General features: G+C 44.2%; 9 protein-coding genes and 2 non-coding genes across 14 annotated transcripts in view; 10 read left to right on the top strand and 1 right to left on the bottom strand.

Moving 5' to 3' along the window:
* Positions 1-73,933, top strand: part of stat5a (signal transducer and activator of transcription 5a) — a 102,114-nt gene extending 28,181 nt beyond the window's left edge. For 3 of the 4 annotated variants that reach the window (XM_082971398.1, XM_082971400.1, XM_082971399.1), the window contains 19 exons: positions 33,429-33,492; positions 35,516-35,653; positions 35,932-36,088; positions 37,149-37,238; positions 38,359-38,533; positions 38,782-38,912; positions 43,375-43,526; positions 53,332-53,487; positions 59,154-59,333; positions 59,728-59,815; positions 61,222-61,344; positions 63,477-63,569; positions 63,708-63,914; positions 66,338-66,432; positions 67,304-67,446; positions 67,584-67,739; positions 67,946-67,997; positions 68,443-68,547; positions 70,327-73,933. In XM_082971398.1, coding sequence (XP_082827524.1) covers positions 35,526-35,653; positions 35,932-36,088; positions 37,149-37,238; positions 38,359-38,533; positions 38,782-38,912; positions 43,375-43,526; positions 53,332-53,487; positions 59,154-59,333; positions 59,728-59,815; positions 61,222-61,344; positions 63,477-63,569; positions 63,708-63,914; positions 66,338-66,432; positions 67,304-67,446; positions 67,584-67,739; positions 67,946-67,997; positions 68,443-68,547; positions 70,327-70,450 — 2,355 coding nt within the window. In that variant the 5' untranslated portion in view covers positions 33,429-33,492; positions 35,516-35,525 and the 3' untranslated portion in view covers positions 70,451-73,933. Of the gene's footprint in view, positions 1-33,428; positions 33,493-35,515; positions 35,654-35,931; positions 36,089-37,148; positions 37,239-38,358; positions 38,534-38,781; positions 38,913-43,374; positions 43,527-53,331; positions 53,488-59,153; positions 59,334-59,727; positions 59,816-61,221; positions 61,345-63,476; positions 63,570-63,707; positions 63,915-66,337; positions 66,433-67,303; positions 67,447-67,583; positions 67,740-67,945; positions 67,998-68,442; positions 68,548-70,326 lie in introns of those variants that run through there. The other variant, NM_001173817.1, reaches the window with a different exon arrangement.
* Positions 73,934-89,914: 15,981 nt separating this feature from the next.
* Positions 89,915-173,173, top strand: LOC106601024 (inactive phospholipase C-like protein 2). The gene is made up of 6 exons (XM_014192875.3): positions 89,915-90,795; positions 139,141-141,630; positions 150,031-150,234; positions 152,461-152,536; positions 162,288-162,397; positions 171,045-173,173. Exons 1-6 carry the CDS (start codon positions 90,472-90,474, stop codon positions 171,459-171,461), a joined length of 3,621 nt encoding a protein of 1,206 aa, XP_014048350.1. The 5' UTR covers positions 89,915-90,471; the 3' UTR covers positions 171,462-173,173.
* trnaa-ugc (transfer RNA alanine (anticodon UGC)) lies at positions 97,846-97,921 on the top strand. Its single transcript has one exon. It is a non-coding gene; the product is annotated as a tRNA-Ala (tRNA).
* Positions 164,585-164,637, bottom strand: LOC123741933 (U7 small nuclear RNA). The gene has a single exon (XR_006769457.1). It is a non-coding gene; the product is annotated as a U7 small nuclear RNA (small nuclear RNA).
* A 5,361-nt stretch (positions 173,174-178,534) lies between the features above and the next one.
* On the top strand, positions 178,535-179,744 carry hcrt (hypocretin (orexin) neuropeptide precursor). Its single transcript, XM_014192926.3, has 2 exons — positions 178,535-178,673; positions 179,324-179,744. Exons 1-2 carry the CDS (start codon positions 178,608-178,610, stop codon positions 179,711-179,713), a joined length of 456 nt encoding a protein of 151 aa, XP_014048401.1. The 5' UTR covers positions 178,535-178,607; the 3' UTR covers positions 179,714-179,744.
* A 3,182-nt stretch (positions 179,745-182,926) lies between these two features.
* Positions 182,927-207,258, top strand: LOC106601023 (potassium voltage-gated channel subfamily H member 4-like). The gene is made up of 11 exons (XM_082973111.1): positions 182,927-183,131; positions 195,541-195,774; positions 196,312-196,458; positions 196,574-196,707; positions 198,515-198,758; positions 199,319-199,476; positions 200,162-200,369; positions 201,137-201,331; positions 204,655-204,854; positions 206,206-206,455; positions 206,758-207,258. The coding sequence occupies exons 1-11, from the start codon at positions 183,056-183,058 to the stop codon at positions 207,039-207,041; spliced, it is 2,130 nt and encodes a 709-aa protein (XP_082829237.1). The 5' UTR covers positions 182,927-183,055; the 3' UTR covers positions 207,042-207,258.
* A 1,425-nt stretch (positions 207,259-208,683) lies between these two features.
* On the top strand, positions 208,684-212,171 carry LOC145877506 (uncharacterized). The gene is made up of 4 exons (XM_082973110.1): positions 208,684-209,135; positions 209,328-209,407; positions 209,667-209,743; positions 210,214-212,171. The coding sequence occupies exons 1-4, from the start codon at positions 208,684-208,686 to the stop codon at positions 211,309-211,311; spliced, it is 1,707 nt and encodes a 568-aa protein (XP_082829236.1). The 3' UTR covers positions 211,312-212,171.
* A 943-nt stretch (positions 212,172-213,114) lies between these two features.
* On the top strand, positions 213,115-231,739 carry LOC106601022 (ras-related protein Rab-5C). Its single transcript, XM_014192873.3, has 6 exons — positions 213,115-213,293; positions 224,710-225,072; positions 226,611-226,762; positions 227,026-227,148; positions 227,381-227,474; positions 230,196-231,739. Exons 2-6 carry the CDS (start codon positions 224,907-224,909, stop codon positions 230,318-230,320), a joined length of 660 nt encoding a protein of 219 aa, XP_014048348.1. The 5' UTR covers positions 213,115-213,293; positions 224,710-224,906; the 3' UTR covers positions 230,321-231,739.
* Positions 231,740-232,467: 728 nt separating this feature from the next.
* On the top strand, positions 232,468-241,849 carry LOC106600977 (histone acetyltransferase KAT2A). The gene is made up of 18 exons (XM_045715015.2): positions 232,468-232,786; positions 233,111-233,237; positions 234,815-234,960; positions 235,077-235,166; positions 235,268-235,449; positions 235,699-235,890; positions 236,045-236,151; positions 236,308-236,418; positions 236,617-236,753; positions 236,940-237,148; positions 237,263-237,389; positions 237,561-237,671; positions 237,758-237,901; positions 238,075-238,189; positions 238,283-238,319; positions 238,451-238,514; positions 239,182-239,266; positions 239,535-241,849. Exons 1-18 carry the CDS (start codon positions 232,562-232,564, stop codon positions 239,726-239,728), a joined length of 2,403 nt encoding a protein of 800 aa, XP_045570971.2. The 5' UTR covers positions 232,468-232,561; the 3' UTR covers positions 239,729-241,849.
* Positions 241,850-242,449: 600 nt separating this feature from the next.
* dhx58 (DEXH (Asp-Glu-X-His) box polypeptide 58) lies at positions 242,450-248,127 on the top strand. The gene is given in 13 exon segments (NM_001140177.1): positions 242,450-242,501; positions 242,671-242,896; positions 243,108-243,312; positions 243,663-243,853; positions 243,998-244,111; positions 244,203-244,335; positions 244,494-244,679; positions 244,815-245,065; positions 245,179-245,388; positions 245,390-245,491; positions 245,733-245,923; positions 246,068-246,158; positions 247,183-248,127. Coding segments are annotated over 12 exon segments (2,037 nt in total). The 5' UTR covers positions 242,450-242,501; positions 242,671-242,719; the 3' UTR covers positions 247,369-248,127.
* Positions 248,128-287,480: 39,353 nt separating this feature from the next.
* The window catches only part of LOC106601020 (zinc finger protein 385C), a 202,256-nt gene continuing 201,378 nt past the window's right edge, over positions 287,481-288,358 (top strand). The window contains exon 1 of the mRNA XM_014192869.3: positions 287,481-287,631. Coding sequence (XP_014048344.1) covers positions 287,583-287,631 — 49 coding nt within the window. The 5' untranslated portion in view covers positions 287,481-287,582. The remainder of the gene's footprint in view (positions 287,632-288,358) is intronic.

The raw sequence follows: 288,358 nt of genomic DNA, 5'->3' as shown, positions 1-288,358 counted from the left end.
TTGTAGGGTCAACTCTACCTCCACTGATGCCGATAGTGGGCATGTCTACTGCAAGTCTCCTCTTCCAAGCCTTGGGAGAGAGAGTTAATGAGATTTTAGCAGTAGCAATTTCCTCTACTTACCTCACGCCCTCCTGGGGCAGGACTGGGACAGGGGCAGGACTGGTACTGGGACAGGGGCGGGACTGCGGCAGGGCTGGGACTGGGTCTGGGACAGGGGAAGGACTGGGGCTAGGCTGGGGCATGGCTGGGACTGTGGCTGGGATGGTGGCCCATGAAATTCCTCTCCCAGGAGGCTCACTGAGGCCCCATCAGCAACCCTCTAAAGGATGCATAAACATGGTCCCCCCTCACACTTGTCTTCCTAGGCCTTTTGTTGAGGGGCCTCATTACACCGTCTCCAGCTGTCAATCTCAGCCTCTTAATCTCCTCTTTCTCTCCCCTTCATCCCTCCTCTAAAGCTGCTTTACTGCAGCCAGCCGTCTGAGACAGCAGCACCGGGCCGCCTGGCCTGTCTGATCCACTCCACCATGACCATACTAACAGAGACAATGGTTTGTATGTTCACTTGGAGAAGGCTGTTGTGTCATCAGAAAATACCTCTAATCTTGGAGGTGGCCGGTCTGCGCCGCTAAGCAAGATCTCTTGAAGTTATAAGGCTGCTCCACAGGGATAAGGCTGGCTTGTGTTATGTGAGGTTATGACTTACTGGTTAGTCTGTCAGAGAGCCTGGCTAGTGGTGGTTCCTCTGGTACAGAACCAGATACTGAAGTAGCACAGGCTGTCTGTGAGGGGGGAATCAGGCCTCTGTTGGACCTTGGCTCCTAGACAGGTGGCAGGGATTGGCCCTGGACCAGTCTCACTGAAGGCCAATTCATGGTAACAAAGTAGCTACACAGAGCTGGGAGGGAGCCTTGGTTTTCTGTGATTTGAATTTTTCACTGATGTGATTAGGATTTTATACACATACTGATCTGGACAATAAAGTAGAGCATTTGGATGTCTCTCTGTGTTGTAACTGCTGTCACGTAACAAGCCCTGTTGGACAAGTGGAGAAGCTGCCTTCTTACACACCTTCTTACACGTTCACCTGCTGCAGAGAGAGAGCAGAACTGCTGGTTGTCAGTGGATTGCTGAAGTCTCTGATGAGGGTGTGGGCAGTGACCAGGCACTGATGTGGTCAGGTCTCCTCCATGGGGCCCGAGGTCTAGGCTCTGCTGCTAGAGGGAAAGGTATTCAATACTATGGAGGCAGGGGCTCCAGTCTCCAGTAACTGGGGCTGAGGCTGAACAATGTTAGTTCTGCACCATGAGCCCAGGCCAAGGCTTTTAGGCCAAATTAGAGCTGGATAATGAGACCCAAATATTATTGGTCTAAATTGATCTGCTACACTCTCTGTTTGCTTTGTTTGTGTTGTGAGCCTCGTCTTTGCCAATAGACCACGTACACACACACACACACACACACGTACACATGCACACACACGTGCAAATGCCACAGCAGTAGGGGCTTAACAGCCGTGCCTTAGTAATAGGCCCATGTCCTTATCTGACAGATTAGTGAACTGAAGTGTTTGTGACAGGCGCTAGTGATGGGTCTTTCAGTGGGTCATTTCATCTGCCATCTTGTTTTGATCCATATGTAGGTTAAGCTTCTTGGTGATGGCTGATTCTTTTAGGAAATTGATTGTCCCCGCTCCCTGCCAACAAGCCCATACCTCATAGCCCCGTGCCACATGCTGCCATCCTACAGTAGGATTTGTAGGTCAGAAGGACATGACCGTGCTTGTTGTGTTTACAGTCATTCTATGTCAGTGGGACCTGAGCCTCTACTGGTGGTTGTGTTGTAAGGGATATGAACGAAATGGTGCTAGGGGTGTTAACATCTGAGGAATGGTGTGGACAGCCTGATATCAGTTAGTGTAAACAAGGGATTGTTGGTCCTTCTTCCGTCCTGCCTGGCTTATTCTCTCTCCCCATCCACTGTGGATGGAGGAGGCTGCAGGGAACTGGTCCAACCCAACCTGGCTGTGGCCTGGCATCTCTCCTGCCAGCTGGCGTTCCTCCTGTTGACCCCAGCCTTATGTCATCCCTCCATGATTATATAATGACTTTCTGACAAACACACACACACACACACACACACACACACAGAGAGACAAACATGCACACAAACACACACAGTGACAAACTTGCGCGCACACACACACACACACACACACACACACAGAGATAAACTTGCGCACACACACACACACACACACACACACACACACACACACACACACACACACACACACACACACACACACACACACACACACACACACACACACACACACACACACACACACACACACACACACATGCCCAGTAAACATACAAGTAGACCCACAGCCTTAGCCGGTTGTGGTTTCTGCTGACACAGATAAGCATGACTCACAGTAATCACCACCTTCACTTGTCATTAATATGTCTAAACTTCCTTTCGCATTTCGACTATTTATTTGCCATTTTATCCCTCTCTACTTTAATCTCTCTGTTCCTCTCTTCCTTTCCCCCTGTGTGAACATTAAGGTTTACTTGAGGACATGGGTGGATAAAAAAAAAAGAGGAAGAGGTCTGGTACGGTAACATTTCTGAAAACGCTGCTCCTCCCCATGCCCTGTCTGCTCACTTTATCAGGATCCACACACACACACTGGCCACTCTGTCCACTTGGCACTGCGTTCCCTCTCAACCAGCAGTGCTCAACTGCTTCATGGTCATAGTTCTGCTGGACTTTTTTCTTCTTCCTAACAGATCATTGATTCATCACTGTCACTGCTTTCACTCAGTGCTCAATCCTGGTTGTCCAGGTCTGAGTCAGTCACTGATTTAAAAGGCAGGAATGAAAACCAGCCGGCATTGCGGCCCTCCAGGACTGGAGTTGTGCAGCCCTGCTCTGACTGACCCAAACCCCTCTACAGACCTGGAAGTGCAGATCAAGTTCAACTTATTCTTATTTGATGTAATCAGAATGAACTGTTACATTTGGTATGTGAGAGAGGTGTATGACTGAATAAGTGAAGCCATGCCCCCAGGGCTACGCGGAGCCCAGCTGCAGTAATGACCATCCTGTCACACCTGATACTCTAGTATAAACAACAAACCAGAAACTCTCCACACACACACACGAGCGCACGCACACACACCAACCCAAATACTACTGAAGGTATGGAGTTGCAGATGCATGTACCATAGTGTCTCCTCCGAGCGCCTCCCTTAGATTGGAGCCTGTGTGACCCTTCGGTCCTGGATTTAGGATTATGTTAACATGACATGAGAACCAGGTTCTTATTGCCAAGCGTTCACAGAACGTATCCAAATCATTCCCTAGAAGTGGCCCTGTGTGCTGCTGATACCCACAGTCAGTCAGTCAGCAAGTCAACCAGTCAGGCAGTCACTCAGGATACCTCACCTTAAGGCCACTACACACTTCACGCAAACGCTGCGACGGAGCGTCGTTCTCTGCGTAGTTCTACGTACCTTTATGTGGCTGAAATTTTGGAACGGACCACATACGGTGCTCCGTGGCTCTGTTTACGTAGGGTGCAGGCCCTTTATGTCTATGTCTCAGCACCGTACCCTGACTAGATGGCTTTAGAGAATGGGCCAACACAGAGCAGAGAGGCAGCAGGCTGCAGAGGGCTGTGGGTGGGGAGAGGAGAGAGATTTACACAGCCTAGCATGCCTAGTGAGCACAATGAGGTCAGAGCAAGGCCCCACATTGTGAGCGAGAGAGACTGAGAGTGAGAGCACAGATCAGAACAGCGCGCTTGGCTCAATCAGCACCTGTCTCTCTCTCTCTCGCCCTCCCTCTGAAGCAGTGACTGACGGACATGCTTTTTACACGACAGGAAGAACAGTATCTCTGCAGTGTGTGTGTGTGTGTGTGTGTGTGTGTGTGTGTGTGTGTGTGTGTGTGTGTGTGTGTGTGTGTGTGTGTGTGGCCATTCTCCTCACACACTGGTAGTGAACAGAGAAATCTAAATCAGATATCTCTGGTGCTCCATGCTGTTTAATCTACAGTCTACTGTTGTATCATGTATCGTTATCTCACTCCACATCCCTTCAATGCACCAAAACAAGTCTGCTAGTGGACTTAACTAGCACAATTAACTGAACACAGTGGCTCCTAGCCGGGTGCATCACGCAACATACTGTAGCATTGTCTATGTTTTAACGTACACTACATGACCAAAAATATGTGGACACCTGCTCGTCGAACATCTCATTCCAAAATCATGGACGTTAGAAGCAAAGGGGGGACCAACGTCATACTATACTGCACAAAAAAATAAAGGGAACACTTAAACAACACATCCTAGATCTGAATGAAAGAAATAATCTTATTAAATACTTTTTTCTTTACATAGTTGAATGTGCTGACAACAAAATCACACAAAAATAATCAATGGAAATCCAATTTATCAACCCATGGAGGTCTGGATTTGGAGTCACACTCAAAATTAAAGTGGAAAACCACACTACAGGCTGATCCAACTTTGATGTAATGTCCTTAAAACAAGTCAAAATGAGGCTCAGTAGTGTGTGTGGCCTCCACGTGCCTGTATGACCTCCCTACAACGCCTGGGCATGCTCCTGATGAGGTGGCGGATGGTCTCCTGAGGGATCTCCTCCCAGACCTGGACTAAAGCATCCGCCAACTCCTGGACAGTCTGTGGTGCAACGTGGCGTTGGTGGATGGAGCGAGACATGATGTCCCAGATGTGCTCAATTGGATTCAGGTCTGGGGAACGGGCGGGCCAGTCCATAGCATCAATGCCTTCCTCTTGCAGGAACTGCTGACACACTCCAGCCACATGAGGTCTAGCATTGTCTTGCATTAGGAGGAACCCAGGGCCAACCGCACCAGCATATGGTCTCTCAAGGGGTCTGAGGATCTCATCTCGGTACCTAATGGCAGTCAGGCTACCTCTGGCGAGCACATGGAGGGCTGTGCGGACCCCCAAAGAAATGCCACCCCACATCATGACTGACCCACCGCCAAACCGGTCATGCTGGAGGATGTTGCAGGCAGCAGAACGTTCTCCACGGCGTCTCCAGACTCTGTCACGTCTGTCACGTGCTCAGTGTGAACCTGCTTTCATCTGTGAAGAGCACAGGGCGCCAGTGGCGAATTTGCCAATCTTGCTGTTCTCTGGCAAATGCCAAACGTCCTGCACGGTGTTGGGCTGTAAGCACAATCCCCACCTGTGGACGTCGGGCCCTCATACCACCCTCATGGAGTCTGTTTCTGACCGTTTGAGCAGACACATGCACATTTGTGGCCTGCTGGAGGTCATTTTGCAGGGCTCTGGCAGTGCTCCTCCTGCTCCTCCTTGCACAAAGGCGGAGGTAGCGGTTCTGCTGCTGGGTTGTTGCCCTCCTACGGCCTCCTCCACATCTCCTGATGTACTGGCCTGTCTCCTGGTAGCGCCTCCATGCTCTGGACACTACGCTGACAGACACAGCAAGACTTCTTGCCACAGCTCGCATTGATGTGCCATCCTGGATGAGCTGCACTACCTGAGCCACTTGTGTGGGTTGTAGACTCCGTCTCATGCTACCACTAGAGTGAAAGCATTGCCAGCATTCAAAAGTGACCAAAACATCAGCCAGGAAGCATAGGAACTGAGAAGTGGTCTGTGGTCCCCACCTGCAGAACCACTCCTTTATTGGAGGTGTCTTGCTAATTGCCTATAATTTCCACCTGTTGTCTATTCCATTTGCACAACAGCATGTGAAATGTATTGTCTATCAGTGTTGCTTCCTAAGTGGACGGTTTGATTTCACAGAAGTGTGATTGACTTGGACTTACATTGTGTTGTTTAAGTGTTCCCTTTATTTTTTTGAGCAGTGTATATCAGCCTCCACTCTTCTGGGAAGGCTTTCCACTGGATGTTGGAATATTACTGCAGGGACTTGCTTCAATTTAGCCACAAGTGCATTAGTGAGGTCGGGCACTGATGTTGGGCGATTAGGCCTGGCTCGCAGTCTTTGTTCCAATTCATCCCAAAGGTGTTCAATGGGCTCTGTGCAGGCCATTCAAGTTCATCCACACCGATTTCGACAATCCATTTCTGTATGGACCTCGCTTTATGCACGGGGGTATTTTCATGCTGAAACAGGAAAGGGCCTTCTCTAAACTGTTGCAACAAAGTTGGAAGCACAGAATCGTCTAGAATGTCACTGTATGCTGTAGCGTTAAGATAGTTCCAGTGAATGGACCGAGTCCGAACCATGAAAAACAGCCCCAGATCATTATTCCTCCTCCACCAAACTTTACAGTTGGCACTACGCATTCGGGCAGGTAGCGTTCTCCTGGCATCCGCCAAACCCAGATTCGTCCTCCGCACTGCCAGATGGTGTTGCGTGATTCATCACTCCAGAGAACGCATTTCCACTGCACCAGAGTCCAATGGTGAGTTTTACACCACTCCAGCCGACGCTTGGCATTGCGCATGGTGATGTTAGGCTTATGTGCGGCTGCTCAGCCATGGAAACCCATTTGAAGCTCCTGACGAACAGTTCTTGTGGTGACGTTGCTTTCAGAGGCAGTTTGGAACTCGGTAGTGAGGGTTGCAACCGAAGACAGACGATTTCTACACACTATGCGCTTCAGCACTCGGCGGTCCCATTCTGTGAGCTTGTGTGGCTTACCACTTCGCGGCTGAGCCGTTATTGCTCCTAGACATTTCCACTTCACAATAACAGCACTTACAGTTGACCGGGGAAGCTCTAGCAGGGCAGAAATTTGACAAACTAACTTGTTGGAAAAGTGGCATCCTATGACGGTGCCACGTTGAAAGTCACTGAGCTCTTCAGTAAGGCAGAATCCAAGATGGCATAGCAGTCAGACGTCCTTTGTCCTCGTCTTGTCGTGTCCCGTGTATATATATATATATATATTTACATTTTTTTCTAAAAACTCAACTTCAAAACACTCTCCTGCAACCCGCCTCACCAATTTAAAAAAAAGTATTTACCTCAAATCTGAAATCCACAACTGAAGCTAGCCAGAAGTTAGCCAGAAGTTAGCCAGTTCACTAGCTAACGTTAGAATTCAGCTAACCACGGTTGGCGGTCATCAGCTACCCCTTAGCTTGAAAAGTGACTCAGACCAGAGCATACCGGACCTTTTTTCTCTTCATATCCCCAGATTTCTACCGCAAGCTCTGGACATTTACACCTGGATCTTGCAGCTAGCTAGCTGCTATCCGAGTGACTATTGGCTAATGTCGGTCCCGGAGCTATCATCAATTATTCCGGAGCTAGCCAGCTGAAGAGTTCCATCAGCCACTCCTGGGCTACAATCACCTATCCGGACCCGTTTTACTGCCGATGTGGAGCCCCATCGGGCCTTCATGACTGGACTACCGACGTTATCTGCCCGAGGGAGTTATCCAACTGGTCCCTCCGTCGCGACGTAACCTGAACGCCCATCTGCGGCCAGCTAATCGTTAGCTGTCTTATCGGCTGCTATCTGAATAGGTCTATCGGCCAATTTTCTTGGGCCACTATAACTATAACTATTTTTGCCAATTGGATTGGTCCCCTCTACCACACGGAACCTCACTAATCTACCGACGGAAACGCACGAGGTGGCTAAAAACAGACCATCTTCTACTAACTTGCTACCCATGGCCTGGCTAGCTGTCTGAATCGCCGTGACTGCAACCGACCTCACAACTCACTGGACACTTTTGATCACTTGGCTAAGCATGCCTCTCCTTAATGTCAATATGCCTTGTCCATTGCTGTTCTGGTTAGTGTTTATTGGCTTATTTCACTGTAGAGCCTCTAGCCCTGCACATTATACCTTATCCAACCTCTCAATTCCACCACCCACACATGCGATGACATCACCTGGTTTCAAGGATGTTTCTAGAGACAATATCTCTCTCATCACCACTCAATGCCTAGGTTTACCTCCACTGTATTCACATCCTACCATACCTTTGTCTGTACATTATACCTTGAAGCTATTTTAATCGCCCCCAGAAACCTGCTCCTTTTACTCTCAATTCCGGACGTCCTAGACGACCAATTCTCATAGCTTTTAGCCGTACCCTTATCCTACTCCTCCTCTGTTCCTCTGGTGATGTCGAGGTGAATCCAGGCCCTGCAGTGCCTAGCTCCACTCCTATTCCCCAGGCGCTCTTTTGATGACTTCTGTAACCGTAATAGCCTTGGTTTCATGCATGTTAACATTAGAAGCCTCCTCCCTGAGTTTGTTTTATTCACTGCTTTAGCACACACTGCCAACCCGGATGTCCTAGCCGTGTCTGAATCCTGGCTTAGGAAGACCACCAAAAACTCTGAAATCTCCATCCCTAACTACAACATTTTCAGACAAGATAGAACGGCCAAAGGGGGCGGTGTTGCAATCTACTGCAGAGATAGCCTGCAGAGTTCTGTCCTACTATCCAGGTCTGTACCCAAACAATTTGAACTTCTACTTTTAAAAATCCACCTCTCTAAAAACAAGTCTCTCACCGTTGCCGCCTGCTATAGACCACCCTCTGCCCCCAGCTGTGCTCTGGACACCATATGTGAACTGATTGCCCCCGTGATATGCAACTTTTCAGGGAAGTTAGAAACCAATATACACAGGCAGTTAGAAAAGCCAAGGCTAGCTTTTTCAAGCAGAAATTTGCTTCCTGCAACACAAACTCAAAAAAGTTCTGGGACACTGTAAAGTCCTTGGAGAATAAGAGCACCTCCACCCAGCTGCCCACTGCACTGAGGATAGGAAACTGTCACCACTGACAAATCCACTATAATTGAGAATTTCAATAAGCATTTTTCTACGGCTGGCCATGCTTTCCACCTGGCTACCCCTACCCCGGTCAACAGCACTGCACCCCCCACAGCAACTCGCCCAAGCCTTCCCCATTTCTCCTTCTCCCAAATCCAGTCAGCTGATGTTCTGAAAGAGCTGCAAAATCTGGACCCCTACAAATCAGCCGGGCTAGACAATCTGGACCCTTTCTTTCTAAAATTATCTGCCGAAATTGTTGCAACCCCTATTACTAGCCTGTTCAACCTCTCTTTCGTGTCGTCTGAGATTCCCAAAGATTGGAAAGCAGCTGCGGTCATCCCCCACTTCAAAGGGGGGGCCACTCTTGACCCAAACTGCTACAGACCTATATCTATCCTACCCTGCCTTTCTTAAGTCTTCGAAAGCCAAGTCAACAAACAGTTTACCGACCATTTCGAATCACACCGCACCTTCTCCGCTATGCAATCTGGTTTCAGAGCTGGTCACGGGGGCACAGCCACGCTCAAGGTCCTAAACGATATCTTAACCGCCATCGATAATAAACAATACTGTGCAGTCGTATTCATTGACCTGGCCAAAGCTTTCGACTCTGTCAATCACCACATCCTCATCGGCAGACTCAATAGCCTTGGTTTCTCAAATGATTGCCTCGCCTGGTTCACCAACTACTTCTCTGATAGAGTTCAGTGTGTCAAATCGGAGGGCCTGTTGTCTGGGCCTCTGGCAGTCTCTATGGGGGTGCCACAGGGTTCAATTCTTGGGCCGACTCTTTTCTCTGTATACATCAATGATGTCGCTCTTGCTGCTGGTGAGTCTCTGATCCACCTCTATGCAGACGACACCATTCCGTATACTTCTGGCCCTTCTTTAGACACTGTGTTAACTACCCTCCAGACGAGCTTCAATGCCATACAACTCTCCTTCCGTGGCCTCCAACTGCTCTTAAATACAAGTAAAACTAAATGCATGCTCTTCAACCGATCGCTGCCCGCACCTGCCCGCCCGTCCAGCATTACTACTCTGGACGGTTCTGACTTAGAATATGTGGACAACTACAAATACCTAGGTGTCTGGTTAGACTGTAAACTCTCCTTCCAGACTCACATCAAACATCTCCAATCCAAAGTTAAATCTAGAATTGGCTTCCTATTTTGTTACGAAGCATCTTTCACTCATGCTGCCAAACATACCCTCGTAAAACTGACCATCCTATCGATCCTCGACTTCGGCGATGTCATTTACAAAATAGCCTCCAATACCCTACTCAATAAATTGGATGCAGTCTATCACTGTGCCATCCGTTTTGTCATCAAAGCCCCATATACTACCCACCACTGCGACCTGTACATTCTCGTTGGCTGGCCCTCGCTTCATACTCGTCGCCAAACCCACTGGCTCCAGGTCATCTACAAGACCCTGCTTGGTAAAGTTCCCCCTTATCTCAGCTCGCTGGTCACCATAGCAGCACCCACCTGTAGCACGCGCTCCAGCAGGTATATCTCTCTGGTCACCCCAAAAGCCAATTCCTCCTTCGGCCGCCTCTCCTTCCAGTTCTCTGCTGCCAATGACTGGAACGAACTACAAAAATCTCTAAAACTGGAAACACTTATCTCCCTCATTAGCTTTAAGCACCAGCTGTCAGAGCAGCTCAGAGATTACTGCACCTGTACATAGCCCATCTATAATTTAGCCCAAACAACTCCCTCTTCCCCTACTGTATTTATTTATTTTGCTCCTTTGCACCCCATAATTTCTATTTCTACTTTGTACTTTCTTCCACTGCAAATCTATTACAGTGTTTTACTTGCTATATTGTATTTACTTAGCCACCATGGCCTTTTTTGCCTTTACCTCCCTTATCTCACCTCATTTGCTCACTTTGTATATAGACTAATTTTTCTACTATATTATTGACTGTATGTTTGTTTTACTCCATGTGTAACTCTGTGTTGTTGTATGTGTCAAACTGCTTTACTTTATCTTGGCCAGGTCGCAGTTGTAAATGAGAACTTGTTCTCAACTTGCCTACCTGGTTAAATAAATAAAATAAAAGGCCATCCTACTGACAATGTTTGTCTATGGAGATTTCATGGATGTGTGCACGATTTTATACACATGTCAGGAATGGGTGTGGCTGAAATAGCCAAATCCATTCATTTGAAGGGGTGTCCACATACTTTTGTATATGTAGTGTAAAAGTTGTGCTTTCATTTAAATTGATTCCCCTCAAGATCATTCAAAACCACTCAAATGTGACCCATGCCTTCTGAGAGGTTCCAGTATGTCTGACAGAACACAAGTGTTCCACTGTTTCAAGGCAGGTTAGCGTTTTTCGTCATGAATGTTGTTCTGGAGGCAGCTCTGCAGATTGATCACTAGCTGGCAAAGCCACGACGTCATAAAATCTGATTTTTAACCTAACCTTAACACTAACCTTAACCGCACTGCTAACCCTAATGCCTAACCCTGACCTTAACCCTTTACACTCGTGGGAATTGGCCTATATGGATAGGGCTACATTTAAATGAAATGAATAAGCACGGTAGCAATTGGAAGGGAACAGTTTGGCGATTATGGGGAAATTATTTGACCAAAGAAGACAACAGTTCACCTGACAAGACTGATTCCAAACATTACACTGTTAATTTATTTAGCATATTACATTTACTGTTCTTTTCTCCCTGCATTTGTTGATAACGAAATCTGAAAATACTCTGGATACATTCAGGAACATGATAAGAAAATAATTTCCTGGAAAATGTGGGGTAAGTGAAACATAAGACATGAAAAGAACATGGGTTTGAGTGAGAGGACTAACTGGTGTCTCCAAGTGCCCTCTCCAAAGTGTACACAGTTCCTAAGTAATTTCAATACACTTTATGACTCAAGAGTCTTCAACTATAAAGGTGCTTTTTGTGCTCTCCTAGCTGTACCATTGAGGAACTAGAGTACACTTGTAGTCGTTTTGGTTGGAACACAACCCTGCATCCCCGCGATCACACAATTACTGTTGGTGTTTACGCAATCTTAAAATGAGTCAGGTGGGCATCATTTGAACGCTTGTTCTATTGCCAACATGACTAGCTAAGTTATAGAATATGATCTTACAGTGCTAGGCTTTCACAATGCAATACAGGGAAACGGATTGTAATTTTGTGCGTATAGAAAGGAGTTATGCGTGCATTCAGCTGTGTGTTCCGTGGCAAATTTTCTTCACAATGGACAAACATAGTCATCTTGTGACTGTTCATCAAACATAGTGATCATAAACGTTGACACTGTATATGACATGAGTTTTATGATATGGAAATGTGAAGTGCACATTTGGAATCATGGGGGTTTGGCTTGCTTGCATGACATCAAAGCGGTATTTATTATAATCCTCAACTTCTCATCTTTCAAAATACATAGTTCTCTTAATTTACAGCCCTTCCCTCACTCAGACAACCAAAACAATTGCAAAAGTTGTCCAATTAGCAGGAGGGATTGGGGCGACTTCTTGTCACGCACGGTGCTCAAGTTCAGCACGGCTGTCAGTCAAAACCCTCACAGCACTGTGAAGCTCAGAGCCTGAGCTCTGATGTCATTTATAGCAGGTTACTGTACAGCTACTGTGTTCCAATTTAGGTGCTTATTGGTGACCAAATCTATTTTCAACGCGTATACGGGTACGAGTGTAAAGGGCTACGACCAAAAAGCAAATATTTGTTTTCATGGTTTTTACAATATAGCCTATTTTGACTTTGCGGCTGGCCCATCTAATGGAAATCACTTAGTTCTGCTTCCAGAACAAGACGTATCCCAGTAAACATCAGTCTGCCTGATCCAAAGTTCTTCCCCACAAAATGGTGAGAGTAACAGGAATTTGGCCTAGCCTATTTCAGAGAAAGAGGAAGCCACTATGACTCACCTGAAGTCTCTAGTGTCTACTTGGACACTTCCTTTAATGGGTTCCAAAGAGGGACAAATGAACAGACATAACCAACGGTGATGTAAGATGTAATGTGGTTATACATTGCAAACACTCGCTATACCAGTAAGTCTGCTGTATTCACTAAGGTCAGGTGTCTTTCCTGACTACGTGACATGAACTAACTATTGATAAAAACTCTTGAAAAACTCCTGTCCTCCATTAATGAGACTGGGAGTGTACTCCATTAAACGATTGTTATAAAACTGTAAGTCGCTCTGGATAAGAGCGTCTGCTAAATGACTTAAATGTAAATGTAAAACTACACTTCACTCTACAGACATTTGGTCTTTGCCCGGCCTGGTTCTTTTTGACCTAGCTACACTACCTTGGCTCTCATTGGCGGATCCTCGATGTCACATGCTTCTCCAGCATGCTTTTCAAGCTAACCCCCTCCGTCCAACCCTCCCTCCCTCTACTTTTCCACTCTTCCCTTCCATTTAAATACTTGACCTACTCCTCCACAGCATTGCAAAAGGCCAGCCACGTTCTCTGTGTCTTCACCAGTGAACTATGGCTCCTGTGCTGCAAAGACTCAGCAGAAATATCTGGTCCGCTCACTGTGAACTAAAGCATCATTAATTGGACATAGCCGCAGAGCTACGGTAACGACATGTTTATGGTGCAATATTCTTCTAGAACAGTGGTTTCCAAACTTTTTATAGTCCTGTACCCCTTCAAAAATTCAACCTCCAGCACACACACACACTATACGATACATTTATTAAACATAAGAATGAGTGTGAGTTTGTCACAACCCGGCTCGTGGAAGTGACAAAGAGCTCTTATAGGACCAGGGCACAAATAATAATAATAATCAATAATTTTGCTCTTTATTTAACCATCTTACATATAAAACCTTATTTGTTCATTGAAAATGGTAAATATCTCACCACAGGCTAATGAGAAGGGTGTGCTTGAAAGGATGCACATAACTCTGCAATGTTGGGTTGTATTGGAGAGAGTCTCAGTCTTAAATCATTTTCCACACACAGTCTGTGCTTGTATTTAGTTTTCATGTTAGTGAGGGCCGAGAATCCACTCTCACATAGGTACGTGGTTGCAAAGGTCATCAGTGTCTTAACAGCGCGATATGCCAAGGCAGGATACTCTGAGCGCAGCCCAATCCAGAAATCTGGCAGTGGCTTCTGATTAAATTTTCACAGAACCACTTGTTGCAATTTCGATGAGGCTCTCTTGTTCAGATATCGGTAAGTGGACTGGAGGCAGGGCATGAAAAGGGATAACGAATCCAGTTGTTTGTGTCATCCGTTTCGGTAAAGTACCTGCGTAATTGCACACCCAACTCATTCAGGTGCTTCCATATATCACATTTGACATTGTCCGTAAGCTTGAGTTCATTTGCACGCATAAAATCATACAATGATGGAAATACCTGTGTGTTGTCCTTGTTAATGCAGACAAAGAGCTCCAACTTCTTAATCATAGCCTCAATTTTGTCCCGCACATTGAATACAGTTGCAGAGAGTCCCTGTAATCCTAGATTCAGATAATTCAGGCGAGAAAAAGCATCACCCAGATAGGCCAGTCGTGTGAGAAACTCATCATCATGCAAGCGGTCAGACAAGTGAAAACTATGGTCAGTAAAGAACTTTAAGCTTGTCTCTCAATTCAAAAAAACGTGTCAATACTTTGCCACTTGATAACCAGCGTACTTCTGTATGTTGTAAAAGCGTTACATGGTCGCTACACATATCATTGCATAGTACAGAAAATACACGAGAGTTAAGGGTCCTTGCTTTAACAAAGCTAACCATTTTCACTGTAGTGTCCAAAACGTCTTTCAAGCTGTCAGGCATTCCCTTGGCAGCAAGAGCCTCTCGGTGGATGCTGCAATGTACCCAAGTGGCGTCGGGAGCAACTGCTTGCACGCGCGTTCACTCCACTATGTCTCCCTGTCATGGCTTTTGCGCCATCTGTACAGATACCAACACATCTTGACCACCAAAGTCCATTTGATGTCACAAAGCTGTCCAGTACTTTAAAAATATCCTCTCCTGTTGTCCTGGTTTCCAGTGGTTTGCAGAAGAGGATGTCTTCCTTAATTGACCCCCCGTAAACGTAACGGACATATACCAGCTCTTCGGCTGAATCCGATTCACAACTGTCAGTGACCATGTTAGCTGAGCTAACAACAAATGTAGAATTACTGATGCTAGCATTGGATGTGCTCGTGGAAGCAGATCAACTTGTGTCGTCGACAGGTGCAGTACTGCTGGTAGTAGCAGTACTACCAGTAGAGCTGGTATGTGTTTCTACTTTTTTTTAACCATTTGTCAATTTTCGAGCAAACTGAATGAGCAACAGCTACGTTTGGCTACGTACGGACCGTTAGTGGAATTCCCCGCGAGAGAGTAACAGTTAATGTGATTAGATGTTAGTTATTTGTCTAGGCTACCTGTATTTGTGTCACATCCTGACCAATATAAGTTGTTATTTTCTATGGTAGAGTGGTCAGGACGTGACAGGCGGTGTTTTTGTTTGTTCTATGTTTTCTATTTCTATGTTGTAGTTCTAGTTTGTCTATTTTTAGGTTGTGGTTTATTGGGTTGACCTTCAATTGGAGGCAGCTGGTCCTCGTTGCCTCTAATTGGAGGTCATATTTAGTAGGGGTGTTTCTCGTTGTTTGTGGGTTATTGTCTTTTGAGTAGTGTGTTGTCCTCTCTGCGTCGTCATATTTTCAAGTTATTAGTGTATTGCATTCAGTTTCACTTTTAATAAATATGTGGAACTACGAAAACGCTGCATCTTGGTCCGCTCCTTATAACAACCGTGACATTTTGACATTGTTGTTTTTTCGCTGAACACTCGAGGGTTTGATTTTATTATTGCCAGTGAAACGAGGAAACTCAGGCAAGGAAAAAACCTCACCCAAATGTCTAGCTCCGTTGGAAAATATAAATCGACTGTTTGAAAATGTGAAAAAATTTAATATTGAATTTTAAAAAATGTGAATCAGTTTTATTTGCCGTATCCCAGACGACATTGAGCGTACCCCTAGGGGTACGTGTACCCAGTTTGGGAATACCTGTTCTAGAACATAGTCTTGCAGAAGCAACATTTATTACGACAGCTGTGTATGACTATCCCTTATGCCGTGTTGTGTTCTTGCATCTAGTGGGCATTCACAGACAATCCACAATTATGAATTATTCTTGCCATTATGGCTGCGTTTACACAGGCAGCTCAATTCTGATATTCTCCCACTAATTGGTCTTTTAATCAATCAGATCAGCTCTTTTTGTAACGACTGTCTTGAAGAGGGAACCAAGGTGCAGCAGAGGATGTGTTCATCATTAGAGTTTTAATTCAAATAAACAAGAGAACACTACAAAATGAACAAAAAACAACAGCAAACAGTCCTGTGAGGAAAATACTCAAACAGAAACAATTACCCACAAACCCCAGTGACAAACAACTCCTACATATGTGACTCCCAATCAGGAACAACGATTCCCAGCTGTTCCTGATCAGGAGTCACAAGACACACCAGACTGCCACGTCCTGACCCCCAAACTACTACACCAGCTCCATCTGCTGGTCAGGACGTGACACTTTTGCTAATAATTGGGCAACATATCTGAATTGGGCTGCCTGTGTAAATGAAGCCTAAGTAGGTAACCACATCAGCATGACTGCATTGAGCAGTTGTCAATGGCAGACTGTGTTTGATCACTAATATGTGGCCACAGGTCTTTTCCCTTGCAGGCTGAGAGCTGGGAGCTGTGTGCTTTGATTGATTCTGCTTTCTACTTGTTGCCCTGCCCTCCCCTTCCATCACTCTGCAGTCTCCTAATGTTCCAGCCACTGACATGGAAGTAACAGCTTTCCAGCCTCTGGTGCTCTATAAGAGGTGGAGAAGTACACACAAACACCACACACTTATATTCCTTTAGAGAGCTGAGGCCTCTGTGTTGCGTCTAGATGCGTAGTTTGAGGCTGTCCATGGATCTGTGTAGTCAGATAATGCCTTTCAATTGCCATGTATGCGTGCTGCTGCCGTCACACCCGCTACAGAGTTACAGTATAGAAATAGGTCCTTTGGTTTTTAAATAGAAGTGCTGCCAATGAGCTATGTCGGGTTCTGGCTTCACTTCTGGTTGGGATGGTAGGCCAGGTTTAGCTGTTTATTTCTATTTCTAGGACAGTAGCGAATGTAGACCCAGAAACAAACAGTTGGTTTGTCAAGAATGTGTGCTGAGGTTGAGATGCAACCTCCTTTTTCTCGGATTGACATTTCTCTCTTCCACGCCGTGCGGGTTGGTCTTTGGGTTTAGCCACAATGCCCAACTTGTGAAGAAGGAGCTCAATTTCCCAGATAGAGCAAAGCCCAGGCATTTCCCACCACTCAGTATTCCCAGGTTGGGTTAAATGTGGAAGACACATTTCAGTTGAATGAGTTCAGTTGTACAACTGACTAGGTCTCCCCCCCCTTTCCCTATAGAACCAGACAGGAGGACATTATTACTGCTAGACTCTCAGACGGAGCGAGATGGACTGTCAGTCTACAATAGATAGCAGGCATTTTGACATACACAAGTAACACCCATGAGCATTTCACAGTGTCTCATTTTGACTGTCATGAATATTGACATACAGTATGGTGGGCATTTAGGGCGTGTGTTTCTTTTGTATGTGCGCTCTTCCTTTTGTTCAAACAGCCAAGACAGCCTCTTCTCTCTGTATCCCACTGAAGGGATGTAAAAAGGGGATGTGGGTGAAAAAAGAGGCAGAGTGTTGTCTGGCCTACCTGGTTCTCAGGATCCAAATAATACCACACATTTTGAGTCTCTGGCTGCTGTGTGAAAATGTGTGTGTGAGTGTGTGTAATGTCTGTGTCTTTCCTCCTTTCTCTGCGCCCTATAATCACAGCTAGCAGGTCATTGTGTTCTCAACTCCAAGGCTGTACTGACTAGCACCGTGGGGGGGATCATCTTCCCCATTTTACAACAATACAATGGGATCGGTCCATGGGTCAAGACTGTGTGTGTGTGTGCTTGTGTACTGCTGCTGCCATTGACACTGGTAGTGCCTAACAGAGGGTAGATGTTCTGCTATTGACTGCAGGCGTATTAGTATTCTACAGCTGGATAGATAGTAATGACATCCCTCATGTCTTTTCTCTTGCCTCCTCTCAGTAGGTAGCATTGGGCCTTTCAATCTGGCAACGTGTGTTCGCCAGCAAAGTGCAACAGGTTCACTTGGCCGACTTCTCCTTAGCAACGTGTGTGTGTGACGCACCTGATCAATGGAGGCTAAGTGGTAGTGGGAGTCAGTCGAACCATGTGCAGAGCACTCACCTTCTGAGTTAGTTACCACAGTTACACTGCCTTTTAGAACAGGTTTTCTTCCTTAGTTCCCCTTTCCATCTCAGAATGTTATAAAGTTTGGAGAAGTGGGGATGCATTAACCAGTCATCCTGCAATCCGTTATATTCGTTCCTCTCTACACTCGTCCCTCCCCAGGGCGGTTCACGAGGGGTCCTCTGAGACACGCTCCCCATCCATCTCCCTTGGGTCGGTCCCATGATCAAAGCCCACTGTGTCCCTCCATTGTTCCTGCTCCGAGCAGCGTAATGATTCCATCAGGCCCCGGCCGTAAGGGCCCAGAGACATGCATTGGAACCTCCCCTGTTGAATACGCTTCGTTATGCGATTCATTAGCGTGTCAACATGTGGCTGTCCCTCTTTACAGAGCACTGCCCTCTCTCCTGCTTCACTCAGTACCCCTCAGTATCCCATCTCCCATCAGACGGTGACAAATGCTTTGATGCTTACATCAACCTCTCTATGAAGAGCTGTTGTTATGTTCAGTATGAATTAAGCTTTGTGTATATGTTTGTGTGTCTCGTAACCACCCTACCACTCTGTTCTTCAAGAGGAGCCCAGCCCAGCCCTGGGCCTGCATGGAGGTCACAAGTTTGTCATTAAGTTAATGCCAAACATGTGACCACGATGACCCTTTTAGCCATGCTCATTTAGACCAATGTCCTCTGTAGACAGACTGTGCCAACATAGCCTTAGTTCCACTGTCTGTAGACATAGACATACCCACACACGCAGACTTGCACACACACACAAACAAACAAACCAATACATTTCTTAAATGTAAACATTATACAGTAGCCGCGCTCTACACAACTGTTTTATTTTGTTTATTTAACTAGGCAAGTCAGTTAAGAACAAATTCTTATTTAAAATGATGGCCTACCAAAAGGCAAACGGCCTCCTGGGGGGACGGGGGCTGGGATTAAAAATACAAAACAAATATATAGGACAAAACACACATCACGACAAGAGAGACACCACAAAACTACATAAAGAGAGGCCTAAGACAACAACATAGCATGGCAGCAACAGTAATGTTGCTACCCTTAGGATGTGTTATGTGGATGTGTTAGTGGAGGGTCCTGCTGTGCAGCGTGGCTGTGAAAAACAGACAGGAACTGGCAGACAGGCAGACAGTGGTGCTGCTGGGAGAGGAGGGATAAACCACAGGGCAGAGAGACTAGACCATGATGTGATGTCCTTGCTACATGTTGGACTCCCATGGGGGATTTTTCTGCCCTTATTATTAATTAAACATGATCAGTAAATCGTTCTAAATCTACCCAACCCACAGCCGGAAGCAAATGTACACATGCAGGGATGAGCATGTGTGAACACACACGCGCTAGCAGACACACACACGCCCCCACACACACATTATGCCCAAACACCCAGCACCACAGCCCACCTAATGTACAGTTGAAGTTGGAAGTTTACATTCACCTTAGCCAAACACATTTAAACTCTGTTTTTCACAATTCCTGACATTTAATCCTAGTAAAAATTCCCTGTCTTAGGTCAGTTAGGATCACCACTTTATTTTAAGAATGTGAAATGTCAGAATAATAGTAGAGAGAATGATTTATTTCAGCTTTTATTTCTTTCGTCACATTCCCAGTGGGTCAGAAGTTTACATACACTCAATTAGTATTTGGTAGCATTGCCTTTAAATTGTTTAACTTGGGTCAAACGTCTCAGGTAGCCTTCCACAAGCTTCCCACAATAAATTGGGTGAATTTTGGCCCATTCCTCCTGACAGAGCTGGTGTAACTGAGTCAGGTTTGTAGGCCTCCTTGCTCGCACACGCTTTTTCAGTTCTGCCCACAAATGTTCTATGCGATTGAGGTCAGGGCTTTGTGATGGCCACTCCAATACCTTGAATTTGTTGTCCTTAAGCCATTTTGCCACAACTTTGGGAGAATGCTTGGGGTCATTGTCCATTTGGAAGACCCATTTGCGACCAAGCTTTAACTTCCTGACTGATGTCTTGAGATGTTGCTTCAATATATCCACATAATTTTCCTGCCTCATGATGCCATGTATGCACCAGTCCCTCCTGCAGCAAAGCATGCCCACAACATGATGCTGCCACCCCCGTGCTTCATGATTGGGATGGTGTTCTTCGCCTTGCAAGTTTCCCCCTTTTTTCTCCAAACATAACGATGGTCATTATGGCCAAACTGTTCTTTTTTGTTTCATCAGACCAGAGGACATTTCTCCAAAAAGTACGATCTTTGTCCCCATGTGCAGTTGCAAACCGTAGTCTGGCTTCTTTATGGCGGTTTTGGAGCAGTGGCTTCTTCCTTGCTGAGCAGCAATTCAGGTTATGTCAATATTGGACTCATTTTACTGTGAATATAGATATTTTTGTACCTGTTTCCTCCAGCATCTCCACAAGGTCCTTTGCTGTTGTTCTGGGATTGATTTACACTTTTTGCACCAAAGTACGTTCATCTCTAGGAGTCAGAACGCGTCTCCTTCCTGAGCGGTATGACGGCTGTGTGGTCCCATGGTGTTTATACTTGCGTACTATTGTTTGTACAGATGAACGTGGTACCTTCAGGCGTTTGGAAATTGCTCCAAAGGATGAACCAGACTTGAGGAGGTCTACAATTTTTGGCAGATTTCTTTTGATTTTCCCATGATGTCAAGCAAAGAGGCACTGAGTGTGAAGGGAGACCTTGAAATACATCCACAGGTACACCTCCAATTGACTCAAATGATGTCAATTAGTCTATCAGAGGCTTCTGAAGCCATGACATCAATTCTGGAATTTTCCAAGCTGTTTAAAGGCACAGTCAACTTAGTGTATGTAAGCTTCTGACCCACTGGAATTGTGATACAGTGAATTATAAGTGAAATAATCTGTCTGTAAACAATTGTTGGAACAATTACTTGTGTCATGCACAAAGTAGATGTCCTAACCGACTTGCCAAAACTATAGTTTGTTAACAAGAAATTTGTGGAGTGGTTGAAAAACGAGTTTTAATGACTCCAAACTAAGTGTATGTAAACTTCCGACTTCAACTGTATAGCCTACATGACCTTGATAGTGAACTGATGAGTCATGTTGAGTCTACTGTATACAGTAAATATGGTGGTGGGAGGAGGGTTGGGTTGATGGAAGGATGGTATTCCTGTCATTACTGTAGTGTCATCCCCTCTGGGCTGGAACCGGGAGGCACAAAGGGCTTATTTTGTCCCTATCTCCTGACGCCTCCCTCCTCTTTCCCTCTCGACACCTCACAGACCCAGTCATGTGTTGTCCTCTGGGGTACAGCAGAGATGATAATCGGAACGTCTACTGTAGCTAGCACAATACAACCCGTAAAGTCCAATGCGGTGTCCCTGACATGAGCCTGTTCACAGTCTCTATGGAGGCTAGTCTCTCTGTCCACTCCGCTGGATGACCTTGATTGGAATCCATCCTCGCTGGTCTGGTCTTTACTGGGAGTTTCACATTCTGTGTTTTGCTTCCTATCTACTGGCAAGTTGATTTGTTAACAAGCAAGCTGCACTTTGTCCATGCCTAATGTTTGCAGCCAGCCAGGCAGGACTCTACTAGACTGAGTGGTCTGCTGTGATGTCATGATGTGAGGGGTTTCAGTGGAGGTCAACACAACATTTCTACGGTGTTATATCCTAACCATTGCACTCTCTTGACGGTCCAAGGTTTCCCAGTTGCCTAAATCCGTTTGGGACCCTCCCTTAACACCCCACCTCTAAATCATGAAACTACCCCCCCAATCCCATTCCTCTGCGTCCTGGCTATCACAGACTCGCCTCGAACTGCTGCATCTGTTTCAAAATGTGCCCTTTGGACTGCAGTTCTCCCCCCTCTTAGTCTGGATCCGTCTGGGGGTTGGGTTGGGTAGGTGGAGAGAGACAGATGCCGCTATGTGGGCTGGACATGCTGGATGTAGGTTAAGTGCTTAATTTTACACTCAGCTGTTACTTCAGAGGTTATTTATAAACCTTGGCAGGGGGACAGTGTGATTATGCACAGAGCCAGTCATGGTGCCGTGAAATTTGCTGAGAGAGAGAGTGGAGGGGGGAAGAGAGTGAGTAAGGGAGAGAGAGAGATTACACAGACCCACAAAGAATTTGAAAACAAATCCAATTTTGATAAACTCATATCTATTAAGTGAAATACTAGTGTGACATCACAGCAGCAATATTTGTGAACTGTTGCCACAAGAAAAGGGCAAGCAGTGAAGAACAAGCACCATTGTAAATACCCATATTTATATTTATTTATTTTCCCTTTTGTACTTTTACTATTTTCACATCGTTTACAACATGGTACATAGCCATAATATGACATTTGAAATGTCTCTATTCCTTTGGAGTGTAATGTTCACTGTTAATTTTCTATTGTTTATTTCACTTTTGTTTATTATCTATTTTACTTGCTTTGGCAATGTAAACATATGTTTCTCATGCCAATAAAGCCCTTTGAATTGAATTGAGAGGGGGAGGAGAAAGAGTGGTGGGGAGTGAACGAGGTGAGAAAGACAGAGGGAGAAGAGAGAGAAGTGAATGGGGAGAGAGAGAGAGAGTGGGGGAGGTGAGGTGAGGGGTTGACACAGCCAGCCGCAGTGCAGAGGCTACTGTCTGAGGCAGGCAGGGAGGGCAGTCCTACAGCTTGTTTGATGTTCATGAAGATTTGCCTAACAGCCATTCAGGCTGTGTAGTGTGTGCAGTCAGTCCAGACAGTCAGTCAACAAGAACAGCAAGTCCCTACAGCTGTAGGATGTTAATTTGATCACCCTGTTGTTATAGGACATTTTAATGCGAACGTGTAGTGTATTCAAGGTTTAAAAAGGCTTCTAAAGTTTGTAATTCCCACTTTAAAATTACAGACTTGATTTGCCCTAACTGAAATGTATCAGCCCCTACAAAAAATGTCCATTATTTATAATCCACACAATAGTTTACATTTGCTGTTGCTGCAGGATTATTTTCCTGCAGTGAGACACTGGTCAAATTAAGATCCTATATCTGTATACCATTTATCAGTAGGAGTTCCCCCTATTATCTTTCTATACCTGGCCTTTGTGCCACTGCACTGAGTTGTCACAGGCATTTCCCCTGTCTTTTTATAACCATATATATCAGTGTCATGCATCTGACTTAAAGGTAATGCTGCAATCAGTTAGCATTTTAAATATGCTAATGAAGAAGTTGTCATTTGAATTTTTGTTGTACTGTAGTAGGGTTGATTTAGGTTGGAAAACCTGGATATTTGAGGTAAATCATTGATATGTCTTCTGCTTTCTGTAGTAGAGTAAATGTGCTTCTATTTGCAGTCACATGAGTCACTTGGTTGATTTGTGTGTTGTTTGGGTAGTTGGTGTCATCACGAACTAACAAGCTGTGAGTTTCACATGGGTGGTGGTGATGGGTGGTGTAGCAGTTTGCCATTTAAGTTCCTAACAGGAAGTACTCGTGTAAATGAAATGCCATTTCTCCTAAGAGGAAAGAGTGGGTGACAGACTTCTTGCAAAAAAAGCCCCAACCCTTGCTTTCATTTTCATTCTATACAATGTGTAACATGATTTGAGATATTTATAGATTTACTGGAGATCTTGCTAGACATCCTGGAGTTGCAATTTGGAGAGACACACACAGAGAGACAAACTAACCTTGTGGGGACACACGTTTCAGTCCCATTCAAAATCCTATTTTCCCTAAACCTAACCATACCCTAACCCCAAAACCTAACCTTAACCCTAGCTCCTAACCCTAAAACGAACCCTAAACCTAACCCTAACACTAATTGTAATACTAACCCTAAACCCCATAGAAATAGCATTTGACCTTGTGGGGACTAACAAAATGTCCCCAGTTGGTCAAATTTTTGTTCATTTACTATTCTTGTAGGGACTGCTGGTCCCCGCAAGTATAGTTAAACACATCAAAACACACACACACACACACACACACACACACACACACACACACACACACACACACACACACACACACACACACACACACACACACACACACACACACACACACACACACACACACACACACACACACACACACACACACACTGTCCAGTGGAGAGAGTGGAGTAGAGCGACCCCTCAGGGTTAAGGACTGACTCTTAACTGTAGCCTATACTGACACTCTCTGTTAATAATCCTGTCACTACAGGGTTGTAGACGGGCACAGTAACACACTGCTGTAGACTGTAGAGGATGATAGAACCACCATGAGTTGGCCTATCACCTGTGGTGGTGGTGGTGGTGGTGGGCCATACACAACAAACCAGAGGGACATAGTGGTTCCAGTGGAGTCACTGAGACTGAGCTCGGGAGAGTGTGCTTTCCTCTCCTTTTCTTACTGACAGGATTCAACACACACAGTGTCTGCCATCAAAGAAAAGGAAACATGTGTAATCCCGGTGTTTGTCAAATACAGATGATGTTTTCTGCCCTTGTTGACTCCTGATGGTCACTTGTACTCAGTGAGACGTTTTCCCCCTCTTCTCCCTGGGGGCGCTTTGACCCATCTGAGACACAGCAGTTGAGTGAGAAGCCTGGCCGTCTTATTTTCTGTATTCAATTATTATTTTTTAAAGCTTTGTCTGGCTGGCTGGCTGGCTGTGAGCATTTAAAAATAGCAGCAAGAATTACCAGGTGCTGGTTTATCAGTGAAATGAAATGCTGTAGATTTAGAGTCAAAACAAGAGAGAGGATATGCTTTGTTGAGCAGTAACTGGACCATCAGCCACTCTGTCTTTTAGTTTATTATCTCAGAGTTCTATTTATTTCTGAATGAAGACGATCCTCTGTATGAGTGTGGGGGGGGGGGGGGTCACTCAGCAAATTTACAGTAAATAGGGCCAGTATTGTAACACCTTGTCTCTGCATCTGTTTGGTAAAGTAGTAAAGTAAGGGCAGATGTTTCAGCTCCCTGACTGACTGACACTCTCCGTTCTCATTCTCTGTTGGCTTTGAACAGGAAATCGTTTTTTCTAATCCAGCTGCCTTGACTTCCTAATTCACAGTGAATTGATTTCCTCTGTAGCAATCACTGGAGAACAGCTCGGAATATCACAAACAGAAAGGACATGATCTCCTCGTATAGGAACTGGAAGCCAAATAGCTGTAAGACAGACATGGACCTGGGGGCACTTCCTTCCCCCACCAAGTCTCCTAAGTGCTTCTATCCAAAGTATTTCTTTAGGTACAAATGTCTGGTTCCTGGACATGTTTTACACAATTAACAGTATGACAGGTAACTCTCGATGTGCCTACTCTCAGCTATACCATACAGTACACTGACATTCCAACACACAAACCCAACCAAGGCTGGCGGTACTCTTAGTTGTGAAGGACCACATCCAGCTGGGTGGAGAATGTATTATTGCGTTTTGCTGTAATTGCAATTGGTCTTCTTTGCTTGTCTCTGTACATATGTCTTTTTTTTCCACAGACCACATCCATTTGTATTGCGGTCTGTGTATAATAAATCTAGTCAGAATGGCACTGGGCTGAGTGTCTGTGCGTGAGAATGATTTGGGTGAAGTAGCCAATGTCTTTTTCATCTTTAGGAGAAGTAATAAAGATGAAACACGAGGGCTGCGGTCTGGATGTCTTTGAAGGGAAGGCCAAGGTAAAGATGAGACAACTGAGGCTTGTACTTGACTAAAGCATAGGGCTGCTACTGCGTGTGTTTGTTTGTGTGCGTTGGTGTGGAAGTGTGTGTGAGTGGCCCTGTGTCTGTGCTGCAGATATCTATCTGGGTTGGTCAGCCTTTGCTAACTGGACACATTGTCTGATATCAGTAATATCTCTCAATGTGTCCATTCTGTCAGACAGTAATGTACTTTCTTGACTAACAGAGGATAGTATTGTACAGTTTGAGATTAGATGGAGGTCCTTTCGGGTCATTAGTGAGTTCACTGGGGTTGACCTATGATGTATCATCATCATGCTATCTTTCACCTCCATAACCAGTGCTTCCTATTGTCGGAGTCCTGCAGTCAAATGACCAAATCATGGTTGGAATGTTATTCATATTTTTCATAATTTCCTAATTAATAAGAATTATTGAGAAGAAAAAAAACAGGTGTTTCTATGTCAAACAGTTTTGGTATATTTCAGTCTTCTGTGATGTATTTAATGTGTATTTTTGGGATGTAAACTCAAGGTTTAATACATTTCAACTCTATATCTGACATGATACAAGTGTCTTCTTTTTAAGCCCATAACCATGTGTGTGAGGTGTATACTTCTCTTTCAAAGTAGATTTGTTTCAGACTACCAAGAAACTGTGTGACCCTGATTTAGCCCACTGCAGTAAAAGGCTAATAGTTGCTCTTGATCAACATGGTCTCAGGGCAATTCGCATTATTCTGTATGTAAATCTGTGACACTCCATTTAGTATGATATGTTATGTTAGGTTATATTATGAATGGAATAGCGGTTGTCGTGTCTTTGGGCACCATTAACTGAAGACATGTTTATCAAAATAACTCCATGTTATTATTATTACGCGATTAAACTGATTGATCGTTTAACTGTAATTAACTAGGAGATCGGGGCACCAGGAAAATATTCAGATTACAAAGTTATAATTTTCCTAATATAACTTTCCTATATTATAACATTATATATATTATATTATATTATATTATATTATATTATAGTATAGGCCGATTATCTTCTGGTTTAAATGGTGTATTTTACCTCGCGTCAGTCTCATTCCAGACGTCGTAAATTGTTGTATCTGCACGAATCCAGTCTTTACTAAGTCATCCATACATCAACTGTCTTAAAATCATTTATTTACTAAACAAAGTAATTCACAGAAAACATACAAACAGTAATTATCGTCACAAAGAATTGGTAGAGTAATGTGCCCTAGTGGGCTAAACCGGCATGGCAGCTTGTTAAACCAACAAGGGGGGGGGGGGGGGGGGGTCAGCTGAGAAGACCCTACAGAGTTGATAAATATTAACAATTGATATGCTAATCCTTTGCACATGAACGCTCACTCATTCGGGAACAATTGCAATCAATATATATTTACGCTCAGTGTGTTGTCTGGATCCTTGTTGGAGAGTTTTTGTCCTGTTGAAGAGTTTTTGTCCGCGCTCTCTCTCTCTCGGTTAGAATGAATCTTTCAAAGCGACATTCATTAATGTTGTTATAGAATGGATGTTTCGTCGGTCTTCGCGTTTGATGATATCAAATTTCTAGCTGCAGACTATTAATTAATATCAAAGACTTGTTATTATTCTGTCGGTATCGATAGTCTAAAGTTTAACCACGTGGTATGGTTAAAGTTCAGTAGAGGGATGCATGGTCAAACCTATTGGCCAACTCGTAATGGAGTGGAGGCCTGGTCTAAAGAAAGTAACCCTGGGTCGGGGTTTTATTCGAAATGACAGAAAAAGGCTGTCTCATGACGCCAGGTCTTGTCTGTGTCCCTGGGGGCGTGCCGATGACTGAGTTAACCTGTTATGGCTAGGGGGCAGTATTTTCACGGCTGGATAAAAAACGTACCCGATTTAATCTGGTTACTACTCCTGCCCAGTAACTAGAATATGCATATAATTATTGGCTTTGGATAGAAAACACCCTAAAGTTTCTAAAACTGTTTGAATGGTGTCTGTGAGTATAACAGAACTCATATGGCAGGCCAAAACCTGAGAAGATTTCATGCAGGAAGTGGCCTGTCTGACAAGGTGTCGTTCTTCTTGTCTCTGTTTATTGAAGAGTGAGGATCTTAGCTGTCCCGTGACACTTCCTACGGCTGCCATAGGCTCTCAGAAGGCGGCAAAACGCTGAATCGTGGCTTTGCAGGCTCTGGCTGAAACAAAGTAGCGCGTTTGGGTAGTGGCTGGTTACAGTACTGTGAGACTCAGGCTCATGCCCGCGTAGACCGAAAGCTTTGTTTTCTTTCCTCTGTTTAGCTAAATGGACATTCCCGGTCGGAATATTATCGCTTTTTTACGAGAAAAATGGCATAAAAATGGATTTTAAACAGCGGTTGACATGCTTCGAAGTACGGTAATGGAATATTTAGATTTTTTTGGTAACGAATTGCGCCATGCGCGCGACCCTGATTTACCATTTCGGATAATGTCTGGGACGCACGAACAAAACGCCGCTATTCGGATATAACGATGGATTATTTTGGACCAAACCAACATTTGTTATTGAAGTAGCAGTCCTGGGAGTGCATTCTGACGAAGACAACAAAAGGTAATCAAACTTTTATAATAGTAAATCTGATATTGGTGAGTGCTAAACTTGCCGGGTGTCTAAATAGCTAGCCCGTGATGGCTGGGCTATGTACTTAGAATATTGCAAAATGTGCTTTCACCAAAAAGCTATTTTAAAATCGGACATATCGAGTGCATAGAGGAGTTCTGTATCTATAATTCTTAAAATAATTGTTATGCTTTTTGTGAACGTTTATCGTGAGTAATTTAGTAAATTGTTAGCAAATTCCCCGGAAGTTTGCGGGGGGTATGCTAGTTCTGAACGTCACATGCTAATGTAAAAAGCAGTTTTTTGATATAAATATGAACTTGATTGAACAAAACATGCATGTATTGTATAACATAATGTCCTAGGTGTGTCATCTGATGAAGATCATCAAAGGTTAGTGCTGCATTTAGCTGTCTTCTGGGTTTTTGTGACATTATATGCTAGCTTGAAAAATGGGTGTCTGATTATTTCTGGCTTGGTACTCTGCTGACATAATCTAATGTTTTGCTTTCGCTGTAAAGCCTTTTTGAAATCGGACAGTGTGGTTAGATAAAGGAGAGTCTTGTCTTTAAAATGCTGTGAAATAGTCATATGTTTGAAAAATTGAAGTTTTTGTATTTTTGAGGAATTTGTAATTCGCGCCACGCCTATCATTGGATATTGGAGCAGGTGTTCCGCTAGCGGAACGTCTAGATGTAAGAGGTTAAGCTTTGAACAGAAATACAATTCTATCACATTAACATCAGTACATAGCCTCTCAACATATTCCAAATAGCTTTAATCTTATTAAATCATTGTATACAACCATTTAGATGCAAGTCCCATAGCTGAGGCTATTATATAAACCTTAGTATGGTAATATGGCACTATTGTCTCTAATGAGTATCACAAAATTGTACCAAGCGGACCAGTTCGTAGCTGGATTCTTCACCGATCTTTTATACATTCTCCAGAACATAAATGTCGTTCGGTTCCCCAATTCTGTGAGTTGGAAGAATTTCCTTTGTCTCTCTGAAACCCCTCTCTGTCTCAAAACTGGGCCATGCGGCAGGACATTCTCCTTTAGAATTTTACAACCCCTCTCACCACAGCAGTGTCAGAAGTATAGAGGTCGGGGGATGGTGCATAGAAAAGGCCTGGTGCAGAGGGAGGGGGTTCAACTGTGTTCTCTGTTCCCAGAGAGAGGGCAACGTCATGACACGGTCATACAATATCATTCGAATTAGTGGACATATAGTATCGTACGTCTTACAATAGCATACAAATTGGATGACACAACTTATTATACATCTTCGAGGATGTATAGTATTATACTTCTTTCTCTGAGACCAGGTGGCTTGTTGCGCCATAACAACAACGGAGAATTACGGGGAGAATTTACATTGGCGATTAGCGAAACTAATGACAACGGTTAAGATAATTTATGTAAAAGGTTAGGAGGACTAATACGACAAAGGTTAGGTGAATGTATGTAGCAGGTTCGGTGAATTGGGTTAAGTTTAGAATAGGGGTTAGGCATGTGCAACGAGACATGAACACGCAACCTTTGGATTGCTTGACGGTTGCAGATTATGCCCACCCATCCTCCCAGACCAACTTCCCTACTTTTGTAACTAGACCATTAGTAGGTATCATACGTCTTGGAGGTACTTCGAAATACATAAAGTATGTTTCGTATGGCTCTGAGACCAGGCTGTCTTGATAGGCCACTGAAATGGTTTTGAACTTGATGGAAAGACTTCCAGTCTTGTACATATTTGACCATTATTAACTTATGGCTCCTGGACTGGGGGTTGAATTTAAAGTCACTGTATATTTGACATCCTTAATATGTAATGTTTTGAGCTCATATATGATAGGTGTTGTATATACTGTATGTGTGTGTTGAACAGACTAACGACGTAGGTTCCCTTGGTGTCACTTCTGATCTCTGTCTTACCCCCGACTGACACATGGGTCATGTGTCACAGGTGAAGAACCAGGATGTGCTTGTTTCACACCTCAGTGACCATTTGGCTGATTTATTGCCCTTTCTGTCCTTCGCTCTCTTTTACTCTCTCCTCCATTTTTTCCTGTTAATTTGGAGTCATGAAACTGTCTGCCAGGGTAGTGTTGTGATCTGAGAGCCAGGAGAAGGAAAGGTACTTAGATAGGTGGTGGAACTGACAGATGGTGGACTGACACAGTGCGGCTGCAGTACGTGCACAACAGAGCACAGCAGGCCTGAGTCAGTGCAGCGAGCCTGAAATAGGTTACGGGGCAGTATAGGTTATGGTGGTCACATGTCTGTTTGTCTGTATGTTTGAAGCCTTCCTCCAACACCACGTCCACCAGGCACTAAACACAGGACCTTGACTGATTCTAGACTAGGTTGGGATGTTGTTGGACTCAGTTGTTGTGTGTCTGTTTGGGGGAGATGGGGATAGTGGGAGGACGACTGATGAAATCATCATGCTGCCATTTGTAGGGAGAGCGAGGAAGAGTTAGAGAGCAGAAACAAGGAGGGAGACTTGAGGGAGAGTGTGAGACGGTGGAAGGAGATCCAGACAGAAATCAAGATAATATGTGAATGTTTTGTTTGGAGCCTCTGGACAGCAACAGCATGTGGTGTCCTGATGTTCTGCTTGTTCCTGGTCCAACCGGAGGAAAGAGTTGTCTCCCTAATCAATCATGGTCTGACCCTGTGCTCCTCTTCTCCTATCCCTAACACCTCAGCAGGCTCCTCCTAACCTATACCCCTCAGCAGGCTCCTCCTAACCCATACCCCTCAGCAGGCTCCTCCTAACCCATACCCCTCAGCAGGCTCCTCCTAACCCATACCCCTCAGCAGGCTCCTCCTAACCCATACCCCTCAGCAGGCTCCTCCTAACCCATACCCCTCAGCAGGCTCCTCCTAACCCATACCCCTCAGCAGGCTCCTCCTAACCCATACCCCTCAGCAGGCTCCTCCTAACCCATACCCCTCAGCAGGCTCCTCCTAACCCATACCCCTCAGCAGACCCCTCCTAACCCATACCCCTCAGCAGTCTCCTCCTAACCCATACCCCTCAGCAGGCTCCCCCTAACCCATACCCCTCAGCAGTCTCCTCCTAACCCATACCCCTCAGCAGACTCCTCCTAACCCATACCCCTCAGCAGGCTCCTCCTAACCCATACCCCTCAGTAGTCTCTGGGTATATGTGGGGCTGGACAGCTTGATATGAACCATTAGCCTACTAACTGTTGTTGGTGGCATATAAATTCAACGTGTTTGACAAGATAGACAACATGTGTGGGACAGTGGCTGTAAGAGTCGTTTAAGATGACGAGCATGGCCTTATTTCTATTACAGCATATTGGATGACTGTCATTCATATTCCATTCACCCAGCTCAATGTAACAGCAATAGGTTTAGGCTACTACATGATACTTGAATTTTCCCTACCCATCATGAGGTTGCTACAACCTAGCCTATGAATGAAGGTTTACAACGTAGGTGCACACAGGTTGAGAGAAAATGTTGAGGTGACACACTGTGACACATGGACAGACAGTGACACATTCAATACCTCCTTGCACACTCTTGCCTGCATCATGCTGATATAGGGTGTAATCATTAGTCCAACAGTTGCAAATGAGAATTTTGATTGGACAAATTCAGGTATGTTTAGCCCCGTTTAAGAAACTTTTTCAACAGAATCGGCAGAATGAATACACACCTGATCATGCGTAAACACGGTTCAGAACAGCCACGTTGTATTCCTTCTCACATCTATGCGCTCTCCTCCTCTCACTTTTTCCCTTTGTCACTTTTGGACATCAATGCACAACACATCAGCTGTATGTGACCAGGCCAAAAAACCTTTCCAAGCCGAACCATAACCGCTACACACAGCCTACATCGTTGTCACCATATTAGCTAAAGTAACGTAGTCAACATAGCTAATAGAACTAACGCGTTAGCAAACTTTCTACAATCATGCAGTAACTTTACAGTGCACTGTCAGTAAGCAGTTTAGCGCTTACACCGGTGGGCCCTGGTGACAATAAATTAGTAAAACCAAAAGCTTACCTTTACTTGGAAGAGTTCTAGTGTTGGATAGTCATAGCCAGCTAGCTAACATAGCATCCCTCTGTTTGAGTAGGTTAAACTAGCTAGCTGCATTTGCTAGCTAAGTAAGTGAAACTGAAAATGGAAAAAAATGATGAAATCTCTCTCTTGATTCTCTTACATTTTGGAAGAAATGTATTTGTTCAAAACTGCTCAACTGTCACACCTGCTCCCACTCTTCCCCTCGCGCCAGGCTCCCCAGCATTGTTCACTCCTGCCATCATCATTACACACACCTCCCTTCCCCCCCATCACGCGCATCAACGATTATTGGACTCACCTGGACTCAATCATTTCTGTCATTACCTTCCTTATATCTGTCTGGTTCCCCACTCTGTTCTCTGCTCCTGCATTGATTGTCATAAGTCCTTGTTTACCCATGTGCTGACACTGGTCCTGTACTGTTACCTGTCTGTTCCTCATTTTATGTTCAACTCCCCGTACCTGCTTCTCATCGCCAGCGTCGGTCCGTACACAACTATTGTCTCTCTCTCTTTGAGTCAATTATTCACCACATTTTATGCACTGCACTGCAGTGCTAGCTAGCTGTATCTTATGCTTTCAGTACTCGTTTCTTTCTCTGATCCTTTGATTGGGTCGACAACATGTCAGTTCATGCTGCAAGAGCTCTGATAGGTTGGAGGACTGGCCTTCGGAAGTTGTCATAATTAATGTGTAAGCTCCCATCCTCCTTTAAAAATTCAAAATAAACTTAATATGTATGCTATGCATTATGATTTTTGAAATGCCATTGAGGTTAAAATAAGAGGCTTTGGATAAAGCATGGAGGTGCTAAGGTTTGTGGGAGCTCTCCACCAGTGAAGAGCATCATGAAATGCTTTGGTAATCAGATTTTGTCAATGTTGTGGTCCCTTTGAAAAAAGACGACTTCCTCAGTAGCAAGCAAGGTTACACTCACTTCCTCTTTCTCTTTCTCTTTCTCTCTCCCTCTCTCTCAGGTTTGGGGTGCTCCTCTTCATAATATCCTGCTATTACATGGTAGCAAAGACCTGAAGACAAGAGGTAAGCAATGTGACCTTATCCTTTCAGTTTTTTACACTGTGTAGATCTCTCATTGGGTCAACTGTCAGTGTACACTATATCTGCGATCTAGGGTTGTGTGTCAGTTAATGTCGTTATAAGTGGGTGGCTCACAAAAGAGTCTCAAGATTCACTTCAATGATAAAGAGTGATTGCTGAAGAAGAAAAAAGCAAAAGGGAGTAACTTTCACTTCTCCTCAGATCTCTTTGTGCCACTGTGTTTGGCTGTTGTGGTAAGTACTGTACCGAGGGGAATTATCTTTACCCTCTGGTGGAGTTGACAACTAAGGTGCTAATGGTGGGAACCGGGCACCTGGTAAGGTCACAGAGGATGATGAATTCTGTCAGTCTGTCTGTCTGTCAGTAACCCACCGCTAGACAGAGTTTGCTTACTGGCAACTCCCAGCAACCACAGACACAGATACAGAGCAGCTCCTATGATCATTGATGTGTGTGTGTGTGTGTGTGTGTATATAGTAGTGTGTTGATTATGACTGATCATTGTGCGTGTTTGTGCGTGTGCGTGTGTGTGTGTGTGTGTGTGTGTGTGTTTGTGCGTGTTTGTGCGTGTGTGTGTGCGTGTGTACAGTAGTGTGTCATTGTGTGTGTTTATGTGTCTGGGTGTGTGGTTGCGGGCATGGGCCGGTACAGACTGGCAGTCCTACACTACAGGAGAGCAGGTCAGGAAGAGGCTGGTACATCACTGTAGAACAGGCTCACAGCTCTTCCTGTATGGTTCCTCTTACGATCGGCTGAGAATAGTCTGCTCATAGCCACCTGCTGATGATTGACGGGGGTCATTCTGTTACATTTAAATCCACCTCCTAGCTTATGCCACTCCAGCTCAGAACGCAGTCAAACCATCTGTCATGCTTTCACCTTCATTGTTTTTCTTTGTTTAGCAACCCTACAGGTGTAGGATCTCAATTTGACATATATTGTCACAGCAAAATAATCCTGCAGCAACAGGTTTTGAACGTTTAGTCCATAATGTTGCTTAATCGGTGGTTAGGCAATTAGCTGGCCAAAAGTAGGTTACATGAAAAGTGCAGTACTGTTAATATAAAATAAATTGCCGCAAAATAATGCTGTAACAACACGATTTGAACGTTTAGTCCACAATGTTGCGTGATCAGTGGTTAGGCTTTTACCTGGCCAAAATAAGGTTACATGAAAAGTGCAATACTGTTAGTATAACCATATGTTAGTGCAGGTTTTCAGTGAATTTATGTAAATCCTGAAGCTCAAATTCTCAGCAACAAAATAGTAATTAAATTAAGATCCTACACCTGTATGTAGAAATGTATTGAGGAGCTTAAGGACACTACATTGTGTCCTCATATACAAAGACATACAGAGACAGAGACATTACTGACACACTCTCTCTCAGAGCTGAGGGACCTGTATTGTCTATTGTTGACCTGACAGACCTTAGTCAAATAAATATGTCCGATATGTTCCAATATTTGAGCTTCACGTAATTAAGGCTGCTTGGTCTTGTACAATTGAACCAATAACATAATGCAAACACCAAGCGAAGGAAGTCTGCTGACTTTGCTCCAAGCGAAGAAGGTATTTGACAGGTGTATTTGACCCAAATCCACTCCCTCATGCAGCTGTTGACTCAACACAGAGCAGAATGTTTAGACCCTCAGCTCCTCCAGAGCGAAACAAACTGCCCAACTACAGCTGTCAAACACAACCAGTCCAACCGCTCTGTGGCCGTGTCAGTCAGATACATCATCCGTCTCAAAGAAGCTTCTTTCACTTTTAGTCAACTCAAACTGATGTTCTCCTCTTTTGATTGAAAACCTTCGGTACATTTTCCATGTCACTTCGAATCTGCTCATCCTACTCTCTAAATTCTCTCTATTCACTCTCTCTTCAAATCTGCTCCACCCCCTTCTTTTTTCCTTTTCTCTCTCTCTCTCTCTCTCTCTCTCTCTCTCTCTCTCTCTCTCTCTCTCTCTCTCCCTCTATCTCTCTCCCTCTTGCCTCCCCCCAGGGCGTGTAAGATGGCAGTGTGGATCCAGGCCCAGCAGCTCCAGGGGGATGCGCTGCACCAGATGCAGTCTCTCTATGGACAGCACTTCCCCATCGAGGTGCGCCATTACCTGTCCCAGTGGCTCGAGGGCCAACTCTGGTGAGTGCAGCACAAAGCACACCACTCTACCTGACAGAAAGACATGCCTCACCCAGTAACCTTCACATTCGGTTCAATCACAGTCACAGTAGTAGCAGGGACCATGGAGGGGTAGTAACCTGAGAGCATTGTAGCAAGTGTGTAAAGTCACTGTCCCTGTGTATGTGCTTGAGTGAAGGTGTGTGTGTTAGGGAATGCATAGGGGATTAATGGCTACTCTGTTCTGCATGTATGTACATATAGGATATCTCTAAGCATTCTATATGTCCCTGTGCCAGGGATGTGATCGATCTGGAGAACCCCCAGGAGGAGTTTAAGGCCAAGCGTCTGCTGGACAGCTTGATCCAGGAGCTGCAGAACAAGGCTGAGCATCAGGTGGGAGAGGACGGCTTCCTGCTCAAGATCAAACTGGGACACTACGCCAGCCAGCTCAAGGTGAGACAGATTTAACCAGTAGACAAACCTCCACACAAAGCTAGCTAGAGAAAGGTGAGACAGATAGGAAGTACCAGTATGAAGGTGAGTGATACCGTGCACACATTCCCAGTGTACGTGAGCAGAGCACAGAGCCAGTGCCCTCACAAAAACCTCTACACCTAACTAGCTAGCTGGACAGTTTTAATAAAGCCAGTATAAACCCAATAAACTCACAAGGATATCACAACCTTACAGCCAACTATACCAGCTGAATCGTGGGGATTTATATTTCAATTATACTGATACCAAACTCAGCTAAATGTTAGTTATCACAGCCTCATTGGCAACAGTCCCATGTCCATAAAACCCAACCCAAAATACTTAGAAATAAAACAGTACGTGAGAACAGCCTGCTCTGGCCAGTGTGTCTATATGAAGAAAAACAAAAGGTGGACAACACTGGGCTACGGTAACCAGGCAGTGTTCCCTTTTATGATTGAGTGCTTCACGCTGTCTCTTATCACCTTCCACAGTGGGAGTAGGAGGCATCTTGTCAACACAACACTCTGTAGGCCTACAATGCAGTCTTTCAACCCCACATGGTGCCTTGGTGTGTGTATGTGTGCGTGAGAGAGGGATTTAGACCTGTGTTTCCCAACTCTCGTCCTCCAGTACCCCCAACAGCACAAATGTTTTTTGTAGCCCCATGGACAAGCACATCTGATTCAACTTGTCAATTAATCATCAAGCCTTCAATGAGTGTTTTTTTGTGTGGCTACAACAAAATGTGTGCTTTTGGGGTTACTTGAGGACCGGAGTTAAAGAGAGAGAGAAAAGAGAGAAAGGAAGAGAAATGTAGCCAGTGGATGTGAGACCAAGTCGTCTGCACTTGAGAGAAGGATCTCATTAGTTTAATTGGATTTAGCTAGGCTCAGGGAGTGGGCTTTAGAGCGTTAGCATGCCACGGCGCGGGAGAAGGCTAAATTGGTCAGTGTTGTGTGCACGGCCGTACTGCCAGTCAGCGGCTAACACGGCTAACAAGCCTAACACGACAGCACATGTGGTCCTTGTCTTTCAGAGCACGTATGACCGCTGCCCTCTGGAGCTGGTGAGATGCATCAAACACATCCTGTACACGGAGCAGAGGCTAGTCCGAGAGGCCTCTAATGTGAGTATGAAGCACTCTCTCCAACTTCCATTCCTACTCCCACCTACCTGGGAAGCTTGTTTCACAGGTATGCATATAACAGATACCTGTAGCTCGTATGCACAAAATACACACATACATACATACACATATGGAAATAATATGGAAATACCCACACACCTTTTATAAATATTTGCAGACACCCAAACTCTATAAACACCACACAGAGATGTTTGACATAACACAGCCAATTCCATGACATTATGGAAATCACAGCCATTGGGGGTCGCTTTTCTGCCTCTTTGCTGACATCAAAGGCAATTTACTCTCAATTTTCCCACAGACATATATAAACCTGTTAGCAACCACATAAATACATAAATATACACACACACACACACACACACACACACACACACACACACACACACACACACACACACACACACACACACACACACACACACACCACACACACACACACACACACACACACACACACATAGCACTTCACACACACACCTAGTCAGAAAACTTGCACAGACACAGCCCATATGTCTCGCTGAAAGATAAACTTTGAATTTCTCATTAACCAGCAATGCTGTAGGCCTGGTGGGGAGGTGAAGAAATTTGATATTTTATAACAAGGGTTATAAAACCATAAAGCCGGTGGTCCATAAAACATCTGAATATCAATAAACCCAGTGTTAAATTGATTTCCAGTCATGCCAGGCTTCTCCTATCACAGGATTGCATATTCTACGTGATTGCATTACCACCTGTTTATTCAGACTGTCTTCACAGTGCTCACGTCCCCAGCCTTAACAAGCCATGGGCTGTGTCTGCCCACGATAAGGAAATGCATTTCCCTCTGCACGGTCTCACATGTTCAGTCAGTGGTGATCACTGCTGGTTATGGTCGTTAGGGATTACTGTGGAATAACACAAGCAGGGGTCATTGAGGTTGTGTTAAAGAGGCACAGGGCAATTTCAGGTTCTGTCAGTTTGTGTGTCTCTCTGCTCCATGTAATGATGATGAAATGCTCAACACCACACTAGCTAGTTCCTGCAAATCATCTCAAAGCCAGCGTTGTTTACCGGCCCAGCCCTCTCAACTCTCTCTCCTCTCTCTGATTGGCAGTCAAGCTCCCCAGTGGGCGGGATGATGGACAGCATGTCCCAGAAGTACCAGCAGATCAACCAGGCATTTGAGGAGCTGCGCCTGCTGACCCAGGACACAGAGAACGACCTGAGAAAGCTCCAGCACAACCAGGAGTACTTCATCATCCAGTACCAGGAGAGCCTCCGCATCCAGGGTGAGTCAGCCTTGCCCTGGTCCCCTTCCTAGTCACAACACCCTGGGTCATCAACCCCAGCAGCCCTCACCTTTTATAGGGCAGAATGACGTGTGGGTTTGTAGGTGAGTGAGTGGGTGTCAGTGTGTTTGTGTGTGTGTGGTCTGCAAAGTAAAAGACAGGTGTGTTTATGTGAGATTTGCTGACCTCCCCCTCTCTCCTGTCCTTCCCCTCTCTCTCTCCCTCTCCCTCTTTTCGCCCACATGCAGCCCAGTTGACCAGCCTGGCCACACTGCCCCCTGCTGACAGACAGCTGAGGGAGCCCACATTACTGAGCAAGAGAGCCACCGTGGAGGCCTGGCTCACCCGGGAGGCCAACACACTACAGAAATACAGACTGGTACACTACTTTTTATACTGCATACACACACACATGTAGTGAAACACACACACGTACAACCTGGAATGATGGGTCCGGAGGGGATGGCTGCTTTTTTATTGGCTCTTAACCAACCGTGCGATTTTTATTTTTTTTTGTAACTTATTTTGTACATAATGTTGCTACTACCATCTCTTATGACCGAAAAGAGCTTCTGGACATCAGAACAGCGATTACTCACCACGGATTGGACAAATAATTTTTCTTTAATGAGTCGGACGGGAAGGATATACTCCAAACACCCAAAGAGGCCCTCATCCTCGTCATTCGCTGGAGAAAGAAATGGCGATTTCGCGGAAAGAGATCGGGGTGCCTTGTGAGGATCAGGCGACAAGTGGCTAATATGCCTTTGGCAGCGCTCCTAGTGGTCGGGGACTTTAATGCAGAAAACTTCAATCTGTTTTACCTCATTTCTATCAGCATGTTAAATGTGCAAACAGAGGGGGAAAAAACTCTAGACCACCTTTTCTCCACATACAGAGACACGTAGTACAAAGCTCTCCATCCCCCTCCATTTGGCAAATCTGACTATAATTCTATCCTCCTGACTCCTGCTAACAAGCAAAAATTAAGCAGGAAGCACCAGTGACTCTGTCTATAAAAAAGTGATCAGATGAAGCAGATGATAAACTACAGGACTGTTTTGCTAGTGCAGACTGGAATATGTTCCGGGATTCTTTCGATGGCATTTAGGAGTACACCACATCACTGGCTTCATCAATAAGTGAATCGAAGACGACATCCTCACAGTGACTGTACGTACATAAAGCTACCAGAAGTCATGGATTACAGGCAACATTCGCACTGAGCTAAAGGGTAGAGCTGCCACTTTCAAGGAGCGGGACTCTAACCCGGAAGCTTATAAGAAATTCCGCTATGCCCTCCGACGAACCATCAAACAGGCAAAGCGTCAATACAGGACTAAGATCAAATCGTGCTACACCGGCTCCGACGCTCGTCGGAAGTGGCAGGGCTTGCAAACTATTACAGACTACACAGGGAAGCACAGCCAAGAGCTGCCCAGTGACACAAGCCTACCAGATGAGCTAAATAACTTCTATGCTCGCTTCGAGGCAAGTAACACTGAAACATGCATGAGAGCATCAGCTGTTCTGGACGACTGTGTGATCACACTCTCCGCAGCCGATGTGAGTAAGACATTTAAACAGGTCAACATTCACAAGGCCGCAGGGCCAGACGGATTACCAGGACGTGTACTCCAAGCATGCGTTGACCAACTGACAAGTGTCTTCACTGATATTTTCAACCTCTCCCTGTCTGAGTCTGTAATACCAACATGTTTCAAGCAGACCACCATAGTCCCTGTGCCCAAGAACACTAAGGTAACCTGCCTAAATGACTACCGACCCGTAGCACTCACATCTGTAGCCATGAAATGCTTTGAAAGGCTGGTCATGGTTCACATCAACACCATTATCCCAGAAACCCTAGACCCACTCCAATTTGCATACCGCCCCAACAGATCCACAGATGATGCAATCTCTATTGCACTCCACACTGCAATAGAGATTACAGGTGGACAAAAGGAACACCTATGTGAGAAGGCTATTCATTGACTACAGCTCAGTGTTCAACACCATAGTGCCCTCAAAGCTCATCACTAAGCTAAGGACTCTGGGACTAAACACCTCCTTCTGCAACTGCATCCTGGACTTCCTGACGGGCCGCCCCCAGGTGGTAAGGGTAGGTAACAACACATCCGCCACGCGGATCCTCTTCACGGGGGCCCCTCAGGTGTGCGTGCTCAGTCCCCTCCTGTACTCCCTGTTCACTCATGACTGCACAGCCAGGCACGACTCCAACAGTGGTAGGCCTGATCACCAACAACGATGAGACAGCCTATAGGGAGGAGACCTGACCGTGGGGTCTGACCGTGGGGACAACAACCTCTCCCTCAACGAGATCTAGATAAAGGAGATGATTGTGGACTACAGGAAAAGGAGGACCGAGCATTCTCATAGACGGGGCTGTAGTGGAGCAGGTTGAGAGCTTCAAGTTCCTTGGTGTCCACAGCACCAACAAACTAACATGGTCCAAGCACACCAAGACAGTCGTGAAGAGGGCACGACAAAACCTATTCCTCCTCAGGAGACTGAAAAGATTTGGCATGGGTCCTCGGATCCTGAAAAGGTTTTAGAGCTGCACCATTGAGAGCATCCTTGCATCACTGCCTGATATGGCAATTGGTCGGCCTCCGACCGCAAGGCACTACAGAGGGTAGTGCATACGGTCCAGTACATCACCGGGGCCAAGCTTCCTGCCATCCAAGACCTCTATACCAGGCGGTGTCAGAGGAAAGCCCTAAAAATTGTCAAAGACTCCAGCCACCCTAGTCATAGACTGTTCTCTCTGCTAAAGCACAGCAAGCGGTACCAGAGCGCCAAATCTAGGTCCAAGAGGCTTCTAAACAGCTTCTACCCCCAAGCCATAAGACTCCTGAACATCTAATCAAATGGCTACCCAGACTATTTGCATTGCCCCCTCCCCCCTTTTCTACGCTGCTGCTACTCTCTGTTATTATCTATGCATAGTCACTTTAATAACTCTACCTACATGTACATATTACCTTAACCTCTTGAGGACCCCTTTGAGATACAATCCCGCTAACGGGATTGGTTGGACAACAACCAGTGAGATAGCACGGCGCGATATTCAAAACAAAATAATCTCAAAATTAAAATTCAAGTATTATACGGCGTTTTTAAAGATACTCTACTCGTTAATCCAATCACATTGTCCGATTTCAATAAGGCTTTACGGTGAAAGCAAAACATTAGATTATTTTAGCATAGCACCTCAGCAAAAAAAAATGCCATTTTCCAAGCACGATAGCCATCACAAAACCAGATATACAGCTAAAATTAAGCACTAACCTTTGACAATCTTCATCAGATGACACTCCTAGGACATCATGTTAGACAATACATGCAATTTTTGTTCGATCAAGTTTATATTTATATCCAAAAACCCAATTTTTACATTGGCGCGTGACGTTCAGAAAATGTTTTCTCCCCATAACTACCGGTGAATAGGCACATTTAATTTACAGAAGAACTCATAAACGTTGATAAAATGTATAACAATTATTTAAAGAATTAGAGATAATCTACTCCTTTATGCAACCACTTTGTCAGATTTCAAAATAACGTTACGGAAAAAGCACATTGTTCAATATTCTGAGTACAGAACTTAGCCTTCAATGCTAAGCTATACAGTTAGCCTACAACCACGGCGTCGACAAATCTCTAACAATATGTTCGAAATATTTACTTACCTTTGCTGATCTTCGGCGGAATGCACTCGGATGGGCACCCACTTCCACAAGAAATGTTCATTTGTTCTGCAAAGTCCATCATTTATGTCCAAATACGTCCGTTTTGTTGACCCATCCAGAACACTTTACAATGCCATGTGGCGTGGACGCAAATCCGTAGACGAAATGTTCAAAGTTCCATTACCGTTTGTAGAAACACGTCAAACGATGTTTACAATCAATCCTTTAGGGTATTTTTTTACGTAAAATTGTGATAATTGTACAACCGGGCAATAGGTATTCATCCCAGAAGAAAAATAAAAAAAAACAACGAAGTCACGTGCACGCGCATCATAAGACACCTCTCCTCAGACTGGCCAATGATTGACTGAGCCATAATTATCTGCCCGGTAACAGCTGACGGTTGAAACCAGTTCCTAAAGATTGTTGACAGCCAATGGAAGAGTTAGGAGGTGCAACGTAAATCCTATGTCACTGTAGTTTTTCAAGGGATTCAAAACAAAAACTACATTTCTAATTTCTCCCACTTCCTGATTCAATTTTTCTCAGGTTTTTTGCCTGCCATATGAGTTCTGTTATACTCACAGACACCATTCAAACAGTTTTAGAAACTTCAGAGTGTTTTCTATCCAAATCCACTAATAATATGCATATTCTATTTTCTGGGCCAGAGTAGTAACCTGTTTAAATTGGGTACGTTTTTCATCCGGCCGTGAATATACTGCCCCCTAGCCCCATCAGTTACCTCGACAGAGGTGCCCCCGCACATTGACTCTGTTCCGATAACCCCTGTATATAGCCCCACTATTGTTATTTACTGCTGCTCTTTAATTATTAGTTATTCTTATCTCTTACTTTTTTGGGGGTATTTTCTTAAAACTGCATTGTTGGTTAACGGCTTGTAAGTAAGCATTTCACTCTAAGGTCTATCTGAAGGAATCTCATGCCTTCATGGTATAAAAGCTGGGGATGTATATTGATTGGATAATATGTATGACGTATGGGTACATTCTTATCGGTGTGTGTGTGTGTGTGTGTGTGTGTGTGTGTGCGCGTGCATGTGTGTGTGTGTGTGTGTGTGTGTGCACGTGTGTGCCTGCTTGCGTACCTGCATGTGTGTTTGCCTAGGACCTGGCAGAGAAGCACCAGAAGAGCCTGCAGCTGCTGAGGAAGCAGCAGACCATCATCCTGGATGACGAGCTGATCCACTGGAAGAGACGTCAACAGCTGGCCGGCAACGGGGGTCCTCCAGAGGGGGGGCTGGACATCCTGCAGTCCTGGTGAGACCCCTTCTATCACCCTCTACCCTTAACAGAGATCACATATGTCTAGGATTGATCAAAGGGCAGGGGCCACCCAGTTAACAAGCTATTGGATACTGCTGGGTTTATATGGGGTGTAGTTGGGAAGATGACTGTAGTCTAGGTTGAAGATGACAAAGGTTAAGACAATGGGATTCTAATATCCCATAACTCTTTGCAACAATGGGGAAGAATTCAATGTATTTAAAAATATATATTTTATTGAATATCCAAAACATACAATATACTAGCAGTGAAGCCGCTCAACAACTGCACCACACCAGTCATCCAAAAGACTCCCATTCAGCGCGACACACAGAAGCATCCAGGGTCAGCGCCCTGCTCAAGGGCACGTCGACAGATCTCCCACCAGGCCAAACAAACGGGCACCCGAACCCTCCAAGATCCCCCCACAGTTCCCCAGTAGCTGACCCTCAACCATCTGAGACCCATCCCCCAGTCCCCCCCCAAGAATAAAATAAAATAAAAAATACAATGAATTCCATTCCCCACCCCCAAGAACCCCCTAAAGCACCAACAACCAACAAAATTAACTAAAGAGAAAAAAGACAAAAAAAACAATGCAACAAAAAACAAAAACAAAGGACATCAAGGACAACTAAAATCAGAACAGCAATGCCAACTGTATATGTTTGAGTGCATGTCTGGCACTATTACATATGTGTGTGTCTGTGTATGTGTGTATTTGAATGAGAGTGTGCGTATATGCATGTGTACAAACACCTGCACGGCATCAGCCTCAGGCAAACCGGCATTAGCTGTAAAAACACTACCCCTCAGTGTCTTTCAAACATACTTTTTATTATGTTTTATTTAGACTTTATTTTTTACTTTTATCTTTGACCATCATTCTATTCCACACACAGCAACTCCACTCCCACTTGTCTCCAATTCCACATCCCAACCCTCAGCTTCCCTCAGCCCATCCCAACTGTCTCTGCTGGCCACCCTCTTCGGAATTCTACGCAACATATATCTTTCAACTACGCTGTGATGTTTAACGTACAATTTCAATCTATCTAATCGAATACAATCCACAGGCTGCAAGTTGAAGATAAATACTTTTACTAAGAGTATTAGAAATTGACTGACCAGGTCTCTCCAGATCTCCTAACAGTACTATTTCTAGGGTCAATTTTAGATCAATGCTATGCATTTTCAGCCATTTCTGAACCTGAGACCAGAAACAGGCTACCTGAGGACAATACCAAAATAAATGGTCTATTGATTCTGTATCCTCACAACAAAATCTGCAGAGCTTTGATGATTTTATGCCCCAAATATTCAACATTTTGTTGGTGGCAAGAATTCTATATAGTAATTTTAGCTGAAAAGCACAAAGTCTTGAATCTTGCGTCATTTTATACAGTTGAAGTCGGAAGTTTACATACACCTTAGCCAAATACATTTAACAATTCCTGACATTTAATCCTAGTAACAATTCCCTGTCTTAGGTCAGTTAGGATCACCACTTCATTTTAAGAATGTGAAATTTCAAAATAATAGTAGAGAGAATGATTTATTTCAGCTTTTATTTCTTTCGTCACATTCCCAGTGGGTCAGAAGATTACATACACTCAATTAGTATTTGGTAGCATTGCCTTTAAATTGTTTAACTTGGGTCAAACGTTTCAGGTAGCCTTCCACAAGCTTCCCACAATAAATTGGGTGAATTTTGGTCCATTCCTCCTGACAGAGCTGGTGTAACTGAGTCAGGTTTGTAGGCCTCCTTTGCTCGCACACGCTTTTTCAGTTCTGCCTATACATTTTCTATAGGATTGAGGTCAGGGCTTTGTGATGGCCACTCTAATACCTTGACTTTGTTGTCCTTAAGCCATTTTGCCAGAACTTTGGAAGTATGCTTGAGGTCATTGTCCATTTGGAAGACCCATTTGCGACCCAAGATTTAACTTCCTGACTGATGTCTTGAGATGTTGCTTCAATATATCCACATAATTTTCCTGCCTCATGATGCCATCTATTTTGTGAAGTGCACCAGACCCTCCTGCAGCAAAGTACGCCCACAACATGATGCTGCCACCCTCGTGCTTCACGGTTGGGATGGTGTTCTTCGGCTTGCAAGCCTCCCCCTTTTTCCTCCAAACATAACGATGGTCATTATGCCAAACAGTTCTATTTTTGTTTCATCAGACCAGAGGACATTTATCCAAAAGTACGATCTTTGTCCCCATGTGCAGTTGCAAACCACTTTTTTATGGCGGTTTTGGAGCAGTGGCTTCTTCCTTGCTGAGTGGCCTTTCAGGTTATGTCAAAATAGTACTTGTTTTACTGTGGATATAGATACTTTTGTACCTGTTTCCTCCAGCATCTTCACAAGGTTCTATACTGTTGTTCTGGAATTGATTTGCACTTTTGGAACCAAAGTACGTTCATCTCTAGAAGACAGACCGCGTCTCCTTCCTGAGCGGTATGATGGCTGCATGGTCTCATGGTGTTTATACTTGCATTCTATTGTTTGTACAGATGAACGTGATACCTTCAGGCTTTTGGAAATTGCTCCCAAGGATGAACCAGACTTGTGGAGGTCAACACATTTTTTTCTGAGGTCTTGGCTGATTTCTTTTCATTTTCCCATGACTGAGTTTGAAGGTAGGCCTTGAAATACATCCACAGGTTCACCTCCAATTGACTAAAATGATGTCAATTAGCCTAACAGAAGCTTCTAAAGCCATGTCAACATTTTCTGGAATTTTCCAAGCCTTTTAAAGGCACAGTCAACTTAGTGTATGTAATCTTCTGACCCACTGGAATTGTGATACAGTGAATTATAAAGGAAACAATTGTCTGTAAACAATTCTTGGAAAAATGACTTGTGTCATGCACAAAGTAGATGTCCTAACCGACTTGCTAAAACTATAGTTTGTTAACAAGAAATTTGTGGAGTGGTTGAAAAAATTGACTTTTAATGACTCCAACCTGTGTATGTAACCTTCCAACTTCAACTGTATATCAACTCATACACCCTGTACCATGGAATCGATACATCAAAAATCTCTTCCCAACTATTTTGAACTTTTCTACACTGCTCAAAAAAATGAAGGGAACACTTAAACAACACATCCTAGATCTGAATGAAGGAAATAATCTTATTAAATACTTTTTCTTTACATAGTTGAATGTGCTGACAACAAAATCACACAAAAATAATCAATGGAAATTCAATTTATCAACCCATGGAGGTCTGGTTTTGGAGTCACACTACAGGCTGATCCAACTTTGATGTAATGTCCTTAAAACAAGTCAAAATGAGGCTCAGTAGTGTGTGTGGCCTCCACGTGCCTGTACGACCTCCCTACAACGCCTGGGCATGCTCCTGATGAGGTGGCGGATGGTCTCCTGAGGGATCTCCTCCCAGACCTGGACTAAAGCATCCGCCAACTCCTGGACAGTCTGTGGTGCAACGTGGCATTGGTGGATGGAGCGAGACATGATATCCCAGATGTGCTCAGTTGGATTCAGGTCTGGGGAACGGGCGGGCCAGTCCATAGCATCAATGCCTTCCTCTTGCAGGAACTGCTGACACACTCCAGCCACATGAGGTCTAGCATTGTCTTGCATTAGGAGGAACCCAGGGCCAACTGCACCAGCATATGGTCTCACAAGGGGTCTGAGGATCTCATCTCGGTACCTAATGGCAGTCAGGCTACCTCTGGCGAGCACATGGAGGGCTGTGCAGCCCCCCAAAGAAATGCCACCCCACACCATGACTGACCCACCGCCAAACCGGTCATGCTGGAGGATGTTGCAGGCAGCAGAATGTTCTCCACGGCGTCTCCAGACTCTGTCACGTCTGTCACGTGCTCAGTGTGAACCTGCTTTCATCTGTGAAGCGCACAGGGCGCCAGTGGCGAATTTGCCAATCTTGGTGTTCTCTGACAAATGCCAAACGTCCTGCACGGTGTTGGGCTGTAAGCACAACCCCCACCTGTGGACATCGGGCCCTCATACCACCCTCATGGAGTCTGTTTCTGACCGTTTGAGCAGACACATGCACATTTGTGGCCTGCTGGAGGTCATTTTGCAGGGCTCTGGCAGTGCTCCTCTTGCTCCTCCTTGCACAAAGGTGGAGGTAGCGGTCCTGTTGCTGGGTTGTTGCCCTCCTACGGCCTCCTCCACGTCTCCTGTCTCCTGGTAGCACCTCCATGCTCTGGACACTACGCTGACAGACACAGGAAACCTTCTTGCCACAGCTCGCATTGATGTGCCATCCTGGATGAGCTTCACTACCTGAGCCACTTGTGTGGGTTGTAGACTCCGTCTCATGCTACCACTAGAGTGAAAGCACCACCAGCATTCAAAAGTGACCAAAACATCAGCCAGGAAGCATAGGAACTGAGAAGTGGTCTGTGGTCACCACCTGCTGAACCACTCCTTTATTGGGGGTGTCTTGCTTATTGCCTATAATTTCCACCTGTTGTCTATTCCATTTGTACAACAGCATGTGAAATTTATTGTCAATCAGTATTGCTTCCAAAGTGGACAGTTTGATTTCACAGAAGTGTGATTGACTTGGAGTTACATTGTGTTGTTTAAGTGTTCCCTTTATTTTTTTGAGCAGTATATATAGCACAGTTGTCAACATCCTAGTCCTCAGATGAAACTGGTATACTTTCCTATTTATGCTATTTTTATTGCTCTGCCAGTTTTGATCCTTTATATTGGACAGACAGACAAGTTCCCTACCTCCTCCCGCTGCCACCTGCCTCCTCCATTTTTGGGGTAATGCTGTAATCAATTGGTTGTACTCTTGGATTGAGCAGACCTTCCCATACAACTCCATGAAGGACATAACTCCACCATTCCAATATACATTATCATTTAAGAACAAAATACCCTTTTCAAACATCTTTCCCATAAATACAGGTGTTTATCAACCAGCACATTTGAATTCAGCCATAATATTTGTTGTAATATTTTTTCTATCTTTTCAGGGGGATGAAATTTAAATTGTAACCAGCTCTGCAATGCTTGTTTGAAAAAGAGAGATACTTTGAAAAAAGTATAATTTTCAATTAATCTAAAATGAGACATGGATTGCCATGTGCACAAAGGCAAAAAGGCCATTTTTAAACAATGGATGAGCTTTTCTTAGTAATCTGTTTGAGAATCATTTAGGGTTCAAGTTAACCTTTTGAATAAATGAAGCTTTTAGAGAGAGGTTTAGTGCTTCTATATTTAATAATCTCAACCCACCCAATTCATATGCATTATATAGATAGGCACGCTTTATTTTGTCTGGTTTAGCATTGCAGATAAAGCGAAATATTTTTTGCTCAGATGATTTGAAAAATGAATCATCGGGAGTAGGCAGCGTCATAAGTAAGTGAGTAAACTGAGATATGAGTAAGGAGTTAATAATAATTTTCCCATAAATAGACAGGTATTTACCTCTCCATGGTTGCAGGATCTTGTCTATTTTTTCAAGTTTTCTATTGAAATTCATTGTGGAGAGCTTATTTATATATTTTGTGATATGAATACCAAGTATGTCTACTTCACGATCAGCCCATTTTATAGGCAAACTGCAGGGTAGTGTAAAAGTTGTATTTTTTAAAGATCCAATACATAATATTGTACACTTATCATAATTAGGTTTTAATCCAGAGAGTACAGAAAAGTTATCTAGATCTTCAATGAGACATTGCAGGGATCTAGCTTGTGGACTTAATATAAAACTTGAGTCATCGGTGTACATGGACACCTTTGTTTTTAAGTCTTGGATTTCTAATCCTCCAATGTTGATATTAACAGATCTGATTTTAATAGCTAGCATTTCAATGGCCATAACGAATAGATATGGTGACAGTGGACACCCTTGTTTAACTCCTCTTGCCAATTCAAAACTCTCTGAGAAGTAGCCGTTAGTTACTATTTTACACCTGGGGTTGCTATACATTACTTTTACCTATTTTATAAGAGAATCGCCGGGATTGAAAAATTCCAGGCGTTTATAAATAAAATCCCGTATTATTTTATCAAATGGCTTTTCAAAATCCGCTATAAAGACCAGGCCTGGCTTCTTAGATGTTTCATGATGTTCTATTATTTCTAGTAGTTGTCGTATATTATCTCCAATGTATCACCAATGTAAAAAACCTGTCTAATCAGGATGAACAATACCTGGTAAAACCCTTTTCATTCTGAGTGCTATGCATTTCGCTAGTATTTTTGCATCACAACATTGAAGTGTAAGGGGCCTCCAGTTTTTTAGATAGACCGGATCTTTATATTTGCCTTCTGGGTCTTGTTTTAATAATAGAGAAATCAGATCTTCCTGCTGAGTACCTGACAGACTACCATTTCTAATGGAGTAGTTAAAACAATCTAACAATGGAGCTTTTAGTACATCAAAAAAAGCTTGATATGCCTCTGCCGGTATGCCATCAAGCCCTGGTGTTTTTCCAGACTGAAAGGATTTAATAGCCTCAAATAGTTATTTCTTTGTAATATTGCCTTCGCAATGATTTTCTGTACCTTTGTTAATTTACAATTTTTTATATTATTTGGAAAGAATTCCTTACCGTAATCTTCATTCAGTGGGAGAAGATGACACAGAAAAGAGAACATCTGCCTAAAATATTTAGCTTCCTGTTTTAAAATATAATTAGGAGAATCATAAATGACTCTGCCTTCAGTAACAAGTTTCTGCGAATAATTTTTGTTAGTGTTCCTGTATTGGAGATTCAGGAATAATTTTGTGCATTTTTCTCCATATTCCATCCAGTTTGCTTTATTTTTGTAATAGATTACATTCGATCGTTCTTGACTAAGTTCCTCAAATTCTTTTATTTTTCCTCTAACTTATTTTGTATCTCTGTTGTATCATTTTTATTGCTATCTACTTGTACTGGTAGTTCATGTATTTCCCTTGTTAGTCTTGTCTCTTTTGCCAGAAACATTATTATTGATGAAGATTGAATTGAATGACCTCTGAAGGTACATTTAAAGGTACCCGAAACAATAAGGGGATTTGCTGAACCTATAATATACTGGAAAAATTCAGTTATAAATGTTTTTGTCTTAGTTAAATATAAGTTGTCCTCCAGTAAACTTTGATTACATTTCCAATATCCCCATCCAAGTGGAAATTCTATAAGAGTTATGTGAAGGCCAATTAGATGATGATCCGATCGCATTCTGTCTCCTATTAAAACTTTTTTAACCTTTGATGCAAGAGAGAAAGAGACAAGGAAGTAGTCAGGACGACTAGCTTGATTAAGTCTCCTCCATGTATATCTCACTAGGTCGGGGTTTTTAGTCTCCAAATATCCATTATTTCTAATGTGTCCATAATATTTGTGATTTCCTTAAGGGCACGGTGATGATAGTTTGTAGAGTGATTTCCTTTACGGTCCATTGAGGTACTTAACACTTTGTTATAGTCTGCTATCATAATGATTTGATCATTTGTTGCCTGTAAGTTCAATAAATTTGTATAAATATTTTCGAAGAAGTATGGATCCTCCTAATTTGGACCATATAGATTAATGAGCAAAATCTCTTTTTCATCCACTTTCATATTCAAAAGATCCACCTTCCTTGCAAATCATTCCTGACTGTTTAATCAAATCAAATCAAATTGATTTATATAGCCCTTCTTACATCAGCTGATATCTCAAAGTGCTGTACAGAAACCCAGCCTAAAACCAGCAAGTAAAACCAGCAACAGCAAGTAATGCAGGTGTAGAAGCATGGTGGCTAGGAAAAACTCCCTAGAAAGGCCAAAACCTACGACGAAACCTAGAGAGGAACCAGGCTATGAGGGATGGCCAGTCCTTTTCTGGCTGTGCCGGGTGGAGATTATAACAGAACATGGCCAAGATGTTCAAATGTTCATAAATGACCAGCATGGTCAAATAATAATAATCACAGTAGTTGTTGAGGGTGCAACAAGTCAGCACCTCAAGAGTAAATGTCAGCTGGCTTTTCATAGCCGATCATTGAGAGTATCTCTACCGCTCCTGCTGTCTCTAGAGAGTTGAAAACAGCAGGTCTGGGACAGGTAGCAGGTCCGGTGAACAGGTCAGGGTTCCATAGCCGCAGGCAGAACAGTTGAAACTGGAGCAGCAGCACGGCCAGGTGGACTGGGGACAGCAAGGAGTCATCATGCCAGGTAGTCCTGAGGCATGGTCCTAGGGCTCAGGTCCTCCGAGAGAGAGAAAGAAAGAAAGAAAGAAAGAAAGAAAGAGAGAAAGAGAGAATTAGAGAGAGCATACTTAAATTCACACAGGACACCGGATAAGACAGGAGAAATACTCCAGATATAACAGACTGACCCGAGCCCCCCGACACATAAACTACTGCAGCAACTACATTCAGATCTACATTGTTGTTAATTAATATCATCACACCTTTTGAGTTCCTTTGTCCATGACAGAAAATTATTTCACCACCCCATTCCTTTTTCCATGCAACTTCATCTAAGGATGTAGAGTGAGTTTCCTGTAAACAGTATGTTATATTCCTTTTCGTTTAGCCACGTAAAGACTGATCTTCTTTTTTTATAATCTGCTAAACCATTACAATTATAACTGGCTATACTTATTTCACCCCTTACCATAACTAGATACTATTCTCAGTCTAAATTAACCATAATTAGTGCTTGTAAAGTTACTGCCGTCAGAGGTATTATGACGGTCAAAATTAGAGCTTTCAAATGTCTGATATTTAGAATTCAAGAAATACGTTCAAGCAATATTTGTTTTATTCCCTTGCCTGTGAACCAATGCCACAAATGTTAGAAAATTGAGACAAGATATTATATGTGTAGTAAATCTGAGTAGGTTGATGTGTATGACATTGGATGTGATTTAGTGAGAGTGTGTACGATGTCTGTATAAGAGTAAGACTATAATGTGTGATCCAAATAAATAATAACTCCGCCAATTTGCATGGTTGACTGTCTATGTGTGTAACATGTAGTGCGTATAGCCTTAATATTCATGATGATAATAGTAATCCATATCGTATCACCGTCACATTTGCATCATAATTACCTTTAACATCATTGAAAAACACATCCCAGCATTTCCATAGCAATTGACGTTTCACATGATCATGAAAGAGACCTTGCTTTACTCTAGAGAAGGCTTCACTACAGTACAAATGTATTCCATGCAATATGTTATTATTCCCCAATGCCCCTATTCTGATATCTTCCACTTGCTTGTTGTAAACATATATAAACATGTAGACAGACATAAAAAGATAGACAAACAAGAAACATATGAATATGAACAAGTGAATGTTAGCTGTACAGAAAGTTTGCCATCAAAGTGGAAAATAAACACAATCGTTGTCAATTTCAGCAAACTACTTAGAAAACACATAGAATGACTGTTTTCCTGTCATTCTATTCATTTAAAACATTTTCACGTGATCTACAACCACTTTATTACTTGATTTTCTGAACGCTGGTCACATTTTCAATGCTAATCCTATAGAATCAGCAACGGTCCAATGAATGTGTTTATTTTTGAACGCTCCAGCATGGAATTATTACCTTGTCTTAAACTGTACATTTTGAACTAGACTGTAGTCTGTCTGGTTGTCTGAACTTGTAGGAGTCTGAATTTTGAGTTGTGTGATCTTAATTTGCCCATTTTGAGAACCTTATTTCAAGTGTGTGTGTGTGTGTGTGTGTGTGTGTGTGTGTGTGTGTGTGTGTGTGTGTGTGTGTGTGTGTGTGTGTGTGTGTGTGTGTGTGTGTGTGTGTGTGTGTGTGTGTGTGTGTGTGATTCAGGTGTGAGAAGTTGGCAGAGACGATCTGGCAGAACAGGCAGCAGATCAGGAGAGCAGAACACCTGAGACAACAGCTTCCCATCCCCGGCCCCATCGAGGAGCTACTGAACGACCTCAACAGCACCATCACAGACATCATCTCAGCACTGGTCACCAGGTGTGTGTGTACCTTCGTGTGTTTGTGTGTGTGTGAAGTTGTTGTTATTGTTCAATATCAAAGTGCAAGGTATTGTGAGAATAGGTTGTAGTGTGTTGGACTGTGTGCGAGTGGCTTTGAGCTGGAATGTAGGTGTGTGTAAATGTGAACTTCTTATAGACACACTTATCTTCAGGGTGTATGCTACTCTACAGTCATGTTTACACCCCCCATCTCCTCTGATGGGACTGAATGAAGAACAACTGAACTGTGTTATTTACCATATACTACACTCAGTGTGAACCCTTACACAAACCCTATCCTACTGACACAACCCCTGACTCCTTATGTGGCCAATAGAGCGTGAGATTACGTTTATTACCAGAATTACATTAGAAATGACTCAGCACCGCACATCACGGGAGCCCGGTTATATGACTCTGTGGAGCAGCAAAGCGTGTGTGTGTGTTTGACTCTGTGCTGAACCCAAGCTGGGTTGTTCCGGGGCAGGGGGAGCAAGCTGCTGATAGTTCCTCCAGCAACCCAGCCCAGCTCTGCTCCCAACCCCTGCTGAACCTACCAATGAACACACAAACACAACCTCAGTCAGCCTGCATTTACCCTCAACACTACAAGGAGGGAGAGATGGAGGGAGGAGAGAGGGAGGCCTGCTATAGATCCGAAATGAGAAAGAAAACAGGAGGGAGAGTGAACGGTTTAGAAAAGGAGAGGAAGATACAGTACGAGGAAGAGAAGGAGTGAACCGTTTTAGGACATTAAGTGAAAGAAAGAAGGGGGATACGAAAGAGGGTCGATTCGAAAGCTAAAGAGACAAAAAGTGTTGGAGACTAGAGATGAAGAGTCTACAATGATGGGGAGATGGGGAGAAAGGCTAACAGGCTCAGAAAGTTAGCTTGAGTTCCATGGTAGAGTGTTGTAGCCCTGGGGGCACTGTCTGTCAGCCCGTATCAGTCCGCCAGCCTCACTGACTGGATCAGGAAGTCTTCTGAGTGCTCCCAGAACCCTCTGCTCTCTCCTTATTCCAGCTGTGGTCCCCACAGAGACCCATCATGCACTGTGGTCCCCACAGAGACCCATAATGCACTGAGAAGCTGTTTCATTGTCAGAACGATGTCCGTTAGGCCACAGACAGGGGAGCGTTGAGAGCGTAAAAACTAGAGATCGACCGATTATGATTTTTTAATTATTATTTTTTACGCTGATACCGATTATTGGCGGGCCAAAAAAAGCCGATACCGATTAATCGACCGTTTTTTTTAATTTCTTTATTTATTTGTAATAATGACAATTACAACAATACTGAATGAACACTTATTTTTAACTTAATATAATACATCAATAAAATCAATTTAGCCTCAAATAAATAATGAAACATGTTCAATTTGGTTTAAATCATGCAAAAACAAAGTGTTGGAGAAGAAAGTAAAAGTGTAAAAAAAGCTAACGTTTAAGTTCCTTGCTCAGAACATGAGAACATATGAAAGCTGGTGGTTCCTTTTAACATGAGTCTTCAATATTCCCAGGTAAGAAGTTTTAGGTTGTAGTTATTATAGGAATTATAGGACTATTTCTCTCTATATGATTTGTATTTCATATACCTTTGACTGTTGGATGTTCTTATAGGCACTTTAGTATTGCCAGTGTAACAGTATAGCTTCCGTCCCTCTCCTCGCTCCTACCTGGGCTCGAACCAGGAACACATTGACAACAGCCACCCTCGAAGCAGCGTTACCCATGTAGAGGAAGGGAAACAACTACTCCAAGTCTCAGAGCGAGTGACGTTTGAAACGCTATTAGCACGCACCCGGCTAACTAGCTAGCCATTTCACATCGGTTACACCAGCCTAATCTTGGGAGTTGACAGGCTTGAAGTCATAAACAGTCATAAACAGCCCTTTGTATTGCGAAGGGCTGCTAGCAAACGCAAAAAAGTGCTGTTTGAATGAACGCTTACGAGCCTGCTGCTGCCTACCATCGCTCAGTCAGACTGCTATATCAAATCATAGACTTAATTATAACATAATAACACACAGAAATACGAGCCTTAGCTCATTAATATGGTCGAATCCGGAAACTATCATCTCGAAAACAAAACGTTTTTCCTGTCAGTGCAATACGGAACCGTTCCGTATTTTATCTAACTGGTGGCATCCCTAAGTCTAAATATTCCTGTTACATTGAACAACCTTCAATGTTATGTCATAATTACGTAAAATTCTGGCATATTAATTCGCAACGAGCCAGGCGGCCCAAACTGTTGCATATACCCTGACTGCGTGCAATGAACGCAAAATGACACAATTTCACCTGGTTAATATTGCCTGCTAACCTGGATTTCTTTTAGCTAAATATGCAGGTTTAAAAATATATACTTCTGTGTATTGATTTTAAGAAAGGCATTGATGTTTATGGTTAGGTACAGTCGTGCAACGATTGTGCTTTTTTCGCAAATGCGCTTTTGTTAAATCATCCCCGTTTGGCGAAGTCGGCTGTCTTTGTTTGGAAGAAATAGTCTTCACAGTTCGCAACGAGCCAGGCGGCCCAAACTGCTGCATATACCCTGACTCTGTTTGCAAGAGAAGTGACATATTTTCCCTAGTTAAAAGAAATTCATGTTAGCAGGCAATATTAACTAAATATGCAGGTTTAAAAATATATACTTGTGTATTGATTTTAAGAAAGGCATTGATGTTTATGGTTGGAGCAACGTGTACCTAAGCGATTATATGCAACGCAGGACAGGCTAGATAAACTAGTAATATCATCAATCATGTGTAGTTAACTAGTGATTATGATTGATTGATTGTTTTTTATAAGATAAGTTTAATGCTAGCTAGCAACTTACCTTGGCTTCTTACTGCATTCGTGTAACAGGCAGGCTCCTCGTGGAGTGCAATGTAAAGCAGGTAGTTAGAGCATTGGACTAGTTAACCATAAGGTTGCAAGATTGAATCCCCGAGCTGACAAGGTAAAAATCTGTCATTGAAAATAAGAATGTGTTCTTAATAACCTCTTACATCTAGACGTTCCGCTAGCGGAACACCTGCTCCAATATCCAATGATAGGCGTGGCGCGAAATACAAACTCCTCGAAAATCTGAAAACTTCAATTTTTCAAACATATGACTATTTTACACAATTTTAAAGACAAGACTCTCCTTTATCTAACCACACTGTCCGATTTCAAAAAGGCTTTACAGCGAAAGCAAAACATTAGATTATGTCAGCAGAGTACCCAGCCAGAAATAATCAGACACCCATTTTTCAAGCTAGCATATAATGTCACAAAAAACAAAACCACAGCTAAATGCAGCACTAACCTTTGATGATCTTCATCAGATGACACTCCTAGGACATTATGTTATACAATACATGCATGTTTTGTTCAATCAAGTTCATATTTATATCAAAAACCAGCTTTTTACATTAGCATGTGACGTTCAGAACTAGCATTCCCACCGAACACTTCCGGTGAATTTACTAAATTACTCACGATAAACGTTCACAAAAAACATAACAATTATTTTAAGAATTATAGATACAGAACTCCTTTATGCAATCGCGGTGTCCGATTTTAAAATAGCTTTTCGGTGAAAGCACATTTTGCAATATTCTGAGTAGATAGCCCGGCCATCATGGCTAGCTATTTTGACACCCACCAAGTTTGGTACTCACCAAACTCAGATTTACTATAAGAAAAATTGGATTACCTTTGCTGTTCTTCATCAGAATGCACTCCCAGGACTTCTACTTCAATAACAAATGTTGGTTTGGTTCCAAATAATCCATAGTTATATCCAAATAGCGGCGTTTTGTTGTGCGTTCAAGACACTATCCGAAGGGTAAAGAAGGGTGACGCGCCCGGCGCGTTTCGTGACAAAAAAAATTCAAAATATTCCATTACCGTACTTCGAAGCATGTCAAACGCTGTTTAAAATCAATTTTTATGCGATTTTTCTCGTAAAAAAGCGATAATATTCCGACCGGGAGTCGTTGTTTTCGTTCAAAGACTGAAAATAAAAACATGGAGTCGTCTCGTGCACGCGTGCGCCAGTCTCATTGTTCTCAGATCGACCGCTTACCAAATGCGCTACTGTTTTCCAGCCATGGCCTGCAAAGTCATCATTCAACGTTCTGGCGCCTTCTGAGAGCCTATGGGAGCGTTAGAAAATGTCACGTTACAGCAGAGATCCCCTGTTTTGGATAGAGATGATCAAGAAGGCCAAGAAATGGTCAGAGAGGGCGCTTCCTGTTTGGAATCTTCTCAGGTTTTGGCCTGCCAAATGAGTTCTGTTATACTCACAGACACCATTCAAACAGTTTTAGAAACTTTGGAGTGTTTTCTATCCAAAGCTAATAATTATATGCATATTCTAGTTTCTGGGCAGGAGTAATAATCAGATTAAATCGGGTACGTTTTTTATCCGGCCGTGAAAATACTGCCCCCTATCCATAACAAGTTAACTAACTTGCCTAGTTATAAAAATCGGCCAAATCGGCATCCAAAAATACCGATTTCCGATTGTTATGAAAACGTGAAATCGGCCCTAATTAATCGGCCATTCCGATTAATCTGTCGACCTCTAGTAAAAACACTACTTTTAAAGTCCATACTACTGCATTGGTGTTTCCTCTCCTCTTAATTCGCTCTTTCCTGCTCTCCAGCGAAACCACACCCACATCCCCTCTACTGTTCCCTCTAAACCTCTAGCAGGCACCTGGGAGGGAGGCTAGGGGGGAGGGAGGGTATCTCATCACTGCCTGCTCATATTGAGTACGGTCAGCCAAGCCTAAAACACAAGCAGCGTGCTCTACTAAAAAGCCCTCCGTGCCTGAATGAATGAGCATCACTCTGCCTGTGTGTGTGTAGCGTTTGTCTGTCTGTGCGTGTTTATGTGTTGGAGCATGGAGAGCAGACAGCTTGCATACTGTGTAACTTTCAAAAGCAGGTCAAATAGACGTAATAGGCAGTAGTGTGTGATGAGCAGAAATCCCTGTGGTGATCTGTTGGTTAAAGGGATACTGCTAAATGTTTTCAATCAAGCCCTTTTTCTACTAACCAAGAGTCAGATGAACTCATGTATACCATTGGTATGACTCTGTGTGCATTTTGAAGGAAGTTGAAGTTCGTTTCTGGAGCCATTGTTAACTAGCGTGCAGTTGTTCCTGTAGACTTTCTGTCATTGGGCTAACGCTAGTTAATAATTGCTCCAGAATCTACCTTCAACTTCCTTCAAACTGCATGCAAAGACATACAAATGGTATACATGAGTTCATCTGACTCTGGGTAAGCTAAAATGTTGCACTATCCCTTTAAAGCAACCCGCTACACTTTCCTCTGACTCTAATCTCTGTCTGTCTGTCTGTCTGTCTGTCTGTCTGTCTGTCTGTCTGTCTGTCTGTCTGTCTGTCTGTCTGTCTGTCTGTCTGTCTGTCTGTCTGTCTGTCTGTCTGTCTGTCTGTCTGTCTGTCTGTCTGTCTCTCTTTCGCTCTCTCTCTTTCTCTCTCTCTCTCTCCCTTCCTCTCCTCTCTCTCTCTCTCTCTCTCTCTCTCTCTCGCTCTCTCTCTCTCTCTGTCTCTGTCTCTCTGTCTCTCTCTCCCCCTCCCTCCCTCCCTCCCTCCCTCCCTCCCTCCCTCCCTCCCTCCCTCCCCCCCCCCCCCCCCCAGCACCTTTATCATAGAGAAGCAGCCTCCCCAGGTGCTGAAAACCCAGACCAAGTTTGTCGCCACAGTGCGCCTCCTAGTGGGCGGGAAGCTCAATGTGCACATGAACCCCCCGCAGGTCAAGGCCACCATCATCAGTGAACAGCAGGCGAAGGCCTTGCTCAAGAACGAGAACACCAGGAAGTAAGTCACAGCATAGAGCCCCCTCATCACTGATATCTATTGCCACAGTGGAATCTATCGAGCAAGTGAAGATTCCACATTTAGATGATACTTTTGGGCGTACTACATCCCACTTTCCACACACCTAATAGAACCCTAAAGTAGGTTGTGTATAAATGTTATCTTCTTTCCTAGTACTAAAAGAATAGCCGTGTTATCCCTAGCCCAGGGGCAAATTTGGGTAGCATATTGCAAGATTGTCAGCGTTGGCATCCTGAAAAAAACTTGCCTCACATAAATTGAAATTAGTCATTCCCCTTCATGCTCTGTGAAAGTTTCATGACTCTATGATTAATACATCTACTGAAGCATCTACCTCTCCTCCTACTCCTCCTCCTCCTCCTCCCTCTCCCAGTGACAGCAGTGGAGAGATCCTTAACAACAACTGTGTGATGGAGTACCACCAGGCCACAGGAACACTCAGTGCCAACTTCAGGAACATGGTGAGGATGGACTGGACCAGGGTAGAGGATGGATGGGACCAGTGAGTCTCAGTCTGTAATACCACACCTAGAGAAGATTCTCTTCAGAGACAAATCCCAGCTAAACTGGAATCCAAGAGGCTTTTGGAGATTCTGCATTCTCATACAGATAGCATGTTACTCAGCCCACATGCTGTTTTGAGTTCCCTAGGGAACATATAAACATGTAAACTCTGGCTTAAATGGATACTCTGGGATTTTGGCAATGAACTTGTCGATACCATTTTTATGTCTCTATTTACAGAATGAAGTTAAAGGCAGAATGTTAATAAATATGCATTGGCTTGCGAAACTACCTCTAACTTCCTTCATACTGGACACAGGGACATAAAAATGGTATCCAAATCAAATTGATTTATATAGCATAGATGTTCAAATGTTCATAGATGACTAGCATGGTCAAATAATAATAATCACAGTAGTTGTCGAGGGTGCAACAGGTCAGCACCTCAGGAGTAAATGTCAGTTGGCTTTTCATAGCCGATCATTGAGAGTATCTCTACCGCTCCTGCTGTCAGCAGGTCTGGGACAGGTAGCACGTCCGGTGAACAGGTCAGGGTTCCATAGCCGCAGGCAGAACAGTTGAAACTGGAGCAGCAGCACGGCCAGGTGGACTGGGGACAGCAAGGAGTCATCATGCCAGGTAGTCCTGAGGCATGGTCCTAGGGCTCAGGTCCTCCGAGAGAAAGAAAGAATTAGAGAGAGCATACTTAAATTCACACAGGACACCGGATAAGACAGGACAAATACTCCAGATATAATAGACTGACCCTAGCCCCCCGACACATATACTACTGCAGCATAAATACAGGAGGCTGAGACAGGAGACACTGTGGCCCCATCCGATGATACCCCCGGACATTGCCAAACAGGCAGGATATAACTCCACCCACTTTGCCAAAGCACAGCCCCACACCATGAACTTACCATCCTGAGACAAGGCCGAGTATAGCCCACAAAGATCTCCGCCATGACTCTGCGGAAGTAGACAAAGTGCCTCATTGCCAAAATCCCAAAGTATCCCTTTAAGTCTGCTCCTGGAATGAAAGGGGATCCTGTATTTTATTTTTTTTACCTTTATTTAACTAGGCAAATCAGAACAAATTCTTATTTTCAATGTTGGCCTAGGAACAGTGGGTTAACTGCCTGTTCAGGAGCAGAACAACAGATTTGTACCTTGTCAGCTCAGGGATTACTAGTCCAACGCTCTAACCACTAGGCTACCCTGCCGCCCCACACATGTATGTGTGTGATCAGAGAACAGCTCCTCAAAGTGAATAGTCTAGAAGATGTTTGTGTGCTGTGCTGCTGTCCTCTCCTCAACCCTCATGATTGTCCTCTCTGACCCCGCCTCCTCTTTCATGTAGTCTTTGAAGAGGATCAAGCGCTCGGACCGGCGAGGGGCGGAGTCTGTGACAGAGGAGAAGTTTACCATTCTGTTTGAATCTCAGTTTAGCGTCGGGGGTAATGAGCTGGTCTTTCAGGTTAAGGTAAGAACTGATAACCTGGTCCCAGATCTGTTTGTGCTGTTTTGCCAACTCTTATCAATACAGCACACACAGGCTTAAGAAGAGATGAGCAGAGTGAGCAGAGTGGTGGACTAGCCCAAGGTGAGCTGTTGGCTCTAGTCTAACCTAACTCCTCAACAGCCTTTCTTTGTTTCTGGTCCTGACGAGAAGAAAAAAAACTGTCGGGGGAGGTTCTCTTCTCCACTGTTCAACCAATCCAGTAAATGTTACGCTGGAGTGTCACCTTGTTAACGTCCAAAAGAGGAAGTCACGTCACAGGCTCTCTTTCCATTTCCCCTGAAAACCAGATGCATCCAGTTGTCGTCGACACGCAGAGGGTGGAGTGTCAATACACCATGTTCCTTACCCTGCTCCTTCAGTGACCATATTCTAAGTAGTAATCATTGTTAACCTGTCTGGTAACGTGGGACGCTTGCCTAGTCAACAGCCAGTGGAATCGCGTTGCGCGAAATACAAAACCTCATAAATGCTATAACTTCAATTTCTCAAACATGACTATTTTACACCATTTTATAGATACACCTCTCCTGAATCGAACCACGTTGTCCGATTTCAAAAAGGCTTTACAGCAAAAGCAAAACATTAGATTATGTTAGGAGAGTACCCTGCCAAAAAATATCACACTGCCATTTTCAAAGCAACTAGATGCATCAGAAATACCCAAAACACAGCTAAATGCAGCACTAACCTTTGACAATCTTCATCAGATGACACTCCTAGGACATCATGTTACACAATACATGCATTTTTTGTTCGATTAAGTTCATATTTATATATAAAAACAGCATTTTATATCGGCGCGTGACGTTCAGAAAATATTTTCCCTCAAATGCTTCCGGTGAACCAGCGCTACAATTTACAAAATTACTATTCGAAAACATTGTTAAAATGTAATATTGTCATTCAAAGAATTATAGATTAACATCTCGTGAATGCAACCGCATTGCCAGATTTAAAAATAACTTTACTGGGAAATCACACTTTGCAATAAACGACGTGGTATGCTCAGAAAAATAGGCTAGGCGATACATGTTAGCGCCATCTTGGAACCATCTAAAATCAAATATACTATTGTAAATATTCCCTTACCTTTGATTATCTTCATCAGAAGGCACTTCCAGGGATCCCAGGTCCACAACAAATGTAGTTTTGTTCGAAAAAGTGAATAATTTATGTCCCAATAGTTCCTTCTTGTTAGCGCGTTCCGAAGGCTACTCATAATGTACTGAAGCACGCGGGACTTGTCTTCACGAATGTGCAAAAAATATATATTTACGTTCAAACATGTCAAACATTGTATAACATAAATCTTTAGGGCCTTTTTCAATCAGAGCTTCAATAATATTCAAGGCGGACGATTGCATTGTCTTACTAAACGTTTCGGAACAAAAGGGTTCCCATGGGCGCCCGCGTCATAGTAGTAATGGCCCTCCCCCTGTGACCAACTTCCCAAGCCTCTCTTTGGGTCAGTTTCTACCATAGAAGATTCAAACCACTTTGTAAAGAATGTTGACATCTAGTGGAAGCCTTAGGAAGTGCTAAATGATTAATATGTCCCTGTGTGTTTCAATGGCAAAGCTTGAAAGGGATTCCACACATCAGATTTCCACTTCCTGTTAGGATTTGTCTCAGGGTTTTGACTGCCATATGAGTTCTGTTATACTCACAGACATCATTCAAACAGTTTTAGAAACTTTAGAGTGTTTTCTATCCAAATCTACTAATTATATGCATATTCTAGTTACTGGGCAGGAGTAGTAACCAGATTAAATCGGGTAAGTTTTTTATCCGGCCGTGCAAATACTGCCCCCTATCCCCAACAGGTTAAAGCTATGTCACACAAGAAAAATGACCTTCACATTGTCAATGGTACAGGAAACAAATATGTATTTTTCAGAATTATATGGATTGTTTGGTTGGAACACAAAGTGCTGTACAGTAGGTTAAAGTGGAAACATGTTTTACATGAGTTGCCTTATATATACTGTATTTGATACACATACACATCATTGTGTTTGTAATGACCTTGACCTTTTTCTTCTCTCTCTCTCTCTCTCTCTCTCTCTCTCTCTCTCTCTCTCTCTCTCTGTCAGACGTTATCACTTCCTGTGGTGGTGATTGTCCATGGTAGCCAAGACAATAACGCCACAGCAACAGTGCTGTGGGACAACGCTTTTGCCGAACCCGTAAGTTCAGTGTGATCATCGTGCTGTGTGTATGATGATGTCTTTAACACTTTACATTGTTTTGTTTTTCTCTTGATGGACGTTCTAGCGTTGCCCTGGTTTAGGGTCCTTAACCCTCTCTCCTCTCCTCCTCCCCAGGGTCGGGTGCCCTTCATAGTGCCTGACAAGGTGCTGTGGCCCCAGCTGTGTGAGGCCCTCAACATGAAGTACAAGGCGGAGGTGCAGAGTAACCGTGGCCTCTCAGAGGAGAACCTGGTCTTCCTGGCCCAGAAAGCCTTCAGTAGCTCCAGCATCAACCCTGATGACTACCGCGGCATGACCATGACCTGGTCCCAGTTCAACAGGGTAAGACCTGGGTGGGTCTCAAATGGCACCATATTTCCTATGTGGTGCACTACTTTTGACCAGGGCCCATCTTTTGACAAGAACCCTATGGTCACTGATCAAAAGTAGTGCACTTTGTAGTGAGTAGGGTGCCATGTGGGACACAGCCCATGACTACTGACCAGTGGACTACAAGACCTGACCTCTGCATTAGGAACAAGTTGTTGCAGAGGGGTGATATCATCTCTTTGATGCTCAGAGGGAATCTATAGTAGAGTTTTTACCATGCCTGGTTTGTGTATATTTTATTTAGATGTGAGTATTTGCCACTGCAGACACAGTTTACCTCTTTGGTGTTCCTTCCCGTGTTCAGAGTAATGATTCCACTATATCTTCATTGGGGGCGGCAGGTTGCCTAGTAGTTAGAGCGTTGTGCCAGTAACCGAAAGGTTGCTAGATCGTATCCCCGAGCTGACAAGGTAGAGATCTGTCGTTTTGCCCCTAAACAATGCAGTTATCCCACTGTTCCTAGGCCGTCGTTGTAAATAAGAATTTGTTCTTAACTGACTTGCCTAGTTAAATAAAGGTTAAATAAAAATTAATTAAAATCTGCTCTCCTCGGGCTGAGCGAGTCTCTAATGTGTTTCTCTCTAAGGCTGCGTCCCTAATGGTACCATATTCCCTACATAGGGCCCTGGTCAAAGGTAGTGCATTAGGTAGGGAATAGGGTGCCATTTAGTCTGATGAGCTCTAGTCGGCTGGCCGTGAGGTCCTCAGGTCTGGTTAATGGGCCTGTTTGTCCAGACAGGAAGGGCTAATTCAGCCCCAGGCCTCATTGGCTCCCTCTAACCAGCCACTGATTACAGAGAGCACACTCACATTCAGACCTCATTCACCACAGAGCATCAGCCTCATTAGAGCGAGAGAGGGCCTAGTAACAGGAGCTGGAACATGCACCTCAGAGCTCACTCACTGATACACACTTGCACATGTGTATACACACGTGTGTATGCACACACACACACTGTAACGCCCTGGCCATAGAGAGGTTTTTTTTGTTCTTTATTGTGGTTAGGCCAGGGTGTTACATTGGGTGGGCGTTCTATGTTCTTTTTCTAGGTTTTTTGTATTTCTTTGTTTTGGGCCGTGTGACTCCCAATCAGGCACAGCTGAAGTTCGTTGTTGTCGATTGGGAGTCACACATAAGGAGCAGGTTTTTCCTTTGGTTTTTGTGGGGGATTGTTTTCTGTCTCGTTCGTTTTGACCAGACAGGACTGTTAGCTTTCGTTGCTGTTTGATGTTTTGTTTATAGTGGTTCATTTTATTAAATATTTATAATGAATCCACAACCTCCGCTGCATCTTGGTTTTCTTGCAACGACAGCCGTTACACACACACACACACGCATACTTACAACCCCCCCACACACACGTGCACACACACATCAACACAATAACCCAGTGTACTCTGCATTGCTGCAACAGTCATACTGATCTGAACTGGATGGATGGATGTAAGGGGGTCAGCTGAACTCTGGGAAATATCTCTCACTGACTGACTGTCTATTGTAATTGCTGCTCTACACTAAATCAAATCAAATGTATTTATAAAGCCCTTCTTACATCAGCTGATATCTCAAAGTGCTGTACAGAAACCCAGCCTAAAACCCCAAACAGCCAGCAATGCAGATGTAGAAGCACGGTGGCTAGGAAAAACTCCCTAGAAAGGCCAGAACCTAGGAAGAAACCTAGAGAGGAACCAGGCTATGAGGGGTGGCCAGTCCTCTTCTGGCTGTGCCAGGTAAAGATTTTTAACAGAACATGGCCAAGATGTTCAAATGTTCATAGATGACCAGCATGGTCAAATAATAATAATAATCACAGTGGTTGTAGAAGGTGCAACAGGTCAGCACCTCAGGAGTAAATGTCAGTTGGCTTTTCATAGCCGATCATTCAGAGTATCTCTACCGCTCCTGTTGTCTCTAGAGAGTTGAAAACAGCAGGTCTGGGACAGGTAGCACGTCCGGTGAACAGGTCAAGGTTCCATAGCCGCAGGCAGAACAGTTGAAACTGGAGCTACTCTGTATGTTTTATTTATTTTATTTATTTTTTATTTATTTCACCTTTATTTAACCAGGTAGGCAAGTTGAGAACAAGTTCTCATTTACAATTGCGACCTGGCCAAGATAAAGCAAAGCAGTTCGACAACATACAAAAACACAGAGTTACACATGGAGTAAAACAACATACAATCAATGATGCAGTAGAAGAAAAAAAAAAAAAAAAGACTATATACAATGTGAGCAAATGATGTGAGATAAGGGAGGTAAAGGCAAAAAAATGCCATGGTGGTGTGTGTGAGGAGAGCTTAGTGCGATTAAACACAGACAACAAATTGTTTATCGACTGTATCAAACCCAATGTCCCAATCCCTCTAACCTACAGGAGAGTCTGCCTGGCAGGAATTTCACGTTCTGGCAGTGGTTTGATGGGGTCATGGAACTCACAAAAAAACATCTCAAACCACACTGGAATGATGGGTAAGAATAATTTTTTTAAATGTCTATATTCCTAGAATTTCTACTCCAGAATAACCTGTGGAAATGAGGTTTGACTTGGATTGTGTGTTAGTGTAACAGGAGATGCCTGCAGCGTGCACACACTGCCCAAGTAGACAGGGAAATGGACAGAGAAAATGGCTCAACTAAGCTAAAGTCCTCTTTTTGTTGTCGTTTGAATGGCAGCTGTAATGTGCTTTCTTTAGTGAGTCTTCTTGATAGAGTGCACTTGGTGTTTTTTCTCCTTAAGCCCCTCTGCTGTTGCAGCCTCACATTTTGATTGCTTTTTTAATCTCAACGAGCCTACCAAAAGGCCCTCCCCACAATGGACACGGCTTTACCATAGCAACCACAGAGATATTTATCCCTACCTGTAATGGGTCAAGAGGGTACAATTATTGTCGGGGAAGGGGGCGGCATGACAATGTATGTAACAATGTATCTTTGTCTATCTCTGTCCTTATGTCCTCCTCCTGTCCTCCTCATGTTGTCCTCCTCCTCCTGTCCTCCTCCTGTCCTCCTTCTGTCCTCCTCTTGTTCTCCTCCTGTCCTCCTCCTGTCCTCCTTCTGTCCTCCTCCTGTCCTCCTCATGTCCTCCTCATGTCCTTCTTATGCCCTCCTCCTGTCCTCCTCCTGGGCTTTTTATTCTTTGTACATTTGTCTGTCTGTTTTCCCTCTCTCCATATCTCCCTCTTGATGTCTCTCCCCTTCTCTCTCTCTCTCTCGCTCTCTCTCTCTCTCTCTCTCGCTCTCTCTCTCTCTCTCTCTCTCTCTCTCTCTCTCTCTCTCTCTCTCTCTCTCTCTCTCTCTCTCTCTCTCTCTCTCTCTTCCTTCCTCCGTTCTCTATGTACAGGGCGATCCTGGGATTTGTGAACAAGCAGCAGGCTCAGGACATGTTGATGTCCAAACCCAACGGGACCTTCCTGCTCCGCTTCAGCGACTCTGAGATCGGAGGGATCACTATCGCCTGGGTGGCTGAGAACCCCAACAAACCAGGTACTGACAACCAACCAATCAAGCGATCAATCAATTCATTATTTTGTCAGTTAGACAATTAACAAATTAATCTTTGACGGAGAAGGTCTGTAAAAATAGCCAAGTAGGAACTATAACAAGTGTGTCCATGTTTCCAGGGGAGAGAATGGTGTGGAACCTCATGCCCTACACAGCCAAAGACTTCTCCATCCGCTCTCTGGCTGACCGCATCAGTGACCTCAACCACCTCCTCTTCCTCTACCCAGACAGACCTAAGGATGAGGTCTTCTCCAAATACTACACGCCACCCCTGTGTATGTACCTAACCTCTATTCATCTCTATAAAAATAAATGATGACATATAATTATACTGTAGTATCTATTCTCTATATCTGTTGCAATTTGGTCAGATAGAGGCTTATAACAGCCACTCTGAGGAACCTGTGAATGTGGACCATATCTGCAGTCTGAACATAGCGATTCTCCCTGTCTCTCCTTCCCTTGCCATTCTCTCTTACAGCCAAAGCAGTGGATGGATACGTGAAACCGCAGATCAAACAAGTGGTACCAGAGTAAGTCTCTCTCTCTGTGGCGATAGGGCTGATTTAATCACCTAACAATGTGGCCTGAATGCAGATCAACCATTAGGTCTTCACTCCAGATGGAGGAACCAATTAGAGCCCAGCATCCGTGGGCCTGAGGGCGCCTCTCTCCCTCTCATCACTGCACTTAGTAATGTCAGTCTGGGTAATGAGTTAGCAGGGTCCCTATTGTTACCAAGGGTCTGTGGGCCTCTCAGTGGGAGGGCTCCAGGTGCTGCTGCCCAGCACCCTGCCTAACCTGATCCTGCTGCTCAAAGGGACTGGTAATTAATGAAGCAGAGGAGGAGCGGGAGGAGGGGGTGGTGGTGAGGGATGGTGATGACGGTTGCCGTGGTAACCGACAAAGCTGGCGTTCGGAATGACGTTCTCTGGCTCGTGCGCGTTTGTCTGTATGTCTGTTTGTCTGGACCTGCAGGTTCACCACGACCAATCCTGACCCAGCAGCAAACCCCACCTACATGGATCACGGAGCCTCCCCTGTTGTCAGTCACCCTCCAAACTACGGCATATACCCGCCTATGTGAGTATAGATTACATATGTGTGTGTGCATGTGTGAGTGTGAGGTGTGTGTCTGATGGCCTGTGTTACTAACTGGTTCCTGTGTTGTGAGGTGTGTGTGTGTCTGATGGCCTGTGTTACTAACTGGTTCCTGTGTTGTGAGGTGTGTGTGTCTGATGGCCTGTGTTACTAACTGGTTCCTGTGTTGTGAGGTGTGTGTCTGATGGCCTGTGTTACTAACTGGTTCCTGTGTTGTGAGGTGTGTGTCTGATGGCCTGTGTTACTAACTGGTTCCTGTGTTGTGAGGTGTGTGTGTGTCTGATGGCCTGTGTTACTAACTGGTTGCTGTGTTGTGAGGTGTGTGTGTCTGATGGCCTGTGTTACTAACTGGTTCCTGTGTTGTGAGGTGTGTGTCTGATGGCCTGTGTTACTAACTGGTTCCTGTGTTGTGAGGTGTGTGTGTGTCTGATGGCCTGTGTTACTAACTGGTTCCTGTGTTGTGAGGTGTGTGTGTGTCTGATGGCCTGTGTTACTAACTGGTTCCTGTGTTGTGAGGTGTGTGTGTGTCTGATGGCCTGTGTTACTAACTGGTTCCTGTGTTGTGAGGTGTGTGTCTGATGGCCTGTGTTACTAACTGGTTCCAGTGTTGTGAGGTGTGTGTGTGTCTGATGGCCTGTGTTACTAACTGGTTGCTGTGTTGTGAGGTGTGTGTGTGTCTGATGGCCTGTGTTACTAACTGGTTCCTGTGTTGTGAGGTGTGTGTGTGTCTGATGGCCTGTGTTACTAACTGATTCCTGTGTTGTGAGGTGTGTGTCTGATGGCCTGTGTTACTAACTGGTTCCTGTGTTGTGAGGTGTGTGTGTGTCTGATGGCCTGTGTTACTAACTGGTTCCTGTGTTGTGAGGTGTGTGTCTGATGGCCTGTGTTACTAACTGGTTCCTGTGTTGTGAGGTGTGTGTGTGTCTGATGGCCTGTGTTACTAACTGGTTCCTGTGTTGTGAGGTGTGTGTCTGATGGCCTGTGTTACTAACTGGTTCCTGTGTTGTGAGGTGTGTGTGTGTCTGATGGCCTGTGTTACTAACTGGTTGCTGTGTTGTGAGGTGTGTGTGTGTCTGATGGCCTGTGTTACTAACTGGTTCCTGTGTTGTGAGGTGTGTGTCTGATGGCCTGTGTTACTAACTGGTTCCTGTGTTGTGAGGTGTGTGTGTGTCTGATGGCCTGTGTTACTAACTGGTTCCTGTGTTGTGAGGTGTGTGTGTGTCTGATGGCCTGTGTTACTAACTGGTTCCTGTGTTGTGAGGTGTGTGTCTGATGGCCTGTGTTACTAACTGGTTGCTGTGTTGTGAGGTGTGTGTGTCTGATGGCCTGTGTTTCTAACTGGTTGCTGTGTTGTGAGGTGTGTGTGTGTCTGATGGCCTGTGTTACTAACTGGTTCCTGTGTTGTGAGGTGTGTGTGTGTCTGATGGCCTGTGTTACTAACTGGTTCCTGTGTTGTGAGGTGTGTGTGTCTGATGGCCTGTGTTTCTAACTGATTCCTGTGTTGTGAGGTGTGTGTGTGTCTGATGGCCTGTGTTACTAACTGGTTCCTGTGTTGTGAGGTGTGTGTGTGTCTGATGGCCTGTGTTACTAACTGGTTCCTGTGTTGTGAGGTGTGTGTCTGATGGCCTGTGTTACTAACTGGTTCCTGTGTTGTGAGGTGTGTGTGTGTCTGATGGCCTGTGTTACTAACTGGTTCCTGTGTTGTGAGGTGTGTGTGTGTCTGATGGCCTGTGTTACTAACTGGTTCCTGTGTTGTGGCAGGAGTGACTCCATGTTAGATGCGGACGGTGACTTTGACCTGGATGACACCATGGACGTGGCGCGACACGTTGAGGAGCTGCTGCGGCGACCGATGGAGAGCCAATGGAGCGGCCAGCAGTCGTGACCCTCAATCTCTGACCCCTGACACCAACAAAAGAACCCTGCACCTTTTGACATTTCTGATGGTTTAATTCCATTCATATCCTCCTGTTTTATTTCAGATAGCTATATTGTGAAATGTTAATAATGTTTGTGATTGTTTTTTAGTTTTTTCTTCTCAGCAAGAAAACTGCATGTCAGTGACCTTTTTTCAGTTTGTCTCCGTGCGTATCTGTAAAACAGACTAGGTATAAATGCAAAAAAACAACAATGTTACAGTATTGTATAAAAAAAAAAGTCATTCAATTCACGCATGCATTTTCATTTGGTCATAATTCTAACAAAGATTTTTGAAGAGCACTCTCCACAACCGGTATGAAGTCATTTAAACAGTTGTTTTTGTTTTTTGTTTAGTTATTTTATTATTGGAAATGGTTTATCAACAGAGTTTTTTTAATTCAACCCTCCCTCTGCCAAGAAAGAGAAAAACTTAAATGAAGAATTTGTTGTTGTTATTGACACCATCATCGGATTTGTTGCTAAGGGAAGTTTCAATTAGTAGTATAATAATACTGAATCTTTATACACTAAACTCCAAGCAGAATGGCTCTCATTTCATTCTCAGAGCACACTGAGTATCTATGTCACACACACGCGCGCACACACACAAGGATGCATCACGCACACACACACGCGCGCACGCACGCGCACACGCACACACACACACACACACACACACGCACACACACACACACACACACACACACACACACACTGTTGCATAATATACATCAGCTCCAACTGAAACTTGGGGACTTTGGGCCCCCTCTACACTCACAGGGATATTTTAGTTTCCTGTATTTGCACACAGATGCAATGTAAATACAAGCATGTATCCAGCATGGCCACTCAAGTCTCTGGACAGCCCATAGAGAAAAGATAGATGACTCATCATTAACATAACCCGTTTTTAACATGGCCATTGCCATTGAGGTCTTCCACCATTTTAAAGTTGTCATCTGGGTGGGGATTCCTATGGGTTGGGAGCAATCAGCCAATGAAGAAGAATAACATGTACTACTTTAGTACCTCAACCATGCTGTCACACAGACGCTTTAATGGCACAGATATAAAGATGAGTCCTCTATCTATCTCCCCTCCATACCCCTGTAGATGATGTATGCGCCATCAACGCTAACTCTCACTACCACTCTGTCTGTCTGTCTGTCTGTCTGTCTGTCTGTCTGTCTGTCTGTCTGTCTGTCTGTCTGTCTGTCTGTCTGTCTGTCTGTCTGTCTGTCTGTCTGTCTGTCTGTCTGTCTGTCTGTCTGTCTGTCTGTCTGTCTGTGTCTGGTGTTTTAAACAACTCATTTGGTCATGTCTTGTTATTGGTTGTGATGTCTAGTGTTGACAATCTATTTGGGGAGCTGTTTGGATGTGTGTAGGGGAGCTGAGGTCACTGGGGTGTGTGTGGAGGTTGGGGTTTAGTTGGGAGATCTGTAGGAAAGTCCATTGCTAGGACTGATGGTAGAAGAGTCTCTATACTGGGTCCTTATTGGCTTAGTATTGTGCATCTGCTGAAGTACACTAACTACTCAATCCATAGCCTGAGATGACTAGTGGAGATCTAATTCTACTCATTTTACCATGGGGCAGAGATAGAGATGCATGTTTTGAAGATTTAAAGCTAATTCCCTGCAATGCTACCAGTTTTGCCATTGGGTGGCGACACATTTTTACAGTTTTAAAGCAAATTTCCTGTAATTCTACACATTTTGCCATGACTTATGTCATGTTAATGATATCTGAGTGAGTGTGACTAGCTAGACTAACTTGCCACTGTAAGCTGTTAGCCGACATGGCTAATTAAGTGACCGTCAGTGACAAAACAGGAGAAAAACTGCTGATGCACAAGCACATTTCGAACCTTCACCTTCTAACTTTCAACAGTAAATTTAGAACCCAACTGAGTTTTTTTTTTTTAAATGGCCCGGGCCCTAAGCGACCGCTGATATTGCTTATGTCTGGAGCCAGCCCTGATGGTACTCCTGTCTGTCTGTCTCTCTGTCTGTTTTTTCTCTCTCTGTCGATCTCTGTCAGTAAGCCTGTCTTCTGTTTGCTGTTATTACTGATCACTGTTACTAAATCTGCATCTGCATGTGCATGTATGTCTCTGTGTGATATAACATAAAACATCAACTGACAACCTGAGGTATAGATATATAGCTATGTGTGCAGACAATATGAGGTGCTTGAACACTTGACTCATCAGTCCCGAGCATGAAGGCCATTGCTACCATAACGTTTGGGATATTTTGGCACTGGCTCACTCCCTGTCTTTCAGCCAAGATGTTGTAGTGGGTCTGTCTCCATATACTCCCAGCAGGATTAGTCTGCCATAGTACACCTTAGCTACCGCAGTTTAACAAAGCATGTAACGATAGATCCACCTGTTGCCGTGGCTACGCTGTTCACCCCCCCCCCCCCACACTCCCCCCCACATACACACACACACTTCTGAACCATTGGGCAATATCATGACGACAGCAACACCACACAACCCCCACAGTTATATTACACACACACAACCCATCCCCTCTACTCATAAACTCTGCCCTCTCAGGAAGGAAGCCCTACACTCGGTTGATGTATCATAAAATGAAAAAAAAAGACAAATAGAGTCTCTGTCTATTAGTGGAGGCTGGTGGGAGGAGCTATAGGAGGATGGGCTTATTGTAATGGCTGAAATGGAATTAATGGAACGGAGTCCAACATGTCGTTTCCATATGTTCGATGTGTTTTGATACAGTTCCATTGATTCCATTCCAGCCATTACAATGAGCCCATCCTCCTATAGCTCCTCCCACCAGCCTCCTCTGCTATCTATATACAGCATATATGAATTTATTTTCTGTACCATAATTCTATTTTATTACAGTATACTGTACGTCTGTGGTACGCCCCTCTGAATGTAATCCCCTTGCATGACCTGAGGAGGGTGTACGTATAACATGGCAGCCACTGCAACCTCTTAGGTTTCATCAGAAGTTTCTGAAAAAAGCCATATTGCAAACGGGAATCAGAAGAATGTTGCTTTTGTGTTTGTACAGCTGACATTATTTACACTTTTCCTATCTTTGTTTCTTTCATTTTTCCGGGTCAAAACAGCTAGTTTTTCTTCTTTGTATTTCTTGATTTCACTGATGTTGTTTGAAGAGTCAAAGCTACATGGCAATTCTTGTGACGTTTCCTTTTTTTTTAACATTATTCTGATCATTTCAAACTTGGATCTTTGCTTCACTTTAGTTAATCTATGTACTCTGGAAGCTGTATATGAGGCTGTGTTCTGTTCAGTGTTAGTTCCATGTTTGTGGTTGGGTTTTAGCACTTCGGTTGTGTTCCAAAAAAAACTGCAAATGAAGAAAAAAGTTTTATAAATAATTTCAACAGTAACATGTATAATGAAAAATAAGTTGTGACTGAATAAATGTAATGGTTTATTTGTTCACATTCCATGTCAGTCTGAACTGCACCTTACCGATACTGTACACCTTACCGATACTCCATTTCAATAGAGTCGAATCAGAATGTAAACTCAAATTCCAATTCTAATTTCTTCTTATTGAGCATTGAATTTAGTTTACTTTCTGAATTGACTGAATTGAAAAGGAATAGACCCAAAACCTGACTAGCCTTTCAACAGCCTTCTGACTGGGTGTGGGAATCATAGCACCGCTATAACATAGCAGCACTACATGCCTTTTTACACTTGACCTCTAACACATAGATGGATGCAGCAGTCTGCTGTTGAGTGACATGAGCTGTGATCATTGCATGTTATACATTATAATTATCAGATCAGATTGCACTGAAGCACCATTGTGATTCTAACCTCCCACTAAGCCATACTGCATTTAGACGGGCATATGTACAAATACTCACTCACTATAAGTTTGGTGTACTTGAATGAAGAGAGACCAATAATCACAAGTAAATAAGGGGACTCTATAAAATGCAGCAGTGATGTTGATATTAAACTGAACCTCATTACATTTACATTTACATTTAAGTCATTTAGCAGACGCTCTTATCCAGAGCGACTTACAAATTGGTGCATTCACCTTATGATATCCAGTGGAACAACCACTTTACATTAGTGCATCTAAATCTTTTAAGGGGGGGGGGGGTTAGAAGGATTACTTTATCCTATCCTAGGTATTCCTTAAAGAGGTGGGGTTTCAGGTGTCTCCGGAAGGTGGTGATTGACTCCGCTGTCCTGGCGTCGTGAGGGAGCTTGTTCCACCATTGGGGTGCCAGAGCAGCGAACAGTTTTGACTGGGCTGAGCGGGAACTGTGCTTCCTCAGAGGTAGGGAGGCGAGCAGGCCAGAGGTGGATGAACGCAGTGCCCTTGTTTGGGTGTAGGGCCTGATCAGAGCCTGAAGGTACGGAGGTGCCGTTCCCCTCACAGCGCCGTAGGCAAGCACCATGGTCTTGTAGCGGATGCGAGCTTCATTAACCTACCATTTGCCTTAAAGGTCCAATCTGAAGTTACTATATCCATTTCAACTAAGCCCCTTTGCTCTTCCTATATCTAGGCTTGGATGGACTGACATGTCACTGCTCAGCAATCTCTGATCCACTGCACGCACTACCTCTTCCTTTCTTTCGTTCTCTCTGTCTATATCTCTCTCTCTCCCTCTCTCTCCCTTATGTCGCTCCATCTCCCTCCACACTGGTTTATGTGATCGGTTGTCCAGTGGCAACTCACATCTGCTATCTTGTGGCAGGAACACATATTGTCTCTGAGACACAGTACCGGACTGGGATGTACTGTCCCTTTAATGCCAGGGGGGCTTTTCTCACCTGTTTACTCAGGGCCCACGGGACATGGAAAAGTGATTAGACAATGTAATTAACCTAATGCATGAACTGCAATCGACTATGACCCCATTGATTACTATAAAATATATTATGATTGTCAATCTCCTATAGAACAGACAGATCCGAGACCCACTGTTTGCCTTCTCAACAAATAACTCAATCACATTTACTATATTCTAATCAATGTTTTTCCATTTTTAAAAACATCGGACATGTCTGGAGGTCAGAGAGCGACTGTTGCTTGGATACGAAACTGCACGTGGTTGCTTAGTTACTGTTCAACATTCACAACAATAGCTTTAAAAGCCTTGGACAGAGAATGCAATTCAATGTAACACAGCAGTAAGGTGAAATGGGCATTTTTTTAATTGAAAACATGCAGTATACAGGAGGACACCACTGTTTTCTTTCAGTTGACAACAGACAATTCTGCAGATAAAACAAACAGAAATATTACAGGAAACCAGCCTTCCACACAATAAAGCAGTTCTTCCAGCAAAGGAAATGGTGTTAGGCTCTGGGTGTAGTGGGTGCGAAGTCAGGCGCAGGAAGCAGAGAGTACAGGGTAGTGCTTTATTGGCACACACGGCAAACATAAGCCACCCCACGAAAATACATGGCGCACACAAAACAAATGCCCCAAACACTGGGGACTGAAACAGTCCGGAGAAAACCCACGACCGAACACGTCAGATACAAGCGTGCACAGCAGCAACACACAAAACAATCCCGCACACAGAGCAGGCGGGCCTACTGGCTAAAATAACCCGACTAATCAGCCTAACACAAAACAGGTGAAACCAATAAACAGAAAGGGGAAAAAAAGGGAATTAGTGGCAGCTAGTAGGCCGGTGACGACGACCGCCGAGCACCACCCGAGCAGGAAGGGGAGCTACCTTCGGTAGGAATCGTGACAGTACCCCCCCCCCCCCCCCCCCCCCCCCCCGACGCACGCCGACACGGCCTCGAGGGTGACCTGAAGGGCGACGCGCAGGGTGATCCGGGTGGAGCCGATGGAAGTCCCTCAACAGTGACGGGTCCAAGATGTAACCTATAACACACCTTGTTTATCCTCCTCAGGACTTTGAAGGGCCCCACACACTGCGGCCCCAGCTTCCGGCAGGGCAAGCGGAGGGGTAGGTTTTCGGGTCGAGAGCCAGACCCTGTCCCCCGGTACGAACACGGGGGCCTCACTGCAGTGGCGGTCAGCACTCCTCTTCTGCCGTTCACCGGCTTGCTTGAGGGATTCCTGGACGGCTCTCCGGGTCTCCTTGGAGCGCTGCACCCACTCCTCCACCACAGGAGCCTCGGTCTGACTCTGGTGCCATGGTGCCAGGACCGGCTGGTAGCCCAAGACACACTGAAATGGTGATAGGTTCGTAGAGGAGTGACGGAGTGAGTTCTGGGCCAACTCCGCCCATGGAATGTACCTAGACCACTCCCCTGGCCGGTCCTGGCAATACGACCGCAGAAACATACCCACCTCCTGGTTCACTCTCTCCGCCTGCCCATTACTCTCGGGGTGATAACCGGAGGGGGTCTCAGTCAAGCTGACTGAGACCTCCAGACGCTCCATAAATGCCCTCCATACCCTGGACGTGAACCGGGGATCTCGATCAGAGACGATGTCCTCCGGCACCCCGTAGTGCCGGAAGACGTGGGTAAATAGCGCCTCAGCAGTCTGTAGGGCCGTAGGGAGACCGGGAAACAGGAGGAGACGGCAGGACTTAGGAAACCGATCCACAACAACCAGGACAGTAGTGTTCCCCTGAGATGGGGGAGATCGGTCAGGAAGTCCACTGACAAGTGAGACCATGGCCGTTGTGGAACGGGGAGGGGCTGTAGCTTCCCTCTAGGAAGGTGCCTAGGAGCCTTACTCTGGGCACATACCGAACAGGAAGAGACGTAGAACCTAATGTCCCTAGCCAAGGTGGGCCACCAGTACTTCCCCCTGGGACCCCACACTGTCCTTGCCCCTCCAGGATGACCCGAAGAGGGTAGTGTGTGAGCCCATCGAATCAATTGATCACGAACACCAAGCGGCACATACTTGCGACCCGTGGGACACTGTAGAGGCGCAGGTTCCACCCGTAACGCCCAATCGATGTCCGAGTCCACCTCCCAAACCACCAGTGCCACCAGCCTAGAGGCTGGAATGATGGGAGTAGGATCGATGGGCCGGTCCTCCATGTCATAGAGACGGGACAGCACGTCGGCCTTTGTGTTCAGGGAGCCTGGTCTATAAGAAATGGTGAACCTGAATCGGGTGAAGAACATGGCCCACCTTGCCTGACGCGGATTCAGTCTCCTAGCTGCCCAGATATACTCCAGATTCTGGTGGTCGGTCCAGATGAGAAAAGGGTGCCTAGCCCCCTGAAGCCAGTGTCTCCACACCTTCAGGGCCTTTACCACCACTAACAACTCCCGGTCCCCCACATCATAGTTACGCTCTGCCGGACCGAGCTTCTTCGAAAAGAAAGCACAGGGGCGGAGTTTCAGTGGCGTACCCGAGCACTGTGATAGCACGGCACCCACCCCAGCCTCGGACGCGTCCACCTCCACTATGAATGCTAGAGAGGGGACCGGGTACGCCAACACGGGTGCATCGGTGAACAGCGCCTTCAACCTATTGAAGGCTCTGTCAGCCTCTGTCGACCACCGCAAACGCACCGGCCCCCCCTTCAGCAGTGAGGTAATGGGGGCCGCTACCTGGCCAAAACCCCGGATAAACCTCCGGTAGTAATTGGCAAACCCTAACAACCGCTGCACTTCCTTCACCAGGGTTGGAGTCGACCAATTACGCACGGCCTTAACGTGGTCACACTCCATCACCACCCCCGAGGTGGAAATGCGATAGCCCAGGAAGGAGACGGCTCGTTTGGAGAACACACACTTCTCAGCCTTGACATATAGGTCATGCTCCAGCAGTCTACCAAGCACCTTGCGCACCAGAGACACATGCGGGTGGCGGAATATATCAGAATATCATCGATATAGACAATGCGCCCTGCCCGTGCAGGTCCCTGAGAATCTCGTCTACAAAGGATTGAAAGACGGCTGGAGCATTCTTTAACCCATACGGCATGACGAGGTACTCATAAAGACCTGATGTGGTACTAATCACGGTTTTCCACTCGTCTCCACCCCGAATGCGCACCAGATTATACGCGCTCCTGAGGTCCAGTTTTGTGAAAAACCTTGCTCCGTGAAATGATTCCACCGCCATAGCGATGAGAGGTAGCGGGTAACTAAACCCCACCGTGATGGCATTTAGGCCTCTATAATCAATGCATGGACGCAGACCTCCCTCCTTTTTTTCACAAAAAAGAAACTCGAGGAGACGGGTGAAATGGAGGGCCGAATGTACCCCTGTCCCAGAGATTCCGTGACATATGTCTCCATAGCCAACATCTCCTCCTGTGACAATGGGTACACGTGACTCTTGGGAAGCGCAGCGTTTACCTGGAGATTTATCGCACAATCCCCCTGTCGATGAGGTGGTAATTTAGTCGCCCTCTTCTTACAGAAAGCGATAGCCAAATCGGCATATTCAGGGGAATGCGCACAGTGGAAACCTGGTCTGGACTCTCCACCGACGTGGCACCGATGGAAACTCCCATACACCTCCCTGAACACTCCTCTGACCACCCCTGGAGAACCCCCTATCTCCACAAAATCCTGGGATTGTGACTAGCCAGCCAGGGAACCCCCAGCACCACTGGAAACGCAGGCGAATCAATAAGGAAGAGACTAATCCGTTCCTTATGATTCCCCTGCGTTACCATGTCCAGTGGAACCGTGGCCTCCCTGACCAACCCTGACCCTAATGGCCGGCTATCTAAGGAGTGCACGGGGAAGGGGGGATCTATCGGCACTAGCGGAATTCCCAGCTTGATGGCGAGTCCGCGATCCATAAAGTTCCCAGCTGTGCCTGAATTGACTAGCGCCTTATGCTGGGAAGAGGGAGAAAAGTCACGAAAACAAATAAATACAAACGTGACCAACAGGGGGTTCTGGGTGAGTTTGGTGCTGACTCACCTGGGGTGACCGAGAAGTGTTCGGCCTGCCCTCTCGACTCCCAAATTGGCTCCTCCAGCACCGGTCGGCCGTGTGTCTTCTCCGACCACAGCTGGTGCAGGAGGAGCCTCCTCCTCCGGTACCCCTCGGCACGGTCCCCCCTAACTCCATAGGAATAGGGGCGGGAGTGCTAGGAGGTGGAACAGACAGGACCCTTTCCGAACGCCCGCGGGCACCCAGCAGATTGTCCAGCCGGAGAGACATGTCTATCAGTTCGTCGAGGGAGAGAGTGGTGTCCCGACACGCTAGCTCCCTGCGGACGTCCTCCCGGAGACTACACCGGTAATGGTCTATCAGGGCCCTGTATGTCCACCCAGCCCCAGCGGCCAAGGTCCGAATCTCCAACGCGAAGTCCTGCGCGCTCCTCGTCTCCTGCCTAAGATGGAATAGTCGCACACCGGATAGTGATCCCTCGCCGAGTCTGGGCCATACCAGAGCTCGACCCGTCAGGCAGGAGACGAGGACACTCACACTCTCCTCCCCCGAGGGAGTAGGTCTCACGGTAGCCAGGTTCAGCTCGAGCTGGAGCAGAAACCCCTGGCACCCAACCGCCACTCCATCGTACTCCCTCGGGAGCGCAAGACGAAGCGCGCCGGAGCCAGGCGCAGGGGGAGGAGGAGGTGGACTCGTCGGAGGAACCGGAGGTGGAGAGAGGAGACCACTCCTCTCCCATCGGTCCATTCTCTCCATCATCTGATCCATCGCCGATCCTATCCGATGGAGAACGGTGGTATGATGGAGGACGCGATCCTCCATCGAGGGAATGGGGGTGGCAGCTGCTCCAGCTGACTCCATTCAGAAGGTGCGGGATTCTGTAAGGCTCTGGGTGTAGTGGGTGCGAAGTCAGGCACAGGAAGCAGAGAGTACAGGGTAGTGCTTTATTGGCACACACGGCGAACATAAGCCACCCCACAGAAATACAGGGCGCACAGAAAACAAATGCCCCAAACACTGGGGACTGAAACAGTCCGGAGAAAACCCACGACCGAACACGTCAGACACAAGCGTGCACAGCAGCAACACACAAAACAATCAGAGGGTGAATGTGTGGGGTGATTACAGTAGACAATTGTATACTGTAGTATAATAACGTATACTATATAAATATAGTATTATAAGGTATTCACAGCCATATCTTACTTGACACTGGATTGGATATACTCAAGATAAAAGGCTCTGGGAGAGTTGCAAGTCTGGCACCCACCAGCTGCTATGTATAGCCCCGCTGCACAGGACTGAAATGAACCACTTTTTCAATGGAGCAGATGGATCCGTCCTCTCGTTCTACCTTGTGACCACTAGATGTCCTCAGTGCCCAATGTGATTCCCGCACTCTGCAATAACACTGGGAATGGAATGAACGATGAAACAAAGCATATAATGCCAGTCAGCAGCATGCATAGGATACATGTGGGACATGTCACGAGATTAACATGTTGTAACAGGAATAGAAAAACCAAGGCAGACGTGCTTTTTAAAATGAGCCCTTCTGTTAGTTTTCATATCATCATCCCAGCTCAATAAAGCTGTCTCTCAGTCTCTCCTACAGGTCAAAAATGTGAATATTTAGCCACAGCCTTGACGTCCTCCCCAGGAAACATCTTTCATCTGATAATTAAGATGCAAATTGGCACTCATTACCATCGTATTAGTCTATGCATACAAATGAATCTCTGTATCAACTCTAGTAATTAGGGACTCCAGTGGAAGGAGGTCCAGTCGAGGCACAAAGGGCACAGAAACTCACAGCACTGCTCTGATTGATAACTAAAGAGTGTTAACACAGAGGGTGTTTAAGGAACGACTTTAATTTCCTCCCTCCACAGAGGTCATGTGAGTGAGCACAGGAAGTGATGTCTAAGAGAAACAGATAATATGGTGGTTATGCTCTGGGAGGAATGCCCTCAGACCCCCTGCTGTGGGGAGTCAGCTCACTTCACAACAAAAAAAAATAATTACACTTTTGGGGATTATTCAGCCTCATCTTGTGTCAGAGTTCCCTCTCATATTATACACAAACACTATTCCCCCTGACAAATGCAGCATCTTCAACTGATTCTGTTAGGTAGAACTGCTTCTCTTATGTAGACAAACCCCTGTAGCTATATATTTTCTATATGTTGTGCATTGGTAAACAAGAATACCCTATCCATTTGTAATCAATAACTTGATTTCCTGTATTGATACATAATCATTCTCACCATGCATGAATGAGGTGAGCCTGAATGAGGTAAGTGTGTCGTAACGTCTATGGTCATGTCTTAAATACAAGATATGGCTGGGTCACACATATACAAAAAAAAACTTCCATGGTAACGATTTGACCTTATGACCTCAACCTCCAGGACAAAAACCCTGCACCGTCAGATTACCCAGCAGGCAAAGGGCCTTTCATCAGCCGTGATTGGGTAACCCTAATTAATACTATTGTCATCAATACAATCTAAAATGATCTGGCTTCTCCTGGAGAGGGGCTCGAGGGATCAGGGTTGAGGGTGGGGGGATGTATGGATGGCTATCCCTTCATATGTCTGTGGTTCACATGGGGGAGGTGGGGGGTCAAAGGGAGGGGAAGGGAGGCAGCACAACTCCGGTTCACTTCCTGTCACAGGAAGCTACAAGCAACTTCAATGGAAATCAACCAGGGTGTGATTTAATTGTTAGTGGCATGATAGTCAAATGGAAAACAACGCTGCAACTGCTTTCCATTTACTTTTCTGTTGATCTCTCACAGCCTCTCTTGTATTCTCTCTCTTTTTCTCTCTCTGTCTCTCTCTATCACTCTCTCTCTCTCTCCAGCTCTCATTAATAATAATTCCATTCTCCTCCCCAGTAGAGTAGGACCAACCTCATCTGTTCATCACAGCATCTTTCTTCCCAAAGTGGAGGAGTGTTAGCACACCAGTTTGCAGTGATGCAGCATATGATAAGGTCCTTGGTTAATAAGTCCTAGTGTGGTTCCTCCGTGTGGGTCCTGGAGGGGCTCCTGTTTGAGTTTGAGGCTTGAGAGCCAAAGGAATTTGAACATTAAAGTGAGACAGCCTGGCTGGAAGGCTTGGAGCAGGACTTTTAAAAGCAGGACTTATTCTGAATTATTTCTGAAGATGCATAATACATGAATCAGAGTCAGAGAGAGAGAGAGAGAGAGAGAGAGAGAGAGAGAGAGAGAGGAGAGAGAGAGAGAGAGAGACTACCTCATCCCAACCTATCCCCTTCCTTCTTGACTTATTTTTCTCATCAGTAGCATCCCTCACCTCCATCTCTCCTTCTCACCTTTCCTCGATCTTTCCATCCACCCCATTTTTCTTTATTTTCCTCCCCAATGTGTTCATTCCACCAACATCTCCCTCTCTACTGCTATCTCCCTCTCTCTCTCTATATCTCTATCTCTATCTCTCTAGCCCAGCATCTGAACTACTGTGTTCTAGAAGAATCAGCTGTGTATAAATAATTCACATTGAGAAGTAGTTTCTGGTCAATGAGTACATAGACTGACCCGCTGGCTGGCTGGCTGGCTGGCTGACTAGCTGGCTGGCTGACTGGCAGACTGACTGGTGTAAGATGGATGAGGCAGCTGCAGGATGTATGCTACTGCCCTCATTTAAGTTTACAGAAAGGAAGAAAACATACACACACACACACACACACACAAACATGCACACTGTATCCTAGTTCACACTCTTTCAATTCAAAGACACATCAATGTCAAAGAAAACCTCAGAGCAGCTGATCTAACCGCTCATCCATACTGCAGGATTCCGATTTGTCTGGTCTGACAAAAAAAAACAAGCCACTTCTGGGTTTGATTACAATGACTTGGTTCGACAATAATGACCAAACACTCTGAGCATCTCTACCGCAGCAGCACACGATTTCTCTCCTTCCAATTGGCTGTGATGTGATTTGTCCTTTCAGTGGGTTATAACTGAACTGTATTATCTGAGTGTTTATTGTTCATCATTCCTCAAATCAAATCAAGTTTTATTGGTCACATACAGTGCCTTGCGAAAGTATTCGCCCCCCTTGAACTTTTTGACCTTTTGCCACATTTCAGGCTTCAAACATAAAGATATAAAACTGTAATTTTTTGTGAAGAATCAACAACAAGTGGGACACAATTATGAAGTGGAACGAAATTTATTGGATATTTCAAACTTTTTTAACAAATAAAAAACAGAAAAATTGGCCGTGCAAAATTATTCAGCCCCCTTAAGTTAATACTTTGTAGCGCCACCTTTTGCTGCGATTACAGCTGTAAGTCGCTTGGGGTATGTCTCTATCAGTTTTGCACATCGAGAGACTGACATTTTTGCCCATTCCTCCTTCCAAAACAGCTCGAGCTCAGTGAGGTTGGATGGAGAGCGTTTGTGAACAGCAGTTTTCAGTTCTTTCCACAGATTCTCGATTGGATTCAGGTCTGGACTTTGACTTGGCCATTCTAACACCTGGATATGTTTATTTGTGAACCATTCCATTGTAGATTTTGCTTTATGTTTTGGATCATTGTCTTATTGGAAGACAAATCTCCATCCCAGTCTCAGGTCTTTTGCAGACTCCATCAGGTTTTCTTCCAGAATGGTCCTGTATTTGGCTCCATCCATCTTCCCATCAATTTTAACCATCTTCCCTGCCCCTGCTGAAGAAAAGCAGGCCCAAACCATGATGCTGCCACCACCATGTTTGACAGTGGGGATGGTGTGTTCAGGGTGATGAGCTGTGTTGCTTTTACGCCAAACATAACGTTTTGCATTGTTGCCAAAAAGTTCGATTTTGGTTTCATCTGACCAGAGCACCTTCTTCCACATGTTTGGTGTGTCTCCCAGGTGGCTAGTGGCAAACTTTAAACGACACTTTTTATGGATATCTTTAAGAAATGGCTTTCTTTTTGCCACTCTTCCATAAAGGCCAGATTTGTGCAGTATACGACTGATTGTTGTCCTATGGACAGAGTCTCCCACCTCAGCTGTAGATCTCTGCAGTTCATCCAGAGTGATCATGGGCCTCTTGGCTGCATCTCTGATTAGTCTTCTCCTTGTATGAGCTGAAAGTTTTGAGTGACGGCCGGGTCTTCGTAGATTTGCAGTGGTCTGATACTCCTTCCATTTCAATATTATCGCTTGCACAGTGCTCCTTGGGATGTTTAAAGCTTGGGAAATCTTTTTGTATCCAAATCCGGCTTTAAACTCCTCCACAACAGTATCTCGGACCTGCCTGGTGTGTTCCTTGTTCTTCATGATGCTCTCTGCGCTTTAAACGGACCTCTGAGACTATCACAGAGCAGGTGCATTTATACGGAGACTTGATTACACACAGGTGGATTCTATTTATCATCATTAGTCATTTAGGTCAACATTGGATCATTCAGAGATCCTCACTGAACTTCTGGAAAGAGTTTGCTGCACTGAAAGTAAAGGGGCTGAATAATTTTGCACGCCCAATTCTTCAGTTTTTTATTTGTTAAAAAAGTTTGAAATATCCAATAAATTTCGTTCCACTTCATGATTGTGTCCCACTTGTTGTTGATTCTTCACAAAAAATTACAGTTTTATATCTTTATGTTTGAAGCCTGAAATGTGGCAAAAGGTCGAAAAGTTCAAGGGGGCCGAATACTTTCGCAAGGCACTGTACACATGGTTAGCAGATGTTAATGCGAGTGTAGCAAAATGCTTGTGCTTCTAGTTCCGACCATGCAGTAATATCTAACAAGTAATCTAACAATTTCACAACAACTACCTTTTAGACACAAGTGTAAAGGAATGATTAAGAATATGTACATAAACAGTGGGGGGAAAAAAGTATTTGATACCCTGCTGATTTTGTACATTTGCCCACTTACAAAGAAATTATCAGTCTATAATTTTAATGATAGGTTTATTTGAACAGTGAGAGACAGAATACATTTTTTTTTTTAAACGCATGTCAAAAATGTTATAAAATGATTAGCATTTTAATGAGGGAAAAAAGTATTTGACCCCTCTGCAAAACATGACTTAGTACTTGGTGGCAAAACCCTTGTTGGCAATCACAGAGGTCAGACGTTTCTTGTAGTTGGCCACCAGGTTTGCACACATCTCAGGAGGGATTTTGTCCCACTCCTCTTTGCAGATCTTCTCCAAGTCATTAAGGTTTCGAGGCTGACGTTTGGCAACTCGAACCTTCAGCTCCCTCCACAGATTTTCTATGGGATTGGCTAGGCCACTCCAGGACCTTAATGTGCTTCTTCTTGAGCCACTCTGTTGCCGTGGCCATGTGTTTTGGGTCATTGTCATGCTGGAATACCCATCCACGACCCTTTTCAATGCCCTGGCTGAGGGAAGGATGTTCTCACCCAAGATTTGACGGTACATGGCCCCGTCCATCGTCCCTTTGATGCGGTGAAGTTGTCCTGTCCCCTTAGCAGAAAAACACCCCCAAAGCATAATGTTTCCACCTCCATATTTGACGGTGGAGATGGTGTTCTTGGGGTCATAGACAGCATTCCTCCTCCTCCAAACACAGCGAGTTGAGTTGATGTCAAAGAGCTCCATTTTGGTCTCATCTGACCACAACACTTTCACCAGTTGTCCTCTGAATCATTCAGATGTTCATTGGCAAACTTCAGACAGGCATGTATTCTTGAGCAGGGGGACCTTGCGGGTGCTGCAGGATTTCAGTCCTTCACGGCGTAGTGTGTTACCAAATGTTTTCTTGGTGACTATGGTCCCAGCTGCCATGAGATCATTGACAAGATCCTCTCGTGTAGTTCTGGGCTGATTCCTCACCATTCTCATGATCATTGCAACCCCACGAGGTGAGATCTTGCATGGAGCCCCAGGCCGAGGGATATTGACAGTTCTTTTGTGTTTCTTCCATTTGCGAATAATAGCACCAAATGTTGTCACCTTCTCACCAAGCTGCTTGGCGATGGTCTTGTCGCCCATTCCAGCCTTGTGTAGGTCTACAGTCTTGTCCCTGACATCCTTGGAGAGCTCTTTGGTCTTGGCCATGGTGGAGAGTTTGGAATCTGATTGATTGCTTCTGTGGACAGGTGTCTTTTTTACAGGTAACAAGCTGCGGTTAGGAGCACTCCCTTTAAGAGTGTGCTCCTAATCTCAGCTCGTTACCTGTATAAAAGACACCTGGGAGCCAGAAATCTTTCTGATTGAGAGGGGGTCAAATACTTTTTTCCCTCATTAAAATGCAAATCAATTTATAACATTTTTGACATGCGTTTTTCTGGATTTTTTTGTTGTTATTCTGTCTCTCACTGTTCAAATAAACCTACCATTAAAATTATAGACTGATCCTTTCTTTATCAGTGGGCAAACGTACAAAATCAGCAGGAGATCAAATACTTTTTTCCCCCACTGTAAATATATGGATGAGCGATGGCCGAACGGCATAGGCAGGGTGCAGTAGATGGTATAAAGTACAGTATATACATATGAGATGAGTAATGTAGGGTATGTAAACATTATATAAAGTGGCATTGTTTAAAGTGACTAGTGATACATTTATTACATCCAATTTTTTATTATTAAAGTGGCCAGAGATTTGAGTCAGTATGTTGGCAGCAGCCACTCAATGTTAGTGGTGGCTGTTTAACAGTGATGGCCTTGAGATAGAAGCTGTTTTTCAGTCTCTCGGTTCCAGCTTTGATGCACCTGTACTGACCTCGCCTTCTGGATGATAGCGGTGTGAACAGGCAGTGGTTGTTGTCCTTGATGATCATTTTGGCCTTCCTGTGACATCGGGTGGTGTAGGTGTCCTGGAGGGCAGGTAGTTTGCCCCTTGTGATTCGTTGTACAGACCTCACTGCCCTCTGGAGAGCCTTACGGTTGTGGGCGGAGCAGTTGCCGTACCAGGCGGTGATACAGCCCGACAGGATGCTCTCGATTGTGCATCTGTAAAAGTTTGTGAGTGTTTTTGGTGACAGGCCAAATTTCTTTAGCCTCCTGAGGTTGAAGAGGCATTGTTGCGCCTTCTTCACCACGCTGTCTGTGTGGGTGGACCATTTCAGTTTGTCCGTGATGTGTATGCCGAGGAACTTAAAACTTTCCACCTTCTCCACTACTGTCCCGTCGATGTGGATGGGGGGGGGGGGGGGGGGTGCTCCCTCTGCTGTTTCCTGAAGTCCACGATCATCTCCTTTGTTTTGTTGACGTTGAGTGTGAGGTTATTTTTCTGACACCACACTCCGAGGGCCCTCACCTCCTCCCGGTTTGCCGTCTCGTCGTTGTTGGTAATCAATCCTACCACTGTAGTGTCGATGATTGAGTTGGAGGCGTGCATGGCCACGCAGTCATGGGTGAACAGGGAGTACAGGAGAGGGCTGAGAACGCACCCTTGTGGGGCCCCAGTGTTGAGGATCAGCGGGGTGGAGATGTTGTTTCCTACCCTCACCACCTGGGGGTGTCCCGTCAGAAAGTTCAGGGTCCCAGTTGCATAGGGCGGGGTCGAGACCCAGGGTCTCGAGCTTAATGACGAGTTTGGAGGGTACTATGGTGTTAAATGCTGAGCTGTAGTCGATGAACAGCATTCTTACATAGGTATTCCTATTGTCCAGGTGGGTTAGGGCAGTGTGATTGCGATTGCATCATCTGTGGACCTATTGGGGCGGTAAGCAAATTGGACTGGGTCTAGGGTGTCAGGTAGGGTGGAGGTGATAGGATACTTGACTAGTCTCTCAAAGCACTTCATGATGACGGAAGTGAGTGCTACAGGGCAATAGTCGTTCAGTTACCTTAGCTTTCTTGGGAACAGGAACCATGGTGGCCCTCTTGAAGCATGTGGGAACAGCAGACTGGGATAGGGATTGATTGAATATGTCCGTAAACACACCAGCTAGCTGGTCTGCGCATGCTCTGAGGACGCGGCTAGGGATGCCGTCTGGGCTGGCAGCCTTGCGAGAGGTTAACACATTTAAATGTTTTACTCACGTTGGCTGCAGTGAAGGAGAGCCCGCAGGTTTTGGTAGCGGGCCGTGTCGGTGGCACTGTATTGTCCTCAAAACGAGCAAAGAAGTTCTTTAGTTTGTCTGGGAGCAAGACATCGGGGTCCGCGAAGGGGCTAGTTTTCTTTTTGTAGTCCGTGATTGACTGTAGACCCTGCCACATACCTCTTGTGTCTGAGCCGTTGAATTGCGACTCTACTTTGTCTCTATACTGACCCTTAGCTTGTTTGATTGCCTTCCTCCTCCCCTGACATGTCTGCCTGATGGCGAAGATCCCGATTTCATCCCAAATGGCAACCTATTCCCTACATAATGCACTACTTTTGACCAGAGCCCTATATGAGTTGTGGTCAAAAGTAGTGCACTATATAGGGAATAGTATACCATTTGGGATGAAACCCTGTTAGTGGATTTGTCCTGCATCATTAGGGGTAAAACACATTATGTGCTGGGGTTGAAGTAGATCAATAAAGATTTGTGTAGAATTCATCAGTGATTGCACAGAGATAATTGTCCCCCTTGTTTCCCAGATTTGTTAAATGACGATAGTGAAAGTGATTTAGCTAATTTGTGGTCAGAATTGATTACAGAATCATTACAGATATTGTGGGTTTCTATCTGCAGCAGTTGAATTCTGAACTGTGGCACAGGGATTGGTTGTGTACCACTTTTTCTACAGTATGAATATATACAGCAAGGATAGGTCTGTTCTGAGTCCTGTGCTTTTCATTCTCACCAATCAATAATGTGGATGTGCCTGGTGTGGTGTTTATGTGAGTGAAAGCCATGTGATATTCTCTGTGGATTAGTGTTGGAGGTAATGTTGATGATAAGCCACTCCCTCTCTGATTGAGACTGAAGCCTGGCCTGAAAATAATAATAGTCTCATTAAGAGACTGCATGTAATTTTTGGTTCTGGGTTCTGAGATTAAGTTGATAATGCCCATAGGGATATATAATATGAGGATCATCAGCATCAATGGAGCTTTTTGCCCTTGCCACCAGAAAGGGCAATTTGTACTTAATGCAACTTAGGGGGCTTTCTGAATTTTTTATTTTTTATTTAACTAAGCAAGTCAGTTAAGAACAAATTATTTTGTACAATGACGGCCTACACCGGCCTATCACGGACGACGCTGGGCCAATTGTACGCCGCCCTATGGGACTCCCAATCACAGCCAGTTGTGATACAGCCTGGATTTGAACCAGGATGTCTGTAGTGACACCTCTAGCACTGAGATGCAGTGCCTTAGACAGCTGCGCCACTCTGGAATAACCAGTCTCCCTGATCTAAGTTTTGGCTGTGATAACAAATATGCATTTGAAAAGCCTTAGGCAATAGCCTAATGATAAGACATATTTCATGCAAATACACTCACATTCGCTGATAATCAGAGGAGGCTGGTGGGAGGAGCTATAGGAGGATGTGCTCATTGCAATGCCTGGAATGGAATAAAGGGCATGGTATACAGACAAATCAAACATGGAAACCATTCCATTCCAGCCATTACAATGAGCCTGTCCTCCTATGGATCCTCCCACCAGCCTCCTCTGCTGTTAATACGATAATGTGTTTTAGCCTAGAAATGGCTTAGGCTACAAGTTGTGGTATGAATGAACATTAATCTTTTCGGTGTGAGGAACATTAATAATTTACGTGTGTGTGTGTGTGTGTGAACGAGCGCGCACGGACATGGATCTTGTAGGGAGGGGACAAGCGAGCAACTCACATAACAGCGCATTGTATATAGCTGCATCCCGCGGATGCACGTGGGGAAGCTTCTGATGTTTCATCTGCAAGAGCGAATAGGACGTTCTTCTGCGGCGCAAACAAGAAGCTTGGAGAAAAACGAAAGCGCGTGTAAACGCTAATTAACGCCTTTTTATTAGCCGGAACTGTTTCTAAGGGGACTCCTTATGAATCCATGCAGTTAGCTAATCACACCAGATCACATACTGAGCACCATCTGTTCATTTTCGAGCGACAAGAGTTTGTTCCGCCAGACGCGGACGGTTCAATCAGTCTATCCTAGATTCAGTGGACTGCGCTTCGTCTACGGACTGATGATCTTATGTGGTCTACACAGCCGTGGACTCATGTTTTGAAACAATGGGCCAATGCACTAGGTTGAATGTGTTGCTGTAACGTCCGTGGATGATGGCAGGGGTACACGCTTCCGAGGCTGTGTCGGGACATTTGCTAAATCCTACCATTGCAGCCTCTCCGGCACAGGACGCTACACAAATAGCGGGGTTGAACAACAATGACGCCACCGTGGTGCCTCCGACTGGCACCCGGGCATACCTGGACATTTCGGCGGCTGCCTTTGCCCACGGGCACCCGGTCTATGGGGCGGAGGGAGTTTACACCAACGGAAGGTACATGGACCACGGGAGTACTTGGACTGGCAGCAGCAGCCGTGACAATTCAGCCGAAAGGAGTCATGGAGGCGTGAACACACCTTGCGGAATTATGAAGGTTGGTTTGTTTTCATAAAGCCTACTTTATCATGGCACGTCAATCATAGGAAGCTCGTAAAGGTTGCATTAATGAGGGGAATCATTATCTCACAGCCCAGGCAAAACCACATGAAGCCTTCAGGTAGCCAGTGACTAGCCCTCATTGTGATTCATTCTACTGTTATGGACCCAGGGTTAGATGAACTGTTTGTTAGTGACAAAGCTGTAATAATGATAATAATAATGAAGGATGCTGAGTTGTTACTGTGTAACAAACGGATGGTCTAGTGCCGGGTAAACATTTTGCTGAGGGGAATGTTATGATGTGGTCTATCATTCGCAGTTAGGCTGCAAGTCTCTCCGAAACAGTTACGATGTTCCAAAGAAGGTAGGACTAACAGATCCAATGCTCTGAAGTTTGCGTGATGTCCATCTTCATGCCTTGCGGTGCTGATGGTGTGGGAAGCTGCTGCCGTCTGCTGCTGCTGCAAGGTTAGGTCACCAAAGGTGAAATAAGATGCATCCTTTAGCTGCGCTCATAGCAGAGGACAACCTTTAACAGTTATGTCATTCCCTCCCTGGATAGTACAACATGCCTCTATAGTCGAACTAGCTACTGTTCCAATAGACTTGTAAATATAGTACTATGTAAAAGCAAAACTGGCAATGCTCTTTAAATCGTACGCAAAATTGTTTGTTGACGGTTAAGATGAGGCATAGCCACAAAGTCTGGGCTCCTCAAGGGAATGTCAAACATAAATGATAGGCCTATATATTACATAGAACATGTCTGCCTTTAGTCACTATTTCCCCCAAGTCTCATGTCTCCTACTTCAGGATGTCTTCAGTCAGATGGTGTAGCATGGGGGGGGGGGGGGGGGGGGGCTTGTGGAGAAGCTCTGTGGAGAAGCTCTGTGGAGGTGGGAGTTTTTGGAGAGAGAGTTGCATTCTGTCATTATGAGCCAGTTTGCTTAGCAACCGGTATAAAACCATGAAGCTATCCATTTCCCCTGTTTTTGAATTCCCTGTGGCTGTGCGGGCCAACAAATTTAAACACTGCCTGCTCTCTGGTTTGATGTGCTTCTCTGAGGTGTAGGGAATCCTTGAGAAAATGTCCCTGACTTGCTTCTCTTCACCCCAGGGTGTTTTGCCCTATTGATGAAAAGCAGGGCTGTTCTTCCAGGAAATTCCATGGAATAGTATAATTCGAGGCTAAGGCCTAAATCCCTCCACTCCGAACTTCCCTCCAAAAGAACTGGAGCCATCTACTGACGTTCATAAGTTCAAACTTCATAACAGAAATATGGCAAGAATGCAGAGCGGCTCATGTTGTCAACATGCTCTAGGCCTCAAATCCTCTAAAGCTTATTCTCCCAATGTACTGTCCTGTTCATACGGCATTGTATTGTTATACTTACAAGGCTTTGTTACAATATTTCTTGTGATGCACATGGTGATAAACATGTTTGGACTTTTCTTCTGTAAGTCAGCTCAGCTGTGTGGCAACATTGAACTCTCATCAACTGTTGCTATCGGAAGGACCAGGATGTACTATCAAAGATGCTGGACAAATAGAACCAGTAAAGAAGACTCATTCCTTTGCTAGAGTAATGCATCTATAATGTAGAGACTGCCTCGACCCAGTCAGATAAGAGTTAATTGTCCGTATGGCTTATGTGATTCACGTCGAGGGAAGTTCACCACTGGATTTAGGGTCAACACTTTGAAGGCCAGGCGTGAAATGCCAGTTGACAGACAACTCACCATAGGTTCTAAGTGTGTGACTCTGTCAGGCTTGCGTGTGATAACCCAATTAGATAACCATGTCCTCTTTCAGCAGCGCATCAGAGCATCATTGTCATTTCCTGTTCTCATTCCAATATGGATGTGTTGGTCCTACAGCACACTGACGTCCGCTTTTATTCCTGTATGTCTCCTAAAGGCCTACACGCGTCCTTGGGCGTAAAATAGTCTATGTAAAGGGTTAGTGTTCTGGAACTGCTATCACAGAACATTTAGGGTCAGCGGTTCTTTTAGACTCTGCTGCGAATGCAGCCAAGAGGCCATGTTTATTCATAGAATCAGAGAGGAACGTCGCAACACAGTGAACTTCGTTGTAAGTCAGAACATGGGGAACACACAGATAGAGAGTGGCATGATGGGAATCTGGGTCAGCTCTCCTGTAGTAGAGCTTGGCGATATGGCCCAAAAAATCCACATTGTGATAAATTGCCTGAATTGATGCAAAAATGATAAATAGAAGGATAGTTTATAACATTAATGTGTAACAAGTTTTTGAAACGTTTCCTACTAACTTACTACTAGTCTGATGGTTGTAGCCGTCAACTGTCCCATTAACAATCACCCATATTAACACACTTACTTCATTCCAAACTTCACATTTCTCTAGTACAGGCTACGTATCATAATGAGCGATATCAGCGAAATGCCCGCGATAAATGACCGGTATGGTCGATCATTTTTGGTTTATTGTCCCAGCTCTATCCTGTAGTGTGTTGTGGTGCTAGTGTGGTTCATGTGTAGTGCAGCTGGAGCTTCAGTACCCACACACACACATTTCATCAGCCTGAAACATGAGCTGAGGGGTCTGAGCGGACTAAAGGGGGGAGTGGGGTAGAGAGGCAAATGAGCAATTACAGCATTGTGCTCATTACAGAGTGTTTTCAATCTTCCTGGAATAAAACTTGTTATTTTTTTAAACCTCCTGTTTGGACTTGATGTGTCAATGTATGGCATGAGGGAGCAGTGGAGAACCCATCTGTGTGTATATTGTTGAACCAGCCAAATCCTGCAAGGCTGTCACCCCCTTGGCGTGGTGAGTGACTGTCCCATGGGTGGAGGGAAGGGAGGGCTTCTAAAGTGGTTGGAGAGGATGGGGACAGGTTGACGGGGGCAATTCCAGTCTGGTTTTTTAAGCAGGGCTGTGGACAGCTGCAGGCTCCTGTCCTGCCTGCCTCACTTCAGCTGACTGTTGGGAAGACGTCTGTCTGCCTGCCAGCCTGCCAGCACAGACCAATAGAGGGATAAGAAGGATCTTCCCCCAGCACTGTTGTGACCAAAATGAGTTTCTTTATCTCTCCCCTCTCCCACCCACCCTCCCTCCCTCTATTGCACGCTCTGAGGGGTTTTTGACCTCTGGAGCAAATAAAAGGTCAGTCTTATTCAGAGCGGTTACTGGAAAGATGAACATTGTCAGCATGACAAAAGCAGAGCCAAAACATGACGGGATAAAATAATAACAGATGTTCTACAGACCCTTAACCACAGGGCTTTGTGGTCACAGAGCTAGCTGTTGGGACCTACCATATAGCCTAACTGCATGGCACCACACCCCTCCCCTCCCTCTCTTCACCAACTCCTCACCCCCCAGTCCCCAGTCATGTCACTGAGGGGCAGGTCATCAGCTCATCCTGTCATTTATTAAACCCCTTTCCCCTTTATTAACCCAGTGTGTCCTACTTCTGGTTGGCTAACAGTCTGGTTAACAGTAATTCAGCTCGCTATCCTGTGCCAGTCCTGATCACATGGCTCTATAATACATTAGTCAAGCACTCAGAGAGTGTGAGATTAGTTCTCTATGTGACTCTCTCTCTCTCTCTCTCTCTCTCCTTCTCTCTATCTCTCTCTTTGATAGAGAGAGATATGTGTCTGTTATAGAGATAGAGAGGGGATATTTTTAAAATAGATGGCGACATTGTACAATGATGTTTTAATGAATGTTTTGGATAGGCGGCATCGGAAGAACTCTGATGTGAGTGCAGCAGTCTTACTTACTCCTTTAAATCTGGGTCATATCTAAATCCAGCTCCAGTCGTATTTAAGGAAAGAGATGATTCTAGGTTATACATATAGAAAGGAATCTCATTCTCAATTGAGCATAGACTCTGAGGTGCGTCGGTCAAACCATTCCCCCTGTTCTGGTGGTGTGGTGGGGGAAATTCCGTTCTAGACCTTTACCCAATAACCACTCCTTGGCTTTGGATGAAACCCCACCCCCACCCCCCTCCGGTCATTAAATACATAAAGCCCTTACAAGTGTTCCCAGATGTCTCATAGTCTTTATCTGATAGTTCGGCAGTGCCAGAAATTCCCACGAGCCCCTGATTGATCCCTTTCCCGCCAATGCTGCCCTGGGCAAACATGGAATTCTATCCCCCAACGTTGAATCCTGGGATTTACTTCATCCACACCAGGATCGGAGAAGCACCGAACTCAGTCAGATCCTTCTCAAATAACACTGATTACATCCTGGTGGATCCCATCGGTACCGCTTGGCGTGCGGTAGCAGAGAGAGCAGTCTATGACTTGGGTTGCTGGAGTCTTTAACAATTTCTAGAGCCTTCCTCGGACACTGCCTGGTATAGAGGTATACTAGGCAGTGTCTTCAAATAATATTTTTGCAGGAATCTCCTTGCGAATGATTTTGCAGAAGATTGTATCTCCGCCAGCCAGGGCAACCTGAGCTTTTGCTATCCGAAGATACAATCTTTGGCAAAATCATGGCAGGGAGCTCAGCCCCAGTGATGTACTGGGCCGTACGCACTACCCTCTGTTGCGCCTTGCGGTTGGATGCCAAGCAGTTGCCATACCAAGCGGTGTTGCAGCCAGTCAAGATGCTCTCGATGGTTCTGAGTATTAAAGAACGCAGTTAATGTCTCCACATCTCCATCACTATGATAGACCACCCAGAGACATCATGGAAATGAAGTTGTCACAGTCTCACTCTGGACAGAGGACTATGAGGTGAAGGGGAGGCAAAGGGTGAGGAAGAGGATGGGGGGGTAGATGAAGATGGATTTGGATCACGGCAGAGGGATATGCATGCTCAGTCTTCTGGGACTCTCTTGGCTGTTGATCTCAAAGCAGCCATCTGTGAAACGCACACATTTCAAATACTTTATTTGGATCCAAAATGAAGCATTGAGATGCAAAGGTCCCACATATTGCGTAAGTCATGCATGTGCACAGGCACACCTATCCCAATCCTCCTCTCATCCCAAGTTCAAAAAATCAACACTAACAGCAGGAGACCGAAAGCTCTTGGACATCAAGTTTGATTTTTGGAGGTAAAATGTTATGATAAATGAAAAGTCAATAGCGCGTACTCTTTGTTCAAAGTCCATAATGCTTGAGTCCATATTGTGGATCATGAGCACCAATAGTAGCAAATGCCCATCCTCCTATCCCAGTTGAAAGCACAGTTTGAACAATAAACAGATTTCTCTGACTGGCATTTTCTCAAGCACTTCTTTTGTTGCCAATTCCTTTGAAGACAGATGCCTCATAATATCCAATGTGAGGGTTTCTCGAATATTTTAGTGCATCACAAATAAACTAATCTTAGCCGCTCAAACACACAGAAGCATTTGGTCTCTTTTGTCTGTCCCATATGGGCAGTGAAGCGTCATGCTAAAGATCCCTGTCTGGTCCTAAACTATTTACTGTGGCACCTGGCCAGGGCTTCAGAGCTGAACTCTTGTAACAGTACTGAGGGGGCTCTCCTGAATTTTTTATTACATATCTTTCCTTTATCTGTTTCGTTTGGGGATAATGACTTGTGCTAAGTGAACAGGAACCTCAATCAGCCGTGTGTGAAATTGGGGCCCAGATAAAGAAGAGCTTTTTGAACTGATTTATTTGGACACTGGGATGTGTGGGTAGACGCCTCATCTTAATGTGCCTTACAAAGCAACAGTGATGATGCTGACAGACAGAGGCAGTGGCAGTGGTAGGGTCCTCTGACGTCAGAAGAGCAGCTAGGATATCATTGGATTCTGGAAAAAGTCTGATCAAAATGTCTGTTAAAGTCTCTGAAGTTAGGTCTCAATTTGAATAAAAATGTGTCTGTCTGATGTAAGAAGTGAAGCGGTATTTGGTTTTAGAGTCGTTCACAGGGTGATCTACCGATCTGAGGGTTAATTGCTGCACTCGGGCCATTTGAAATGGAGAAGTAATGATGAGTAGTATTCTGACATTATCCTCTCGATATTTCCCTGGGTCATTTGGGCCACTATGGCGCTGGTGTAATGAATGAATGTGGTGGTATCGCTGCAGTAACAGCCACTCCAACAGTCTCTTGTCATCTGACATGTCATTTGGTGGCCTTTCAGATCTCACTTCCCCTTTCTGACTGAAGTGACTTCCTTTGAATGGATGTCTAACTCTCCTTTTTGTTCTGAGTTTTGACAGAAGGAAAGACATGGAAAACAGAGAGAATAAAAAATATGTCATAAAAAGGATATGGTGGTCGATATGCTGAAGTACAACAATGAAAAGAAACCAAATGTCTTTTCATTATCATTTTAAAACACCAAATATGTATGACAAAGATGAGAATCCGAATTGGGAATCGTCAGAAAGAATTTCGAATCAGGTATTTTTGAGAAGGTTGTCCTCCGGAAGGTTTTGTGACCTCTTAACAGTTTTAGCTTCTTCTCCCAAGGTGTTCATCTCTAGCATTACTTCTGATCAAACAGGGGTTAACTAACCTTTGATGTTTCACCCTCCCCTTCACACACCGTCCTCCATTGCCCTCAGTTGCGTAATGTCAGTGTGTTTGTTGGAATGTTGTCTAGAGATCCAAAATCACTCGAGAGCCCATTCAACGGGGGTCACACCCCCCTCTTTTTCTCTCACCCCTCACCCAAGACTGGCACCTTAAGTATCCAATCCCCCCAGTAAAATGCCGATGGAGGAGGCCTGAAACCCTGAAACTCCATCTTCAGTCTAATCCCACTAACCAGATTTAGGGAATGGAAAATAAACACTTTCTGTTTTAAGGGTTTTTATTCTTTCCCCCTTAATTAAAGTGGTAGAAATGAGAGAATAACCGGTAAAACCACAGTGATTCCTCCTGGATTACCTGATCTGTTTGATTTGGCCAGCAGTGGACAATGTCTACACGTCCACACCACTGCATTCGTATCTCCCTCGTTACTTCCTCTCTACTCCTCCCCTGGTGTTTTCGTTGTTACTAGTACACTGAACAAACCAGCTCTGTACTTCCTTCAGGCAGGATATGGGGAAGGGGGAGAAGGATAGGGGGAAGGGTCCCCTGTGGCTCAGTTGGTAGAGCATGGTGTTTGCAACGCCAGGGTTGTGGGTTCGATTCCCACGGGGGACCAGTACGGGAAAAAAATGAATGAAATGTATGCATTCACTACTGTAAGTCGCTCTGGATAAGAGCGTCTACTAAAAATGTAAGAAAGAGGGGAGAGAATGGGAGTATTCAGTTTCACTCTGTAACAGGAAGTGAGCTCAGCATCAGCTTTTAGATTGTGGTTAGTCACGGTGCAGCACACATCGGCTAGTCGAGCGTTATTAGCGCTAGCCACCGAAACAAAGGAAAATTACCTCAGCAGTCAGCAATGTGGGCCAGATATATTCTTGAACTCTGCTACACTACAAACATACTGTAGTAGTCTGAGACATACTGAAAGCCAATCATAATTGAGAGGTAAATCCTTCACAACTACAATGAGCTGAGAAAAAACGTAATAATATAACGCCTTAACTAACCATAACAGGAAGGAGGAAGTGAGGTCGCTGACCTTGGTCCCTCTTGACCCTGTGTTTGAGTTTCCGTGTGGAGAGTCAGGAGCCAGGGGATGATAAGCAGTGAGGGAGGGAGGTGAGTGTTAGAGGGTAGAGAGGTCTGTATCTCTACCTCTACCCAGGCCTCTACCCAGTTCTCCAGTGACAGGGTCATTCTGATGGGCCCACAGTCCAGCCTGCCTAGTTCACAGAGTGGCAATTATAGTGCTCTCGTGCCCTGACACTGTCAGAGAGGACACTGCTCTAGTCAAGCTTAATAAACGTGTGTGTGTGTGTGTGTGTGTGTGTGTGTGTGTGTGTCTGCATGTTACAGAGTGTGTGTTTGTATAAGGGAGAGCTGAGAGTGTGACTTTGACATTACACACTGTCATAATGTGTTTTGCACATAACACATTGCAGCGCGGACACTTTGCCCCTGGTTAAATACAGTGATTCTGCAAGTGTGTGTTCGTCGCTTGGAACAGAGCAAGAGAGTGGAGGTGTAAACTGTCCTATAGATCAGGGACCCGTAGCTCTGCTGGTGCTGTGCTGCTTGTCTCTCTGTGCCTTCTCTGCTGCTGAGTTTTAAGAGTTGTTTCTGGGTTGCCTCTCCCGCCACGTGGCCTCGTTTTGTTCAGTTCCTCTATCCCCACACAGTGCTAAAACCCCAGTCCACAGACCTACACCAGTCAGCAGCCTATTTATAGGCTGTGGTGGGATTGTCTGCCCTACAATAATGAGCACATATCTTTCATTTGTTCTTAGCCAACCAACCAGCCCAATGTTTTGAATCAAGCCGAATGTCCTCAACCAAGTCCAACGTTGTCAACCAAGTCCCTGTGTATCTTTGTGGCTGTGAAGTGAAATGTGATGGGGTTAGTGTACCATCCTGCTGTAGTCTATAGATCACAGGGGCCCTCATAGGGAGGGGCCCATCATGCAGAGGGCACACACAGTCAGTCAGTCTATTCCAGCACTTGTGTATTGACCCGTGTGGTTGATGATTGGCAGGCCAGATCGTGCCAGCCACTCACAGATGGTGCCACGGCTTGCCTTGGCACCGATGGCATAGGATGAGGAGGAAGAACGGTGGCTTTAAGTATAGGAGGTGTGTGTGCTTGTGTGCTCAGTCACGTGTTTCTTTAGGACATTCGTTGTCTTTCGTTAAGTGTGTGTGTGTATGTGTGTGTTTGTTTTGAGTGTGTCTGTCTTTCTGGCTGTGTGTAGAGTGTCATCTGAAATGGAATTTGTCAAGCGAGCAGACAGCAATTTTTCTCAACAAGGGGAAAATTCCCCGTCCTCTGTGACAGTCGATTTAGAAACAGAAAATGATCCGTTTGTTTCTTTGTGATGGATTAATTATATGTCTCTTTCCAATTTAACACTTCCCTTTGGACTTGGAGTGTACATGTATGTTCGTTTGCACGTACGTGCGTGTGTTCGTCTGTGCGCATGTGTGAGAGAGAATGAGCAACATAGAAAAGGCGATCTGTGTACACTGGGTGGAAAAAGTACCCAATTGTCATACTTGAGTAAAAGTAAAGATGCCTTAATAGAAAATGACTCAAGTAAAAGTGAAAGTCTACCAGTAAAATACTACTTGAGTAAAAGTCTAAAAGTATTTGGTTTTAAATATACTTAAGTATCAAAAGTAAATGTAATTGCAAAAATATACTTAAGTATCAAACGTAAAAGTATAAATAATTTCCCATTCCGAACATTAAGGAAACCCAACGGTTTTAAGACAGCCAGGGGCACACTCCAACACTCAGACATCATTTACAAACAAAGCATTTGTGTTTAGTGAGTCCTCCAGATCAGAGGCAGTAGATGACCAGGGATGTTCTCTTGAGAAGTGCGTGAATTGGACCCTTTTCCTGTCCTGCTAATCATTCAAAATGTAATGTGTCCTTTTGGGTGTCAGGGAAAATGTATGGAGTAAAAAGTACATTATTTTCTTTAGTAAAAATGTAAATAGTAAATTTAGATACTCCAAAAAACTACTTAAGTAAAACTACTTTATAGTACTACTTATGTACTTTACACCACTCTCTGTGTGTGACGTGTCTGCTTGTGTTTGAGCATTAAAGTCTGTCACTGTGTGTGTGTATTTGTGTCCGTGTCAGTATCGAGAGAGAGAGAGAGAGAGAGACACTCTTGCGATGGTCACTGCATGTGTCAGTCAGTGTCTCAGAGAGGGAGATGGAGAGGGGGAGAGAGGAGGTGGAAAGGGGGAGAGAGGAGGTGGAAAGGGGGAGAGAGAAGGAGGTGGAAAGGGGGAGAGAGAAGGAGATGGAAAGGGGGAGAGAGAAGGAGATGGAGATGGGGGAGAGGGAGATGGAGGGAGGGAGATGGAGAGGGGGAGAGAGAAGGAGGTGGAAAGGGGGAGAGAGATGGAGAGGGGGAGATAGATGGAGAGAGTAAAAGCAGTGTTTGCTACGTTTGTAATTTGATACTGAGACTGAGCAGTAGCTTGAGACCCAGCGCTGAGAGGAGAGCAGCAGAGGGTAGAAGGAGAGAGCTGTACTGCAGTACTCACACAAACGCGTCTCTCTGTACCACCAGAAAGTGCTATGGGGACATGCAGAGGAGAAGCTGATCTTGTCTTAGTTTAACCAATGAACTGATGTCTATTTATTTGTGTTTTTTTTGTGCATTGATAAAAAGACTGGCAGGTGAATGATTAAATGGATGCCACTAAGTTGATCATCATTGCTTTACCTGTTGATTTGGATAAAATGAGCAGAAAGGGACATGCAGTACAGCGTGTCATAATCCTATCAGACACCCATCAGGACAAACCTTAATACGGCGACCCAGTTTAGAACGGCAGAGTGTTAGATAGGGACACGGATGAACCCTTTTAGAACCCTTTTAGATGGAATCAAAATGGTTCTGCAGGTCAGGGAGAGAGGGAGGGAGGGATGAAGGGGGTGCAGTGGACTGTATCAGAAGCCAAGGACAGAAGGAATCCAATTGTGTGTGTTAGAGGTTGCTGGATTGATGGAATTGGGCCTGGGATTGGGGTTGGGGTTGGTCTAATGGATCAGGATGTGTGTGTGTGTGTGTGTGTGTGCGCATTTGTCCATGCTGCGTGTGTGTGTTTGCGAACATGTCCATGTGTTTATATGTGTTGGGTGTTAGACATGGTTGTCGCTAAGGGCTCAGACACACCGAGAGTACTTAGCACCTCTGAACAGAGTGCGCACCGACTCTACATTGCGTGAAAATGTTGGCAGTCGGACGTCTACACTGGGTGGTCCCTAAAACACAGCAGACGGATGCTCGATCCACGTTCGGGGTAATGTGTGTGAGCCTTAAGACATGGTCTTAGTACAAGGTGTGTGTGTGTGGGTGTGTGAGGGTGATTATGCAAGGGATTGGCCGGAGATGACTGAGGAAGTAACCCATGCTGTGCCAGCGGTAAGGGGATAACAGATGGATCAATGCCTGCTACAAGACTGCTCTGTGGAGTGTTAGAACACGGATGGCGGTAGAGCGAGACAAAGGAAGAGAGATACAGGGCAGAAGGAGGTGGAAAGAGCTTGACCGAGGGAGAGGAACCACATTGATAAATGGATAGAGAGAAAGTGCTAACCATTATAACTTCTCATCACCCAAAGCGGTTGGGTAATGATAACCCTGTGTCTAATGTGTAGCTGTGTGTTTAGGCTTCTGCCCCAATTGGGTCTTTCTATAAATAATGGAGCCAATGTGTGACATTGTGAGAAAAAAAAATCTAAATGGTTTGAAAGAATATATATAAATGTCATGCAGTTCCACATGAATGAAAGTGAATACATGCAAATTGGCCCATAACTCCAGCTATACAACAACATAGGTCTAGGACTATACATCCTTTAAGCAGGGTTCATTTTTATAAAAATAAATGTTTCACCTTTTATTTAACTAGGCAAGCCAGTTAAGAACAATGATGCCCTACCAAAAGACAAAATGGCTGCTGCGGGGACGGGGGCTGGGATTAAAAATAACTGCAAATAATAAATACAAATATAGGACAAAACACACATCCCGACAAGAGACAACACAACACTACATAAAGAGAGACCTAAGACAACAACATAGCAAGGCAGCAACACCTGACAACACAGAATGTTAGCAACACAACATGACAACAACATGGTAGAAACACAACATGACAGCAGCACAACATGGTAGCAGCACAAAACATGGTACAAACATTATTGGGCACAGACAACAACACAAAGGGCAAGAAGGTAAAGACAACAATACATCATACAGACATTGACTATTGAAATTCAAGGACTTTCACTTAAATGTTTTTAATTATTTTAGGCCTTGCCAATGTATTGATATTCAAACTATTATTACTTTCTAAAATATGTGAAAATAATGTTTTAAATCAATGTGGGAATTTTATTGAATATCGTTCTGATCCTCTTAAGGGAATGACATAAAAAAACAAGATTATTATCAATGACTAGTCAACAGCTGTAACAAGTTGTCCAGTGTAGGAAATCCTCACTGGTCCCCTAGTTTATAGAAAGACCCAACTTCACCAGGGCTCGGTACTCTATTGGGAAAGTGGACTGCCTGTCCTTTTTTATGTTTCCAGGAAGCCTTTTTCACAGCCTGTTTCCAGGAAAACAGAGGGACCAGGGTTGTGATCATTTCCATTTCAGTTCAGGGAATTCCACAGTTACGGAATTAAACTGAGACGCTGATTTTTCACTTTAAAATGTATGCCAAACAAAGCCATTGATTTCAAAGTTTAACAAACCAAAGAACTCTATACACAATAATTACTTTGAAAAATGTACACAGTAAATAATAATAAAATACATTTACTGGAAATCTGTGCATTTGCAAAGTTTGGTAACAGAATTACAGTAATCTCCCTCAGTTTTATTACTATTTTTTTTAACCCACTTTTTGTGATATCCAATTGATAGTTATAGTCTTGTCCCATCGCTGCAACTCCCCTACGGACACAGGAATGCTCACTTAACCCAGAAGCCAGCCGCACCAATGTGTCAGAGGAAACACTGTTCAACTGGCGACCGTTCTCAGCTTGCAGGTGCCTGGCCCGCCACAAGGAGTCGCTAGAGGGCGATGGGACAAGAAAATCCAGGCCGGCCAAACCCTCCCCTAACTTGGACAGCACTGGGCCAGTTGTGTGCTTCCTCATAGGTCTCCCAGTCTCAGCCAGCTGTGACACAGCCTGGGCTCAAACCCAGGGCTGTAGTGACGACTCCAGCACTGCGATGCAGTGCCTTAGACCACTGCGCCACTCGGGAGGCCCTATTTCATTATTTTTACAAACTTTGTATCTGCACAGTTCTACATGTAAGTGTGTTTTGTAACATATTATGTGGAAAATTAAAAGTAGTCCTTGTGCATCGTGGTTTGTTAAACGTTAAAATCAATGATTTTTGTTTGGTGTACATTTTAAAGTAAAAAGATCTGCTGAGTCTCAGCATAATTCCGTTACTGTGGAATTGCCGTTTAGTCAATTCAGGTAGTAAACTGAAATTACAATTTCAATTACAAATTTGTCTCATAGAAAAGTATTGAGTAAAATTGGAATGTGAGCTTAGTTCCTGAAGTGACTCACTTGAGCTGGAATTGACATCAACCCTGCCAAGAACATTTGGAAAGTCCCAGTAAACTGTGTATTGCCTGTAGAAGTCCTTGTCAACTTGCCTGATGACTAAACAGAATTCTTCCACTGCTCTGTGTTTGTTACATACTTCAGTCTGAGACTGCCATTGTTGAAGTCGTTTGTGGAGACATCAAAATGAGGGGTGTTGTACAAAACAAAGTCATCAGCAATTGGATCATCTCTAACCAATTAGAGTATCAAAGCCAATGACACATTTTCTAAACTCCACTTTACCCACGTGTGTTCTGCCTCTGGCCCAAGTCATCGGTTTCTGGGACCAATCAGAACGGTTAGAATGTGTTTGCGTTCTAGAAATCGTCAGGGAGGTACTCCGATCAGCACTAATTGGGGAGAATAAACTAACGTTTGTGAGGGTAGCGTTTGGCCAGAGCAAGGACTTTGGGTAGCCAGGCAACTTGTCAACAACCCTACTACTAGGGCTGTGACGATACCAGTGTCGCAATATTTACTTTCCATTGCAAAGACGAAAGCATGAAGTAGGCAAAACTCTTGGATCCTTTAAAAACCTGCTTTATGTCAAATGATGTGTGCTGTAGCTTGGAAAATTAAAAGATGTGACTCTGGTTGACAACATTATGACTGTTTTCCTAAGGAATTTGTGTCCGCTTCGTGCTTTGTTTACTTGCCACGATACTAATGAGTATCGCGATACTGGCATGGTCCAGGCCCTACCTACTACCTATGTAAAGAATGTTGCGTTGTCAAGACAAGTTGAGCCAGTTCCAATTTAAGCACCAGGTCATGGACTGAACGTGTTATAAAGGGTTTGTCATGAAATCGGGCAGATGTGTGTGTGAGGCTGACAGCATTAGGTCATCAGTCACAGGGATCAAGAGGGTGTGTGTGCGTGTGTGTTCTGGTAGAGACGCGGAGATGTCAACCATAACAGCACTGTTATGGTTGACATCGCTGCGTCTCTACCAGAACACTGTCATCTTAGAGTAACTTTCATGATTAAAATCATCAAAAAATGTTTTGGGCTTAGTTATAGTGAAACATGTCAATTCTGGGCTTGATTTTGGTATATTTGAGTCTTTGAGGTAAATCTCGCTCTTGTTGCCCGTAGTGGTTCAACTCTGCCATTGAAATTGTGATGTGGAGGCACCTTGAGAAGTAGCCTCTACATCAGGTTTTATTTGGACCCCCAAGTTTTCTCAATAATAATAATAAAAAAATAGTGTGTGTGTGTGTGTGTGTGTGTGTGTGTGTGTGTGTGTATATATATAAGGAAATCAGCTCAAGATTATTTTATGCATAATAAAGAGACATGTGATCGTAAGCAAGGTTTGAAATGATTATGTTTTAGTCAAACATTATATCTGTTTGGGCTTCTTGCAGTCAATTTGCAGTCTACAAATTATTTGTAATTATGTTCCAGGTCCCTGAACATCCGCTCAAGGAAACATGGGCCCGCCCTGAATCTAGTTCCCTGCTCTATGTCATCTCAAGGGAGGGGTTCAGTATGAAATACACCCCCTTCTAGATGTGCTGGGTGGTACCACCTCAAGGCTTACTCAAAAAGCAGGTGACAGCGTACCTTATTGGGCAATGGTCTTGGTAAATGCAGTGTTCTAATATATATTTGCATGATGCTTCATTGACTAGGCTACTGACGTTACACACAATTCAGAAGGCAGTAAGGCACATTTTCGCATATGACCAAATTCAATGTTTTTGCTTACCGTTTCACACACATCAATGTGCTTTTACGAAGAAAAAATAAACATGTAGGGTATGAGGATTATATGTTTTTATTCGTAGCGACATCCATCGTAACAAGAGCCATCGTAGCTTCATCCATCGTAGCTTCATCCATCGTAGCTTCATCCATCGTAGCTTCATCCATCGTAGCTTCATCCATCGTAGCTACATCCATCGTAGCTACATCCATCGTAACAAGATCCATCGTAGCTACATCCATCGTAACAAGATCCATCGTAGCTACATCCATCGTAACAAGATCCATCGTAGCTACATCCATCGTAACAAGATCCATCGTAGCTACATCCATCGTAACAAGATCCATCGTAGCTACATCCATCGTAACAAGATCCATCGTAGCTACATCCATCGTAACAAGATCCATCGTAGCTACATCCATCGTAACAAGATCCATCGTAGCTACATCCATCGTAACAAGATCCATCGTAGCTACATCATCGTAGCTTTATCCATCGTAACTATATCATCGTAGCTTTATCCATCGTAGCTACATCCATCGTAACAAGATCCATCGTAGCTACATCATCGTAGTTTTATCCATCGTAACTATATCATCGTAGCTTTATCCATCGTAGCTACATCCATCGTAACAAGATCCATCGTAGCTACATCCATCGTAGCTTTATCCATCGTAACTATATCATCGTAGCTTTATCCATCGTAGCTACATCCATCGTAACAAGATCCATCGTAGCTACATCCATCGTAGCTTTAGCCATCGTAACTATATCATCGTAGCTTTATCCATCGTAGCTACATCCATCGTAACAAGATCCATTGTAGCTACATCCATCGTAACAAGATCCATCCTAGCTACATCCATCGTAGCTTTATCCATCGTAACTATATCATCGTAGCTTTATCCATTGTAGCTACATCCATCGTAACAAGATCCATTGTAGCTACATCCATCGTAACAAGATCCATTGTAGCTACATCCATCGTAACAAGATCCATCGTAGCTTTATCCATCGTAGCTACATCCATCGTAACAATAGATGACGATGGTGGTCATGTCAACACTTTGGATTTTTTCCTAACCCGTGCCCACAATATCCAAGACCAATCTGTGAGTTAAGTTGACCACTGGAAAAAGAGCTCCTGTGTAAATACTGCCATGCAGGTTAGATTGAATTGAGCCCCTAATCTTTATTTTCAAGGAGTTGCACTTTTAGTGAGAAAGTGTTGGGATCAGGTATAACTACATTTACCCACCTCCATTTGTATTTTTTTAAGGGGTTGGGCAAAGACTGAAATTGGGGTTGACAGTAAGACTTTAAAGGAACCCTGCCTGCTGTGAGGAAAAGTAGATGTCCCAGATGAGAGAAGAGACAGAGTGTGATGGGGGATAGGAGGAAAAGGTTCGGCGAAAGGAAGAGAGGGATTCTGTTTGTGTGTGTTTTGTTTTGTGTGTTTATGTTTGCGTTTGGAAATCTGTTTCCCTGCCAGTATCCACTTCCTCCTGTGCTTTGTTTTGCAGTGTTTATCAAAGTCACACGCTTTCCCGCTCCTTCACCCTTCAATGCTGTACCAGATTTCTCCTAGTGTTTTCCATCCCAATTAATGGCCTACTCCTCTCTCTCTCTCCGTCTCCAAATGACTCACGATCAGCACCTTGAATCAATTTATTTTTACTGAGAGTATCTGAGTGTCTGAGTGAGAGTGAGCGAGTGAGTGTGTGCGTGCTGTGGACCAGCAAGGAACGGTTGAGGTTGAAGTGACCTGTTAGTTTATGTAACGGCTGTTGTGGGTGTTGATTGTGTGATTGTGATTGGCCCAGATAGCGGCACTTGAGAGTGGCCCATTCAACGTCAGCCTCACCACCCTCTCCCTCTGTCTCTTTCTTTCTCTCCATCTGTCCCCCAAACCCAGAGTTCAACAGGGTGTGACAAAATGACCTTATTATCCCAAAGCCAGTGACTAATTGAGGGCCTGGTTCTCTGCAGCCTCAGAGAGGAGTGGAGAGTAGGGGAGGGAAGAATTGGGGAGAGTAAAGGAGAGGAGAGAAGAGTAGAGAAAGGGAGAATAAAGGAGGGGGGAGGAGATAAAGGGAGAATAAATTAGGGGAGGGCAGAGACAAAGGGAGATGGAAGGAGTGGAGAGGAGAGGGGAGGCAAAACAAAACAAGCTGGCACAGATCCAAACCCTCCAGACCTGTGAGGCGGCCATTTTAGACCTACTAGAGGCCGTACAGTTATTTACCGTGGTGTGTGTGTGTGTGTGTGTGTGTGTGTGCACGCTCACAGGACTGCTTTAGATGGGCAAAGACTAGCGGCGTGGTGGGAGAATGTCGAGTAGGGGTTCAGGGAACCAAGATGCCCTATAAGGGTGGACCAGGGGACCAGCACTGTAAGGCTTAACCAGCCGTTTTCTCTTGTTTTCCACCCAGCTGACTGTTTCCCTGCTTCTCTCTATCGGTAGTTTATTAACATTCATGCTGTAGAAAGCCATGTTGCACACTGGAATTGATTGAATTCGCTCACAGGGTCCCGATGAGAAAGGACAGTAATTTCCTGGTGCCACACTGTGTCAGTGAGTGTGTGTGTGTGTGCAAGCTCGCTCGCTTGCGTGTATGTGTGTGTGTTTGTATGTGTGTGTGCATGCGTGCATGTACGTGTGTGTGAAGGGGACACAGGTGTGTGTTTACCCACCTGTCTGTCTGTGTTTGTGTGCCTCCCGGCTGTGAGGAAGGGACGTTGTCAGGGCCGCCTGAAAGTGGGGATTGTGGGAAAGCGTTGTGTGGCTGTGACAATGCAGTCCCCTGCGGAGCCACCACTCTCTTACCTGCCACTTCTGCTCTAGAGAGGGCCCTTGTGTGTGTGTGTGTGTGTGTGTGTATTAAATTAGTATGCTACTCTTGTATGCTGTGCATGTATTTTTCTTTCTGTCTGAAGGTATTTGTGTGTGTGTGCGTGCCTGTATTAAATTAGTATGCTACTCTTGTATGCTGTGAATGTATTTTATTTTGTCTGAAGGTATTTGTGTGTGTCTGTGTGTGTCTGTGTGTGCTCGCTCTACTATGGATGTGCCCTGAAACCTAAAACCAATACAGTATGTGTTAAGGCTCTTTCCATTTCTTCTCTAGTAATGACTGGAAACTCTCTGGAGAACTTTCAACAAGCCTAACTGCACCAAACTATCCATTAATTACAGGGCCACAGAGAGGCTAGCTGGTCAATGGTATTGAACCCGTATACCAAAAGTAATAACAGGAGAGAGACTTATAGGCTGTTCTAAATAAACCAGTTCCAACACAATATGTAAAAGCAGTGTTTATTTTTACTGTCCGTCATGAAACCCTTCGATACATGTAACCTGCTGACAGTAAGGCCGCTGGTGGAGGCTGGAGGGTCGTTCATCATACCCCCCCCCTTTCTGAATATGGGGAGGGAGGGAGCAGCTCTCCTCTCCTGTATTTCATCTGTCTCATTTCCCTGTTGATTGCCTCTCCTCTACCTCTCTTCTCTCATTCTCTCCATCCAGCCCCATGCATCTCCGATGGGGCCAATTATCTAGTCCTGTACATTACTATTTCAGCCCTGTGACAGGTAGAGGAACTGAAGGGGGAGGGGCGTACGCCCTCTGAGGGTGACACAGGGTGGAGGGAAGATGGAGGTGAGAGAGTGGTGTAAGATGGAGGGGGGTTGGAGGGTGGTAAGACAGAGGGGTTGACATGGGTGGGGCGGCGTTTCCTGTCTCATCTCTTGGAGGTTAGAGAATGCTCTTTGAACCATAATGTTTTAAATCACACCTCCTAGATGTTCTAAGAAACATTGTATCTCTGTGGATTAGGTTAGGTAAGTGTTCCTGTCGCCTGCGCCGCATTGTCTCACATTGTCATATTGTCTCTCTCTGTTGAATCACATTCTTAATGCTTAGAAGGTACATTTTCTCTTTTTAAGATATTTCTGTGTGTGTGTGTGTGTGTGTGTGTGTGTGTGAGAGAGAGAATCTGCTCATCTCTGGTATCTACTATCTCAGATCCACCATCTCCTATCACCTCTGAATATCCCTGCTTGGAGATATTTCCAAGTCTACATGTACGTTCCATTTCAAAAGGTTGACATTTTTGTCGCCCTGCATGGCACGACACGGAGCTAGCAGCAGGGCTCTGAGAGGGAGAGTGCAAGTGAAGTAGGAGCATGCAAGGAAATAAGAGGAAGGGAGGTAGAGAGAGGGGAGGAAAGGGAAAACGGATGGAGGGGGAAAGAAAGCAGGCGAACGGGGAGCGTCAGGAATGCCGCAGTGACCTGTTGCCACAAGAAAAGGGCAACCAGTGGAGCCCAAACACCTTTATAAATACAACCAGACAATGTTTATCTGTTGATTTATTTTCCCTTCCCATTCATACTACAACTATTAGCACACTGTTACAACACTGTACATAGCTAATAGTATAACATTTGTGTGTGTGTAGTGTTTACTGTTTATTTCTGATTGCTTATTTCACTTTTGTTCTTCACTTATATTTCCCATGCAAGGAGGGAGGGAGGGAGGGAGGGAGGGAGGGAGAGACGCTTGGGTTCGTGGAGAGATACAGAGTGTTGCAGTGTTGTGAAAGGAAGTGAGGGACTGAGGGCGACGTCAAGGTAGAAGAGAGAATGAGGTAAGGAGATACATGTAAGATAGTATATTCCAGGGAGAGGGGATGGAGGGACAGAGGAGGAGAGGAAAAAGGAGGCGGAGGGAGGTTATGTAGTGGTCAGTTTAAGATTGGGCAGGTGCCAAATTAGATTAAGAGGTAACTGCAGAGCAATCGGATTACAAGCTAGTTTATCAAATGCTGATGCCAGTGTACCGGAGTGGAACACAGGCAGAGCTGACCTGCATGCCATGGGAGTCGTTAATACACACATACAAGCGCGCACACACACATTTCATGCATGTACGCACACAACACGCATGTGTGCACATTGCACACACACACACACATGATTGGACACACACACGCATGTAAGAACACACACACACACACCCCCACTTCAGCTAACCAGCCTCCCCCTCCTTTTTTCAGCTAACCTTGTTATTCTCTTTTGTCTGCACTTGAGCTTGTCCTTGTAATAAAATGTCCCCCTCCCTCTTCTCCTCAGTAGTTTCCCTTCCCTCCTGCACCCCTGTTCAGCTCCACAGGAGACGCGTGTGTGTGTGTGTGTGTGTGTGGTGTGTGTGTGTGTGTGTGTGTGTGTGTGTGTGTGTGTGTGTGTGTGTGTGTGTGTGTGTGTGTGTGTGTGTGTGTGTGTGTGTGTGTGTGCGTGGAGACGAGAGAGAGGATCACATTTCCCAGAGCAATCGCTGCCGACGCGATATATGAGCCGTGCAGTTATCAGGCATGAGCATCTTCAGTGCAGCCTGCAGATGCCTCTAGACCTCACAGTATTGATCTGACTCTGACAGGACGTGTGATGTCATATCCTGATGCATGAACATGTTTGTGTGCAGTCACTTGTGTTTTCTATGTTTGATCTCCATGTTGGGGCTGTCATGCATGTACACTAGTTAGTACACTAGCCTGTTGCGTATGCTTCATTGAGTGTTTACACTAAAGAGTCTGGTGGGATTCCAGGTGCCAAATGGCTTGGCTCAGCTCAGTCCCCTGAGGTGTGACTACCTCTCTGTTGAGTCTCTATGAGAGGGAGACTAATGCTAGGATATAGTGCATCTGTACCGATGGAGAGCTTAGCTTAGCGACTTTTATTACTGTTGATCTGATGTAGCTTTATGTGGGGTTTCAGCGTAGGATTTAATGTGGCTTTTCAGAGTAGCTGTCAAAATGTTTGTTTATATAGGAACTGTACGGTATAACATGGGTTTCAATGCACATCTTACCTACTGGGCACCGGCGTCAATTCAACGTCTATTCCAAGTTGGTTCAATGTAATTTCATTGGAATAACGTGGAAACAACTTTGATTCAACCAGTGTGCCCAGGGGGTAGTGACTACCTCTCCATGTAGCTCTTATAGGGATCATAGTCCTCCTCAGCACAGCAGATGAACATGGTATTTGGCCATCTAGACCTTCTGTACTATCTCTGTCCTCACATCCAGGCCTGATTGGCTGATCTGGTGGCTTGGCTGAAGGCCTTGGATTGGTAGCACAGGGAGACAGGCTGTCCATTGGACCAGATGGAGAACGGAGGGTAGTCGGTGTACTGGAGTGTTTTTCATGGCTCCTGACTCTAAAGCCTGTTCCCATGCTGGCTACTGCTCCTGGCTGGGGTTAATGCTATCTCCTGTCCCTGTGGTGGTGGTATTGGAACAGGCTCAGCCTCAGCTGTGGAGATTATCTGGACTGTCTGCCCATGACATCAGACCAGGTTCTTCGTTTCAGGAAATGTGTGAAGTTGCCTGGATGTACGGAGCTATGGAAGGCTTCACAATGTAACATCATTCTGGCTCCATCATACTTGATTTCAGGCAGTAAGGTATTGACAAATGGTGACAGACAGTAAGTGTCATCTTTCTGTCTCAGAGATTTGTCCGGTTTTCTAACGTTTGCTGTCTGACGTGAAGGCGTGACGGACGGCAAGGGAAAGAGGAAGTGCACGAGGCCTAGTTTTTACTTTAAAAACAACATTAAAAGGAAGCATTTGAGGGTGAACACCAGCTGAATAGTGCTGAGTCAACGGATCGGCGGAAAATCAGCTGTGTGTGTGTGTGTGTGTGTGTGTGTGTGTGTGTGTGTGTGTGTGTGTGTGTGTGTGTGTGGCGTGTAGGGAACAGCTGTGAGCTAATGCTTCACAGGGTTTTCTGTGGGTGGTTAGGTTTTTGGGCAGGTTGCTGGGCAGACTGGTGTCTAACAGTCGGAGAGGGGCTGTAAGTGCAAGTGTCTTGTGTGTTTATTGACTTTGTTAAATCCTCATATAGAAACTGGAATGTGGATGACTTATGCATCCAGTGTGCTGACTCAGCACTATTCGTACTACTCAGAGGTCCGAGAGACCTCACATCCCCCTCACATCATAATAAACAGACTTAATGTGAGGTCAGCAGCTCCACTCCTTATGCCTCACTGTCCTCGCACTGCCTTATATCCCCTACATCTCCCCTTCAACACTGCAGACAGATGTCCTTGAGGAGAGACTATGTTCCAGTCAGCAGCTATACACTCCGAGCTCTCACAACTTCAGTCCCTATGCTGAAAATAATATATTTACTTACATGTCATTTCAAAACATCGACATATATTTGTATATTTTGTAATACATGGGCATATTACAAAATGGTCCGTTTTCATATATTTCTACATATATGTTTATTTATTGAAATATATGGGGCTCTCACAACTTCAGTCCCCGTAGAATCCCGTTACTTATGGTCACCATCATGTCTAACCTTGTGTTCAACGTGACGACTCAACACGGTGACTCATGCTACCGTGCTGACTGAAACGACATACCAAGCCTGTTTGTTGCTTCTTCTCAGTGAGAGATGGATGCTCTTCACCCTTATCGCCATGGCAATGAGAGTGGGACGTACTGAACTGGATCCTTCACTGACATGCATCAGTGCTCCTGCTCTTCCTACTGACGGTGAATGCCCTGACCTGTAACTGTTACACAACAGGTTTTAGAGTCCAGATCAATGTCTGTCCACTCTGATTCTAAAAGCATTGTCACACTAGTCTAATTGAATGGCGTACTCCAAAGGTATTTCGTTGAACATTAAAATGTGACCTTACTGCCTGGATCTTTAGATCCACCACCTCTCGACCTGCTCAGTGGCAAAAAAATATGTTTATTGTTCTATAGGTGCTGCTGACCTTGTGTAGGTATGAATTAACAAATGAAAAACATCAAGATGCTGGGCAACCTAACCATCACCTCAACCTTCCACCTTCCACCCTTTTTCAATTAATGAGGTACCGAATAGATTTAGTGAACTTTCATCTTTTAGTCCATTATTCTCTCATATTCAGCTGACAAATCTTATTCAGACATTATGTTTGTTTCTTGTGAAGACTAAGATAGATATACTTACTGCCATGAAATAAAATGACTTATATTTCTGCATCATTAGCTCAATGTGAAAGGGAGGATATATTTCGTTTTTTTGTCCTTTATTGCGGTTGCAGTGTTCCTCTAGTTCTCTCTCTCTGTCAGCAAATACGTGCAGAGTACAAAGTGTACACTACTGTATTCCCTTACCCATCTGCTGCTGTGTTCTACAGCTGTAGACCTTGACCATGGTTGTGCTGGGAGAATGGAAGTGGATTATAGCCTCCTCCGTGAGAGTGTAGGTGGAGACGTGCCAACACTCACTTTGATATCGAGCCAATCGTTCATTAAGCCATGTTGTAGATATTGTATGTGGAAACTCTCATGGTTCATTAGAGCCCAGTCCACATCCCAGTAATCTGATACTGGCTAGTGTGTCTTGAACCCTCACATTAGCTCTTCTAGACCAATAACATCGCTCTGAGACTGTTAGTCTAATAATTATGTCCATAGATGTTCAACCACAAGCAATCAGCGGTGTTGTGTTTTTGACAGTGGTTTGTGCTGCCCCCACGGCAACATATGACAGAATGGAATATCTATCCATTATTCCAAGTACTGTGTACTTTATTAGCCATTGATTAGTGTCACTGGATCTCACCAACACAAGCCGGCGCCCAATCAATTCCTTGCTTTTCCACTGACAGAAAGCCAAAGTCATCATCACTTCGAAAAGAGAGGGAAATATCTCTCCTTTCCCTTCACCAGTCTTTCATTTGCAATTGAATTTAAAGCGCAGGGGAAAATGATATAATTTTAATGGGGATCTCAGGTGCTTGTAGTTCTGCATAGCTGTTGTCTCTGTGTGACTCTAGTTAGTGTATCTAAACTAGGTGTTAGCCGCGTGACCGGAGCTGGTGCAGCGTGCAGCATTGACAACCAGTGGGAGAGCATCAGTTGTTCACAGAGTTTACTCACAGACGTCAGAGGGTCCAAATGGAGCACAACCACAACCGTTCCACAAGTTAGATGTTGAAAATCCCTTTAAAGGGACCACCGTAAAGTGAATGAACCCACAGAATCTCGACATCAAATCTTTGCGTCAGTGTCTCCAACACAAGGCCTGACTCTATTTTTATGCGAGGAACTCTTTGTGGCATAACACAATAAAGTGAACGACGATACGTAGAGCTATCTTTCTCCCCATCTCTTCCCCTGTGCATGTCTATCTCAGTACATCACTCCCGTTTCCAGCCTTTTTCCTGGGCTGTGCCCAGTAATGTAGTGATACGGCTGGTCTAAGAATGTAGAGTGTGTGTAACGCTGTAATAGGATGTAAATGGATTTCCCATGCCAGGGCTTGGAAGGCTACGGGAAGAAAGGCTTCCATGCAGAGGGAGATCAGTCAGGCCCTTTGTCCACACTGAGAATGGATACCTACCTACCTGGGATACAGATCTGCATGCTCATTTGATTCAGCTGCGTTCGTATTCGCCACATAGGGCTAATGGGGTAGACTGGAGTTAGGTAGGGGCCAGATAAGAGATATTAAGGGACCAGTCAGTCGCGTGTATAGTGGGAAGACAGATGATTCTCGAAGAATATAACCCCAAAAATGCCCCATAAGCATAGTTCAACTGTCGTACCCCATGAGCATGCCTTGTTATTGTTTCTACTGCTGATTGCCGCTCGAGTCAGGACAGTGATTTATAAATTATATTGGGGAAAGGGGACACCCCTGTATTAGGGACAGGGGGATCTCACAATGACAGGGCAGACTTTATTCAGACTAAATAATGGCTGACTATAATGGATAAATAATGGCTGTCCAGTGGATATACTTGTACATCGAGCTGCCTTACGCTACAGAAACAGGCCCTATGGCCATTGCACACGTCTTACTTGAGTAAGTAATGACCGAAATCTCATTAACTCCATGGCACAATGTTGCTTATTTGCTTTTGAATTAACTGTAATAAACAGTCCAGAGTTTAGCTGGCAGAGCCAGATTAGCATTCTCTGAAGGCTTTATGTCTCTAACAGCTATACCTCGTGGTGTGCAGGCAGGCAGCCAGCACGGTATCTGAAAACGGTATCCAAACTCTATTAGTCTGTGATAAATGGTTTTAGAATTCACCGCTTTCAGTGACAGAACGCATTATTATTTATAAGAATGAAATTCAATACTGCCGTGTCACCTCCCAATATTATTATTTTTTTTTTAGCTCGTTCCCTGTCACTGTATCATTTGTCAGCATATAATTTACCTGCTATCTATCTGAGACAGGTTGATGAGTGAAAAGCAGAACGTGGCTACGCTGAGCTAAGTCGTAAAAAGGTCATTAGCGCTGTATGAATTCACTCATATGCCAGCAAATCGGCAGTTGATAGTTATCTTGTTTCAAAAGCAATCATCTGACATTTGATAGACATTGACATTTAGCCCATCAAAGTAAAGTGAGACTCGAGATAGAGGTTAAGGTGCTATAGCAGGTGTTTGCCTAAAGGTTCTGAAACGGTGTAAGGAGATTTCCTGACCATGCAACCCCACCAGTTATAGTCTAGAACGAGGGTGAGTTTTTTTTCCTCTGTGGCCTGAAGTTTTTCTTGGTCAGGTAATGTGGTTAGGAATAATCTGCCGGCCCAATGAGATAATACTGAATGAGAACAAGGTAATGTATTCTAGAAAGCACACTGGACTAAAGGAGTCTGTAGTTTGTCCTCTGTGGTGCAGCCTGATTCGCTGGCCGTGTCCGAATACCCAAATTAGCATACTACATACAACATACTTAAACTGCATACTATTTCCTCATCATCACATACTATTTACTCATCATCACAAGCTATGTACTCATCATCACATACTATGTACTCATCATCACATACTATGTACTCATCATCACATACTATGTACTCAACATCACATACTATGTACTCAACATCACATACTATTTAGCACGTAAAGTTTAGTAAAACGTATGCAGTATGCCACGGCCGCAACTCAGTAGCGGCTCCAGATTGCCTGAGTTGGTAGGGAGGGGCCCTATGTGGGTGGTTTTTTTCAATATTCAATAGACATGCATCGCATTAATAACCAGCCTTATAATAGCTCATTTACAATTTAATGAATTTCTCTAAACTCTGAATAGAATAGGAATGGAGTTATAGGTCTACTCAGGCTGGTTATAGGCAGACTATCACATTCGACCCATACCATAGTGGACCAGATAGCACATCTATCCTATTTAAAAAGGACTGAAGACAGAAACCGATAATTTGGTTCCATTTCAACATATTTATTAGTGAAACCAAAGTGCTGTAACATACAGTATATGAATGAAATCAAATAGTCTAGTACACACATCAAAACATTTCAAATGTTCAAATCAAAAGGCTATTGTACATAAAAACGTGGTCAGTCAGGCGCATCGCCAATTCAGAACCACTGGACAGCAGCATAATAAACTAAAACACTGATCAAATTCAGAACCACTGGACAGCAGCATAATAAACTAAAACACTGATCAAATTCAGAACCACTGGACAGCAGCATAATAAACTAAAACACTGATCAAATTCAGAACCACTGGACAGCAGCATAATAAACTAAAACACTGATCAAATTCAGAACCACTGGACAGCAGCATAATAAACTAAAACACTGATCAAATTCAGAACCACTGGACAGCAGCATAATAAACTAAAACACTGATCAAATTCAGAACCACTGGACAGCAGCATAATAAACTAAAACACTGATCAAATTCAGAACCACTGGACAGCAGCATAATAAACTAAAACACTGATCAAATTCAGAACCACTGGACAGCAGCATAATAAACTAAAGCACTGATCATTGGGACTGAGATCAGAATGACCTGTAAGGCTTGAAGCATAAATACAAAAATGTAATAGGTCGACACATTTAGAAATCAAAAGATGGTTAACTATTTATTTTTAAAGCTCTGATGAAGGCCAAGAAACACTTTTTAGTGAGAAAACAGTAATCCATTTTGGGAGAAAACATTTTGATAATGTTAAAGGAGAACAAAAACTACTTAGCCACATTTAAACACCACAGCAGAAGCTTTGGGCATCTTCCCAATTAAGTAGTCTTGTTTTGAATAGAACTAGGGCCTATCACTCGCAGCCAACCTCTTCCAATGCATTGTGGAGAAGTGTGCATCGAATTCTACTAGATGAAGAGCCGAAATGAGTCTGACATCCGGGCATTTAATGTATACTCGGTTTTCAAAATGTGGCATACTATTAAACTAGATTTTTTCCTTATATTCAAATGGCCTACTGTTCAGGACTCAAGTATGGGTATTGGGCCACTGTATACAGAGATGTTTTACTGTGTTTTTCCTGTTGAAGGTGAATCCCTTGCTGCGTGCTCTCAGACTCATTAATACGTCTGCTGTCTGAAGACAATCTTACAGGATTAGACCAATTGCTGCTTTTTTCTCTCCCTTGTGTTTGATCAGATTAGCTCAGTCATGTGTGTGTGGGGAGAGTATGCGCTTCAGTATGCCATCTCATCCTTCGGGTGTCCTCTCTGTCCTTCCTGTGAGAGAGTGAGAGAGTGAGAGAGAGAGAGAGAGAGACTCTTGTTCTCTGTCCCCCCTTTTATCATCCCTCCCAACGTTTTTGAAATGTTTGTCTGGCGTTATCATCTCCCTGCAATGTTCTCTCCTACCTGTGCCAGTATTGGGACGACGTTTCCCTTGTCCATAATTACTTTAGTAAATCAGGGTGATGGCCACGGTGGCGCGTGCTAAATCACACACAGCCCCACATTGGCAAAATGACACAGGGGCTGCCAATTCCTCTGCCCCAATGATTAAAGAAGGTCCAGTAGCCTAAACACACTAGATTGATAAGAAGAAGAGATGGTGGCTGTATTTACTCCCAGTGAATATAGTGCTACTTTCTGAAGACATGGCTGATTGGAAGAAGAGCGAAATGACAATATTTCTGCTGGGCCGCAAGGGGACTTTCAGCCTATTTGCAGGATGAAGAGGGGGAAAATGACTGCAGATATTTCTTCTGGATTAAAGAGGACCCCGGGCCTGTAGAATTCCCTCCCTGCAGGCAGTAGACAGACATGCTGACTGTGGAGTGTAGGCTGCTACAAGTACTGTACGGGTTGGAGAGTTCACTAAGCCAGAGGAAACACCATTCATTTCCCAAGCAGAGACTGTCTAAAACAAGTCTGAGCTCCCTACACTCAAAACACTATTGATTTCTGTTGTTCACTTAGACGTTTCTTAATTGTTCAGTACTGAACACACATATTAGTTTTGGTTGAATAATTAATGGAAACATGTTTATCTTTGAGTCTAGCAATATCTCTGTTGTTGAGCTTTAATTTAAGAGATATTCCAATCAGGGATGTGGAGTTTGAGTGACATGGTTAATTTATGTGATTAATAATGCTTTGTAGTGATGAGGATTTGTTTGTGTTCCGAGTGTGTGCCTGCCTACGCCCTCGCTCCCCCAGTCCCGCCGTCCTCCCCCCCCGTCAGCGGCCCTGCTCCTGGTCCACCCTCCACGCTGTTGAACACCCACACACACATAACACGGGTGGTCTTTCAAAGCATACCCTCCACAAATAAAGCCTGTCGTTGTTGAAGCCATCAAGTACTGTACACTGTTCTCCCTCTTGAAACAAACAAAACAAATGCCTTATGTGGTCCCATGAGATCTATGAGTAATGCAGTGTGTGTGTGTGTGTGTGTGTGTGTGTGTGTGGCGCGCGTGTCCTTTTATTCATGCTTTTGAAATATTGTAGGTTCAAGTTCACACGTATTTTTAAGTAATTTTTCCTCCTTTATCTTTGTCTCCTATCTTTTCCAAACCGCCTCTTTCATTTTCTCTCACTGCAGTACCGCTCTCTCTCTTTCTCTCCCCATCTCTCTTCTCGCTCTCTCTCTCACACACACTCCTCTCAAGGGTGTGATGCATACAGGGTGTGGTGGTCAGGGAGGCAGGGAAACGGAACGGTCTGAGGCCCACAGGAGAGAGACAGGGCTGGAGCGGGGTAGGGAGGGCAGGGTAGAGTAGGGTAGGGGGCCAACGGTGTCCCTCAATCCCGGCTATCACCAGGCAACAGCAGTGTTAGCGCCCCCGTGGAGAACCCTAATGACAGGGAGTAGAGAGGGACCAGCCCGGGCAGGTCCTCCCATAAACATCACTGTGATGTAGCAGCTGAGCTGGACTGTAGAGCAGCTGTGGTGGTTGTGCTGTTAGTCTGCCTGCCAACACACAGCATGAGGCTACACATGCACTGCAGGAGAGGAGCCAGAATAACACTGGAGGAACCACTTTGCATCTTATCTCCTCTCTTTTTATCCTCCTCTTTTTGGCACTGCATAAAAAGGTGTGTGTGTGTGTGTTTGCATATGTGATGCTTGCGTACCTGTGTGTCTCCCTTTTTGATTGTGCTGTGCATATCATTCAATGATATCTCTGGAGAAGTGAACAGATTCAGCTATTAAAGGATTTATTTTAAAATGATTGAAACTTTTTCAACTTTGGTTTTGGTACAGGTCTAGTAAATAACCCAAGGCAGCCTGACTCTAACGTGCTTCCTGCTTCATTTGCACTAGTTGTAATGAAACAACTGTTGAGACAGGCTGCTTTATGTCATGATTCTAATTGAACAGGCGGTAGAGAAGTCCCCTGTTAGCTGAGTCAACCAGGGTCACATCTACTGTGGCACATAGGGCTGCATAATAATTGAAAAATAATAGAAAGATAATATCACAAGGAATAAATACACAATGAGGCTACAGGATAGATCATAAGCAGTAGCAGCAGCATATGTGATGAATTAAAATGCAGATAGTCCTGGTAGCTATTTCATTAACTATTAGCAGTCTTATGGCTTTGGGGTAGACGCTGTTCCGGAGCTTGTCGGGTCCAGACTTTGTGCGTCGGTACCACTTGCTGTGCGGTAGCAGAGAGAACAGTCTATGACTAGGTTGGCAGGAGTCTTTTTTGGGGCCTTCCTCTGACACCGCCTGGTATAGAGGTCCTGGATGGCAGGGAGCTCAGCCCCAGTGATGTACTGGGCCGTACGCACTACCCTCTGTAGCGCCTTGCGGTTGGATGCCAAGCAGTTGCCATACCAAACGGTGGTGCAGCCAGTCAAGATGCTCTCAATGGTGCAGCTGTAGAACTTTTTGAGGATCTGAGGACCCAGGCCAAATCTTTTAAGCCTACTGAGGGGGAACAGGTGTTGTCATGCCTTCTTGACGACTGTGTTGGTGTGTGTGAACCATGTTAATTCCTTAGTGATTGTCAGGGTACTCAAGGAATTAGGAGGGGTGAAGTCAGGCGCAGGAGACTAATGTCCGTCAAACCACGTTTAATAGGCAAAATCCAAAAACTGCCAACAACAGGTAAGGCAGGGCAACAATACAAAGAACAGAACGAGCCCGAAAACAGAGTAGGGGCGCAGCCCAAAACTCGCAGCCTTACATACACCAAAAGGCAGAGGGAAAAATACCTAACCCCAGCCTAACAAACCAGACAAAGAACAATCACGCACAAACCCAAACCTAAACAGAAAGACTAAATAACCCCCCCACTAATGAACTAACACAATACAGGTGCAAACCTAAACCAGACCTAACCACCAAAAGAAAATGAACAGAGGATCGGTGGCAGCTAGTAGGCCGGCGACGACGACCGCCGAGCGCCGCCCGAACGAGGAGAGGCGCCACCTTCAGTCGACGTTGTGACAGTGATGTGGACAGCGAGAAACTTGAAGCTCCACTACAGCCCCGTCGATCGGTGCGTGCTCGGCCCTCCGTTTCCTGTAGTCCACGATCAGCTCCGCTACAGCCCCGTCGATCGGTGCTTGCTCGGCCCTCAGTTTCCTGTAGTCCACGATCAGCTCCGCTACAGCCCCGTCGATCGGTGCATGCTCGGCCCTCCGTTTCCTGTAGTCCACGATCAGCTCCGCTACAGCCCCGTCGATTGGTGCGTGCTCGGCCCTCCGTTTCCTGTAGTCCACGATCAGCTCCACTACAGCCCCGTCGATCGGCCCTCCGTTTCCTGTAGTCCACGATCAGCTCCGCTACAGCCCCGTCGATCGGCCCTCCGTTTCCTGTAGTCCACGATCAGCTCCGCTACAGCCTCGTCGATCGGTGCGTGCTCGGCCCTCCGTTTCCTGTAGTCCACGATCAGCTCCACTACAGCCCCGTCGATCGGCCCTCCGTTTCCTGTAGTCCACGATCAGCTCCGCTACAGCCCCGTCGATCGGCCCTCCGTTTCCTGTAGTCCACGATCAGCTCCACTACAGCCTCGTCGATCGGTGCGTGCTCGGCCCTCCGTTTCCTGTAGTCCACGATCAGCTCCACTACAGCCCCGTCGATCGGCCCTCCGTTTCCTGTAGTCCACGATCAGCTCCGCTACAGCCCCGTCGATCGGCCCTCCGTTTCCTGTAGTCCACGATCAGCTCCGCTACAGCCCCGTCTATCGATGCGTGCTCGGCCCTCCGTTTCCTGTAGTCCATGATCAGCTCCACTACAGCCCCGTCGATCGGCCCTCCGTTTCCTGTAGTCCACGATCAGCTCCGCTACAGCCCCGTCGATCGGCCCTCCGTTTCCTGTAGTCCACGATCAGCTCCGCTACAGCCTCGTCGATCGGTGCGTGCTCGGCCCTCCGTTTCCTGTAGTCCACGATCAGCTCCACTACAGCCCCGTCGATCGGCCCTCCGTTTCCTGTAGTCCACGATCAGCTCCGCTACAGCCTCGTCGATCGGTGCGTGCTCGGTCCTCCGTTTCCTGTAGTCCACGATCAGCTCCGCTACAGCCCCGTCGATCGATGCGTGCTCGGCCCTCCGTTTCCTGTAGTCCACGATCAGCTCCACTACAGCCCCGTCGATCGGCCCTCCGTTTCCTGTAGTCCACGATCAGCTCCTTTGTCTTGCTGACGTTGAAGAGAGGTTGTTGTCCTGGCACCACACAGCTAGGTCACAGTCCTCCTCCCTGTAGGCGTTCCCATCGTCGTCGGTGATCAGGCCTACCACCGTCCTGTCGTCAGCAAACTTAATGGTGTTGAAATTGCAATTGCATTTGCTTAGAGAAAGAGATTTTGTTTAACAAATAATAATAATACATATTTTTCTCAAAAAGGTAAGTGTCTAAGTTATTATTGCTATTATTGGTAATGGTGAGAGGTTAGGATGTCTAGGGGATAAAATATATAAAATAATCAAATAAGCTGAATTTAAAATAGAAAATTGAATGACAAAGCTGTAAAACATGATCCTAAATATAAACCATCAACTTAGTGTGAATACCATTAGTGTTAAATATGAAGTTTTTAGCATGACATATCCTTTATATATTTTGACACTTATTTATTTGACTGTCAGTATGTATTTGATGTCAATATTTTGGCACCAAACTGGTGCCAGTTGTAGAAAAAAGTCAATAGTTGGAAGAGTTGCAGAGTTAATTGAAACTAATGCCTTTGTTGGTTAGAGGTTATTTTCATTACGTAATTAGGCACATTTTTCTTAACCGTATGGTTTATCCACTACAAACTCATGGACAATATGGACATAGATATACAAAATGAATACTATATTTCAATAATTAAAAAAATGTATTCAAGTATAAATGACCAAAGTTATAATGGATTACCATTGATTATCTGTTAATTACCAAAATTACTGAAGATTCCAGTAACTTTGGAAAATTACCAGTGGCTTTCCAACCCTAGCTAGATGTAATGCGGAGTAAATGATGATGAGAGAGAAGGAGAGAGAGAAAGAAAGTGAGACAGAGAAAACAGCAGACCTGGGAGGATTCATTCCAAGGCAGATCATTATCTCTGCTGTTTACGTGGCACAATAGATAGATTTTCCCTCATCACACTGAATAAAGCAGCTTGTTTGCCGAGGAACTCCTTGGTGCAGAGTGGTGTTGTGATGCATAAAATAAACTGAGTGGTTGTGTACACTCTTAGGAAAAAAACTGTTCCTAAAGGGTTCTTCCTCTGTCCCCATAGGAGAACCCTTTTTGGTTACAGGTAGAACCCTTTTTGGTTACAGGTAGAACCCTTTTGGTTTCGATGTAGAACCCTCTGTGGAAAGGGTTCTACATGGAACCAAAACGGGGACAGCCAAAGAACCCTTTTAGGTTCTAGATAGCATCTTATTTTCTATAAGTGTAGTCATATCCAATACCTGGACCTGTAGAAGGGGAGAAAATGAGAGCGCAGCCTTGGTTGAGGTACATTGTGTAAATAAATAAATTAAGGATATAGCTTCCATAGACTGGTGAAATGATGGAGGATGCAAATCTCCTCAGGCCTCCTACACCCTCACACTTACCTTGAGTTTCAATACAGGTTCAGGCTGTGCTGAATTATGTCCCATTCATATGAACACAGTCTCAGCCAATGTCATAGGATAAAGAGCGCTCCTGTATTTACGGACATTCGTGGGACATCAGTTGCTTTGGCCTTGAAAACTCTCTCCTGACGCTCAAACCTTACATTTGAGTCATTTAGCAGACGCTCTTATCTAGAGCGACTTACAGGAGCAATTAGGGTTAAGTGCCTTGCTCAAGGGCACTTCAACAGATTTTTTTCACCTAGTAGGCTTGGGGATTTGAACTAGCGACCCTTCGGTTACTGGCCCGCTCTTAACCGCTAGGCTACCTACCGTAGAAGGCACTTAGACCAAATTTCAAGTAAACGTTTGTTGTTTTGTCAAACACACTTTGGCAGCCTCTCCTTCCAACACAGATTTTCACTTTTCACTCTGTCTCTGTCTCTCGTTTGTCCCTCTCCCGTGTCACTCAGTGCTCTTTTCCAAGAATCAATGAATGTGATGGTAGTCAATAACACCACTCAGTGTGATGTCCCTGACCCTGCTGCAGGGAACCTCTCTCTGCTCTGAGCCTGAGGAGATAATAGCCCTCTACACCTCCTAACACCCTGCAGACACGCACAGGCCACAAGGCTGCCCTCACCTGGCCTCAGCTCCAGCCCAAGCCTCATCCCCAGCCTCAGTCTCAGCCTCCTACCAGTCCCACAATCCACTGCTTTGTGTCCTTACATACCAGGGGAATCAGGTTGCCACGCAGTGAAAGTGGGTCAGGTGACATGGGGGGCTGAGGTGTCAGCTTGTGTTCTTAAAGCTTTTCCCGGCTTCTCTGCTTTCATCTCCCCCCCACTCCCGCTCTCTGTCCAGAAGTCTCGGAGGGAATCCTGACCTTAAGAGAAGAGGAAGAGATGCCAGACGGGTGGTTTTAAGAACATGCTGTGGCAACTCTAAAAATAGGGTGCGCTCCCTCACGCTTTCCCTGCGTTCCCCCTGGCTGGCCCTATGGGTGGATAGCTGGCTCCACTCTGTCTCCTCTCTGATTTCTCTTCTCTCCATCCATCAGCAGACCTGACCCTGACATCCCTCCTCCCTCCCCGCTGCAGTCGATCCCTTCCTGGGCAGGCTGCAGCCCCCCATCACCTTGAGTCCTCCAGCCTCCTGCTCAACCATGGCCTACATTTTGTCTCCTTTACAGGAACTGTGCAATGAAGTTGTAAATCGTATCAAAGCTAATATAATTCATCAAGACAGAATTATCTCACTTCAATGAAGGAGAGGCTGTTCTAATTGTTGAAGATCAAAAGAGTTAACAGGCGATGTTGGTTAACTAGAGTCAATGAGACAGCCACAGTACCTCCCCTCCCCGTTTCCTGTTCCCCGTTTCCTGTTCCCCGTTCCCTGTTCCCCGTTCCCTGTTCTGAACACAGACCTGGGCTGCAAATACTATGTTATTACAAGTTCCTCTCTGGCACTCCAAGTCAGCCATAGCCCATTAACATTTACCTGCACTGAGAAATAATCAGCTAAAACGCTGCCCCCAAATATGGCCTTAGAAATTGCTTTGATGAATGATCAGTTTATGGAAGAGGGAAAAGAGAGGGACAGAGAGGGAGGGAGAGAGAGAGGGAGAGAGAGAGAGAGAGAGAGAGAGAGAGAGAGAAATGTTGCCTGCCTGGATAGTGAATCTGGGGTGAGTTCTTTTCTCTGGAGAAGGCAGGAACAATGAGAGCGAAGGGCTGCTGGATCTCCAGGCCTCTCAGGGAGACAGAGACAGAAGGAAAGGAGCCCAGGAGAGGAGCAGGCTGCTGGGGATTATTTATAGAGTTGAGTGGGCTTCACGGCCACGCGCCTCGCGGGCGTGGAATGTGTCAGAGAGAAAACGCATCGTTCATCAAAAGCCCTCTGAGACATATTTTTATTTAGCCAAATACAGAGAGAGAGAGAGAGTTTTATTTATTTTTTATTTTTTACAAAAACTTCTTTCTCATTGTGTAGTAATCTGCCTGGCCTTCTACCACTCCCTCCTCAACTCCTACTCAGGTGACTAAGCTCTACTGAACAGCAGCCAATTAGACCCCCCCTCCCTCTGGCTGTGTGTATGTGTACATGTTTGCTGCCTGGTGTGTGTTTATGAATGCATGTACACAACTATTCAAAAGTTTGGAGTCACTTAGAAATGTCCTTGTTTTTGAAAGGAAAGCAAAAAAAATGTGTCCATTAAAATAACATCAAATTGATCAGAAATACAGTGTAGACATTGTTAATGTTGTAAATGACTATTGTAGCTGGAAATGGCAGATTCTTTTTAATGGAATATCTACATAGGCATACAGGGGCCCATTATCAGCAAATATCACTCCTGTGTTCCAATGGCACGTTGTGTTAGCTAATCCAAGTTTATCATTTTAAAAGGATAATTGATCATTAGAAAACCCTTTTGCAATTATGTTAGCACAGCTGAAAACTGTTGTTCTGATTAAATAAGCAATAAAACTGGAAGGCCTTCTTCAGACTAGTTGAGTATCTGGAGCATCAGCATTTGTGGGTTCGATTACAGGTTCAAAATGGCCAGAAACAAATAACTTTCTTCTGAAACTCAAGAAGCAATAAAACTAGGAGGCCAGCATCCCAGAGTCGCCTCTTCACTGTTGACGTTGAGACTGGTGTTTTGCGGGTACTATTTAATACAGCTGCCAGTTGAGGACTTGTGAGGCGTCTATTTCTCAAACTAGAGACTCTAATTTACTTCTTGTTCAGTTGTGCACCGGGGCCTCCCACTCCTCTTTCTATTCTGGTTAGAGACAGTTTGCACTGTTCTGTGAAGGGAGTAGTACAGTTTCTTGGCAATTTCTTGCATGGAATAGCCTTCATTTCTCAGAACAAGAATAGACTGATGAGTTTCAGAAGAAAGTCTTTGTTTCTGGCTGATGCTCCAGATACTCAACTAGTCTAAAGAAGGCCAGTTTTATTGCTTCTTTAATCAGAACAACAGTTTTCAGCTGTGCTAACATAATTGCAAAAGGGTTTTCTAATGTGGAGGTCTAGAATAGATTGCCGGACTGAATTGAGTGTATGTCATGTTGTAGTAATTGTATGCATGGATTCAGGATATCAATGATGACCTCGAAAAACGAGATGTTGGAGAAACTAGATGGGGTGTGTGTGTGTGTGTGTGTGTGTGTGTGTGTGTGTGTGTGTGTGTGTGCGCACTGTCTGCGTGTGAACAGTACAGGATTCCCCTCCTGCCTTCCTCCCCCTCCCCAGATGGGGAGTTAAAGGCAAGGAGAAAGATGGGGGGGTGGAGTGGAGGTGCACTGCAGCAGCTGTACAACTCTCAGGCGACAATCAAACAGGAAGGGGCACCTCTCTTCCCCCTTCAGCTGCATTGCAGACTGCAGCCAAGGTTACCACAGCCGCCGCAGCGATGGGCTGAGGTATTCAGGGCGCCGAAGAGAGGAGAGGCCAACTAGCTTGAGGAAAACGTACCGGCCTCTCGCTCTGTCCTATAATGCATTTATTTATAGCCAGAGAACCTTCATATGCTGAAGCTCACAGTCTCACACTCCAACAACGGTTGAAGTTTCAGGGCTGGGTAGCGGGGGGAACCAGTTCATTTGTATTTGATTGCATTGATATAATCCGTCTCCCTATGTCCTCTGTTCTCCTTCTGTCTCTTTCTCCCTCTCCCCCCTCTCGCTCCCATTCTCTCCGTGTGTCTTTGATCTGCTGGCAGTCTGTCATATCGCATGAAAGCCTTATCTCCAAGGTGGGACTAAATGCCGTGGAGATGTGTGACAAAGGACTGGCAGCATGATATTTCCTCTTAATCACACTACTGTCCATTCATCTGTTCCCTCTGTCTGTGATAAACCAAGCTGATGCTCACTCTCGCTCTCCCCGTAACATTTACCACACAGGCTATATGTGTGTTGTTTCTGGAGGTATAGGCCTAGTCCAGTCGTAAACAGTTGCTGCTGTGTTTAAATTAGGCTGGAGGCGTTTAGGGAACAGCAGTCTTGACGTTCCGTCATATGACCTAGGAGTTACAACATTCCATATCATAAGTTTGTAAAAAAAAAAAGAAAAAAAAGTGAGTAGCAGTAATATTCCTGTAAATCTAGAATGACTACAATAAACACAGAGAGGAAAAAGAGGAGGCAGTATGGAAGTCCTGTCAACAGTAGGCTATCCTCACTCACACACATTCCTTTACCTCTCTCTCTCTCTCTTTCTCGCTCTCTTTCTCTCTCTCTCTTTATCCTCACTCACTCACACTCACACACATTCCTTTACCTCTCTCTCTCCCTTTCTCGCTCTCTTTCTCTCACTCTCTTTCTCTCTTTATCCTCACTCACTCACACTCACACACATTCCTTTACCTCTCTCTCTCTCTTTCTCGCTCTCTTTCTCTCACTCTCTTTCTCTCTTTATCCTCACTCACTCACACTCACACACATTCCTTTACCTCTCTCTCTCTTTTTCTCTCGCTCTTTCTCTCTCTCTCGTTCTCGCTCTCTCTTTCTTTCTCTCTCTCTAAGGCGATTCATTATGAGTTGCATTATGCATTATGTCAACAATTACACCTCCTTCATCAGAAGTCATCAGTATGGAACTGGGCAAACAACCATTCATGTAAAACCCAATCAAACATCTCACTGTAGGAAAATGTGACAATGACAAACATGACTGGAATATGACTGGAAGGCTTTCATGTTACTATTCCATTTTTTTTTTAAATGAAATGAACATGTTGAATTGGAAATATCTCCACTGGTCCACCAATAAAGTGTAATGGCACACACAGGAGCAGTGGTATTGTTGGGTGGGTTGTTGTGATCAACTAAGGAGAGATATTCAGAGGTGATGGGACATGGTGGATCGGCAGATACCAAAGATGAGCAGATTAAGTGAGCTTCAGAAAATGCTCACATCAAGGCAGATCGTACAGTGCAAGAGGTCATACACATAACTCCTAACCCTAAACCTAACCCAGAACTCTAATCCTACCCTAACCCTAAACCTAACCCCGAACTCTAATTCTACCCTAACCCTAATTGCAACCCTAAACCTAACCACTATGCTTAAAATAGCCTTTTTCCTTGTGGGGACTGGCAAAATGTCCCCACTTGTTCAACTTTTCCTTGTTTACTATCCTTGTGAGGACTTCTGGTCCCCACAAGGATAGTAAAACCAAACCACACACACACAGTGGGAAATATCTTAAAAGAGAAAATGTACCTTCTAAGCATTAAGAATGTGATTCAACAGAGAGAGACAATATGACAATGTGAGACAATGCGGCGCAGGCGACAGGAACACTTACCTAACCTAATCCACAGAGATACAATGTTTCTTAGAACATCTAGGAGGTGTGATTTAAAACATTATGGTTCAAAGAGCATTCTCTAACCTCCAAGAGATGAGACAGGAAACGCCCCCCCACCCATGTCAACCCCTCTGTCTTACCACCCTCCAACCCCCCTCCATCTTACACCCCTCTCCCACCTCCATCTTCCCTCCACCCTGTGTCACCCTCAGAGGGCGTACGCCCCTCCCCCTTCAGTTCCTCTACCTGTCACAGGGCTGAAATAGTAATGTACAAGACTAGATAATTGGCCCCATCGGAGATGCATGGGGCTGGATGGAGAGAATGAGAGAAGAGAGGTAGAGGAGAGGCAATCAACAGGGAAATGAGACAGATGAAATACAGGAGAGGAGAGCTGCTCCCTCCCTCCCCATATTCAGAAAGGGGGGGTATGATGAACGACCCTCCAGCCTCCACCAGCGGCCTTACTGTCAGCAGGTTACATGTATCGAAGGGTTTCATGACGGACAGTAAAAATAAACACTGCTTTTACATATTGTGTTGGAACTGGTTTATTTAGAACCGCCTATAAGTCTCTCTCCTGTTATTACTTTTGGTATACGGGTTCAATACCATTGACCAGCTAGCCTCTCTGTGGCCCTGTAATTAATGGATAGTTTGGTGCAGTTAGGCTTGTTGAAAGTTCTCCAGAGAGTTTCCAGTCATTATTAGAGAAGAAATGGAAAGAGCCTTAACACATACTGTATTGGTTTTAGGTTTCAGGGCACATCCATAGTAGAGCGAGCACACACACACACACACACACACACACACACACACACACACACACACACACACACACACACACACACACACACACACACACACAAATACCTTCAGACAGAAAGAAAAAAAAAGCTCAGAGCATACCAGAGTAGGATATGCTCATTTAATATACTGTAGGCACGAATGCACGCGCACACACACACACACTGCATTAGTGAACTACTTGCTGAGTGGGATTTAGCTATTAGCTACACTACCGTTCAAAAGTTTGGGGTCACTTAGAAATGTCCTTGTATTTGAAAGAAAAGCACATTTATTGTCCATTTTTAAAATAACATCAAATTGATCAGAAATTCAGTGTAGACATAGTTAATGTTGTAAATGACTATTGTAGCTGGAAACTGTAGATTTTTTTAAATGGAGTATCTACATAGGCTTACAGAGGCCCATTATCAGCAACCATCACTCCTGTGTTCCAATCCAAGTTTATAATTTTAAAAGGCTAATTGATCATTAGAAAACCCTTTTTCAATTATGTTAGCACAACTGAAAACTGTTGTTATGATTAAAGAAGCAATAAAACTGGAAGGCCTTCTTCAGACTAGTTGAGTATCTGGAGCATCAGCATTTGTGGGTTCGATTACAGGTTCAAAATGGCCAGAAACAAAGAACTTTCTTCTGAAACTCGTCAGTCTATTCTTGTTCTGAGAAATGAAGGCTAGTCCATGTGAGTGTGTACTACTCCCTTCACAGAACAGCGCAAACTGGCACTAACCAGAATAGAAAGAGGAGTGAGGTCCCGGTGCGCAACTGAGCAAGAGGACAAGTACATTAGTGTCTAGTTTGAGAAACAGACGCCTCACAAGTCCTCAACTGGCAGCTTCATTAAATAGTACCCGCAAAACACCAGTCTCAACGTCAACAGTGATGAGGCGACTCCGGGATCTGGCCTTCTAGGCAGAGTTGCAAAGAAAAAGCCATATCACAGACTGGCCAATAAAATGGAAAGATTAAGATGGGCAAAAGAACACAGACACTGGACAGAGGAAGATTGGAAAAAAGTGTTATGGACAGACGAATCTAAGTTTGAGGTTTGAGGCATGGCCGATTTAATTAGGGCCGATTTCACGTTTTCATAACAATCGGTAATCAGCATTTTTGGATGCCGATTATGGCCGATTACATTGCATTCCACAAGGAAACTGCGTGGCAGGCTGACCACCTGTTACGCAACTGCAGCAAAGGGCCAAGGTAAGTTGCTAGCTAGCATTAAACTTATCTTATAAAAAACAATCAATCTTCACATAATCACTAGTTAACTACACATAGTTGATGATATTACTAGGTTAACTAGCTTGTCCTGCGTTGCATATAATCAATGCGGTGCCTGTTAATTTATCATCGAATCACAGCCTACTTCGCCAAACAGGTGATGATTTAACAAAAGCACATTCGCGAAAAAAGCACAATTGTTACACGAAAGTACCTAACCATAAACATATTTTGCCTTTCTTAAAATCAATACACAGAAGTATCTTTTTTAAACCTGCATATTTAGTTCAAAGAAATTCATGTTAGCAGGCAATATTAACTAGGGAAATTGTGTCACTTCTCTTGCGTTCATTGCACGCAGAGTCAGGGTATATGCAACAGTTTGGGCCGCCTGGCTCGTTGGGAACTAATTTGGCAGATTTTTACATAATTATGACATAACATTGAAGGTTGTGCAATGTAACAGCAATATTTAGACTTAGAGTTGCCACCCGTTTGATAAAATACAGAATGGTTCTGTATTTCACTGAAAGAATAAACGTTTTGTTTTCGAAATGATAGTTTCCAGATTTGACCATATTAATGACCAGAGGCTTGTATTTCTGTGTTTATTATATTATAATTAAGTCTATGATTTGATATTTGATAGAGCAGTCTGACTGAGCGATGGTAGGCAGCAGCAGGCTCGTAAGCATTCATTCAAACTTTACTGCGTTTGCCAGCAGCTCTTAGCAATGTTTGATCACAGCGCTGTTTATGACTTCAAGCCTATCAACTCCTGAGATTAGGCTGGCAATACTAAAGTGCCTATTAGAACATCCAATAGTCAAAGGTATATGAAATACAAATGGTATAGAGGGTTCATTGTTCATTCAGTATTGTTGTAATTGTCATTATTTCAAATATATATAAAAATCAGCCGATTAATCGGCAGCGGCTTTTTTGGTCCTGCAATAATCGGTATCGTATCGGCGTTGAAAAATCGTAATCGGTCGACCTCTAGTCTGGGGGTGCTTTGGTGGTGGTAAAGTGGGAGATTTGTACAGGGTAAAAGGGATCTTGAAGAAGGAAGGCTATCACTCCATTTTGCAACGCCATGCGATACCCTAGTGAACGGCACTTAATTGGAGCCAATTTCATCCTAAAACAGAACAATGACCCAAAGCACAGCTCCAAACTATGCAATAACTATTTAGGGAAGAAGCAGTCAGCTGGTATTCTGTCTATAATGGAGTGACCAGCACAGTCACTGGATCTCAACCCTATTGAGCTGTTGTGGGAGCAGCTTGACCGTATGGTACGTAAGAAGTGCCCATCAAGCCAATCCAACTTGTGGGAGGTGCTTCAGGAAGCATGGGGTGAAATCTCTTCAGATTACCTCGACAAATTGACAACTAGAATGCCAAAGGTCTGCAAGGCCGTAATTGCTACAAATTGAGGATTCTTTGACGAAAGCAAAGTTTGAAGGACACAATTATTATTTCAATTAAAAATCCTTATTTATAACCTTGTTGTAACGATCGTCGTCGGGTGACGAGGAAGCGGACCAAAACGCAGCTGGGAGCGAACACATGTTTATTCTTTACACTGAAATAAACACGTACACAAAATCAAGAAAATGCCGATACGTTAACTGCTCAAACACAAGAGGCAACACCCCACAAACAGCGTGGGGGAAAAAGGAACTTAAATGTGATCCCAATCAGAGACAACTAGCGACAGCTGTCTCTGATTGGGAATCGACAGAACCCAACATAGAAATAAACCAGATAGAGCTAACACAAGGCTATACCGCAAACATAGAAAACAAACCAAGGAAAAATACCCAACATGACACACCCTGACCCAAAATACCCGAGTTCACCTGGTCAGGGCGTGACACTTGTCAGCGTCTTGACTATCATTTTGCAAAACAAGGACATTTCTAAGTGGCCCCAAACTTTTGAGCGGTAGTGTATGTCTGTTAAAACTGGAACAATGCTGCTGAGTTGTGGGTTTGGATGACTTCACCGAGTGTCATTTCCTCAGACTGGCTTGCTGAGATTCTGTTAAGACAAGATTTTCTCATGAACAACTTCTGCGTGGGTGAGATTCAAACTCACCATGTGAGACTCTAAACTGCCATCATGTGAGAGATTAGCGTAACAAATACCAGAATGTTGACACTGGCTGTGTGAATCGCGCTCTTCCTCTCTCTCTCTCCTCGCCCCTCTCTTTCCACATCTTTCCTGCTCTCTGTTGCGTTTTACCCTTGTAAAAGGTGAGTGATGTGTGCTTAGCACAGGCTGTAGCTGGATTCATGTATCACCCAGTGTGTGATGGTGATGAGGGAAAGGGGAGGTTGGGTAATGCCTGCATGGTGTGGTAATACCAGATCAGTGGAGTCTAACCCCCGATGACCTGTCACGGTGCTGGGACAAGCTGCAGGGCTCACCTCACCGGCCGCGCTGGCCTGTCAAATCCACCAGGCTTATGGCTGTCTGGCTCCTCTGCCTGTATGTACTGTATGTATGCAGGACTGTATACCGGAGCCGTGACTGCTTGTCCCATTGTGTGTGTCTGTGTGTAGGCTTTCGTGCTCTGATCCCTTCCTCTGCTCATCTCCCCCATGAGTCACTGTGTGTTTGGAGAGATAGAGAACGATGACGTCATCCTCTCTCCTCTGTTCCGCTTTTCTTCCCTTTCCCCCACGGCCCTGTGGTGCGTGTTATTCATGGATCCAGCTAGAATTCCATGGAGTTCTTCATGACATTCTACTTGTTGCAGAGGATGTAGTACAAGGACTTTAGCAGAGTCGTTTGCTCTAGTACTAAGCAACCCAGACAGGCCTGCCGGTGCAGTGGCGTAGTGAATGGAGCAGTATGTCAAAGTCCCACAGGAAGAGAGAACCATCCCTAAGGGGACGCAGTCATCACTGTCCTATTCAACGCTGTGGATTCAGCACAGCAAAACACACTGTTGGCTTTCACACTCTACAGGTCTGTGCACTGGTATGTGGCAGCAGCCTTATCTGTCCTGTGTAGAGATGTGTGTTATTTGAGTGTGAGGTGTTTGTTTGTGTATGTAAGAGCAGTGTGCAGCTCTACTGCCTCTCTCTCTGAGCAGCCCTGTGTAGCCATGCTGTAGTGGGAGAGTCGGATCTGTTTAAGGGGTAGTCAGACGAGCGTGTGACAGACAGACAGACAGACAGACAGACAGCGGGTTGATGTGAGGAGAACGGGTGTGACACTGCCCTTCACAGGACGATGGGGCCTGTCTCACAGCCTGCCTGTCCCCATCAGCGTCACCCCTCCATCAGGCCCAGTCATAAACCCCCCTACCACCCACCCACCCTGACCCCGCTGGGGGCGCTCAGCCGCCTTCACACATGGTTACCAAAATACCCCCGTCACTCCAGTGACAGCAGCAACAAGTGAGGGAGGCGAGATTGGGCCAAGTTGGCCTGCAGCTGAGCTGACCACCAGAACGGGGATGGGACTAACTGACATCTCTGCCAGGAAACCGCCTGGAGGAAGGGGTGAGAACATGAAGTGAAGGGGTAAAGGGAGAGGGGGGAAAGTGGAGAATGGAAAGGGTGAGAGAGCGACAGAGAGAGGGAAACAGACAGAGAGGGGGAGAGAGATGCATGGATGGGTTTATTGGTATGTGCATTGTGCATGGGTCTAGGAAACAGGAATTGGAGGTTAAACGGAAGTGGCCGAAAATAACATGTGAAAGGGTCGTCCTGACTGACTAATTACTGTATTTGATTTTGTGTCGATTTTTTTGTTATCGTGACCTTCTTGTCTCCTTTAGTCCTTTTAGGACTGTGGTTTAATTGAACAATCGAACAACAAAGCCCAAAGTTCTCCAACCATCTCTGGCAATCAATGCAGCTCATGTAGGTTAAATCAAGATGAAAACTCAACAAAACACTATCTGTGTGACAATTAAAATGTTGTAGTCCACACACACCTGCGCCCAGGCATGTATACACACAGATCCCACACACACTCACCTTCTGTGTGCCTGCTTTAATGTGATGGAAGGGGATCAGAGAGCAACAGCTTGTCCTGCTGAGCCCTCAAGCTAATTATAGCTTCATGGAGGGTCGGCTAATGAAACACAAGATTACCCACACCCTTTGACCTTTAGTGCTCACAGCACTTCCCAAAAGGAGGCAGACCTGGAAACAATCTCCCATGTCCAACACGTCGCCCCCTCCTCCCTCTTCCTTCTATCTGCTTTCTGTCTGAGAGAGATTCCTTCACGCACACACAGATCCTCAGAGTACCATGCAGCTCAGTCTGGTGGACTCTTAAAACAGAAGAAAACAACAAGGTATCAGTTCTCCTTTTGGTACGGAACTAAAATAGACTCTGAGTTGCCGTCTGTAGTTTTCTTGTCCCGTGAAGAAGCCAAATGGGGAGGCACTTGGAAGCCATGGTGAGGTTAAAGAGTCCAGGATGAGGGTGAAATGTGATCTCGTAATTATTGCCCCCGGCGTCAACGATGTGGGGGCTAGGGGGAGGGAGGGGAGTGTATTGGAGCAGGGGGAGGGGATGGGGAGCCCATGCAGGGTGGGTGGTTGTGTGGTGGTCCATGATGTTGTGAACTGCGTCCCAAAGGCACTATATTCCCTATATAGTGCACTGGACCCTTATCAAAAGTAGAGCACTATTTAGAGAATAGGGTGTCATTTGAGACGCAATCTTACTCCCTCTGTGAAGTGGTTCACACAGCCCCTTCACCTCTATATCACCTGTTAGGCTGGGGTCAAGTAGCCTAGCGTTGGGGCAGCATTGGGCCAGTAACCGAAAGCTTGCTGGTTGGAATCCCCGAGCTGACTAGGTGAAGAATTTGTTGATGTGCCTTTGAGCAAGGCATTTAACCCTCATTTCTCCAGGGTCACAGACAGTAATGGCTGACCCCTGGCCGTGACCCCACTCTCCAGTGTCAGGGGGAGTGGGATATGCAAAAAACACATTTCCAATTACACACGTGTGAAATAGGACAAATTATTATTGTACCACTGGTATCTGTTGAGTGAAGTAGCACTTCTCTTCCCTCCAGCTGAACCAACAGACCGTCTTGGAGGTGGTTCATGTTTTACTATGCCCCGATGATTCCTGCCACTGTTTCTCACAACAACTGTATGCAAATGCCAAGAATTTATTGTAAAGGGGGGGGTGAAAAACAAACACATGCATTTATCCTTCCTTAGATTGTTTATGGCTCCCATGACACTGCCCCCGTGGTGGGGTGCCCTGGTAAAGCCAAGGCCTGTTTTCGCTGGTGACTGGAGGCAGTTTTCTTTTACGCCTGCTGTGCTTACCCTTTGATCTGGGTGGTCTGTGTACTGGTCCACAACACTCCATCTGTTACTGAGACGCTTTAACATGCTGTGCTGAGAATCCATAATGGACTAGGCATTTAATTATTTTCAACCAGGGATAATACCTTCTGACTTCAAAAGGTGTCAATTCAATGATGTGTAGGGTGTCCGCCCACTCTGCCCAGAGTGGGTGAAAACGCGCTTTGGTGAAATTTCACTTCCTTATGTTCTAAAATGCATTTTACCAGGACAAATATGTTCTGAGTCGTTCAGTGGGGTCTTTCCCTAACATATCACTAACATTATGTCCAAGAAGTCGGATTGTGTAACCTTTGAGGATTTTACATGTTGTGGTGGTCATATGAAAAGGTGTTTCCGTGGGTCTCAGAAAGCAAAATGAACGTGACACAAGCTGAATTAAAGGTAAAAGGCTTTGAAAATAAAAAGCTTGCGTTACACTCAGTACTCCGTTGACATTTCACAGAGATATGCTTGTTTTTCTGAGAAATCGTGATGTCGCATCAGGCGTCGTCTGCTACTGCCTGTCAGGTGTATGATGGATGGCTTTGCTCTGGGGGGATTTATCAGGTCTGTACAAGCATCTGCTGAGGTGGGGAGGGGCATACATACACACTCCTGGATGACCCTGTGACCTTCTTCCCTCCAAAAACACAAAGTAAAGTCTCAGAGTTTAGACTTATTCAAATAGAGAGGATTCACAAAAAGTTCAGATTCACAGAGTAGAGCGTGAGTGAGCTAGATTGAGTATCTTTCCGCCATTTAGTGGCACGATAGCTCATTATGTCTGATTTGCATCCATGAAAACCTCTTACAAGTCGATTCCCACTTTGTCTTTCAGTAAGGAAATGTACCTATTCATACACATTTGGAATAGTTAGTGTCACAGATGTCATTATTCCGTGTGTGTGTGTGTGTTATCTCACTCTATCTTACTACACAGGTCCAAAAGGGATATTGGACAATATCTACTATACTGTACAGTGGTAGGTCTGGATGCCAGTTACAATTAACGTTTCTCCATTTCTTGACAGTAGGTATGGAGCCTCTTTGCCTGTCTCTGTCTTTCTATTTCTCTCTGTTTATCTCGCTCTCATTATCTCTTGTCTCCCCAGTCTTATAGTCTGTAAGAATCCAGGGCTGCCCAGGAGTTACTGAGGGAGATAAGACTAATTAGAAGTGCACTGGGCTCTGCTGGTGCCTGTTGTCTGCCTCTCAAAAAGAAATGAATATACAAAGTTAATTAATTCCCCCTCCTGATAAGTTTTAATGTCACGTGCACAAGTACAGTGAAATGCCTTTCTTGCAAGCTCTTATTCTAACAGTGCAGTAATCAATATCCGTAGCACTGTCAAATAATGTAAAGTAGAACAAAACCACACGAGAAATCAAAATAAGAATAAGAAGAACACGCGAAAGAAAGTAAGTATTGGTCAATTCCAAAACGATATTTGTGCGTGTGTGCGTGCGTGCGTGCGTGTTGGAGTGTCAATGTGAGTGTGTGTGAGGGAATGTGTCCTGTGAGTGTGCAAAAAGAACAATAACAAAATCTAATTTGCAGCTCTATTGTAGTTTGAAAATGTGTAAACTATTAAACTATTGAAAACATTAGCCAAAACAAAATGGTATCCGCTCCCTCATAGCCCTATCATTAAACTGAGTGCTGCACTTCTAAACGGAAACAGTCCTCGTACGGCCTGCATTATATTACCATTTGTCTTGAGGAGAGACCGTGGGAGCCTTCACCACGCAGTTACACAATGTAAACCGGGAGCTGAATAATCAGACAAGGAAATATACATTTTAAACATGCATCTGATTATCATCCCAAAGGCCAAAGTCTTAGTGTTGCACAATGTTATGAATCTGTTAAAAATAGCATTGATTTTGTTATTTCTTCTGGCGGTCAGGCGTCAGAGCAAGCATGGGTCATCCATGGCACTGTGCTGGTACTAATGACCAAGCCTCCGGGGGCTTGGCTTGGTGAAAATGCCCACCATGTCCTCCATAACTGGTCTTCTGATGACAGGTTATTAATGCCTGCTGTCAGGACCAGTGTGGTTTAGCACAACCCAGAGGGAGGTAAATCAGATCCATCTTTACCTGCCAGCAGCATAGGGACAGTCTGTGTTGAAATTTTGTGTCCACAGTGTACACATCCATCCACGTAGGTGTAAACTCTCCTTGCGATGAAAGGACTGCTCTGCTCTGTCTCCTAGTTTTTGACTCTCCTGGCTTATGTAATCAAAGTTATATATCAGTCTCATCAATCTGTTTTATGTGGATGTGTTTGGAAAGAGAAAGTCAATGTGTTGCTAACTCTCTCTCTCTCTCTCTCTCTCTTTCTCTCTCTGTCTCTCTGTCTCTCTGTCTCTCTCTCTCTCTCTCTCTCTCTGTCTCTCTGTCTCTCTCTCTCTGTCTCTCTTTCTTTCTTGTTCACTCCAGGATGGCTCCAAGCAGAGGCAAGTGAGGCAGAAGAAGACTGTCTCCTTTAGCTCCATGCCCAACGACCGTAAGATCAACAGCACAGCCGCCTGCATGGCCTTCATGATGGAGGGCTGCGAGATGAAGAAGGTGCGCTCCAACTCGCGCATGTACAACCGCTACTTCCTCCTTGACCCGGATATGCACTGGCTCCGCTGGGAGCCCTCCAAGAAGGACTCAGAGAAAGCCAAGTTGGAGATCAAGAGCATCAAGGAGGTCCGTCTGGGGAAGAAGACCCCTGTGCTGCGCAGCAATGGCCTGTCCGACCAGTTCCCAGACGAGTGTGCCTTCTCCATCATCTACGGGGACAACTATGAGTCTCTGGACCTGGTGGCCAGCACGGCTGATGTGGTCAGCACCTGGGTGATGGGCCTCCGCTACTTGGTCTCCTACGGGAGGCACACGGTAGATGTGGTTGAGCCTAGCCAGCCCAGCCTGAGGACCTCCTGGATCGGATCAGTGTTTGAGCTGGCTGACATGGAGAGGAATGGCCACATCGACCTGTTCAGGGCCACCCAGATCATCAAGGGGCTCAACCCGGGCATGAAGGAGTCCCGGATAGAGCTGAAGTTCAAGGAGCTCCAGAAGGCCAAAGACCAGTATGGGGAGGACATTGACATGGAAACCTTTGTGGAGGCCTACTGCGAGCTGTGCACGAGGCCAGAGATCTTCTTCCTGCTTGTGCAGTTCTCCAGCAACAAGGAGTACCTGGACAGCAAGGACCTGTTGCTGTTTGTGGAGGTGGAGCAGGGCATGGAGGGCGTGACGGAGGACATGTGCCGGGACATCGTCCAGAAGTACGAGCCATCCGCCGAGGGCCGGCAGAAGGCCAGCCTCTCCATTGATGGCTTCACGCACTACCTCCTCTCCTCAGAGTGTCACATTTTTGACCCCCAGCACAAGCGGGTGTGCCAGGACATGAGCCAGCCGCTCTCCCACTACTACATCAACTCTTCGCACAACGCCTCCCTCCTAGAGGACCACTTCTGGGGCTCCTCCGACATCAGCAGCTACATCCGGACCCTGAAGATGGGCTGCCGCAGCCTGGAGGTCATTGTGTGGGACGGCCCGGACAACGAACCTGTGGTCTACGTGGGGAACTCGGTGGCATCTCAGCTAGCCCTCTGCAAGGTCTTGGATATTATAAACCAGTATGCATTTGAGAGCTCTGAGTACCCCCTCATCGTCTGCCTGGTGACACACTGCTGCATCCCCCAGCAGAGGGTCATGGCCCAGCACATGAAGAAGATCCTTGGAGACAAGCTGTACTTGGATGCCCCCAGCTCAGAGGACCACTACCTACCCTCCCCAGAGGAACTCAAGGGTAAGATCCTGCTGAAGGGCAAGCGGCTGCCCCCAAACTACCCCGAGTCAGAGGGGGAGGTGACTGATGAGGAGGAGGGTCTGGAGATGTCCAGGAGGGTGGGGGCAGACGATAAGGACCATCTCAATGGCCTTAGCTGCAAACGGCTGAGGCTGTGTAAGGAACTGTCAGACCTGGTCTCCCTCTGTAAGTCAGTGCAGTTCAGGGACTTTGACATCTCCAAGAGGGATCAGAAATACTGGGAGATGTGCTCTTTCAATGAGGTTGACGCCAACAGGTTCGCCAACGAGTTCCCCGAGGACTTTGTGTGCTACAACAAGCGCTTCCTCTCCAGGGTGTACCCCACTCCGATGCGGATCGACGCCAGTAACATGAACCCCCAGGACTTCTGGAAGTGTGGTTGCCAGATTGTAGCCATGAACTACCAGACCCCGGGCCTGATGATGGACCTCAACCTGGGATGGTTCAGGCAGAATGGGAACTGTGGCTACGTGTTGCGGCCGGCCATCATGAGGGAGGAGGTGTCATACTTCAGTGCCAACGCCAGGGAATCCCTGCCAGGGGTGTCTGCCCAGCTTCTCCACATCAAGGTGATCAGCGGGCAGAATCTGCCCAAGCCCAGGGGCTCCGCTGCAAAGGGAGACGTGGTGGAACCCTACATCTATGCAGAGATCCACGGCATCCCGGCCGACTGTGCTGAGCAGAGGACCAAGACGGTCTCTCAAAACGGAGACAACCCCGTCTTTGACGAGAGCTTTGAGTTCCAGATCAACCTGCCGGAGCTGGCGGCACTACGCTTCGTAGTGCTGGACGACGACTACATCGGAGACGAGTTCATCGGCCAGTACACAATCCCCTTTGAATGTCTGCAGCCGGGCTACAGGCACGTCCCCTTGCAGTCGCTGACAGGGGAGTTCCTACCCAATTGCACCCTGTTCGTACATGTGGCCATCACCAACAGAAGGGGAGGGGGCAAGGCCCACAAGAGAGGCCTGTCGGTGAGGAAGGGCAAGAAGGCTCGTGAGTACACCTCCAGCAAGACCACCGGTATCAAGGTGGTAGACGAGCTCTTCAGAGCATCCACCCAGCCTCTGAGGGAAGCCACAGACCTCCGTGAGAACGTCCAGGTAAAGTCCTTAACATTCATTATATGTACAAACTTTTATAAATTCTTTGAAGGAGCATTAAAGGCAGGCACTTTCCCTTGCATACATTACATCTGGAAATGACATCAAGTTGGGTGATGTGGAGATATTAAGCAGTCCTGATTGCCGCTCAGGCTGCATTTCCATAATGGAATACGATAAAACTGTTCAATCATTCCACGAGAGATAGAAGGAGACACCAATTAGGAGTGAGGGAGCCTGGAAAGAAATAGTATAGCACAATTAGTAGCTAGACAGGTGCCCCCTTAACACCTCACTGAATAGGAACAAAATGTTGTAGAGGTGACTCTCAGCTCGTTCTCTGTTTATCGCTCCGATGGATAGAGAAACGTTGCTAATTGTGTTGTATTTACATGGTGTAAAAGGCAGGAGCCATAAATGAGAATGTCAGTAAAGCTGGACAATATAAAGGCTTGTGTAAAGGGTCATCATTAAGTGGCTGATGGTCTGTGTTAGGCTCTGTGAGCACCCTTATGAAACCCCCACAGAAATGATAAATGACAAACCAGTCATGTTTCATAATAGTTTATGAACCCCCCCCCTTCTCCCTCTAACATCACCGCTGAGATTATAAGTAGCCATCAATTTATGTTTTGCAATAGTTTATATTTAGATGTTTGTCAGGAGAGGATGGCAGTTCGAGTACAGCTTGTAATTGTTGTTGTCATGATTGAAGGACGTAAAATGAAGCTTTTCTCTGTCTTATCTGGTCTACTGTCTGTCTGTGTGAGGATAAAGATGGGAAGTGAGGAGGCTTTACACGCCCTGTATACTTTGTACATCAGCTGTCTGGTTTAGACTGGCAGGCCTCTTGTCCTGTCTGACAGATTTGAGAATAGACTATTTCTCTGGATACTTTGAACTTCATCAGGGTCAGACGTCGACTCATAGTTTGTTGACATTACTTTATATCCCAGGTAGGTTATGGGCTTTTTAACTCCATCAACAACACTTGATTTGCCCGAGGAATGGAATGGACCTGGTTCCTTAATAAACCAACTGCCACAGCTCTTGGAAAATAAAAGCTGATTATAAAAATGTGAAAACACGGAGCATCATAAAACTCATTATACATTTCTCCATTTGTGTCTGTCCTCTATTCTTTCTTAGCTCCATTTCTACTATCTTTCTTAATTGGATTTCCTTCTTTACTACGGTAGTTCATGAGCACTTATTGTTTCATGTGAGGGATTTAGGCCTATTTCAAATAATTTCAAACGGATAGTAGTTTAGGCTGCATAGTCATAGGATTTGAATCCTCTGTTTCCGTCTATCGCTTAGCACTGTAGTTGCATCAACTGGACAATAGCTCTCTTTTTTCTGAAGAAGGATGTTTTCTTAATTAATATTTCTGCAATGATAGTTTGTTATGAATGGCGTTCATGCAAATATGTTCCTCAAGGGTTGAGACGATAGTTTACATAAAGGAGAACTGCAGTGCACACCCAGAGCTAGGTCTCAGGGGAATTCAGAACAGTACTTATTATGAAGATTGGCAGCAATTTTTACACGGTCTCTCCAAGAGCTGAAAAAGCTATTGTAGTACCAGTAAATAACAAATGTAACAAATGTATGATTATTAGATGTTGTGTTTGTTAGCGAAAGAAGGAAACTAGGTCGCTATGTATCCTCAGTCTGTGATCGGTATGAACCCAGGTACATAGAGCTACCTACTTTCTCAGCTCCCAGATGCTCTGTTTTCAAATCACTATCCCAGATATCAGCACGATTGACTCCTGATCTCAGGTACTATACTTGGTAATCCTCTCAGAGCTTTTAGGACTGTCTCCAGACCTGTTGTTCTGTCTCAGCCTAAACCCCAGCATCGCTGGAGAGCTGTGGTAGGTAGGTCTGTTCTCCCACCAGCCAACCTCAATCTAGGCCTAAGAGCCAAGACCACAATAACTAAGCAGGGGATGTGATTAGAGATCCTGTGGCATGCTGTCATACATTTTTCATTTGTGGAAATTGATGCAGATGATCTTGACTCTCTATTTTCCAAAAAGGGTATCTCATTTACCCAGGCACTGTTACAGACTGAAAATTAATACTGTAATTTTGGGGAATAGTTTTCCTTATAGTGTTGGTACGGATGTGATAAGTGGAGGGTCATTTGCAGGCAAATGACCGGATACAATCTATACCAGTAAATACTATGTTTAGAGAAATGTTTTCTTGTGAAAAGCAGCTGGACATATTTGGGGACTCGATACAAGCCTCATGCAGTTGTTAAATGTAGATGGAAGCAAGATTCCTGACACAGATACTGTCAGCTAATCATTTTGTCAGACTTTATTTGGATAGAGATTTTCCATCTCTAGATGCTCTACAGATGGGCATACTAACTGCTTGCTGAGGTTGCGGTTAGGTTGAGGTTTAGAAAAAGGATTAGGGTAAGGGTTAAGGTAAGGGTTAGGACTAGGGTTAGGGTAAGGACTGCATTTAGGGTTAGGAGAAGGGTTAAGGTTAGGGTTAGAGCCAGGTTAGTAGATAGTCTGTAGATAGTTCATCTCTAGATGCTCTACAGACTATCCAAATAAAGTGTCACCAAGTCATTTTATTTCAAATCTGTGCTTGTGTGTGAGTCAGAAGATGTGATTACACAATGTTCAAAATAGGCCAGTGACAATGAGTCAGTCTAAGCTAGCACCCCCACATTAAATCAGGGGGGTCTATACTAAGCATGGAAATTATACACAAGCGAGACATGTTAGTTGTGACGTTTTTATGTGAATGCAGGAGCTATTCATTTTTCTATCATAATACAAGATTTTAGAAGACAATTACGATTAGGCAACTGGTACAGCAGGTGACCAGATCTGTGTGCGTGTGATGGTGTTTTTGCCAGCATGCACAGCAGCTGCCCTTCTTCCTGAAAGGGAAATAAATGTAAAATGTCCATCTCCCTCAGAGGAACAGCGAAAGAAACGGGCAAACAGCCTTTTCAATAGACTGAAAAGAGAGGCCTCGGGCTTGATGTTGAGATGGATGGCGTCATAACGCACTGTGGTTGGGATCAATGCTTTCTTGTAGATGGTCTCCCCAGATGGACCCTGCCTGTACCTGTAGTATACAGTTGAAGTCTGAAGTTTACATACACCTTAGCCAAATACATTTAAACTCAGTTTTTCACAATTCCTGACATTTAATCCTAGTAACAATTCCCTGTCTTAGGTCAGTTAGGATCACCACTTCATTTTAAGAATGTGAAATTTCAAAATAATAGTAGAGAGACTGATTTATTTCAGCTTTTATTTCTTTCATCACATTCCCAGTGGGTCAGAAGTTTACATACACTCAATTAGTATTTGGTAGCATTGCCTTTAAATTGTTTAACTTGGGTCAAATGTTTCGGGTAGCGTTCCGCAAGCTTCCCACAATAAGTTGTGAATTTTGGCCCATTCCTCCTGACAGAGCTGGTGTAGCCATGTCAGGTTTGTAGGCCTCCTTGCTCGCATACACTTTTTCAGTTCTGCCCACAAATGTTCTATAGGATTGAAGTCAGGGCTTTGTGATGGCCACTCCAATAACTTGGCTTTGCTGTCCTTAAGCCATTTTGCCACAACTTTGGAAGTATGCTTGGGGTCATTGTCCATTTGGAAAACCCATTTGCGACCAAGCTTTAACTTCCTGAATGATGTCGTGAGATGTTGCTTCAATATATCCACATACTTTTCCTTCCTCGGGATGCCATCTATTTTGTGAAGTGTACCAGTTCCTCCTGCAGCAAAGCACCCCCACAACATGATGCTGCCAGCCCCGTGCTTCATGGTTGGGATGGTGTTCTTCGACTTGCAAGCCTCCCCCTTTTTCCTCCAAACATAACGATGGTTATTATGGCCAACAGTTCTATTTTTGTTTCATCAGACCAGAGAACATTTCTCCAAAAAGTACGATCTTTGTCCCCATGTGCAGTTGCAAACCGTAGTTTGGCTTTTTTATGGCGGTTTTGGAGCAGTGCCTTCTTCCTTGCATAGCGGCCTTTCAGGTTATGTCGATATAGGACTCGTTTTACTGTGGATATAAATACTTTTGTACCTGCTTCCTCCAGCATCTTCACAAGGTCCTTTGCTGTTGTTCTGGGATTGATTTGCACTTTTTTGCACCAAAGTACATTCATCTCTAGGAGACAGAACGCGTCTCCTTCCTGAGCAGTATGACGGCTGCGTGGTCCCATGGTGTTTATACTTGTGCACTACTGTTTGTACAGATGACCGTGGTACCTTCAGGCGATTGGAAATTGCTCCCAAGGATGAACCAGACTTGTGGAGATTTCTTTTCTTTTTCCCATGATGTCAAGCAAAGAGGCACTGAGTTTGAAGGTAGGCCTTGAAATACATCCACAGGTACACCTCCAATTGACTCAAATGATGTCAATTAGCCTATCAGAAGCTTCTAAAGCCATGACATCATTTTCTGGAATTTTCCAAGCTGTTTAAAGGCACAGTCAACTTAGTGTATGTAAACTTCTGACCCACTGAAATTGTGATACAGTGAATTATAAGTGAAATAATCTGTCTGTAAACAATTGTTGGAACAATTACTTGTGTCATGCACAAAGTAGATGTCCTAACCGACTTGCCAAAACTATAGTTTGTTAACAAGAAATTTGTGGAGTGGTTGAAAAGTGACTTTTAATGACTCCAACCTAAGTGTATGTAAACTTCCGACTTCAACTGTAAGTGAAGGTATAGGTTGTGGTGCTAGGGGCAGGATGACAAAGAGACGAGGGGAGCCCCATCCCATTGGATGATATTACCACCTGTAGAGGAGACCAGAGCTGGCAGCTGGAAGCGTCACACAGTGTAGTCTGGGCTCCAATAAAGAGCCTCCTCTCCCCTGAGACACACAGCCTCTGACTCACACAGGACAGAGTAAAGAAGGGAGACTTAAAGTAGACTTCAAGTCTTCCTCACAAAGGCCTGTGTTGAGGGTGCATGGTAATGAGAGAAACCTCAGCACACACTGTCACAGCACCAAAATAGCACCACAATAGCACCAAAATAGCACCACAATAGCAGACCCATTCATGCATAAATGCATATATGCAGATTGATACTGTATAGTGCAATGTTTTTATTTTATTTTTATTTTATCCCCTTTTCTCCCCAATTTCGTGATATCCAATTGCGATCTTGTCTCATCGCTGCAACTCCCCAACGGGTTTGGGAGGCGAAGGTCGAGTCATGCGTCCTCCGAAACATGACCCGCGAAACCGCGCTCCTTAACACCCTCCCACGTAACCCGTAAGCCAGCTGCACCAATGTGTCGGAGGAAACACCGTTCAACTGACGACCCAAGTCAGCCTGCAGGCGCCCCGGCCCGCCACAAGGAGTCGCTAGAGCGTGATGAGCCAAGTAAAGCCCCCCCGGCCAAACCCTCCCCTAACCCAGACGACGCTGAGCCAAATGTGCGCCGCACTATGGGACTCCCGATCACAGCCGGTTGTGACACAGCCTGGGACTGCTGCGCCACTCGGGAGTATAGTGCAGTCTTTTACTATACACGTAAACACACACAAGTCACTCTAGCCAGCTGTAAGTCACTCTGGATAAGAACATCTGTTAAATGACATTATTTGTTATTTTTTGGCCTACAGTCACACCCCGTAATACGCATGGAATGGTATTTTTATTTATTTCACCTTTATTCATTTGTATTAAGAAATGCATTATCACACTTCAGTGACCTCTGACAGAGAGTAATTGATCATCTCAAATAACTACTTTCCAAGGTGATCTACTCTAAACAATAGCAGAGTGAAGTGTGTACCTCTCACAGGGGATTGGAGAGGAGGAAAGTGGGAGAGGAGACTGGCAGTTACAGAGAGGCTCTGTAGGAGTGGCAGGAAATCCATTCAGGTTCTTTAGGATTTAACTCTACCTTTCCTTTGTGTGTGTATGCCTTTACGTGGACATGTTTGTGTGTGTATGCGCATACACTGTATGTGTGTGTTTGAGACATAGAGAGAGAAATGGGACAAACACCAAATTGAGACTGCATGCAGAATTCTGAAAAAATATCCTCCATGTGCAATGTAAAACACCAAATAATGCATGCAGAGCAGAATTAGGCCGATATCCGCTAATTATCAAAATCCGGAATAGAGCCGTTAAATTCTACAACCACCTAAAAGGAAGCGATTCCCAAACCTTCCATAACAAAGCCATCACCTGCAGAGAGATGAACCTGGAGAAGAGATGAGCCTGGGGCTCTGTTCACAAACACAAACAGACCCCACAGAGCCCCAGGACAGCAACACAAATAGACCCAACCAAATCATGAAAAAACAAAAAGATAATTACTTGACACATTGGAAAGAATTAACAAAAAAGCCTTGCTATTGAGAAAGAGAAAACAGGCTATATGCACACTGCCCACAAAATGAGGGGAAACTGAGCTGCACTTCCTAACCTCCTGCCAAATGGATGACCATATTAGAGATACATATTTACCTCAGATTACACAGATCCACAAATAATTTGAAGACAAACCAGATTTTGATAAACTCCCATATCTACTGGGTGAAATACCACAGTGTGTCATCACAGCAGCAAGATTTGTGACCTGTTGCCACAAGAATAGGGCAACCAGTGAAGAACAAACACCATTGTAAATACAACCCATATTTATGTTTATTCATTTTCCCTTTCGTACCTTAACTTAACTATTTGCACATCGTTACAACACTGTATATAGACATGATATGACATTTGAAATGTCTTTATTCTTTTGGAACTTCTGTGAGTGTAATGTTTACTGTTTTTGTTTATTTCACTTTTGTTTATTATCTACTTCACTTGCTTTAGCAATGTTAACATATGTTTCCCAGGCCAATAAAGCCCATTGAATTGAGAGAGAGAGAGAGAGAGAGAGAGAGAGAGATATATATATATATATATATAGAGATATATAGAGATATATAGAGAGAGAGGAACAAAAACAGCAGTGAAACCAGACACGCAGTTCTCATTTGGGGAATGTAATGTTGGAGGGGGAGGGGAGGAAAGGATGAGGATAATTAAAGACAGTGGCTAGCTGTTCTGTTCGGTTCTGTGGCCCTGCCTGCAGTCTGGATACAATATGGAGTTTATAGAGCAACAACCACACACACAGTGGCGTGTACTCACACAAACATACATACACAGAAATGTACTATGCGCACACACAGGCAAACAGAAACACACGCACACACACACACACTCTTCCGCAAACACGCACACAGGCACGTTTACACACGCACATCTACACCTAACACTACAGTGAGTGAACCCATACACATGTCACCTCCATTTCCCATTCAACAGTAAAAGCCGCTCTCCTTGGCTGTGCTTCCTCAGCCGGAGGGTGGTAATAGCTTTAGTTGAGGCTGTGTGTGCAGACAGATGCCTATGTCCAGGAAGGTCGGCCCACAAAATGACAGCCATCCTCCAGGGGGAGAAAAGAGCCTTTCTCCTGGGCCGGAGGTCCTGCAGGGGACACAGCTCCGTTCCCACACTGCCTGGCCTACACTGCCTGGTTTGTTGACCGTTTCCCAAATACCATCACCACACACTCTTCCTCCCTCAGTCTGATGTTTCTCACCCTCCTCCTTTTATTATCTTTCTCTTTTTTCTCCCTCTTTTCCTCTTTCTCTTACCACTGATTTTCCCCACTTGTCTCTCTTCCTCCCCTCCCTCCCTTCTCCCTTCTCTATCCCTCTCTTCCCTCTCACTCTATCTTTCCAATTTTGGTCTCTGTCTTTCATCCCTCATTGCTTTTTTTCTTTCCCTGTTTATTTGGGTGGGCCAGTGAATGGTGATATACTGTGTGAATAGCCTGGTGGGCCTGAATCAGGGCTCAGATTCCCATGCTGGAGAGAACAATGCTGGGCTGTGATGTGAACAGTAACGCAGGGCTGGAGGTGCAGGAAGAGAGGCAGGCGTTGTGGCAGGGCCAGAACCAGGGCCAGGCAGCCTGCGGTGGAGGCTCCAGGGCCGCGTTGCACCACTGAACAAGAAGGTTGTGATGTCATGGGAACCGCTGGGTTCACTAATGAACACAAACGCAATCAGGACTGTTCTTTCTCTCCTGAGGTTTTCTCTGACCTAAGGAGAGTATCAGGATACGGTTGACCACATTTATCTCATGTGTAGAGTACGGTCTTGTGGGACATTTTGGTCACAATGATTATTGGTTTTTAAGTTGCTGTGGGCAATGTAGTAATAATGGTAAACTTGTCCCATGATCATCATAGAATCAATGAGACATCCTCTCTGTGTTTGAATTGGACCTTGGGTCCGCTACCTTACAATCCCTTTCAATATTTACAGATTCTGTGATGCTAACCCTCATCCATGATCCTCTCTGTTTATTTACCAGAATGCCATGGTGTCGTTCAAGGAGCTGTGTGGTCTGACGCCGGCGGCCAACATGAAGCAGTGTATCCTGACCGTGTCCACGTGGCTGATGAACAGCGAGCGAGCGCTCAGGGTCACCGTGGACCTGAGTCAAGCCTACCCCACCATGGAGGCCCAAGGGCCCGTCCCCGAGCTGCTCCGCAAGGTCCTCAACGCCTACAACATGGTACTCTATAGCAGCACCACATAGGCATAACATACACTACAGAGCTACCATTCTGTTGAGGTCTATTGTTGTGTTCAGAGAGATACACTTTGTGGGTAAATGCCGAACGAGTAACGCAAGCGCAACGTTCATTGACGGTTAATAGGCGTGTGAACGTTATTCACGGAAAAGGTGCTATGAAATGAAAACCCATCACAAGCTGGTAAGGTGACATGTTACAACACCCTTGTGCGTTATACAGTCTTAAGAGTCTGTTGCAAACTAATGCCTTGAAATAATATTATCAGTGTTGGAAAATGTTCTAAATTGTTAGCACATTATGACACAGCAAGGCAGCATGCCGTAGATGACCTCCACCACAGGGAGTGAACAAACCATTTACTATAGCTACTGCAGCGCTGTGATAAGCACTAATTCATCCCGGAGCAGTTCACCCTGCTGCGCTTCCGCACTGAATCCCATCATGCCCTGTGCCTCCCCAAGCCGTCACTCTCCATCCTGGCTGCTGTCTGATCTGTGATAACAACCAGCTTATCCATTATTCACCAGGCACCTACTGGTACAGGCCAACACAGGGGTGGTTCAAGTCCCCCCCAGCGCTTAGAGAAAGTCAACACCCCACTATTCCACCCCCCCCTGATGGAGATTGCTTTGACCTATTGAACTGGGTCATCAGAGAGGTACTCTTGTGGTGTTGTAGCTACATAACATTACTGTTCATATCCCAGTCACTCCTATTGCTGACACCTAGAGTGCAACAACCTCATATAAGTTCCATAGCTGAGTCTCTAAATATGATTAAGAGCGTGCTTGTCTTTGAGTACCTCTTATGGCCCCCGTACATTACATTCACATGTGAAGGGCTTAATGAAGAGCCTAAATGAAGGGCCTAAAAATAATTCCACTGCTGTTCCATTGCAACATTCCTGTGCACCCTGCCTCCCAGCGTTAGCTAGCAGAGTCCCGACAGCTGAGGAGATGAATCTACAGTGAGGCTGAGTGTGTCTGAGACAGAGGATGCCTGTCCTGAGCACAGGGTCAGTCAGCTGAGTGTTACTGTGTGCTTCCAAAGATTAGTCCATTGGCACACGCCCCACTCTCAAGAACAGAGGCTCCAGTGTGTGTGTGTGTGTGTGCGTGTGTGTGTGTGTACCAGCCCTAGCCATTAAGACCTTAATGGTTGTCCTCACGTGGGCTGGTTGGACGCAGGCGCCGTAACCTGGGAGTGAACTGAGCATCAGCAGATTGGAACTCTGTGGTCAACGCCCCTGAGGCCAGGCCAGAGAGACCCAGCTTAGCCTGAGCCAATGGGAGCCAGCCTCCTGTCCTGTCTGCTGACCAATATGATCCCAGAGCCAGTGGCCCTGTACAAGCCCACACACAGTGGCCTGCTTCTTGTCTCTGTGCTCTTAACTAAAGTGTGAAACTTCATTAGCGTTCTCCTGACTGCTGGGTCAGGCCAGCTGCTTCTCACTGTCCGTGGGAGGGAGAGGCTGTAAAAGCAGAAGGTTTTCAGTCCAGGTCACAGGGTTTGGGTTTGGAACTGGGCTAAAGCTGTAAGGCTGGCTCAATGCTTCCAGGAACACAGGTAGAGGACCAGACGGGGGCTGCATCACAACATGGCACCCTATTCCCTATGTAGTGCACTACTTTTGGCCAGAGCCCAATGGGCCCTGGTCAAAAGTAGTGCACTAAATATGGAACAGGGTGTCATTTTGAATGCAACCAGACTGTTCTCACCTCCTGTTCTCACCTTTTGTCTGACTCTGTGTGTGTGTGTGTGGGGGGGGGGGGGGGCGGCATGTGTTTTGTCTGACTGTGTGGGTGTATGTATTTTGTCTGTCTCTATCTCTGTGTGTGTGGGTGTGATTCCCAGGGTCTGGCCATAGCAGAGGGAGAAACAAGTTTATAAAGAGCCAATGATCAAAGGACTTTGAGAAATGTTGACATACCCTCTTTCTCTTCCATCGAATGTCTCAGAAGAATTTCCCTTTAGACTTTGTTATTCATTATTCCTATGGTATTCCCCCATGTTTGGCTACGCGTACATTCAATGATAATTCTGTGTTATTCTTTACTAAGAGGTAGTGTTTCCATTGTCCTGTTTAGCCTTGTCTACAGTAGGACTCATGACATAAGAAGTCCCTCTCCGACACAGGAATTGCTTGATACTGTACGACCTCACTTCCTCTTGCGTAATCTTGTCCCCTGTTTATTTCTCTATAGATGATTCAGACGAGCCGGACGCTGATTGAGTCAGCTGATGTGGTCTACTCCAAGCTTACACAAGCACAGCGGGCAGGTAAGGCTTTGTAGTATTCACTTTACCAGTGACATAGCCTGGTAAAGTGCTGTCTCCTAAGGTCAGCACAAACAGATCTTGGACCAGTCTATGCTATGCCACGGGTCAGGAGCTTCACCAAACCCAGACAAACATCGGCATAACACTGCCCACCCTCACTCCCATCCCAAACTGGTCTCTGATCAGTCTTTCTATTACATTTTTTTTACCAGGTAAATTGACTGAGAACACATTCTCATTTACAGCAATGACCTGGGGAATAGTTACAGGGGAGAGAAAGGGGGATGAATGAGCCAATTGGAAGCTGGGGATGATTAGGTAGACATGATGGTATGAAGGCCAGATGGGAATTTAGCCAGGACACCAGGGTTAACACCCCTACTCTCACAATAAGTTCCATGGGAGCTTTAGTGACCACAGAGAGTCAGGACACCCATTTTAAAATCCCATATGAAAGACAGCACCCTACACAAGGCAATGAGATGTTCTATAACACCACTTCCAGCAGCATCTGGTCTCTCATCCAGGGACCGACCAGGACCAACCCTGCTTAGCTTCAGAGGCAAGCCAGCAGTGGAATGCAGGATGGAATGCTGCTGGCCCAGGAGATAGAAATACATGTGGGGATTTCATCATAGTCACTGTCATTGCTATTGCTGTCGTCATCCAGTAATTTACCATTTATCTTCAGGGACTCAGACCTGGGTAGTTAACACGTCAGTCGGCATGTGAATTCACTCACCAAGCAAGACGGCATTGAATGGAACAAGAGGAGTGAATAAACTGAATTATTCCCTTAAAAAGAGCAGAGAGGACAGGAAGGACAGTAATAGATAGAAAGATAGAATGAGGGAGAGAATGGAAGCAGGGAATCGTCAATACTCTTTTTTTAATGGCTTGTGGACAATAGCGGTGACTAAGGCTTTTGGTGTGTGGTTGTAATTGACTATAATGAGATCTTTTAAGTACAAAATGTCTCCAAATTAGGGGGCCAATGATTGTCTTTCTCCTGGCTCCCCATCCTCTGCGTGGGGCTGTAATTGCAGGTTGCCCCACTGCAGTACTGAGTGGCTGCAGACAGAAAGTCGGCTGCAGACAGACAGTGCTCCTAAATGGCAGAGAAGATAAGATAAAGATGCATCAGGATTCCTGATTTATCATCATTATGTTTGTTTACCTACAGTATTTGTATCTGCCCTCCTCTGAAGGCGAGACATAACACAGATAGTACATTCTGCACTGGTAAGCTCATGGATATTAAACAGATGCACGTAAGCAAGCAGCAAGTGCACATGTGTACACCTCCTAACGTATTTATTTGGACAGTGAAGCAGCCTGTAGGGAGGAGGTCAAAGACCTGGCAGTGTGGTGCCAGGAAAACAACCTCTCCCTCAACGTCAGCAAGACAAAGGAGCTGATCGTGGACTACAGGAAACGGAGGGGCAGCCCGCCCCCATCCACATCGATGGGGCTGTAGTGGAGCGGGTCGAGAGTTTCAAGTTCCTCCACATCACTAAGTAATTAACATGGGTCACACACACCAACACAGTTTTGAAGAGGGCACTACAACTTCCCTTCCCCCTCAGGAGCCTGAAAAGATTTGGCCTGGACCCTCAGATCCTCCAAAAGTTCTACAGCTGCAACATTGAGAGCATCTTGACTGGCTGCATCACCGCTTGGTATGGCAACTGCAAGGCACCCGACCGCAAGGCGCTACAGAGGGTGGTCTGTACGGCCCAGTACATCACTGGGGCTGAGCTCCCTGCCATCCAGGACCACTATACCAGGTAGTGTTAGAGGAAGGCCCAACCAATTGTCAAAGACTCCAGCTTTGTTACAGAGGCATAAATATCATCCTCCCCAAAAAATGCTAACCTCCTCTGTTAATGGTAATGGTGAGAGGTTCGCATGTCTTGGGGTATGATATTTGACATTGTAACTTTCTCACTCATCATTATTCAAGGTTCATTCAGGATTATCTGTAATCATGGTAGTATCCACATTAATTTATTAGTGTTTAGAAACATATTCTATTCTTATTTACAATAAAAGTGACTCCAAAATAACACAATACATTATTTACCATTCATTTCTATTGTGCACAGCATAATCCAAAACACAACTAAAACAAACTGCAAATGCATCCAACAACGTTGTAGTCACACGCTTGATGTAATCAGTGTTTGTTAAGAATATGAGACCAAATGCAAACGTTTTGACTAAATTGAAGACACTGTAAGTGAATTTGTCCAAATATTTATGACTAGATACATGAAGTGCATTCATTTCTAAATGGTAAAACAGATATATATGAAAATACCTTTACATAAAAGGCGACATTCTGTACTATAGTACATACAATACCAAAATGCTGGAGTATAGAGACAAATGAAATGTTGTAGCTTCACTGGCGAATAAATGCGTAGGTTAGTGTACAGTATATATTTCTATAGAGTGCCTTCAGAAAGTATTCGCACCCTTTGACTTTTTCCACATTTTGGTGTGTTACAGCCTGAATTCAAAATGAATTACATTGAGATTTGGTGTTTTTAGAAAGTTTTATAAAATAGATTACAAATGAAATGTCTGGAGTCAATAAGTATTCAACCTCTTTGTTATGACAAGCCTAAATAAGTAAAAATGTGCTTAACAAGTGACATAATAAGTTGTATGGACTCACTCTGTGTACAATAATAGTGTTTAGCATGATTTTTGAATGACTACTTCCTCTCTGTACCCCACATACAATTATCTGTCAGGTCCCTCAGTCGAGCAGTGAATTTCAAACACAGATTCAACCAAGACCAGGGAGGTTTTTCCAATGCCTCGCAAAGGGCACCTATTAGTAGATGAAAAAAGCAGACATTGAATATCCCTTTGAGAATGGTGAAGTTATTAATTACACTTTGAATGGTGTATCAATATACCCAGTCACTACTAAAATACACTACTAACTCAGTTGCCGGAGAGGAAGGAAACCACTCAGGGATTTCACCATGAGGCCAATGGTGACTTTAAACAGTTAGAGTTCAATGGCTGTGATAGGAGAAAACTGAGGATGGATCAACAACATTGTAGTTACTCCACAATACTAACCTAAATGACAGCGTGAAAAGGAGGAAGCCTGTACAGAGTAAAATTATTCAAAAACTTGCATCCTGTTTGCAACAAGGTACTAAAGTAATACTGCAAAAAAAGTGGCAAAGAAATGAACTTTATGTCCTGATGACAAAGTGTTATGTTTGGGGCAAATCCAACACAACACATCACGGAGTACAACTTTCATATTTTCAAGCATGGTGGTGGCTGCATCATGTTATGGGTATGCTTGTCATTGGCAAGGACTAGTGAGTTTCTTTGGATAAAAATAAATGAAATAGAGCTTAGCACAGGCAAAATCCTAGAGGAAAAGCTGCTTTCCAACAGACACTGGGAGACAAATTCACTTTTCAGCAGGACAATAACCTAAAATACAAGGCCAAATATACACTGGAGTTGCATACCAAGACACCATTGAATGTTTGTAAGTGGCCTAGTTACAGTTTTGACATAAATCGTCATGAAAATCTATGGCAAGACTTGAAAATGGGTGTCTAGCAATGAATGATCAACAAGCAACTTGACAGAGCTTGAATAATTCAAAAAAATTATAATGTGCATATTGTACAATCCAGGTGTGCAAAGCTCTTAGAGACTTACCCAGAAAGACTCACAGCTGTAATTGCTGCCAAAGGTGATTCTAACATGTATTGACTCAGGTGTGTGAATACTTATGTAAATGAGATATTTCTGTATTTAATTTTCAATAAATGTGCAAAGATTTCTAAAAACATGTTTTCACTTTGCCATTATGGGGTATTGTGTGGATATGGGTGTGAAAAAATATACATTTCATCCATTTTTTATTCAGGCTGTTACACAACAAAATGTGGGAATAAATCAAGGGGTTTGAATACTTTCTGAAGGCACTTATATATACACATAATATTCAGAATGAACTGTGGATGGAATGAAAAATATCCATATGTTAACAGAACCAGGCAGAGACAGGGCTTACACACGTAGAGACACACAGGACTGTCTTACTGAAGACACACTCTGTGGTAAAGCTAGACGTGTGTGTGTGTGTGTGTGTGTGTGTGTGTGTGTGTGTGTGTGTGTGTGTGTGTGTGTGTGTGTGTGTGTGTGTGTGTGTGTGTGTGTGATGGCTGGTTCTTCTATCCTTGTGGGGACCTAAAATCCCCCAAAGTCTCCACAAGGACAGTAAAACAAGCAAAATTCTCCCTCGTGGGGACATTTCCCACATCCCCATGAGGACAAAGGCTATTTTAAGCTTAGGTTTAGAGTTAGGGTTACAATTAGTCTTAGGTTTAGAATTAGGTTACGGGTTTAGTGGTTAGGGTTACGAGTTAGGTTTGGATTAGGGTTACGGGTTAGGGAAAATAGGATTTTGAATGGAAATTAATTTTAGGTCTCCTACAATGTGTGTGTGTGTGTGTGTGTGTGTGTGTGTGAGAGAGAGTGTGTAAGAGTGATACTGAGATGGTTGGGGGGACTTTCAAAGAATTCAGCAGACACTGAAGCCACATGCGAGCCTGCACCCCACAGGCCTCCCCTCACACAGTAGCAGGCTCATGCCCATGCCCAGCCACCTCCATGTGGGCAGCACCATGTCCCTGTGCCAGTGTTGTGCTTCCCTTTTACCCAGGGATGGAGCATGAAAGCTGGGCTTGAATCCGAATGCACTCCCCCGCTCCTCCATAGAACAGCCCCACAAGAAGCCCTGGGCTAAGCATGGCTGAAACCCCACCAGTAACTGCACAGCTATACAGTCACACAGCTGTGTGTTGGTGTCAGTAGTGGGATGTCAAGGGGTGGGTTATGTAATAAGAAAACATTGGGGGTGGGGGAACGGGAAAAAAAGAACCTCTAGGGGCCCTCAGCCTCATGTCAAACATAACACTTTCTCTAACACCCAGCTCCCTCCCTCCCTCACCCTCCTCCACCCCACCCTTCACCCAGCCCAGTCGTAAAAATACATGTCCTGCAGCCATCCCATGTCTCTGCATCCCAGCTCATGCTTTCTGACAAGTGGGCTGTTTTGGTATTGCTTGGCCAGACGGAACAAAATGGAATGGAAAAATAAAAAGTGCATGGCGAAGGAGCTACAAACACAGGAAGCTGAAGCGGCTTTATGTTCCTGTGACACACATGGCTGGGCTCTCAGCAGCCCCACGGAGACACAACACGTGGGTTTGTGCCCATAGGCAACGTTGTTGCCGGTGATGTCTGGTGAGGACCTGCCTACAAGCCCTCAGTCCAGCCTCTCTCAGCCTATTGCGGACAGTCTGAGCACTGATGGAGGGATTGTGCGTTCCTGCTGTAACTCGGGCTGTTGTTGTTGCCATCCTGTACCTGTCCCGCAGGTGTGATGTTCGGATGTACCGATCCTGTGCAGGTGTTGTTACACGTGGCCTGCCACTGCGAGGACGATCAGCTGTCCATCTTGTCTCCCTGTAGCGCTGTCTTAGACATCTCACAGTACGGACATTGCAATTTATTGTCCTGGCCACAGCTGCAGTCCTCATGCCTCCTTGCAGCATGCCTAAGGCACGTTCACGCAGATGAGCAGGGACCCTGGGCATCTTTCTTTTGGTGTTTTTCAGAGTCAGTAGATAGGCCTCTTTAGTGTCCTAAGTTTTCATAACTGTGACCTTAATTGCCTACTGTTCCACAGGTGCATGTTCATTAATTGTTTATGGTTCATTGAACAAGCATGGGAAACAGTGTTTAAACCCTTACAATGAAGATCTATGAAGTTATTTGGATTTTTACGAATTATCTTTGAAAGACAGGGTCCTGAAAAAGGGACGTTTCTTTTTTTGCTGAGTTTATATGCAGTAGAGAAAACAGCACTCTGTTTGAATGTCTACTCTCTCTGTCCTACTTCCTCCACCCCCTCCCCGTGATCATTATGCCCAGCCATTATTGCTTCTAATTAATGTGTGGACGTGCATACATGTTGCTTTTCATAACATACACATCATGTATATACCCCTAGAATTGCTTATTCAAATCCTGCGATTTGTTTCAAACCACAGAGTTCATATCACCCGTTTTAATGGTCTTTTCCAGCCCTGGCACCAGAGGGACAGCAGCAGTAGACTGGCGTTAGCTAGCGTGGGTATAGGGCAGGAGGACTGATGGAGGGAGGAGGAGGTAGGAGGAGGTAGGAGGCACAGGCTGCATGGACATGGCTATGTTTATTTATTGATATCCATTCCTTCCCTCCCCCTCTCTGTCCCTTGGTGAGATTCTCCGCCTCCTCTGGCTGCGTTGGTATGGTTAGCAGCCTCTCACCATGGATCCCATTACCATGGAAATGCAGGGGATAAAGAGACCCCTGTCTTTTCATAGTCAATACTGCCGTTTCGGACAGAGAGAATCCCATTCTCTGCGGTGTCCTGGGATGAAATTCGGCTTTGGCTGATCCCTCCCTCGCAGCACATCACTCGTAATAAATAAATGAAGCTCAGCTCGGAGCCTCTCTTTTTTGATTTCCTGTTACTCTCTCTCTTGTGGTTCTGCCTTTTTCTCCATTCTGTTCATTTCTCTCGTTAGTCCCGTTTTCTCACTCCTCTTTTGCTCTATTTTACTACTCACTCTTATCTCTCCCCCTGTTTCTCTCCCCGCCTTGGGCGGCAGGTAGCCTAGTGGTTAGAGTGTTGGGCCAGTAACCAAAAGGTAGCTGGATCGAATCCCCAAGCTGACAAGGTGAAAATCTGTCATTCTGCCCCTGAAATGGGCAGTTAACCCACTGTTCCCCGGGTGCCAAAGACGTGGATGTTGATTAAGACAGCCCCCCACACCTCTCTGATTCAGATCGGTTGGGTTAAATGTGGAAGACACATTTCAGTTGAATGCCTTCAACACCCCTTTTCCTTTCCCTATGTGTATTTGGAGCATAGGTCTGTGTGTGTAGGTGCATGCAGAGAGAAGATAGCAGGAACATCTTGTCCTCTGTCTCTCTCTGAGCACGTCCCAGCACCGTCTCTCTCTCACTCTCTCTCTCTCTCTCTCTTCACACGAGAAGCAAAGCGTGAGACTGAGCCGTGATAGAGTAGAGTATACCATAGGGGTGCATTACTTGAAGTGACAGTTAAAAAGGACAAGTGTGCCACCGACAGGAAACAGGACAAGTGTACCACTGGAGGGGAACAGGACAAGTGTACCACTGGAGGGGAACAGGACAAGTGTGCCACCGGAGGGAAACAGGACAAGTGTGCCACCGGAGGGGAACAGGACAAGTGTGCCACCGGAGGGAAACAGGACAAGTGTGCCACCGGAGGGGAACAGGACAAGTGTGCCACCGGAGGGGAACAGGACAAGTGTGCCGCCGGAGGGGAACAGGACAAGTGTGCCGCCGGAGGGGAACAGGACAAGTGTGCCGCCGGAGGGGAACAGGACAAGTGTGCCGCCGGAGGGGAAAAGGACAAGTGTGCCGCCGGAGGAAAAAAGGACAAGTGTGCCGCCGGAGGGGAAAAAGGACAAGTGTGCCGCCGGAGGGGAACAGGACAAGTGTGCCGCCGGAGGGGAACAGGACAAGTGTGCCGCCGGAGGGGAACAGGACAAGTGTGCCGCCGGAGGGGAACAGGACAAGTGTGCCGCCGGAGGGGAACAGGACAAGTGTGCCGCCGGAGGGGAACTGGACAAGTGTGCCGCCGGAGGGGAACTGGACAAGTGTGCCGCCGGAGGGGAACTGGACAAGTGTGCCGCCGGAGGGGAACTGGACAAGTGTGCCGCCGGAGGGGAACTGGACAAGTGTGCCGCCGGTGGGGAACAGGACAAGTGTGCCGCCGGAGGGGACCAGGACAAGTGTGCCACCGGAGGGGAAAAAGGACAATTGAGAAATGAAATGGTCCGAGAGGCTGTGTACCACATGGTTCCTCAAGCTGAGGGATGGGCCTGGAGAAAAATGTAAACACTTAAAGTCATAGACAGAGCTATGGATGCAAGGACTGACCATCCAATATATAAAAAATTGATTTTTAAGCATGTTTTGAGGCTATGCAGAGTTTGTTTACATGTATAATGTTTACAAACATTGGTAAAACAAGCTTATATTTTAGGTTCTGATTGGATTTGACAGTTGAACTAAGCTCATTTAAATGTTATGTTCTTCAAGAAGGAACAGGTAAGTAGAGAAATATATATAAATTATATATAAATTCATAAATCCAAAAATGGATGTAGCAACTGCAGAGATCCCCTTTAAGAACTGAGTCTGACACCTTTACCTTTGGTTTTGTTGTGAATATAAAGGAGATAAATGAATGGGTTGAGGTTCAGGTTATGATATCTCACTGATTCATTTCACTGACAGCTCGTGGAAACACAGTACAAAAATATTAAATCATCAAATAAATGGGAACAAAACAGCTTAATATAACAACAGTGATTATTATCACTTTGAAAGAACAGCAGCACAGTAAACCAGGCGACAGAGAGATGGGTAGATGAGTGGACGGATGGATGAGAGGAGAGCGTGTCAGAAGGCTGGGCACAGAGAGAGAAAGAGAGAAATGACCTCTGGCTGGCCACTTATTGTTGCTCACCGTTATTATTGTTGTGAGTATCTCCCAGGTGCTATTTATAACCCCTGGATGCCCCAGTTACACTACTGCTCAGAAGCGGCTCACTAGTAATATCTTTCTCTCTTTCCCTCTCTTGTTTTGTTCTCCATGCCTCTCGGCTAGGGGGATCCTCAGCCACTGGACTGTGGTGGTGTGGGGCTTTATGGGCGTGTGTCTGTCAAGGGGTGGCTCTGCAGGAGGAATGGAGAAATGGGTGTGCCAATGTGTGCCATGGGGAACCGGAATAGTGATGGCATACTTTGTTGAGGGGACTTTTTAAGTGGAGCACACAACATGAAGGGTAGGGACATGTCTTTGTAGTGGGAAGTTGCTCTGTATTTAGACTTTGTCCTCAAACTCTGAAAAAGTGTCCAGGGAAGCAGCTGTACTCAGCATTACAGTAGCTGTGTACTGTAGAAGTCAGTGTCAATCCAGTAGCAGATGATCTGGACAGTGGACAGATTTACAGCAGTACAGTACAGGCCTGGGACCGTCTGAGGTGGTGTGTTACAGTACACCCTACAAGCCATGGGACCGTCCGGGGTGGTGATGGTACAGTACACCCTACAGGCCATGGGACCGTCCGGGGTGGTGATGGTACAGCAAGCCCTACAGGCCATGGGACCGTCTGGGGTGGTGGTGTTACAGTAAGCCCTACAGGCCATGGGACCGTCCGGGGTTGTGGTGTTACAGTAAGCCCTACAGGCCATAAGACCGGCAGGGGTGGTAATGGTACAATAAGACCTACAGGCCATGGGACTGTCCGGGGTTGTGGTGTTACAGTAAGCCCTACAGGCCATGGGACCGTCCGGGGTGGTGATGTTACAGTAAGCCCTACAGGCCTTGGGACCGTCCGGGGTGGTGATGGTACAGCAAGCCCTACAGGCCATGGGACCGTCCGGGGTGGTGGTGTTACAGTACGCCCTACAGGCCATGGGACCGTCCGGGGTGGTGTGTTACAGCAAGCTCTACAGCTGAAGATGAATAACATTATTTATTGTCCAAATGGACACAAGGTCCAATGGAAATTCGACTTCCGCTTTATCCTAACCCCTCTGACCTTGGCTGCCTGTACCCTATGAACAGTCCATTCACCTCTTGTGTTTGTGTTTGTCCAGGACTGGACTTCCATGTGGACCTTCACAGGATCGGGGCGAAGGAGGGCCTGAAGGGCCGGAAGCTACAGAAAGCCATGGAGAGCTACGCCTGGAACATCACCGTCCTCAAGGTATGAGTACAATACATCCATCCATCCATCCTAAAACACAGGAAACTCTTTGACAAGATACTGTACTATTAAAGACTAATGGATAGTGTACTGTATAGTGTACATCCACACACTTTGTCAACATAACACTAGCAATGTATGGCTAGTGCATCATTCGTTAGAAATACTGCCTCATTCTGCATAAGTTCACAAGATGACTGATTTGCAACAACTTCCAGTAATTTACAGTGATGTTGCTGCTATACTCTCCAAGGAGATTACATCAATTTGGCTAATTGGCACCTCCCTTCTTTGTAATCCTTAAATCTCTTAATTAAATGGTGCAGCTCCGGCCTACATCCTGTATCTGTGGGCTCAGCAGTAACTAACATGATAACACATCCCACATGAAAGAAATACTATAGTATACTATTTACATTTTAGGGGGGGACCTTAGGAGAGGAGGAAGATTATTTAAGATACTGTTTGAAGAGGTAAGGTTTGAGATGTTTTTAGAAGATAGGCAGGGACTCTGCTGTCCTAGCTTCAGAGGGAAGCTGGTTCCACCATTACAGTGCCAGGACAGAGAAGAGCTTTGATTGGGCTGAGCGGGAGCTGCCCTCCTAGGGGTGGGAGGGACAAGAGACCAGAAGTGGGAGAACGGAGTACTCGGGTTGGGGTAAGCATAGCCTGAAGGTAGGGAGTTGCAGTTCCTCTTGCTGTTCCTTAGGTAAGCACCATGGTCTTGCAGTGGAAGTGAGCTTCAACTGGAAGCCAGTGGAGTGTGCGGAGAAGCGGGGTGACATGAGAGAACTTGGGAAGGTTGAAAACCAGGTGGGCTGCACTGTTCTGGATAAGTTGCAGTGGTTTGATGGCACAAGCGGGGAGCCCAGCCAACAGCGAGTTGCAGTAGTCCAGAAGAGAGAGGACAAGTGCCTGGATTAGGAACTGCGCCGCTTCCTGTGTGAGGTAGGGTTGTACTCTACGGATGTTGTAGAGAATGAACCTGCAGGAGCGAGTCACTGCTTTGATGTTTGCAGAGAACAACAGGTTGTTGTCCAGTGTCACACTAAGGTTCTTTGCACTCTGGGAGGGCGACACTGTGGAGTTGTCAACCGTGATGGAGAGGTCTTTGAGCGGGCAGGGCTTCCCCGGGAGGAAGAGCAGCTCCGTCTTGTCGAGGTTGAGCCTGAGGTGGTGGGCCGACATCCAAGTTTAGATATCTGCCAGGCACGCAGAGATGCGTGTCGCCACCTGGGTGTCAGTAGGGGGGATGGAGAAAAGTAGTTGAGGGTCATCTGCATAGCAATGATAGGAGAGACCATGTGAGGATATGACGGAGCTGAGCGATTTGGTATATAGAGAGAAGAGGAGAGGGCCTAGAACCGAGCCCTGGGGGACACCAGTAGTGAGAATACGTTGGGCAGACACAGATCCTCTCCATGTCACCTGGTAGGAGTGGCCTGCAAGGTAGGATTCAATCCAGGAGTGGGCAGAGCCTGAGACGCCCAGCCCTGAGAGGGTGGAGAGGAGGATCTGATGGTTCACAGTGTCGAAGGCAGCGGATAGATCAAGGAGGATGAGAACAGAGGAAGTGCGAAAAGGCTCCATGACACAATGAAGAGCAGTCTCGGTTGAGTGACCCATCTTGAAGCCAGACTGGTTAGGGTCAAGAAGGTCTTTTCTGAGAGAGATAATGAGAAATTTCATCAGAGACAACACGCTCAAGTGTTTTGGAAAGAAAAGAAAGAAGGGATGCAGGTCTATAGGTTTTGATGCCAGATGAGTTGAGTGTTGGTTTCTTGAGGAGGGTAGCGACTCGGGCCATTTTGAAGTCAGAGGGGACTCAGCCAGTGGTCAGGGATGAGTTCATGAGGGAAGTGAGGAATGGGAGAAGGTCTCCAGAGATGGTCTGAAGAAGGGAGGAGGGGATGGGGTCGAGTATTCACTGTAGTGTTTTTGCAGACTTTGCTATAGTATTCACTGTAGTGTTTACTGTAGTATTTACAGTTAACTATAGTATAAATACTGTAGTAAAAGAAAACTGTAGTATATACTATAGTAATTAATGTAGTGTTTTTGCGGATTGTAGTATACTGGAGTGTTTTTGTGGACTGTAGTATACTGTAGTATTTACTGTAGTGTTTTTGCTGACATTACTGTAGTATTTACCATAGTGTTTCTGTTTTGTTATCTTTGACATAGATGTGGGGCTTTCTCCTTCAGAAAACCTACTGGAGAAATACTAAAAGAGCACATTTTTCAGAACCTGTAGGTAGGTAGGACTGGGGTCTGAACAGATAGTTCAAAGCTTCTGCTCTTTTCTATAACCTGTAGAGAACACAATATATGGTCAATACTTGGCATGTAGGATTCTCACTTATGGATGGTGCAAATTGTGATATAGAAGAAGGGAATGGGTAGGGTAAATTCAATTAAATACTGTAGTTAAAAAAGTGCAGTTAAAAAAGTGCAGACTGTAGTGTTTTTGCAGACATTACTGTAGTATTTACTACAGTGCTTTTTTTGCATATATAATACTGTAGTATTTACTATAGGATTCTACAACATTCTATAGTAAGTACTACACATGATCGAGGGATACTACAGTGTGTAGTATAGTATTCTACAGTATACTATGTTTTACTATAGAATTCTATAGTAAGTACTGAAATATTCTATACTAAACTGTAGTATTTTTTCATGTGGGATGATACCATCGCACACCATTTGTTAGCCAACATGCACAGTAGGCTCCACCCATCTCCACCATCACCCCCTCTCCCGGGAGTTTGGACCCAGCAGACGTGCCCTTAGGTGGTCCATTGGTGTCACGCTCTCCCCCTTCTCTCTCCCCTCTTCATCTCACTCTCCTTTCCCCTCTATGTCCCCTCTCTCCCCTCTGTATTCCCTATCTCTCTCCCCTCTCTCCCTTCTCTGCCCTCTCTCCCCTGTCTCCTCACCTGTGACACAGGCCCACAATCATATAAAGCGGGGCCCAACGCCCTCGTTTCACAGCCTCAATGAATCCATTACCTGTGGTAATAGCAACACTGATAAAGCACTAAGCCTCGCCACCATCTCGCCAAGACACAAATAAGGACATAGAGGGAATGTGTGATGTGTGTTTTCGATCTCATCTGGATGTAATTATTCAGGATTGAGTGAATTGTTTAGCCTGGTTTGGGGCTCCGCCGGGCTGGCAGCCAGAGAGAGAGGGAGGATGTGACCAGAGACACATTTGATTCCCCAGGACCTTTTTTTTAATCAGGGAGACGTTTGGGCTGCATCAAACAGGACCAGAAACAAAGAAGAAATGGAAAAGGATAGAAGCGAGAATGGAAATGGAATGCTCCAAGGTAGTGCTAGCCACTCGACAAGGTTAATAGTAGTTCTAGATGCACCTTCAAAAAGGGTGTTGCTCAACCTATTTTATTTGGACTCATTGTTCTTTGGCAGCATATGTGGCTGGCAGTCTTATCTTAATTAAGCTTTAATTCACTCTATAGAACTGAAGGACTTAATTAAGCACTTAACCTGTTGGGTCTAGGGGGCAGCATTTGCACGTCTGGATAAAAAAAATGTACCCGATTTAATCTGGTTACTAATCCTACCCAGTAACTAGAATATGCATATACTTATTATATATGGATAGAAAACACTCTAAAGTTTCCAAAACTGTTTGAATGGTGTCTGTGAGTATAACAGAACTCATTTGGCAGGCAAAACCCTGAGACATTTTCTGACAGGAAGTGGATACCTGATGTGTTGTATTGACTTTAAAGCTATCCCATTGAAAAACACAGGGGTTTAGGAATATTTTGGCACTTCCTATTGCTTCCACTAGATGTCACCAGCCTTTACAAAGTGTTTTGAGTCTTCTGGAGGGAGATCTGACCGAACAAGAGCCATGGAACGGTGATGTCCCATTAGACACCTGGCGCGCTACTTCATGTTGGGTACCCTCGTTCCAATACGTTATAAAAGGCTATGCATTCGTCCACCTTGAATATTATTCATGTTCTGGTTAAAAAAGGCCCTAATGATTTATGCTATACAACGTTTGACATGTTTGAACGAACGGAAATATATTTTTTCCCCTCGTTCATGACGAGAAGTCCGGCTGGCTTACATCATGTGCTAACGAGACGGAGATTTTTGGACATAAATGATGAGCTTTTTTGAACAAAACTACATTCGTTATGGACCTGTGATACCTGGAAGTGACATCTGATGAAGAGAATCAAAGGTAATGGATTATTTACATAGTATTTTCGATTTTAGATCTCCCCAACATGACGTCTAGTCTGTATCGCAACGCGTATTTTTCTGGGCACAGTGCTCAGATTATTGCAAAGTGTGATTTCCCAGTAAGGTTATTTTTAAATCTGGCAAGTTGATTGCGTTCAAAAGATGTAAATCTATAATTCTTTAAATGACAATATAATATTTTACCAATGTTTTCTAATTTTAATTATTTAATTTGTGACGCTGACTTGACTGCCGGTTATTGGAGGGAAACGATTTCCTCAACATCAATGCCATAGTAAAACGCTGTTTTTGTATATAAATATGAACTTGATAGAACTAAAAATGCATGCATTGTCTAACATAATGTCCTAGGAGTGTCATCTGATGGAGATTGTAAAAGGTTAGTGTATCATTTTAGCTGGTTTTATGGTTTTGGTGACCCTGTCTTTGACTTGACAAAACATTACACACAACTCTTGTAAATGTACTGTCCTAACATACTCTAAATTTATGCTTTCGCCGTAAAACCTTTTTGAAATCGTAAAACGTGGTTAGATTAAGGAGATGTTTATCTTTCAAATGGTGTAACATAGTTGTATTTTTGAAAAATTTGAATTTTGACATTTATTTGGATTCAAATTTGCCGCTCTTGAAATGCACCTGCTGTTGATGGAGTGCACCACAGGTGGCACGCTAGCGTCCCACCTAGCCCCAAGAGGTTAAGAAGCCTAACGTGGACACACAAAACCTAATGCCTTACCCCCCTCCATCCCTCCACCCCTCATCCTTCTCTCTCCTTCCTCCTTCCTCGTGTCTGTACGGTGAGTTATGGGTACAGGCAGCATGTCCGTATCTGCATAGCACAGCAGCCCAAGTCCAGGCAGGCAGTCACCTCTCAATTCAGCCCAACTCACTGGTTCCACATTCCGTTTATAGAAACTTAAGAAGCTGCAAAGACACTATGGGATTGTAGAGACCACTACCTACCCCCCCAGCAACACCAGCTAGCCTGATTCTCTAGATACAGTATTATTCTTGAAGCATAGTAACTTAGAAGTCAATGATTAAAGGACTGTCCATGTTGAAGCTCCTCCTGTCACCAGTCTCTTCTCTTTGCTTAGTGCTCTCTCCACAGCTAACCTATTTCACTGAGTCCTCTGACCCATATGTTCAGATCTGGAGGCAAATTGGAGGTTGAGATAACCTTCCCAAAAATAAACAATTATAGAAACAGGTTAATGGACTGTGTTAAGGACGAGGAAGGAACAACTGTGATTGGTTAGGAGTTCTACAGATGGAGATGTGTGATTGGTGGTTCTGTGTGCTGTGGAGCCTCAGCCTTGGCTAACCCCCAGTGGAATGCTGTGCAGGCCAGGCCAGCTGCGGGATTGAGTGGACCCGTAGCCATGGTTGAGCTCAGCCCATTATGATTTGGTTCCGGTACCACCAGCCAAGTCCCTGACTGGCACAGCGACACCAGCTTTGTGACTCACACAGGAACATTACATCATTTCTCAAACATCTGATTTATTCATGCTGTTGGAGTGGATTGTGTTTTGAGGCACTTCATGTAGAAGACTTGTCGCTAAGTATTACCCTCATGTGAGAGGGGAACAAGAGGCATTTTGTCCAGAGTTGTACCCTCAACCCCCCTGAACTACACGCCACTCTAACCTGTCTGCCCACAAACAGACAGGCAGACAGACAGGACATGTTCCCTGGTCCCTGCCTCAAACAGTATCGTCCCACAGGGACGTCTCTCAGGCTCCCTTAGCCAGCTAACTGCTGACGACGGCAGGGTCGAATATGTGAGTATGGTGATGAGACTCAGAGAGCTTCAGAGACAACCAGAGTCAGAGAATAGGGGACAGTTGCTGTTGAGGTGGGCTGTGAAGGGATGTGGTGGGTGGGATGGTGGTGGAGGACATGGAGAAAGAGAAATACTGGGATAGTGATAGTGGTAAGGATGTAGAGAGAAGACATGGAAGACAAGAGGGGAGAAGAGAAGAGGGGACTGTTAAGTGGTTAGTAGTGAGGGTCTGTGTTTTTTTTTAGGGACACACGTTTTGGAGGGGGCTGGTTTTGTTTTGTTGTTGAGGATGAAGTCCCAGGAACCCCTTTCTACGTCTTTCCAATCTGTGTCTACGGAGATGAATCCAGGCCCACAACACTACAGAATAGAGCCAGCAGGGCTGCAGTAGCCCATTCTTTCACTCAGAAACCAAGGCAGCCACGGAAACTGCCCTGATTGACTTTACAACGCCATAAAGCGGGATGCCTGCCCTGACCACTTCCTCCCCATCTGGCCAGGTTTCATCTCTGGGTGTTCCTAAATAAAGAGGATGATGATGATGATGGTGTGGGATCACTTATCAACAGATTACTTTTGAAGGGGCTCCGAGGAACCGCAGAGAATTCCTCCAACCATACTGCAGTATGGATGTAGGCTGCCATCTGCTGGCTAAAATAATGTAGTGCATTAAATTGTATTTGTCACATGCTTTGTAAACAACAGGTGTAGACTAACAGCGAAATGCTTACTTAAGGGGCTAGGTGGGACGCTAGCGTGCCACCCGTGGTGCACTCCATCAACAGCAGGTGCATTTCAAGAGCGGCAAATTTGAATCCAAATAAATGTCAAAATTCAAATTTTTCAAAAATACAACTATGTTACACCATTTGAAAGATAAACATCTCCTTAATCTAACCACGTTTTACGATTTCAAAAAGGTTTTACGGCGAAAGCATAAATTTAGAGTATGTTAGGACAGTACATTTACAAGAGTTGTGTGTAATGTTTTGTCAAGTCAAAGACAGGGTCACCAAAACCATAAAACCAGCTAAAATGATACACTAACCTTTTACAATCTCCATCAGATGACACTCCTAGGACATTATGTTAGACAATGCATGCATTTTTAGTTCTATCAAGTTCATATTTATATACAAAAACAGCGTTTTACTATGGCATTGATGTTGAGGAAATCGTTTCCCTCCAATAACCGGCAGTCAAGTCAGCGTCACAAATTAAATAATTAAAATTAGAAAACATTGGTAAAATATTATATTGTCATTTAAAGAATTATAGATTTACATCTTTTGAACGCAATCAACTTGCCAGATTTAAAAATAACCTTACTGGGAAATCACACTTTGCAATAATCTGAGCACTGTGCCCAGAAAAATACGCGTTGCGATACAGACTAGACGTCATGTTGGGGAGATCTAAAATCGAAAATACTATGTAAATAATCCATTACCTTTGATTCTCTTCATCAGATGTCACTTCCAGGTATCACAGGTCCATAACGAATGTAGTTTTGTTCAAAAAAGCTCATCATTTATGTCCAAAAATCTCCGTCTCGTTAGCACATGATGTAAGCCAGCCGGACTTCTCGTCATGAACGAGGGGAAAAAATATATTTCCGTTCGTTCAAACATGTCAAACGTTGTATAGCATAAATCATTAGGGCCTTTTTTAACCAGAACATGAATAATATTCAAGGTGGACGAATGCATAGCCTTTTATAACGTATTGGAACGAGGGTACCCAACATGAAGTAGCGCGCCAGGTGTCTAATGGGACATCACCGTTCCATGGCTCTTGTTCGGTCAGATCTCCCTCCAGAAGACTCAAAACACTTTGTAAAGGCTGGTGACATCTAGTGGAAGCAATAGGAAGTGCCAAAATATTCCTAAACCCCTGTGTTTTTCAATGGGATAGGTTTAAACTCAATACAACACATCAGGTATCCACTTCCTGTCAGAAAATGTCTCAGGGTTTTGCCTGCCAAATGAGTTCTGTTATACTCACAGACACCATTCAAACAGTTTTGGAAACTTTAGAGTGTTTTCTATCCATATATAATAAGTATATGCATATTCTAGTTACTGGGTAGGATTAGTAACCAGATTAAATCGGGTACATTTTTTTTATCCAGACGTGCAAATGCTGCCCCCTAGACCCAACAGGTTAAAGATAAAAAATGGAAACAGTGACACGAAGAATAAATTCACAGTGAATTACGCATAACAATGACGAGTAAAAATAACATGGCTATATACAGGGAGTACAAATACTGAGTTGATGTGCAGGGGTACGAGGTAATTGAGGTAGCTATATACATTTATGTAGGGTTAAATTGACTAGGCAATTGGATAGATAATAGACAGTAGCAGCAGTGGGTATCCATTTGATCCATTTGTCCTGTTGGTTCTAGACTTGGTGCACTGGTACCGCTTGCCATGCGGTAGCAGAGAGAACTATCTATGGCTTGGGTGACTGGAGTCTGAACAGTTTTTGGGCCTTCCTCTGACAACGTCTGATATAGAGGGCATTACTAAAACACATGAGTGACGGCATTCTCTCTCTCTTTCTCATTTGTCTCTCTCTCTCTTTCTTGTCTCGCTCTCTCAGGGTCAGGCGGACCTCCTGAAGCACGCTAAGAGTGAGGCTTTGGACACTCTGCGTCAGATCCACTGTGCCACCCAGTCCTGTGGCCTGAGCAAGAACGGAGCTACCTCCCCTCAGCTCCAACACCCTCCACTGCAAGCGCAGGCCCAGTACCAGGCCCAGCCCCACCATTCACCCCAATCTCACCATCTCCAACCTCAGGCCCAGACCCAACCCCAGGCCCAGCCTCTGTCCCAACACCTGGCTGAACCCCAGCCCGAGGCCCAATCACAGCTCCAGGCCCAGCTCCATACTCAACACCATCCCCTGACTCAGCGTCTGCTCCTGCCTCCCCTCCCACCACAGCCCCCACAGTACAGGGCAGCAGGCTCTCACGATGCCATCTCTGAGAACGAGACGGCCAGCGATGGCTCCTGCTGACCCGTTGCCTGTACCCGCAGTGGAGTCCACCCAAAGAGAGACAGGGAGAGGAGAATAGAAAGAGAGAGGGGGCTTGAGAAGCAGAGAGGAGAAGAGCAAAGAACATGGATGGTTCCTTTAACACCCCCGAAGATGGACAGGCAGAGTGAGATAGAAAGGAAAAAAGAGGAGAGGGAGAAGGAGAGAATGAAGGAGATGGAGAAGGAGAGAATGAAGGAGATGGAGAAGGAAAAAGAGCAGGAAAGGGCGAGGGAGAGAGATGGTGAGAAGGAAAGAGCAGAAGAGAAACAGCAAATAGAGCAAGGGACGGGGAAGAAAACTCACCGTAAAAGACAAGAGACACAAGTTTGAAAATGTATTGTTTTAGAGACAAAGAAGAAATGTCTCTGTCAGCTCTCTCTCCTGTCCTATTTATCTCTCTTGGATTCGAAAGAGCGAATAACACCCATATTAGCGAATTCAGTCAGTCTCTCAGTCAGTCAATCGTTGAGTCAGTCAGTCTGTCAGGAGAGTCTCGCAGTCTTTCTCTGGGCAGTGCCAGCACTGCGGGTACAGGCACCTATGGCATTTCATACCGCACAAGTTCGCCTTTGGATTCCCCTAGGATAACCATAGCATGTCCTGGACCCTTTCCTTCTCTCCTCCTATATCATCTCCCTTATGTTTACTCCATATACCTGTAGATCTGCCCTTCCATGTATCATCCTGAGCTTCAACCCTTTTGCCCTTCTCTCTGAGGAGGAGGCTGCCGTTTTAAATGCACAACGTAGAGCAGCTCACACGGACTCTGAGCTCTGTAGGGATCTTAGCTAGAGGACCATTACTGCACAAACAAACCTGGGAGCTGTCTGTGAGAGAGACGGTAAAGGACTGCTGTCCTATCTGTCAGTCTCTACCTACCTGGCCTTTGCAATGATGCGCTGGCTCCCCCTGCTGGAGACTCCAACCTCCGCAGGACCCCAAACACTTGCACAGTGCCCCTTAATTAAGATTTGTATTTTTGTTAATTGTCAATCACAACATGCCTGGATGCTTAGTAGGGGGTCTCCCCAGCGCCTCTCCAGGGGCTGTGTGCGTAACGTCCCGTATGTTACTGTCGTCGTCCCATGGATGGAGGGAGCCTGGCCGTGCTCTGCCCACGCTCCAGCTCTCAAAAGGTAGCTACTAGCTAGAGCTCACCAGCCTGTTTTAACTGGAACAGTCTGTCGACCCCGTCTGCGCTGAAGAGACTTAAGGACTCTATAGGTCAAAGATCACAAGAGAAACATGGACCTGGGGCAGATTCCTGCTGTCAATCAAACACACACCTAACCTAAAAGAGAAACTATGAATCTATATAGATGTATACTGTATGTATGTACAAGTAATGAAGAGACCCTTTACATTTATCTCAGATAATTCTCCCGAAAACAAAAGATCCCATTGATATGATTGTTATAATTGATGTTAGTTATATTCATATTACAATTATTTTATATACAGTACATTGCTTCTACATATACAGTGACTTCATACCTGTTGTTCTGTGCTGCAGATCAAGACAGGTGGTGTGGAATGTTGGGTGTAGGGGTTAGAGGTCAGGGTGGGTTTGGGTTGGGGGTCATCATTCCAAAAATTGGGTCAAACAATAACCTGACTTGTGTTTCACTGCAAAGTGATGTGGTTCTGTATGAGCTCCTTAAAATGGCCCATTAAAACTGGCTTCATTGTTTGTCCTGCCTCCTGTTCTTCAATTCTTCCACTTTGTCATTGTCTTTATGCTGGCAGCCTACCTGACATGAATATGTAGGATTCCTTCTGCAGGAAAAGAATGGGGAATATATTGTATGAAGCAATTCTGAGGCAGATCCAGAAGGTGGCGACAAATAGTAGGGAAAAGGTTATGAGTGACAGTGTCTATGAGGAAATGGGCATGAGGGATTCAGCCTTTTGCTAAAGTCAGGTGCTATACCTCATCTCTGTACCCCACACATACAGTGCCTTGCAAAAGTATTCATCCCCCTTGGTGTTTTTCCTATTTTGTTGCATTACAACCTGTCATTTAAATGGATATTTATTTGGATTTCATGGAATGGACATCCACAAAATATTCCAAATTGGTGAAGTGAAATGAAAAAAATAACATGTTTTTAAAAATTCTAAAAAATTTTAAGCTGAAAAGTGGTGCGTGCATATGTATTCACCCCCTTTGCTATGAAGCCCCTAAATAAGATCTGGTGCAACCAATTACCTTCAGAAGTCACATAATTAGTTAGATTGCACACAGGTGGACTTTATTTAAGTGCCACATGATCTCAGTATATATACAGTTGAAGTCGGAAGTTTACATACACTTAGGTTGGAGTCATTAAAACCTGTTTTTCAACCGCTCCACAAATTTCTTGTTAACAAACTATAGTTTTGGCAAGTCGGTTAGGACATCTACTTTGTGCATGACACAAGTCATTTTTCCAACAATTATTTCACTTATAATTCACTGTATCACAATTCCAGTGGGTCAGAAGTTTAAATACACCAAGTTGACTGTGCCTTTAAACAGCTTGGAAAATTCCAGAAAATGATGTCATGGCTTTAGAAGCTTCTGATAGGCTAATTGACATCATTTGAGTCAATTGGAGGTGTACCTGTGGATGTATTTTAAGGCCTACCTTCAAACTCAGTGCCTCTTTGCTTGACATCATGGGAAAATGAAAAGAAAATCAGCCAAGACCTCAGAAACAGAATTGTAGAACTCCACAAGTCTGGTTCATCCTTGGGAGCAATTTCCAAACGCCTGAAGGTACCACGTTCATCTGTACAAACAATAGTACGCAAGTATAAACACCATGGAACCATGTAGCCGCCATACTGCTTAGGAAGGAGACACGTTCTGTCTCCTAGAGATGAACGTACTTTGGTGCGAAAAGTGCAAATCAATCCCAGAACAACAGCAAAGGACCTTGTGAAGATGCTGGAGGGAACAGGTACAAAAGTATCTATATCCACAGTAAAACGAGTCCAACATCGACATAACCTGAAAGGCCGCTCAGCAAGGAAGAAGCCACTGCTCCAAAACCGCCATAAAAAAGAGAGACTACGGTTTGCAACTGCACATGGGGACAAAGATCGTACTTTTTGGAGAAATGCCCTCTGGTCTGATGAAACAAAAATAGAACTGTTTGCCATAATGACCATCGTTATGTTTGGAGGAAAAAGGGCTTGCAAGCTGAAGGACACCATACCAATCGTGAAGCACGTGGCTGGCAGCATCATGTTGTGGGGGTGCTTTGCTGCAGTAGGGACTGGTACACTTCACAAAATAGATGGCATCATGAGGGAGGAAAAGTATGTGGATGTATCGAAGCAACATCTCACGACATCAGTCAGGAAGTTAAAGCTTGGTCGCAAATGGGTCTTCCAAATGGACAATGACCCCAAGCATACTTCCAAAGTTGTGGCAAAATGGCTTAAGGACAACAAAGTCAAGGTATTGGAGTGGCCATCACAAAGCCCTGACCTCAATCCCATAGAAAATGTGTGGGCAGAACTGAAAAAGCGTGTGCGAGCAAGGAGGCCTACAAATCTGACTCAGTTACACCAGCTCTGTCAGGAGGAATGGGCCAAAATTCACAACTTATTGTGGGAAGCTTGTGGAAGGCTACCCGAAATGTTTGACCCAAGTTAACCTGTTTAGGATAGGGGGCAGTATTTTCACGGCCGGATAAAAAACGTACCCGATTTAATCTGGTTATTACTCCTGCCCAGAAACTAGAATATGCATATAATTATTTGATTTGGATAGAAAACACCCTAAAGTTTCTAAAACTGTTTGAATGGTGTCTGTGAGTATAACAGAACTCATATGGCAGGCCAAAACCTGAGAAGATTCCATACAGGAAGTGCCCTGTCTGACCATTTCTTGTCCTTCTATAGCCTCTTTATCGAAAATAGAGGATCTCTGCTGTAACGTGACATTTTCTAAGGCTCCCATAGGCTCTCAGAAGGTGCCAGAATGGGGAATGATGACTCTGCAGTCCCTGGGCGAAAAACTGTAGGGGTTTTGGAAAGTGGTCGTTCTGAGAACAATGACACGGGTATGCGCGTGCATGTGAAGACTCCATTTTCTATTTTCAGTGTTTGAACGAAAACAAGGTCTCCCGGTCGGAATATTATCGCTATTTTACGAGAAAAATTGTATAAAAATTGATGTTAAACAGCGTTTGACATGCTTCGAAGTACGGTAATGGAATATTTTGAAATTTTTTGTCACGATATGCGCCGGCGCGTCACCCTTCGGATAGTGTCTTGAACGCAAGAACAAAACGCAGCTATTTGGATATAACTATGGATTATTTGGAACAAAAACAACATTGGGTGTTGAAGTAGAAGTCCTGGGAGTGCATTCTGACGAAGAACAGCAAAGGTAATCCAATTTTTCTTATAGTAAATCTGAGTTTGGTGAGTGCCAAACTTGGTGGGTGTCAAAATAGCTAGCCATGATGGCCGGGCTATCTACTCAGAATATTGCAAAATGTGCTTTCACCGAAAAGCTATTTTAAAATCGGACACCGCGATTGCATAAAGGAGTTCTGTATCTATAATTCTTAAAATAATTTATGTTTTTTGTGAACGTTTATCGTGAGTAATTTAGTAAATTCACCGGAAGTTTTCGGTGGGTATGCTAGTTCTGAACGTCACATGCTAATGTAAAAAGCTGGTTTTTGATATAAATATGAACTTGATTGAACAAAACATGCATGTATTGTATAGCATAATGTCCTAGGAGTGTCATCTGATGAAGATCATCAAAGGTTAGTGCTGCATTTAGCTGTGGTTTTGTTTTTTGTGACATTATATGCTAGCTTGAAAAATGGGTGTGTGATTATTTCTGGCTGGGTACTCTGCTGACATAATCTAATGTTTTGCTTTCGTTGTAAAGCCTTTTTGAAATCGGACAATGTGGTTAGATAAAGGAGAGTCTTGTCTTTAAAATGGTGTAAAATAGTCATATGTTTGAAAAATGGAAGTTTGGGGATTTCTGAGGTGTTTGTAATTCGCGCCACGCTCTATCATTGGATATTGGCGAGACGTTCCGCTAGCGGTACATCTAGATGTAAGAGGTTTTAACCAATTTAAAGGCAATGCTACCAACTACTAATTGAGTGTATGTAAACTTCTGACCCACTAGGTGATGAAAGAAATAAAAGCTGAAATAAATCATTCTCTCTACTATTATTCTGACATTTCACATTCTTATAATAAAGTGGTGATCCTAACTGACCTAAGACAGGGAATTTTTACTAGGATTAAATGTAAGTAATTGTGAAAAACTGAGTTTAAATGTATTTGGGTAAGGTGCATGTAAACTTCCGACTTCAACTGTACACCTGTTCTGAAAGGCCCCAGAGTCTGCAACACCACCAAGCAAGCGACACCACCAAGCAAGTGTCACGTCCTGACCATGGTAAGCTGTTATTTTCTATGGTAGAGTAGGTCAGGGTGTTGTGAGAGGGGGGTTTATTTTATGTGTTCTATTTCTATGTTCTTAGGTTCTAGTTTTTGTATTTCTATGTTGGTTTGTTTGGGATGATCTCCAATTAGAGGCAGCTGGTCCTCGTTGTCTCTAATTGGAGATCATACTTAAGTAGGGATTTTTCTTCCTGGGTTTTGTCGGTGATTATTTTTGAGTAGTGTTTGTTTCTCCTCTGCGTCACGGTTTGTTGTTTTGTCTATTCAGTTATTTGATGTATTGCATAGGTTCACAGAGTAAATAAAATGTGGAACTATACACACGTTGCACCTTGGTCCTCTCCTTTTGACAGCCGCGACAGCAAGCAACACCATGAAGACCAAGGAGCTCTCCAAACAGGTCAGGGACAAAGTTGTGGAGAAGTACAGATCAGGGTTGAGTTATAAAAAATATCAGAAACTTTGAACATCCCACAGAGCACCATTAAATCCATTATTAAAAAATGAAAAGAATATGGCACAACAACAAACCTGCCAAGAGAGGGCCGCCCACCAAAACTCACGGACCAGGCAAGGAGGGCATTAATCAGAGAGGTAACTAAGAGACCAACGATAACCCTGAAGGAGCTGCAAAGCCCCACAGCAGAGATTGGAGCATGTGTGCACATGCATATGGCCAGTGTTCTGCGGTGACGTTTAAAAATGTTGCTGTACATTGATGTCTAAAAAATTAGGCTACAGAAAATGTGGACTTGTGTAAGCCTCGCCGCTATACTCAAGTATGTGGGCGTACTGCAGTGACGTCTAAAATGCTTTGAATTAATCAGCACCTTGGAGAGTGCTGTCCATTTCACCACCATAGATAGTAGGCTACTTGGCTGTTTACTCTGTCTGCTGCGCTGCTATATAGTGTTTGACACTTTTTTTCTCAATATGTTCCGGTAACTCAGAGCCCCCTGGATAACCCCCTCACGCTCACTATGTGTTCCGGGACCTCCAGATTTACAAATAAAGCACTGCCCAACGCTCTAACCTCTAGGCTACCTGCCGCCCTATAGGGAAAGGGGAACAAGGTGCCTCTACCACCAATGACCAATAGCTAGAGGGATAACATCACTGAAACAACAAACACACTGTTCTAGGTGTGTCAGTATTCCCGGAGCGACACGTCATATTTAATACAATAGAGAGAATGATCACTAGCCCTCATTAGGACTGTTAGGTGACCCTCTAATTACAGACCATTCAGTCAGTCAGCTTCTAAAGGTTATCAGGGATAGTTCTTTGTGTTCCCTCATACCTTTGATGAGACCATGTCTATTGCTGCAGCTAATTAACCATGTCTCCCTCACCACTAATCATAACGCTATGTCCTAACGAAGCTCACCACCACCCTGACATGACAGCATTCCACTACTTTACTCAAAACCAAGGAAATATCCTAGAGATGGTCTGTGGCAGGATCAGAGTCATTAAGGACTTCTGATAGACTCATCAAATGAGCAAATGAGTCAAACGTTACAACAGAAAATGAGCATTGACGGACAGTCTTTTTGTTGATGTCCCCATCGACTGGACTAAAGATATCTTAATGACGTCTATGGAGGGTATAAATGAGACAACATAGGGCCTTATAAAAGGAGACTGGCTTCAGAGAGAGGTGAGAGTAGAAGTGGACCCCACAGCCTTTAACAGAACATGTGTTTCAACACAAAGCACCTTACTACAGCACCAGGGATGGACACAGCATGCTCAACCACCAAGGTAGGATCAACTATGTAACACAGCTTTTATTGCAGATGTTTTTACTGTGGAATATTTTAAGCTGCCATTATGTTCCTCAGACAAAGGTCATGTAGGTACAAAAGGGGATGTTCAGAAAAGTACATCAGGTATTGTTTTTGGATGCTTTTAAATAGGAATGGTAATGCTCGCTAACGCTCCCCAATTTGCATTGAGTGTTTTTAGAATGGAGATGGAACACCACTATTTGCACTTAGCGTGTCAGTCACTGCCCTGATATTTACATGGGTTTGAATTCCTTTCAGTCTATTGAATGGGGTTTTTGGTAATGGGTGTAAGGATATTAAGCAATATCATAATCTTTCAAAAATTGCAAGACCTTGTCTGAAGAAAACACTCTAAAACTGATAGTTGTTAGCAGACATGACTAAAAGCTTTCTGAAATTGTCCTCAATTAATATTCCTGAGTACATTTTCGCCTTCATTTTTTATATTAACCATAGTTATATTAACACAGGCCTATGCATCTCTCTATCTCACACTCTCCTTTTTTTATGTTTGAGTTTGCAAGAAAGGCATTTCACTATACTTGTGCATGTGACATTAAAAAATGTGAATCTTTCTCTCTCTCATGAAGTTCTAACACTGAAATACTGTATCTGCTGTATCAGAAACTCAAGGTTCTCATCTTGTTGCTACTCGTCTCTCATCTGGCCTGTGATGCTCAGGGGGTTGCCAACTGTTGCAGACAGAAATCCCACTCCTGCCGTCTTTACGTCCTGCTCTGTCGCTCAGGTAATGGGACGGGGACAAGGGGACCCCTCGCTGATGACGCAGCCGCTGGAATCCTCACACTCGGTAAACGGAAAGAAACTGATGAACGTCGCTTGCAGAGCCGGTTGAATCAGCTACTCCACGGGTCACGGAACCAAGCGGCGGGAATCTTGACGATGGGGAAGAGGACCGAAGACACAGCAGAACCGCTCATGTGCTTGTTTCCCATTTTAGAGACAGCCCCCACTACCACGGCCCAGTTGGTTTTACAACTCCCATTCAAGTGATTCATCTGGAAAACATCAATTTTGATGCATCATTTTTGAGGGACTGCGTCAAACATGGACTAAAGAAAAATATATGAAAACATGGGTTTTGGGTAAAATATTCCTTTAAGATTTAATTTGTTTGTGGAGTAGGTGTTAGTAATTCTGTTAGTAATGTTGTAAATATTGTCTATGATCTCATTGGTGTAATAAAATGTGATAATGGTCACATGTAGCACCGTTGTATTTGCTTCCCTTGTGTCTCTTTGTATTTTAGGTGATGGGAAAGTAAATATGAAGAAAGTGACTGTCTTGAGGGTTGAGTCATCTAGTTGTGTCTATGTTATGGCATCACAACACTGGCATCACAATAGCCAATAGCCCCAACCAGCCCAAATCATCAACCCCTAAATCAGCCATGAGCACATGGGTAGGTGTGTTTGTTCAAGTGAGTGTATGTACCAGAACAGTACTTTTCCCAGAAAGACCTTGGTTTCTGTGAAAGCTGGAGGTCTGCTATATTTTCCATCTCTCTTTCATTCTAACCTGCCCTGCCTCTCGAAACTGACTCCATGATTCTTCCTCTTTCACAACTTTTCTCATGGGGGCAGCATGGAGCTGCTTCAAGGCTCAAGTCTGAATGGATCTCTGTGTTACTCAGAGGCCACATATTGTAGTCTGTTGTATAGCCACAGATCGAGGTCAAGACCCACTGTATTTCTCCATCATTGCATTACATTCTCTTGCCACATTATTTGTCCCGATCTTCTTACCTTGTAGCTTCTTTTTAAATGTTTGTACTTTATATATAGGTAATAACTGAAAAACATCATTGTAACCATTGTTAAGGAAGTAAAGTCTCAGGCTATTCTGCAGTCTTGTTTGTGTGTTCTTCATGCGTACAGTACTTCCATCCACTCACCTGGTCACAAACACACCAACAATTCACCATGCAATATCGACAGAAAAACACCAACACACGTTCACCGTGCCATGTTTTCTCTCGGTTACATGTCAGATCGCCTGGTAGGTATAGAGGAGGTGCTAATTAGAACAGGTGCTTAAGAGAGAGAGGGAGTCTGTCTGGGATACATTTCTATATTCATTTACTCATGCAGTACCAAGCTACCCAGCTAGCACATTTGGTTCCTTCCATGTTGTGAGAATGTACATTTTTGGTTTCCCATTGGTTCTGGGAACGAAGCCATAATTTTCCTGACTGGTAAAACTGAACGTTTTTTGGGGGTTCTGGGAATGTACATTTTTAGGTTGCAGGGAGGTTCTGAAAACAATTTACTATGGTTCCCTGAAAGTTTTCCTGGGAGGTTTTATTAACATTCTGAGAATGAAATGTAAAGGTTATTTGGAGTTTTTTTTGGAACTTCCTCAACTTTCACTGACTGTTTCAATAAGACTTTTAATAACACTGATAGCTTAGGTTAATTGTTTTGAACTCCAAGCACAGATAGGACATACGGAAATGAATTTGCTTAGCATTAATCATGCAAACACATTTATTTTTTATTGTGGCACGGCATCAGTGGGATTTGAACCTATGAGCTTCTATGCAGGACGGAGCTAGCATGCCATGTTTTTTTTTTCACTCATTCAAAGCTGTTCATTTTAGTCTATTCAAACAGATTGCATTTCAAAGGAAACAAGCACTCCTTAAGATCAGGTGTGGCCAATTAGTGGTCGCGCCCAACACACCTGAACACACTTAACAAGATAGAGGATAGAGAGACCCCTTGTTGACCCTGAGTACAGAATGTATATGTTTTAAAAAGCATTCTTAAAACATTCTTTGAACGTTACTAATGTTTTCTTGTGGTTTTTATGGAAAGTCTTCTTAATGTTCTGAGAACATGACTTTAAATAGAACCACAAGGAAACCTGTAGGAAATGTTATGCTGAAATACTGAAATTCCCACAGAAGAACGTTGTTTCTCAACGTTCTCTGAACTATTTGAGAACATTCCCAATGCCAAACCAGTTGCAAAACTTTTCTAGAACATTACCAAAAATTAAATTAAATGTAACCAGGTTTGAACTTTTAGGAAACGTTCTGTTAAAGTAATGAAATGGTTTTTTTGTCAAGTTCCTTAAATGTGCTGAGAATGTTCCAAGGCCAAGCAACTATCCTGAACAATTCCCAGAACGTTGTGAGAAGGTTGTATGCAAAATAACCAGAGGACAACCATGCTCTCACCAAGCTCTAAGAAACATGGTTCTCAGAACATTATGTGCTAGCTGGGTAAGATGCTTATAAGACCTTATAGGCTTTTGATGATGTATGTGTTTATGTATATACATGTGAATCTTGTTCCTTATATATTCTAAAGCTGTGTGTGTGCGTGCGTGTGTGCCTACATGCGTGTGTGTACAATTTGCCTCCCTGTGCATGTCAACAGGTATACATGGGTATTCTCATCCCTATTTTCTTGTAAGGATACAGGATCAGAAGTGGATGATGGCAGTGGTGTGTATAGCAGAAAAAGAGGGAGGGGAGAGGCAGAATGAAAGAGAAAGCCAGATGAGATTCACTGGTCTACTGACTGCCAGTGTTTCTGTTGGTGGGGGTGCAACAAGAGAGAGTGTCTATTAGTGTGTGAAGGAGAGAGATGATGAGAGGACAGAGTAAGATAAGGTATAGAGCCTGAAGGCGTGCGCAAGAAGGAGAATGAACCGAGAAATGTATTGTTAATAAACAGTGAGAAGTGGAGAGTAGCAGGGGGTTCTCGCTTTCGGGGAAAGGGAGAGAGACAAAAGAGAAAGAGGAAAGGGAGATAGAGGGAGGGAGAGAGAGAGAAAGAAACAGAAACAGGGAGAGAGGGGTGATAGAGCGATAGAGAATGGCAGAGACTGTGTGATAGAGAGAAGAGAGAGAGAGAGAGTACTGACTCAGATAACGGAAGTGGCGTGCGCATCCTGCTCTCCTGCTGGGGCTAGATGAGACTTCAGACTGATCTGTGAGGAGAGAAGAACAGAGAGATACACTACCTAACTTGATGACTCTAAGCTGACAGTGAGTTACAACACCTTAGCTTGATCCAAGGTGAGAAGAATAACTACCCACACTACAGAGAAGGAAGGAGCTAGAGAGAAAGAAAGAAAGATAATCAGCCTTACTTGGGATAAAGAAGAGGAAAGGTGGAAGAAAGAAGGCTATAAACCTGAGACTGAGGTAAATGCCACTGATACCCAGCTGACCTGTAGCTGAGTGCTGAGGCAGGATCAAGGGGAAGTATCTGTTGAAGTGCCGACTGCAGAGTTACGTTGGTCTGACTCGCCCTCTTCTCAGCTCTGTCTGTTCAGGGATGGAGTGACTTGGTGAGCCCAGCTGTGTCTTCATCGTTGGACAACATGCCTGTGATGAAGGGCCTCCTGGCCCCCCAGAACACCTTCCTGGACACCATCGCCAACCACTTTGATGGCACCCGTAAGTATACCCTTTACTCAAGCCTTTCTGCCTTTGTGCTACTGGTGAGGTAATTTACAAGTTGTGAACAAGTTGTGTTTAATACATTGTGACTTTTCATTGTAAGATTTCCACTTTGATTTTGCGTCAGCGCGTCAATGAAAATATGACCACCTATTGATTTTGGGCAGGATTATCGCCGAAGTATTGCGGAAGATCAGCATTATAGCTCGATTTAAAGGCAATGTCCCTGCGTTCGTGGAGACTGCAAATGCTGCATATGTTGGCTCAATCGGCAGTTACCTTTACATTTTAACTCAGAACTACTGCTAGACGGATTTAAATATATTTATGACTATCTCATTCAAAGCGCATGGTGTCAAGCGTTAGAAGCATCGAGAAGCACAACTGTTTTTTTGGGGGGGGGGGGCTGCTGTGGGATTAATACAAATTCTCTAGAGTCTATGTCACGTCCTGACCAGTAAAGGGGTTATTTGTTATTATAGTTTGGTCAGGATGTGTCAGGGGGTATTTGTTTTATATGGTTTTGAGTGTGTGTTTATGTAGAGGGGCGTTTTGTTTATGTTTCCGGGGTTTTTGGTTTAGTTCTATGTTGTACAGTTCTATGTCTGTTTCTAGGGTGTTTATTTCTATGTTTAGTATTTGGGATTGGGGCCTTCAATTGGAGGCAGCTGGTTATCGTTGCCTCTGATTGAAGGTCCTATAATTAGGAGTTTGTTTGTTTTGGGGATTGTGGGAGATTGTTCTTTGTACTGCTGTGTGAGCCTACAAGGCTGTTTGTCGTCCGTTCATCGTTTTGTTTCGTGTTAAATAAAATTAGCATTCACATACCCGCTGCACCTTGGTCCATCCATTACGACAACCGTGACAGTCTAAGACGTTGGGGGGGTTATAAACTGGGATATGGAATTGTTTTAAGATGGTCCTACCATGGATCATTTAGCTATTTGATTTAACATTTTAGGACCCTTTAGGTATCCCAAAAATATATTTAAAAAGTATTTGATAAAATATTGAATTTGGCTTTTAGTACCAAATACCACAGAAACACATTGAATAACACATTCATAAATGGCAAAAAAGACAGTAAAAAAAATCCTAAGGAATAAGGTTTTGAATTGTCTGTCCTATATCTAGGAGAAATAAGAAAGCTCCGTCTTGTCGAGGTTGAGCTTGAGGTTGTGGGCCAGGCACGATATCTGCCAGGCACGCAGATATGTGTGTCTCCACCTGGGTGTCAGAAGGGGCTGAAGAAGAAAAGGAGTTCAATGTCATCTGCATAGCAATGATAGGAGAGACCATGTGAGGATATGACGGAGCCGAGTGACTTGGTGTATATGCAGGGTCAGGTAGGTTAGATTCTAAATGTAATCCTTTACAGTTACTAGTTACCTGTCCAAAATTGTAATCAGTAACGTAACTTTTGGATTACCCAAACTCAATAACGTAATCTGATTACATTCAGTTACTTTTAGATTACTTTCCCCTTAAGAGGCATTAGAGTAAGACAAAAATGTATGTTACCAATTGAATGGCATCTATTGCAGAATAAATCAATGTTAAAGTTTACATAGCTGGCCATGTATGGATGTTAAATTTGGTTGGTTGTGTAGGCTTATTCTAACCAATCGCTTTCTACTACATAATAATATGGTTGGTTGTGTAGGCTTATTCTAACCAATCGCTTTCTACTACATAATAATATAACACATAATACATTCTAATACATAATAATAAAATAAGAACCGACGCTGGAGATGAGAAGCAGGTACAGGGAGTAAACATTTAATGAACGGACAAGTGACAGAACAGGAACATCGTCAAACAGGGGGAACAAAACAACATGACGACAATAACGCTGAAGCCGGGAACAACCTAGGGAACAGACAAATATAGGAGAGGTAATGAAAACAGGTGATTGAGTCCAATGAATCGCTGAAGCGTGTGACGAGGGAAACAGGTGTGTGTAATGATGGTGGCAGGAGTGCGTAGTACTGGGCAGCCTGGCGTCCTCGGCATGACATAATAATATGATTGAATGATATCTTTACATTACTATATATCATTTATAAGTCCAAAAATGGATGTAGCAACTACAGATTGCCCTATTAAGTCTATCAAAAGTGTACACATTTGAGCATGTGTCCATTAGGCCTATGGATTTAGTTTTTTATCAGCATGATTTAGATTGAGCAATAAAAGCCCCACTTTTATTCCATAGGCTGGGATACTATGCATCTGTTGTAAAATAGCATTTTTCACTGGAAGTCTGCTGGTTTAAAAAAGAATGAATGATAGGCATCTTAAATTCAACCATTATTGGGTTCAAATACACATTTAGATTTCTGAACAGCCATCCACAAGCCATAAGGCACAACTAGCTAAATGAGAGAGCAGCATTGTGATTCACATAAATGCGGTATGTAGGTACCAATAATAAGTGATATCTGTATCACCGTAGACTACACCACTGCTCTCATCCTTACCTCCAATCGTTTATTCAAGTTGGATACATTTTGGATGCTGACAGCAGTCGCACCATTGGAAGATATAGCTTGGACTGTAGCCTACAAAAGCCTATTTCTGATATTTTCCCGCGATCCATCAAACACATTTTGTGTGTCATCATAGTGGTCTCTGACTTGTGGTCAGACTCTCTCAGATGGAACAAACTTAGAGTTGCGCCTTTTTTCAATGCTGATTTGAATGTCATTAAGAAAACAGAGAAGTGTCAAAGATTTTTTTTGCAAACATCCTTTCTGAATTTAAAAGTAATCCTCAAAGTAATCACCTAGTTTTTCAAAAGTATCTGTAATCTGATGACAATTTTTTTGCTGGTAATGTAACAGATTACAGTTACCGTTTTTTTGTAATCCCTTACATCCCCAACCCTGTGTATATGTAGCCTGGCGAAAGTAAACCCAGCACAGGACACAAACTAATTTAGGGTTGTTTATTCTGTCAAAGCTTAAATTTAAAATAGAATAATGTAAGAGGGTAATCACCGCAAGTTTAAACCACCGTAAAGTAAAGTTCAGTTTAAATCACGATCACGTTAAATAAATCTGTTAGTAAAGTGCATAAAAACAATCTTAGTACAATAAGTACAAAGTGAAATGCATAAACAGTAGTGGTTCTGCTTTCTATAGAAAAACACAAGAAAATACAGAGACAACAATGTTCAGTTAGAATGGACTTTCTAACATTTCAAATTTCTGGGTACAAGATGTCCATAAACAAAATGACATTGTGCATGGAAAACAAAAATACATTTTGTCATAAAACAATTGGAATACTTACAAACACATTGTCGAGGTGATACCCTAATACCACATGGAACATCTCACCTATACTGCACTGGGGGAAATATCATATCAAACATTTAAATTACGATAAAAAAATGTTACAAAATACAACACCCTGAAGCTTTACATGAAATAGAATGTCATTCTGATAATTACTCACGCTTCAAATAATGTTATCATCAACTCCACCACGTGGTTCTGAGAGCACTGGTATTCAGCTAGCAAGAAGCTAACATCCTTATGTCAATCTGAAAGTATCAACAGGCTAACATTACCATCTTGCATAAATATTACAAAACTAACTCTTATACACTGCAGATGATGCAGAATATGATATATTCCGGTACAAGAGTAAGATAAAAAAAAGTATTATTTACCCATCTAAAGTATTGTTGGACCCACGATGGATTTCAACAGCTCTCCAGTGTAATTACTTGCTCTCACTCCTACACACTGCGCATGCGCAATCCCATAACCTCTCTCACACATTATTTATGGATATCTTATAGGGACAGTGCCATCTAGTGGATGTAAATGAATACAGCTATGTGCTTTTACCACCTGGCTACTTATTGAGAGAAGAGGAGAGGGCCTAGAACCAAGTCCTGGGGGACACCAGTAGTGGTGTCCTGGGGGACACCAGTACTTGGTGCAGACACAGATCCTCTCCACGTTAACTGATAGGAGCAGCCTGCCAGGTAGGATGCAATCCAAGAGTGTGCAGAGCTTGAGACTCCCAGCCCTGAGAGGGTGGAGAGGAGGATCTGATGGTTCACAGTGTCAAAGGCAGCGGATAGATCTAGGAGGATGAGAACAGAGGAGAGAGAGTCAGCTTTGGTAGTGCGGTGAGCCTCCGTGACACAGAGGAGAGCAGTCTCATTTGAGTGACCCGTCTTGAAGCCTTGACTGGCTTGACACTAATTGCTAATTGCCTAGCAGAGGTGAAGAGCACACTTCCCGGTACTAATTGCTGATTGCATAGGAGAGGACAAACCACTCCCCCTCCAATACAGCCACTGATTACCAAAACAATAACAGTCACAAATTGCCCTGCCCTTTATTCCTGGTTGATGTGTCAACAATCAGCTGCAAGTTATGAGCAGTCAGCAGTTCATACACTAAGTACGCTACTGGAAAGACAGACAGCACTTAAAGTAAATGGCCCTAGCTAGCAAAAATACAGTAGTAAACAACAACAGATGAAGACAAAAATTATATTTATTACTCCTAGAGATATTAGGAGTGCTCTAGCTATAAATTGAAGCTACACCGCTACATGTCAAAACAATTATTAACTACTGAAAACACTACCTAGATTTGAATTTAGTTCAACTACCACTTAGTCCAACTACCACTCCACTACTACTACAAAATGTTGTTAAAGTACTAGAAGAACTGTATGTAGTTCACCACTCCCCAACACTGACTGTAAGTGGTACTGGAGAGGTGCAGCCAGTCAACACTGTGTGTAAGTGGTACTGGAGAGGTGCAGCCAGTCAACACTGTGTGTAAGTGGTACTGGAGAGGGGCAGTCAGTCAACACTGTGTGTAAGTGGTACTGGAGAGGTGCAGCCAGTCAACACTGTGTGTTAGTGGTACTGGAGAGGTGCAGCCAGTCAACACTGTGTGTAAGTGGTACTGGAGAGGGGCAGCCAGTCAACACTGACTGTAAGTGGTACTGGAGAGGTGCAGCCAGTCAACACTGTGTGTAAGTGGTACTGGAGAGGGGCAGCCAGTCAACACTGTGTGTAAGTGGTACTGGAGAGGGGCAGCCAGTCAACACTGTGTGTAAGTGGTCCTGGAGAGGGGCAGTCAGTCAACACTGTGTGTAAGTGGTACTGGAGAGGGGCAGCCAGTCAAGACAGTAATTCAGGTTGTGACAGTGATGGAGAGAGTGGTGAGAGCTCAGCAGAGGAGTGGGTGTGCTGTATATTGTTTTGGATTGAAGTGCCACTTGTTGGGCTGTTGTGTGTTTGCTGTCTGTGTTGCTCCTCATTAAAGTGATACTTCGGGATTTTGGCAATGAAGCGAGCCAATGTTAACTTGTGTCAGTGCAAATCCAGAGACTTCCAGTCATTGCGCTGTCGCTAGTTAGCAATTGAGCTAACGTTAGTTAGCAACTTCCTTCAAACTGCACGCAGAGACATAATAATCTGGGGAAGTAGATAAAGGTCTTCATTGCCTCCTGAAGTATCCCTTTAAGATCCATGAGTGCACTAGGTCTATGTAGCTGTGTAGGAGTTATTTCTTTACACACAGAACACTTGAGTATAGAATTGCACCACATCTTTAAAAAGATGAAAGCCTGCACAGAGCCATTAGACTCCCCTTTCTTTTAGCTCGCTCACAACCTAAAAGCTATTTTATTATTAGTCATATGTGTTCACAGTTCATGCACTTAGTTTGTCATCTATTAAGCACCTCTGCTTTTGACCATAGGATATATACTGAGTGTACAAAACATTAGAAATACCTGCTCTTTCCATGACATAGACTGACCAGGTGATTCCAGATGAAAGCTATGATCCCTTGTTGATGTCACTTGTTAAATTCACTTGTTAAATCCACTTGTTAAATCCACAATCAGTGTAGATGAAGGGGAGGAGACAGGTTAAAGAAGGATTTTTAAGTCTTGAGACAATTGAGACATTGAATGGCACACATACACAATCAGAGGGTGAAGGGGCAAGACAAAAGATTTAAATGCCTTTGAACGGGGTATGGTCGTAGGTGCCAGCCACACTGTTTTTAGTGTGTCAAGAACGGCAATGCTGATGGGTTTTTCATGCTCAACAGTTTCCCGTGTGTATCAAGAATGATCCACCACTCAAAGGACATCCAGCTAACTTGACACAACTGTAGGAATCATTGTAGTCAACATGGGCCAGCATCTCTTTGGAACACTTTAGATACCTTGTAGAGTCAATGCCCTGACGAATTGAGGCTGTTCTGAGGGCAAAAGGGGGTGAACTCAATATTAGGAAGGCGTTCATAATGGTTTGTACAATAAGTATATGTCACTAATGGACTACTGTCGAAGCTGCATGATGCACTTTCCCATTGTCAGATTGGATCACACTCTTCTCAGTGGGTTACAAGAAGTGAGACATGACATCATGCTATTGTGTGGCCGCTGATCTGTGTCCTGGCTGAGTTAATGAATTCAGTGTGAAGACAAACACACTCACACACACACACCAACCTGGACTCAGGGGTAGACGTAACATAGTAAACGTAAACCCAGGACACTCCAATTATGATGATATGATATGTTACGGTTTGATATATATATATATATGATATGTTACGTTGTATTCATTGGTGGATGTCCATCATCCCATTTCGTATGATATGTTACGATTTACAATTCGTATGATATGCAATGCATTGCAATTCGTACAATACGCTACGATTTGTAAAACGTATGATATGTAACGAATTCCAATCTATTGTGGCTAATGTTAGCTAGGTGGCTATGTTAGCTAGGTGGCTATAGCTAACGTTAGCTAGGTGACTAAGGTTAGCTAGGCTAGGTGTTAGGGTAAGGGTTAAGGTTAGGGTTGGGCTTCCCGAGTGGCACAGAAGTCTAAGGCACTGCATCGCAGTGCTTGAGGTGTAACTACAGACCCGGGTTCGATCCCAGGCTGTGTCGCAGCCGGCCGCGACCGGAAGACCCATGAGACGGCGCACAATTGGCCCAGCGTCGTCCGGGTTAGGAGAGGGTTTGGCTGGCTGGGATGTCCTTGTCCCATCGCGCACTACGGACTCCTGTGGCGGGCCAGGCGCATACACGCTGACTTCGGTTGCCCGTTAGAAGTTGTTTCCTCCGACACATGCGGCTGACTTCCGGGTTAAGCAAGCAGTGTGTCAAGAAGCAGTGCTGCTTGGCTGGGTTGTGTTTCGGAGGCAGAATGGCTCTCGACCTTCGCCTCTCCCGAGTCCGTATGGGAGTAGCAGCGATGGGACAAGACTGTAACTATCAATTGGATATCACAAAATTGGAGAGAAAAAGGGGTAAAAAGTACAATAAATAAATAAATAAAGTTTAGGGTTAAGGTTATAGGAAGGTTTAGCTAACATGCTAAGTAGTTGCAAAGTTGTAATTAGCTAAAATGCTAATGCTGTCCGTAATGACATTTGAACACGTAACCTTTGGGTTGCTAGATGTTCACGTTATATGCCTGTTTACCCATCCACCCCGAACAACCACCCTATTTTCGTTTTTCCCTTAAGTAGCCTGCTGTCTTACGTAACCATACGAAATGTAACATATCATACTAATACGTCTAGTCTATGAGACCAGGCTGCACACACACACCCACACAAATACAGAGTCAGAATAACTTTTTTCACAAGTTTGGGGGTTACAGGTCCTCCGTGTCATGGTGTGGGTGGAGGAGCTGGCCAAAAGCTTTAATGGACAAGACTGAACCGGTCTGGGGGAAGTGGGAGGTGCAGGGAGCCGTTATCGAAAGGGAAGAGATGTAGTTGGAGCTTGAAATGTCTGTAGGGAGCTGATAAAATAGTCCAAAACGTTGACTTTCTTCTGTCCGAGTTCAAGACCTTCTGGGCAGCTTCTTCATTTTTTAATTTTTTTTAATTTAACCTTTATTTAACTACGCAAATCAGTTAAGAACAAATTCTTATTTACAATGACGGCCTACCCCGGCCAAACCCTAACCCAGACGACGCTGGGCCAATTGTGCACCGCAATATGGAACTCCCAATCACAGCCGGTTCTGATACAGCCTGGAATCAAACCAGGCTTTGTAGTGACGCCTCTAGCACTGAGATGCAGTGCCTTAGACCGCTGCGCCACTCAGGAGCCCACACAGTGTATAATAGATGTCAAAATAATTGACTTCAACCTATGACCTATGACATAATATTCTAATAGCATGCGCGACAACAAATGGGTGGATGTGGGTATGTTTGCAATGTATGTCTGACTGCCTCCCTCAACTCAATGACCCTCTCCATTGTGTAATGTGAATGGACCAAGCGATTACAGAATGAAGGAAAGTGAGAACCAAATGATCCCAACATGTGAGCAGGAACATAATTATGTAGGGGTTAAGCGCCAATCAAACAGCACCTGGGTATCGATATCAGTCACCCACTCTGCAAAAGTAGGCTAATATACGTAACTCCATCCATCCCATACACAACCAAATGAGTAACCCTAGTAATGTCTGGTGGACTGTAACAGGCTGTGACGAAGGACAGTTCCCTCTATAACAATCCATTATGTCATTTCTCATTTCACTCTTAATACATTATTTAGTCGTTGCCCGAATGCAAATAAACTACTATGTACAGTACACATGTACACATTGTACAGTTATTCCCATTTATATGTACATTTCAGGTTGCACTCTGTGGATTATGGTACCGGGATGTCAGAGCGGAGTTATCGATTGCAACGTTTACGCAGCAATAGTTGTATTTGTGTGCACAATGAGGCTAAAGCTCTCATTGTTGTCTCATTGTCGCTCCACAGAATGATTTAGTCTAACTGTATGTGTGGGAGGGGAGCTACACACAGCTTTACCCTCCTAATTGAGGCATTTAATTATTTAATGGCATTTCACCTCCATTTCAATTCACAAATTGTGATTATTGTTGTTGTGATTGTCAGAGACTCCAGCCACCCTAGTCATAGACTGTTCTCTCTGCTACCGCACGGCAAGCGGTACCGGAGCGCCAAGACTAGGTCCAAGAGGTTTCTAAAAAGCTTCTACACCCAAGCCATAAAACTCCTGAGCATCTAGTCAAATGGCTACCCAGACTATTTGCATTGCCCCCCCCCCCCCCCCCCCCCCCCCCCCCTCTTTTACACTGCTGCTACTCTGTTATTATCTATGCATAGTCACTTTAATAACTCTACCTACATGTACATATTATCACAATTGCCTCGACTAACCGGTGCCCCCGCACATTGACTCTGTACCGGTAACCCCTGTATATAGCCTTGCTATTGTTATTTTACTGCTGCTCTTTAATTATTTGTTACTTTTATTTGTTATTCGTATTTTTTTTGGTTGAAAAAAAAGTTTTTAAAAAACTGCATTGTTGGTTAGGGCTTGTAAGTAAGCATTTCACTGTACACCTTTTGTATTCTCTCTGCTAAATGACTTAAATGTAAATGTAAATGTATTCGGCGCATGTGACAAATACAATTTGATTTGATTTGATTGACACAAAGGGCCTGGCTTTTTTGCTTGTGTAATGTAAGTAGATTGGTTTGGGTTTTGCTCTTCGTCACCTAATGTCAATTACTGAAGCTACAAGTGCATGAACTGAAAAGTAAAGAAGTCCCTTTTGTCGTGCGGTCGGTCATTTCAGAAATTATTCTGGGAGAAAATGAGAGAGGCAATGAGAAATAGAAGCACTTAAGAGCTTTGAAGGTTCGACATGGCTTTCACTATGAACTTCCATTCTGCCATTCTTCCATCAGATAAAAAGGAGAGAGAGAGAGAGAGAGAGAGAGAGAGAGAGAGAGGAGAGAGAGAGAGAGAGGAGAGAGAGAGAGAGGAGAGAGAGAGAGAGAGAGAGAGAGAGAGAGAGAGAGAGAGAGAGGAGAGAAGAGAGAGAGAGAGAGAGAGAGAGAGAGAGAGGAGAGAGAGAGAGAGAGACTGGGTGCATTTTAGCAGAATGATAGAGTCATGTTGGAGAAAGGACTTACCATCTGTTTGCTTTGGTTTAGAAAAACAACCTTGTTTCACTTGTCTATATCAGTCTAAGCCAAGTAACAATCAAAATCATGAAGCTACTGTAAAAACAACTCTATTGGTCCAAATACACCTCAGGTTTTTTAATAATCAGTATGTTTTCCCATAGGATTCATTTATTGCAAATCTATTATCCTGGTTACCTCCTCCTTGTGGAAATAACATCTTTGCCATATGCTTTTTATTAAAAACAATTACAAATTGCTATGGCAACCCAAGCCTGGGCACATAAAGTCTCATGTAGCTTCTGTACTAATTATCTCTACATGAGTCACTTAGAGACTGTGACATTTCAAGAGTTGAATGTCTTTCTCTAGAGGAAATAATGTATACAGTAACAGTATACAACCTACCTCAATCTAAAGATATCCTCCATCTATACAGCTTTCTACAACAGCCAGACTTAGTCCATGGCTCAGTAGGCTGAGGGTTGCCTGGGGGTCGGACTGTGGCAGAACGAACTTAACAAGAGATCTGGAGCACTTAGGTCCTCTTCACCACTCTGTGTGAACTAATGATCAATTAGACTTGTGTACTTAGTGTGTATATAATACTGCCACAACATCTACAGTATTGTCAATGCAAATGTCTATTATTTTCTTGTGTTTCAAGGAGGACTTATCCAGATTGCCTCATTAGCTAATGATAATGGGCTGCTTATGTAAAGACTCAAACTGTGACCTCAGTGTTTACGCACTATGCATCTAATAATAACGGAGATAATTAGTGTATTGATTGACAGGGTATGACCAGACCATCACCACATGTACAGTCGAGAATAGGAAACTCTGGCCATGAAATTCTATCTTGTCCAACGCAAACCACCCCTGTGTGGAAGAGCAGTGGATGAATAGATACATTATGGAATTGAATTCAGACAGTGGAATCATTTCCTATGGTAACTCTATACGGCAGTGACCCAATGGACTTGGAGTGACCTAATGGACTTGATAGTTGGGGACAGGTGACAACAGACAGGCATTGGATTGTGGGAGACATCTGTGAGGGGCAATTGTCTCTGCACAATGATGCACAGTGCTGCAATACAGTCTACTTTGCAACCCTTTAGAAAGGGTGGAGCAGATGGGAGGGAGATGGTCCATTTAACAGCTGCCTGCAAAACATTTCTTTATGGAGATGAGTTGTTCAACTCACTATGGAAGAATATATCATTCATAAATGTTTATAGCTGTACCAAATACACAATGATGTTCTCTCTCTCAACAGAGTAAGCAGGTAAATAGCAGCTACATAGAGGTACATTTAAATCAAGCAAATCAAATTTTAACAAAAACTTCAAGGAGTATGTTAAATAATCCCACAGCATAAAAATAAATACATCTATTAAAAAATCTACAACACCCTTGCCTTTTGTTGAACTAACACTCGCACTTGACCTTGTCCTCTACTAGCACTGACCTTGCTGATATTGTCTGTCCCACCGAGCTATCTGAAGACGAACACACTAACTCAGTCGCTCTGGATAAGAGTGTCTGCTAAATGACTAAAACGTAAATAGAACAATATAACACAAATGATTCATAGCTGAAACGTGACTTGGGCATATCAGAAAGGGGTCTAAATGACCGTGCCACCGCACCTGTATTCTTGCTGCTGTAAGTACATCTTCCCTTCCGCTCAGCCTGAGTGCCTGTACAGTTCAACAGATGTGCAGCTCTGAGAGGTGGTTGGTATTTCAGTGGAGTCTGACAGAATCAATAGGCAGCTACTGAATCAGAAGCTCCAGCCTGTCCTGTGATTGGCTGGCGCTGTCTTTGGTTACATGGGCAGGAGGATGTGAGGATACTACACATGATGCTCATTTCCTATCACCATTATTGTCCCCAGGCACCTGCTGGGGGGCCCCCTGGGATGTGGGCCCCCATAGAGTGAACTGGGTCCCCTCTTCTCTCCTATCACATCCACCAGACTTCACAGGCCTAAACTTCAAAGCCTGCTCTGATGTCACTGGAGGCTGCTGGGTGGGTTCTATGTGTTGAGTTAGTTAGTTAGATCGACTGAGGCCGAGACAGACAGAGCTCTTTTTCAGACAGCTAAAGGATGAAATAGACCCTGAGAAGAGAAAATGAGTGGGAGGAGAGAGAGAGATTCAGAAAGAAACCTGAAAGTGACTGAATTCCTGACGCTATGTTCCACCTTCATAGATGGCTGTATTCAACACAAGCGTGATTGTTAATTACATAGCCTAATTCAGCATTCAGGGGCAAGGACATTCATCCATTTAATGTCTGACTCACACAGTGTACTCGAGGGACAGAAATAATTGGTCGACCACTTAAACGCAATCATCACGCAGACAGAGTTAGGGTACAGTACATCGTGTCTCTAATTTTCTCTCCTTGCTTTCCACAGACAGCAACTTCCTTCTTGGGAATGCCCAGGGTCGTCAAGGTTACCCCATCGTGTACTGCTCGGACGGCTTCTGCGAGCTGACGGGGTTTGTGCGCACTGAGGTGATGCAGAAAACATGCACGTGTCGCTTCCTGCACGGGGCAGAGACCAGTGAGAGGGTGAGGCAGCAGGTGGACAAGGCCCTGGAGGGACAGCAGGAGTACCAGGGGGAGGTGTGCTTCTACATGAAGAACGGTGAGCATTCAGTCAACACATGGTGGCCCGCCATACAACCAAATCTATCCAACCAGATCTATATTTTTAATGTATTTTTAGAACAATGGACAGAGGATGCAACAAGTTCACTTCTGCACAATAAGAAGAAGGAGTAGAGTAAAATACAGTCCTCAACTCCACGTGTCATTATAATTTAACTCAGTGGTGTTCAAGGTCATTTAAATTAAGAGTGCAGATTATTTAATGGGACAATATACAAACGTTTTGAGGAAGATCATTTGAAAAACACAATTTTATTGAGTAAAAGTATTTTGGTTTATTTTCATTTTGATAAGAGATGAAAATGCAATGAATTGAAGGTTATTTGTTGACGTAAGCATATACATTTACAGATTTTGTAGGTTGTGTCATTAGATCTGGGGTGGGATGGGGTCATGAGAAATTATTGGGAAAAGAACGGGTTCCCCAAACGTTCTGGCGGGACAAAATTGGGTCCCCGCTGAAAACATTTGAGTACCACTAAATCTAACTTCTTCTATAATGTTGCTTCCACAGGAAATCCATTCTGGTGCCTTCTTGACATTGTGCCAATTAAGAATGAGAAGGGTGAAGTGGTTCTATTCCTTTTATCCTTCAAGGATGTCACTGAGTCGTACGGAAAAAGCCACCATCACAGCAACAGGAGAGGGGGGGAGGCCACAGGTATTCTACTAACTCCGCAACACTGTGGCTTACACCTTATTGAACCGTTTATAGTTTAGACTATGATGCTTTAATAAGTGTAAAACCCCATTCATTATGGTCCTTATGTCATCAGGCATCTCAGAGGACACACATCAGAGCAGAAAACGCAGCCGTTCCCACTTTTCCCAAGCCAGGGAGAGGGGAAGGACTGTCCTGTACCACCTCACCAACCAGTTCTCCAAGAGGGGCAAGGGGAAACTGCCCAATGTGAGTTCCCATGGATCTCACTGGACCGTACAGTAGAGTGTATTGATTAATTGACAAAAAAGGAATTGTTTCTTTAGAGGAAAGGCATCATTTCATTATATTACCAGCTTTCTGAAAGATGACGTCATTTGTTTTCATACCACATGTAAAATCACATTCTTACCACATTCAAATGAAAACATATTTGAGCAGATGTGTTTTGGAGCATATAGAGCAAGGTGACATTTACCTATCCATTTGAGGAAGGTTGAGCTTGGCCCAGATAGAGGAATTGATCAGGCAGCCTTTGAAGCTCCGGTCGGCTGTGTGTGGCCTTTGTAGTGCTGGTATATATAGAGCAACAGAGAGATGCAGTGTGGCCTTTTGCAGATTGGGACATGGGAAAGCTGGGGTATCATCTGACTAATTAAAGGAAAGTACCCGAAGAGAGGTCACGGTATGACACAGCAGTGGACAGACAGAACCAAGGGTGTTCAACCTTTTCCCTATATGAGGTAGTTGTTATTTAAAGATACGTCAATTGTACCGTTAAATGCTGAGAGACTTCAAACTTTAAAAGATCTATGACATATATGAAAATTCACTCTCTCCAAATTCTGCCTTTTACATACTTGATGGTGATCAGTCAATGTTTTTTATCATTGTGTAAAAAATGTGGTTAACATTGACAACAGCATGGTCTATGTGGCATTGCATTCCTTTGAAAAATGTTCAAATTTGCGCTTTTGCTGTGACAGTTCTGTACACATTCAGTTGTTGTTGTGCATCTAAATCCTCCATGTGCAATTACCAACGAATTATCTCCCATAATGTACCCAGCTATTATCCCACCAAGGGTTCCCACTTGGAGGTTCTGCTGACCTATTCAGCAGCCTCTCTAGTCATGTTGAAGAACGACAGAGGGAATTTACTTTCAGATCTCATTACCTCAAGGGATCTCCATAGTTCCTCATCCATATTTCATCTCCTTCATACTCTGTCATTTATGGAGGATAAAGTCAGTGGTTCTGCATATGTGTTGAAAAGAACATGTCGATAACGGTCTCTCCCGGTCTTTCATGTATTGTAAAGTGAAATGAGGTTCCATTTGATCCCCAGGCCTGTTAGATTACCTGCTACTGTTTCTGCAGCTACTACTTCTGTGAGCCTGTGGCCACTAAGTGCATGATTTTATTTGTATTTATTTATTTATTTCACCTTTATTTAACCAGGTAGGCCAGTTGAGAACAAGTTCTCATTTACAACTGCGACCTGGCCAAGATAAATCAAAGCAGTGCGACAAAAACAACAACACAGAGTTACACATAAACAAACGTACAGTCAATAACACAAAAGAAAGAAATCATATAAAAATCTCTGTACAGTGTGTGCAAATGTAGAAGAGTACTGAAGGTTATATGTCTGTCTTGAAAAGATGCCATTGAACCCTTAAGATGTTTCTTGATTTTAGTTACTGATTATTTGTGTAATTGTTTGACATTTTACTTCACTGTTAGGCGCTAGTAACACAATCATTTTGCTGCACCCGCTTTACCATCTGCTAAACTGTGTACGCTACCGATAAACTTTGATTTGACGTCCTTTATTCCTAAAAGGAACATTTACTTCTCCTCTCTTGTGCCACAGAGGAGTTTGGATTGGGGTCAAAGGGAGAGCTGCAGACACTGATTTTGATGTAGCTAGGGCAAGTAGGTTTCAGTGCATTCTTGAGATGTTATCATAGATACTGTGCCAGTGTGGTGTTTTAGGCTTTGTCTGTGACCTGGGACCTATGACCTGTGACCCTTTGTCCCCTGTCTCCCTGCAGAGTGTATTCCAGAAGCCCTCTCTCCCAGAGTACAAGGTGGCGGCGGTGCAGAAGTCCCGCTTCATCCTGCTCCACTACAGCGTATCCAAGGCCCTGTGGGATTGGCTGATCCTCCTGGCTACCTTCTACGTGGCGGTCACCGTGCCCTTCAATGTCTGCTTCGTCAGTCACCAGGACGACAACGACTGTGACTCCCGTAGCACCATTGCCAGTGACATCGCCGTGGAAATGCTCTTCATTCTAGGTAACATACTGTTGTATAACAGTACTGAGAGTGGCAACATAGTACTCCAATGGTAAATGTCATATCACTCCGGTGGCTAAATGAATTGGCACCAGTAGCTAGCTCCTCTGGAATATAGTTGATCAAGAATAGTTCTTTCCTGCTGTGGCAGTGGGTGTTTCCTTGGAAATCGGTCACGCTTGACTGTACTCTCTCACCAACCTTCATTACCAACTCATCATGGTGTCTGTGTCACCCCTGGTTACAGCTCACATTTTGAGCCACAGTTAGAGACTTCCTGTCTCCGATGGATGTGTGATCCTAAAACAGTTGTGATGGGGCTCAGACTTTTTTAATTTGAGGAAATGGTAGTTATGTGCAGTGACATTCATGTACAAAATTATCATCACATCGTGTGTTATTCTAAACCGTTGGTGTCATGCCATAATTAGCATTTACAGCTCACCTGGAAAAATGCTGGAATGTAGTAGCCTATCCACTCACTTTACACACTTATTGAGTAAAGGATCAAATATTATTTTGCTCATGTTCTGGTGGGTTTTCTCCCTGTTCCTCCTCAGATATCATCCTGAACTTTAGGACCACCTTCGTGAGTCAGTCGGGTCAGGTGGTGTACGATGCCCGCTCAATCTACCTCCATTACTGTGGCACCTGGTTCTTTATAGACCTCTTTGCTGCTCTGCCCTTTGACCTCCTCTACGCCTTCAACATCACAGTGGTGAGTTTGTATGGGGGCATTGACTGTGCATGTATAGGTGTCATGGGTGTTTGGCAGTTCATTATCCTATCTTGAACAGACAGTGCTTATTCGATAGCCCTTCCCAGAATAATATTTTTCCCTCTTAAAATATGTTGTTGGTCCTCTTTATTTCCCATGAGCATTGAATTGTAACGGATTAGGTCTGCCACCTCCATGCTTTATTGAGCTGCTCCTTCCTTCTCTCTAGTGTCCCTCCCCCGATCCACTAGCTGCACTCCCCATCGCTCTCTCTCTCTGTCTCACAGTTTAAATCTCAGCCAATAGCCTTCTCACTTAATCCTACCTGGGCTTCTGAGATGTGATAGTGTTCAACTACCCCTTTTTCCACCAATCATTTGTTTCTCAAGCTTTCCAAGAGATGTGCTGTTCTTTACTGATGAATGTATCTTTAGCCTCTGGGGGAAGTGGGATATTGGAGTGGTAGGAGGAATGTTTGCTCACTGCATCTCAGCTAGACCTTATCCCTGGAGATATCAGTTCAGTACAGAGGATAGATCGTCTATACTGTATATAATGTCTGACGAGTTCAACCGGACTATGACTCAACTCTCTAACGTCTTTTGGCCTTTACACCTGTCACAGTGCAAATTGTCTTCTCTACATGAATCGTTGCATGTAAACATGTCTGTTACCTCCTGTCCAGACCTCGCTGGTCCACCTCCTGAAGACGGTGCGTTTGCTGCGGCTGCTGCGGTTGTTACAGAAGCTGGACCGTTACTCCCAGTACAGTGCTGTGGTCCTGACCCTGCTCATGTCTGTGTTCGCCCTGCTTGCCCACTGGATGGCCTGCGTCTGGTACGTCATTGGCCGCAAGGAGATAGAGAGCAGCGACCCTGTCACCTGGGATATAGGTGAGCGCCTGTTTGTTAGTGTTTGTGTGTGTATGTTTGTATATTGTGTGTGGTTGTTGGACCACTCTCACACAGTTGACACATCAACATAATGTTTCCCTTTGTCGAGCTCCTTGGCTTACTATAGGGAAGCAGCCATGTGTGACCACTATTCTCTCTAAATGTGTCTGTAACACAGTAACTCATTTAACTTGCCTGACAGCTAGATGCTATGGCCACTCTGCACACTCGGTCCCTGGACAAGCCCGAATGCTTCTGAACTGGTTTCTCAGTCCATCTCCCTCCATAACACCCTCCCAGTCAACCTCACAGCAAGTGTAGGACAATGGACAGAGACGGTTTGAGACTACTCCCAGCAAGGATACCTCACACTCTATAATATCACCTCTGGACGGAGAGAATCATCAGTCAAGCAGACACAAAGGAAAAAGCAACCCAAACTCTTTCACTGGTCTCCTATCAGATCCCTGTAAAGCATTTTTCTTTTTCTCCTCCTCTCTCTTCCTTTGTCTCCCCCCCTCTCTCTCTCAATTCAATTCAATTCAAGGGCTTTATTGGCATGGGAAACATACTGTATGTTAACATTGCCAAAGCAAGTGAAGTAGATAACAAACTAAAGTGAAATAAACAATAAAAATAAACAGTAAACTCTCTCTCTCTTTCTCTCCCTCTCTCTTCCTTTTCCCCTCTCTGTTTCCCCCCTCTCACTCTCTCTTTCTCCCTCGCTCTCCCTCTCTCTGTCCTCCCTGTCCTGTTGTACTCTCCAGGCTGGCTGCAGGAGCTGGGGAAGCGGTTGGAGACCCCATACATCAACAGTACGGTTGGCGGCCCCTCCATGCCCAGTGCCTACATCGCCTCCCTCTACTTCACCCTGAGCAGCCTCACCAGTGTAGGCTTTGGCAATGTGTGTGCCAACACAGACGCCGAGAAGATCTTCTCCATCTGCATCATGCTCATGGGGGGTAAGTCCATCTGCATAATGCTCATGGGGGGGTAAGTCCATCTGCATCATGCTCATGGGGGATCAGCCCATCTGCATCATGTTCATGGGGTGATAAGTCCATCTGTATCATGCTCATGGGGGTAAGTCCATCTGCATCATGCTCATGGGGTATAAGTCCATCAGCATCATGCTCATGGGGGATAAGTCCATCTGCATCGTGCTCATGGGGGGTAAGTCCATCTGCATCATGTTCATGGGGAGTAAGTCCATCTGCATCATGCTCATGGGGGATAAGTCCATCTGCATCATGCTCATGGGAGAATAAGTCCATCTGCATCATGCTCATGGGGGGTAAGTCCATCTGCATCATGTTCATGGGGAGTAAGTCCATCTGCATCATGCTCATGGGGGATAAGTCCATCTGCATCATGCTCATGGGAGAATAAGTCCATCTGCATCATGCTCTTGGGGGGTAAGTCAATCTGCATCATGCTCATGGGGGGGTAAGTCCATCTGCATCATGCTCATGGGGGGTAAGGTAAGTCCATCTGCATCATACTCATGGGGGGTAAGTTCATTGGAAGCGAGGCAGTGTTAGTAAACATATTGAGACACAAGCTTCTTCTGAAATGACTTCTTGAAGACATTTGTTGTTTTTAAGACATCTTTAACCTCTATGGGCTAGGTGGGACGCTTGCGTCCCACCTACGTAACAGCCACTTGTAGCCTGTGGCGCGATTTTCAAAACCTTAAAAATCCTATTACTTCAATTTCTCAAACATATGACTATTTTACAGCTATTTAAAGACAAGACTCTCGTTAATCTAACCACACTGTCCGATTTCAAAAAGGCTTTACAACGAAAGTAAAACATTAGATTATGTCAGCAGAGTACCAAGCCAGAAATAATCAGACACCCATTTTTCAAGCCAGCATATAATGTCACCAAAACCCAGAAGACAGCTAAATGCAGCACTCACCTTTGATGATTTTCATCAGATGACAACCCTAGGACATTATGTTATACAATACATGCATGTTTTGTTCAATCAAGTTCATATTTATATCAAAAAACAGCTTTTTACATTAGCATGTGACGTTCAGAACTAGCATACCCCCGCAAACTTCCGGGGAATTCGCTAACATTTTACTAAATTACTCACGATAAACGTTCACAAAAAGCATAACAATTATTTTAAGAATTATAGATACAGACCTCCTCTATGCACTCGATATGTCCGATTTTAAAATAGCTTTTTGGTGAACGCACATTTTGCAATATTCTAAGTACATAGCCCAGGCATCACGGGCTCGCTATTTAGACACCCGGCAAGTTTAGCACTCACCATAATCATATTTACTATTATAAAAGTTTGATTACCTTTTGTTGTCTTCGTCAGAATGCACTCCCAGGACGTCTACTTCAATAACAAATGTTGGTTTGGTCCAAAATAATCCATCGTTATATCCGAATAGCGGCGTTTGTTCGTGCGTTCCAGACACTATCCGAAATGGTAAAGAAGTGTCGCGCGCATGGCGCAATTCGTGACAATAAAATTCTAAATATTCCATTACCGTACTTCGAAGCATGTCAACCGCTGTTTAAAATCAATTTTTACGCCATTTTTCTCGTAGAAAAGCGATAATATTCCGACAGGGAATCTCCTTTTCGGCAAACAGAGGAAAAAATCACAAAGGCGGGGGCGGTCGGGTCACGCGCATAAGCCCAGAGTCCCTTGATCGGCCACTTGAGAAAGGCGATAATGTGTTTCAGCCTGGGGCTGGAATGACGACATTCTGTTTTTTCCCGGGCTCTGAGCGCCTATGGACGACGTGGGAAGTGTCACGTTAGAGCAGAGATCCTTAGTAAAAGATAGAGATGGAAAAGAAGTTCAAGAAATGGTCAGACAGGCCACTTCCTGTAAAGGAATCTCTCAGGTTTTGACCTGCCATTTGAGTTCTGTTATACTCACAGACACCATTCAAACAGTTTTAGAAACTTTAGGGTGTTTTCTATCCATATGTAATAAGTATATGCATATTCTAGTTACTGGGTAGGAGTGGTAACCAGATTAAATCGGGTATGTTTTTTATCCAGCCGTGTCAATACTGCCCTCTAGCCCTAACAGGTTTTAACAGTATTTTCTTCATTCTTCAAGACATGTATTAAAATAAATCCTCTTAAGGATCCGCCCCTTTTTTACAAATTTTCCCCTAAAATGACATACCCAAATCTAACTGCCTGTTGCTCAGGACCTGAAGCAAAGATATGCATATTCTTGATACCATTTGAAAGGAAACACTTTGAAGTTTGTGTAAATGTGAAAGGAATGTAGAAGAATATAACCCATTAGATCTGTTAAAAGATAATACAAATAAAAAACAGCTGTTTTTTTTGTTTTTTTTGTAACATCATCTTTGAAATGCAAGGGAAAGGCCATAATGTATTATTCCAGCTCAGTTGCACAAATGCTGATGCTCCAGATACTCAACTAGTCTAAAGAAGGCCAGTTGTATTGCTTCTTTAATCAGGACAACAGTTTTCAGCTGTGCTAACATAATTGCAAAAGGGTTTTCTAATGATCAATTAGCCTTTCAAAATGGTAAACTTGGATTAGCTAACACAATGTGCCATTGGAACACAGGAGTGATGGTTGCTGATAATGGACCTCTGTACGCCTATGTAGATATTCCATAAAAAATCAGCCATTTCCAGCTACAGTAGTCATTTACAACATTAACAATGTCTACACTGTATTTCTGATCAATTTGATGTTATTTTAATGGACAAAATTTTTTGCTTTTCTTTCAAAAACAAGGACAATTATAAGTGACCCCAAACTTTTGAATGGTAGTGTATGTGCAAAGTTTTAGACTGATCCAATGAACCATTGCATTTCTGTTCAAAATGTTGTATCAAGACTGCCCAAATGTGCCTAATTGGTTTATTGATACATTTTGAAGTTCATAACTGTTCACTCTCCTCAAACAATATCATGGTATTATTTCACTGTAATATCTACTGTAAATTGGACAGTGAAGTTAGATTAACAAGAATTTAAGCTTTCTGTCCATATCAGAAATATTTTTTTGCTTCTTACAATCTCATGATAATCATATTGCCTACGTTAGCTCAACCGTCCCGCAGACGGGACACCGATCCCGAAGGAGTTTGTATTAAGATGTCTCGAGATGTCTTCACAAATCTCTTAAGAAAAGTCTTAAGGCATGGTGACGGCTGGGTATGACTCTCTTCTGCATATGTATGTGCTTTGAGCACAAATTAGTAATCTTGTAATACTCCTTGACCCCCATGTTCCCTGTTCCTTGTCCGACCTGCAGCCCTGATGCATGCAGTGGTCTTCGGTAACGTGACGGCCATCATCCAGCGCATGTACTCTCGGCGCTCGCTCTACCACACGCGTATGAAGGACATCAAGGACTTTATCCGTGTGCACCGTCTGCCCCAGCTGCTGAAACAGAGGATGTTGGAGTACTTCCAGACCACCTGGTCTGTCAACAACGGCATCAACGCCAACGAGGTGGGTCACATGACACATATGTATTTAACAATGGTGGTAACAAACGCCGGCCAATGATTACAGCAATCCAATGCTTTCAAATCCCTGATGAGGAGTGGGCAAGTGCACACTTTAGGATAAGGATGGAAAATTGGAATGCAGCCATTAGGGTAGACAAACATACTGTACTGACAGACTGGTCTTCATATATTTTCCGATGTAAATAAATTGCCTTTCAGAGAGAGTACACCTTACGTTGGGAGCAGATAATTAATTTTCTACATTCATCTTTTGTGTCACTGCCAAGGTCTTTTTATCAGATGGTGTTGACAGTGTGGGTGTGTATTGTCACATTCAGACATAGATGGCCTCGTGGTCTAGTCGTGTCTCCGTGTGGGATGGAGGATTCTAAATCATCTCCACCTTTCTTTCCCAATCGTCTCTCAGTCTTTGCCCAATGAGGTTAGATTGGTTATTTTAGAAAGTAGTCTTTTGTTCATAGTGATGGGCTAAAAGTGCTCCCTATTGTTGGAATAACCTACAAAATTCCTTGCATCTTGATTCCTTGGTGCCACTACGGCAGTTTAGGATTGCAGTTGTTCCGATTGATTCTAGAGTATTATTTGTTGAAATTGTGGTGTTGAGGTGTGGTTATTTTTTATTCTTCTTGTTTTATTTGTAATGCGCTTTTTTTTCTTCCTGTTTGTGAGAAAGTGTTTGTACTTAGGGCACCATTAGGAATGAGGCCCTGGTCTCATTTGGGCTACCCTGAATAAATACAAGTTAATATAACCTTTTTTAAGTCTCTTCATTATAGACTACAGAGACAGGAATAAAAAAAGATGGCACTCATTTACACCCTCTCATCATCAGCTTCATAATTTATTCTCTGCTGAAGGCGCAACAACAGACGCTACGGAGGATCCCAAGAACTCGCAGATTTCTTACACCTCTGAGCTGGTGCTACTGCCAGGCTAGCACTAGTGAAACAGATCTACAGTGCACATTGAATGTAGAGATTTGAGTCATCTAAGAAAACTCCCATGAAAACAACTACTGTACATTGAAGTGTGTAGCCACTAGCCAAAATACAGCTAGAGTCCAACACAAAATACAAGATACTGTATACTCACTGAGAATTGTGTATGTTTCAACAATAAATCTAATACATGTTTGTGAATAACTGGTGATTGGCTGTCCTCTCAGTGTTCATAGGCTTGAACTTGGTTTCTACGGTCTATCATCTCATCTGACAAGAGCATTCCTTTAGCTTTCATCCTCGGACACCACTGTCCCTCTCTGGTACCTCTGTAATCTGATACAAAACCATTGCATTGTGGGTGTTGATGTCCTCCTTCTCTTTTCCTGTCAGCTGCTGCGTGACTTCCCAGATGAACTTCGTGCGGACATCGCCATGCACCTGAACAAGGACATCCTGCAGCTGCCAGTGTTTGAGCGGGCCAGTAGGGGGTGTCTGCGTTCCCTCTCCTTGCACATTAAGACCTCGTTCTGTGCCCCGGGAGAGTACCTCATCCGCCAGGGGGACGCGCTGCAGGCCAACTACTTTGTCTGCTCTGGGTCTCTAGAGGTGCTGAAGGACGGCATGGTCCTTGCTATCCTGGGTACGTCTTAGACAACTCACTTCCCTGTTCTGGAGTACACTTTCTTTTTATACCTTCCTTTTTCTTTCTCTCGTGTCGGCGTTCCGTCTCTGTTATCAACTCTTTGGCAGCGTCTGAAATGGAATCTTATTCCTTTTATAGTGGAATACTTTTGGCCAGAAAAGCAGTGCACTGTATAGGGAATAGGGAGCTAGTTTCCTTTATCCCTCAATTGTTATCTCAGCAATATGGATGTTGTCATTATACTGTATGAGAGAAGAATCAAATCAATTCAGATTATTAATTGGGTAATCTGTCTCTAGGCAAAGGTGATCTGATTGGGGCAGACCTGACAGCGCAAGACCAGGTGATCAAGACCAATGCGGACGTGAAGGCTCTGACCTACTGTGACCTGCAGCACATCAGTGTCCGTGCCCTGAGGGAGGTCCTGGGCCTCTACCCAGAGTATGGCAGTCGCTTCAGCTCTGATATCCACCACAACCTCACCTACAACCTGAGAGAGGGCAGCGAGGCAGAGGTGAAAGCCACACATGCTCACTCAATCACTCACTCAAAGTTTACTCTATGTGGACTGTGTAAACTGTAATGGAATTGTGATTCATTCTGACTCACTGTCCAGGGACTGACAAGGTTCTCACGGTCCCCTCGGCTCTCTCAGGTAAATGTGTGCCTTTTAATTACTATACTACAGACGGTAATTACTATGACCTGTCAGTCTGCTACTGACAGATAACTCAGGGATGCTCCTACAGCCACAGCCAACATATCTACAGTCACAGCTTCACATGATCAACAAATCAGAGCTCAGAACATTTGTAGTCATAGCCAGAATCTTTTAAGCTTAATGTCCAAATCAAATATTTACTCAAGGTGAATAAGGCTTTGTGACTCATCATTCCATTTTTCAAAGTGTTTGAATATTTGGTCTGGGACAGAGACATTTAAATGATTGAGGTTGATAGGAGGGTTCTGGTCCCTGACCCATTGCCCTTCCCTCTTAGGTGAACATATAACTTGATAAAAGGCTGAACGCAATGTTCTCATCTAGCCCATTCCCAGATAGAACTTCACTCTGAAAGAAGCATGATTGCAACTCTCACAGCCCCATTTTGCCACCTTTATTGAGGGCTTAACAGAGGGCTGTCATTAGTGTGTCTCTGTATCTCTGTGAGGCTGATTTTGTACTCTTGTTTTTTTGTTGTATTTGAGTGGGTGTTGGAGTAGGCGTATGCCTTTGTGTGCGTGCACATGCATGTGTGTTTCTATGACATGTGAGTGTCCACGTGTTAATGTTTCTACATTGTGCGTGGGAGTTAGCTGATTCTCTCAACTCCTACTGAAAATGCCAAGTAGGCAGTTCACCTCAGTGCACCTAATTTCCTATGTTGGCCACTAAGAGAGAGGAACAGCACTGACTCACAGCAGAACAGCTATTAGAAGGAAATTACACACAATCTCTTGTTACCGAAGTAGGTGAGGATGGAGGGGAGTGGTCCGGAGGGGGCTGGACCCTGATTATTTAGCATTTTTTAAACCCCTGAAACATATTTTTCCTTCAATTTAGAGCCATAAACATTATGCCTAATTCTGCTCTATACATTCCAGAGGGAGTTATTCTGACTGTTGTTAATCGCAATTCTCAATATACTGCACTAACATGCCTAGGATATTACTTACATCCTAGTTTTTTTCTAAATCTAAGCGTACCTCTTGACTGGTCTGCTGGTTATTTTTTTAAAGAAACTAAATATGCTTCTCTGCATCTCTGATAAAAATCTGGATAAAAGATTAAGATTATTCAGTACACTTAGTAATTGCTTGGTTTTCTAAAGTCTACCAACCTTGCCAGCAGGCATGCCAGCTAAGATAGTTAGATAAGCTACTCTAACTTGATTGACAGCCTGAAATGGCTTGGTAGCTAGTTATGAGGTTGAGGAGATTGGAAACGTATCTAGCTGGCTAGCTAAAGCCAACTTCATAGAAAATTATATGGCTCTAGATTGCAGGAGAAAGCTGTTTCAGGTGTTTGAAAATATAACAATTCTCCAACATGCCCCCCTCCGTACAACCCCCCAGCCATCCTCGCATACTCTGTGCCCCCTCAGATTTTTAGGGTGCATGACGCCCCTGCTACCCATTACCGGCAGCTAAAATCAAATTTAACTCTGTGTGTATCACTCTACACTCTCTCTCCTCCTCCACTGGCAATAGGCTACTGGAGGGCATGCATGGTTGTTTGTGAGGACTACAGAGAACCTGTTACTCATGCCTCTCCTCTCCCACCCTCTGCCCCTCAGGAGCGAGTTGATAAGGACCACAAGCTTCCCTTCATTGTGGAGGCAGAAGATGTGGAGTCTGGTGAGGACATGAGCCACTGTCCCACCGGTGCATCCCACCAAGGACGGCTGCTCCTGATGCATGGCCTGAGCAGCCCCGTCTGCCACCCTGGCCTCAGCAGCCTGCTGGGGGAGGAGCTTCGACATGTCAGTGCGCTCCATCTCTGCCGCTCCCCAGCCCAGGGCTGCAGAGGCCGTAGCCCCTCCCCTCAGCTGCTGTCCAATGAGGAGGTTACTCCCGCCCCAGTGCCCAACATGGTCACAGATCACAGCTCATCCCATAGGCCAGCCAAGTTGCTCATACCCTCCCTACATTGTGTCAGCCCTCTGGACCTCAGCCCCAGGTGAGTAATGAGCCTAAGGTTTGTAGGATTATAAGACTATAACCCCTAACCAAAATCTAAATCACATATACCAATGGATTTACCTGGTAATAACAGCAAAGACAGATTACAGTTCAATTTATTTAACTGAAAATCACTTCATATTTAATCATAACCCACTTAAGTATGAACCTCTCTTCCTATCTCCTCTAGGGTTGTGGATGGAATTGAGGATAATGGGCAGTCATTTCACTTCAATGTGGATCAAGGCGAGGCAAAGACCAATAGCAAAGGTAATGGTCTCAGGTTAAACAATGGTTTACCAACAAAAACTATATTTTTCTAACAGTGGTTTTCTAACAGTAAATAGAAACGTGTTTTAGGCAAGGATACTGAATTGATTGGTCAGACAATTGTTTTTTTAGAATGATCCAAAGCAGTACAAGTAGGCTATTCATACAAATGAAATGGTATGAGCAAAGTGCTTGATGTTGGAGTGGGGTGTGAAAGCACTGATCTCATCCATCCTTGCCCATCCCATCCCCCTTATAGACCCATTCCAGGTGAGCGCCAACTTACTTCTGGAAACAGAGGAGGTGAGACAGAACATCAGCCAGCTAGGCAAAGAGGTATGAACATACGATCACATTGACGGAATAAACTGACACATAAACCAACATCAATGAACTGATAAATGAATGATATGCTCCATCTACGTAGAAAGAGCTCAAGAGACGGAAACTTTTTTGCTCTCCCACTTCATTTTCCGTACTCTACTTTCGCTGTACCCTAAAGAGTGTCTAAAAACAGATCATCCCTGACACACTTTCAGCATTAAATACACCACTCAGGCTATGTAGGCAAGAGAACATTTAAAGACATTTTTCCTCAAATAAAATGTAGGATTGTTAAATTGGAGATGGTCCAGATTTGAAAGCTCACGTAACACCGACTGATAATTTATGACTGTGCCTGTTTTTGCTTTCCACCATTTCTGACCTAGAAAGAGACAATAGAACTCTCCTGCCTTGGAATAATTACTATTCAACCAAGCAACAGATTATAGCTTTCATTATTCTGCATGCCATCTATTTTCTAGATGAATACCCTTAACCAGGAGGTGTCCAACCTGACCAAGGAGCTCCACGAGATGATGTGTTTCCTGCAGGCCCATGTGACCATGTTTCATTACCCCTCTGCCATCTCCACCTATCCTTACGGCCTGCAGATGGCCCCTAATCCCAATCCCAACCCCAGCAGCAACATGACTGCTGCCAATGACTGGCAGACACGGGTGCCTTTCAGTATGCCCGCTGGACCTCACCCATCTCACCTCCAACATGACCCCCTCAGCCACCCTGCCAGGAACATGTGGGCCTACAGTGGGGGCCCCCCCCAGGGCAGAGGTCCCGCCATGGGTCAGAAGGTGGAGGTTGAGCACCTTCACCAGACGTCTAATCCCAGGTCGTCCTGTTTACATCTGTGCTGCTCGGACAGAGGCAGAACCACCGGTCAGGGACTTAAAGCCCAGTACAGGCCTTTCCCGACCTCCAGAACTACACCCAACTCTCCCTACATGGGCCACTCCCAATGCCGGACTGGGCCATCTCTTCTGAACCTCAGCTCTGCCTTCCCAGTACTCCCAGGTGCGTGTCCTGGTCAAGTTGAGTACAAAGCCTCCATCCCCACCATCAGTACCTTTCGTCCCCTATGTTCCCCAGGCAGCCTCAGCCAGTCCCACCCCTCCCTGAGTGTCCAGGTCAACTCTGACCGCAGCCATTCACCGTCCATCTCCCCAACGCCTATCCACGTCTCACTGACCCCTACCGGCCAACCACAGCTCCACACCACCTTCAGCTCTCAGTCTGGGGTCTACACGTCTGTCAGCCCAACATACAATCAGACGCACAACCAGACCACCCAGGGGCAGGGCTCTCTCAACAGAGCCAGGAAGAATGACCTGGTGGGCTCCAGCCCTGTCCACACACTGGACTCATCCCTACCTCTGGTGGGGCAGTCAGCAGGGCAAGAGCCAGACTGTGGAGGGCCTAACATTGAGTATCCACAGGACAGGGAGAGACCTAAGAGGATGCAGAGTGATGCTGAGCAGGCAGAGTCCCAGACCCAGGAGACCAACATCAGCACACAGCAGGCCCTGGAAGTCGAGCCTCTCTGGGGCTTGGAGGTGACACATTAGCAGCTGTCTGGAGCCCCACAGAGACCAGATAAATAAACTGGAACATTACTGCTGCAAAGTAACGCTGAGCCCATCAACTCAACTCTCCCTTTTTGGTTGCATCTCTTATGCTACATGAGTTTACATCTGAGAAATGAATGATTGCTTTACAGTCTAAAACATACACCACACAGCAATCACACTACATAATATTAACACTGATTGTACTACTACTTGATGTACTGTTTATTTAATTTGACTGTAAATACAGCATTGATATGGACCAGAGATTATGAAGACAAGCTGACTCAGTTTACAAAAATATTCAGCTTTGTGTTTATTACGCATTTCTTGCGTATTACTAACCGGAGGGTATCTCTAGACATATCATATTGAGACCTGGCAGCCATGGAAACAGCAAACCCCACCCCTTTCCTTCATTATATTGTGTTTACATAGAAAGTATCATCACCTAAATGAGCATTATTTTGACATGTGGTTTTATGTGATTTCATTGTTTGTGAACACACTGTGGAGCTCATTCTACAAGCTGTCTGGACATTACAGCACACGACCAATGTTTGTGCTCATTATTTTAAGAAATTGTCTCTTGGCTAGCCTGCCAGAGGATTGCTGGCCAAAGAGGACCTATGGTTATCTGTGTTTTTCCCTCTTCTGCAATATGGCTATTCATAACTCTGCATCTCTTTTTGCTCTTGTGTCTTGAAAATGTTCTGACCTTTTCTATGCTGTATATTTTACTGTTTATTTGGTAACAGAGACTGAAATAAGATGTGCAATGTATAGCCTATTGTACAAGCACAAGAGTTTCAGAAGCGTACAAATTACAGAATGATTTGAACAACGTGTGCAGACTGAAAGAGTTGTATATCATTTTGTTTGTTTGTAACTGATATTAGTTGTAAAATAAAACTATTTAGATGCAAACAGAATATTAATATATATATATATATATATATATATATATATATATATATATATATATATATATATATATATTTTTAACAGGGACTCAGAGAAATACAATTACATCTGAAGTGAAAAATGAAATAACTTGAAAGGTTAAACTGAGCAGGTTCACAGTAGTGGTACACAATTACATAAATATTGTTAGTCAATCACTCAACATCCAACAATATCTCTTTAGATAGACCTATGCCTTTAGATAGACCTACCCTAAAATACTGGGGCTTCTCCATTTGATGCCCACAACATGAACGTTTGGGTCAGTGAACTTACATTTATGAACAAAATTTAGATCTGAACTGATGTCAGATGATGGCAAATATCATGGTCTTTAGCGCCACCAGATGGTGATACATTTAAAGCAAACTTCTGTAAATATTTTATTAAATACGTTTGAAAAACTATGGGACCGAATCTGAGTTGTTGATTGCCTATCTGGTGCCAGGAGTGTTTCTTTTGACCAAAAAGATCAGCTCTGAAAAAGATCTGATGTTGAAAGATCTGATGTGATTGCTTAAAATACTAATTAGTGTAAAAAATATCAGAACTGGGCTGCCTGTGTAAATGCTAGTTTGATGTTTTTTTTATATATTTTAAAAAATATATCGGATGCCGTTTTATCTTGCGCTGGGGAGAGTGGCAACTGCCACTGCTTGCCACTCCTAAATTAGTCTCGTAAATCCGATCCTAGGCAAAATCAGCATTGATACATTGTGGGAGCCAACAAGTCTGTCTACGGAGACTACTCCTAAATAATCAGCCCTGACCAAATTTGTGTTAATTAATTTAGTAAACTACAGTTCCCAGGTTCCCAACAACACATAATCAGAGGGAAGCCACACCTTCAGGAAGTGGGAGGATCCCGGAAAAAATGCACCAAGCAGAAGTGAAGGCCGGGGCCTATGTGTTGAGCAGTCGTAGTGAGCTGTGATAGAGAAAAGCCGTCAAAGTCGAAATTGTGGAAAGTGAGAGTATACGAAGAAAAGGGAACGCATGTTTGACCTTTGCCTCTAACGGTAAGCTGTAAACTATACTATTTTTGGTTCAGATTTCCACTGTCAAATTTTGCTCAATCAACCACAGCAGTAAACTAACGTTAGCTAGCTACCTAGCCAGAGATACGTCGCTAGCTAACGACTGTCAGATTGATATGTTAAATGGGACTGATTACTTGTCCAGATAGCTAATGAGGTAACTAGTTAGCAAATAATAAAAAGCTTTGTTCATAATTTGACCAAATAGTTATTTATCTTTTAGATGTTTGATTTACCCCGTCTTTTCTGTGCGATGTCATCATAAACTTAGCCAAGTTAGTTAGCATTAGCTAGCTTTCGTCAGTGTCGTTCTATTTTGTTTTTACTGGCAGTAATGTTAATTTACAGCAGACATATTTTTGTCGTCTACTCAGCTAACTAGCTACTCAACTATAGCTCTTATTGACATTATATAACAATTTAAAAAAATTGTTTGGCTTTTAAAAGCTAGCTAGTTAATGTAACTTGGTGGGATAGCTAGCTAAATTACAGAAATGTCATGTTAGATTTGTATTTCATAGCTAGTTAGCCTTTAACTGACAGCTAACTAACTATATAGCTAGTAGATTTTCCTTTTGGTCCAATCAATTTGATAAACCTTTCATATGTTGATTTCTAGCTTTCAACAGAGTATCTTAACTCATTGCCATTGGTGTCAGCAGGCTCTAGGTATCAGTGATGATGACGATAGTATGAGGAAGTTTGAAACCCACCAACTTAATAGCTATTTATGGTTTCTGCCAGGCAATGATCACGAATCATTCCATCTTGCAGTAACCCACGTCACCCGGTCTTTTATGTTAATTGTTATCTTGCCGCTGGTTATAATCGTTTACTTAGCTAGGTCTCAAAACATATTTTACATAATTGGAGTTCAACGTTTATGGCTGTATCTAATTAGGCTCATCATTTTGAATGCCATCATTTGCTGAGTTACATTTTTGGTCTGTACTTGGTTATCTGATGTAGCCCCCATCGTGGGAGTCTGTCTGTGTCATGTTACTTTTGTATGAATGCATGCTTCCGTGTCTATGGTGGAATGTGGTGTCCCTCATAACTTACTGTGTCTCCTCAGTCCTGTACCCTTGTTCACTCCTTCACCTTTACTGCAGGTCATCTATGGCAGTTGTTCCCAAACTGTGGGGTCGGCAGGGGGGTGGGCACGGGAGTCCCCCAGAACTCAGTTCGACTTTCAACTTACTCCTGAAAGTTGTAATAGTAAAATGTACAATGGTGCAATTATGAAATTGGGTAGTGCATCGTCCGTTTTCCTCTTGTCATGTCAGTCATTGCATACGTTAGAGCAGAGTTTCCCAAACCCTGGGTGCACGTTTTGGTTTTTGCCTTTGCACTATACAGCTGATTCAAATAACCAACTCGTCTTGAGATGTGCCTTATGTTACGTAAATCATTTGTTAAATGGGGTGAAAAGGAGACTGAATTGCCACTTTTTAATGTAAGCTCTAGTATAATTGAGTTTCTATCAGGAGTGAGACACTAAGACTTTGGGCAAGCAGTCAAACTCTGCATCATTCAAGACAGTTGCTTTGTGAGAAGCTGTTAAAGTTCACATTTTAGACATTGTTATGTAAATGCCAGCTAAAAAGTGGACTGGGCTTGAGTCTTTTGGGTATACACCAGGGTAAATCCTCATTGGAAACTTGTTGGTGTGTAATGGCTCAATAACAGGACTAGAGAAGGGATTTTTAAGAATTTTCCCAAGCTGCTGCCATGTTATGGTGTGGACCTTGTCCTTAGAGTGGTGACACATTTTGACACAGGAAAACATTATATAAAAGGCAATATTACTAGGTGGCTTAAAATGTTTGTTTGATTTGGTGTTGTAAGCCTAGTTAAGACAGTTTCTATGATATTTCCAGATATTCCTGACAGAATGGCTAGTAAAATAACATACGTCTGCGTGAGACGCAACACTTTTCAATGTTCAATCCAAAGTAAGCCTAATTGGTATGCGTTAGTGTGGTCAGAAAGGTTGTAATGCATTGGAGTCGATGGAGGAATGAATGAATCGGGTGTGTAGGAGGAGAATCATGCCCATTCACAACGGGTCATTCTGATGACTCCTCAAAAGACTGAAGATATCCTGTAGGTGTGACATTTTTTCTGTTACCCAAGCTGGAGAGTTCTATGTGCAGAGTCTGTTACTGGTCAGTTTGCTACCAGACTTGTTTGAGACTTAAATATCAATGTATGCCCCCTATTGATTAAACCACAACAATTTAGGCCTAAACAAATGGAAAATGGTTTCATTAAGTTTGAGTCATTAATAATTAAGTTTGTGTGCTTCCTCGCAGCCTGATGAGACACCCACTAACCCCACCCTTGACTCTTTATTTCTGCAGCTGAGGCCCTGTCTGGGGTTCTTATTTCTCATACTAGCCCCATGTTGAAATTTAATTGGGGGTTGGGGTTTAGCCTAGTAGGCCTATGCAAAAACAGATGCTTTTTATGTCACTTAGGGTTGCAAAGCTACCGGTAATTTAAAACAGTCACCTTCATTTTTGGTCATAGATTACCAGGTAAATTTGGTAATTTATACTTTAATTATAAATATTAGTATTCATTTTTCTTTTCTTTTTTTTTTTTTATATATCTGTGTCCATATTGTCCACGACTTTCTAGTAGATGGACCATATAGTTCAAGGGAAAATTCCAAAAAAAATAAAGTATCCAGGCTTAATCAACAATGGCTTTATTTTCAATTAACTCTAAAACTGTTGTCTTCTCCACAACTTGTTGGATATATTTCCCTTTAATGTGAGAGGCCAGAATTATCGGCATGGAGTAGAATTGTATTACACAGGCTTTTGCTTGGCTGTCATGTTTCTCACACAAAGGGAGCCAGAAAGAGAAGGAAATTATTCACCCCTTGCCTGCACCAATCATTTGCTAGTGATGTGTATCCTGTTTGCATTCCCAGAGATTTAGGCTGTTTAGACAGGCAGCCCAATTCTGATATTTTTTTCACTCACTGGTCTTTTGACCAATCAAATCAGATCTTTTTTAGAGCTGATCTGATTGGTCAAAAGACCAATGACTGAAAAAAATATCAGAATTTGGACTGCCTGTCTATGCGCAGCCTTAGTCACCATTCCTTTCCTCTTCCAATTGACCCATCGCTTAGTCATTAGGCTATAGTTTCTCTTGCATACATATTGAAATAGTCCACTGTGCTACTCGATTGGGGTGTCTCGCTTTCTCTTCCCTCTCTGGGTTTATCCTCCCTGACGGTTTCCCATCCAGGCCCAACCCTTTTAAACTTCAGATGAAAGCCAAGCTAACAGCTGGATGCAGGCCAGGCGGGGTGGTGTGGCTGCTGCTTGCTCCACCCTCCCTCCCCGTTACATCTAATTCCTCTGGTCCCTCCACCCTTGGAGTTCATTGAACCTGTTGTCATGTCACCACTTATTCCTAGGTAACTGGTTAAATGAAGTCTGTCTGCCTGACAGCTTGTTGCAGCACTAATTCCATGGCATTGGTGACGAATGCACGTTGGCACGGTCACACGCTGACACCTCTGTAGATAATGGCTGATGTTTCAACTGGAGTCTAGGAGTGGGAGACTGAATTGTCCTTTGGGAACACACAGCTCATAGGCCTTTTGGGGTGTGTATTGTTAGCAGTGCTAGCCTAATCAGTTGTTTAGAGGAATTCTGTGCATTCTCATAGTACAACTAACTTCATTCTACCCAGTCCAGTAACACCAGGTACTCCCAGTCCAGTAACACCAGGTACTCCCAGTCCAGTAACACCAGGTACTCTTTCTGATCAGTCCCATTCCACCCCCTGCTGATTACCATGAACAGCACTGGCCTAAGAGTTTTACCTAGCCTGATTCCAGATCTGTGTGTGCTTTTGCCTACTCCAATGTCATTGTCAAGCCTTTCAGTAATGTTTGGTATGACAATTCCATAACGAGTTGACAAGAGAGCAGGAACTGACTGGCACCCAGGCTGTTGTACCTGTCAGCAGAGCACAGTGGGACTGTGAGCTGTGATGGAAGCATACCTTTAGGCTAGTTGTGGTCAATAATAGGGTTGGCTGTGAGGGCTCTGAGGTTAAGAGCAGGGCTGGGATAATACTAGGATATGTTTTCCATGTCAAAAATGAAAACACGAAGCAGATCTAACTCTTTGGTCCTTTAAAAAACCTGCTGTATGTAAAACATTGTGTGCTATAGCTTGGAAAAATAAATCATGGATCACTCTGGATGACAACATAATGTTTGTTTCCAACATTAGGGCTGTTTTCCTAAAGTTAAATCCACTTTGTGTTTTGATTCCTTGCCACGATACTAACGAGTATCGAGATGCTGGTAGGGTCCCGGCCCTAGTTAAGAGTAGTGTGGGGCATAGCGGATGGGGTTCATGGCTAAATATGAGAGTGGGTACTTCAAATGTTAGCCAACTTCAGGGTGTGTGTGTGTGTGTGTGTGTGATGTGATGTGATGTGATGTGATGTTTGGGATGTCAAGTATAAGAGGAAACCCACAAGGTGATGGTAACTGATGTCACTGGTCATGTTAAATAGAAACTGAACAGTTACTGAGAATTTCCCCCTCCCCCACACTCTTTTTCAGACTTACTAACATGCTGACAAAACTGACCATGTTGAATAACATGAATGTGTACATTTTATTATTCAATCATTTAATCCAAAGTGCTTGCGTGTGTAAACATGTCTGCCTAGCCAGGCGCTAATAGAACTTGGTTCTATTTTAGGCGCTAATAGAACTTGGTTCTATTTTAGGCGCTAATAGAACTTGGTTCTATTTTAGGCGCTAATAGAACTTGGTTCTATTTTAGGCGCTAGGTGCGCTGCAAGTCCCACCTCTCCCATCTACCCATTTGGTTTTTACGAGCATATACCAACGTGGGTGATTTGAAAGATGAACAAGGTCCACCCCAGTTGGTGGTGGTAATGCACCTTAAAGTTGGTTGCCAACCGCCATGTAAAATCCACAGAAGAAGAAAAAGAAGACCCTGAACAAGGAGATATTAATCAAAGAATTGAACTAAAAACAAACTAGGTTTCCCGTTTTTATCTGTGGATTAATTGTCGGAGTAGAGAACACAATTTTGTATGACTCCAAATGGGTCAAAGATCCAGCTTAAAAACAAATACTGTATTTCAGGTAAAATAACAACCCAATGTTTATCTCCCAGGACCAATTATCCAGCAACAGCAAGCTAGCTAGCTAAATGTCCATTTAATGTTTCATGTGTGTTTTGATCTGACCCCAAATTAATATAGTTGGTTTTGGTATTTGAACCTGCATGAACGCGTCTGGTGGGGATAGACAACACCAACATGCACACACAGAGTCGGTTTGGTCAGCGTGTCCATCATGAACGTGGCTTCTTCATTTGATATATATGTGCATGCGTTGTCTTGTATAGCATTAAAGTCTACCTCATGCATGTGAGTGAGAAACTGTTGATTGGATCATGAGGGCAATACATGCAATATCTGTATGTAGTTAATTGTGTGTGTGTTGTGCTACCAGTTCTCAGTGGCTGTGTTTTACTAAATGCTTGGATTTCAAGCTGGCAGCAAAGCCCACAGGAGGCTGTATGAACATTTTACCATCTCTCCCTCTTTCTCTCTCTCTTTCCATCCCTCTCGCCTACTCTCTCTTTGACCCAGCCTCTCTCCCCGACCCACTTCAGTGTGTGGAGGTCTCCAGAGTCCATTAAAGATGCCAGCAGAGGGCTGTTTAGATGCATGATGCTGCTCTGAGTGACTCTTGGAACAGGAGGTAGTGTTGGGCCAGCCACTACAGGCCCTCTAGCAATCAGTCAATCATATTACCAAGGATCATTTTTTATTTGACCTTTTATTTAACTAGGCAAGTCAGTTAAGAACAAATTCTTATTTACGATGACGGCCAGACCCGGACGACGCTGGGCCGATTGTGCGCCGCCCTGTTCACTCTACTGTTCAATAACCATGTCCTAAACTGTTAGGCCTAAGTCCACTGTTTTGGTTTAGAATGGTGGATTGAACACAGGGCTTTTGATGCAAATCTGATTTTCAGTTATGTCTGTCATCTGTGTTTATATTGAGTGTTATCAGTGTTACTGACACTAATATACAATATGGGCTTATGACTAGCCTAGGTTAAATGTTCTCACTCACTTATCCTGTTTTTGGTTTCTGAAGCCCTCATCTCAGGCTGGGAATCTCCTGGCCTCTTCCCCCGGCCTCCCTCCTCCCTGTCCTTGGCTATGGAGCCTTGTCTTGGGACAGTGAGGCATGCTGACCTCTTCATTTCCATAGTGTGTGTAGTAGGCTATCAGTGTTGGAGAGCAGTCGCACCTGTTGTTTTGTCTTAGAATGGTAGACATACTGGTAAGGGTAAACATGTGTAAAAAGTGCCTAAAAACATTTGACATAAGTGACCTGTTTAGGCTAGCTTAATTAGAAGAAATATGAGGATGTTTCGACGTTCTTCTCAGAAACGCAGACATTGGGCTTAGTTCCACAGTCCTGGTCTATTAGCTTTGTTACAACTTCCTCTCTTGTTTGCACCTCAGCGTCATATTAGCGCGTAGGGGAATTACATGTTGTTGACCCAATGAACATGCCGCTATTTCTCTCCACACACTCACTGTGGTGCGTCTAGGAATCCCTCGGATGGTGTGTGATGTGTATGTGGCAGTAGTCTAGGCCTTTGGTGTGCTACCTTGCTGTACTGCCTGCTCTGTGCTGGGTTGACCCTCTCAGGCCAGTGTGTGGTACCAACACAGTGTGTGATCTTCTGTCACACGCAGAAGATTAGGCCCTTGCCTGGGAAGGACTGAGCGTCAACAGCAACCCTACTCTGGCTGGCCTCTCTCTCTCATATATATATATATATATATATATATATATCCATGTTGTGGACGGAATCACAGAATTCAACAATATTCAAATGTATTGAACTTATTAGAAAATGTATTAATTTGCCCAGGTTAATCATAAGACATGAACTAAATGCATCAGTGATTTGTATTTTCCTGCAACTTTCTGAAACTGTGTGTGGTGCGCGCATACGTCTACACTTTGTGTAGCGAAGATGCTAATGCTAAGTCTTCTGGTAGAGATGGCTTCCCAAAAACATTGTCAATTAAATGTTACCTACAAAGTTGCCTATGCCTACCTGGGAGAATGATTTATGCAAAACAAATGGCCAATCACATGAGCGCTACAGAAACGTTGCTAACCAAACAGCGGTCTCTTGCTGGTGCACACTTGCATTAAAAGGGTAACTCATCCAAAAATGTAGATGTCTAAGCATTGTTGTAGAAATAAAACATCCGATTTTATTATTTTTCTATAATAATAGACTGAAACAGAAACCTGTATCCAAAAAGCTCTATTTTTGTCTCATCAGACCACATGACCTTCTCCCATTCCTCCTCTGGGTCATCCAGATGGTCATTGGCAAACTTCAGACGGGCCTGGACATGCGCGGGCTTGAGCAGGGGGACCTTGCGTGCGCTGCAGGATTTTAATCCATGACGGCGTAGTGTGTTACTAATGGTTGTCTTTGAGACTGTGGTCCCAGCTCTCTTCAGGTCATTGACCAGGTCCTGCCGTGTAGTTCTGGGCTGATCCCTCACCTTCCTCATGATCATTGATGCCCCACACCGAGGGTGATGGACCGTCATCTTGAACTTCTTCCATTTTCTAATAATTGCGCCAACAGTTGTTGCCTTCTCAACAAGCTGCTTGCCTATTGTCCTGTAGCCCATTACAGCCTTGTGCGGGTCTACAATTTTATCCCTGATGTCCTTACACAGCTCTCTGGTCTTGGCCATTGTGGAGAGGTTGGAGTCTGTTTGATTGAGTGTGTGGACAGGTGTCTTTTATACGGCTAACGAGTTCAAACAGGTGCAGTTAATACAGGTAATGAGTGGAGAACAGGAGGGCTTCTTAAAGAAAAACTAACAGGTCTGTGAGAGCCGGAATTCTTACTGGTTGGTAGGGGATCAAATACTTATGTCATGCAATAAAATGCAAATGAATTACTTAAAAATCATACAATGTGATTTTCTGGATTTTTGTTTTAGATTCCGTCTCTCACAGTTGAAGTGTACCTATGATAAGAATTACAGACCTACATGCTTTGTAAGTAGGAAACACTGCCGATTTTGCAGGTTATCAAATACTTGTTCTCCCTACTGTATGTATAAAGGGCCAACAGTACTGTATGTATGTGCGTGCTACTCTGTCCTTCTACATTGTTCACTTCCTGCTTTGATATTAATTCCGTTTCCTGTCCCTTTCACCAAGCAGAAGCTGACTGACCTTGTGTAAAGTAGATCTATGGAAGATTTGTTTAAGTTTTTCTACTGTAATCATATTCCTCAGTCAATGTAAAGAAGAAAACTTGGACTCTGTCATATTATGGTTGGGCCAGTGTACTCAATCTGCACATCATCATGTGACTAACGTGGACGTGTGCAGACCCACGGTGGATTGTAACACAGAAACAGGAGTCCTTGGGGCAAGCAGCTCAGACTATCATTTCCTGTTCTGTGTTTTCACTGTGGTCCTCAGCTCTGTGGTCTCTGAGAAACACACACACACACACACACACACACAGGTTGCATTGGGTTGGATGTGAACATAGTTGAACTCGGCTTTAGGCTGATGTGTCTAGACATAGGTTTGGGGGCGTTCAAGCGTCATGATTGTGAATGCTCACGGTTAATTGTGGTCGTACTCATCATGACCCAATCTGCATTTCTAAATGTTGCTTTAGACAGGACCCCATGACATTTCCTTAACTGCTGTATTTGACTGCTGAGTCTAAAGTAAATATAATTAAAAGAGAAGAGGGCAGGGCTTATCTCCCTGTTCCATTCAAATCCCCTTTGCTTCATTCAAACAGACATCCCGACCGCAATGTAGGTTTCCAGTAGGCCTATCAGAAAATAACCTTAGTTTAAACATTGAACTGTTTTCTTGTCAAACCACGGTGGTGTTTAGAAGCACTGAGATGTTCTTCGACCAATAGTGTTCATCAGAACGTTATTGAGTTGCAACACTGATCAACTGGAGCAGAATAATTAGTCTGCAAGGCATTGATTTGAGGCATTTTGGGGGTTTTAATGAGTAAGTGATGCACATCAGGACCATTTTAAAGGTTTGTTTGAACCTGAATAATAAGCCCAGTCAAAGGTTAAGATACAAAGGACTCGCTACACTGGAACATGAAAGTAGATTGGTTTATACCAGACACTTGCAGGAGTAGCCAACTTGGCATGACACCATTGACTCCTTGCAGTCAACACTTTTTTTTTTTCTCACTGATTTAGGCAAGACTATAAGAAATGATAATGACTCTCTTATTATATTCACCTTGATAGCTCTAAATGGCATGCATAGTGTACAAAACATTAGGATCACCTGCTCTTTCCATGAGACTGACCAGGTGAAAGCTATGATCCCTTATTGATGTCACCTGTTAAATCCACTTCAATCAGTGTAGATGAAGGGGAGGAGGAGACTGGTTAAAGAAGGATTTTTAAGACTTGAGACATGTAGTCCACCCCATTCCTGTGTGCTTTTGATGTGATTTATTTATTTAACCTTTTATTTAACTAGGCAAGTCGGTTACTAATAAATTCTAATTTACAATGACAGCCTACCCCGGTCAAACCCTAACAACGCTGGGCCAATTGTGGCCGACCTATGGGACTCCCAATTACAGCCAGTTGTGATACAGCCTGGAATTGAACCAGGGTCTGTAGTGACTCCTCTAACACTGCGATGCAGTGCCATAGACCGCTGCGCCACTCGGGAGCCCAGGGGTCGTTGCCCTGCTGGAAGACCCGTAACCTTCAATGGAGACCCAGTTTCTGGACATATTTGGCTGCAACTGTATTATAACCTGTATATACAGTGTCTTCAGAAAGTATCCACACCTCTTGTTTTACAGCCTGAATTAAAAAATGATTAAATGTAGATTTTTTTTTTTTTTGGTGACTGGCTTAAACAATACCCCATAGTGGAATGATGTTTTTATAAATTGTAGTAGTTAATTAAAATCTGAAATGTCTTGAGTCAATAAGTATTCAACCCTTTTGTTATGGCAAGCCTAAATAAGTTCAGGAGTAAACATTTGCTTAACAAGTCACATAACAAGTTGCATGGACTCACTCTGTGTGCAATATTAGTTCGATTTTTTTTTTTTTAAATACACAATTTTTTGGGGGGGGGAATGACTTCATCTCTGTACCCCACACATACAGATAATTGTAAGGTCCCTTTCCAATGACTCGCAAAGAAGGCAACCTATTGGTAGATTGGTTTTAAAAACAAAAAAGCAGACATTCACTATCCCCTTGAGCATGGTGAAGTTATTAATTACACTTTGAATGGTGGTATCAATACACCCAGTCACTACAAAGATACGGGTGACCTTCCTAACTCAGTTGCCGGAGAGGCCAATGGTGACTTTTAAAACGGAGAGTTTAATGGCTGTGATATGAGACAACATTGTAGTTACTCCACAATACTAACGTAATTGACAGAGTGAATAGAAGGAAGCCTGTACAGAGTAAAAATATTCCAAAAATGTACATCCTGTTTGCAACAAGACACTATAGTAATACTGCAAAAAATGTGGCAAAGCATTTTCACTTTTTATCCTGAATACAAAGTGTTAGGTTTGGGGCAAATCCAATACAAGACATTACTGAGTACCACACTCCATATTTTCAACCAGTCCTTTCAGGATAAAAAATAAACAAAATGGAGCTAAGCACAGGCAAAATCCTAGAGGAAAACCTGGTTGTCTGCTGACACTAGAAGATTAATTTAACAATAACCTAAAGCACAAGTCCAAATCTACACTGGAGTTGCTTACCAAGAAGACGGTGAATGTTCTTGAGTGGCAGAGTTAGTTTTGACTTAAATCTACTTAAATGTATGGCCAGACTTGAAAATGGCTGTCTTGCAATGATTAACAACCAGTTTGACAGAGCTTGAAGAAATATGAAAATAATAAATGGGCAAATGTTGCACAATCCAGGTGTGGAAAACTTACCGAGAAAGACTCACTGCTGTAATCACTGCCAAAGGTGCTTCTACAAAGTATTGACTCGGGTATGAATACTTATGTAAATTAAATGTCAATATTTAATTTTCAATAAATGAGCAACATTTCTAAACATGTTTTCACTTTGTCATTATGGGCTATTGTGTGTAGATGGTTGAGAACAAAAAAACTATTTCATCCATTTTGAATTCAGGCTGTAACACAACAATGTGGAATAATTCAAGGGGTATGAATACATTCTGAAGGCACTCTAGTTTACTAAAGTTTTCCTGTATCACACTAGCTGCCTACAAGTGATATTATTACTCAGTCTGTTCTTTCTTCCAGCTCCCACAGGTGAAGTCCCCTCTTCCTCCGGCCCCCTCACTGCCTGGCCTAGACTCACCTGACCCAGCTTAGCCCACCCTCACCTGGCCCGGTTTCAGCTCCAGTCCCTGCTCCGCTTCAGAGCCCCAGTCCTCTGCCCAAGACAGCCTCATTTTCCACCAAGAGCCTCTTACCCCAGTGAAGCTCTGCTCGGCAGCATGGCAGGTCGAGGAGGACCAGCACGGACCAACGGCGCGGCGGCCAGCAACAAGATCTGCCAGTTCAAGCTGGTGCTGCTGGGAGAGTCAGCGGTGGGCAAGTCCAGCTTGGTGCTGCGCTTCGTCAAGGGCCAGTTCCACGAGTACCAGGAGAGCACCATCGGAGGTGAGTAGGCACGCTGTTGGCATTGGGAGTGTCCTCTTTCTGACTGTGTCTTAGTCATGCTTAGTGTTTTGTTGCTTTACAGCTGTCCTTGTGTTGAGTCAGTATCATGTTATAAAGATCAAATAGAATGGAAATGTGAATGTGTAGTAGACTAAAGGAAGACCACTTAGAATGCCTTCCTAATCGGGGCTGTGTTCCTGCTAGCTAGCAGCTCTTACCCTAGCTGTTGTCAAGGCCAGGTCAGGAACAGACATGAGCTACAGAACCAGATCTTTCTTGGCAGCTGATCACCTGACTCTTGCATGAGCGGCCGAGCCTTTGACTGACACTTTAAATATGCCACAAGGAGTGGGATGTCCTTACTCCCGGCCACAGAAAGCCTTATAGAGAATGTTCAAACCAAAAGTAGGTAGTTGTCATCTGCTTAATAAGGTATGTATTGACTTGCTAGCCGTAGTGGAGCAGCGAGAAGGGGGTCTCTCTCTGTGGGCTCTTTAAAACAGGAAGGAAGTCGGTCAACAATGGGATTTCCTGTCCTGGAACTGCTCTAATATCTACGGATCTGGAAACCAATACGTGATGGTTTTAACATTCAAAGAATTCCACTGTAAAAGTTGGGTAATGAGTAACGATTTATTTTCAGCTTCACCTAGTGTTTCAAACCTACACACAGGTGTTGGGAATTTCCATTATGATTTAGTGGTTTACTAGCTAATTGCTTTCTTCAGGATTTATGCATTACCCTTTCTATAAATAAATGTTAAAAAGTACAGAGTCACAACATGCAGCCACAGGAGGGTGAGGCTGGAGAGACAGGATGCTTGGTGCTTACAGTAGCCAAAGACTTAGGACGTGTCAGCATTTTAAAAATATTATAAAACCTCTGTTGTCAGCTGTCTTGTCAAAGGTCACCGAGCTTTAGTATGTAGCAGGCTTCCTCTATGAGCGCTGCTGTACATTTCCCTCAGCCTTGTGGCACAACGGGCTGAATTAGCATTATCTTTATGTTCCCTGGATTAGCCAATAGACAGCCACATGTTTTGTTCACTCTTTCATCACTCAGTCTTGTTTAGTATATTTTACTCGCACTACTTTGCTCACAGTAACCTTTTACCCAGTGCTTAGTGCTCTGCGATTAGATCTTGTTTATTTACCTAATAAGTGTCCCTTCCTCCTCTCTCTAACGTTGGAAGGCTCCCAATTCTCCTCAGCGCTGGCTTTGTAGCTTCACGAGTTCTCATTAAGCCACTGTTCATGTTTCCTCTTAACTGTCTCATGGCCTTGGCTGTTGGGGTTATGTTTGCCTTGTGCTAGTTTAACTCAGCCATGTCAAATAGGGACAACTCTACCGCGATGACACGATCTAAGGAAGAAACAGAATACCTGTCCTGTACAGATACTGAGTTTTACTCCACTGTGAGGAAATGCACAGGCGACGTAAAATGTACACCTCTTTTCTATGTGTAGGGCATTTGCAGACCTGAAAATCAAAATAGAGCCTGAAACTGAGTCTATGATTTGTCTCTACACCCCTCCAGCTGCCTTCCTCACACAGACCGTCTGCTTGGATGACACAACAGTTAAGTTTGAGATCTGGGACACTGCAGGGCAGGAACGGTATCACAGCCTGGCCCCTATGTACTACAGAGGAGCGCAGGCTGCCATCGTGGTCTATGACATCACCAACACAGTGAGTGACAGCTGCTGGTCACGTGTGGCACTGGTCCCTGAGTGTTGTCAGCACTCAGGGATTTTTAGCGGAGGTTGATTTATTCAAACCCTTAACAAAGGGACAGACCTTTGCTCTCGTAACTGACACTTCTGTAGATATATAATAGAGCTCTTGTGTGAAAAACAAACATCCATTGTGCAATCTGCCTTTGTCATGTATTTCATCAAATCACAAATGTTTTTATGATGTTAAGAATGTTTTTTTTTTTTTTTTCTGTGCAGGATACATTCACACGTGCAAAGAACTGGGTGAAGGAGCTCCAACGACAAGCCAGCCCTAACATTGTTATTGCACTGGCAGGGAACAAAGCTGACCTGGCCAACAAAAGAGCTGTGGACTTCCAGGTACTGAGGAACTCCTAACAATTAGATGCTGCTCCCACTGGACTATTAGTGGAAATGGTCAATAAGTTTGTTTAAACAGGAGAATGTACTAGAAATGTAATTTATATAGTTTCTGTAGATATTCAAGAATGCTCACGAACTCTCAAAGCTTTGGGTTATTACTGATTGTATCAATGTGTTTGATGGGGCTCTAAAGATCTCTGTCCTCCCTTTGTTTTTTGTTTTTTTGTAGGAAGCACAAGCGTACGCAGATGACAACAGTTTGCTCTTCATGGAGACTTCAGCCAAGACGGCCATGAACGTCAATGAGATCTTTATGGCCATAGGTACGTGTACCACAATATTATATGTGCATTTATAAACTGGGTGGTTCGAGCCCTGAATGCTGATTGGCTGACAGCCGTGGTATATCAGACCATATACCACGGGTATGAAAGAACATATACAGTTGAAGTCGGAAGTTTACATACACCTTAGCCAAATACATTTAAACTTAGTTTCACAATTCCTGACATTTAATCCTTGTAAAAATTCCATCTTAGGTCAGTTAGGATCACCACTTTTATTTTAAGAATGTGAAATGTCAGAATAATAGTAGAGATTTATTTCAGCTTTTATTTCATCACATTCCCAGTGGGTCAGAAGTTACATACACTCAATTAGTATTTGGTAGCATTGCCTTTAAATTGTTTAACTTGGGTCAAAAGTTTTGTGTAGCCTTCCACAAGCTTCCCATAATAAGTTGGGTGGATTTTGGCCCATTCCTCCTGACAGAGCTGGTGTAACTGAGTCAGGTTTGTAGGCCTCCTTGCTCGCTCACGCTTTTTCAGTTCTGCCCACAAATTATCTATGGGATTGAGGTCAGGACTTTGTGATGGCCACTCCAATACCTTGACTTTGTTGTCCTTAAGCCATTTTGCCACAACTTTGGAAGTATGCTTGGGGTCATTGTCCATTTGAAAGACCCATTTGCGACCAAGCTTTAACTTCCTGACTGATGTCTTGAGATGTTGCTTCAATATATCCACATACTTTTCCTCCCTCATGATGCCATCTATTTTGTGAAGTGCACCAGTCCCTCCTGCAGCAAAGCACCACCACAACATGATGCTGCTACCCCCGTGTTTCACGGTTGGGATGGTGTTCTTCGGCTTGCAAGCCTCCCCCTTTTTCCTCCAAACATAATGATGGTCATTATGGCCAAACAATTCTATTTTTGTTTCATCAGACCAGAGGACATTTCTCCAAAAAATACGATCTTTGTCCCCATGTGCAGTTGCAAACCGTAGTCTGGCTTTCTTGTGGCAGTTTTGGATCCTTGCTGAGCGGCCTTTCAGCTTATGTCGATATAGGACTCGTTTTACTGTGGATATAGATACTTCTGTACCCGTTTCCTCCAGCATCTTCACAAGGTCTTTTGCTGCTGTTCTGGAATTGATTTGCACTTTTCACACCAAAGTACGTTAATCTCTAGGAGACAGAACGCGTCTCCTTCCTGAGCGGTATGGTGGCTGCATGGTCCCATGGTGTTCATACTTGCGTACTATTGTTTGTACAGATGAACGTGGTACCTTCAGGCGTTTGGAAATTGCTCCCAAGGATGAAGCAGACTTGTGGAGGTCTACAATTTTGTTTCTGAGGTCTTGGCTGATTTTCTTTTGATTTTCCCATAATGTCAAGCAAAGAGGCACTGAGTTTGAAGGTAGGCCTTGAAATACATCCACAGTTACACCTCCAATTGACTCAAATGATGTCAATTAGCCTATCAGAAGCTTCTAAAGCCATGACATAATTTTCTGGAATTTTCCAAGCTGTTTAAAGGCACAGTCAACTTAGTGTATGTGAACTTCTGACCCACTGGAATTGTGATTAAGTGAAATAATCTGTCTGTAAACAATTGTTGGAAAAATGACTTGTGTCATGCACCAAGCAGATGTCCTAACCGACTTGCCAAAACTATAGTTTGTTAACAAGAAATTTGTAGAGTGGTTGAAAAATTTGTTTTAATGACTCCAACCTAAGTGTATGTAAACCTCTGACTTCAACTGTTTGTACCGCTCTAATTAAGTTAGTAACCAGTTTATAATAGCAATAAGGCACCTCAGGGTTTATGGTATATGGCCTATATACCGTGGCTAAGCGCTGTATCCAGGCACTACACCTTGCGTCGTGCAAAAGAACAGCCCATAGCCTTGGTATATTGGCCACATACCACATCCCCTCGGGCCTTATTGCTTAAGTATACACTGAGTATACCAAACATTATGAACTGGGTGGTTTTAGCCCTGAATGCTGATTGGCTGACAGCCGTGGTATATCAGACCGTATACTACGGGTATGACCAAACATGTATTTTTATTGTCCAGGCATTTCGCAATGCATCGTGCTAAAGAACAGCCCTTAGCCGTGGTATATTGTCCATATAGCACACACCCTGGTGCCTTATTGCTTAATTAGAAACACCTTCCAAATATTGAGTTGCACCCATCCTTTTGCCTTCAGAACAGCCTCAATTCGTTGGGGCATTGACTCTACAAGGTGTCGAAAGCGTTCCACAGGGATGCTGGCCCATGTTGACTCCAATGCTTCCCACAGTTGTGTCAAGTTGGCTGGATGTCCTTTGGGTGGTGGACCATTCTTGATACACATGGGCAACTGTTGAGCGTGAGAAACCCAGCAGTGTTGCAGTTCTTTACACAAACCGATGCGACTGGCAGCTACTACCATACTCTGTTCAAAGGAACTTAAATATTTTGTCTTGCCCATTAACCTCTGAATGGCACACATACACAGTCAATGTCTCAACTGTCTCAAGGCTTAAAAATCCTTCTTTATCCTGTCTCTCCTTCATCTACACTGATTTGAAGTGGATTTAACAATTGACATCAATAAGCGATCATAGCTTTTACCTGGATTCACCTGGTCGGTCTGTCATGGAAAGAGCAGGTGTTCAAAATGTTTTGAATACTCAATGTACATTTCTTCCCAGAACAAATCAAATGTGTAGAAACCATAAAGGCTTCCTACTTTCTGTCCTTCTCCTGTAGCCAAGAAGCTTCCTAAGAACGAGCCAGCGGGTGGAGCCAGTGGCCGGGCCGGTGGTCGGGCTGGAGTGGACCTGCAGGAAGCCGCCCCACAGGCTGGTGGTAGCAAGTGCTGTGGTGGGAACTAACCAACTGGACTGACACACCAACCAACTTGCAGTATCAACCAACTGATCAGACCAGCTGACAAACACATCCCACGGTCAAACCAACTGACGGTCTGACCAACCACCATGCACCGATCAACTGATAAGCAAACCAGCTCACAGGCCAATCAGCTGTCAACACACAACTCCAAGGTTCCAATGATCAGACCAACAGACAAATGACACAATTATGACCAACATGACGACCTACAACTGTTTTAACTTACCCGAGGACATAACAACCCATTATCTCCAACCAACCAAACGATGGACATCTGACATCACCCAGGAAAAAAAACAACAACCCCACTTAGGGAGGAAAAAAAAGATCAATTCTTACCAATCGCACTTAACAGAGCACTGTTCTTTTTTTGTTTCACTGTATTTCTGTAAAAAAAAAAAAAAATCAAACGCAACTGGGAGGAATAATGAACAGGCTTTTTGGCCCTCTCCTTTCTCTCTCTCGCTCTCTCTTGTCATCTTTCTTTACCATAATGCTACAGTATTTCAACGTATGTCTTGTCACTTCTAACCCTGTTTAGTTTGGTGGTGGGTGAATGTAGCCATTGTCATTATTTCATTTTTCCTTGTTCCCGATCGTCACCCTTGGGCAAAAGAAGGGAGTGTTCAACCCCAAAAAAGGAGTTAGGAGAACATTTGTTTCCTTCCAGCTATAGCAGTTGTGTAGATTAACTGAACTATTACATTGTTATTATTGTTATTATTACTTTGACTTATTTTTGACACGCGTTAAACAGTATGATTTCAAAGACTAGACCACCTAAGGTTTTCCAATCATTAATCTATGATATACAACCATATACATAGTGCATTAACATCATTGTCACCAATAAGTCATTTTTAGCATTAATGTAATGTTTTTGAATCATTCATATGCAATGACGAAAGTGGAATAAAAAGGATAAAGCACGATTTGTTTTCCTGACCAAAATCACAATTGTGTATTGAAAACATGTTGCTATTATTTGTATAATGATTTTTCTTCAAACATGTAACCAATCAGTAGTTACTGTCAATACAATACCTTCCCAATCTCAACATGATGCTTTGTCATCCTCAATTATTTTTGTCATGTAAAGATGTCTTTTTTTTTTTTTATTTGTGTACAATTCCTTTGTTTTCTGAAGAGTCTCTGGTATTGGGTGCACTGGTTCTGTCACCTCTTGTGGTTTCAGATGTTCTCTTCAGTTTCTTTTGCTTTTCTGTTCTTTTTTTACTTTTTCTTATCGGGGAGGGATTCCTCTGACCAGTCCGCGTCTGTTATGACATCAATGACTAGCACAACAGTACCTGCAGCTGTCACTGCTGTGAGATGGGGGACAGGGGTAAACCAAGCAAAACAACTAATTGTCATTTTACCAATAAATAAGGGGGAAGGTATCTCATTGTCTGCCTGTCTTCTCATTTGTTGTATGACAATGGGTATTAGAGTAGAAGATTTCTCACTGTTAGATTTCATCTAACAGCTATTCATATCTCTACCGATGTGTTGAGCGTATAGTGGCTGTTTCCAGCCTTTGTTCTCTAATTCTCGATCTTGCTTAAGATCTCAATAGATCCTCATCAGTCTAAGAAGCCAGCTGAGCTCAGTGAGTCTGTCTGAAAATCTAACACTGATCTGACTGAATTCCTCACATTCTTGCTCCACAATCCCCCCCCCATCCCAGTGGATTTAGTTGGCCAAAACCCATTTGCTCTCTCTGATGTGACAGTAATAGCTGGGGCCGATTCTACTTTCCCATACTAATTGTAAACAGCTGTTGCCCCAAAGCTGAAACCTTTCACTTCAAAAGGGATAAGTAGACATGAAGTTATTTTGATAATTTATCCTACATGTTACACAAGAACCTCTCACAACAGTCTTCATTGAAGTTAAAGTTAGTGTGCTCTACTGACCTCTACTGGATCGTTAAAGTTGGATTTATACTCAATGGTAGTCAAATAGTGTAGCTAATTCAACAGTGTAATGCCGTTTTTTTATGTTAATGCATTTGTATGTTTTTATTGCAAACTTTGACTTCTCCGGCTACTTTCAATACTTTAGGCAGACTGCAGGGGCCACAGACTACAGTACCCATACTGCCTTTCTTCAAATCCAGGGTGAGGGGAGAGGTGAGCGACCCAAACAGGGGTGGTGTGGAACCAATGATGTGTATACGTACCATTGAGTGGAACAAGCAGCAGTGAAGCGTGCGTTTTGATATGTCGGACCCGGCGGCACAGGCCTTGCAACCCCGGCTACATCAAGCTCAGTCTGGTGGGACTGCTGGGTCTAACGCTGCTGCGGTGGGATCTGGATCGGGGAACAGTGACCCAGTCAGACCAGGTCTTAGCCAACAACAGCGGGCGAGTCAGAAAAAAGCCCAAGTCAGAGCTTTTCCACGGGCGAAAAAGCTCGAGAAACTCGGCGTCTTCTCCGCTTGCAAGGTAGCTAGCTAGCTAACGTTAGCTATATGGCTAGGCTAGCTAGCATAGCCAACTTCACCAAAACAATGACTAGCTAACTAGCCATTTCCCCTACTTGTATAACAGTCTCAACAAACAGAAACAAAACACCATTGTCATTTGCATTTGGTTTCTAACATGCAATAATAGCCTTCACAAATGTATATGGCGTAGCTAACGTTACGGTCAAGAATATAGTTAGCAACAGCATGGTTAACCAACTTTGCTAGCTAGGCAGCCAGCTAGCATGAATCTTCTTTATGATGCAAGTGTGGGGCTTCTGATTTACTTTCCTCTTATCTTTAGGCTAGTGACACATGCAAGTGCAATGGCTGGAAGAACCCACAACCGCCGACTGCCACCCGAAGTATGGATTTACAGCAACAAGCGGCCAGCCTTAGCGAGTCCTGCCGCAGCTGCGGGCATGCCCTGGGTAGGCTGCCTTATGACTCAACACTAGTTTGAAGGATAGATACGCTTCATGATCACACTGAACCTAATGTCATCAATACACATCATATATATAGAATGTGTATGCTATTCCATAATAGCAATTATGATCATATAAATTTCACAATGTAGGTTTCAGTCTCATCTCTTTGAGTGAGTAGTACCCCTATTAAAGGGGCAATCAGCAGTTGCTACATCCATTTGTGTACTTATAAATTAATATGTACCTATTGATTCTTGAAGAATATAACTTATAAATGCTTAATGAGCTTAGTTCAACTGTCGTACTCCATCAGAACCCAAAATATAAGCTTGTTTGTATTTTATGTTTATTTATTTAACCTCTATTTAACTAGACCAGTCAGTTTAGAATACATTCTTATTTACAATGATGGTCTACCAAAACGCAAAAGGCCTGCAGGGACGGGATTAAAAATAAAAATACATTAAATAAAAATATAGGACAAAACACACATTACAACAAGAGAGACAACACTACATAATGTGAGAACTAAAACAACAACATAGCATGGCAGCAACACATGACAGCACAGCATGGTAACAACACATGACAACACAGCATGGTAACAACACAACATGGCAGCAGCACAACATGGTAGCAGCACAAAACAGGTTACAAACATTATTGGGCACAGACAACAGCACAAAGGGCAAGAAGGTAGAGACAACCATACATAACGCAAAGCAGCCACAACTGTCAGTAAGAGTGTCCATGATTGAGTCTTTGAATGAAGAGATTGAGATAAAGCTGTCCAATTTTGAGTGTTTGTAGCAGCTCGTTCCAGTCGCTAGCTGCAGCGAACTGAAAAGACGAGCAACACAGGGATGTGTGTGCTTTGGGGACCTTTAACAGAATGTGACTGGCAGAACGGGTGTTGTACGTGAAGGATGAGGGCTGCAGTAGATATCTCAGATAGGGGGGAGTGAGGCCTAAGAGGGTTTTATAAATAAGCATCAACCAGTGGGTCTTGTGACGGGTATACAGAGATGACCAGTTTACAGAGGGGTATAGAGTGCAGTGATGTGTCCTATAAGGAGCATTGGTGGCAATCTGATGGCCGAATGGTAAAGAACATCTAGCCGCTCGAGAGCACCCTTACCTGCCGATCTATAAATTACATCTCCGTAATTTTGCTTGGTTAGGATGGTACACCGAAGGGTTAGTTTGGCAGCTGGGGTGAAAGAGGAGCGATTACGATAGAGGAAACCAAGTCTCGAACTTCATCCTGCAGCTTTGATATGTGCTGAGAGAAGGACAGTGTACTGTCTAGCCATACTCCCAAGTACTTGTATGAGTTGAAACAATGTAAATGTAAAGAAACACTATAGCCTTAAAACATGGGTAAAACTATCATTTTAATATCATGGATGGTCAGTCCTTGCATCCGTAGCTCTGTCTATGAATTTGAGAGTAGTTACATTTCTCCAGTCCCATTCCTCAACTTTTTACCGAAACAGTGGGGGGGGTCCTTAGTCATTGTTTCAACTGCTGATTGACACTTTAAGAGGCTGATCTGTTATTGAACCCCTCCTGTGCAGCGGCCCATGTGTCCCACCTGGAGAACGTGTCAGAGGAGGAGATCAACAGGCTGCTGGGCATGGTGGTGGATGTGGAGAACCTCTTTATGTCTGTGCACAAGGAGGAGGACACTGACACCAAGCAGGTCTACTTCTACCTCTTCAAGGTATGAAATCACTTCCCTCCATTCTAACCAGACAGACAAGTGTAGATGGCCATAACCTCTACTTTTCTGGCTTAGCACATCTTGACCCTCTCTCTCTGTTCGTCTCTATCCCCCAGCTGCTGAGAAAATGCATCTTGCAGATGAGTCAGCCGATAGTGGAGGGATCATTGGGGAGTCCCCCCTTTCAGAAGCCCAACATTGAGCAGGTAGTAACAGTCTCCTTCCTACCTGTTTCTCAAGCTGTTCTTTCCTTCTTCCCCAACAGTAAAATCCTTTTTGTACACGTTTGTTTTATTTTGTTCCTCAGGGAGTGTTGAACTTCGTTCAGTACAAATTCAGCCACCTGGCACCCAGAGAGAGGCAGACGATGTTTGAGCTCTCCAAGATGTTCCTCCTGTGTCTGAACTACTGGAAGCTGGAGACTCCCACGCAGTTCCGCCAGCGGTCCCAGAAGGATGATGGCACAGCCTACAAAGTGGACTACACCAGGTGTGTGTGTGTGTCTGTGTGTGTGTCTGTGTGTCTGTGTGTCTGTGTGTGTGTGTGTGAGCCATGTGTTGTGGAAAATGTAAAAAAAAAAAAGAGATTGCAGCGTATTGCATCTTACTTTTTTGTTATTGTTGTATTGCATCTTGTTTATTTTCTGTTCATGTGGAGGTCTCACTGCAGCCTGCTCCTTTTGTTCCCATCAATAGTGGCTCACAACTACTGTAATCTAATCTGTGTCTTGTTTCCCAGGTGGCTATGCTACTGCCATGTCCCCCAGAGTAACGACAGCCTGCCGCGCTACGAGACCACGCAGGTGTTTGGCCGCAGTCTGCTCAAGTCAATCTTCACCGTGACGCGCCGCCAGCTCCTGGAGAAGTTCCGAGTGGAGAAGGACAAGCTCCTACCAGAGAAACGCACACTCATCCTCACACACTTTCCCAAGTACGTGGTGTGCAACCAACCCGTAGTAATCCGCTCGGAATCAAAGTTGATTCTTATTGTGTTTCTTCCTCGAGTTACAATCAAACCAAGATTCTGGAGTGAGTGAGATGGATGCTGTGTATCTGTGGCTTGTAACAAAGGGTTTGTGTCCCAGGTTTCTGTCTATGCTAGAGGAGGAGATCTATGGGGAAAACTCTCCCATCTGGGAAGCTGACTTCACCATGCCTGCCTCAGAGGGGGGCCAGCTGGGTCACCAGTTAGGTGAGGGGCCCCTAAGTTACAACTAAATAAGTGGTTCTCATAAGATCCATAAATGCACTTATAGGTTGTACAACATGTAATGTATGATTTCCCCCTCTCCATTTTCAATAATTCTGTCTGGTTTCGGTCATTGTCCTGTGTTTCTGATCCTGGCAGTGATCAGCCCTGCTGCAGTGTCGGGCTCGCCCTCCTTCTCTAAGGGCATGAACATTGGCTCTTCGCTAGGCAGTCTGGGGCTGGACTCTGGCGTGGCTGAGCCCATAACAGGTCAGTAACTCTGGCAACCCCGCCAAGCTAACTTTTGCTTTGTACTGGGTGTGAAGTAATCGCTGATGTTTGTTATTATGTCTTATCTGTTCATGTGGGAGCTTTTATTTCCCATGCCTCTGTGGGATAGCCTCAGACACACAAACAGCATCTAAATTAATGGTGGTTATAGTCATGTGTTGTACTGTCTCTCCTCAGGAGAGAAGAGGAAGCTTCCAGAAGTTCTGACCCTGGAGGACGCTAAGAGGATCAGAGTGATGGGAGACATCCCAATGGAGTTGGTCAACGAGGTCATGATGACCATCACTGACCCGGCTGCCATGTTGGGCCCAGAGGTAAGTGCTTCCCAAGACTGAGAGTGAGACTCATCATTTAATGTCCATTCGCCAGTGCAACATGGATATTTATGTTGACTGCGGATATGTTTTATCTAGTCTTAACATCTAAGTATGGAAACTGGATGTTTGTTAGAATGAATATAATAATTGACTGCGTTGATAATCACTGTCACTCTCTGCTAGACGAGTCTGCTGTCTGCCAATGCTGCTCGTGATGAGACAGCCAGGTTAGAGGAGAGGCGGGGCATCATAGAGTTCCATGTCATAGGGAACTCTCTTTCCCAGAAGTCCAACAAGAAGATTCTGATGTGGCTGGTGGGCTTGCAGAACGTCTTCTCCCACCAGCTGCCTCGCATGCCCAAAGAGTACATCACACGCCTAGTGTTTGACCCGTACGTAGATATTTGAACTGTTTCTCTCACCTGTACCCCGTCTTCAGTGAAGCCTCTTGAAATGACCTTTTTGTGACCCTTTCTCTCCACTCTCTTGGACCGTTCTCTGTCCAGGAAGCACAAGACTCTGGCCCTAATCAAAGATGGCCGTGTCATCGGGGGGATCTGTTTCAGGATGTTCCCCACCCAGGGCTTCACTGAGATCGTCTTCTGTGCCGTCACATCCAACGAGCAAGTCAAGGTATGGCCGCACCTCTCCTTTACATACAACAGCAAAAATACCGAAATCATTAATCTGGGTAAGTTGGACTTAATGGCTTGTTATTGTACTAACGGTATCTGTCAGAGTTTGAATGTATGTTGGACTAAGAGCCCAACATTTTCCCCTGATTGTTTTCCATTGTGGTTTCAGGGCTACGGTACTCACCTGATGAACCACCTAAAGGAGTACCACATCAAGCACAGTATCCTGTACTTCCTCACCTACGCTGATGAGTACGCCATTGGCTACTTCAAGAAGCAGGTATGGTATAGGATGATAGCATGTACCACCCTCTCTTCCTCACCTCTCCTTTGACCTCTCTCTTCTGGCTCTTTTTTCCGTTGCAGGGTTTTTCCAAAGACATCAAAGTGACTAAGAGTCGTTACCTTGGTTACATCAAGGACTACGAGGGGGCTACCCTCATGGAGTGTGAGCTAAATCCCAGAATCCCCTACACAGAGCTCTCTCATATCATCAAGAGGCAGAAAGAGGTGAGAGGACTCTATAGGAAGTCCTCCCATTGTGGGGTACACAGGTTGAGGTGAATGTCAGTGGACGGTTATGCATCTCTGGACCTTTCTCCATCTGTTGATGAAAGGACAGTGTTAATGTCCATGTTGGTGTGTTTTGGTCAACATGTCCCTGTGTTTCCATGACTGGTTAGATCATTAAGAAGCTGATTGAGAGGAAGCAGAGCCAGATCAGGAAGGTATACCCAGGACTCACCTGCTTCAAAGAGGGGGTACGGCAGATCCCTGTGGAGAGCATCCCTGGCATCAGTAAGTGGGTGTGGGTCCTTTTAATACCTTGTTCAGGGTATAGACTATTAATGCCTTGTCTGATGTCATGTTTTAATTATTCTCTCTCCCTAGGGGAGACAGGCTGGAAGCCCAGTGCAAAGGAGAAAGTGTAAGCTGAATGTTTGGTCTATCAGGAAATAAAGAAATGATGTGCAGTATTGTCATAAAACAACTGGCAGCCTTTACAATCACACTCACCTGTCATTGAATTGATATATTATTACCTATCCTGTCTTGTAGGAAAGAGTTGAAAGACCCTGACGTGTTGTACAACATGCTGAAGAATCTCCTGGCCCAGGTCAAGGTAAAACACTGACATGCACCGATACAACCCAGTGTTCAACCTTAGGAGTGGTCAGACAGAGTCTGTGTCCCAAATGGCAACCTATTCTCTATATAATCCCTGATCGAAGGCCTCCCGAGTGGCGCAGCGGTCTAAGGCACTGCATCGCAGTGCTAGCTGTGTCTCTACAGATCCTGGTTCGATTCCAAGCTGTGTCGCGGCAAGCCACGAACCGGGAGACCCATGAGGTGGCGCACAATTGGCCCAGCGTCGTCCGGGTTAAGGGAGGGTTTGGCCGGCCCGGGATGTACTTGTCCCATCGTGCTCTAGCAAGTCGTGTGGCAGGCCGGGCACAGTGCACGCTGACATGGTCGCCAGGTGTATGGTGTTTCCTCCGACACATTGGTGCGGCTAGCTTCCAGGTTAAGTGGGCAGTGTGTCAGAAAGCAATGCGGCTTGGCGGGGTCGTGTTTCGGAGGACGCACGGCTCTCGACCTTCGTCCGTACGGGAGTTACAGCGATGGGACAAGACTGTAACTACCAATTGGATACCACGAAATTGGGGAGTAAAAGGGGGTAGAAAAAATTGCATCCCTGATCGAAAGTAGTACACGCAGTAGGGAATAGGGGACCATTTGGGGTTCAGACTGAAAGTCATAACAACTGTGTGGTTGTGTTCCTCTCCCAGACTCACCCTGATTCCTGGCCCTTCATGGAGCCCGTGAAAAAGACTGAGGCTCCAGACTACTACGAGATCATACGCTTCCCCATTGGTGAGTGTATCATCTGCTCATTATTCCCTGGCTTGTTTATATGTCCCAGCCATGATATAAATATAACATGCATAAACACTCACTGCCATTAATAAAGGCTTCCTAAAAGAAAAGACGAGGGAAAAAGGGTTGGAATATGGCTAGCAATGACCCCCAACTCGATGCGCTTTTAATTGTAAGTCCGTCTGGATATGTCAGTAAACCCTCTGAAGGAATATTTCACATATAACCTACGTGTCCCCCTCTCCTCTCTCCCTCCTTCCTGTAGATCTGAAGACCATGACGGAGAGGCTGAAGAACAGATACTATGTGACCAAGAAGCTGTTCATAGCAGACCTGCAGCGCGTCATTACCAACTGCCGTGAATACAACCCCCCGGACAGCGAGTACTGCAAGTGTGCCAACACACTGGAGAAGTTCTTCTACTTTAAGCTGAAGGAAGGGGGCTTGATCGAGAAGTGAAGCTAGGGTCACAGGTCACCATGCACAACAGCAGGAAGGAGCGCTCGTGGACACTCACTCACACACACTGTCTTGTGATGACATAGTCAGGGGTCATTGCTAGCCATATTCCAACCCTTTTCCCCTCGTCTTTTCTTTTATGAAGCCTTTATTAATGGCAGTGCGTGTTTATGCATGTTATATTTATATTACTGGTGGGTGAAGGGAACTGTGGGGTGTAACAACAACATTTGGAGGTAATTGGAAAGGCTCTGTAGGCGAGTTAAGTTTGCTAATGTGTCGAAATGACTCTCCATCAATCCCTCCCTCTCTCACTCTCTGTTTGTTTGTCTCCCTCTATCCCTGTCTCACTACCCTCTGTAGTATAGAATCTCTCTGTGTGTTGCTGTCTCATTCTGGTTTCATTCTTGCTCCAAGTGACTCATAGAAGGAGCTGTAACGTATTCCTGTACCAAAACGACTGGTCCCACAGCAGATCATGTCAAACTTTCCACATAGGTTACGTTCATTTTATAGGATGACATTTTCACGGAATTGTTCCTCAATCGGATAAAATAATGCCCGCTTAGACATTCACGCTCACAGCTCCTCCAGATGGGAGTTGTATTTTTGGTACTGACATGGAAACGTGAGTAGGCTGGACTTGGGGACCTATGCCGTTGTTGCCTTCCTGTACTGACATACACTTGAAAAGAGGCCAGTAGACTTGGAGGGTAGAAATACAATGTGCCCTTGAGTTAGAAGACGAGACCTGTTCAGACTCGCATTGTCGAAGTCAGGTTGCAGTCACAGATAATGTCCGCGTTCCAGGCTGACTACATTGCAGACGCCTGCCACACCTCACAAGGCCTGGATAGGTATTTAGCAATAATTTAACCACATCATGTAACGGGACACGCTAACCATTGGTTGATACAATGCAACAACTGAAATGTAGTCAGCCTGAAGCGTGACCATAGATATCCCTGTCTGACATTGCATTATGTTGGATTTGGCATCACGTGATTGGTCAGTAGAAAAACGTGCAACTTTCCAATCCATCTTCATGGTTGCCCTCGAATAATTCAACGTTTTATTTATTTATTATTTCACCTGAACAGTATAATGAAAACCTACCGCTACATTTGAAGATACTTAGGCCTAATGTTAGTGTAGTTGTCAATACTGTTCTTTTCCCATTCTCTTCTGGGCCAGTATGGCCATGTCACTGATCTCAAACATGGTTGTTTTTCTTGGGGAAACATCAGAGATGGCGTAGTAGTGTGTCATTGTTGTTTTAATGGTGTTGTCTGATCTGAGGGTCGTCTCTGGAATCCCAGACCAAGGGCAACAGCAGGAGCATTGTTAATGTGGGAGCCAAACCCGTCTGCCTAGGGAGACTACTCTGAGGGTTACTGGCCACCCTTTTGTTTCGGTTTCTGTTTGACCTAGAAATAACCTGTTTCTGATGGAAGCACAGGATCCAACCACACTGTTAAACATGACCGTTCGATTTGTCAGTATTTCTCTGAAAGGCCATAGAGCCCTGCCAATACAGTATGTAGGTGTTGCACAGCACTTACCCTCCCTGCTGGTTCTGTCTCTTCTACGGTGGATATGTATTGTGTTAATATGATAATGGCTGACAAACACACACAAAACAAGTGTCTGGTTTGGTGTTCACTCCATACTCACAAGCAGTATTGCATGGTGGAGAACTATAATCTGTTCTGTTTTTACTGAGATGGCCACGGCTATTCACACAAACCCACTTCTTGGTCATGGTCGGTGTCTGATTGTCTGCCTCTTGAGATGCCTTTGGTTCTCTGCTATTTTGTAAAACGTTTTGGGGGAAATGACTGGTCTGTGCTGGGTGGTTGAGTATTCACTGAACTGTTGTGTGTGTTTGTATTTGAATCATGACTAGCTTTGAGCAACTAAAGTGATGTCAATGTTTCGTTATTCAGGGTTGTCAGTTATGTATCTCTCAATCTACCTATGTATGCTGCATTAAGATTCTGAAAATACTGTGTGAGTGAAATGTTAAAATATTAAGACTGCTACATTTTCTTTTAGTTATATGGTTTGAAGAGCTCTTTACTGTAATACTCTTCATGAAAATAAAGTTTTTATAGTAAAATATTTCTGTGCTTATTATTGTCTTATAAGATGGCAACCTGTTACAGTGTACACATGTTTTTTTATGTTCCAGTAACCATGCAGTGTTGTTAAGTAGGTGTGACCATAAGGTTTATTCGGGCTGTTTAAATGCCATTCAGATATGCAGTACTAGTGTTTCTCATGGTGTCTTGCAGTTTTGTTTTCCTGATGTCACAACTGGTAAGAATGGGGCCCATTAAGGGCTCTGGGTGCTTTGTCAGGCTGACAGAAATCTGCAACAGCTTTCTCCTGGACTGCAGATAGTTACAGACATACCAGTCCCTCTCAGTACAATACCACTAGATTAACACATCTGCAGTTTGGTAGATTTTGTAACTGATACGGCTCCTTACGTGTATTAATATCCCTACAACTCTTCTAATCTTCCTATAATTCACATCCTTGTGTCACTTCTTTTACTTAGACATACTTTGTTGGCCCTCAAGAACTCCCTTGAATAGGACCCCTTCTTCACCTAAGACTGAAGTGCTTTTGGTTTCGTTTTTCTGTTTGGGTGTCAGCTGGGTGGATCTTTATTCAGTGAAAACCTCTCTGTAATCAGAACCTGGTCACAACGGACCATGGACATTGTCTGCTGCTGATCCAAAACATAGAGCTGCTTCAGAAACACTTGGTGAGCTGAGTTTGAATATGGCTTGACTTCATCTATAGCTGACTGCCACAAATGGTAGTAGTAGTAGCGTTGTAGTACTGTAGGGACATTTGCAGTGTGTATTGCATTTCAGTTTAAAAATAGCCTTGTGGTGCACTGCCTTTAGTCTAATGTTGTTTTTATTTCTAAGGACAAGGAGTTCTGTGTGGACCAATAGACCGGTAGGATAGACCGGTAGGATGGCAGACTTTGGGCTGTATAAGTACCAGGAGGAGGTGGTTCAGAGGGCTCTCCGGGGGGAGAACGTCATCATCTGGCTGCCCACCGGAGGAGGGAAGACACGGGCTGCTGTGTATGTGGCCAAAAAACATCTGGAGAATAACCCTGGAGCTAAGGTGGCTGTGCTGGTCAACAAGGTAGGTAGGGAGGGGTTACTAGAGCTTTGGGCCTATTTAGCAGATGTTTCAGAGTAACTGGCCAGGTAACTGACCCATCTGTGTAATTGTATCTAGGTAGTCTGACCTTTTAGTATAGGTGTGATGTTAATTCTATACAAAATCAGAAAATAAAAGTTCCACTATTCCCGGGGAAACCATGGCGACCTGTTGTTGGCATTATGTTTTCCAGGTTCATTTGGTTGATCAACTCTACATCAATGAGTTCAAACCCTTCCTGGGTTTGGACTATAGCCTGGTGTCTATCAGTGGGGACTGTGACCAGAAGGACTTCTTTGGCTGCAATGTCAAGAACTCTGACCTGGTCATCTGTACAGCACAGATACTGGAGAATGCCCTGACCAACCAGGAGGAGGGAAAACATGTCGAGCTCTCACGTGAGTGGCTACCCTGCTGCCTTCCACATATTGAATCATGGTGTTGTTGCGAGGTGTGTGTAGTACACACTACTTGTTACTGATTTATTTAGAAGTTAGGCTGTTGTAAGATGGCTCCCAGGCTTTGTTCCACTGTGCACCAGTAGCACTTGGTATCAATCCCAATTGACAGACACGTCATTATAAAGAGTATCTACACCTGACACAGTAAAGCCCTGGAACCTAAGCTAACACACTTAAAAGACTGGTCCATATCGTAGGTTTAAACCATATGTTGAACTAGTATACAGTAAAACCATTGGATTCCATTGAGTTCACAATACCATTGTGTTTCTTTCTCCCAACCATAGAGTTCACTCTGCTGATCATTGATGAGTGCCACCACACTCATAAGGAGGGTGTCTACAATAAGATCATGGGGCGCTACGTGGCACAGAAGCTGAAGGGGGAGAGGCGGCTGCCGCAGATTCTGGGCCTCACTGCCTCTCCTGGGACAGGAGGAGCCAAGAGCATCAAAGGAGCTGTGGAGCATGTGCTGCAGGTCAGTTTCTCTCTCTCCGGTGGTCTTTACATGCTATTTATTCAGCCCCAACTTTCATCCTGAGTAAAAAAAAGGAATAATGTCCCTCTAACCCTTTACATTTACCCTTTACATTTAGCTCATTTCATTATTTATGGCCTTCAGATTTGTGCCAACCTGGACTCAGTGATTGTGTCGTCTAAAGTGTACGCCCCTGAGCTGCAGAAAAAGGTCCCCAGACCCAGGAAAAGGTTTGACATCGTTGACAAAAGACCTCAGGTGAGTTCAATTCTGTTCTGTAAACATAAAGCCTTTGAACTTGAGAGCTGTATTGGTTTGAATTCAACAAACTCCTGTTGTTTTGTCTCAGGACCCATTTGGGGATCACCTGAAGTTCATGATGCAGTTTATCCATGACTTCATGGCCTTAGGGCCTGACTTTCCGTTCAGGGAGTTTGGCACGCAGGAGTACGAGGCAGACGTGGTGATTCTGGAGAAGAAGGGTAAATCATCCTCTTAATATGAATTAATACCACATCATAGAACCTAAGCATAGGAACTATTTTCATGCACCAAATCACACAAGGAACCTTCCTCAGTCAATACCAGAGTTTTGAATACTGCATTAAAACCTATTTTGGATGTGTGTTTCCTGGTGTAGGTGTGACAGACAGGAACAGACTGCTGGCCCAGTGTGCTCTCCACCTGCGTCAGTACAACGACGCCCTGCTCATCAACGACACTGTGCGCATGGTGGATGCCTTTAGGGTCCTTGAGTCCTACTATAGTACCAAGAGCTCCACCGCCATGGATGGAACCGACTTCTTCCTGCTTGGACTCTACCAGGGTGAGAACCTGCAATTCTCTTGTAACAATCTCTCTGACTTTCTCACAAACTGTATGTGTGTGATTCTCTGGAATATTAAGGGTATAGGAAGTTCAACTTCTGAATGTTGATAGTCAGTGTTCTGTTCCTCAACAGAAAACGAGGTGGAGCTGAGGAAACTGTCAGGTGATGCCCGGTTTGAAAACCCTAAAATGGGGAAGCTTCAGAACACCCTGCTGGAGCAGTTTGACCAGGGTAAGCCCTCCAGAGGGATCCTGTTCTCCAAGACCCGTAAAAGCACCCACTGCTTGTATGACTGGGTGTCCAACAACCCAGCACTGCAGCGTGCTGGTATCAGAGCAGCCATTCTGACTGGCGCTGGCAATGGCATCAATTACATGACCCAGGTAACTTGACATTAAACTTGTGGAGGTATAGAAAGGTGGGTTGGAAAGTGCCAAGACCTGTGTTATACCAACAACTGACCTCTGTTTGTGTGTTTCTGTGGGTGCGCTTGTAGAATGAGCAGAAGGAAACAATCAGAACATTCCGCCGGGGCTCTCTCAACCTCCTGATCTCCACCAGCGTAGCCGAGGAGGGCCTGGACATCCCAGAATGCAACCTGGTGGTGCGCTATGGGCTGCTGACCAATGAGATCGCACAACAGCAGGCCAGTGGCCGGGCTCGGGCGAGTGACAGCGTTTACTCTGTGGTGGCCCAGGCGGGGGGGGCGGGAGGTGCGTCGGGAACTCCTCAATGAATGTCTGGAGGACTTGACTGGCAGGGCCATCGGCGAAGTGCAGAGGATGGAGCACAGGGAGTTCCAAATGAAGGTAAGGCGATTCCTCATGGTGGTGAGGCTGGTATCTTTCTCTATGTTCTACCCCTGCATGTCTCTAATCACTTTGGAAAAAAGGACAGACCTACACTCACTCACTTTCCTTTTTTCCAGGATATGCCTTTTGAACCCGGCACCCAAATGATTTTTGTTACAATAAGCTTTTGCGCACGCCCGTTCCTCATTATCTAATCTTGTTTTCACTTGATTTCTTCTCTCTCTGCCTCCCCTATTAGATCACTGATCTCCAGACAGAAGCCTTGTTGATCAGGCAGTTGGCAGAGCAGTTGAAGATCAAGAAGAGGAGTCGTTTCAGTGCTGCTACGGTTCAGCTCTCGTGTCGAGGCTGTTTTGTGCCCGTGGCCTTCGGTAATGACATTAAAGTCATTGAAAACGCACACCATGTCAACATCAACCCCGACTTTGAGTAAGTTGTGCTTCTCTAATGTCTGTCCTGATACTGTCACAAGACTTATTGGTCCACATTGTAAGGCAAAAAGAGCACATATTTGAAGTGGTTTTGCATCAGTGTGTGTGAGGAGGTAACCTGTGCATATGTGTTTGTTTTCAGGAAGTACTATAAAACCGGTGGGAAGCCCGCGCTGAAGACTTTCGAGGACTGGGAGCCAGGCCGTGTGATCAGCTGTGCTGCCTGTGGCAAGGTGAGGTTGATCTTTAATCTCTAGCTTTTTATTTTAGACCGAGGCTGCGGATCCGTAGGCAGATATTTTGCTTAGTGGCGCGTGCTGTTGAGTTGTGGCCACATGAGAGAAAAATGCAGCCATTTGTACAATCATCCTAAAAACTGAGGTGGTGTCCTTTGTCTTACAGTAACATTATGCTATGCTTTTACACTAAGTGTACAAAACATTATGAACACCTGCTCTTTCCGTCACATCGACTGACCAGGTGAATTCAGGTGAAAGTTACAATCCCTTATTGATGTCACTCATTAAATCCACTTCAGTCAGTGTAGATGAAAGGGAGGGGACAGGTTAAAGAATGATTTTTAAGCCTTGAGTGTGTGCCATTCAGAGGTGAATGGGCAAGACAAAAGATTTAAGTGCCTTTGAAGGGGGTATGGTATTAGGTGCAAGGCGCACCGGTTTGTGTATGTAAAGAGCTGCAACGCTGCTGGGTTTTTCACGCTCAACAGTTTCCTGTGGGTATCAAGAATGGTCCACCACCCAAAGGACATCCAGCCAACTTCACATAACTGTGGGAAAGCATTGGAGTCATCATGGGCCAGCAACCCTGTGGAACCCTTTCGACACCTTGTAGAGTCAATGCCCCGACGAATTGAGGCTGTTCTGAGGGTAAAAGGGGGTGTAACTCAATATTATGAAGGTGTTCCTAATGTTTTGTACACTCAGTGTATATTCAGTTCTGTTATGAACAATACTATCATAATGTGATCTTGCAGACATTGATTCAGCATTGATCTCCCTTTATTAAATGAGCACCATTCGCCAGAGTAGCCTGTTCTATACGATTAGAACAGAGACTGTACGTATTACAGAATCCTGCACATGCGCAGAAACTTCGGAACCTTTAGCCCCCGGGAAGAAAGGTCCAAGAAAAGTTGGATCAGCAGCCATTCCGTTTATCTTATTCTATTGTCTTTTACTATGCTTATATATGGAAATCTACAACAGTATATTTGTTTATATATTTATATCTGAACAGCAATGGGGAATGGAAATGGTATATAAGGAGATTGCCCTGCTGCCCATTCTGGCCATTGAGAACTTTGCCATGGAGACTCCGGAGGGAAGAAGATTAGCCAAGAAGTGGAAGAACGTTGAGTTTACAGTGGAGGAGTTTAACTTCAGCACGTACTATCATAGCAAATTCCCTAACATGCTCGATTGATACGCTATTACACTGGAAGAAGGACTGGAACTGGGGTTTTCATGGTGTTTCCACCTCGTACTGTTTTCACCTTTCCACTAATCTTCTCTTCCTTTCGCTCTCTGTCTGTCAGTCTGTGTTGCTTAGTCTAGACTGCTTTTGTGTTACTTATGCATGATCCTGAAGTGTGTCATAGTCCTATGACAGGGGGAGAGATGCAGTGCCTTGGGTATGGTTGGCCCTGTTAAATCAGGTCTTGCCAGGCCTCTGCAGCGTGCTAAAGCATGTTACGCAATGGTCAGGGTTAGAATTAGCGTGTCAGCTTTGTTAATGCCCAAGGTTCTCTCTCTCTCTCTTTCCCTCCCTCTCTCTCTCCTGGGTTTCTTCTGCTCCATCGCAGCCAAGCACGCAAAAACTTATGAACTTAGCACCCCTGTTCTAAGATGAACTCAAATGATCTGTTTTTCTATTTTTAGCAAAGTAATATCAGCATGATCCATATTTTGTCATGAATCTGTACTGTGAATCTGTACTGTACCTTTCGCCTGATACTTGATGCTACTTGATCATGTATGAAACATTTTCAAATTGATATTTCAATATATTCCACAGGTATACTATTTTAATGTGTATTCACAAGGGTGTACATTTCCTTGCCTAAAACAAATGAAATGATCTACTGTAATATTTTTTTTTATTCTTGATAAATAATTTGGCATTATTTGTCTGAACATGTCTATTTTGAATGTTATAAATGAAAAATAAAAGAATAATAGATAACTACTAGATAATGAAGTATATAGATTTCACCTTCATTCCTGTCTTCATAAACTCTTCCACAAGATGGCGATCTTAGCCTTCAATGTCTACTTCCATACCTGCAGTAGAGGGAGCTCATGGTTTTAGATTCCCTCCTTCCCTAATCCGTGCCCTTTAGTTTAGTATGGGGAGAGATATTTAGTTTAGTGTGGGGAGAGATATGTAGTTTAGTGTAGGGAGAGATATTTAGTTTAGTATGCGGAGAGATATTTAGTTTAGTGTAGGGAGAGATATTTAGTTTAGTGTGGGGAGAGATATTTAGTTTAGTATGGGGAGAGATATTTAGTTTAGTGTGGGGAGAGATATTTAGTTTAGTGTAGGGAGAGATATTTAGTTTAGTATGGGGAGAGATATTTAGTTTAGTGTGGGGAGAGATATTTAGTTTAGTGTGGGGAGAGATATTTAGTTTAGTGTAGGGAGAGATATTTAGTTTAGTATGGGGAGAGATATTTAGTTTAGTATGGGGAGAGATATTTAGTTTAGTGTGGGGAGAGATATTTAGTTTAGTGTGGGGAGAGATATTTAGTTTAGTATGGGGAGATATATTTCGTTTAGTGTGGGGAGAGATATTTCGTTTAGTGTGGGGAGAGATATTTCGTTTAGTGTGGGGAGAGATATTTAGTTTAGTGTGGGGAGAGATATTTAGTTTAGTATGGGGAGAGATATTTAGTTTAGTGTGGGGAGAGATATTTCGTTTAGTGTGGGGAGAGATATTTCGTTTAGTATGGGGAGATATATTTTGTTTAGTGTGGGGAGAGATATTTAGTTTAGTGTAGGGGGAGATATTTAGTTTAGTGTGGAGAGAGATATTTAGTTTAGTATTGGGAGAGATATTTAGTTTAGTATTGGGAGAGATATTTAGTTTAGTGTAGGGGGAGATATTTAGTTTAGTATTGGGAGAGATATTTAGTTTAGTGTGGGGAGAGATATTTCGTTTAGTATGAGGAGAGATATTTAGTTTAGTGTGGGGAGAGATATTTAGTTTAGTATGGGGAGATATATTTCGTTTAGTGTGGGGAGAGATATTTCGTTTAGTGTAGGGGGAGATATTTAGTTTAGTGTGGGGAGAGATATTTAGTTTAGTATTGGGAGAGATATTTAGTTTAGTATTGGGAGAGATATTTAGTTTAGTGTAGGGGGAGATATTTAGTTTAGTATTGGGAGAGATATTTAGTTTAGTGTGGGGAGAGATATTTCGTTTAGTATGAGGAGAGATATTTAGTTTAGTGTGGGGAGAGATATTTAGTTTAGTATGGGGAGATATATTTCGTTTAGTGTGGGGAGAGATATTTCGTTTAGTGTGGGGAGAGATATTTAGTTTAGTGTGGGGAGAGATATTTAGTTTAGTATGGGGAGAGATATTTAGTTTAGTGTGGGGAGAGATATTTCGTTTAGTGTGGGGAGATATATTTTGTTTAGTGTGGGGAGAGATAGTTTAGTATGGGGAGATATATTTCGTTTAGTGTGGGGAGAGATATTTAGTTTAGTATGGGGAGATATTTAGTTTAGTATTGGGAGAGATATTTAGTTTAGTGTGGGGAGAGATATTTAGTTTAGTATTGGGAGAGATATTTAGTTTAGTGTGGGGAGAGATATTTAGTTTAGTGTAGGGGGAGATATTTAGTTTAGTATTGGGAGAGATATTTACTTTAGTGTGGGGAGAGATATTTAGTTTAGTATGAGGAGAGATATTTAGTTTAGTGTGGGGAGAGATATTTAGTTTAGTATTGGGAGAGATATTTAGTTTAGTGTGGGGAGAGATATTTAGTTTAGTATTGGGAGAGATATTTAGTTTAGTGTGGGGAGAGATATTTAGTTTAGTATGAGGAGAGATATTTAGTTTAGTATGGGGAGAGATATTTAGTTTAGTGTGGGGAAAGATATTTAGTTTAGTATGGGCAGAGATATTTTGTTTAGTATGGGGAGAAATATTTAGTTTAGTATGGGGAGATATATTTAGTTTAGTGTGGGGAGAGATATTTAGTTTAGTGTGGGGAGAGATATTTAGTTTAGTGTGGGGAGAGATATTTAGTTTAGTATGGGGAGAGATATTTAGTTTAGTGTGGGGAGAGATATTTAGTTTAGTATGGGGAGAGATATTTCGTTTAGTATGGGGAGAGATATTTCGTTTAGTGTGGGGAGAGATATTTAGTTTAGTATGGGGAGAGATATTTAGTTTAGTATGGGGAGAGATATTTAGTTTAGTGTGGGGAGAGATATTTTGTTTAGTATGGGGAGAGATATTTATTTTAGTGTGGGGAGAGATATTTAGTTTAGTATGGGGAGAAATATTTAGTTTAGTATGGGGAGAGATATTTAGTTTAGTGTGGGGAGAGATATTTATTTTAGTGTGGGGAGAGATATTTAGTTTAGTATGGGGAGAAATATTTAGTTTAGTATGGGGAGAGATATTTAGTTTAGTGTGGGGAGAGATATTTAGTTTAGTATGGGGAAAGATTGTCAATCATGAAAAGCAAGATTTATTTCCAGTGCAAAGCTTTCTTGAAAACACTTGTTAGGGTTTAGCAACTTCTAAATGAAAGATTTAGCCACCTAATTACAAGATTAAATCTGTGTGTTTTGAATTGCCTTATTTTGTTCTGTTTATTTTCTGGAAACAATTTACTGTTGAAAAAAAAGAGACTTCATTGGAGTAAGCTTGGTTTCTCAACTCCACAATATGTACATCTCAGTGGAGTTGGGTTGCATTTTGAGGAGCACCTTCACCGTGTCACATGATTACTAATCCTTTCAAAAAGATCAGCAGAGTAGGAGCTTTTTGAGCACCGCTGTCTCTCTAGGACATGTTTTATAACAACTAGGAATTATAGGAGATTGATTTAGCCAGAAAAGACTGCAAACCAGGGCCTATCTGTTTTCATGGGGGGTTATCCGCTATATTCAGACAGACAGACAGACAGACAGACAGATGCACAGACACAATCAGAGACAGGAATACCGACAGGGAACAGAATAGCTGATGTGATTTGGCTTAATCAGGCCTGGGCTCTGTAATCATAGCTGACTACTTGGCTGATGCTAATTCCGTGCACGTTAATTGCAATCAGCTCGTTGTCTGAAATGAAAGCAAGGTGGTTGAGCAACTATTTATGATGCAAAAGCTGTCTGATGGCAGTCTGTGATTGTGTGAAGGAGTTGATCAGATAAGGGCAGACATTGACTTGAGTGACAGCGACACGTCACTTCCACACAGTTTATACTTATGATAACGGCCTGACACTTTCAATGTTAAAGCCACTCCAATGTGAGAGATGACCTGGAAGTGAATTTAGAATAGCTACGTGGAGAAAGAGTGATACTGACAGGCCTTGAACATCATGGAATATTCCCTTTTCTCTCTCTCTCTGGGTGAAGGCTTGGGCAAGGCAGCTCACTTCATTGATTTTCAGGGTCAAGAGGAGTAAGAACAACTCCATGTTACCAGATGTTGCAATGCATGCCACAAAAAATACATTCCCTCCTAACACGTTATTTGTCCGAGCTGGGTGGGCAGGTGGTTTTGAGCTTGGACTGTAGTATGTTGAATGAACAATAGAGGGACAGTGTGACAGGTTAGAGGAAGAAGCAGGGAGAGGAGAAATGGCTGGTGGAGTGGGGAAATGAACACAGCAGGGATTACTGAAAAGGAAACATCATTTTGTGTCAACATTGAAATGGTTCCTATTATACTTTAGCTTAGCTTCTTATAACATCGTCTTGGCTCTCTGCAAGATGTCTCCCCTGTTACGTATGTGTTGTGTGTGAATTACTTCTACATGCTGTTTTGTTTTTAAGCACAGTGAAAAGCCTGCTGGGTCTGGCCTCTCCTCTGTCTCACACATCCATACACAAATACACTCACTCTCACATGCTGTACAGACACATACACACTTGGCACACTCAATATTTTCACACACAGACACTTACAGACAGGCTCTTAGAAACACATGCACACACTCACTTTAACACACACACACACACACACACACACACACACACACACACACACACACACACACACACACACACACACACACACACACACACACACACACACACACACACACACACACACACACACACACACACACACACACACACACACACACACGACACATACTGCCAGTCACCAGGACATGGTCTCCCCTGAGATATGTTGTGTTGCAGCCAGCTGCCCAGCCAGGCTGAGTGTTTGTGCTCTATTGCCTGCCAATGAGTCAACTGGTGCTGCTGTACCCTTCACTCAGTCCCCCTCCCTTCCCAGCAGAGAGCCAGGTGACGGGCATCATTAGCCTTATTCTCCTGCCACTGCAGTGGGTCCAGTTACAATTAGTTTTAACGCCACCACATGTTTCTACACTAAGACAGGCGATGACGTGGGCAGTATGATGTATGGATGAACATGGACGGATGAGTGGGCCATGTTTAGTTCAAGGCATTGCCGTGTGTGTGTGTGTGTGTGTGTGTGTGTGTGTGTGTGTGTGTGTGTGTGTGTGTGTGTGTGTGTGTGTGTGTGTGGTGTGTGTGTGTGTTTTGGAGGCCCTTTTAGATCTTAAACACCATTTGATCTCCATCAGAGAAGTCTAAACAGATCAGTGTTGCACGCCATCACACTCAGAATGTTTTTACATTTAAGTCATTTAGCAGACGCTCTTATCCAGAGCGACTTACAAATTGGTGCATTCACCTTATAATATCCAGTGGAACAACCACTTTACAATAGTGCATCTAAATCTTTTAAGGGGGGGGGTTAGAAGGATTACTTTATCCTATCCCAGGTATTCCTTGAAGAGGTGGGGTTTCAGGTGTCTCCGGAAGGTGGTGATTGACTCCGCTGTCCTGGCGTCGTGAGGGAGCTTGTTCCACCATTGGGGTGCCAGAGCAGCGAACAGTTTTGACTGGGCTGAGCGGGAACTGTGCTTCCTCAGAGGTAGGGAGGCGAGCAGGCCAGAGGTGGATGAACGGAGTGCCCTTGTTTGGGTGTAGGGCCTGATCAGAGCCTGAAGGTACGGAGGTGCCGTTCCCCTCACAGCTCCGTAGGCAAGCACCATGGTCTTGTAGCGGATGCGAGCTTCGACTGGAAGCCAGTGGAGAGAGCGGAGGAGCGGGGTGGCGTGAGAGAACTTGGGAAGGTTGAACACCAGACGGGCTGCGGCGTTCTGGATGAGTTGTAGGGGTTTAATGGCACAGGCAGGGAGCCCAGCCAACAGCGAGTTGCAATAATCCAGACGGGAGATGACAAGTGCCTGGATTAGGACCTGCGCCGCTTCCTGTGTGAGGCAGGGTCGTACTCTGCGAATGTTGTAGAGCATGAACCTACAGGATCGGGTCACCGCCTTGATGTTGGTGGAGAACGACAGGGTGTTGTCCAGGGTCACGCCAAGGCTCTTAGCACTCTGGGAGGAGGACACAAGGGAGTTGTCAACCGTGATGGCGAGATCATGGAACGGGCAGTCCTTCCCCGGGAGGAAGAGCAGCTCCGTCTTGCCGAGGTTCAGCTTGAGGTGGTGATCAGTCATCCACACTGATATGTCTGCCAGACATGCAGAGATGCGATTCGCCACCTGGTTGTCAGAAGGGGGAAAAGAGAAGATTAATTGTGTGTCATCTGCATAACAATGATATGAGAGACCATGTGAGGATTTGACAGAGCCAAGTGACTTGGTGTATAGCGAGAATAGGAGTGGGCCAAGAACAGAGCCCTGGGGGACACCAGTGGTGAGAGCACGTGGTGCGGAGACAGATTCTCGCCACGCCACCTGGTAGGAGCGACCTGTCAGGTAGGACGCAATCCAAGCGTGGGCGGCGCCGGAGATGCCCAGCTCGGAGAGGGTGGAGAGGAGGATCTGATGGTTCACGGAATCAAAGGCAGCAGATAGGTCTAGAAGGATGAGAGCAGAGGAGAGAGAGTTAGCTTTAGCAGTGCGGAGAGCCTCCGTGACACAGAGAAGAGCAGTCTCAGTTGAATGCCCAGTCTTGAAACCTGACTGATTAGGATCGAGAAGGTCATTCTGAGAGAGATAGCAAGAGAGCTGGCCAAGGACGGCGCGTTCAAGAGTTTTGGAGAGAAAGGAAAGAAGGGATACTGGTCTGTAGTTGTTGACATCGGAGGGATCGAGTGTAGGTTTTTTCAGAAGGGGTGCAACTCTCGCTCTCTTGAAGACGGAAGGGACGTAGCCAGCGGTCAAGGATGAGTTGATGAGCGAGGTGAGGTAGGGGAGGTCTCCGGAAATGGTCTGGAGAAGAGAGGAGGGGATAGGGTCAAGTGGGCAGGTTGTTGGGCGGCCGGCCGTCACAAGACGCAAGATTTCATCTGGAGAGAGAGGGGAGAAAGAGGTCAGAGCACAGGGTAGGGCAGTGTGAGCAGGACCAGCAGTGTCGTTTGACTTAGCAAACGAGGATCGGATGTCGTCAACCTTCTTTTCAAAATGGTTGACGAAGTCATCCGCAGAGAGGGAGGAGGGGGGGGGGGAGGGGGAGGAGGAGGATTCAGGAGGGAGGAGAAGGTAGCAAAGAGCTTCCTAGGGTTAGAGGCAGATGCTTGGAGTTTAGAGTGGTAGAAAGTGGCTTTAGCAGCAGAGACAGAAGAGGAAAATGTAGAGAGGAGGGAGTGAAAGGATGCCAGGTCCGCAGGGAGGCGAGTTTTCCTCCATTTCCGCTCGGCTGCCCGGAGCCCTGTTCTGTGAGCTCGCAGTGAGTCGTCGAGCCACGGAGCAGGAGGGGAGGACCGAGCCGGCCTGGAGGATAGGGGACAGAGGAAATCAAAGGATGCAGAGAGGGAGGAGAGGAGGGTTGAGGAGGCAGAATCAGGAGATAGGTTGGAGAAGGTTTGAGCAGAGGGAAGAGATGATAGGATGGAAGAGGAGAGAGTAGCGGGAGAGAGAGAGCGAAGGTTGGGACGGCGCAATACCATCCGAGTAGGGGCAGAGTGAGAAGTGTTGGATGAGAGCGAGAGGGAAAAGGATACAAGGTAGTGGTCGGAGACTTGGAGGGGAGTTGCAATGAGATTAGTGGAAGAACAGCATCTAGTAAAGATGAGGTCAAGCGTATTGCCTGCCTTGTGAGTAGGGGGGGAAGGTGAGAGGGTGAGGTCGAAAGAGGAGAGGAGTGGAAAGAAGGAGGCAGAGAGGAATGAGTCGAAGGTAGACGTGGGGAGGTTAAAGTCACCCAGAACTGTGAGAGGTGAGCCATCCTCAGGAAAGGAACTTATCAAGGCGTCAAGCTCATTGATGAACTCTCCAAGGGAACCTGGAGGGCGATAAATTATAAGGATGTTAAGCTTGAAAGGGCTGGTAACTGTGACAGCATGGAATTCAAATGAGGAGATAGACAGATGGGTCAGCGGAGAAAGAGAGAATGTCCACTTGGGAGAGATGAGGATTCCAGTGCCACCACCCCGCTGGCTCGATGCTCTAGGGGTATGCGAGAACACATAGTCAGACGAGGAGAGAGCAGTAGGAGTAGCAGTGTTATCTGTGGTAATCCATGTTTCCGTCAGCGCCAGGAAGTCTAGGGACTGGAGGGTAGCATAGGCTGAGATGAACTCAGCCTTGTTGGCCGCAGACCGGCAGTTCCAGAGGCTGCCGGAGACCTGGAACTCCACGTGGGTCGTGCGCGCTGGGACCACCAGGTTAGAGTGGCAGCGGCCACGCGGTGTGGAGCGTTTGTATGGCCTGTGCAGAGGAGAGAGAACAGGGATAGACAGACACATAGTAGACAAGCTACAGAAGAGGCTACGCTAATGCAAATGAGATTGGAATAACAAGTGGACTACACGTCTCGAATGTTCAGGAAGTTAAGCTTACGTTGCAAAAATCTTATTGACTAAAATGATACAGTACTGCTGGCTGGTGGAGTAGGCTAGCTAGCAGTGGCTGCGTTGTTGACTTTGAACGTGTAGCTGGCTAGGTAACCTCGGTAGTTTCAGTACTACACCTTGTCATGATACAAAGCAACTTTGTAGCTAGCTAGCTAACATAACACTAATCAAGACGTTCCTTGTAGTGTATTTAGTTTCAACAATGCTGCTCGTCGGTAATAGTTGGCTGGGTTAGGAAAAATGGCGTCGCGGGGGACGGAAATAGCTGGCTAGCTAACCTCGATGGCTGGCTAGCTAACAATTATCAAGCTATGACAAAGACAACTAAGTAGCTAGCTAGGTAACACTGCACTAGTCAAATCGTTCCGTTGTAAAGTATTAGTATCTACAGCGCTGCTAGTCGGTAACGGTTGGCTAGCTTGTTGTTGTCTTGTGAAGTCACTCAAAGCTCAGAGTTGAGTTGAGGGCTCAGCGGATATTTCAAAAGGTCCTAATCATGTCTCTCATCGTCTGGATGAGGAGAAAGCATACTTGAAAACACAGTAACTCAATTTATTAGGAGTGCTTCTTTTTGCGGAGGGAACGTGAACATGATTATAAACCTGTACATCAAGAAGGACATCTTTGTTGACTTCTGTTTCCTTTGAACCAAACAGAGCTCTTTAATATGCACTGTGGGCTGGAGTCAGTGGTCTGTTAGCGTGACCTCACTTCAGAGCCAGGAGTTAACTCATTTTAAAGGCTACTTCATGCTGTATTATGGCCCTGATAAAAAGGAAGCTTGTCTTCTCTCAGTGCCACTCTGAGAGTGGCTGTGCTTTTGTCTCCTACTCACTTCTTTTTTCTCCCTCGTGTCTCTCTCAGAGACTGGATGGACTGTCTGTGAGATTAGGAACTTTAATCGGAGCGTCACCTTCATCACACCCCACTGTGTTCCTGGCACTGTTTGATTGAGAGCAGAATGAGGATAGGAGTATAGCATGACTTCAATGCTCTGACTCATTTATAAACAACATATTAACTGATAGTCAACTGTTTATAAACCCTTTACAACTTACACCAGGGGCAGACTGGGACAAAAATTTTTTGGCCCTAGCATTTCTAACAGAAAGGCCCATTTATTTGCTGGAGGCTCCCACACAGGACCATTTTTTTCACTCGAGTCCCCCATAATTAGCCAGATAATTATGTGTTTGTGAAACAATACAATAAAAAGTTAGACAGGCCCACTAGGCTAAAAATGTACCAGCCCACCTGGCTGCTCCTGAGTTACTCCCTTAAAGAATCTTAGTATAAGGTATTGCCCATAGAACCAGATAAATCGTTTTTTTTAGTGGTGCAGGTGCAAGAGACTGATATTGATATTGAACCCAGTCATCTTTCAGTGGGCACTGGTACATGTATATCTGTGTAGGAAGTGATGCGTGTTGAATGTTATATGTGTGATCGTGTTGACATGGACAGAAATGATTTTCTCCTACTCTTCCTTTCCCCCCAGAAAACAGTTCCTCTAGTTTTAATCTCTCCCTTTAATCTGTCTAGGCAATCACTCATTCAGGCATGATGAGGATCACTGGAGAAAGCCATTCATCTATAGTCCAGAAATAATGTCCACTACCTATCAAGCTCACCAGCAAACGAGGTTGGTGTGAAGAATAAATGTATAGTTTAGCTTATTTTTTCATAGCTTCATACTGCTTGCATGTGCTAGTGTGTGCATTTGTGAGTGTGAAAAAAAATGTGGGTTGAAGTCATAAAACTCAATGAGGGTATTTTTTACTCTGCTACATGTGTATGCTTGCGTGTCAATGTTGTTCAGGACAAGGCTGTGGAGGGGGGAATATGTGAGAATGGTTGATGAACCGCAGAGCACTGCCTGGGTTTAGGGCTAGGAAAGGAGGCCAGGACCAGCAAACTAAAGAGACGAGCACACGGACATTGCCTGCTAAGTCTATTTTAATGCAGAGCTCCAAAATAACATACAGAGAAAGTGGAGACAAAACTAGAGCATGGCTAGACCACGGCTGTCCTGACAAATGTCTTAGAAATTATTCTGTTGGAGAGTACTAGCTTCACTGCAAAACTCTTCTACAATCTGTTAGAGAGACGGAACACACGGAGGGAGAGAGGAGAGGCACTAAGCCGAGGTCATGCAGACTGCAGAGAGAGACATTATTCAGCAACTATCGGTAGGAGGGTGAGAAAATAATATCAAATCAAAATGTAATCAAAGTTTATTGGTTGTGTACACAGGTTAGAAGATGGTATAGCGGGTGCAGTGAAATGCATGTATTACTAGCACCTCACAGTGCAGTAAAATGACCAACAAGTAAACAAATAAAAAATAAACTAGAAGCAAGAAATCAGGAATATCTGAACGAATCCAATTAACTACCCAAATAACGCTGTACCAGTAATCCGAATGCAATCTGTGTATACACCAAAAATATATACTAAGAATGATATGTACAGCAGTAGATGTATTACAGTGAGCTATGTCAAGAATCCAGAATATAAATAAATATGCGGTGTGTATAAGCAGCATAACAAAAATGCAATGTACAGTAGTAGAAATATTAGAATGAGCTATGTGAAGAATACAGTATGTGAATACACAGTGTGAAAAACAGTATAAAAGAAATGGGAAGTGTCCAGTGATTAATGTTTCTATATACAGTGTATTCGGAAAGTATTCAGGCCACTTGACCCTTTCCACATTTTGTTACGTTACAGCCTTACTCTAAAATGTATTCAGTAGTTCTTTTCCCTCATCAATCTACACACTATACTCCATAATGACAAAGCAAAAACACGTTTTATATAAATGTATATATATAAAAAAAATGAAATATCACATTTACATAAGTATTCAGACCCTTTACTCAGTACTTTGTTGAAGCACCGTTTGGCAGCGCTTACAGTCTTAGTCTTCTTGGGTATGATGCTACAAGCTTGGCACGCCTATATTCGTGGAGTTTCTCCCATTCTTCTCTGCAGATCCTCTCAAGCTCTGTCAGGTTGGATGGGGAGCATCGCTGCACAGCTATTTTTAAGTCTCTCCAGAAATGTTCAATCGGGTTAAAGTCCCACAGTCTTTGCTGTGTGCTTAGGGTCATTGTCGCCCCAGTCTGAGTTCCTGAGTGCTCTGGAGCAGGTTTTCATAAAGGATCTCTCTGTACTTTGCTCCGTTCATATTTCCCTCAATCCTGACTAGTCTCCCAGTCCCTACCACTGAAAAACATCCTCACAGTTTGATGCTGCCACCACCATGCTTTACCTTAGGGATGGTGCCAGGTTTCCTCCAGACGTGACGCTTGGCATTCAGGCCAAAGAGTTCAATCTTGTTTTCATCAGACCAGAGAATCTTGTTTCTCATGGTCTGAGAGTCCTTTAGGTGCCTTTTGGCAAAGTCCAAGCAGGCTGTTATGTGCCTTTTACTGAGGAGTGGCTTCCGTCTGGCCACTCTACCATAAAGGCCTGATTGGTGGAGAGCTGTAGAGATGGTTGCCTTCTGGAAGGTTCTCCCATCTCCACAGAGGAACTTTGGAGCTCTGTCAGAGTGACCATCGGGCTTTCGGTCACCTCCCTAACCAAGGCCCTTCTCCTCCGATTGCTCAGTTTGGCTAGGCGGCCAGCTCTAGTAAGAGTCTTGGTGGTTCCAAACTTCTTCCATTTAAGAATGATGGAGGCCACTGTGTTCTTGGGGACTTTCAATTGTGCAAAAAAATGTTGCTACCCTTCCCCAGATCTGTGCCTCAACACAATCCTGTCTCGGAGCTCTATGGACAATTCCTTTCGACCTCATGGCTTGGTTTTTTTACCACAAGTGGACTCAAATCAAGTTGTAAAAACATCTCAAGGATGATCAATGGAAATAAGATGCACCTGAGCTCAATTTCGAGTCTCCTGGCAAAGGTTAAAAATACTTACTATATGTAAATAAGGTATTTCTGTTTTTTATTTATCATACATTTTCTAAATTTTCTAAAAACCAGTTTTCGCTTTGTCATTATAGGGTATTGAAGAGGATTTTTTTTATTTAATCAATTTTAGAATAAGGCTGTAAAGTAACAAAATGTGGAAAAAGTCAACAGTTCTGAATACTTTCCGAATGCACTGTACATGGGGCAGCAGAGTGGCTGTGTGAGTGTGTGTGCATTTGTGAGTACAGGAGTCTGCGTGTGTGTGAGGTGTATGTGAGCGTATGTGTGTGTGTTTTGTGTGAGTGAGTCTATCTTTGTCTGTTACTATAGGATATTGCATGATGAAAAAAAATCAGTTTTTCAGTCTTTCGGTCCTGGCTTTGATGCACTTGTACCATCTGTCTGCTAGACGGTAGCAAAGTGAACAGACCATGACTCAGGTGGCTGAGGTCCTTGATCATCTTCTTGCCCTTCCTTTGACACAGAGGGCTGTAAATGTCCTGGAGGGCAGGCAGCGTGCCCCCGGTGATGCGTTGGGCTGACCGCACCATCCTCTGAAGAGCCATTCAGTTGAGGGCGGTGCTGTACCAGGCGGTGATGCAGCCCGGAAGAATGCTCTCAATGGTGCATCTGTAGAAATTTGTGAGGGTCTTGGGAGCCATGCCGAATTCTTCAGCCTTCTTCACCAAGGTGTCGGTGTGGCGGGACGATTTCAGGTCATCAGTGATGTGCACGCCAAGGAACTTGAAACTTTTGACATTCTCCACTGCGGCCCAGTTGATGTGGATTGGGGCTCACTGTCTCCTGTTGTCCATGATCTGCTCCTTTGTTTTTTTCTTGTTGAGGGAGAGGTTATTTTCCTGGCATCACTCCACCAGGGCTCTAACCTCCTCCCTGTAGGCTGTCTCGTTGTTGTTGGTAATCCGGCCTACCACTGTCATGTCGTCAGCAAACTTGATGATTGAGTTGGAGTCGTGCATAGCCACACAGTCATGGGTGAACAGGGAGTACTGGAGGGGACTGATCACACATCCCTGGGGGGCCCCAGTGTTGAGGATCAGCGTAGTGGAGGTGTTGTTGCCAACCCTCACCACCTTGGGCCGGCCCGTCAGGAAGTCTAGGACCCAGTTGCACAGGGAGGGGTTCCGACCCAGGGCCCTGAGCTTAGTGACAAGCTTGGAGGGCACTATGGTGTTGAAAGCAGAGCTGTAGTCGATGAACAGCATTCTCACATAGGTATTCCTCTTGTCCAGGTGGGAGGGCAGTGTGCAGTGCAACAGCGATTGCGTCGTCCGTGGATCTTTTTGGGCAGTATGAAAATTGTAATGGGTCTAGGGTGTCAGGCAAGGTGGAGGTGAATTGGTCCTTGACTATACCTCTCAAAGCACTTCATGTTGACAGAGGTGAGTGCTACAGGGCGATAGTAATTTACCTTAGCTTGCTTGGATACAAGCACAATGGTGACATCTTGAAACAATGTGGAAATCTTGAAGGAAGTGGGGACAACAGACTGGGATAGGGAGAGGCGAATATGTCTGTAAACACTCCAGCCAGCTGGTCTGTGCATGCACTGAGGACGATGCGGCTTGGTATGCCGTCCGGGACGGCAACCTTGCGAGGGTTAACACTCTTGAAAGTCCTACTCATGTCAGCTACAGAGATCGGGAGCCCGCCGTCCTCATGAGCAGCAAGGGCCCACGACAGCGGCTCTGTTGTTTTCTTCGAAGCGGACAAAGAATATGTTAAGTTTGTCTGGGAGTGAGGTGTCAGTGTCTGCAACCTGGCTTGTTTTCCCTTTATAATCCATGACTGTCTGAAGTTTGAGTTTATTTTTACAGGGACAGTGCACATTAATCAACGTTTCAGTAAAAGTGCCGGTTTTAGCCAGCCGGCTAATTTTAAACCTCAGTCCCTGGGCAGGTTATTAAAAACAATTACAATAACAATACAGACAAACAATGAGCGGTGAGCACACGCAGAGCAACATAGGACAAGCAACACATATCACGCAGACAGAGCAATAGCACAAAAAACAACAAAATTAAATTTATAAAAGCAACAAAGTGTTTCCACACCTCACAGGCTACAGACAACAGATAACATGGAAAGCGGCAATACACAGCTAGGGATTATGTTCACAAGTCTGATTGGCCTTTAGCCATGTCTTCATGTTTTTTGTGAAGGTTTGATAGGTGGTGCGGTTGTGTGTGTCTGATGGCAGTGTGTTCCAGACATGGGAAGCTGTCAATGCGAAAGCAGATTGACTAAAGGTGCTTTTCCTTAGGGGAACTATAGTCTCCTCTCATGACAGACCTTGTGGATCTGCTGCCTTTGGTTTGGGCTTTCTGTTCAACCAAAGTACTAAGTGGAGGGGGAGCCAAGTCATTTAGGATCTTGAATACAAGACATGCGTCGGTGTTTTGCACAATATTTCCCAACTCAGGAGCTCATGCTTTCTGAGGATGTAACAGTGATGATGGCTATTGGGCTTTCTAACAAGCACTTTGAAAGCCTGTTTGTAGACAGACTGAATGGGTTTTAATGTTGTACAGCAAGCTTGGGCACAACTAGTCAAGCAGTATGCTAACTGGGGGAGTATCATAGATTTGAAGTACAGTTTTGCTACCTCTGTAGTCCAAAAATTTGGATGAATCGGAAATTAGCTAGGTTGAATTGTTATTTTAGCTACCTTTTTCACCTGCTTTTTTAAAGAGAGGTTAGAATCAAGTATGATGCCAAGGTACTTAAAATCAGATACCACCTGGAGCTTCTTCCCTGATACATAGACATCTGGCTCAGTTGCCCTCTTTGTGAACAACATGCAGGCTGTTTTTTTCACATTGAGATGCAAACATGAGTCACTGAGCCCCTTTGTAACCTGGACCATTACAAAAGTGAGTTCTTGTGCAGCTTGTTGTTTGCTCTTTGCATGCACATATATCACTGTACCATCTGCATACATTTGAACTTTAGACCCAGTAAAGACAGAAGGCAGATAATGAATGTACAGGCTGAACAGGAGGGGCCCCATAATTGACCCTTGGGGCACGCCCACATCATAGCTGAGAGTGGGCGACAGCTCATTGCTCACTGACACACTGGGTTCTGCCTTCAAGGTATGATTTCATCCATCTGTCATGACTTGACTATAACATTAATCTGAAGACTCTTATTTATCTCATTAACTAACTATGTTTAATTCTTACCCGATTAAATTAATCATGTAACAATTAACTCATTAGGATCTGGGGCACCACGAGAGCGGTTCTTTAAAAGAGTTACCATCTCCCGAATTAAACTCTAAAAGGTCTTTACCTATCACATCTATAAACAGTCAACTTATTAATCATAACCTTGTGTCATATCATCATTCTGAACAGTCGTAACCTCCTTGCATCTGCAAAAACCCGAGCCTTACTTATGATTCAGTACTACACATTGGTTTAATTATTTATTTACTACCTAATTAAATGGGAACACAGGATAAACATACATGCACCGGTTAGTGACTGGAGACATAATACTCTGAAAACAGGTCCCTAGCAGAATGACAACAACATTGATTCTTGTTAAAGAAGAGATGGAGAGGGACCGAGACACTTAACATTGGTACATTCAGAAACTACTCTCACCTACAGTAACCATATACCTTGCACACGAACCGCAGCCCGCTTTGAGTAAGAAATCATGAATATATTTACGAGAAATTCCTGGGTTCGCCGGGGGTCTCTCGGTGAACAGGGCAGCCTTGGAAAGGGGATTAGGCCTTGTAAGGCTCTGATTGTCCAAAATGGTTATTCTATTGTTGTCTTTCTTTGTAGTTGTCTGGTGTCCGGTGACCTGTCGTGTAGTCCTGAACAAAACTACAGAGTTGACTTTCCTTCCATTCACTCTTGAAGGGGCTTCTTTGAAAATAGGCTAGCCAGCCGTATCGATGGTTTGAGCAAAGATGGTCCTACTTAAATTCGCTTTCGAAGATACTTTACTTAGGACAGCTAATCAGCCCTACCAGTGATTGTCCGGGAGGTGAGTTTACCATCTCCATCTCGTGTTGAGATTCAAAGTTCGAACCACTTTAAAGGTGCAGCTGCAGCTTCACGTCTATCTGGTATGTTTTTTTTTAACCAATCATTTATACAGTTCGCTCGAAAGGGGCAGATTTGGCAGTCTGGCATGCTCCCTGATCTCACTCCGGGCGGTAACTACTCACTGTGCAAAGTTAGGTAAAACAATGATCTCTTAAAGCTTCTCAAATCACATCCTTGTCTTAACAAAAACACATTCCACATTTTTCATATTACATGCAGAATATGGAAACTTGTGGGTGTTCCAAGTTACAGTATTTCCTTTAAAACACTTTAATGACATCACAAAATAACATTAGTGTTCTGTAGATCGCCTCTGACCATTCCCCAATTTCTATGTTAGAAATATTGTTCCAGTATTTGCTTTTGAACGTGTTAGAGTTTCAGTGGGAAAAAGTGTTGAAACGAAGAACACTCCTTCGGTGAATCTTGTGAGCGCAAGCCTGGATCTTTCCCCTTGATTTACAACATGGCATGAGTTATTAATCCCCACTAGTTCTTTCCTTCCCCCCTCTGGGGTGGGAGGGGTCTGACAGAAGTTATTCATTGCAAACATGATCTGAACCAATTTGGATTCTCGTGGCCAGTCATGACACATCTCAAGTCATCGGGGGAAAAGTTGAACTTGGACAGTTTTGTGATGAGAACGTCATGGTTAACAGTATCAAAAGCTTTCATTAGGTCAAGAAATACAGCCAAAACAACACCCCGTGTCTGAGCCATTGAATTCTGACAGATCACACAATGAGTTATTAATCATAAAACAACCCCCTCCACCTTTGCTTTTCCCGGAGAGTTCTTTCTTCATGTTGGCGCGATGTACGGAGAAGTCAACAGGCTGTATGGTCGAAGAAGGTGTAGCCGGTGCGAGCCGTGACTCTAAGATAAATCATGTTAGAATCTCATAGCAAGTAATATACTCGGAAGCGGTGGGTGGTTTTCCCTCCGACAGAGTCTGATTAGAACGCCAGCTCTCCATCCTCTCTTTTGGTGGCATCTTTTTGGTAGAGCACCCCAGATGAATGGAAGTGCTTCGTATTGTCCAAACAAAGGATCCAGGTCTGGGAAGTTGAATTTGTGATGAGTGATCTCCAATCTAATGTCTAGAAGTTCTTGTCGGTTAAAGGAAATTATACCATAAACGTTCTGAGCAAATAAAGAAAGAATGTAAAGCGAGCAAAAGAAAGAAAGATGATCTCACAGTGTGTGAGAGAGTGAAAGAGAAGAGAACTAGGGTCAGAGTAGCAGCATCAGCTATGTGCTGGAGGATAGAGGGCGCTTTAAAAGTCTTCTGGCTCAAGTCATGCATCCTCTCTGATCTTGCAATGACACAGCAGGGCAGATTTACACTGAAGTGCTGTAAACACACACACCACAACACAGCAGTGTGGCTCACACACACCACACGGTCTGTTCTGGAACCTCAGCTGTACCACAGTACCACGGAGCAGAAGTGCTCCTTACCACACAGGTAACTGCCAAAATAATGGAAACACCAACATAAAGTGTCTTAAAAAAACATGTCAATCTAAAAATCCCCATAAAAATCAGTATGTTAAGCTAGCGACATCTGGCATGGCTAAAGCGCTGTTTGTAAGACAAGGAGACATTACGAAAAAAATAAATAATCTACGACCCCTACAAGTGTCACAGGACTCGTCTGAAGTTAACCAGGTACCAATTTTAAAAAATGAATGGAAGTAGTTTTGTGCCCCCCCCCCCACACACAAAAGAGGGTTGAGTACTGTATGTGTACAAAATATATACAGTTGAAGTCGGAAGTTTACATACACCTTAGCCAAATACATTTAAACTCAGTTTTTCACAATTCCTGACATTTAATCAGAGTAAAACATCCCTGTCTTAGGTCAGTTAGGATCACCACTTCATTTTAAGAATGTGAAATGTCAAAATAATAGTAGAGAGAATTATTTATTTCAGCTTTAATTTCATTTATCACATTCCCAGTGGGTCAGAAGTTTACATACACTCAGTATTTGGTAGCGTTGCCTTTAAATTGTTTAACTTGGGTCAAACGTTTCAGGTAGCCTTCCACAAGCTTCCCACAATACGTTGGGTGAATTTTGGCCCATTCCTCCTGACAGAGTTGGTGTAACTGAGTCAGGTTTTTAGGCCTCCTTGCTCGCACACACTTTTTCAGTAATTTACCTCCCTCATGATGCCATCTATTTTGTGACGTGCACCAGTCCCTCCTGCAGCAAAGCACCCCCACAACATGATGCTACCACCCTCATGCTTCACGGTTGGGATGGTGTTCTTCAGCTTGCAAGCATCCCCCTTTTTCCTCCAATCATAACGATGGTCATTATGTCCAAACAGTTCTATTTTTGTTTCATCAGACCAGAGGACATTTCTCCAAAAAGTACAATCTTTGTCCCCATGTGCAGTTGCAAACCATAGTCTGGCTTTTTTAATGGCAGTTTTGGAGCAGTGGCTTCTTCCTTGCTGAGCGGCCTTTCAGGTTATGTCGATATAGGACTCGTTTTACTGTGGATATAGATACTTTTGTACCTGTTTCCTCCAGCATCTTCACAAGGTCCTTTGCTGTTGTTCTGGGGTTGATTTGCACTTTTCGCACCAAAGTATGTTCATCTCTAGGAGACAGAACGTGTCTCCTTCCTAAGCAGTATGGCGGCTGCATGGTCCCATGTTGTTTGTACTTGCGTACTATTGTTTGTACAGATGAATGTGGTCCCTTCAGGCGTTTGGAAATTGCTCCCAAGGATGAACCAGACTTGTGGTCTACAATATTTTTCTGAGGTCTTGGCTGATTTCTTTTGATTTTCCCATGATGTCAAGCAAAGAGGCATTGCGTTTGAAGGTAGGCCTTGAAATACATCCACAGGTATGCCTCCAATTGACTCAAATGATGTCAATTAGCCTATCAGAAGCTTCTAAAGCCATGACATAATTTTCTGGAATTTTCCAAGCTGTTTAAAGGCACAGTCAACTTAAATGATCCAAATGATCCATGGTATGACCATCTAAAAGCAATTCCATATGTTATCTTAGTAGACGGTGGTGAAAAAGACGGTCAGGCACCACTCCAGAATCTCCCATAAATGTAGAATTGAGTTGAGATCTGGTGACACACACACACACACACACTTTAAACTTGCTCTGCTCCTTTAAGACTAGGTTTGCAAAGGGAGGGTATATTACTGGAAACATTCAAAGTTTAATAACAGTAAACTACAAGAATGTTGGTATCTTTCAAGGATTTTATGTAATATATTACAAGACATCTATTGGCCATTTTGGGTACTTCAGATTATCTCAGGTGTCATATTATCTCGGGCTCTACGTGTGGCCTTATCACATGTAAAATATATGAAATAAATAAATAAGAGGATTTTAAAATAGATTGACAAAGCTGTTATTCATTATCCCAAATATCAACCGTTAACTTAGTGAATACCATTGGTGTTTAATATGAGTGTTTCAGCATGAATTATCCTTTATACATTTTTTTACAGACGTATCTACTTTACCATGTGAATATATATTTGTTGTTGGCATCAAACTGGAGGCAGTTGTGAAAAAAGTGAATAGTTGGAAGAGTTGCAAAGTAATTTGAAAATAATGCCATTGTTGATTAGATGTTATAAGTCTTCATTAATTAGGCTATTTTCTGTTGAACCATATAGTCTATCCACTAAAAACTCAGACAATATGGACATAGATCAATACTATATATAAAAATGTATACTATATATGAACAAATTTTTTCAAAGTTATACAAGTATAAATGACCAAAGTTATGATAGATTGACATAGATTTTCTGTTAATTACCAAAATTACTGAAGATTCCCCTACTTTGTATCCGTCATTTACTTAAGTGTTAAGTGTTTCCTTTTTTTGGCAGTTACCTGTATGTTTTTCACTCTACACCTTTTGTGTTTGTCCAACACACAGTCTTAATTTAAAACGATACTGTATTACAGGGTTCCCCAACTGGCGGCCCGCTGGCCAAATTATAACTTATTTGTTTCATTGTTGGACATAAAAGACTGTAAAATCACCAGGAAATCAGCTCCAAGTGATTTTAATTTTGGAAATCTGTTCCCAAGTATTCCCATGCATATTAGAGAGACACGTTATTGTATAAAAATGTAAGTAAGGTTTGAAATGATCATGTTTTAATCAAATATTATATCTGTTTGGGATTCTTGGATGGAGAGAGACAGAGGGATATAGGATAGAGAGAGGGACACTTCTCTGGACTGAGATTTCTGACTGAATGTGACATTGTTCCCCTTCTCTAGCTGAACTGGACAGAAAAGGAGAACTGTAATCTCCAAGCACACTCTAATTGGATAGGAGGCCATGATGCAGAGTCCTTCAGACAAACAACAACAGACAAACAGAGCCATCAATCATGCAGAGAGAGGTGCCTGCTGGGGGCCAGGCAGGCGATCAGCCTGAGGTCTGGTTGACGGCCACGTCAGCCGGCGGCTGCACATTAACTGTGGGTAGAGTTTTGACAGCTCCAATTATAGCGAGCGCTCCATCGCTCTGCCATGCCATGGCAGTGCCCCCCTTGCCCCAACCAACCTACCAACCCCCAGCAGCCCACCAGCGCTCACCTGCCTACCTGCCTCAGACACACACCCAGCATAATAGCCAGCCATCCAAATCTCCCCATGCCCCCTCCTGCTGCCTGGTCTCTCTTAAAGCCTATGATACTGTATAGCACTCAGGACTTTGATATTGCCCTCAAACTAGAGGTTAAAATAAAACCATGTTCTCTCCCTTGTTTGTGTTGGAGTAAATGCACAAATATGCTGATGATATATTTCTCGGTTAAAGTACAGAAATAGTTGAGGACAATTGTTCCTGGAAGTCCTGCCTCAGACCAAGAATACTTCTCTCCATGCCCCTCAGCCCCTCCACACCCCTCACCATCTATTTGTGTCTCTGTAGGTCAGCTGCTCTCTGTTCTGTCCATATAAAAAGTCTAAATGATAGGTTCTGTGTCGGAGAAAAGGAGTGAGTCACTTCACAACAAAGAGAGAGAGAGAGAGAGAGAGAGAGCACAGCAAACATCTGGCGAGAGAGACAATTATTTTCACCCTCCCTCTCAATTATTTACAAGAAAAACAGCAAACAGCGTACTTGTCAATCTTTTCCCTTTTCAATAGCTAATGTTCTATCTATTCCCATCCTACTCAAAGTCAGCCAATTAATTCTATCAAGCTGTAGAAGTCATTTGGAATCATAGCGGGAGTATTGGAAAAGGAAAGTGTGGACTCTGCTGTGTATTGTTGAGAAATGAACATCACCCAGTAAAGAAAGAGGCAAATTAGCCTGAATGTACCGGGGGTAATTTCCCATCTAGCTTTCAATTTGGCCTTTGTGTGTTACATCTTATTGGAGAGAGGACAGGTGGGTGGGTGGGCATGACATTTGAGACACTACAGGAGGAGAGGCAGAAAAGAGGCAGAGAGAAAAAATTGAATTCGTTTTTTACTATAAAACAGGAAGTCATAATTTGTCTCATTTCAAGGCATAGCAGTAATGTGGGCTTTCTGTGTTTTTATGTAGTGTGGTTTGGATGTATTCTGTTTGGAACGGTATATAATTTAAACAACATACTGTATATCATGTTTTTGTGGACATCTGTCCGGTTTACTCTGTATGCGTGCTTGCGTGCATGTTTTGGGTACGTGTGTGCATAAGTATGATAATGTTGGTGCCAGGTTGTGGTATGACAGTGTGTGTGATACGTGTGTATGTCCCTTGAGAAAATAGATCTCCCAGGAGGCACCTCTTTCCATTTCCTAGTCTCCTTACTCCAGGAACTCCTTAGGCTCTCCTCTATAGAGTAAAACGTGTGTCTCTCTGGTCCATACTGTAGAGTTAAACCTGTGTTTGCTGAGAGACACAACACCAGCCTGGGCAGCTGGCTAGCGGCTGATTCCAGAACAGCGACCTTTGTCTGCTCCACAACAGAACACCAAACGAGGAAACTGTGCTGCAAATGTAATGGAAAATTATATTTTGCACAACCTCAAGCGGGAAGCTGGCATTGTCTCTTCCTGGTGTGACTGTGAGCTACCAGTGTCTTCCTACAGTCTTTGATGTCTCCTCTCATTGTCTTGGGGAGCTGCAGCCAGAAAATTGAAAGGGAAGATTAGGGGAGGATGTTCCTGGAAGAAAACAAAACATGGATGACAATATTGACGGGCGACGGCAACATGTCAGGTTTTTCTGGGACAGAGAGAGCACACAACAATAAACCAGTCTAGTGTGGTGGACTGGAGAGACCTGGCTAGGTGACGGAGGTAGAGGAAGTATCAAGAGGTGAATAATACTCTGGATTTCTGCTAATTAAGGTGTTAAACAGTAAATAGGTGCTTCTAATTCTAGCTTGAATAAAACTGTGGTAAATTCACAGGGATGGTAAAGCTCTATGTATAACATTGATCCCCTATATATCCACTATAACACATCTTTATATAACACTTCTCTTGTCATGCCTGACAGTAACAGCCCTCACACCCCTGCATCAACGCCAACACTCTTCGTAGAAAACATTTTACACTGGGGAATCACAGAGAAACACACACACACACACACACACACACACACACACACACCTTCAAAGAAGCATTCATCCCTGTTGTGTTAGGACTCAGGGCTTAGCATTTATGTCCCAAATTTGAAACTCATATATTGAAAAGGAGAGAGAGGCGTCCTTTCACTAACTGTCACTCTCCCAGACATTGTAAGTGCTCAGCCTTTGTCTGTCAATGAGCGGCGGTTTCCTATATTTTCTCCTGTGCTGATAAATCATAATTACAATATGAAATGGCCATTTCAGGTTGGGGAATAATGGCTGCTTTTAGACAAGGGTGAAAAAGTATATTTCAAGCCTTTGTTCGAGTCACTTTAAAAGTGAATTGAGCATTTTCTTTCACTGGAGTTCTTCCTGTAGTTGCAGTCTAAAGATATTCATAAATTCTCTTTTTATGTTAGGTTATGTAATGTTTTGGTACAGTCTCAATACAATGAAAAAAGGTACTAAATCAGAATTTTCAACGTGGTAAGAAAGTACATGGTCATCTCTTATAATATTTGGAAATCTGAGAGAAGAATGCTATACAGAGAAGCATTGGGATTGGGGAGGTATATAAAAATCCAGGGTGGGTGAAAGAGAGATATTTCATGTACATTTTTCCCAGCAGCGGGCTTGGTGGTGGACTGGAACGGGAGGTGGGAAGTGGAGCTGTGCGACGTGGCGGTTGGGTCAGAGCTGAAAGTGGGTTTGCTCTGGCGGGAAATAGCTATTTATGTAGCTGAAAATGGAGTGGGCCTTTCTGACATTTTCATACCCCTGCAGGCACGACTAACCTTCAGGAGAAAACGGAGAGATTAAAGAAAAAGAGAGCGAGGGAGAGAGCGAGAGAGCAGAAAGAGGGTGAGGCAGGGAGAGTGTGGAGGGACAAGGGAGAGGGAGATGGATGGAGAGAAGTAAAGGGAGGAGGCATGTTCACATACAGTAGGTACAGTACACGGGAAGTTGCTGTGGGGAGGATGGCTCATTGTAATGTCTGGAACGGAGCAAATGGAATGGCATCAAACACATGGAAACCATGTGTTTAATGTATTTGATACCATTCCACAATTCCGCTCCAGCCTTTACCACAAGCCCGTCCTCCCCAAATAAGGTGCCACCAACCTCCTGTGGTAAAGTAAGAGCTGTGGGCTACTGAAACAGACAGAGGTGGAGGTAGAGATGGTGAGGAATGGAGGGAGAGAGAATGAAGGCACTGTTGTGTTACTGAGAGCATGATTCGGGTACTTGTGGTTTCAGTGAAAGGTTCAAACAATGAACATGTTGTACCCAAAAACCTCACCCAGTCTCTCAGTACAGTGCACTACTTAAATACCATTATGAAACCATTTCAACCCATTCAACCTTGAATATCATGCAATGATGCATGTAAAGATAATGGCAACCGACTTGAAATGAATAAAGACTCTGTTTTACAATTGTAACATTTTTCTTTTTTTCTCTCAATAAACTTGACAGGCAAATGTAGCACAGCATGAAGGGTCTTTCCCGTCTCTGTCTTTCTATGATTGCACAATTATTTCCGAGTAAACTATCACTTATGTCAATATATTGTTTGTGCCATGCAGCTTTGGCTTCGTTTTCAATCATAGTGAGGGATTACAGCTTTTTTGGGAGGGACCAAATTCAAAATAAAAAACAGTTAAATAAAGGATTAGCGGAACGAATTGGGTTTGGTTTGCTGGGTCTGGAACTATCAATTTTATTATTGCGACGCTTGGCTTGGCATGGAACACTGTATTATTTGACATTAAGTCCAATGATCACATGTAATCACGTTCTTCCCCTAGAGTGTGGAACCTGAGAGCACCTCTGGGCTTGCATGATGAAAAGGACAGTGAAGAAGATCCACCATCAATAGCAATTTACACAGTGATTTTTGGGATGCATTATGTGCATATGTGTTGTTAGAATTCTAGATGTTCTGAATGAAGAGGGTGGGTTTCGTCCAAATTCTACAGTGAGATTTTAGCCAAAGATTATCAACAAGTCCCTCTTGAGATGAGTCACTCTTTGCGCATGAGATATGTTTTGTTGAACAAATGCTTGCACACTTTTCAGGTTAAGTTAAGAGCAATTTCTGAGTCCAAGGTAACTTTTTTTTTAATTATTTTTTTTACACGTCTCACATTTCTTCCAGTGTTCTCATTTCTCAGTCTCTTTCATGCTCTTCAGCTGTTACAGAAATATTGCTTCTGTCACCTTGAAATCCACTAGAAAGAAACTCAACAAGCCTCCGATTCAACACCCACCATGTCTGTCCAAAGCAGAATTGAACCATCAGATATCTCCGGTAGAAACGACATGTACTTTGACCACTTTGACTCGACTTCAGAGGTACTTCAAACTTGTGTCTCAAATCAACAGGAAAGATACATTGAGACTCTGAACATCCGTCCCTGGCTCGCCGGTAGGATGTGACGACCAAGGTGTCTGTGATGATCCAGAGGACGATTAGGCCACTCAACCCCTATTAAATAGTCCCCCTCCAGAGTGCCTCTCTAATGCCACTCAGTGCCACAGAGTGCAGTGGAGAAGGTACGTGACATTTCAGAGCAACCTTGCCACTCTCCCCTGTGTCAAATAAAGCTTTATTTATACAGCACATTTCAGACATGGAATGCAACACAGTTTGTGCTTTACAGGTTGTATTTTTTGGCAGAAATATTTACTACACAACAAACATAAGATAAAAAGCAAAAGGATGACAACTGAACAGCACCCTAAGGAAAAGATAAGCTAAAAAGATGTGTTTTAAGATCTCTTTTAAAAATGCCCACAGTGAAACAGAAATGCAATGTTGTGTATCGTCTGCGTAGCAGTGAAAATCAATATAATATAATAATATGATAACGCTGCCAAGAGGTAACATATATAAATGGAACAGTACCGGACCCAAAACCAAACCTTGTGGAATGCCACATGTGATATGTATTTTCTCTGAGTTATGTTCACCAAGGGTGACAAAAAACTATCAAAAAACTATTAAATAGGGAGAGGAGGTGGTTAGAGCTTTGGGCCAGTAACCGAAAGGTTGCAAGATCGAATCCCGGAGCTGACAAAGTCGTTCTACCTCTGAACAAGGCAGTTAACCCACTGTTCCTAGGCTGTCATTGTAAATAAGAATTTGTTCTTAACGTACTTGCTTAGTAAAAAAAAAAAGGAAAAAAAGGTCCTAAACCAGAGGCTAACCTGTCTGTCCAGTAGGACATCATGGTCAAATGCAGCACTTCAATCTAAGAGTACAAGGACAGAGGGTCGTTTGGCATCTGTGTTGGCTCTAAGATCATTTACCACTTTAACTAATGAGGTCTCTGTGCTGTGGTTGGCCAAAAAAAACTGATTATAATTTTTTTTAAATAGAGTTGCCACTAAAAAAAAGTATTTTGCTCTTTGAAAACCAATTTCTGCTGAGTTTTGCTTTAGAATGGACAGTTGGAGATTGCCCGAAAATTGCTAAGAGCTGAAGAATCTAGATTACTTTTCTTCAGAAAGGGTTTCACGATAGCAGTTTTTTGTGCAGTGGGGAAAGTGCCTGTGAACAGGGAGTGATTAACAATAGCTTGCACTTCTTCAGATATGCCATTAATAACTCAGACCATTGAGCCTCTAAAGCACAACACTCCATGTTACTTAGCCTGCATTTAAACAGGCCTTTATCCAAATGGCTTGAGAGAGCATACATAAGAATTTCTTACTGTGGATTAATAAAACACATCTCCATATTTTGAGGACACTTGGTTTGTCCATCCCATGCTTCATAACTGTTTTGCTTTGTTTTTTAGTTTTTTTCTAAAGTGGATGAGATCAAACTGATAATTATCACCTAGATTATTTATATTTTCATGGAATCTATAATGTTATTCATCAGGCCATTTTGTAAAGCCACAGTGAGGTATTTTGTCATAGTATTACCAAGAGGTTTGCACACAGACACTTTACATGCCAGGGGGTGACTGTTCTCTAGGCCACTTCATAGACTGTAGTGCAGCTCTGAACCCAAGCCCTTATTTTGGGAGTATGCATTTCTGCTGCTTATTAATATGTATGTCGTTTTGTGAGTGTTTCTCTCCTGGTGGAATAAAAAGCTGTTAATGTATAACATTGGGAGCACAGCGGCTCTGTACTGTACCATACCACACCTCCAGCTGGCTCTCTGACAGACACATGGCTCAGAAGGCTATGTCCCAAATGGCACCCTGGTACCTACATAGTGCACTACTTTTAACCAAAGCCCTATGGATCCTTGTCAAAAGTAGTGCACTACAAAGGAAATAGGGTACCATTTAGTTCATAGATAGCGTGGAGCTGTGAAAGTCACATGGAGTCTGCGGGGAGAATGCAGCTCTGCGCTATTTAGTTAGGATACTAATGGCCTGTCATACATCACAGTCTATATGGTCATTGTTAGTGGACAGCTTCAGTACTTTAGTTTAGGGCCCTTTTAGTTGCCACAGCTTGGCTATCTCTTGATCAGTCACCTTTAGGAAGCTGTAGGATCTGGCACGGTGAGTCTTTCTGTCTAATCAATTATGTTTTATTACACAGTTTAGCACAAAGTTTCTGAGCCAGGGAGTAGCAGAGCTGCTGAGTCAAGTTTCAAGTTTGAATGTCACATGCACAAGTACAGTGAAATGCCTTTCTCGCTAAGTCAAAACCCAACAATGCAATAATCAATAACAATGTAATACTAGAACAAAAACATGAGAAATAAGAAGAAATATGAAGAACACAATAAGTAAGTAAATAAGCATACAGGGTTAGTTCCAATACCATATTTACAATGTGCAGGGATACTGGAATGATGGAGGTAGATATGTATAGGGGTAAGGTGACTAGGCAACAGGATATAAGATAAACAGAGTAGCAGCAGTGTGTGTGTGTGTGTGTGTGTGTGTGTGTGTGTGTGTGTGTGTGTGTGTGTGTGTGTGTGTGTGTGTGTGTGTGTGTGTGTGTGTGTGTGTGTGTGTGTGTGTGTGTGTGTGTGTGTGTGTGTGTGTGTGTGTGTGTGGGGAGTCAGTATAAATGTATGTGTGAGTGAGCAGATGATGGAGTGAGAGTGTGTGTGTAGGGCCCTGTGAGTGTGCATAGAGACAGTGCAAAAATAAAAGGTCAATAAAGATACAAGGTTAACTCAGATAGTCCGTGTAGCTATTTTGTGAGCTATTTATCCGTCTTACTGCTTGGGGATAGAAGCTGTTCAAGATTTGATGCCAGACTTGATGCACTGAGTCTGTCCAGTCCTTCTGAGGTATAGGTCAGGTGTTTGATTCACACATGTCAGGTGTATGCATCCATTGCTTACAACCAGGACAAGGTCAGGCCATGTGTGGGTGCAGATGATGATGATGTGTTCTGTGAGAGGGAATGTTACAGTACTTTGTTCCAGCTTCAGCCATATTGACTGACCTGCCAGGCACAATTCTGTGTGTTTAATGTGCTTTCTCGTCCTACACAGTAGCAAATGACAACAACTCCACTCAGAATATAAAGTAGAAGCCTACCTGTTGGCACCTGGTCCTTCTCCTTTAACTTTTCGTTCCATCATTTTAATTCCATCTTCCTCCATTGTTTAGATATCTCCTAACCTTTGTCCCACACAGAGACTCTTTAACTGTAGCCTATTGCCGCTTTGATGACTTATGATTGGCTAACAATAAGCTACACACGCCACTCTCGTGAAAAGCAACGAGCATTAATATAATGTTCGGATCTGTATTGGTCCTTCCGGACAAGTCAGTTAAAATTACACATTCCCGAGACTGTGACAATCATATCAGATCCGACCCAGACCCGTGACATTATTTACAATTCTGGATCCGGACCCGCTCGGATCGCAGATCGGGTCTCGAGTATTTGGGTACAGGTGGATCCGTGACGACCTCTAGTTCTTATCCAGAGTTTTATTGGCTCTTGGTCACCACCCCACATTTGCATGCTCACACAGACCAGAAGTGATCTTCATGGTTATTGCAGATGCACACACAACACTTCTAGATTAAACCACACTGGTTGGCAGCCAAACTTGCATCTTGTGTCTTCATCTGTTGACAACGATAGCCACTCTGACCTGGAGTGGGAGCGGTCGGAGTCCAAATGTGCATTCGGGCATTCTGATGATTGGTGGAAACCAGGAAGCTGTGATAGATAGCTGAAAAGGGGAGAAAACACCCTAACAGGACTGTGGGTAAAGTCATGTGCACAGGCATGGCCTTTTTTACAATGATTGTGTGTGTGTGTGTAAGAGAGAGATATGTAGGTGGTTGTGTTCCATGTTAGATATACCAAGGGTATCCACATTGCCTCCTGCTCCATCTCCAACAATGATCTTGCATTAGGTACCTGTCAGTAGCAGATGAATCTGTCACTGTGAGCTGGTGCGCTGTTGCAACTGTGTAAATTGATTGAACCAGAATGGGCGCCTTGAGAGCGATACAGAGACACAAGATGGTGTGAGACACGCAGAGGGAGTAAATGAGTAGCGACGGGGGTGACTTAGAGAGAGATAGAAAGAGCAGGCTTTCCTTTCTCCGTAATGGTGTTTGTGCTTGTTGTGCTTCTCCTCTACCTGGGTCAGTGACTCCTGCTCTGTGTGTCCTCGGACCAGGCTGGTCGGCCATTAGTGGTTCCATTGGCAGCTGTTGTAATTAGCTGCATAGTGGACCCACCGGACACTGCTAATTAAAACTATTGCCTAGCCTACTCCCCTAAACAGCACCATTACTGTACTGTAGTGCAGTCCCGGCCTCTACTGATGAGAGACAGCACTAGGTCTGATGGCGTCAGCTCAATGAGTTTGGGGGGCATCCTGACCTGGAAGGCAGGACACGACTGTTACCTTTTTCTGAGTCAACAAAGGGTATTTTAGTGGGGAATCTTCTACAAGCAGTTATATTAGAAGCTCTTGCTTGATTTCATCAAGCATGAGCAGTAAGTTCTTAAAAACTGTAGTTGAACAACTATACAGATTGTTGGACAACCTCTGTAGAAAGATGTCAAACTGCATCAAATCATTCGAAGGTCAAAGGACAAATTTAGGCTAAATGGAGAGAGAGAGAGAGAGAGAGAGAGAGAGAGAGAGAGAGAGAGCGAGAGAGAGAGAGAGAGCGAGAGAGAGCACAATCATCCTTTCTCTCTCCAGCCAGCAGTTTAACATAACATTTTCATATTCCATTTTATATATTCCATTTTCCCTGTACTCACGCTGGAGTTAATCAACTGCCTGAAGTGCCATTGCCTTTTTCTATTCTCTCTCCATCCCTTAAAGGCTCCATTTAGAGAAGAATGTTATGCTGGATGGACCCTGTGCTGTTTTGGAGATTGTTACTGTGGAAACCAGGTCAATCCTAATCAGCGATGGGTGTGGTTAAGTGGCGGGGGAGTTTGAAAGGCAAGGGATATTTTTCATTTCTATTGTAGTGAGTAATTATGGAAATCCAATACTTACATTGTGAAAAATAGATGCTGTTTGTACAGTATCATTTATTTTGTTTGAGAACAAAAGCACTGAACACAATCAGCTTCATTTAGACTTGCTTAATTACTCTCCATTTAGTCCTAATGAAACAGATGCAATATTGTGAGAATAAGACAAGGGAAAATGTATTCAACCTCCGATAAGAATAAGATTGATGTTTGAACCCTATATCTGTACAGTATAGCAACTACTGCCTTCTGAAAGACACACAGTATGGGTGATGACTGAAGAGGAGGCGTGTTTTGGCACGAGTAGCCAATCGGGTACCTTTAAGGTATTTTCCTTGGCTTTCATCCTGCTCTCCATGCTCCTAGGAGCTCTGATTGGAGGGCAACCACACAAGCTTCTGAGGAACCTGAACAATGCAAATGTCAGAGAGAGAGAGAAATGTTAATGGAGGCCTATAGGCTTAACAATGAATTCTCTTTTGTCATAGTATATCATCAGTGGTGTAAAGTACTTAAGTAAAACTACTTTAAAGTACTACTTAAGTAATTTTTTTGGTGTATCTGTACTTTACTTTACTATTTATAATTTTGTCAACTTTTACTTTTACTTCGCTACATTCCTGAAGAAAATAATGTACATTTTACCCCATACATTTTCCCTGGCACCCAAAACTAATCTTTACATTTTGAATGCTTAGCAGGAGAGGAAAATGGTCCAATTCACACAGTTATCAAGAGAAGGTCCCTGGTCAACTATTGCCTCTGATCCGATGGACTCACTAAACACACATGCTTTGTTTATTCTCAGTGTTGGAGTGTGCCCCTTGCTATATGTACATTTAAAAACAAGAAAATGGTGCTGTCTGGTTTAATATAAGGAATTTGAAATTATTTATACTTTTACTTTTAATACTTAAGTATATTTTAGCAATTACATGTACTGTGTGAATAATGGTGTGAGGTGCCAGTGCTGCAGCGGGGACCGGTGGGTGAGAGGCAGACATTGGGCTGGGTGAGGGTTTAGTGTTACGTCCTCGGTGGCGGTAATGTTCTCACGGGTTATTTATATGAGCCTGGTCTTTGAACACGCGTGCCAGCACACCCGCATTGGGAAGGACATATTGAGCTCCCAAGTAGGTCTATCCAAGTTTTTCCATCACCCTCCGGCTGACAAGCCTCTCGCGGACGCGTGAGTTAAAGACGTGGCATGCCATTGCATTGAGGGAAAAAAGCCTTCCGCTCGCACTTTTGCGAGTGGAAACGGTCCTTGGCTTTTTGCCTTTAGCCTATTGGCATTTGAATAGACATACTTGAAATGACAATTTACCAGTAATTTATTTAAAATATCCAGGATGTCGAAGCATGGTATCGAAGCAATCTTATTTTGATGAATTATTATTGTATCAAACAGATGCAAAACGCAAAGAATTTAGCCACCAGAAGAGCTTTGTACATTAACTTCTGACAAAAGCCAAGTTATGAATCATTCCACCTGTCTTTCTCGAGACAAAGCAGAGCCAATAAACAGATACTAGTTGTTGTTCCTATCCAACGCTCTATAAATGACTGTCCAAATCTGCCAACATGAACACCTCCAACAGGATACATATGGGCCTATCACATTAGATATTTTCTAGGAGTGAATGCCAGTTCCTGACATAGGACACCATGCGGATAGGGGTCCTATTTCATTTTTTTAATATTTGATTTATTTAACCTTTATTTAACCAGGTAGGCCAGTTAAGAACAAATTCTCATTTACAACTGCGACCGGGCCAAGATAAAGCAAAGCAGTGCGACAAAAACAACAACACAGAGTTACACATAAATAAACATACAGTATAACACAAAATAAAATAAAAATAGAGAAAATCTATGTACAGTGTGTGCAAATGTAGAAGAGTAGGGAGGTAGGCAATAAATAGGCCCTAGAGGCGAAAATAATTACAATTTAGCATTAATACAAGAGTGATAGATATGCAAGTAGGGATTCTGGGGTGCAAAAGAGCAACAGGGTAAGTAATAATATGGGGATGAGGTAGTCGGGTGTGCTATTTACAGATTGGCTGTGTACAGGTACAGTGATCGGTAAGCTGCTCAGACAGCTGATGCTTAAAGTTAGAGAGGGAGATATAAGACTCCAGCTTCAGAGATTTTTGCAATTTGTTCCAGTCATTGGCAGCAGAGAACTGGAAGGAAAGGCGGCCAAAGGAAGTGTTGGCTTTGGGGATGACCAGTGCAATGTACCTGCTGGAGCGCTTGCTATGGGTGGGTGTTGCTATGGTGACCAGTGAGCTGAGATAAGGCGGGGCTTTACCTAGCAAAGACTTATGGATGACCTGGAGCCAGTGGGTTTGGCGACGGATATGTAGTGAGGGCCTGCCAACGAGAGCATACAGGTCGCAGTGGTGGGTAGTATTTGGGTCTTTGGTGATAAAATGGATGGCACTGTGATAGACTACATCCAGTTTGCTGAGTAGAGTGTTGGGGGCTATTTTGTAAATGACATCGCCAAAGTCAAGGATCTGTAGGATAGTCAGTTTTACGAGGGTATGTTTGATGGCATGAGTGAAGGAGGCTTTGTTGCGAAGTAGAAAGCCGATTATAGATTTCATTTTGGATTGGAGATGCTTAATGTGAGACTGGAAGGAGAGTTTACAGTCTAACTAGACACCTAGGTATTTGTAGTTGTCCACATATTCTAGGTCAGAACCGTCTAGAGTAGTGATGCTAGTCGGGCGGGAGGGTGCGGGCAGCAATCGGTTGAAGAGCATGCACTTAGTTTTACTAGCATTTAAAAGCAGTTGGAAGCCACTGAAGGAGTGTTGTATGGTGTTGAAGCTCGTTTGGAGGTTTGTTAGCACAGTGTCCAAAAAAGGGCCAGATGTATACAGAATGGTGTCGTCTGAGTAGAGGTGAATCAGAGAATCAACAGCAGCTAGGGCGACATCATTGATATATACAGAGAAAAGAGTCGGCCCGAGAATTGAACCCTGTGGCAACCCATAGAGACTGCCAGAGGTCCGGACACCTGCCCCTCTGATTTGACACACTGAACTCTATCTGGGAAGTAGTTGGTGAAACAGGCGAGGGAGTCATTTGAGAAGCCAAGGCTATTGAGTCTGCCGATAAGAATGCGATGATTGACAGAGTCGAAAGCCTTGGCCAGGTCATTGAAGACGGCTGCACAGTACTGTCTTTTATCGATGGTGGTTATGATATCGTTTAGTACCTTGAGCGTGGCTGAGGTGCACCCGTGACCAGCTCGGAAACCAGATTGCATAGTGGAGATGGTACGGTGGGATTCGAAATGGTCAGCGATCTGTTTATTAACTTGGCTTTCAAAGATTTTAGGAAGGCAGGGCAGGATGGATATAGGTCTATAACAGTATGGGTCTAGAGTGTCTCCCCCTTTGAAGAGGGGGATGACCGCGGCAGCTTTCCAATCTTTGGGGATCTCAGATGACACGAAAGAGAGGTTGAATAGGCTAATAATAGGGGTTGCAACAAATTCATCTGATAATTTTAGAAAGAGAGGGTCCAGATTGTCTAGCCCAACTGATTTGTAGGGATCCAGATTTTGCAGTTCTTTCAGAACATCAGCTGTCTGGATTTGGGTGAAGGAGAAGCGGGGAGTGGGGGTTTGGGCAAGTTGCTGCAGGGGGTGATGAGATGTTGGCCAGGGTAGGGGTAGCCAGGTGGAAAGCATGGCCAGCCGTGGAAAAATGCTTATTAAAATGATCGATTATCGTAGATTTATCGGTGGTGACAGTGTTTCCTATCCTCAGTGCAGTGGGCAGCTGGGAGGAGGTGTTCTTATTCTCCATGGACTTTACAGTTTCCCAAAACTTTTTGGAATTAGTGCTACAGGAAGCAAATTTCTGTCTGAAAAAGCTAGCCTTACCTTTCCTAACTGACTGAGTATATTGGTTCCTGACTTCCCTGAAAAGTTGCTTATCGTGCAGGCTATTCGATGCTAATGCAGAACGCCACAGGATGTTTTTGTGCTGGTCAAGAGCAGTCAAGTCTGGGGTGAACCAAGGGCTATATCTGTTCTTAGTTCTACATTTTTTGAATGGGGCGTGCTTATTTAAGATGGAGAGGAAAGCACTTTTGAAGAGCAACCAGGCATCCTCTACTGACAGGATGAGGTCAATATCCTTCCAGGATACCAGGGCCAGGTCGTTTAGAAAGGCCTGCTCACTGAAGTATTTTAGGGAGCGTTTGATAGTGATGAGGGGTGGTCGTTTGACCGCAGACCCAGTACGCATGCAGGTAATGAGGCAGTGATCACTGAGATCCTGGTTGAAGACAGCAGAGGTGTATTTAGAGGGCAGGTTAGTCAGGATGATATCTAAGAGGGTGCCCATGACTACAGATTTCGGGTTGTACCTGGTAGGTTCCTTGATGATTTGCTTGAGATTGAAGGCATCTATCTTAGATTGTTGGACGGCCGAGGTGTTAAGCATGTCCCAGTTTAGGTCACCTAACAGTACGAACTCTGAAGATAGATGGGGGGCAATCAATTCACATATGCTGTCCAGGGCACAGCTGGGGGCTGAAGGTGGTCTATAACAAGCGGCAACGGTGAGAGACTTGTTTCTGGAGATGTGGATTTTTAAAAGTAGAAGCTCGAATTGTTTGGGCACAGACCTGGATAGTATGACAGAACTCTGCAGACTATCTCTGCAGTAGATTGTAACTCCGCCCCCTTTGGCAGTTCTATCTTGTCGGAAAATGTTATAGTTAGCAATGGAAATTTCAGGATTTTTGGTGGCCTTCCTAAGCCAGGATTCAGACACAGCTAGGACATCCGGGTTGGCAGAGTGTGCTAAAGCAGTGAATAAAACAAACTTAGGGAGGAGGCTTCTAATGTTAACATGCATGAAACCAATGCTTTTACGGTTACAGAAGTCAACAAATGAGAGCGCCTGGGGAATGGGAGTGATGCGGGGGGCTGCGGGGCCTGGGTTAACCTCTACATCACCAGAGGAACAAAGGAGGAGTAGGATAAGAGTACAGCTAAAGGCTAAAAGAACCTGTTGTCTAGTGCGTTCGGAACAGAGAGTAAAAGGAGCGGGTTTCTTTGCGCGGAAGAATAGATCAAGCCATAATGTACAGACAAGGGTATGGTAGGATGTGAGTACAGTGGAGGTAAGCCTAGGCATTGAGTGACGATGAGAGAGGTTTTGTCTCTAGAGGCACCATTTAAGGCAGGTGCTGTCACTGTGTGTGTGGGGGGTGGAACAACAGGGCTAGCTAAGGCATACTGAGCAGGGCTGGAGACTCTACAGTGAAATAAGGCAAAAATTACTAACCAAAACAGCAATAGACAAGGCATATTGACATTAGGGAGAGGCATGTGTAGCCGAGTGATCATAGGGTCCAGTGAGAAGCTAGGTGAGCTGGAGGCACGGCGATTCAGACAGCTAGCAGGCCGGGGATAGCAACAGGCTAGCAGATGGGCCTCAGGGGGACGTCGCAACAAGAGTCTGTTGAAACCCCCTCGGATGGTTACGTCAACAGACCAGTCGTGATGGATCGGCGGGGCTCCGTGTCGGCAGCAAAGGGTCCAGGCCAATTGGCAGAAGAGGTATTGAAGCCCAGGAATTATCTGATGGAATTCTTTGGCTAGTCGGGAGAAGGGCCTAGCTCCAGGCTAACTGGTGCTTGCTTCGGGACAGAAATCCCCTCGGACGGTTATGTCAGTAGACCAGTCGTGATGGATCGGCAAGGCTCTGTGTCGGCAGCAAAGGGTCCAGGCCAATTGGCAAAAGAGGTAATTGAAGCCCAGGGATTGCTTGATGGAATCTCTTCAGCTAGACGGGAGATTGGCCTAGTTCGAGGCTAGCTCCAGGCTAACTACTAGCTAGTAGCTAGTTAGCTGGCTAGCTTCAGAAGGGGATTCCGGTTCAAAAGTGTGAAAATAGCAGATCCATACGACATTGGGTGAGGCGAGTTGCAGGAGGGTAAGTTCAATCCGTAGATGGAAAATGAGATGGAAAAAAATTATACAAATATATATGAAATATATACGAAGAAAAACTATATATACAAGGGACAGGACAAGACAATCAAAACAGACATCCCCACTGCTACGCCATCTTGGTATTCATGTTTAATTTATAGACATCTCTCAGTGAAAGAATACTACATGGTTGATATCTCACAGAGTTATATTTCTGCCAGGCTCTGACACGTCTGACGGGGCCATAGATTTATAATATCCCTATCAGTTTGCTATTTTAAACAACCTGGTGGTTTCATCTTCATTGTCAAATATGTAGAATGTTTTTATTACATATGTGAAGGACAAGTAAAATAGAGTAAAACTCAATAGAGAAAAACAAGTGAAATTAATTTCTGCATATTACAATGACAGGTGATTTTTTATATTCTAATAAACTATAATAAACTGTATAAATACAATGTTTAAAACATATACTAAAATACACTACAGTATATACAGTACATTCGGAAAGTATTCAGACCCCTTCCTTTTTCCACAGCTTGTTACGTTACAGCCTTATTCTAAAATGGATTAAATATAAAAATGTCCTCATCAATCTACTATCCCATAATGACAAAGCGAAAACAGGTTTTTAGAAATGTTTGCTAATTTATAAAAAATAAAAAAAAGGAAATACCTTATTTACACAAGTATTCAGACCCTTTGCTATGAGACTCGAAATTGAACTCAGGTGCATCCTGTTTCCATTGATCATCCTCGAGATGTTTCTATAACTTGATTGGAGTCCACCTGTGGTAAATTCAATTGATTGCTCACGATTTGTAAAGACACACACCTGTCTATATAATATCCCACAGTTGACTGTCATGTCAGAGCAAAAACCAAGCCAAGAGTTAGAAGGAATTGTCCGTAGAGCTCCGAAACAGGATTGTGTCGAGGCACAGATCTGGGGAAGGTTACCAAAACATTTCTGTAGCATTGAAGTTCCCCAAGAACATAGTGGCCTCCATCATTCTTAAATGGAAGAAGTTTGGGACCACCAAGACTCTTCTTAGACCTGGCCGCCCGTCCAAACTGAGAAATCGGGGGAGAAGGGCTTTGGTCAGGGAGGTGCCCAAGAACCCGATGGTCACTCTGACAGAGCTCCAGAGTTCCTCTGTGGAGATGGGAGAACCTTCCAGAAGGACAGCCATCTCTGCAGCACTCCACCAATCAGGCCTTTATGGTAGAGTGGCCAGACGGAAGCCAGTCCTCAGTAAAAGGCACATGACATCCCGCTTGGAGTTTGTCAAAAGGCACCTAAAGGACTCTCAGACCATGAGAAAGAAGATTCTCTGGTCTGATGAAACCAAGATTTAACTCTTTGGCCTGAATGCCAAGCGTCACGTTATGGAGGAAACCTGGCACCATCCCTACGGAAAAGCATGGTGGTGGCAGCATCATGCTGTGGGGATGTTTTTCAGAGGCAGGGACTGGGAGACTAGTCAGGATTGAGGGAAAGATGAACGGAGCAAAGTACAGAGAAATCCTTCATGAAAACCTGCTCCAGAGCACTCAGGACCTCAGACTGGGGCGAAGGTTCACCTTCCAACAGGACAACGACCTTAAGCACACAGCCAAGACAACGCAGGAGTGGCTTCGGGACAAGTCCCAATTTGTAAGTCGCTCTGGATAAGAGCGTCTGCTAAATGACTAAAATGTAAAATGTAAGTCTCTGAATGTCCTTGAGTGGCCCAGCCAGAGCCCGGACTTGAACCCGATCGAACATCTCTGGAGAGACCTCTGTCAGGTTGGATGCTCCCCATCCAACCTGACAGAGCTTTAGAGGATCTACAGTTAAGAATGGGAGAAACTTGTTACAGAAACACTGTAATCTCTGCCAAAGGTCCTTCAACAAAGTACTGAGTAAAGGGTCTGAATATTTATGTAAATGTAATATTTTTACATTTTGATATATTTGCTAACATTTCTAAAAACCTGTTTTTGCTTTGTCATTATGGGGTGTTGTGTATAGATTGATAACGGAAAAAAACGATTGAATCCATTTTAGAATAAGGCTGTAACGTAACAAAATATGGAAAAAGTCCCTTGACTTTTTCCATATTTTGTTACGTTACAGCCTTATTACGTTACAGCCTTATTATATTTTCCGAATGCACTGTATAAAAAATATGTGGACACCCCAAATGAGTGGATTTGGCTATTTCAGCCACACCCGTTGCTGACAGGTACATAAAATCGAGCACACAGCCATGCAATTGCCATGGACAAACATCAGCAGTAGAATGGCCTTACTGAAGAGCTCAGTGACTTTCTATGTGGCACCGTTATTGGATGCCACCTTTCCAACAAGTCAGTTCGTAAACTTTCTGCCTTGCTAGAACTGCCCCGATCAAAAATAGTGCTGTTAATGTGAAGTGGAAACGTCTAGGAGCAACAACGGCTCAGCCGCAAAGTGGTAGGCCACACAAGCTCACAGAATGGGAGAGCCAAGTGCTGAAGCGCGTAGCGTGTAAAAATCATCTGTCCTCGGTTGCAACACTCACTACCGAGTTCCATACTGTCTCTGGAACGTCAGCACAATAACTGTTTGTCGGATGCTTCATGATATGGGTTTCCATGGCCGAGCAGCCACACACAAACGTAAGATCACCATGCGCAATGCCAAGCGTCGGCTGGAGTGGTGTAAAGCTTGCCGACATTGGACTCTGGAGCTGTGGAAACACGTTCTCTGGAGTGATGAATCACGCTTCACCATCTGGCAGTCCGATGGATGAATCTGGGTTTGGCGAGATGCCAAGAGAACGCTACCTGCTTGAAAGCGTAGTGCCAACTGTAAAGTTTGGTGGAGGAGGAATAATGGTCTGGGGCTGTTTTTCATGGTTCGGCCTTGGCCCCTTACTTCTCCAAATAGCCTACCCAACCCCTCAGAGGCATCTGCATGGTACTAAAGCACACCGTTGCCTCATTTTTTATCACATTCCAATGATAAAACTGGGGGGGGACAAAAATGCAGTTTCAGAATGGGGGGGACATGCACCCCTGCATAAATGGTTTGTCAAGATTGGTGTGGAAGAACTTGACTGGCCTGACCTCAACCCCATCAAACACCTTCGGGATGAATTGAAACACCGACCTTGAGCCAGGTCTAATTACCCAACATCAGTGCCCAACCTCACCAATGCTCTTGTGGCTGAATGGAAGCAAGTCCCTGCAGCAATGTTCCAACATCTAGTGGAAAGCCTTCACAGACGAGTGGAGGCTGTTATAGCAGCAAAGGGAGGACCAACTCCATTTGAATGCCCATGAATTTTGAATGAGATGTTCGACGAGCAGGTGTCCACATACGTTTGGTCATGTAGTGTATATGGATAGAATTTCGACCTTCTTTCCTGTCTTTTAAGATAATATATTCAATGACAAAGTGATACATAACATAAATCAAATTGAAAAGGCGCGGCCGTGATAGCGTTGAAGACCCTTTGAGTGCGCATTCGTGTGTAGAGTGGCTGCGCGCTATGACACCCGTGACTCCAGAGCGCGAGCTGGGCTTTCGGCTTTGACAGTCAGTCTTGTCATACATCGTTTCGAAAGATGTTGGGTACGGACGACCACAGGGACAATCTGAAACGGAACGGGACAGGTAGGCAGAAATACAACATATACAGTGTAGCGTTTGTTTTTACATATTGACGTGTGCTGTTTACTATTCAAAGTTTGTGGCCCCCATGTGACAGTTCATCACGCACAATTATCAGTCTACCGGTAGCGCGTGTACACTAGCCTATTTTCCATTCATAATGGAATGATTAGCTATAAAGTTATTCTGAGATGGCCAAATTATACATTTTAAACGAGGCAGATGCATGTATAGGCCTAGCTATTTTAGTTACAATGAATGGACAAACGACCGATTGTTAGATTTGTTTATGTCTGAAATGGCAATTTGTTGTCATGGGCAGACTAGACTTTTTTATATGCATGTAATATTCATTTTGATTTGATTGTTAATCACAACACATTTAGTAGTTTTATATGATTACAGCTTCGAGGTAATGTATTGTCTGTAACTTACGAAGCAAATGTTATAGGTAATTGATACACTGTTGCGCTTTGAGGCTATTATTTCAGCGCACGTTGATCGTTTGAATTGCACATCTGAATGGGCTTATTTGTTCGTACTTCCTCACTCACTGAATAAAATATGATATTGCTCGACCGTTTATCGTCCACCCCGTCACGCAACCGGGCTGGGTGTTTCCGCATGGGCATGGGGTGAGCCGGTGCTTGTGGTTCTCGACGGCCAGATGCAGGCAGGCATTCCCTCAATAGAAAACTGTAACCATGGAACTTATGCTCCGCCAGCATCT

This window comes from Salmo salar, chromosome 03, assembly GCF_965601325.2.
Source record: "Salmo salar chromosome 03, fSalSal1, whole genome shotgun sequence".
In the NCBI taxonomy this organism is placed as follows: Eukaryota; Metazoa; Chordata; class Actinopteri; order Salmoniformes; family Salmonidae; genus Salmo; species Salmo salar.
The sequence above is the reverse complement of the archived record's forward strand: the minus strand, read 5'-3'. Positions and strand labels throughout refer to the sequence as shown.

Bases quoted from the DNA above. Each gene is read 5' to 3' on its own strand.
- LOC106601024 (XM_014192875.3), top strand. From the start codon at position 90,472: ATGATGGCAGGGGTACACGCTTCCGAGGCTGTGTCGGGACATTTGCTA. The intron at 152,537-162,287 runs GTAAGGCTTTGT...GTGTTTGTCCAG, and splicing joins TACACAAGCACAGCGGGCAG to GACTGGACTTCCATGTGGAC. The intron at 162,398-171,044 runs GTATGAGTACAA...TCGCTCTCTCAG, and splicing joins GGAACATCACCGTCCTCAAG to GGTCAGGCGGACCTCCTGAA.
- hcrt (XM_014192926.3), top strand. From the start codon at position 178,608: ATGTGTTTCAACACAAAGCACCTTACTACAGCACCAGGGATGGACACA. The intron at 178,674-179,323 runs GTAGGATCAACT...CTGCTGTATCAG, and splicing joins CAGCATGCTCAACCACCAAG to AAACTCAAGGTTCTCATCTT.
- LOC106601023 (XM_082973111.1), top strand. From the start codon at position 183,056: ATGCCTGTGATGAAGGGCCTCCTGGCCCCCCAGAACACCTTCCTGGAC. The intron at 183,132-195,540 runs GTAAGTATACCC...TGCTTTCCACAG, and splicing joins CAACCACTTTGATGGCACCC to ACAGCAACTTCCTTCTTGGG. The intron at 201,332-204,654 runs GTAAGTCCATCT...TCCGACCTGCAG, and splicing joins CTGCATCATGCTCATGGGGG to CCCTGATGCATGCAGTGGTC.
- LOC145877506 (XM_082973110.1), top strand. From the start codon at position 208,684: ATGGTTGTTTGTGAGGACTACAGAGAACCTGTTACTCATGCCTCTCCT. The intron at 209,408-209,666 runs GTAATGGTCTCA...TCCCCCTTATAG, and splicing joins GGCAAAGACCAATAGCAAAG to ACCCATTCCAGGTGAGCGCC. The intron at 209,744-210,213 runs GTATGAACATAC...TCTATTTTCTAG, and splicing joins TCAGCCAGCTAGGCAAAGAG to ATGAATACCCTTAACCAGGA.
- LOC106601022 (XM_014192873.3), top strand. From the start codon at position 224,907: ATGGCAGGTCGAGGAGGACCAGCACGGACCAACGGCGCGGCGGCCAGC. The intron at 225,073-226,610 runs GTGAGTAGGCAC...ACACCCCTCCAG, and splicing joins CCAGGAGAGCACCATCGGAG to CTGCCTTCCTCACACAGACC. The intron at 227,149-227,380 runs GTACTGAGGAAC...GTTTTTTTGTAG, and splicing joins AAAGAGCTGTGGACTTCCAG to GAAGCACAAGCGTACGCAGA.
- LOC106600977 (XM_045715015.2), top strand. From the start codon at position 232,562: ATGTCGGACCCGGCGGCACAGGCCTTGCAACCCCGGCTACATCAAGCT. The intron at 232,787-233,110 runs GTAGCTAGCTAG...TCTTATCTTTAG, and splicing joins GCGTCTTCTCCGCTTGCAAG to GCTAGTGACACATGCAAGTG. The intron at 237,390-237,560 runs GTATGGCCGCAC...TTGTGGTTTCAG, and splicing joins CATCCAACGAGCAAGTCAAG to GGCTACGGTACTCACCTGAT.